General features: G+C 40.7%; 5 protein-coding genes and 1 long non-coding RNA gene across 12 annotated transcripts; 2 read left to right on the top strand and 4 right to left on the bottom strand.

Moving 5' to 3' along the window:
* Positions 1-2,601: 2,601 nt before the first annotated feature.
* On the bottom strand, positions 2,602-81,158 carry COL4A5 (collagen type IV alpha 5 chain). 5 transcript variants are annotated; one of them, XM_032701931.1, is made up of 54 exons: positions 80,852-81,158; positions 59,885-59,944; positions 50,306-50,395; positions 49,006-49,050; positions 48,219-48,263; positions 48,048-48,110; positions 47,291-47,344; positions 46,520-46,546; positions 45,257-45,337; positions 44,152-44,214; positions 43,609-43,644; positions 43,469-43,510; positions 43,282-43,374; positions 41,059-41,112; positions 40,896-40,952; positions 38,647-38,691; positions 38,499-38,552; positions 38,287-38,328; positions 37,688-37,820; positions 36,726-36,899; positions 36,212-36,295; positions 34,940-35,032; positions 34,270-34,340; positions 33,854-34,045; positions 33,249-33,417; positions 32,508-32,600; positions 32,313-32,417; positions 31,634-31,731; positions 31,223-31,373; positions 30,469-30,582; positions 26,935-26,943; positions 26,109-26,276; positions 25,145-25,234; positions 24,211-24,360; positions 22,845-22,943; positions 21,753-21,842; positions 21,291-21,430; positions 20,232-20,358; positions 18,920-19,000; positions 18,248-18,346; positions 17,646-17,696; positions 16,693-16,878; positions 14,041-14,049; positions 11,748-11,756; positions 10,244-10,377; positions 9,822-9,894; positions 9,601-9,672; positions 9,104-9,232; positions 8,695-8,793; positions 7,273-7,485; positions 6,766-6,943; positions 6,067-6,181; positions 5,584-5,756; positions 2,602-4,082 (listed from the first exon to the last, which is right to left on the bottom strand). In XM_032701931.1, exons 1-54 carry the CDS (start codon positions 80,942-80,944, stop codon positions 4,001-4,003), a joined length of 5,097 nt encoding a protein of 1,698 aa, XP_032557822.1. In that variant the 5' UTR covers positions 80,945-81,158; the 3' UTR covers positions 2,602-4,000. The 5 variants fall into 5 exon arrangements, with proteins under 5 accessions (XP_032557822.1, XP_032557823.1, XP_032557824.1 ...); XM_032701932.1 differs by lacking the exon at positions 26,935-26,943; XM_032701933.1 differs by lacking the exons at positions 11,748-11,756; positions 14,041-14,049.
* Positions 81,159-81,582: 424 nt separating this feature from the next.
* On the top strand, positions 81,583-197,127 carry COL4A6 (collagen type IV alpha 6 chain). Of its 3 annotated transcripts, XM_032701778.1 has the most exons (46): positions 81,583-81,684; positions 81,767-81,815; positions 121,651-121,734; positions 154,044-154,178; positions 155,512-155,556; positions 161,207-161,323; positions 162,965-163,033; positions 164,176-164,211; positions 164,608-164,670; positions 165,228-165,263; positions 165,401-165,442; positions 166,304-166,396; positions 167,089-167,142; positions 168,513-168,572; positions 169,475-169,519; positions 170,054-170,107; positions 171,386-171,455; positions 172,176-172,286; positions 173,130-173,279; positions 174,598-174,702; positions 175,563-175,723; positions 176,702-176,881; positions 177,449-177,632; positions 180,094-180,165; positions 180,585-180,692; positions 180,886-181,107; positions 181,338-181,499; positions 182,496-182,504; positions 183,475-183,645; positions 184,323-184,466; positions 184,725-184,850; positions 185,107-185,288; positions 185,597-185,660; positions 186,173-186,247; positions 186,641-186,748; positions 187,466-187,573; positions 187,996-188,067; positions 189,343-189,468; positions 189,801-189,917; positions 190,322-190,483; positions 191,424-191,522; positions 191,796-191,942; positions 192,533-192,649; positions 193,317-193,508; positions 193,716-194,002; positions 194,638-197,127. In XM_032701778.1, exons 1-46 carry the CDS (start codon positions 81,671-81,673, stop codon positions 194,896-194,898), a joined length of 5,088 nt encoding a protein of 1,695 aa, XP_032557669.1. In that variant the 5' UTR covers positions 81,583-81,670; the 3' UTR covers positions 194,899-197,127. The 3 variants fall into 3 exon arrangements, with proteins under 3 accessions (XP_032557669.1, XP_032557671.1, XP_032557670.1); XM_032701780.1 differs by lacking the exon at positions 166,304-166,396 and having other exon boundaries at positions 194,638-195,872; XM_032701779.1 differs by lacking the exon at positions 182,496-182,504 and having other exon boundaries at positions 194,638-195,872.
* Positions 117,879-133,076, bottom strand: LOC116793732. Its single transcript, XR_004359576.1, has 3 exons — positions 133,067-133,076; positions 130,125-130,130; positions 117,879-117,968 (listed from the first exon to the last, which is right to left on the bottom strand). It is a non-coding gene; the product is annotated as an uncharacterized LOC116793732 (long non-coding RNA).
* Positions 196,983-210,170, bottom strand: ATG4A (autophagy related 4A cysteine peptidase). Its single transcript, XM_032701782.1, has 13 exons — positions 210,070-210,170; positions 208,457-208,567; positions 207,271-207,342; positions 206,823-206,921; positions 204,839-204,940; positions 204,242-204,314; positions 202,814-202,893; positions 201,653-201,840; positions 201,465-201,543; positions 200,440-200,585; positions 199,794-199,850; positions 198,595-198,706; positions 196,983-198,277 (listed from the first exon to the last, which is right to left on the bottom strand). The coding sequence occupies exons 1-13, from the start codon at positions 210,077-210,079 to the stop codon at positions 198,213-198,215; spliced, it is 1,194 nt and encodes a 397-aa protein (XP_032557673.1). The 5' UTR covers positions 210,080-210,170; the 3' UTR covers positions 196,983-198,212.
* Positions 210,171-210,323: 153 nt separating this feature from the next.
* PSMD10 (proteasome 26S subunit, non-ATPase 10) lies at positions 210,324-214,235 on the top strand. The gene is made up of 5 exons (XM_032702161.1): positions 210,324-210,460; positions 210,584-210,682; positions 211,592-211,738; positions 211,846-212,012; positions 213,047-214,235. The coding sequence occupies exons 1-5, from the start codon at positions 210,347-210,349 to the stop codon at positions 213,198-213,200; spliced, it is 681 nt and encodes a 226-aa protein (XP_032558052.1). The 5' UTR covers positions 210,324-210,346; the 3' UTR covers positions 213,201-214,235.
* Positions 214,236-217,094: 2,859 nt separating this feature from the next.
* Positions 217,095-240,673, bottom strand: VSIG1 (V-set and immunoglobulin domain containing 1). The gene is made up of 8 exons (XM_032702160.1): positions 240,628-240,673; positions 238,245-238,303; positions 234,784-234,944; positions 222,939-223,137; positions 221,172-221,327; positions 220,584-220,703; positions 219,464-219,590; positions 217,095-218,025 (listed from the first exon to the last, which is right to left on the bottom strand). The coding sequence occupies exons 2-8, from the start codon at positions 238,291-238,293 to the stop codon at positions 217,842-217,844; spliced, it is 996 nt and encodes a 331-aa protein (XP_032558051.1). The 5' UTR covers positions 238,294-238,303; positions 240,628-240,673; the 3' UTR covers positions 217,095-217,841.
* Between the last annotated feature and the right edge of the window lie 3,120 nt (positions 240,674-243,793).

Genomic DNA, 243,793 nt, shown 5'->3' with positions numbered 1-243,793 from the left:
CAGGAGCATGTCTGTGTTACTGCCCAGCTGCTGTCACCTCACTGCCAGCTGGGGTTGCCCTTGGGCAGTGGTCACCTCTCTGTACAAAAAGTTAAAAATCTTTCTTTCCAAAGCTAATAGTTCTAGGTACTTATCCTATATTTTAAATGTAGAGCACTGTCACTGCTCCCCTGGGCTAATCACTGCCCCTGTCTCCCAGTAGCAAGTGTCCTGCTTTTTGCCAATAAACTAACCTGGAAAGACTAAATTATTCATCTCTTGTGCAATTTTCAGCTTGTGCTTCTAGTGGAAGTAGCCATGGTAGCAGAAGTATTGTGTGTCCAGCAACATTGCTGGGTTGGCTGCAGTGTAACTTTTCTGGAAGGGCCTGTTAAAAACACATAACGCTGCTCCCAGCAGCACAGTCCTAAATCCAGCAAAACAGCACTGCCTCAGGTGTGTCCTGAGGGTGGCACATGTACACAGTTCATGCAGCAAACTGAACTAAAAAACACTCCAGCTGGATAGCAAAGTATATAGGAAATAATTGCAGAACATGAAATTTTAGAACTTGAGCATTTGTTGCTTGTAAAATCAATATACGTTTTTTTAAAATTCTAAAACTACTTTTAAAAGTAGGTCCTTCCTTCACCCTCTGTGGGGAAATGGTCACTATGGAGCAACTAACCTTTCCAACAGAGGACAAAGCGTTAACAGGCTTCAGAGCTCCTGCAGCATAAGGTTTGTGTGTGGCAGTCCAGTTAGTGGTACAGAAGTGCTGCTGCACTGCCCCATGTGCCCACTAAGAACATTGTAAATCCAAGTTAGGCACAAGATTGAATCCTAAACCCAGGATTTAGCAAACTAATATTCCTTTAGAAAATTGTGCTCTTTTCAGTCATCATCCTGTGGGCAATCGACAGTGCCCCACCTGCAGCAAGAACAAGGCCTGGGGGGTGGGCAAGGAAAGGTGGGAACCCCCCTCCTCGTGAGCTTTCCTGCAGCCCACACTGCTCCAGGCAGGGCCAGACCTCGTGGTGCTGCTGGCACAGCTCCTGCCAAAGCCACACGGTGCCCTCGAGTGGCTGCTGGGTGTTGCCAACAACTCAGAACTGGGAGGTACCCACCAGGTGCCTGCTAACTAAAATAGACCAACAGTTTGTGATTAGTTATGAGAATAAAAGCTTTAGTGAAAAACATACCAGACATCAGGAGAAAAAGCCTTAACTGGAGCTGGAGAAGTGGTGTCTGCAGCCGTATCTTGTTTAGGTGCTGTTGAAGATTATTTTAAGGCTCTAATGTTCAAACCAGTTTTTTCCTTTTTTAATAATAAATCTGCAAACACAAACTTTTACCTGTAGTTTAATGTTTATATAGTGATGGATAGCACCTAGAGGCCCCAACCAACATTTGAGCCCCCTCAATGTCTCTGCCCCAAGGAGCTTACAGTCTAAGCATCAAGAAGCAGGAGAGAATAATAACCGTGTTTTCTTTTATAGATCAGTAACTCCAATCCAACACAGGTCAAGTGATTTACCTGCTCTAAGGCACAGATGGTGTGGTGGGAATTAACCCAACATCTCTTGAATCTCTGCTGCAGGTCTCAAGTTAAAAGATGTTCCTTCCTCTCTAGACCACTTTTCTCTTTGTAAAATACAACCCCTTTGGAATTCTGAGCCTGAAGCTGATTAAGGTTTAGTATGTTCTCCAAGTCTGGGCCGGAGCTGCAGGGACAGAACAGAGAATGGAGCTGTCAGAAGTGCAGCTGCTTTACACACTTCACTTTTCTGTGGTCATCTCACAGCTTTGGGCCCTGAAGCTGCCACATGACCAGCAGGTCTGGGAGCTCTCTGCCTCAGTCTGGAATGGGATCTCCTGCCTTGGTTTTACATGCTGTGAGAGAAGCCCAAATCTTATAAAGAAGCACCGGTTATGCACTGCTATAACAAACATGTTCTGCCCTTGCCCCAGTCCCCACATCTGAACACTTGTTGGTGAGCACAAGATGGGGTGTTGGTAGGGAAGGCTGAGCGAGCTCTTTCTTTGGGAGCTCCTTGACTTTAGCATCCATTCTTCTGCTTTTCTGGGGCTAGAGATTGGCTGCTACGTTCATTTTAGACTTCTGCGGAGCCAGCAGTAAGATAAGGGCTTGTGTTTACATGAAGAGACTGACTTACTATTTTATTTCAGCTTTGGTAACAAGTTCCTGACTTGGAGGTAGCAGCAGGTTCAGATTATTTCTATATGCATCAGCAAACCAAACTAAAATGAGCTGAAAGATGCACGTTGCTGAATTGCCCACTCTCTACCAACGTATATAACTGCAACTAATTGAAAAAAGACAAAGCCATTAATATTTTGCACTTTAAACTAAAGAACTTCAGTTTCATACTTGGTTGAAAGCTTTTGAAATCAGCACCAATCTCATTGTATCACTGCCACCTGCTCAGTCACCAATCCTATGTCTTTTGTCAAGTGTGCATAAAACAGGGAGATGTCGGATGCTCCATGTTTACAAGGATAACAAGGATAACTGGAAGGTAAGAACGAACAGCCATTAGCAGATAAATTACTGAACAGCAGTCAATAAACAAATACACATCACCTGTATAGAGCAGTACGTTAATTCCCAAGTTAGGCTGTATTGGTAGCGGAGGTGGCAATAAACAACGGAAATATTAAAGTATCATCACTTGACAAATAGTCCTGCATTGTCAGGGAGCTGTTTATACACAAGGGTAAATGAAACGGCACTGACCATAGAAGCTGAACAGTCATGCATACAAAAGTGATCACTTTTCAGCTATTGCACAAGGAGTGACACTCTTAAGACATACACAGTAGGATTCTTACAAACTGACATCAGAAAGACTGCATGCACCATCTTTCAAGGCCTTATGTGAACTATACATACACAAGAGTTGCTGTATACTGTAAATACACTGTGGATGTGTATAAATTCACATAAGATTAAAAGATTAATCTGTAAATAGGAAAGTTTCCACCATCTTCTCCTTTATTTTATTCAGAAGGTGTTTTAGCATGTACACTATTTAAGGTAAAATGTAGGACACCACTTCAGAGTTGAGGTTTCATGTGAGCATCATAAATGCTTCGGTAACTGGATATTCCCAAGGGACAGGTTTGGTTAAACCAAACTACTAAAATGTGAATGTGACTTCTGAAAAGAAGGATATAGAATATGGCTAATAATTTCACATATTTTCACAAGATTAAAAAAAACCCTTTTCAAGTGGATTGGGATTTCTAAGCACAAATAAAACCACTGATAGCGTGGTGTACAACATTTAAAACCCTGATCAAAATTACTTCAGAATAATTGTGCATTCCCCAAATATATTAGGTTGGCAACAGAGGAAGGAAATGAAAAATTAAATGCATAAGTTGGTCTAAGAGGGGTAAATTCTCTCTGTACCACAAGTTTAATAATAAAATACTGTTGTATCTTTTAATTTTAGACATGAGAATTTTTATATCAGTCTGGTTTGTTTTCTAAATGACTGAAAATTTCAACTAAAAAGGTGTTTACACAATATACACATTTCATTACTTACAAAGAGAAATAAGCTTAAAATTTCATATTAAAAACCTGGGATACAGTAGGGTTAGTAGCACCATGAAAAATGTTTTTCAAAACTGCAGTCTTGTTATTTTAAACATACTCAGTGCGTCGTGTCTTTCTCTGTTCTCTTGGTTGATCAAAAAGGTGCCATTTTGGTACAGGGAGAGAAATGAAAAATTTCATCTTCTGATCCTTTATGAACCTCGAGTGTTCTTTTCTGTTTCCAAGAGGTCAATTCTTTCATCTTAGTCCTGTTGTCAAATATGTACTGAACAACCCTTAGTTTGGCACGTGAGTGAGGTACACTTGAATTTGCACGGTTAAAACAGTTTGGATTAGTTTTTTTCTTTTCTTTCTGCACAGTAGCACCATTGTTGCAGCTGGAAGACAGTGCATCTTAGGAATTTTCAACTGTTTTATAAAATGTTCTCCAAGACGTTACGTCTTCTTCATACAAACTTGACAACGACTAATCCGCGTCCTCAGGTCTCCAGCTTTCAGTGTCTCTGACTGAGGTTTGCTGGTTGACAGACACAAAGGAAAGGCTGGGTTAGCTTTTTTTTTGTTTTCAGAACTGTTCCTTTTAAATTCTACATTTTAATACAACACTTAAGTACATGAGTGGGGAATGAATCCTGGATTTGAGAGTTTTCCTTAAGAGTGATCTTTTTGTCTGTCCTCAGCACCAGGTGACAGATGCTCAGTCATGTCCAGTGTCAGTGTCCCCAAGGTATGGTAACCACCTGTTTCAGGCTGGCAGGTGATGGAACACAAACACAAACTGAAGGGGAGGTGAATTTTGTACATTTGAGATGATATTTCTGAGGTCTTTGTTTCTGTTCTTTGGGTTTCTTAGTTGAAGGGTACTTCATATAACAAGTACTGCTACAGTAAAAGCTGTATTTAAGTGATGGCTTTACCAAATTATTTATTTTTATTCTGAAAGGGTAAGGAGATAGGATATTAATGTAATTACTTTGTGTGATATGTGAGTACACAGAATAAGTCCAATTCTTAAAAGTTTCTTTAAAAAATATAATAAAGAAGGAAGTTGCTTTTATGGGATAGAGAAAATACTAGAGACAGAAAACTCAAAGGTACATGGTAGTTCCTAGTAGGAAGTTTTTACTAGAGAATTACCACTAATCAACTAACCAGAAATCTGAAGAGTGATGATTAATCATGTCAAGTATCCTGACTGTAGGGGTTACACAAGAAAAGCTTAGGGGCCACCACTGCTCTGTAACACAGTGCACAGTGCCAGCCCTCTGTGACAAAGCTACGTTTTTCAAGTAGGTGGCAGTGGGAATATTATGAGGTTTTTATCAGCACACAAACAGGGCAGTAGTTATTTATTCTATGAAAGGAGATGATTTTTCAAAGAAAAAATTTTGCTACTCAGGTTGAAAGGGAAAGTTCAAGGAGCTGAGAGACTCCAGCTGAAATCCTGACTGCAGAGAAGCTGAGGACAGAATGGCCACCGGGTTCCTTGCAGCCAAAAAGTCATCCTGTTTCCTTCTGCAAAGTGTGGGGGAAAATGCTGGCCATGGAGGGTAGGAAACCTCCTTCACACAAGACTTTTAAAAACAGTTTAAACATCTGCCTTAAAAGGTTTAAGTAGAGTTGATCTTGCCATTCATACCTGTCCCTTGTTTGCTGTACTTTTCAAATATGAGTTTATTGAAAAGTCTGCTAAGGAAAACTCCAACAAATTGTTCTTTTAGGCTCCAAATATAGTAAATACAGTAGGACTACTTTCAGAGAAAGTACTGCAACAAAATGTGAATAAGGATTGACACAGAAAAAACCTGACTCCTTTTAAAACAGCATGTGCCCTAGCAAGTTTTTACATATTAAAGGCTTACCAAGGAAACACTTGAAAAACTGGTTGTGAGGGGGAAAACAAGCTAAATTATTTCCCTATACCCCTGTAAACAAATTCCTTTGATCTCTGGCATAAATTCAGTTTCCAAAGTGCTCATTCTGAAATAAAGCAACAGACAAGAAACAGGTTTTCTTACCTGAACATTTCTGACACCTCTACAGTTGCCAGCCAGAAACTGTATGAATTGGCGTAGTAATTACAGGTGCCCCGACCGTGGCACTCGATAAACGGTGCTGAGCGGAATTCCTCCAAACAGGATCCAGGCGATGCCAAGGCCTGTCCAGAGCCCTCTGCTCCAGCACTAGTGTGCTGGTGGAGGAAAGAAAGACACAAACAAGAATCTTAGGTGCTAAAAAATTCAATAGCACAGCATTCAGCTACTAAAAGAGTCGCTGTCCATTCTTGGCAGAGATGATGTGGTGTCAGACACCTCCATAAATGCCAGTTACACCGGGATCTGTGTGCTGGAGAATCCCTGTCAGTCTTGGCTACCTTGGTTAGTGATGGAAGGTAAAGGCTTTCAAATGACAACCCTTGCAGTTCTGAACAACATCCCAAAGCAGTCAGTGGAGGACACAGGTGGGCAGTAGCTGCCTCTGGAGTAGGAGGCAGTTCTTACCATCATGAAAGAGTAGCCGATCCAAAGGGAGTCCCAGCCTGGAGGACATGAAGGAATCTGAATGGTCTGACTGTGGACAGCTATCACCATAGCAGGAGCTTCACACACAACACATCTGGACACAGGGGAAGTAGCAGAGAAACAAATGACTTTAAAATATTATAGGAGTATGTTTTATTAAGAATTCTTACATAGAGAAAGGGAAGAAAACTAGCCTGTGAGAGGCCCTCCTATTAATCTAGGCTTCTACTTCTCACGTATTTTGTAATTTTGTAACTGCAATAAGACAGTATTTTGGAGTGTGAGATCTGTCTGTATTTTCACTATATGGGGTAAAATACTGAAGCAATTCCTGAAACAAAAGCTGGAAGCTCAAAGTCCCCAAGTGAACACCTTACTCCTAGAGCCAATGTCTCCCATGTTCTCTCTCCTGTCCATGGCAATCTTGCTCTGGTGACTATAGAGATCCTCTGGTTAAGGGGAGCTCTTGCAGCCTTTCAGCCTCTCATTACCACTGCTGCATGGAGACAGACCCTTTAAGGTAATGAATACTTTTAAAACAAGCTATTTTCCTTGTTTTTCCCAGAGCAAAACACGGCAGATTCATCTCCTAGTACCCAACCTGCATGTTGGAAACACATGGATAAGACATTCTATCTATCCAGATATTAAGAGACCCGACAGCCTGCTTTCTCTCACCTGCTAATGAAGGGCTGGATGCTTTGCCCAGTCAGTGGCTCCATGCTCATGGGCATTGGCTCTGGAGTCGACAGCCAGTAGGAATAGTCATTCCTTGATGCAAAGTTACAAACATTGTTGATGTTGCAGAACATGAAGGGCATGGTGCTGAACCGCCTGAGACAGCTCCCAGCAGTACCTACAGAGTAAGATACATAAAATGTGACAGCGAAGTTTTCACTTCATTGCTTTTTATAGCAATTCTTTGAGAGCAGTAATTGTGTATTCTTCCTCTCCTCCTGTGAGTGCACAGCATGTGCTATCAGATTGTCACATGTGGGAAAAACTTAACGTCTCTGTTCTGGTTTACATTCTTTCATCCTGAATTATCATGTGCAGCCTCTGGAGATAGCAGATCTTAGTATGCAATCCCCATCCTCATCCAAGAAATCTTCAGAGAACCAGAGCATTTGAAGAAACAGCTACAACCTCTTTCTTCTTAAAGACAGCGCATACAAAATATCTCACCCAAATCCTGGCCATGTGCTCTTTCATTTCCTTGCACATATAGAAGAGAGAAGCCATCATATATTCTTGATGTTCCCTGTGGACAAAGTGGTGTATCCCTGGTCTGGCTGTGCCGAGTTATAAGGAATCCGTGAGCAACAGAAGCTGTTCCAGGAGGACCAGGTGGGCCTTGTAAGCCATCAGGACCAGGAGGTCCCTGTACTCCTCGTGATCCTGTTCACGTGAGAGAAACACAACACACAGTAGTTATTAACACCATTTCTTGCTCTTTTAGGAGCTCTGAAAGGCAGCACAGTCCTGCGACTGAGGTGCTGGTGAATTTGGGCACCTGGTATCTGCTCACACCATCCCCCCGACATTTTCTCTGTGTTGTAGGGGTATTGTGAAGTTAAATACATTCAGGACTGTGAGGCACTAAGATAACTGCAGAGGACATGGCAGCCAGTAGAATGAGTTCAAATTAGCTTCCCAATTGCAAAATATATCTGTGTGTGCAGCTTAAAAAGATGATGTTGAAACATCTTGCTCAAGATAACAAAATAAATGGCAGAGGCAGAAACAGCAGCAAGTCTCACTTTGGGGGCATACTGTGATAACACTTGAGCCAAAGGCCATCAAAATGAATAGAAAAGACTGCAGCCAGTTTTGGAGTAGGTTACAAAAAGTGGAAATAAGCTAGAACAGCCTTGAATGTGAGCAAAAGTGAGTCAAAATGGTTGAGAAAGGTATCAGAAAAGGATGTTCTAGAACAGCAATACCAGGAATTATAACTACATATATTTAGACTATGTTATTCTACAGTCATTATTTACATTTTTTTCCCTAAAATAACGCTAACAGATTTCATAGAGTTGCTCAGAGAAAAAGGAAAAACAGGCATTATGGATATTTGTATTCTTTTAACTATTAAAATTCTAACCTTTTTCTCACAATTTTTAATATAGAGCTACTTAATATCTATCATCATCTTTAGAAAATTGTCCCAGTGCCTATTCTGATTTCTCAAATCCTAGTTCAGGGGTTCTAAGTGATAGCTGCATGGTAGCCCGATCTCTGCCTTGGGTGAAATTCTTTCCTTTATGAATCTGTTTTTCCCCATTCATGATTTGCATGCAAAATAAAAGTGATTTAACTAATCTCTTCTGTTTCTTACAATCTTCATTATCTCCTCTACATCATCTCTGCTGCAAAGATGATGCCAGTCAGCTTGAGATAAAGCACTCGACAATATTATTCAGCAATGACCAAGCAATGTGTTGGTTCTGAGAATATTCCAAACCAAAGTATGTTCAGCTGCTTTTAATATTGTTGCATTAAGAAAAATCCTAAAACTGTGATTCTCTCATTATTCCCATGAGGCAAAGATCTTACTTCCCATTATTAGCTTGCACTCAGAAATGGGAGTATCTCTAAACACCATACCTGGTTGGCCTGGAAGACCCCTCTCTCCTTTACGTCCTGCTGGACCATCAAAACCAGGTAGTCCATCTCTCCCGGGGTCACCAGGAAGACCACTTGGACCTAGAGTAGACAAAAACATAACTGAAATAAAACCTCCTGAAATCTCACTACAGAATCTTTAAATTGCCTCGGACTTATCTTTTGTTTCTTCATGATATATAAGAACAGCCCATTGAACCAGAAATATATGGTGGAACCCTGCATTTATCAATTAACCCTGCATTTATCTGTTATCTATTAACCCTGCATTAATCTATTGCTTTTTGCTGAGCTCAGTCACTCATCTCTGCAGCCTCTGGACGTGACTGGCATTGCATCCTGCACTCAGCTCTACCTCTGTCATTTCCTCTGCAACCACTCAGGATCATACCTGGCAATCCCTGTGGCCCTGGCAATCCAGCTTCCCCTTTGGACCCAGGCTGTCCTGGAGGACCTGGGGGACCAGGATCACCTTTGACAACAATGCTTCGTCCAATGGTACCTGGTAAACCTGGTGGACCTGAGAGAGAGCAGACTAGTATTAGATAAACCAAGGTGGAAAAGAGCATTAGAAACAGTTTGTTTATTGCAAGATCAGAAGCCAAGAGCTCCATCAATGCAAAGAGTAAGTGCATATATAGGAAAAAAAAAAGTGCTCTTGATAAACCCCTCAAAGGACCACTCTTGCAGGAGTTAATCCATGTAGACTGGATACAGAGAATAAAATATTTTAGGATTACTTGTAGAGGCTAAAAAGTACAGCCTGGAGCTGTGTTGAGCTGTTGCTCACTTTACTTTCATTGCTGGGTGAGACCAACTCAGTCCTCCCTGCAACAAATTCTGCTGGCAGGGAGCAAAAGTGACAGTGCCACCACCCAGGACTCCTACCTGGTGGGCCTGGCAGTCCCTGGCTGCCTGTGAGGCCAGCGGGTCCTGCAGGTCCAGTGGGACCCTTCATACCTGAAACATCAAATGCACACAGTCACACAGTGAAAGAACATGCTGTTTTACAAACTCTGCTGCAGGAACGGCCAAAACAGGCTGTTACTGTGTCTGGAGGTTTTCACTTGAAACACTATTTAAATGCCTGGGAATCCCCAGTTAAATACCTGGGAATCCTGGAACGCCTGGAACCCCGGGGTCCCCCTTCATTCCGTTCAGACCCGGACGGCCAGGATCCCCCTGGAAAGAACAGCCTCATGTTATTCAATCCTCTCCTCTCAGTTTCAGAAACAGAATGAAAGGTGCCTGTCCACAAACAAGCAAACTGGGGGCTGTGAAGGGCTGAGGCACACAGGAATGTGAGGCTGCATCAACAGCTCCAGCTCCCACGGGAATACAGCAGGGACATCCTGCCCAGATACTGGAGGATAATTAAGGAAAAGACTCTTTTCCTTGCTACGAGACAGGGTGTTAGCTACCACATTTTGGCTTTTATTTTATTATGGAAAACTGCATATTCCACCCAAATACATTCCATTTTTATTGCATTTAAAAATTAACAAGGGGAAAACTCCATTTCTTGTCCTACCTGGCGTCCAGGTGGTCCTTGATCTCCCTTTGGACCAGTCAGGCCAGGTGGACCAGGTGGACCCGGGTTCCCTTTTTCCCCTTTAAGTCCTCCAGGGCCTGGTGGCCCTCGTGGACCTTCTGGGCCTGGTGCACCTTAACATTGCAGAACAAATATACACATATCAGTACATATCAACCATTCTCCCCAGGTTTGTGCCTTCAGAATGAGAAAAGAAAAATTAAAAGATATTTTGGCTTGACTTCCCAGCTCTATTTCAATGCTAAATTCAGGGTAAACAAAAAGGAAAACAAATAGAGGGATTATTTGCACTACCCAAATCAGGAACCAAGGCTCCTTATCTAGCTGAGGGAGAGAAGCAGGTCTTCCCAGAAGGCAGTGCAGCTCACCTGCTTTAGCAGCTTTCCAGTGACCAGAGTGGTGCCTTTACTAGGAGCCAAGAAACCCAAAATTAGATGGTACAAATATCCCCTCTGCTGACCTGCATTGCATTCACCATTTCTTAAGTGCTATTTAACAACCTGGACTCCTTTTGAAAGCTAGTCTCAACAATGTAAAATGCTGCTGCTTTTTTGCTGTTAGGATATGACACACCTATTGAGCAGCCCTTATATACTGTCACCTGACTGCTGGACAGCAGGAAGCTCATCATTCTGCCTTCCCTAAATAATAATCTGAGCTGCAGAAACTTCTTTATGTTGAATCTCCCTCTGACTGATTTGTCTTTCTTCAGTAGAATTACACTCTGTAAATCCAGTGGAGGAACTGGGCTGTTCTTTAAATATTTTCCCTTTGCTACAGCAGCATTAACCCAAAGCAAAGTAGTGGATTTAAAAGAAAATTAGGTATCTGCAGAGCTGAAAGATGAGACCTATACCTTTATGCCACCACCTAAACGGAAGGTAACAGATAGTAATTTGTGGCAAAACAAACTGTAAGCAAATGCAGGAACAGCTAACAACATTTTACAAGTTAGATCTCATAACTGGATTAACAAAAGGATCTCTTTGCAGGCCAGTGCTATGACATTCCCCCCCTGCAGTACAACAAATCCAATAATATTTATGAGTGTGCTGCATTTTCAGCTCTTCTGCAATCTTGAATAACTTAGCATCTCCTTTGACATCCTCATAGTCTATATTCAATGAATTAATTTGATGACTTGTATTTCTGCATGCAAATTTGAGTAGAGAATTCCTTCCCTTTTTAAATCAACAGCAATTTTGTACCAGATTTCACACGTATCCTGTAGCAGTTTCAGCTACAGAAAGCATCCCATCATGCAAGGATTTTTTGTGTTCGTTTTGTTCTTTTATACTGGTCTAGTACTGTACACATGCAAAACAATACCAGGTTACCATCTGAGGCATGCTAATCAAACACATATGGTCTGCAGGGTAACCATAGTCCTTAAAGAGACAATCACAGAATTACAGGAAAACATCTGTTTCTCTTACATCAAGTGCAAGGCAGTAAAACAAATTGACCGAGTTAAGAGTCTAACCTGGAGGACCTGGAAGGATCAGAGTTCACCAAAGCCCAATGATCGATGTTAGAAGGGTCAGACATCACACAGTACAAAACAAGATTACTAGTTAGAAATAGTACAGATGACAGCATATACACTACACAACAACCCATTTCACCAGCATATTTTGCATTTACAATATAATCCACAGGCATGCATAAAACCACACATGAATAAGACAGGAATTTTCAGATACAAGTTATTCTGGTGACTAGGCTCTACTAACTCAACACTTCATTTAACAGCAAACTCAGAGCTTTACTAACAAATGTGTTATTGCTCTAACATTACAGCTAAGGCCTATGGTTGGTTAGTCCTGGCTCACAAGAGGTTTGGACTATGTAACCATTTCACTGACAGTATTCACCCTCTCAGGGCCTGGAACTTGGCAAACAGGCAGATGAATTGTGAATGACAACTCAGTCTTGAGCAAAATTCTGCTTTGGGTAAGGGGGAAATCTGACTTAACAGAAGGACTTATCACCATAAATCAGGTATGAACCTCATCTATCTGTGACTACAATTCTAGGACTGAAAAGTAGGCTTACACCCACTTGGAAATGGAAGGCAGGATTGACATGGATCAAGAGGGCTGCAAATGCTATAAGCAAAAATACAGCAGAACTTGCAAATTTAGAATTTGCTGTCTTTACTGTTGGCATTAGTCTTTCCTGATAAAATTATTCCAAGATGCTAATTTACCTGTTTAAGGATATTATGGAGAATGGCATGTGATAACATCCTTGGAAAAATGATTTAAATGTCCTCTTTCAAAAGGTAAGCTGGTTGTCCCTACTATGCTCCTAAGTTAATACATATTTTAGCTCCTGTGCCACTTGCATCTTTCATGTCAGTGAAATGATTTAAATATATCAACATACCACCATGCAATTTGCAGCTAAAAACTACAATAAATACACAACAGGTTTACCTCACAGCACTACTTACATATTTGATAAATTATTTTAAATATTAACTGTAAACAGTTGTTAAAAATAATGACATGGACATTTCATTGTTACTGTTAAGTACTTATAAACTATATTTCACTGATAGGTAAGTTTTGCTATGATTTATAAATCTATTCATCACTGAATTCTGGCTGAGCACAAACACAGGGTGGAACAAAATGTGAGGCAATTGCTGAGCTCCTCCCAGCACCCCCATGATGGCAGCGCTCCTTTAAAGTGTGGTTACTGCCTGGGTGACCACAGTTAAATTAAAAGGTAAAGCCACATTCATTTTTTTATATGACTGCATAAAGCTGGGATTCAAGCTTTAGGTGCTGCCACATTTGCTACCTCACAGTGCTTAGGACAGCAGGCTAAAAACTAAAATGTATTCCTCTATGGAATTTTCCTGACGTTTCTTTGCTTCCTGAAAGTCATCATAGCAAAACCTAAAGACATCATTATTAAGTAGATATACCAAGTCATTTTCAATCCAGACACAGACTTTAAAAATCCTCCAAAAGTGCCAGTTTGTGTTCCATGTTGATACTCTAAAGTTAAAATAAACTTCTGAAAACAACCATGTTCTCACCAATCCTGTCCCCTTGCCCTAGTGCCAGGGAGGGGAGGGCTGTGAGCTTTATTTTAATTAAATACTTGTGAAAGGAAGAACTTTCCTCGTTTCCTCTAAATGTTCTGATGAAGCAAAGCAGTGGAACTAAAGATTTCTCTTCACTGAAAAGTTACAGTGCTCTAAGTTGGGAACGTAAAGCATCACTCTTAGTCTATATAAGAGCATCACTCTTAGTCTATATAAGTTTTCTACAGACACTGTTGGTATAAAACAAATATCTAATTTATTTAAGCCACTTGAGAGTGTCCAAAATCAAGAGTGGCAGGTGTTACAAAAATGAACGGTGGCACTTTGCCCAAGCTGCGATACACAATCATACAGCAAAGGCACAGGAGGACAGTGCAACGTGCTTTCTAAAAAAAGATGAAAACCACTATACATTATTTTCAACTGCACTGAGAATAAATTTGCTAAAACAAGTTTCGCAGCTGGGGACTTCATAAAAGCCTTGCAAATCTGGACCCACGTGGTTTTCCACCACAGGCAGAGCAATTCTATGTCCTTCCAGTGTTGGTCCCACAACAGTGTGGAGGAGGTGGCTGAAAGCAAACTCTGAGGGTTTTTTTTCCACCACAGATTAAAAGGTATGTCTGAAAAATGACTCTGCATATCTACTTTTAGACAATACAAAAATATATAAGTTCATTTTCATGCAAAGTTATTATTTTGGAGTTACAGGGCTAACCTGAGGGACCTGGGAGTAGGGGGTCAGAATTCACCAAGGTCATCATTAGAACAAGGGGAAAAACATCAAAATTGTTAGAAATATCAACAAACTAACATATTCAACTAAACCTTTCTTTTTAGATTTAGCTCAATATTCCTTTACATACAGTGTGCAAAACACCAAACTATTATTATTCAGAGCAATGAAAACAGACATGTGGAGTAGCAGCAATATTCTGTTGCCCTGGAAATTGGCTTAATTTTATAATCAATTAATAAATCCGTCCCCAAACCATCTATCAATGTTTATTTTAGGGACAACTCAACTGAAGTCAGAGAGCTACATCATGTTTGACTTCATCACTGTTGCTAATCTTAGAATATACACAGAAGTCAACAACAAACAGCGTACGCAAACAGCTTCTGGTTTTATTTCTGTCCCTGGAAGGGGTAATTTGACAGCCACACAGCTGCTTTTATGACTAACTGCCTTATGTTGAAATGTTACAAAATCAGCCTTCCAACAATAGACTGTGTTATCATCAGAAACAAAAGGCTGGAGTGCTGATTGTACCAGAACTGCAATAATAGTTTGGTTTATCCACATTAGTTCACACATAACTGAGCAAAACAAATGCTTCACTTTATACATTGCATGCAACAAAAATGGAAATAAGAGAAAGAGAGAGAGAACATGGCTGAGCAGAACCTCACTGATTGTTCCCCCCCTGTGCCAATGCTCATAAATCTGCACAAAACGAGCCCCATCATTTCTCCACCTCCCCAGCTGACTGGAGTCAGTAAGAACCTGATTTCTACAGGGAAGTGTGAACAGGGTGAGAAGCTCCATAAAACCCCAATGCTGCAGCAGAGCAGAGAATCTCAGTTGGCACTTTTATTATACATCAGAGACTGCTTAGCTGATTTACTTCAAATTTTTTTTTCAGAGTTTGGAGATATCCTCTGCAAAGAATCTTTTAAAAAGGAAAGCCCATACTGTTACAGACCAATCAGGTTCCTGGGCCAAAATTTTAATTGCTGCATACAGAAAAATTACAGAAAGTCAAAAGCAAACTTGGAGGACCAATTTGCTGCAGGGATGCTCCACTGCCTGGTTAGAGCTCCTGGGGTAGAGCAGGGAGTAGGTTCCTCCAGCAGAAAGGGGGAGGGCATGCACGCCTCCTTCCACTGACCAAACAGGAAAACAGGAAGACATTTTAACCGGCTGTGCATTATTAACCCATGGGGCTGTTTCACACCAGTCACACCCAAAGCATGTTTAGGATACAACACAATTCAAGTATTTTTACTAGGACTAAAAGAAAACCTCATTATACTGGCAAACAGCAACCCAGTTTTTAAGGTGTTATAAATTAAAAACAAATGTTGTTTATAATGACTCATTTTTTGAATGCACAGTTGGGGTAGATGAAGATGAGTTCATAGCCCACTCTGCACAAGAAAAAGCTCATACTGCCATTGAGAATAATAACATATGACAATTCCAGGTCTGGGGAAAATATTTTGATATAATTCCATTCTAAAAAACATTTTTCAGTGGGACAGCCTCCTCTTGTATCAGAAGCAAGCATGAGGAAAAAGCAATTCTTAAAATCTTTCCAAATGTGTACTGCAAAACTAAACTCTCCCTTGATACCCAAAGATGAACAATATATGTGTGTAGCAGCTATTTTACCAATATACTAACTCAAAACTAACTCTCCTCAGAAAAGTCTTTAAATAAAAGGATAGTTTAGGGCAGTAAAGGGCAATAAATAAAAATATTACTTCACCATTAATATGCAAAGAAAAAAAATTTGTCATCAACCAATGGCTTGGTTTGAAAACAGCCTCCTTTAGGGAGAATATAAAGCCTGTTAAGTGGGATGAGTCTCACTGGTAGCAAAGTACTTCTGGATTCAAGATACAGCAATAAGCTTGAGCCAGAGCTGCGACAGGTTCATTAAAGTTCAATATTTTCAAGAGCAGTATCTAAATTCAAATAAACATTCTGTAACACACACACAAAAAAAAATCAAACTCTAATACGGGCAAGGTAGTTGCTCAGCCATGTTAACTCATTATAGAGTTTTCTCATTCCCAGAATTAGTTGGTGCAGGAACAAAATGCAAACACGGAATGGGAAGATGAACACGGCACGACGGAGCACGGAGTCCACGGGAGCCACGGGACACAATGGAGCAATGACTTGTGTTACATGAGACGGAGATGAGCAGCTATCCCACTGGATCATGCTGTGGTGCTAGTGGGAATTTGACTGTCATGACTCTTACAGTGATGGGGTTTGTTACTTTTGGGTTTTGTGCACGATGACATTTGCTGATCATGTGACAAGTACTGCAAAGGTATCAGACGTTCAGAGGTCGGTGCCGTGCTTGCGAGGTGATTACTGGGACAGCATGCGGAGAACCGCCCGCTCAGCAACGCCTTCGATTTTTGCTGCCAGGTATCAGAAACTCAGAGAAACTGGGGCTGTTTCAGTTTTAGATACTGTTACTTTTGGCAACAAAATGCTCTGGTTGCCCACAGATCTATGCCATGAGGCTTGAACTTACCCATCCAAATAAACTGAGAGAGTTTGAAGGCTGATGACCTACCAGCAAAATATCAAAGTGTCAAAGATGTTTGCAGGTATGGATCATGCTCTTACCTGGCCTTCCTGGAACACCTGGTGGGCCAGGACTACCTTTAGGACCTTCCAGTGGTGGCCCTGGTAATCCTGGTGGACCTGGTGGACCCTGTAGACCAGGGAATCCCTGGAAACCTGGTTCTCCCTTCAGACCTGGAAGTCCAGGGGGCCCTGGTGGGCCAGGTAACCCCAGTTCTCCTTTTTGCCCTGTAAAACCAGACAGCCACGTTACATTCTGTTACAAAAGGCCAGAAGTCAATTTTCAGAGCCATTTCTCTCTCTTGCAGAAGGTCCAAGTCTGGCCACAGCTCCCCTGTCAGTCAGACAAGGTAAAATTGTCTAACATTCAGGAAAGAGTTAAGGCTAATAATTCTTGCAGGAGAAAGCAGTACACCTTCTGACATGTTAAAAAGTCTTACTGTCACTTTACTACTCAGTGATGCTGTAAGTCAGAGACATCCTCTGAGATTGTAAGTCTGCAAGCAAAACTCTGTGAAGAAATCTGTCTATATTAAGACTTCATAATTTTTTTTTTTTTAGATATTGCTGAAAGTTAAGACATACTCACAAAACTTTCAAACAAGCTGGAGGAATTTAGGAGCTTTAATGCTACTGGAAAGGAAGCAATATAGCAAGTAGCTATACTTTTAAAGCAACTTCATTTCTCATCTGTTGTATGAATGCTTTATTTACTGAGACAAATCAGCAGAGTTCCACACAATGCACTAGGCTGTAGTCCTGTGTGCATTTATTCTGGCTGCATAATTGCTAGTTTACAAAATTCAGTGGTCAGTAATAAATGTCTTTATTACTGTGGTTAATTTAAGACAGTCTGCTGAGAAAAAACCCTGTTATTTTAGTTGTTGCCATGGCATTCATTTGTTGCAGAACATACAACACACCCTTCTTTTTTTTTGGTGTATAAATGTATTTTACATTCAACCTTTTAACAAGGAGTAACAGGGAAACTTTACCTGACAATCCTGGGAGTCCTGGAGGTCCTGGGCGCCCAAAACCTGGTAAACCTGAAAAGAAACACATTCAGTTAATAATGAACATCTAGCTTTCAGGTCTCCAGGAATGGGAATATGAGGCTTAGAATGATGAAAATGCAGTTCATCTAAATCTGCAATTCCTTTAGATTCCTGGGATTCTCATGCACTCACCAAAGCCAGAGGTTTTGCTATTGAATGCATCTGTAACTTTCACAAGCATTTCCATCCGTTCCCAATCCATGCTCTTTCAGATTTTGGGAGATGCTATGTTTGCATTTTTGTTTGGGGGTTCTATTTTTAGGGCAGACATTACACTGTTTGTGCACCCTGTAACTGAGCTGAAGCAATACACCCAACACGGAATACAGGAACGGGGGCTGGTGTTGAAGTCAGGTAATAAAATCTAAGAGCCGATTGAATTCTTGTCCTGTGCTTCACTGGCACCTCGGTGAGCCACCCAGTAGCTGGGAACCACAGGAGCAGCTCTGGAGGTGTAAGGGCAGTTGTAGGGAAGAAAGGACAGAGTAAGAACATCCCAAAGCAGAGTCAAGAGGAGAAAACAAACAGGAAGGACACCTGACCTGGTTCACCCTTCTGACCCGCTGGTCCCGGGATCCCATCTCGGCCGGGCTGTCCCTTCTCCCCTGAGGGACCGGGAGGGCCAGGGCGACCAATATCACCTAAGAGGGGAACAGAACACATTAGCACAGTCATGCCTAACCTACAACAAAAAATAGCAGCATCCCCCCTCCCCACCATCTGAATCTGAAGGTGTGGCAGTGCAATACAAGATTCACAGGGGTGTAATCTTAAAATTAAAACCTTTCTCTCTCCCTTCTGGCAGTTTAGAAGAGGCTTTTAGGCATGTGACCTCTCAAGCAGTCACTGTTTGCTAAAAATAATATAATGCTTCCCTTTAGAATAAATTAAGTCTTTGCTCCTATATAAACAGGTTAGACCACTGGAGTACTTAACATAAATAAAGTTGGTAAATACTGAAACAGTTAACTTGTTGTTTCAATAGTCAATAATGAATTGACTATGACAGTAGACACAAGTCCTCAAAAGAAAGTTAAAACTTCTTTCTTTTCTGTTTAATTTCACTGAATTATGTGCCTGCAATGACAGCACCCATGTACATAGAGATGCATTTTCAAGACGTTAAAAAGAAGATGTTAAGAAGAAAGGAAGTGGTTTCATGTATTATGTTTTTCACAGAAGCTGCTGATCTCTGCTGCACTGCTCATGCTCACCTACTGGCCCAGGTGGTCCAGGCAGGCCAGGATTACCTGGAGGCCCCTCAATACCTTTTGGTCCTGGAATTCCTGGTGTTCCTGTGAAGTACAGGCATTTCAATAAAAATAAGCACAAAACCGGTTTTTCAGCAGCTCTTGAAATGCCACAATCTGAGATGCCCAGAGTAACAAATGAGCTGATTTTACCAAGAGATTGTAATTGTGCTCATTTTGCAGATTTACAGCTGACCAAGGATGTGAATTGTAAAGCAAAGAGTGTACAGAAACAATACACACTAGCACGACTGTCCTTACTGCAACTCTCAAAACTGTCTTCCTAATTGTTGAGTGCCCATGGCCAAGGACACAGCAAGTCTGGCAGTCTGCTAGAAAATTACTATTTTAGAGACAGGTGTTTCTGCTTGAAAACAAATTGGAAGTGTGATTGGATAGTTCTTCCACAATCCTCTTTTACTTTTCCTGAAAAAGGATCTTAATAAAAATGGTCTTAAGAGTTTAGACTGCATTCTCACCCCTACAGCATGAGCTGAGTGGGAGGTAGGAAAACCAACGATCTGTTCAGTGTCTGCTCTGAGCAGCATCTGAACCTGACCAAGGCAGTGTCTCAGTACACTCTTCTGGCTGTTCAGACTCTTAGGCACAACATGAAGCAGAGGGTAAAATCTGTCAGGTTCATGGTCAGCTTTTGTTCTCTTCTGAGTTTCCTGCTGCCATGACCACAGTTATAAGTTCCCTAATTTCCTACATCAAAGCAGCTCAAGCATAGTTGTAGAACAGCCTTTAGTACTGCAAATGCAGCACAGGTAAAAACTTTGTTTCTTTAAATTGTGAATGAATAACTGAGATATACCTGTGAACAATCTCTATTAATATTTTTTAGAGAAGAGTGCAAAACCTAACAATTATGTTTCAGAGATTTCTCTTTACAACATACTTTTAGACAGTAAATGGAATGAAAAACAAGCTCTGTTTTCCTGATGGCATTTCTCTATTGATTCATGAAGGAAAAATATGGACACGAGTATTTGTGGGTCAGAGGATGTGAGAGTCTGATTGCTGTGGAGAGTGGGGAGCATTAGCTAACACAACTGCTACATCCCCTCAGAGCAGATGAATAATTTCAGGAGGCACTCTTAAGAGATGCATTCCCACACTTACTGTTGCCAATTCCAACAGCACAAAGCTTAGAAGCAGCAGACTGCCAGAAACTCTGAAAGAAGCTGGAGCCCTCCCCCAGTTACCCACTGTGTTTAGCTGTGTGTACCAATACAAGCAGGAGGGAAAGTGAAAAAAATCTGTTGAGAATTACCTGGGAATCCAGGTAGGCCTGGTTCTCCTTTTGCACCTGGACTGCCTGGAAATCCAGGCAAACCAGGATTTCCAGCTATACCTTTACTGCCTGGACTACCTGGGTATCCAGGCAAACCGAGGTCACCCTAGAAAACACAAAGCAGAAATAAGAATCCAGTCTTTATAAGATGGGTGAGCCTTTCTTGTATGTTCCCCATTTTATTATCACATAAAGGTCATCATTATATTGGGTACACCTCTCCTTATATCCAGGTAATGTCAAACATCTCAACAGAAAATTTATTGGAAGTAGCAAGAGTAAAGACTTCAACAGTTTTCCCCTATAATTTTGTACAGAGTATCATAGTTTTTCCTCAGAACTGGTCTACACTGAGGAAAAAAGTGTCTTCCTTTTTTCAAGAAGAAACAGAGATTTTTACCCCATGATAATGCAGAATAAAAAAAAAGAAATCTGTGGAGCTTTAAGCATGAAATGTTTTTTGCTAAATTAATTGTGCTCAACATCAGTTGTAAGGCATCACTGAAGACTGCAAGATATTCTGAAGATCTTTTTATCCCTTTTTTGTGGCTGGCAGAAAGGATGACATAAATGTTAATGCAAATATTTTATATAGACTTAAAAATTTTAAGCAGTAGTAATCATGCTATATTATTAGTAATCTATTCTTAAATGCAAGTTGTCTTAATTTTTTTAATAATTAACTACATAATTAGACACGGGAACAATGTGATATTAATTGTATAAATCCCTAGCAACTATAAAAGTGTCACAGGGAAGACTAGGCCACTAACTGAACCCAACTTGAAAAGTCTGATAAACTATCTTCTCCTTTAACATGATTAAATTATATATAAATATTTTCACCTTTAAAATTAGAAATTTTTGCTCCCACCTGAAAAGAACAGACCACAGTCAACCCTGCTTCTTATTAATATACTTATATACATATTTACAGTTATACATAACAGATATTAAGCAATAGTTGGGGAAAAAAAAAATCAACAGAGAATCTAATTTCCTCATGGACTTTTCAATCTAAAAATTTTGTAAAGGTACCTTTGGTCCAGGGGGACCAGGAATACCAATGGTTGAAAGACCAGGGTCACCTTTCTCCCCTTTCAATCCAGGAAATCCCGCAGGCCCAGGCTGCCCTGGACGTCCTGCTATTCCTTGGCTGCCTTTAATCCCTGGGGGGCCTGTCCAAGAGATAAAGTAGAAGTTTTATAAATATAAATAAAACTTCTGCAGTAATTTACAGAAATCACTCAAAGTACAGCAACTGAACTAGAAAGGACTAACAATTTCACTGGCTGGCTTTGAATACCTAATGTGTTTTTTATTTTTAAAAACAAACTAAACCAATTATCTAAAAATCTCAATTATGTATTTAGGGCTTTATGTGTCCTCAACTTTATTGCTCTTTATTATTACATAGTACATACAAGCAGATCCATCTTTGTACTATATAAAAGGAAAACACTGTCCCAAATTAAGTAAAATACAAGCAGAGAAACTAACCTGGAAGGCCCATCTCTCCCATAGCACCTTTTAATCCTGGAGGTCCTGTTGGTCCTGGCTGCCCAGGAAGCCCCATGTCTCCCTTGATGCCTAGGAGAGGTGTGATTTAGTTAATTAATGGCAATAATTAAAAGTTTCAGATATTCATGCATTCTCACATGAATCTGCTTGTCATCTAATTACAAAGGCAATGGATTTGAAGTTGCTTTAGGCCTCATACTGCTCCTACATGCTTTTTCACACTCATTTGTAGTAAAATATTAAAGACCTTCAGTTTGTTCCAAGACAAGATTTGATCAGGGCAACTGCTTATTTGTTTTGAAGATTAGTCTAATGAAATGGGTCAAATCTCAGCCCATGATTTAACCACCATCTGAAACTATTTGGTAGTGGTGTGACTTGGTCTCTCCTTAGTTGTTCTGCAGAATGAACACATTATCTCTTTCTTACCTGCAACAGGTATTGAGCAGCTTCTATTACAGAATTAAATGAAACCTACAATGCCCAAACTAGTTTGAGTCCTGGATGGTTAAAAATATTCCCCAAGCCCAACAAGATATTTAGAGCAAGACCTACATTAGACACAGCAAGCAAGGACTCAAGATCTCGGAGAAATTGTTACAGCTGTAGGGAGAAACAGTGCAAAATAGAATTTGTTTTCCTGATCCTTGCAATTCTTTAAAGCAAAGATGTGACACCCAGAAACAGCTTGTGCAATACATTCATTTGGCCATTTGCAAAGTATAATCATTAACAATATAGGAAATAAACATTTGAAACAACAGGTCCTGTTGGCAGATCCTGCAGTCATGTTGCTTGCTCAAGCAGCAAGCACTTTTCCAGTCATCCTAAAAGCTACCCTAATCTTCAGTGGGATCAGCTTAAAGCAGCTTTTGGGTCTGTTTGAAGGCAAGAGCTCCAAGCATGCTGTTTGGATAATGACTTTGAATATCCCAAAACTGTGCTGCAGTTTTAAGAGCAAATTTCTAAGCTTGGCTTAGATATAACCTGGATTAACATCCCAATTCCATGTTATGAAAGCTCATGCAAATTCTTACTCAAAGCTGTCCCTCTGAGGCCTTGTTTACTGACCTGGCAATCCTGGCACACCTGGTGGGCCACTAAGTCCTGGTGGGCCTGGGTCACCTGGGAGTCCTTGATAACCTTTCTGTCCTGATAAACCAGGAATACCTCAAAGGAAAAAGATACAGTTTATTGTTAATGCTATTACTACTACTGTATGTTTTCTTTCACCTTAAAAGATCGGATGTAGCTACAGGTGAATGAAAATCCAAATAGGGATTTTTCTTCAGTAAATATAATTCCTCCTAGTTTAGCAAAAAGAAGTATCACAGAATACAAAACATTGGTTCTGGAAAGTTTAAAATTACTACAGAACAGGAACAATATAAGAAGGTAGAGGAAAAAGTAACTTTCTGACTACTGCAAATACACTTCATTCAGAGGGACTGTCTTTCAGATAAGCACACTCCACACTAACCTTTCTGTATTCACCCTGATTATTTATATACAAGTTTAATTACATTGCTACACCAGAATCACTTTGGGACTAATACATTATAAAAAGCAAAGCATGTGTTTTAGCAGATTTTTCCAAATTCCATGCGGTTGTTATCCCATACAATGACTTTGTGTTGCCCTGCCTTAAACTTGTCTTCCACAGCTCTTACTTAACAGAAGAGGAAGAAAGAAAAAGGAAAGTAGTGTCTTAGGATCCTACCTAGGCTTCACAGAAATTAATACAATAGATAAATTAGCACAATAATGGCTGGGACAACATTAGGGAAAGGCATTCTGGGTTCTCTGTAGGGTAGAATATTTTTACTCTTCTCAAGACTCAATTAGAGTTCAAAGGAGACATCAGAACCCCAAGTGGGGGAGGAGTGGGAAGCCACCAAAAATGAGAAAACAGACTTGAGTGGACTGGGAAAAACTTTCAGGCTGCCAACTTCCCAAGCAGAAACACACACACAGATGACATATAGCTCAGAGGTGGGTAAACTTAGGGACACCCAAAGGGAGAATGTGGAGGTGGTGCATGAGCAGATGACCTGTGAAACTTCATCCTACAAGGCAAAGGCCCAAAGGCCTTTGAGGTAGCAGGAATGCAGCCAGCACAGCAGCCATGACAACTATCTCTCATCATGCTTAGGAATAACACCTAGAAGACTGAACTGTAATCCTGCTGAAAGCACCTCAGTGCTATTACAATATTGCCATGTGCCAAATAATAGTATCATTGCAAACTAACCATACAGAGGAACTTGGCCACAGAACCCCTTTAAAAAAGCCTAAAATACAAGACCCATAAACTACAATCATATTCTCAGTTTGTTTTTTTCTGTAAGAAAGAATGAACTGTAATGGATTCAGTCACAGCTCACTATTATCTGTAGAGAACAAACCACCTCCCCGGACCACATGCAAAGTTCTTTACCTGGAACACCTGGCTCTCCTTTTTCTCCTTTTGCTCCCAGCTGTTTTGGATCAACTTTTCCGGGTGGACCTGGCAGACCTGCTTCACCTTTGATGCCTTTCTGTCCTACCGGTCCAGGAGGCCCCGGCGGACCAGGCAACCCACTGTTACCTACAGCAGGGACAGATAACAAAAGGGAAAAGAATATAATCCTTAAGCTAGGCTAATACATTTGTAATGCTTTTTCTTACACAGGGAGTCCATGATTTATTCATGAAGTTGGAATTCACTAAATGATCAGTCAGTTTATGCAAGGTTGCTCACAAGCACCTTTAGCCCTGGAACAAAGCCGAGGGATGGAGTGCATGGGAGTGTCTGTGAGCTCTGGGCAGCCCAGCACAGAGGAACCAGCTGTGTCTGTATGAGCCATGTTTAGAGCTCCCAGAGCTCACCACAATGGGCCACCAGCAACAGCTACAGCAGCTTTGGATTCACAGCCTCCCTGTTCTGGGGAGATAATTGGGGTTTTCTTCTACCAAACTCTTCTTCTCCAACAAGGGGGTTAGTTAAATGCAGATTGAAGAGTTTCTCTGTGACACCTGTAGAGCTGATTTTGGATAACCCCATAACCCAAAACTACTGATTTTCTTCTTTCTGTTGCTTTAAGCAGACTTTACAACACACTTCAGAAATATTGCTTTACTTCAATGCCATCCATCCGAAGGAAAAGTTTTTAAAATAGCTAACAATTCATGACATCAATTAAACAGTGTGACTGCATGCTATGGCTCAAAACTCCAAAGCAATTCCGAACATCAGCACTGTCAAAAGAAGATAACTTAAGCAGGTCCCAATAATGAAGATCTAGATGTTAGTATTACAAATCCTCCTTCCACACAGGACGTGGAAAACAGCATTCTGCATTCTCTTCTGGGGTGTATAAAACAAACATTACCTTTCAAGCCAGGCAGGCCATTTCTTCCAGGAGTTCCTGGAGGCCCTGGAGGACCAGGAGCTCCCATGACGCCCATCTCACCCTTGGCACCTAAAGGCATTGAATCACCATTGTCATTCTGAACAAAACCTCAAGACCTACCAGTACCTTAATTTTACTTTCCTTGCCCCCTATGGTATTTATGAACCAGCACATGCATATAAAGCCTGTTTTAAGGGAATTACAAGCACTCAGTTCTTGTATAGATCTAAATCAGATAAAGTGACACTTGAAAATTGTGGCTTATTTTCCACAATTAAGTCCTGGAAAGAAAATTTGCAGTGCTCTGTTATGGCAGAAAGCATATTTGTACCTTCAAGAAGTTTAGTTCCCTGATTTGAAACACAAATACTTGTTTGAAGCAAACTTGAATTTAGTGAAAGCCAAGAAGACAATTAAGTATACACTACTTTTAGAATGTTTTGTATTGTCCCCTCTATCAAAAAGAGGGACTCTCACTTTTGAGATTCCTGTTTCAAAGGACAAAACAGACTAGCTTAACTGAGTAGCCTAACATGTAGAATAAGGAAAGTAACACTTAAGACTATGTAGCATTTGTAATTATTTTCTTTAAACAAATTTTATTTCTAAATTGTAGCAGTGACTAGAAAAAAAATCACAAAATAAATTAGAAAAGTATCATAACAAAGATGATCAAAGTCACATTTGAAAGCTATGAAACAGAATAACGTGTACAATATTTGAATCAAGGTAAGGGGAAAAGTGGAAAGGTAACAAGGATTTTAATGCAACAAATTTTGTTACAATTTTTTTTAAAAGTATGAGATGTAACAGTTACATGTATCCAACTTTAAATAGGTAGGATAAACATCAAAGTTCAATAAGCTGTCATGGCCAAGCATAAAGAGCATCCATCTGTAACTACAGTTTGGTCTTTGTCCACAGGTAAAATATACGAACTTACCTGGAAATCCAGGTATTCCATCCCTGCCAGGTGGCCCAGGTGAACCCTGAGGCCCTGGTAGACCAGGGGGTCCTGGGTATCCGGGGGTTCCTCGGTCACCTGGAGGACCAGGAACGTCAAAGCCTGGAGGACCTGGATCCCCTTTCTCCCCTGGGATGCCTTGCAACCCTAGAGAATGTTGTTAAGACACAATCTTTTAGAAAAGTCAGGCAAGGCTGAGATCTGTGTGTCTCTGGGTGCACTACTGTAGGAATAGCTAAGTTTTATTTGCAGTCCATTCCTAGCAGTGATGAAAACCCTGCAATTCTTCTAAAGCAATTTATTTTTTAATGGCTTCCAAGTGTTAAAAGGCCATATTGTCCTGAAGATAAGCATTACTAAAATTTTCCCAAGGTGTAGCAAATGCAATTTAAAAAAAATAGTCTCTAAAGAAAAAACAGCTGTCTTCAACAACCCTTTAAGCCTGACTTATAAAGCAAAAAGCCAAAATTGATTAGACTGGTTTGTGTTTTATGATTAAGTATTGAGATTCTTATATTTCCATTAATGATTCTGTTTTACTACATTCTAGGATAACACTGGCTGAATATTTTTGAAGGATAGAAAAATTTTGCACGGCCTTACATTTCCCTGAATAAAAAGTATGAAATGTCAAAATATGCTTAAGATTGTTTAATGCTAATGACACTGAGCTCGAGGCACTGCCGGGGTTTCCCTCCAGTGCACAGCAGCAGTGAAGATGCTCACTCTGGAAATGTAGCTGACAAAAAAGGATTATTCATAAATCTGAAGTTAAGAAAAGGCTTTGGTAAAGAAACCACAGTACCTGGGGGACCTGAGGTTCAAAAGCCAACGAGTTAGAGCTCATCAGGAAGTTGAGACAGGTAGCAGTAAGGAGTTGTAATAGTCGTTAAGTTAGGAAACAAAATAAAGCACATACACATTAGAACAAGGAAAAAAAAAATCTACCTAAAGTTACAGAAAGCAGATCTAAGTACAAAGAATTCAACAGTAATGCAGTTAAGAGAAACCACACTGCAAGGACACTCCAAGCTTTTTCAAAGTCTTTTCAAAGTGCAGCCACCACCGTATGCAGAAACAACAGCGAGATATTTTCAAATACTGACGGTACATTTTAAAAATAAAATTCTTTTTCCCTCTCTTCTTGTCTAGTATTCTCTACAAAAGTAGAGAATAAGCTTTTCTGATATGTTTTTTTTACAAAACTGCCATATCTAGATACTGGCTTGGACACCTGAACACCAGAGAACATCCTATCAATCAGCTTCTTGTTGGCTGGCCTCACATTCTTCAAACAGGGATTTTCAACAGATGCTGCTTCTTTATTACACAAAAAGCCTTTAAATATTTTCCCCCATTCTTTTAGTTCTATTATGCAAATGTACATTGTTACACCCACAGACAGTATATTGAATGTTATGTTCTGTGACATAATCTACTGAGATAATGACACCACCGTGCCAACTTCGTAAGTAACTCCCAAGCAGCAGAACTTTGTAATGGTGACCCCACTCTGGGCTGCAGGAACAAGTTTAGGAGTGATGTCATCATGTGTTCTTTGCACACTGAAAAGGCAGATGGAGTTTTCTTGATGGCATAAGCTGTAGACTTGTATTTATTTAATGATAATTATGCTCCCCTTTAGCAGCAGCTTATCACTGCATTAAACTGTGGGGTCATGTGCCTGGAACTGCTTCCTCTGCAGAGAAAAAACAGTACCAGATGATGCTTAAGGGAATGCACATGCTGTGTGTTTAAGGGCTTTCTATCAGCAGGAGATAAAAAAAAAAGGGAAAATAATGTATTACCCAATAAGAGGACAAAATCCTTATCTAGAATGATAAAGATACTTTTGCAAATAGAAATTAATTCTAATTGAATTTCTAGTTCTCAAAAATTTAGCCACATCATAATTAGAATAATACAAACAACACAGTAAATTCTAAAGTAATTTGTTACATATTTAAAAAAAAAGAAAAATGTTGAGCTACTGCAAACTATTTGAATAAATGGTGGTGCAGAGATAGGAAATTCTGAACAGGGAAATTCTTCCAGGAATTTTCCAAATTACCTGGAAAACAGAGCCTCAGAAACTTTACCCTAATGTTGCATAAAGAAACAGAATTAAAACAGCCTGGTAAAACAAGCAAGGGATGGGAGATGGGAATGTAAGACATTCTGCACAAAACAGAGACAGAGCAGTGCCAAGGGAAATAACAAGGATTTCTCAAGCATGCATTAGAGTTCAGAGCTACCATGCTGTTAGTAGCCACAATGATTAGTCAGTACAGACATGAAGAGTGAAAACAGAGGCATTTCAAACCCATCAGCTCTAGTGATCATTGTGTATTTGCCAGCATTGGTATTTTGCGGAATAAATCAGTGATCACATGAAATCAAATTCTGGCTAACACCAGAGGAGATGTTACAGGAACACAAAAGAACATGCATTGGATGAAACATTCAAACTCATGCTAATACATCCCCACCCCTCACCCCAAACACACGCCTGTGTTCCCTGCTGTTCCAGTTTAGCCCCAAGTGCAGCTCAGGACTGTACAGTCAGCACAGCAAGCCAGGCACAGCATCCACCCCCTGGCTCAGGGAACCCCTGTGCACGTTGCCCAGATCCCTTCTGTCCCTGGCTCTCAGTACTGGGCACATTACAGGCTTGCTGGTGCACTGACCACACGTTCCTTCCCCACTCAGAAACCTGTGAAAAAACAGACCTAGACACGACCCACACTTTATGCATGTGAGTAGAACTCAAGCTCCATGGGTCTACTTACTCAAGTGCTTGCCTACCTTTAACTTAAGCACTTTATGAACTGTGAGCTGAGATTTGGCAAAGATCTGAATATGATCAACTAATCCAAGACCCATGGTCTTAACAGCCGGCCATGAATTTGTCAGCATGCACTGCAAACAATGCCAAGCCCAGTGCTGGCATACAAACACGTTCAGAAAGTGTAGCTCACAAACATGCAGTGCAAACATTCACACAGGCATGGCAAGAACCAGATGGATTTTGAAGGGTTTGTTTCAGGGCAAGGCTGCTCAAGTCCACAGAAATGTTCTCACTGTGGTGACTGCCACATATTTGCAACATCAAGGGTTGGTGCACAGCAAGCCCATTCACTGAATGAAGGGGAAAGGAATTTCCCTAAGCAAACTCTGTGAATAGAATGATGTGCATGCATGCACATGTACCCTTTGTGCACAGAAATGGAACAAGTTCATATCTTCATCAGTCACCAGTCATTTTGGACAAAAGATAACCAAACTCACATCAGAGACATTATTCATAATTATCACCATTCTTGGATTCTACTTTGTCAATCTAATTTAAACCTATCACGACTCATAAAACTTGTTGGTTTTGCAGGAAAAAAAAAGTGCATGAGGGAATCAGGAATCCCAGAACTCAGAGGCTTCTGTAAGAAGACTTCTAAAGCTCTTTTCAAGCTAGGCTTATGACAAGATGAATGTGTGTGACCTCTTTTATTGACAGACTTTTGTTAAAACAGTATCATGTCACTACCTGGAGAACATTTTCTCCTCTACAAAATAATGAATTTGCTAGGTGGGAATACTCATGATTTCTTCCTTTCCACATTAACTTGAGTTAAATTGTGCTTCAGCTTCTATTAAAGAAAAAAAAAAGAAAAGTGCCTGGCCGTGCTAGGGAGAACCTGAATTACTGACTTGATTTTGCACTCAACAAGTAAGTAAAGGGAAGATAAACAGCATTCTATAGGAAATTGAGTTTGCTTTTTTCCATTATTTAATTTTCTAGATGAAAACGTAAAAAAGTTATTAAAAAATACCTCTCATCCAGCGAATTTGGAATACAGTTTGGTAAGCTAGAAAACCACTTCGGAATTTAAGAACCATCTTGCTATTTGAAAGCAATGTAATAATAGCACAGTATAGGCAGCTCAAAGCAGCTTTCCTCCTCTTCTGTATCCCAAAACCTCTGCAATAGCATTGTGCTCCCTTCTGTCTTGTCCTGAAGAATATGAACTCTTAGGATAAACTCCTTCACAGAGATTTTGGCACTATCTGTGCACAACACTTTCTAGAATTTCTGTTGAGACTCTGAGCTCTCTCCAAAGTGGGCTTTTACACCCTTGAGACTTGTGCAAGTTGTGCAAATGGCAGGGCTGAATGTAATTCCACTCTGATTTCAGTAAACATCATGATGTACCAAGTTTTGCCAGCTTGACTGGCAAAACAGCCAAGCTAATAGACATGAAGTCTCTATCTTTTCTTGCTGCCTTGTGTAGCTGCTTGGTGCAGGCCAGAAATAACCTAAGGATACAATTCATTCAAGTTTTACCTGGGGGGCCAACTGGACCTGGAGGTCCTGGAGATCCAGGTGGACCTTGACCACCAATGCCAGGGATGCCTGGTGGGCCTGGGAGTCCTGGTGGTCCACTTGGTCCAGGATCACCTAAAAGAACACTCTTGTTTAGGTAAATACTGAACTCAGTTCAGAGACACTCACTTTCAGAGCAGAGTGCCTGCACATTGTACTTGAAGTCTCGTTCTTGCAAGCAAACAAATATTGATCTAACACAGGAAAAAACACTTTGGAGGCTATTTCTGAAAGCCAGAGGTTTGTTCTCACTCGGTGTGGAATGCCTGCAGTTTACGTTTCTAGGCTACCCACAGACATATTGCATCATCATCCACCTCAAACTCAACAGGTGCTCTCCAGCAAACCAGGCTGGGCAGGTAAATAGAGACCATGATCAAGAATAGGAATAAATGAATTGCAATGCTCTGCATGTTGAAGCACAGTGTATCTAAATGACAATTATTCTATTGATCAAGTTTTACCCCCACGTAAACATGATTTGTCTTTAGAACACAGACTTTCAGGTACTGACTCACAGATTGGCATTTTCTCCCTTGCTTGCCTTTTGAGAACACAACCTTCCATTTACACGGGTGTGTCTGATTTGGAAAAATGGACCCTGAAGTAATTGCTCTGAAGTCAACACTGCTTGTATTTAACTGCCATATGCCTCCCAGCACATCTACATTTTTAAAAGTTCAATAGGGAACAGAAAGAGGAGAGTTCTCCATACCTTTGGGCCCTGGAGTTCCATCAAAACCTGCTCGTCCTGGGAGACCAGGGTTTCCTGGGAAGCCAGGATCACCTTTAGGTCCTTGAACTCCTTTTATGCCCGGGGGCCCTGGGGGTCCAGGTGGTCCTGGAACTCCAAATCCACGATCCCCCTATTACAAATTAAAAAAAATTAAAAGGGGGTTTTCTAAGTTTATCCTCTCCTAAAAACATTCAAGTAGCAAAGAAAAAATGACCATCATCTTACAGTGCAATTTCTATTTTACTGCTCTCACTCAAACCTCAGGCAGAGAATGTGACTTCCCTGCTGTCAAAAGCTGAGAACAAGAGGTGAAATCCTCCTCACCATCTTCCCACTGATCCAGAAAAACCTCTAAGATAGGGAAATTTTATAGTAAACACAAATACAGACCTTCTGTCCCGGGAAACCAGGTGGTCCAGGAGGTCCATCTAGTCCAGGGCGACCTGGAGCTCCTGGAGCTCCAGGGGGGCCTGGAGTCCCTGGGAAACCTGCACATAACATGAAGGTTAGGGCAGGAGAAAGGACACCAGAGAGCATTAAAACAACTCTTCCAGACGTGCCTAAGGCCCATGAAAAGAGGTTCTGTGCTAGCTCAAGTGTCCTTGGGGGTACTTGTTTGGCTGAGGTAACTTTTGAGCATAGTCTTTGCCACAGAGGATCCCTGGGACTCTCAAAGTGGGGCACTGCCCATACTGTGTGCCTTTGCAAAAATTACAAACAGTTGACATCAGAACCATTAACATCTTGAGGCAGCATTTGGAGATCTTTTATTGATTCAAGCTCATTTCCCGAAGTTTTATCCATTTGCTTTTTTGTCCTTGGTTTACTGAAGAATGTAAGTGATTGGGAAGGAGCAAGAAAGTGACCAGTGAACAGAGAAAAAAAAAGAGTTCAGCAGTTTTTTCTCCTGATATTTCTGAAACTATTATAAAGATGTATAAACATAAGACAAACATCTTCTAAAGGATTCTAGAGACAGAAAACAACTCACTAGGAAAAAATGCAGACACAACTCCCCTATGTCCCATCTTCCAGCCACTACAATACAGTACCATGGCAGTAAACACACCTTTTGGGCCTGGTGGTCCTGGAAGTCCAATGCCAGGAATACCTGGCTCTCCCTTTGCACCTGGGATGCCGGGTAAACCACGCTGACCTGGCTGGCCAGGATCTCCTGTGAAAAGAAGAACATCAACATAGTTATCCAGAATCAGTCAGAATAAAAAGATCTTGGGATTCCTTGGATATCTAGCTGCTGCTTTACCTGGAAGACCTGGATCACCACTTCTTCCTGGAGGACCAGGGGGGCCAGGAACTCCTGGTTCTGTAATAGTCTGTCCAGGGTCACCTTTTGGACCTAAAACAAAAAAGCAGAAATATGAATCACTAAGTAGGAGTTTCTTTTCTGTTTTTCTTTCAGCAGAAAAAGGTGCTTACAAAGAACTCAAACACCAGCAGCACTTTACCCAACAGGTTTTCCACTCCCAAGCCCCACACAGCACCCAGAGGCTCAGAAGCCTTGTTCAATGTTAAGACAGTTTTCTTGCAATGTTATTTTTCTCTAGCTTTGTCCTAGGTACCATCAAGTGAATAGTATTTTCCATAGCTGACACCAGCACAGCTTGATTAGGATCTGTGTAGTTGACAAGCAAGTAACAAAAGCAAACTTGTTCAAAGCAAACCCTTGTTTTCAAAAGCCGTTGTAACTGCAGGATGGTTAAGCACATGCCAGACAGTTACAATGCACTTCCACTGCAGTCAGTGGGGAAGGAGAAGCTTCTCTGGAGGTCAGAGCAGAAGGTGAGGCACAGCAGTAACATGGCATAAATGCTGCTCACTCTGTGATTCTGTGATGACCCTCAGCAAGGGAGCTCATAAATACCAGGTCTTACAATGCCTCTGGGAAAATCTTAAAAGCAGCATCATGTTCTGAGAACTATCTGGAGCAAAAGGGCAAAGCTTGATTTTGCAGTGTTTGCTCAATGGCACACAGAGACCCACTCACCAGGAACACCAGGAGGCCCTGGACGGCCGGATACACCTTGGATGCCCTTTTCACCAGGTGAACCTTGTGGACCAAAACCAGGAGGTCCAGGAAGCCCTTTTTCTCCAGGAAGACCTGGTATTCCTGGATCACCTGGAATACCCATTTCTCCTTTGAATGCAACACTGCCCTGAAAACAGAAAGATTAGCATGGGAAAGATCATGTATTTACTATCAAAGGAGTAAAATGTTTCATCGCTTCTGTTTTGAAACTCTTGGGCACTTTCTACCCTTCCAGCTCTTAAGACCATGAGCTGCCTACATCTTATTAATATGGGAGAGAGCAGGCCTAAATCTGGCTCCTTAATTCTTCCCACTACATTGGTGAGATACAGACAAGGGCAGAAGGGACCCTCTGACACTGCCCAAGAGAAGCCTCAGCTTTTTTCTAGAAGCACTGACAGATTCAGGAGGTACCTCAGTGTATCATCAGTAGATTGGCATCTACTGAAGAGCCTTATCACACTCAGAAAAAGTGCATTGCCAGTCCTCTTCTCTGCACTATGTCAAATGCATGCAGTACTTCCCCAAATATCCATCCAAAGACAGCATAAAATGGAACTCACAGGTTCCCCCTTAGGGCCCGGTAAACCTGGCAGTCCATCTCGACCAGGAGTGCCATCTATGCCAGGGAGACCTGGAGGTCCTGGGAAGCCGGGGTCACCTTTGTCACCTTTCATTCTTGGAGAAAGTAGGACATCCCCTGGGTCTCCTTTAGGACCAGGTCTCCCAGGAGCACCTGGGGACCCTGGGAAGCCCTGAGGGAATTAAAAAAAAAAAAAAAGAAAAGGAAAAAAGCCTTTTAGTTTTTCTTTTACTCCGTCTCTAAGTTTGGCACAATACAAGGATTATGTATTCAAGGTAGTTATGGACAAAAAAATGAGTATTAGACAAGAAATTATATTGACTCTTTACAGATCTATGAATCACGCAAGACAAATGAGACACTATTTTCCCACCAGAACATAACACCACCACTTACTGGTGGCCCTACAAGGCCAGTTAATCCAGGAAGCCCCTTTTCACCTTTTGGTCCAGGAAAACCAGGAGAACCTGAGTAGTGCAGAAAAACATAAAAGAAAAACATAAGTCTGGAGAAGCTGTAAATATCAAGCACGCTGATTGTATTGATAATATATAAGCTGTTTTAAATCCAGGCAAAGTTTACTCTGGGTTGTTTTTTGGTTTTTTTTGAGAGCTCAATTTTATTTTAGCAGAACAAAATTTGCAACTCCAAGTTAAATCAGTAGTGTCAAAAAATATCATGCTTTTAAAAAGCTCCAGCTCCTCTATTATTCCAGGAATAGCAAGCAGTAGAAGTTAATTTTTGTCTTTCAGTTAAATCTACAACAGAGCCTAAACCTTCAATACACAGAATTCTTCCAAGGCTGTCTTTGAGCAGAGAAATATTTTTGAAAGACTAGATTTTCAAAAAAAGAGTGACTGTTTTACATTTATCCAGCCCGTTCCTTCCCAACACTCCCCAGCTGTGCAAAATACAACATGTACCAACTATATACTGGAGCTGGCAACTGTGCACCTGAATTTGTACACAACACACAGATGTATTGTTACCATTATACACAGATACTCATCTAGAAAGGTGACTTTATGGAGTATATTAAGCAGACCAGTGAAGCCCAAAGCCTCACCTGGACTACCCGGAGGTCCTGGTGGTCCTCTCTCCCCAGGAGGCCCAGTTACTCCAGTTCCTATGCAGTTGAAGCACGTGTCTCCTCGATCACCTAAAAAGGTTTGCATTGAAAAATCATACTTGAGCATCACATGTTAGGAAACATTAAAAGAATTCAGCACAACAGCAATTGTCTTCTTCCTACTGTTTTATAATTCCAGGTCCAAAATGACTATTTTAAATAATAATTGCTTAAATATTAGGTTTCCCCCATGAAAGCCAAAATGAAGCTTTTTGGTGACTAGGAGTCAGACAACCAATATCAGATATAATTAGAATTGATTTAAGATGACAGTGTGAAATAAACTAAAACAAAAAACTGCTTTCAATAATAGAAAACAAAACTATGGACATCTTCCTCACCATATGAGTCCTAAAGTAGGTACTTGACACTTTAAACTACAACTCTAAAACACAAATATCAAAATTCCAAACTTTGACTGAACTCCAAAAGCGCAAAATAAATGCTGGGAATGTTTCACTGATTTGACAATAAACTAAAATTACTTTATTTTTAAAAAAGAGTGGTTTCAAGAAGTTTAGGAATTTTCTTCACAACAGAATTTCTTAATATTTGAGCACTTTATTTAGGTTAATGAATTATTCTCTACAATCTCCATGAGGAAAAATAGTTCTGTTTGAAAGAGGTACAAAATTAAGTGAGATGCCCAAAGTCATATAAGATGTCCATGGATGAGCTAGAAAAAGATTCTCACTTACCCATATCAGCATCCTCATTGCAAGGTTGTCTTTTTGGAAACAAGGATACATATTAAATATGACTTTCTTTTGCTTACCAAACAAAGAAACTCACTGTAGATTGACCAACTCAATTTCAATGTTGCTTTCCATAAAAAATGTCAAACTTATTAATGAAGCATAGAAGATTTTCACACAGACTTGGCAACTGCTGTTACAGAGCACTCAGTTTCTATCTACCTGGGAGACATTCATAAATCTCAAGTTCCATTTTACTTCATTCTGAAGCACATGATCAGTGCTCAGCCCTAGCATTAGTTGTACCCTCAGTCACTTTGGGACTCCTGTGCTTTAACATTAGATGAAGGAGTATCCTATGCCCAAAGAAACAGTTGTCTTACTCAGAAACAGAAAATATCTGTACTCAACACTACTGGGAAGAGACACTGTTAATCCTCATTTAATGCAGAGTTTACATTTTTTAACAAGCTTCAACAAAAAGAGAAAAACCAAGACAGCCATGACTCTGCACCTTTTTGGCCTCGCTCCCCTGTAAAGCCTTGTTGTCCTGGAATTCCTGGAGGACCTGGTGGCCCCTGCTCACATAACCCTTCACCTAAGGAGAATCAGGAGAGGTTTAATGATCAGTTTGTGTTATCTGACAGCAGCACTGAATACATGTATTCAGGACAAAAGTGTACTTCCTAGTATTTGTGTGGATATTCTAATATACCCCCCTAATCACAGATCAAACATTTTGGCAATTCAGACAGAGGACTGCTGGTGACACACATAATCCAAACTCAAAAGGAAAGAGTCAGTGATATTACACAACAAACATCAGTTCTTCACAACCTCAACTTTCTCCCACTGCTTCCCAGTTCCATCTCTACACTACATTCTGATATTTAGCCTCACATTTTAAAAACATGCATATGAAACATCAGAGTAAGGGGACTTACAGATGCCAACGTCATCTAGATAATAAATTCCTTCTTGAACCATGTTAGTCTCCTCTACTTGCTGTCTATGTGATCATCACTTACCAGGAGGAACAGATGGTGCTGGTGGCCCTGGGGGACCTGGTGGTCCTGGAGGTCCTCGTGGTCCAGCAAGTCCTGGTTGCCCAGGAATAGAAACACCAGGTAAACCCGGATCTCCCTTCTGTCCTCTCTCACCAGGTAAGCCAGGTGGGCCAGGGGGTCCAACAGTAGTGATCCCTAAGATGGGAATAACTTAATTCTTTGCCAGCTCAAAGGTGTACATCACATTTTTGCAAGGATGACAATGATATATGAAGATTAACATGCTACAGATAAGTCTGTCTTTCCACGTGAGTACTCCATAATATTACATTTATGGAATCAAACTACAAGTTGATGTGCAGTGTTTGACATACGCACATCTTACATTTTCAGAGATGTTTGTTTGAAAAATTGACCTTACACTCAACATCTGAGTTTATGAAGGGAAAAAAAAAAACAGGACTAACAAAAGGAAGTATTGATAGAAAAAAAAAAGAACATATACAAACTGTAACACAGAATCATAATGTTCTTCTCTGTGCATGTACAAGGCACACACAGGTGTCACTGCTCACTCCCACTGCAGACTCAGTTCATCTCCTCCTTTACTACTGGCCAAGGACAGCAGAAAATAGGTTTGATGGCCAGGTACCACACTTATGGTACACAATACTTTCTCTGTGTAAAGCAATGAATAATGTATATTATGGGTAAATGATTAGAGATAAATTATCCCCAGGACTATTAAGGTAGTGTCTGATTAGCATCCTCAGTTCATCACAGCAAAAGCAATGAATGTTCAGAAATCCTCACACTATCCCCATAAGCTCAAGACTGCCCTTCAAGCTCAAAGGTAGTTCTAAATAGTTCTGCCTTAATTTGCTGCTCAGTCCTTCTGTCAAAAAGAGTATGAAAAGACTGTGAAGCCAAATATCAATTCAGACATTTGAGCATACAACTTATTTTAAAGCTTGCACTCCTACCTGGAGATCCTGGCAAGCCAGGTGGGCCCGGCCTACCAGAGAATCCACGATCCCCTTTGGCTCCTGGAAGTCCTGGCAATCCTTTGCTACCTTTTGGTCCCACTGTTGCATCAATGCCTGGTCTTGGAATGACCTGTAAATGTTTCATGCTCATGTGAAACAACTTGCCAAGAAAAGAGTTACTGGAATGGTAAACTGATGTGAGGAGGGGAAAGTCCAATGTACCTTGAACCTTATACCAATGACAGAATGCTTTCCCTACTGCACTGAATTACCAGGTAAAACTCCAGTAAAGAGCACTTCCCAAGAGGAAGCTGTTTGACTGCCAAGCCAACATAGTTACAGCAGGATTCAGTGAGACTGACTCAGTTCTACTGGGCTGAGGTTATAATCCAGCCTGTGTTTGCAACCCAGCAAATCTGAGAGCAAAGAATTCATCTTGAAAGAAGGAAACAATCATTTCTACTACTGAATATATGAAAACTTCAGTGGTGCTGTTATTGTTGTACCCAGAGATAGGACTTTCAGTCTGACAAGAACTACAATGAAACAACACTGCCAACCAAATGCAGAAAGAAAATAAAGCATCAGCAACTTACAATTCCAGGAGGACCAGGGGGACCCATGTCACCTTTTTCACCCTACCAATGAAATTAAGAGCATTTTTCAGACTGTGCAGTAGTACATAAGCAAGTTATTGCAAATATTCCTCAACACTGCAAAGCATAGGCAATGCAATTCAGCCAGAACTGAACTCAGTGATGGCAGATTTTCAATCTATTATGCAATAATGACAGAAAACCTGCCATACCTTTTCACCATCTCTTCCTGGAGCACCATTTATTCCAGGCCCACCGGGTAAACCCTTCAAGAAAACAAAGATAATCACACTCAGATCTCCATATCAGAAGAAAGCTTATAAGAAGTCTGCTTAGATCAGAAATGTATGAGTTACTCACATCCCTACCAGGCTGACCAGGTTCTCCATCTTTGCCAGGCTTTCCCTTCAAAGACATAAATATGCATTGAAATAAAATGCTTCAGTGGTGAAGAATTTTCACGGAAATTATGTTACTTATTTCCCATTTTTTCAGTAACCAAACTGCCTCTAGAATGCAGTTCTTGGGACATATATGTCAAAGATATCGACCAATCAATGGAGTTACCTAAACTGAGATTTCCATTTCGAAAACCAGAGCACAAAACCATGACAAGTCTCAAAGAAGTACTGGGTGAATACAGCAAAAAATTATTGCTCATTCACTGTGGTTACTACTCCCTTTAACACTACAGAAATCCTTTATTTGGAAAATAGATCCTAACTCCCTAAACACTAGAACATTATATTTAATTAGGAAATTAGTATCATGTGACCAGTGAAATTAAATACAAACATTTTTGTGTTTGAATTTTAACTCTCCTTCAAATCAAACACAATTTTCTCAATAGTATCAACAAAAATACAAACTGAAATTCTGCTCTAAGAAGTGACTTCTAAACCCCATATATCCTTCCTGAACAGCTTTGTCATTGCTGCAATAAAAGCAGTGCAAGCTCCACTTTATTCCAGACCATTCCCTGGGCAGACAAATGTCACTCTATTGTTCGAGTTACAGAAGCTGTGTGTCTGGGGGGCACCTGCTGGAACACAACTAGAATAGGTGATTGAGCTTCACCACAGTGCCAAGACCAACTCTCAGTCACTGAGAAGTTGTTAATATGACCTCACAGATATAGTGTATCAGAGTATAATGAGATTTGTGCATTCTTTATTATTAGTGACGAGTTCCGACTCTCAAAAATGAGGTTTTAAGATTTCCTGTGAATTTGCAGAACTACCTCTTTGAATACACAGGCTGACATCTTTATGAACGTATCTGAAATGAGCCATACAGAATCACATGGAGCCCTAAAAGGCAATTTTTAAGTAATTTAATAGCAAAACTGCATTTTAAGTAGCTGCCCAAATTCAGAGTAATAATCATGCCCAAATTCAGAGTAATAAAACCGAATAAAAATGTTGGTAAACACGATTTTGGCAAAAGGCATCTGACACATCCCCTCAGGACTTTTATCCTTTCAGATCTTTGCAAATTTATGTGGTTTCCATTTACTTTTGTAGAGAAAAGCAACAGTTCAAAACCCATTCAAAATATGATGAGACTTTTGGCTTTTAAAAGCTGCCTCATTTGTTATGCTCCTTAAAGGAGACAAATCAAAGCCCTTCTATAAATCTCAGCAACTAAGAAGGATTTTATCTCGAATACCAAACATTTGTTTCCACTGTATTTATTTCCCATGGAAATTGGAAAACTTACTACCAACACGTTTCTAAACAATGTTTATATACTGTCCAATTAACCTGAGCAAGACTTGTGTCTTGATTTTCAAAGGGGCCCATTATGTTGATGAAACTATGTGTTCAGAAGCTGTGCAAGTGAAAATACAGAATGCTTTGAGCTGCTAACAGCTTGCCTTCTCTTTCCTGGTCCAGCCCATGTTATTTTCATCCTATTTCTTAGCACTTCTATGATCTTCCTCAGCTTTTCAGAGCTGTGATATCCATTTAAATTCCAGGATTGATTTGAATCTAGTCAGGAACAAAGTGACTCATGCTATCCCTAGATACAGCTATCCTGAATTGTCCCCTCCCCAGATAGCACATAAATTGAGGCAATATCTTGGGAAGTGACAAATAGATTTTTTGGTCTTAATGCAGTGTTCAGAGGCTTGGTTTTGTGACTCACCTCACAAGTAAACCCATGAAGAATTAGTTTACATAGACCAGCTTTTATATATATATATATATATTCACACAACCAATCTGATGCTGCTTGGCAACCCAGTACATAGCAAACTGAATGAAGACCCTTTGTAAAAGGGAAAAGAAAACTGCTGCCTCAGATAAGTAGCCCAACAACTTTGAAGAAGGTTACCTGTTAACCAGGTAACATAATTCAAATTATTTTCTCCTGCCCCCAAAACTAAGATCCACAAGGTAGATAATTCTTTCAGAAAGCACTGAGAGCCAGAGCTAGAAGCACTTTCATGACCCACATGCATCATCTACAAGTTTGCCAGGTTACAAGGGGAAAAAAAGTAGTCTCTTACCCAGAGGCTGATGGCCCCACCTGAGTTCAACATTTGTTTAATTCTCAAAGATAACACTGATTGGAAAGATAAACGTCTGATTAAGCAGACTACTTACTCTTTTGCCTGGTTCTCCTTGCTCACCTTTTTCACCTTTTACGCCACCGGGAAGACCCTGGACACACAAATGTCATCTTAAACTGAGCCCACAAGCCAGAGTAGAATGAAGTTACAGTTCTGATACAAATGCAACAAAAAAGAACTAAGAGAGTTCTACTCACAGGAGGGCCTTGTGGCCCAGGAAGTCCTGGTGGGCCTGGATCACCTGGAATACCCTGTCAAGCATGGGCAAAGAAAAAGAGGATTAAAGCCTCCATCACTCCCTAACAGTTTAGTTGATTTTTTTTTTTTTTAATAGAGTATTTTTTTGCTGTCACTTAGAATTCCAAGTTCTGAAGGAGCATATTTATTCTTCCTTTGTGTGGAACTTCAAGAGCATCTATAAATTTTATTAACTGCCCATCCTGTTTATTTAGGTGATTCACTCCACTAAGACACAACTGCCTCCTGTGTGCATTGTAGCAGCTGGTTTGGCGGCCTGCAGCTGCTATACAAAAATAAAAAGAAGAAAGAAAAAAAGAAAGAAAGAACAAACAAATTCCAGATCCTGCTGAAATTACAGGAGCAACAGTCATTAGATTACTGGTAATTGCTGAAGTTGAGAGGCCATCAGGATCAAAGTGTGTTTGTCAGAAAGTGTTAAAAAAATTTGGGGTTCTATTTTGTCTTGTTACACCTTTGTACCAGTTATTAAATCTTTTCATCATTAACCTACAGAAAAGTTACCAGCTATTGAATCCACAAAAAGTTTCTGTGCAGTTTCTTTTATTTTCATGGAGGCCTCCTAGACTTATACAATCCCATCTACACACCTGATTTTAGTCAGAGATCACAGGTGGAGGCCCACACCAAAACCTTGTGTATATTTCACAAAAAGAGTAGCTGTAATGTTGAAATTTTTTACTGATTGTGTATTACCAAGCATAAACTTTGTTTAAATAAAAACAAATTTGCAAACTTTGAAATCGTTGTTAATGTTGGTCAAAGGCAAGGCACTCAGAATGTGTTTGTAAGTCTTAGTGCTTTAAAAGGAATGTAGGTAGAATACTTTCACTTTGCACATTTACATAACTTAATGCCAGTATAATTAGTCCTTCAGGGATCCCTGATGACAGAGGCAAATTGCTCTGACCCCAATAAAATCAGATGAATTTTTGCTTCAATGAAAGTGTAGTCAAAATGTCACCTTGTCTTTCCTTAGAATTACAAAGACACACAGTCCTGCTCTTTACTTTCTGTCCTACCATCCAACAGCAGAGAGACAAAACCAGAGACTGAGACCTTTCTAGGATGACTGCACATTGCAAATGTACACCAGTGCATAGTTCCAGGTAATGCCTTAGTGGTGCCTAATGTTCTTCTGAAAGGAAGGGTAACAAATGGCTTTGATCAAGATCACCTGCTCCCTGCCAAATAAAATACTGCTGTGTATCTAAGTTTTCTTCTCTGACACGTTTCCCAAGATAAAAAATTGGAAAGGAAGAAACTGATCCAAATACAGATGGAGGAAACTAATAGTTTAAAGTTCATTTACCACAGTGACATTTGCAAAATAATCAGAGCATAAAAATGATCACTCACTACTTCTGCCTCAAAATATCTACCTCAACTCTTGTATTACTTAGGGTGGTACTTGAGAATACCACAAAAGCTTCAAAGAAAATGTGACATCCAAGCACGCATGATCCTGCTGGTTCTGCTCAGACTGGCCATGACTGGCAGCCAGAATTAAACAGTACTGCAAAATGTTCCCCAGTGAAAAAGAAAAAAGTGTAATGACTTTAAAAATGGTTACTCTCCCCATGACTTTTTGGCATTTATGGGTGGGGAAGGATCCATGCAAATCAAACCAGCAGTTTGAGCTCACTGTCACAATACGGCTTGATAATTACTGTTGAGAGGCCAGAAACTGGGAAAGCACTTTATTCAAACCACAAGGAAGAAAAGATCTTGGGGCATCACTAATGACAAAAAAAAAAAAAAAAGGAAGGAAAAAAAAAATCGAATTAAAATTTTTGAAAGACTTCCTCACAATGGATGACATAGCTGGTTAATTAGTGAGAATCTGAATCCCCAGACCGCTTTGAAAATCGCAGTCTGGGTGTTCCAAGAAATGAGAATATTTTAACTGCTTTTACTGTTACTGTGAACTTCCTTTAGGGGAGTTTCTTAAGAATAGTTACTTTACTAAGGGAAGTAACTGGACTAATGTGACTGGCATGCTTTCTATTAAAGGAAAAGTACTCAGGCCTGGAACAGGCAGTACTCTGAGAAAAATAACAGAAGCTCTGCAGTAAGCAGGATGTGAACATATATGAGCCAAACCAACAGAGGCTGCAGCTTAATCACATGCTCATTGCAGATGGATGTAGTGCCCCACTCACCTGATCTCCTTTCTGAAACTCAATGTCATTTGGTCTTTTCTGTTCTCCAATTTGTCCTGGTGGCCCTGGAGGTCCCTGAAGACCTTGTTCACCCTAACGTGCAAGAACAGTTTGTTACAAGCCAAAATGACAAATGTAAGCATTTTGAAAGTAATAAGCAAAAATATCATCATGATCACCTACTCACTTTTTCACCTTTGGGTCCTTGGAAATTCAAACCCATATTACCCTGCAAAAAGTATAACTCATCAGCCCTTAGAAGTCACAAATAAACGGAAAGAAAAAGAAAACAGTCCATCACCACCATCAACGAGGGAAAGAAAATACCTTGGGTCCTGGCAGCCCTGGTGGACCAGGAGGTCCCTATTAAAAAAGGAAACCAAAAAACAAGTCACTTCCAAGCACTTTACATGCACTTTGTGGAAAAAAACCCCAAACCACTCCCCGTGTTGACAAGGCACCTCGCCTTCCTCTGAAAACTCTTTTTAATGCTATTCAACTTCACAAATGTGTAAGAAACCAGTTCTTCCTTCAAGCAAGAGAGTAAATGAAATTAAACAGTCAGGTATTAAACATCCTACTCTAAATAAGCTAAATCTTGTCCCTCAGGTTTCATACAAATAAGAAGACTGCACAATGATTCAGTCCAATCTAAAGCAAAAAAATGTCTGAGAACAGGTTGTTTCAAAAGTATCTTATTTAACCATGCACACTAACAGCTCCAGGGTGGACTGAATGCATGGTTGCTGCTGTCTTCATACCGAGTCCTGACTACCATGATCTCTGCACTTCACTGACCTGCCTCTGAGAACACGAAAGAAGTAACTGTCCCATTTAAGGCTTTATAAGTAACAGGTTAAAGAAACTTACCGTCAAACCTGGGGGCCCTGGAGGGCCAACTGGACCTGGTATTCCCATGGAGCCAGGTGGGCCCTGTTGAGAAAGTGGAGGAGGCTATGAGAGGCACCTTTTTATGAAAAAAAAAACCCCAGGTAAGATCTTCAAGGTCAAAAAAACCCAACAGTGGCATCTCTTACATGTCAAATCAATGTAGTTGACCACTAACCTACCAATCTGTCCTTGTGGAAAGGCCTAAAGGGGTGTACATCATGTTAGTGTTCTGCTCTCAACATCAGTACATCTCTTTGGCTTGGATAAGGGAATGCTTTTTTGTTTGTTCTGAACTACTTTTGCACTTTCTTTCTCTTCATGCACTGAGAGAGAACAACAAAACACTTTGTATTTGTGATTCCTCCCAGCCAGGAACAGACAATAGGGAAGCACAGATCAGAGGACCAGAAATGCTAACAGGCTCAGTCTGGTCAGAATAGCCTGGGGCTTGCCTCTCTGTACCAGGAAATGGGAGGCTGGCTTCTGTCCAGTTCAGGCCGATAGACTCATTTTCGGCTCCCCTTGTTCTTCCACTAAAGCAATGAATGGCTCAGTGGGGAAGCACAGGGCCTGGAGTCACTAGCTGTTTTCACAGAAGACTGCTGGGAGAACAGAAACACTGTTCAGGAGGTGCAACATGAGGAGAACAGCTGAGAAATTACCCTCTCCTTCCCACCATCCAAAACAGCGGCTACAGCCCAGAAAGCCAGATGTTACTTACTTTAACTCAGGGTGAAGAAGGGAAGGGAACTCCAGAACTGATACAAAGAATGTCTAGGAAGGGGGAACAGGCAAGGGAAATAGAGAAGCAAGTCAGTAACTGTGAGTGCTGCTGTCTGCTGGATACCACCTTCCTGACCAGGGGACCTTTCTGGCCTCTGTGGGTCAACCTATTAAGAGCAATATGGAATCACACACTTTCCCTCAAGTCATAAATTAGAGGTACGTTAAATGTGAGCCCTGAATCTCCAAATAAACATATGAATCCCCTAGCACCAAATCTTCCAATTGTGCTGCAATGCAAACACTGTTCACGTCATCTTTTTTGGCAGAACACAGCCTAATAGTACTTTATGCAACTTACAGGTATCCCTGGAAGACCTGGAAATCCTGGGTCGCCCTTCTGTCCTGGCAGCAAGGATGTAATTATTTCACCTGCTTCACCCTAGAAGAAAGAGCTGACTTTAATTAACAGCACCTTTTACAATTCTTTACTACCATTCTGACTTTAAAGCACTCAGAGCTATGTTCCACCCTAGCAGTACACTTTAATGTAAGTACCAGATTCTCCAAGAACAGCTTTTTTTAGGAGAGATGAAGATTTTTTAAATGGCTAAACTAACAACTATTAAAAAGTTTCTTTTCTACAAATATATCAGCATTGATTTAAATTCCAAAAGATTAGGGGATTGAAACACAAATGCTTCACAAAAGAAACATTCTAGCTCCCTGTAAAAGCAGTTGACAGGGCACAGCAGAAAAAAGGCTCATTCAGCTTTTTCCAGTGTCCCACCTCATGAGAGTAATGCTGAGTATGTTGTTATAAACAGTCATGCTTTGTGGTCTATATTGAAGCACAGTTTCTTACTGATTCCAGGGAATATCTTTGTTTTAAAAATATGTGTTTGGATAAGTTTGTCTTTTGATATCTTGAAAATAATTACGGAAAAAAAGGAGCTGAGAAAAACAATTTGGCTTAATAGTCACAATTTCCCAGCACTAGTGTTTTGCTGTCCTCTCAGGAGTTTATTAGAACAATTCTGTGGGTCAAGTTTCCTTTCGAATAGATTTGAACCAAAACTGATGTTTTGGCCCATGCTCAAATCAGTCAAGGATACAACCAAAACAACCCTTAAAAAATAAAAGGGCTTCTTAAGGTTCAACATCAGATCATGAGACTATTTACGTCATAAGAAAAAGCCATCTAGGTAATCTATACAGTTCAAAGCACGTTTTCAAAAGGAACCCAAGTTGTACTATTCACTGGATATTCTAAGTCACTACTGCTTAGTCTCCAGTGGTGTTCTTGAGTATTCACAGGTAGTCTGATGGTGTGTTTGGGTGTTTGTTTTTGCTAACTTGATGCCTCACAACACCGACACTGGCCCTCACAGTCCCAAGGAAACCAGCTTCAGAAAACACTCTGCTACTTCTAGAACTACTGACCCAAACTGAGTAAGCTACTGTAGAATTTCCAGTCAGCTGCACTGGAGTGGCCTGGAAACACTAAGAACGTCACTCCAGATACCAGTGGATGCACATGGTCTTGCATGAAAGCCAGCAGGTTACTTAGAGCACACTGCACACCATGCCTGGTTAGTATTTCAGTGGGATACAGCACACTTACCTTCATACCTGGCAGACCAGGGGGTCCCTTTGTTTAAAAGAAACAAACAAACAAAAAAAAAAAAAAGATCAATAGAAATAAATCATTGGTGTGTTATTTGCAAACCACTAATCAGATCTACACCACGAGGCAAATATTAAAGATAGAAATTTAAGAAAAGCTATGAAACAGGAGAAAGTAAATTTTTTATGAACTTCAGAATAAAATGGAAAAATTAGAGAAGAACTTTCACAGTGAGTGTTGAGCATTAGAGAGATTACATTTCCATTTCTTAGCAATTTGTTTCTTTATTGTCTCCTATTATCCATTCTGTCTACTACATCTCTTTCTGTTTGTACTTTGGTTCTGACAATCACTTTGCTGGTACATCCTTGTGTTTTATACTGAAAACATCCAACACTGTGTCTCTTTTTGCTGTCCCATTAATCACCAGTAAGGTTCTTTAGATGTACCAGATGTCAGTATCAAGATCTTACTTTTCTGACACATAAGCATGTATCTGTGTTTTTCTGCAGGTGGTAAAACATCTCAGCATGTGAGAATTCAAAGGGTTTTTTATGAGCTTTACCACAGCACACAGCAGAAAAGCTCACTTTTATTAGACATCTAAAGTACTCTGATTAACCATAAAAAGAAAAAAATTCTTATTTATTAAAAGAATAACTGCAAAAAGAGGCTGATATTTATCCGATTTTTCACAGATCTAAGTAGATTTTTCACAGATCTCCTTCAGTGGATCACAGGTAGTTGATTGGGAACTCTTTTACTTACAGGAGGCCCTTGTAAACCAGGAAAACCCGGACTGCCTGGGAATCCACGCTCTCCCTTAGGGATGAAAAAAAAAAAGATTAGCCAAAACTAAACCAAAACATAACAAAACCAGATGAACAAATTTTGACTGAAAGTTCTAGTTTCATTGCTAGCTTATGACTCCAGAGTAGCAAATTCTATTGGAACAAGCTGTAGAATAAACACTTAATTAATTCACACAACTGATTGAAACATAGATTTCCACATTCAGATATTTCCACATATTTTCAGTCCAAGTACTGCACTAGACATGGAAAACACATGTAATGCTACAGAAGATTAACTCATAGGAAAATCTGAATGTAAAGCTAAGTAACATGTTAGGATAAAGTCACTCCTTCCAACAAGGAGATTGAATCAGTATTTTCAATACAATATTATTAAAAATTAATAATTTAAAAGTCTCATTGTTAAGTAATGAGTTTTTCTTGGTAGCAAAAGTCAACTATAAAGATGAGATGCAGCATCTGATCTAATTATCAGACTCTCAGTTGTAATCTATAAAATTAAGGATTAGAACAAAGAATTTACTACACTGACTACAGAGTATAAATGTTGTGTCTTGGTGCTGGCAATGTCTGGCTAAACTTGTGCTTTAAGTACTGGACCATGTTATTATGTTGCACATAATAAACGAAACCTATTGGCTATAGCCAGGAGAACAAGAGCTCTTTACCATAATATTGTTGCATTGTTAAGAATTTTAAAGGTATTCCACCTTTGTTCCATTGCATCCTGGGATACCCTGAGGTCCTGGTGGCCCATCTTGTCCTGGTAATCCCTTCAAAGTGGAAAACAGGAAGAAAAGTTAGATTGTAGGATGATGTTCTGGGCCTGAAAGAACAAAAAAACCCCCAGATTTGTATCTATACAGACTATTCCTACTCACAGGAAGTCCTGGTGTTCCTGGAAATCCTGGAAGCCCTGGCGGTCCCTGAAGGAAATGAACCACATTTGAAATAGTACAGTAAGAATGGATGTGCAAAAGGTTTCACCAAGATTTTACTTAAGGTAACTTATTTGTGCAAATGTAAGTAAACAAAACCAGAAATGTCTGAATCAACTGCAAAAAAAGAATGCCATGCTGACAGCCCTTGAGATTCTTACCAATCTTTCAGGGAACTATCCACAAAAACACAGAAGAGGTAATGCAGAACAACTAAAGTAGTAGTTCATAGATATATACATAAAATAAATGAACACCCATGGGTTGGGAAATGGATGTGTCCCACTGAAATCAGAGACATATCAATTATTACCAGCTGAGGGGTCTGACAGAAAAAGCAAAGGCACAAAACCTAAAGGACTTCCAGATAAGTCCACCTCTTCCATATTGACTCTGGATATACTGTCTCTACTTCAGAATACATGGAAGCAAAGTTACTGGCACTTGTTTAGGTCCTGCTTTGCAAAACAGATCAAATAAGTATTTGGGCTACTCTCCCTAATGAGTTTATGAAATCAATACAAGCAGTATGTGAGATCATATTACTTATGAAATCTTGCGTTACTTACAAAAAGTAGTATGATCTCTTCCAGCTGGTAGGTAAATTACTCTTCAGATTTAAGTTAATTTTTTCTCCTGTAAATCACCACTTCTGTGAGGACTCACTCAATGCCTGGCAGTCTTTATCCATAATTCCAATATATCACCCTAAAACTGCACCAGTACTTACTCTGATTCCTTTGGGTCCAATAGGTCCTGGTAGACCATCATCACCCTACAAAACAAACACAAACAAACAGAATTCCACATTCAAGTTTGAAGTCTGCCTTTCCATCAAATTAAACTGTAAGCATGATAACATTTCTTTCACATGTTTACAGTAAGAGGACTAGAAGTTATATTAGTTGTCATTTCCTGAGTAAAAGGGCTCAAAATTATTTTATTTTTGGTGTTGGACTTAGAGTGAAAAAGTATTTGTTCCAGCTGATTTACCATGACTTAGAGGAAAGGTTTTATAAAGGTCACAGCTCTCCCAGACACTTGTCAGGTGCTCTCATTGAATATCCTGCAGCGGCCTCTTGTGGGCAGAACAAGAGAGCCAAGATTAAATGTGAATGATACTGCACAGGCATTAATTTGTTTTATGATAATCATAGAACCATAATGTAGAACCTCATACCAAAATCTTAAGAAAAGGCATTTATGGAATAAAAGTAAACCAAAGTTTCTAGTCCAAGACTCTTGTGCTGTTTCACTCTTGTTATATCCAATTAATCTCTTCTAGTGAAGACTTTTTTTTTTCTTATCACCTATTTTTTTCTTTGCTTTTTTTTTTGATGTGCTTCTGTTAGGTTTATACTGTGAGCATTTGCAAAAGAAACGGCAGATCCTGGATATCCTTGTGTATATAAAGACAAATGCATTCAGAGGTATTTTACTGCTATATTTTACCACCTGAGTGTAATGATGCAATTCAGTAGTAAATGAAAAGAAACCTGACCCCTCTAGAGAAAGCCAGGAGCATTCCTCAGCTCTCTGCACACAGGTTCAATGAGGCCTTCGTTTGCATCACCCCACCCAAACCCAGCCCAGGAATGCCACCAGGTGCAAACAACAGTTTATCTTCGTGGTGGGAACCCTGGGGCAGCTGAGAGCAAACTCAGCTCTTATCAGTGAACTAAGTTAAGGCAGGAGCACCTTAGTGCAAGGACTAACAAACCTCCATTACAGCACCATGCTAAACCTGTTCTTTGACCTGAATCTGCAGCACCTAGTGAAGGGATACAAGTGTGCAGGTAGTGCTGGCAAGCACCTGTGTGGGTGAAGAACAGGACAGGAAACCCAGAGCAATCTTCTTCCTCTGGTTGACCATTCAAACCAACCAACCAAAAACCTATGTTATAGCCTAACATCCAAAGATTTCGACTATTAAACCAATGATAATCAGGAGTTCTGGAATTTAGGATCAGCACTACAAGCAAGCTAACACTACCCAGCAGCTTCATGGATTCAAGTGAATTGGGACTTACCTTTGAGCCTCTTGGACCAGGTGGTCCTTCTGGTCCTGGAAATCCAGGCAAACCTGGCTGTCCTTCCAAGCCTGGGAACCCCCTTTCGCCCTATAAAAAGAATAGGTGGTAGTGGAGGTAGAACGTGGCAAAAACATAAATTATGATAGATTATGATTTACCTGCAGTTTCAGAATATGCACAACTGCGAATTCACAAAATATTTACTTTTATTTCTTCTATAACACAGATTCACAAAAATCAGTAAATATTAAGGTTTTGACTGGTACAGAAAAGTTAGGAAATACCAGAATTAATATGCCTTTTTGCATGTATCTATATAATGTTACACTTTTCAACTGTATAAACAGGTATTTCCTACAGCTCTGTTACATCAATCTGTGTATATATATATAACTGTTTACAAAACAGGCAGTTGTTCAGCACTGTTCTTTATTGCTCTACAGATAGGTTTGGTTGGTAGATTTGGTTCCTACCTGCAAAACCCCTCTGTTTATTTACCCCAACTGTTTTTTCACAACAACCACAGGAACTGCCAAGGAAAAGTTCCATCCAGACATCTTAATCACAAGGTTTTGCATGTTCTCTTCAAAAACAATTTGTCTTCAACTTTTCTTTTCTTGCACACTTCAGCAAGAACAGGAGTAGTAGCTCCCACATCTGTTACCTGGCAATCTACCAGCTATGGCACTCTAGGAACCTGGGAAATCCTGCCCAGCTCTCCTCAGTCGAGTGAAACAACTGAACCAGCAATCTCACATCATCACAGCAGAGAATGGAAGACTGGGCACTGCAAGCAGCCAGAAGCACACAACTGCAGCCTTGAACACAATATGCAAAAGCCAAGTTTAAGGCTTTGCTCATGTCCCATTTATTTTCCATACAGAGCTGTATGCTAAGCACAACAGCAGTGTTATGTCTTATTCTTAAATCCTAGTTTTCTCCCTGTATTGTTTAGGTAGATGCTCTGTATTCCAGTGTGGGAGGCAGGAACTTGGAAGTTGCATTCAAAACACCTACAAGATGCTGAGATCTCAGAAAAATTTTCAGAGAAAGTAACAGGACTTCTCTTCCTGCCTTCTTTGCCAGTGCTTGCTCTACTGCTTTCACAGTAGAAATACAGGAGGAAAACCTTTGGATGAGATTAAAGGCTGTGTGTGAGCAAGAGCTGCAAACTTACAGAGGAAACAGCTAAGCTGTACTTAGTCCTACCTACACAGTGAGATTCAAAGACTCCTTGTATAGGAATGAGCAACTCATTAACTGGTCTGCTAAAGTTGGTTTCCTATTAATTGAAATGTAAACATGCTCCTCTTTTACTGTAGGTCACATATTGCTGTCTTATACAGGACAAACATCTTTTCTCCCCTGTGAAAATGCTGAAATTGCACTATAAATTGAGGCAAGTTTAAGTGTGGTAGTCAGAGTCCAGTCTCTCTTTTTGTACACCAAGTGCCAGGTTGTACTGTAGTGGGTTGACCCTGGCTGGACACTACTCTATCACAGCCCTCCTGGGCAGAACAGGGGAAAGAAAACATACAAAAGAAGCTTGTGGGCCAAGATAAGGGCAGGGAGAGACCACTCACTGACTACTACCCTGTGCAAATCAGACTTTACTTAGGGAACTTAATTTATTATAAATCAAATCAGAGTAATGAGAAATAAAAGCAAATCTTAAAAACACCTTCCCCACCCCAGGTTCTTCCCAGGCTCAACCTCACTTCCAGTTTCTCCACCTCCTCCCCCATAACAGCACACAGGGACAGGGAATGGGTGCTGCAGTCAGTTCATCACATGTTGTCTCTGCTGCTCCTTCCTCCTTAGAGGGAGGACTCCTCACACTCCATGGGAAGCAGTCCTCCATGGACTTCTCCAGTGTGGGTCCTTTACGCAGGCTTCAGTCCTTCAGGAACAGGCTGATCCAGTGTGGGTCCCCTATGAGATTACACGTCCTGCCAGCAACCCTGCTCCAGTGTGGGCTCCTCTCTCCATGGTCCACAGGTCCTGCCAGGAGCCTGCTCCAGTGTCAGCTTCTCACAGGGTCACAGCCTCCTCTGGGCATCCACCTGCTCTCTCTTGGGGTCCTCCCCAGCTGCAGGTGGGTCTCTGCTCCCCCACAGACCTCTATGGGCTGCAGGGGCACAGCTGCCTCACCATGGGCTGGAGGGGAATCTCTGCCACCTGGAGCATCTCCTGCCCCTCCTTTGTCACCAACCTGGGTGTCTGCAGGGCTGTTTCTCTCACCTATTCTCACTCCTCTCTCCTGACTGCTACTAGTGCTGCACAGGTTTTTTTCCCCACCCCCTTAAATCTGTTAGCCCAGAGGCACTACCACCATTGACCTTGGAGCTGGCTGGCATTGGCTCCATTGGACATGGGGGAAGATTCTGGCAGCTTCTCACAGAAGCCACCCTTGTAGCCTCCCCTCTACCAAACCCTTCCCATGTAAACCCAGTACAAGTGCTTTTACACAGAGCTATACAGTTGGTGTGCTCCCTCATCAGAAAAGGAACACTGTGGAGGAGTGTTACTATCTCAGGCCAGGATACGAAAGGGTTAGTGTGTCCCTGAAGGAGTGAGAATGAGGAATTCGGGAGTGCCAGATAAGTAAAACATTAGGCAGAGCCAGATTTTGGAGCAAGCTCTGGCAGGAACTGTGTTTGCACACTAAGAGAACACACCTGTGTACAAGAGGTGTGTCAGATGCATCAGGTGTGAGCTGGGCTACCCAGTGTCTACTAATCTCAACCTGCTCACACTTCTCCACATTTTCATTAGAGAAAATAACATCTCCAAATGGTTGTTAGAGCAGACCTTTAGCAGAGGGTTGGCCTTGTGAGTCATTTAAGGCTGAAGAAACTGTTCTCCAAAATGTAACTATGCCAAGGTCTCCACTCTGAACAGTCTCAGAACTGGGAATCCAAGGCCTTGAAAGAAAGAGAAACACGAAGCCAAACAGTAAAGCAAGAGGAATATGGGAGGCAACAACTGATTTAATTAAACTGCACTACTGAAACTGAGTATTTCCCAAGCTCAAAGTGAGCAGCAACAATGAGATCCTTGAATGAGGAAACTGTTGCCAGGGCAACTCCTTGGAGTTTACCAGTAGATTACCCCCAAGAACCAACAGACGATTTGAGGACTCTGCTCAGGGACAGCTGAGGGACTACACCAGACAATTCCCAAGGGAACTGTATTAAACTAATTACAGTGAAAAATAGCTGCACTGTAATCACTATTTTTGATTAAAAAATTGCTTGAAGAAAGAAATGTGGGCAAATTTGGAAGGGGGAGAAGCCAAGCTGATCCAGCTCTCTTGAATACAGATGTTTTAATTGTCTTCTACTTCAACAGCATATAGAAGGATTCTATAAGTGAGAACAGTTTTCAGGTGTTGCTTCTGTTCCCAGACTTTTCCTCTTGCACACACTATACTGATTTCCAGGAAGGTTTGTATGCTACAAATTTGCCAGGAAAAACTGCCTGCTCATTTCAGGAACATACTGAAACTGAAAATAAATTTAACAAGTCTTTCACAAAAAGTCAATGCCAAAAATGGACATTATGTCATCAGGGATACAAGATTGAAGTCCTTGGATAGCATGCAATGAATCTGCTTATGAATGCAAAAACTGTCACTAGCCAGTTCTGCTTACACAGAAAGAACTGAGGAAGTCTGGATACTTTCTGTTTCAGACTGGAAGCTACTCAGGAGAAACAAATAGCAAAGGTTTAGGTCAACTCAGATCTCATCTTCCAGTCCTGAAAGTACAGGATTGTTTCCATAGCAAAATAAAGATGCATCAGCTATAAACCCATCATTTCCTGGGGGAATGGGCAAGGAGTCAGATTCTGATCTCATTTAGTGATAAATCCAGAGTAGCTGGCAAAGCAATTGCCCTCAATCAGCTACACAGGTATGGCAAAACTGTCAGCTCACAAGCTTGAACATGACTGTTGCTTAGGGGATAGAAAGAAAAAAAGTAGTTGGGAAACACCCTAAAATTATTCTTTAAGCTGCAGCAAGATATAGCCAATTAAATATGGATAAAAAGATAAAAAATTTGGCATAGCTCCCTGTACTCTAATAATAGGCCACAAGTATTTAAGAAATCAGGGACAGATGCAGTTTTAAAGCATGCTCAAGTAATTTACATTTCTAGAATTTATTCAAAAAAATTAAATATCTCTAAATAGACAGTATGGGGAGAAGAACCAGGATAGTTATTTATATAGATGTGGTATACTTGTAGCAAAAAGAAAGTCTTTTAAAAAATGGAACAATAAAAAAAAAATTAAAAAAAACAGGAAAGCAGTAGTTGAACAGCCTATTTCAATGCCCAAACACATGCAAGAATGTGGCTGTAACAGAAATAGTCTAAAGACAGTTAACTAAAGGTGGCTACTTAAAACTAGATTCATGTACAAATGTCTGTAGTAATGTCAAAGACAGAAAGCATGGAAGAAGTGATGCCAGAGCCAGATATATTATTCTCTCCCTTTCTAAACAATAGGGTGAAAATAACAGCTGCCTCAGATTATAATACTGGCCAACAAATTCTGCCTCAACTTCAAGAGCACTAACTTAACAAATCTAGAACTACAGTATCTACTCAAGACACCATTCAAAACAAACACACCAACCAGCCACAAACAGTAGTGTTAAAGTTATAGTTTAATGCAGTAAAGATATCCCTTCTGACAGAACCTGTATTCTTCAAAGTGTATCAATTTTTTTTCAGAATATTGCCAGTGACTTCTTTTGCAAGATGAAACAGTTGAGGTTTAATGGTCAGTGGTCCCTTGCCAGGGCTGTAAACGTTTCAGAATACAGGGCTGTATTAGTGCAATTCAGGCCAACAGTTATTAACCACATACATCAATCATATAATTATTCTTGACAAAGTGATTAAAATCTGAGAAGTTTTAAGTATTTTTTAAGAATTTATATACAACAGTGAAAAGAAAAGCTGAGCTTGGGTCACATCTCTACTAAATTTTACCGTGATGAAGGCAGAAGGGTCTTGAGGAAGGGATCTTGAGGAAAAACCCTGATAATTTTCTTCTGAGACTCAGAGTTCCAAGAATATACATCCAAAGAGACCAAGAGTGTATTATTCTTCCTCTGTAAGGGATATGGATTTCCCAAAACATCCGAAATCCCTTCAGAGCTCAGTTATTACAAGCTGTTCCTGCCAGAATCCCAGGCACCAAGCTTGTACGAGACCATATATTAGGAACTTACAACCCACTTGAGACTTTGGAGGTACACCTTTTATATTGTGATCAACAAATCCAATAAACTCAGCAGCTGCTGAAGTTCTCCTTTAAAAGGCCATGGACTAACCATATGTAACAACTAAAGAACAGCTTTTTAAATCAATTTATTTAATTTTAATGGGTGGAACCCAATAGTCCTGCTCATCAAAACCAGCATAATCATTTGCAGCTATTTTGAGGGAAAACTGCATCTTAAGTTCTGTGAAAAACAGTCTCTTCCATCTTAAGCCACATGTTTCTATCACAGCCACAAATACAGTTGTGCTGCAACATAATGTGCATAAATGAATTGATCAGGCTGAAAACCAGCCAAGTTTACAAGGAAACTTCTTTTCAGTGAGATCAGTTCAGCCCGGTAAGTGCCAGAGGAGAACAGGAAGACCCAGGTAAGGGAGGTGTGAAAGCCATTTCAGCAGCAGTGTGTACTACCACTTATGCAAAAGCACTGCAGTGTCGGGCTAAGTGCCCTCTCAGTGACTGAGATGCACAAGGTTTGCTCCTGTGGCCCTCCTCTCTCAGCCCTCATCAGCTGGAGCAGCTGAGATTCACCACCACCATAACCCCCCTCCTCCTCCTCCTTCCCCAGTCTTTGTCAAGCTGATCTTATCAGCATCTTCTGATCTTGTTTTCAGCTGAGATAAAACCAGCACAATAATCTAAAAGTCTTACTGGTTTGTCTTAGAAACTGCTCTGAGTGCAGCATCCATCATGTTTGCTTCTTTAGCAAGCTTTTACTCAGGAACTCGCCTTTAAGCATTAGAGGGTGTTCACTTCAAAAATGCCAGAATTTAAAACCCAGCTGCTTAAGTGAAAAGGATACACTTTGTACAGTTGAAAAGTGAGAGCAATTCCTATAAGTACCTGTATGTAATAGTTTAATCATATAGTTCAGCTTTAATACTCTTACCAAATCCAGTTCACTACTGAGCTGATTACCGTGAGTAACAGCAGATTGGCTCCCAGCTGCAGTCAGTTTTTACTGACTACTACAGTAAATTCCTCTCCTTTCTTCATTATACCATTTAAAGCATGTTTGAATTTTACACTGTCCACTTTACACTTAAGTTTAGTAAGGTGGGTTTGAGCAGGGGAAGAAAATTTTAGTGCACTGCTTTTTGTCAGCTGTTGTACTATGGATTTAAAAACAAATAAAGCTTACACTGCTTTGATTCTGCTACTGATGCTACCAGGGCATGTGGCAGAGGCAGAGCTAAAGAAGAATCACTGGCAGCATGGAAGCAGTTAAGTGAGAGCTATGGCTCCCTAAAGCAAGAGAAGAAAATTTTTCCTATTTGTTATAGCTGAATTTGTGTTGCTTTACCTGATCTTTTAAAATTGGGATGTCCTCAAGTGAATGCTAGGATGCTTAGGAAGAAGGCTATTTTTGAGTCTCAAAAGAAATGCATTAGGCTCTGCTAAGCTGAACAAAGCAGCACTTCTCAGTTGACTTAATGCAAGTGGACAGCAGCTTGGATGCAGATGCTGGTTTAGGGCCAGAAGTGAAGCCCATTGGAACAGAAAGGCAGGGCTCAGCTGAGTGCATTAGACCAGGCTTTTCCTGTCTTCCCAGTAGAGAACCACGTTCCATACCCCTGACTTCCAGTAGTTCTTCAAATACATTTTCACACTTCTAATGGGAGAATCAAAGAGGGGAGATTAAATAAACAGCTCTTTTTCTAACGCTCTTCATACACCAATTAGGCAAGAAGCTACAGTTCAGAGATCACTGCAGAAGGAAGGAGAAACACCAAATGCCAAGTGTCAAATACAAACCAAAAGCCTGAAACTTGTTGTAGCAGCAATTTACACACTCAGCTGGAATAAAGATACTATTTGCAAGAAAGCTGGATTGAAGATAGTATTGGATTTGGAAACTACAATCAAACGTATTACCAGGTGGTACACTGTGAGGGACCAATCATCCTAAGATAGCCCTTGATGTCTTGTACTAGTACAGGAATACAGAAAAAGTTTAAGGCTGTTAAAAACTTCAAATGAACCAAAGTGACGAATTTATAAGATAAAGCATTATGGAAGTCAGTGATAGAGAGCTCTTGGGGTTCTCCAGAGCTCAACTGCTGAATCCAGCAATGCATCCAATACTGAGGGTTTGTAATTACAGGGCAACAAACATAACGAGGTGTGTGCACGTATGAGCAAACCAGTTCCACTAGTAACATATCATACCTAAGAAATATGGGCTTTGCTTTTCATTGTTCCTTTACATACTGTACATGACAGTCTGCAAGCTTCAGAAAGACTGTTTTTAAAAAACCTGTCTGGCATGCCACAGGATTATGCTGTGTTTACCTTGGTTTAGGAGGAAAATGAATCACAGCTCCCCGATTTCAAAGTTAATTTTCCATTCTAAGGATGAAAACTTGCATTATATCCACATTAGCCAGACAACAGCTACTTGCTCACTGAAATCACAAAACAGCTGTGACAAGTCCAAAAAAAAGCCAGCTTCGAATTACAGAAAGGTTTTCCAAAACTGTACCTGCTACAAATGTACTGGGAATAGAAGCCTGATGTTTAAGTGCCTTCAAACTGAACCTGAAACAATCTGTGACTAGTGTTAGGATGCATCTGGTTTGGGTACCTGCAGATCCTCTAGGATCTAGGCACCCAGATCCTCTAGGAACACATTAATCAGGTTTGTGTTTTGGCCAACCAAATTTAACTCAGAAGGCTTGCCATGAAGGGAATACTGTTCTTCACTAGGTATGTAAACTGGGAATACACCCAAAGAACTAAAGTAAATGCCAGGCAATGACCTCATCTGTCAGGAGCTATGTGGATGGCAGGTGTGGCATCAAACATTACCTGGAATTTTGGACATGTGCCTTGTTTAACCTCAACCAATAGTGAAATTCTGCATCAGCATGTTACAGTGCCAATGCAGTGACTGATTATCTTGCATTACTTGCGTTCATTTAAGGTTACACTTGTTTATGCAAGTCAAAAAATCACCTTTGAAATGTGTCAGAAATTAGTCCAGACCACTGAAGTCCTTCTAGAACCTTGCTAAGGTTTGTAAGCGGTTTGATAAGCCAGGCTCATCAAACTCTCTTATCAGTTCTGTTATCAGTCCTGTTATCAGTCTTTAAGAAGACTCCATTGTATCTCAAGCAAACTGTTTACAAGACTGAGAGTGGAATTGTTTCTGGCAACCCTTGCCCCTTGCAGTGATCACATTCCCTGTGACAACAGCAGTTACAAGGGAACTATTTAAGCACAACTTCACAACCAGGCTCCCACACTCGAGAAAAGGCTCGACTCAGGCAAGCACTGAGCTGTGTATCTACAGTGCATTGTAACTAAGAGAGATGCTGGGCACCTCCTGTTTCCTCAGTGGAAAAAACTGTAAAACGATAAGAAATAATTGTAACAGAAACATGAAAGATATACTGAGCACAGATGTACTGAGTTCAGGCAATGAGAGTGGAAGTCAAAGCTGCATGGAAGCAGGAAACCTCAGAGGTGTCAACGTGCAAGTCTTGGCCTTAGGACACTGCTTGGCAGATCAAAACAGCTTGTTGCACTGAATGAGGCACACACAGGTGCTTTTTGGGTTGGGGATGGTTTTTATTTTGCTTGGTCCAAGAATACACATTTGGCCATTAACCAGCTGCTTACTCTGGTGGCAGCTACATGTGTAGGGAGAGCTGTAGCTGAATTTTGTCACTTCCATGGTCCAGCTCACATCTAGACAGCAACAGTAATCATCTTTGCATACAGCTGTACAAATTATGAGGTGAAAACCAGTGCAAGTTCAGAACACATTAGCAAGCATCAATTACTTATGAGCTGGCAATGCAAGAAAAGAGGGAAAACAACCCACACTCACTCTATTTTAAGTTTCCACTGAAGCATTACCAGCATAACCATTATTGTACATTCCACACCTTAGCTTGTCAACACAAAGTAGTTAGTGTAGGCAGGCCTGGGCAGTAAATAGTAATTCTTTCTATTTTACTAGAATTTGTGTCTTTTCTGGTTTTTTACTGTCAGATAGCTTGAAAAATTTTTGCCATCATTCCCTCCTTTTGAGAAAATAATATGAAATTCTGTACACTGTTGGATGGACCAGTCAGTTTGACTCAATACCTCCAGCTGTTAATACAGCTATACTCTTTGGTGCATGCCCACACTATGGTCAAAGAAAATAAGATATGAGCAAGAAGCAAAAGCTATCATCCACAAGCTTCAGTTATCTGAAGTTAGCATATGGCTCAGTGGTTTGTGGGCTGGTCTGCTAGTAAAAAAAAAAAAGAAAAAGAAAAAAGTTATATTTACCTTTTCACCTTTTACTCCACTGCAATCACATTTGGACAAAGATGTACATCCATGGCAAGCCTTTAAAGACATAAGAAATAGAATATGTTTTTAATCAGCATAAGACTATATGAAGTCTTTGACAGTCTCACAAAAAGTTAGAAAGTTAATCTAAAATGTAAGCCTACAAAGTTTGTCCTCCAGCCATTAAACACGTGTTCAAAGCAGACACAGTTAACTGAAAGTTCAATCACCTTTGGTAATATATATGTTTATTTGTAAGTATTTTACAGTTAGTGCTCCAAAATCTTAGACTGTTACATTTATGCTCAAATGTCGTCTGCTCTTAGGGCAAGGCACAATGCAACACCTATGGCCAAAGGGGCCAGCGCTTCCACAATCTTCAGCATGTCCCCAGCAGAGAAGAGTCCAATTACGTCTCCCACCAGTAGATGTCAGGTTTTGCACAAGAGTTTCATCAAGCCTAAAACTCATGAGCATATTTGTGATAGTTATTAGACAAATACTACATAATTCTTCCCTGCACAGATAAGTTAGGGAGTAAAGACTTTTTTCAAAACTCTAGGTTTCATGTAGCTGCATTCAGCCTCCAGTGCAAAGCATGGCAAGGCAGCTACAACAGTCTCCAGCGTAAGGGGACTGTCAGTCAGATTTTAAGGGGTCAAAGGAGGGGGATATAGTAGCTTGGTCACAGAGAAAAACCGAAGTTAAGTAACTTTTCCATACCACATTTGCTTAAATTATATTCTTCCACCCCCACCCTAACAGGGGATACTCAATGGAGCTCCATGTTGATTTCAGAAAGTAACAAATGTGTTAACAAAAGTGAGATTTCTATAAGAATTTTTTTTGGTAGAATGCCTCTACATAATATATAGGGTCATCATTTTTCAGACCTTTTTATAGTTTTAGAAACCACAAGCCACATTAGAAGATACACTACCTAAAATACTTCAGGGTTTAACTTGTTCTGAGAACAGGTGCAGCATTGTATTAAAAACATACAGAATATACTTTAAAAGTTTGAGAAGCGGGGCATTTGGGGTCCTCCCCTCCAGTAATCTACAGAGAACATTATGTACAAAGTTTCAACCAAGCATGAAACCAGCTGGTGTGTCAGATCTAAAGCACACCCACACTTGAATTCTAGTCTTCATTATCATAGAAGCATTTAGAGACATGACCCATCACCTACCTGGCATTAGGAATGTCCTGGCTCTCAGCCTAAACACACCACACCAAGCCTCAGACTGAATACAGTGAAGCAGCTTAATTCACCTGGAGCTACAAAAACCCAGGATCAACTAAAGCATCTTGCAGCAAAAGGCAGAGCTCTAAGTACGGCAGCAGTGGTACATGACATGACCAGCCTGTCTCTCCACATCTTCCATTTGGCTTTTGTAATCAGTTTCTTGATTTTATGTACATGAAACCTCAAAATTCTTAGTTAACAGGGATTTACTGAACCATTTCCTAAACTGAAATTGAACCATTCTAGCCAGTTCAGGTTTTCAAAGATCAGATTGGACAAAGGCCTGAGTAAACCTGGTCTGACCTCATGGCTGTTCTGCTTTGGAACAGGGGTTTTGGCTAGATGCCCTTCTGATGCCCCCCTTCAATCCAAGTAATCCTGTGAATTTGGTATCTGATCCCTTTCACTTTTAAAAATGGATTTTTAAAAAAGCAAGTTCCTTGGGAACCAGTTTTAGTATTAATCTCATTAACAAAGCTTCATTTAAAAGGGATTAACCTTAGTTACATGCAATATTCCCTTGCCTCACAGTACAAGCCTAACACACGGAAGTTGCAAGTTACCTGGCTTGTTGTGCCACAGCACTGATTCCTCACTACGAGGACAGAACAGGGAGAGCAATGTGGAAAACCTTTTCTGCCTCCAAGAGGTGGTGGTGGGGAATAAACTAAATCAGTACTCACTAAAACCCACCAAAAGCTGTGGTAGAACACACATAGGCTACAACAGCACATACTTGAAAAGCATGATCAAGATCCTACACAATAAGGAGGATTTATTCAGACTGTGGAACAGAAAAAAACTCATTTAGTCTTCCTTACAGCTTCTACAGAATGTTTCTAATAGAAATTTTCTAAGCTTCCAGGTACCAGCAAACTGTTGGGGTGAACAGGGAGAGAAAAGGAGGTTGGAGGAGAAAATGATGGTATGAGGTGACACTGCCCCTTCACAAAACAAGTTTGATGTACACAATGCTGAGAAGGTGAGCTTTCAGACAGTGAAGCTCAAGAATCTCTGCCCTCTGCTACTGCATCTCTACAGGAAACCCACAGAAAACTACTTTGTTAGTGCTTACACATCTTCAACAGTGATTCTGGCAACATCAAGACCACATGAAAAAGACCCAGTTCATAAAGCAAATGAAATTGAGATAATTTGGTATGGAAGGAATCACGCAAAGCAAGGCAACTTAGGGCAGGTTGTACAGGTGCTTGCCCAGCTGCATATTGAGTAACTACAGTGGTGGAGATCCCACAGCCTCTTTAGGCCTTTAATCTGGTGTCTGATTGCCTTCATGGTGAAGCTGTTCCTCCACAAAGCATCTCACCAGAATTCCCTGTGTTGTAACTTGTATTCATGAAAAGTTTCCTGTATAGAGTTTTCGAAGAACATGCTGTTCTCCCTCATTCTATTTGCAGTTAAAAACACCCAAAGTGCTTTGATTCGATCAGTGTAGGGGTTCTTTTTAAACCCGTGACTGTCTTCCAAAGCCATTTATATATTCAGACTGGATTCCTTATGCTTTGAGCGGCCTCTTAATGTATACAATTAGCCTGTCTTGAAGAGTCAGGAGTACTCACTGAATCCTTTTTGACAGATGGTTTTGGACATCCAGTTCAGATGCATTACTTGCAGGAAGGAAACACAGTCTTTCCCAGACAACAGTGAAGGGAAACTAAAAGTCTGTAATCAGAAAACTCTGCAAATACCCCCTGTAATCAAATGATAGTAAATTTTTGGCATAAATCCTGGGAACATTTATTCACCCACAAGCTTATCAAGAAGTACTCCCTCAGCAGCGTCACTTATCTTCCTGTACAAGAGCTGTATTTGGCAGGTTGTGTTTCTTATTTGCATCAACCTGTACCCCCACCAAATTAAGGGATTTTTAACTAAACAGTTTGAAGCAAAATAGCCTTGAGAATTCGTACTATATCAATTCATGCCACTTACAAGTCATGTTACTGTACAGCTTAAAAAAAACCCCAACAACAAAGCAAAACATGATGGCACAGAAAAAAAAAGTTTAATGACCTACTCTAAGTGAAAACTTTCCTCCTGTTTAGACTTTTCAGTAATCTCAAGGCCTTTTTTTACTTGGCAAAGGCACAAAAGTTGTGCTACAGGAGACTTCAAACTGCATAACAAGCTAGTACAAGTTTGAAAGCCACTCAGTAGCCACAGGCTGATTTTTGATGTCACAGAATCAGTTGTGTATCTCATATTAATGCAAAGAAAATCCTGCACATGAACAATAACTTACCTACAGCTCAAGCGAACAAAGAAAACAGATACAATGACAACATTTCAAGAGTAGAAAAAGCTACATTAAGAGCAAGATTTAGGTGGCTACAATCAGTAAATTGCCCTTAGTAACAGCTTAACCGCCACTAGTTCTGAAAATTAAGTCACTGACTGGGTTTCCAGATACAGAAAATTAAATTACTCCAAACCTCAGGGGGTCTCCAAGTTACACTTGGTGCATATATTACAGGTTGGGAAACCGAGGAAGTCTCCTGCTTTATATTAGGCAGCCAGAAGCCTTCAGGAGCAGTTCAATTCCTGGCTCTGGCCAGTAGGACACATTGTCTTAGGTGACAGGGAAGGTGATAAAACATACTGTATGTAATAGTGAGTTGTAGCTTGATCATCAGGAGCTGGTCACAATCTCCACGTCTATTAAAATCTTTTAGTTTTCAACTACGCAAAGATGAACAAGAAATCTTAAGAGCCAGACTGGAACTGCTCAGATTTGCTTCTTATTATATACCTGTTGCCTTCCCTTCACACACCTCTAAAGATGAACTCGCCATCATTGCCATTTCCTTTGCTGTGACTTTTCCATAGCAAGACACAATCAGAGGCTCTAATTAATCTATTTGAGTTTAGCTAATCCTTTCATTGGATTTTCCTGACAGCTTCTACCCCATTGAATCTGTGTGTGGAGAGCAAGTTCTTTTCATTAGTATATAAAAGGAGGGATGGTATTGGTTTACTGGTCAAAGGATAATTCTTCCAGAACAAGCTCAGTCTTTTGTGTCTTACATGGACTGAAGAAAACTGCTTTCAATGCCACCAAAAGAATGGAGTTTGGTTTGTTTGTTTGTTTTCCAGTTTGAAGAAATAAAGCACACTCTTGGATGCAGGTTTCTCAGTGAAGTGAATAGCCTAAGTTATCCTCAGATTTTGTTTTGGTTAGAAGCCTGCCTTACACATTAGGCACATATTGCCCCCTGTTCTCATCAGGTGTAAAGATATTGGTTACAAGGCAACTTCAGCTTATTCTACTTTCTCTCCCCTCCCAGCTGCCATTCACAACAGTACTGGACAAAATATTTCTAAAAACTAACAGGCAGATAAATGTTCTTCCTCGAGAGAACAGGAACTTGGGACTTTACAACACTGTGAAGGGAAAAAGAAGCGATTTGCAATTACATACATGCAGCTGCAGGGAAACTTAACAGTTAATTGTGTAAGGTAAGGGAATATCTAAACCTCCACACTAGAGTATGCATCAGTACTTAAATAACGTATTAGTATTTGAACACATAACAGGATTTTAATACTCTTTCCATGGGAAAGATTACAGGGGTGGGGAGGGAAGCCAGTCATTCACAGACCTTGACACTTACAAATTAGAAACTGGCAATCAAGAGGAAGTGCAGCTTCTTACAGAAGCACAGTAGGTGACTCAGTAAGGTGCCTTTGCAAAATATCAGTAGTTCTGACATGACCCAAGTTGCTTACAACTGGCTTCTCAATCCAGATATCAAACAACTGGATAAGAGAAACAAGAAATAGTTTGAACATTTACATACTTGTGCAATTTCTTCATTTTGACATCCTCCTTCTGCATAATTTTATCATGAATTCAAAATTTCTTGTTTGTTAACCCCTCCCATTTCTAGAAGAGCATAGAGACATTACTGAACCTCCCCAGTAATGCAGTTTGTACTAACACACCACTTGCTTTTCTTGACAGCTCCATTCTGATGGCAGCAAGAGGTCAAGTAAGCATCAAAAAACTGATTGTGTACAGCCACTGATTTTAAATGCTGATGTGTCCTGCAATGCATTAAGACCCTCTCAGAGATTTAAATGACCACTAAGCTTCAGCATGCAACATCTGTGGGGATTAACATGCACACACCAGCTTCATAAACAGATGTTCTGAAGGAAACCAGACAGTTATTTGACACAACATTGTAAGCTACTTCATCAGGTGAGAATAGTTCCCTCTAGCAGGCAAAAGATGCACAGAAATCACTGAAATAAATTCTGCCCAAAACAAAGTTGGCCAGAATTTGAAAGCGAATTTAAAACTGCAGCAAACACTGATGACAGGAGAATAACTGAACTGGGGAACAATATTCCACAGTTTGAGAGGAATGAGCCAAGACCAAACAGCAAAGCCTAGAAAAAAAAAATGTTAATACATACTCAAGTCATACTATGTAGCAATTGCTGTTTGGTCCCATATTTGCATCTTCCCATACTTTTCTCTAATGACTTCACTAGGATTTATTTGCATACGTATAATGAAGCCTTTTGATAGTTTGGTTTTACTAAGATCCCCATTCACTAGAACGGTCAAAGGAAGAACCAGCCATAAAACCCATTCAAAAGCAATTCATCTTTGAGGGTTTCCATGCAGCACACAGTCCTTCTCCCCTAACAGTTCCTGAACCTGAAACTTGCCATTCAATCCCATCCACTTTTTCACAGATACAAGTAACAGAAGCACTTCTGATGTGGTTACAAGTCTTTCCACTACCTGCAGCAGGTTTAACTGCACAGCTACTCAGGCAGTGAATTGCTGTTATTCAAAGATATAATCTCAGTTTGAGAACGGACACATAGGAGCTTTATATTTTCCTTTCCTTCCAAGGGTTATAAAAAGTTAATAAAAAGAGCACTTGCTTCTAATAGTTTTGAGATTATCAAGCACCTCAGGTACCCCTTCAGTATTTACCAGCATGACGTGACCTGCTACTCGTCAGCAAGTTGATCAGGTAAAGAAGTTAACACAGTACTGCTTTCTTTGGAGAGCAAAGAAAAAAAAGTTCTAGCACATTATGCATCAGCCCCACCAGTTTTGTATTGCCAAAAGGGAAGGGGGAGAGGCGTTACCGTGTTTTTGAAGTCTTCTAGTGCAGGGGAAAAAAAAAAAAAAAAAAAAAAATCAAACAGGACTTCACAATTCACCAAATCTGTCTCTAGACACATATTTGGTAAAATAAAGTTATATCCTGGAATTCCTATAATAGCTACATTTACTGAAATACATGCAACTTTACGGTTGAGTAACGGTTTAACAATATTTTGTAGTTCACAAAACTGTGGAAACTGCAGATTCCCAAGCTGCTCTTGTTCATGATTTAAGGCTCACAGAAGAGAATTTTCACGGTAGAGACTGCAATTGCCTCTTGGACAACTGCGGAAGACATATTCCTAGCTTACATACAGTAGACAAATCCTGCACCTCACAGTTATTCCAGCTGCTATAGGAATTGCCTAAATGTTACTAATATCACCCTCCACATTCAAGTATGACAGCTTACCAGTCAGGAGTATAAGTTTAACTTCAGAGAAAAAAGGAGCATAAATATTGGATAATTCCATCAATATAAACACTGACTCTGCTGTTAGAAATTCACTCTGATTAAAATCAGTAAATTCAACACATAGAAATGCACCAGTTACAAATTCCTTTGCTGTGGGAGGATGAAGGCACTAACCTTTCTCATGCAAAAGTCACAAACTCAATTATTCATACCTCTATTTACAATGGAAATAAAATTCAGTCTTTCAGTTCCAGTCAGACAAAGGTTAAGCTTTAATTTGGTGGTGGTCCTGAAGAACATCCTCATATTTATTAGCTTGCCAAGATCTGTGTAACAAAACACCTGCACAGTTATCTAGCTAAGGATTTACTACTTGTCCAGGTCAAAGATTTCACCATTCATCTTCAGCCAGTTGAGTTTCCTTTCACTTGCCTGGACAGAAATATAACCAACAAACAAAAGGTTTTGTGGGGATTTGACAAGCTGCTATTGTGAGTTCTAATTATGATTTCACATATATGCTCTTTAGGCTTAAACAGGAGTACAAATCTGCAGTACAAATAACAATTTATTACTCAAACACCTGTGCGAAGTCACCTATGGCAGCAAAGCCATCACAGCTCTATAAACCAAATGGCCATTCTTTTCTCACTGAAGTACTGCATTTATGAGCAGTAACATTGCTAAAGCAGTGAATCTGAATTAAAAGACTATTACATGCCCTTTTAAGGAATTATTTCCCTCAATCTACCTAAAGATGCAAAGAGAATAAATTCTATAGTGTAAAATGTAAGAGTCAAAACATGTTCGCAGAAGTTCTTGACCAACTTTTTTTTTTTTTTTTTAAAGTAAGGGAACTTCTGACATGTAATTTAATCTGTTGCACCTTGAGGCACTATCTTTCTTTGAAGTCTGCACAATACAAGACCTGTTCAGACTTGCAGAGGAAGCTCTTAGCTGTAGTAGCCACAGTTCTGGTCACTGTGAGCGAGAACACAAGAGGTGGGTTAAAAAAGAGATTCTTAAACACCTGATGAATAAACAGCCCTTCTTTTTCCTCTTAAGGCACAGCACTAGGTGTTTGTTATTTAGATACCTGAAGAGCATATATTATAGTAATAACATGAAACGTAATTGTAAGAGACCCACCAAACTAGTTACTGTACTCTAAATGACTGCTCTGGTTATACTGAAAGTTTATTAAATAATAATTTTTCTCTCAGAATACAGTTACCATGATTTCACTGGAATTAAAGGGCTACCTGAAAAGCCCCAAAATTATAAGCAAGAAAACCTTGGTATGACTACCTTCAGAATATGCAAAAATTGAAACAACAGGCTGACAACTCTTCAGGACATTAAGAAACTTTAAGCAGGCAGTATGAGGAATAGAGTTAACCCTTGCAACTCACAGTAGCTCATTCTCACTTTCTACAGAGCCTTCCGTCTTCAAAACTGATTGTTGGACCTCTGCTTTAAGGAGTGCTGCCAGCCTTGCACTCAAGTATAGGCAGGGGAAAGGACATGGACAGTTCTCAGCACTGCTGAAAACTCCTACGTTTCTGTGGCCTGTTGATGTTACAAGACAGAGAATGGGCTCCAGTGCAGCATATTTTACTGGGTGAGACACAAAGAAAGCAAAATAATCATATCAACTCCACTGCCCTTCTCACAAGCATTTCAAAGCTAAAATTAAAGAGACCTGAGATGCCAAGTACCTCTGTCCTAATGAACATAAATTTCCAAAGAGCTCCACATTAGGCTGTATGAATTGCCAAATAATCTCCTTTAACAGCAACTCAGGTTAAGTACTACCTTTATGCTGCCATCCAGGGGCAGCATCTTACAAAGCATCTATGTTTAGATTTGGCAAGTACACCTCCTGGTAAACACTGCAACAACAAGCAAAGAGCATTAAAACAGAATGTAAACTACCAGGTGGTCTTCTCAGCCCACTTCATCTCCAAGTTAATGAACTGACAGATGCCAAACACCACATTTCCCTTGTCAGCAGGCAATGCAACACCTGCATGAACCTCTAAATATACAGTGTAAACAGAGAAACATCCTAGGATCTGGCTGGTTTTTCAGTTTTGGAATGGGAGGCTTTAGGGATGGACAAATTTCACAGTACCTCTGTAGGCAGTCTACACTACAGCTCATTTCAGCTCAAAATGCTGAGCTCTGAGTGCAAGCCATCCTTTAATTTTTATACAGACCATAAAGAAATTCCTTAAGCACATACATAGCTAATGAGAGGAATGGTTAGTTTTAAGCATGCCCCCATCTTTGCCTGTCCAGCTACACATCTCTGCCACTAACACCAGCCCTGAGACACCAGCGTGGAGCAGCAGGCAGGCAGGCAGTGGCAGGGCACAGTGAGCCACTTCGCTTTTCAGGAAGTCTCAGTTTTACTTTTATTTTACACACAAGTCTCTAATCACCAGTCTCTTGGGGCTTCCTAATTTTTTCCAGCTGCAAATAAGAAGTGCCATCTGGTACTCATTACAGGTTAAGATTTACTGGTCATTTAGGACCTTTCCCATGTGACAGGTGTTAGATGTTGCCACTTTCTATAACCATGTCCAAATGTAACACAAACCTAGACCAAACTGTCAGGCTTGTAAGTCTCAGGTATGCTTGCAAGTCAAGTATTATACAGTCATAACACCAGTCATTATGGCACTCCATTTTTAGTCCGTTCCTGGTTAAGGAAATGGAATAAAGTCACAAGCTTCAGATTAATTCCCCAGAAAATGTCCTGTTTCTCACCTTCCTCTATGGATGCATCTAACACGCAACAGAGGAAACTTCACATCCAGAGTCCTGTTAACGGATGTCAGTCATTTGTCACTGACAACTGCACCTTCAAGTGTCAAAAGCATGAAGCAGACCACACAAGAACATAAAACCCACTTCTTCCTCGGAGACAGGAGAGGCAAAATGGAACAGCATTTCAGATTAATCTAACCCCGCTATGGTCTATCTTGAAACTACTGAAAGCACTAAATTAATACCAAAGATGAAGCAAGTATACATGCTAAAGAGAATAGAGACTGTGCAGAGTTATATTGCATTGAGATGTTATCTGATGTACACACACCCTCTTAACTGCCAGAACAAGACCTAACTCACTTTAAGGCTTGGTGGGTGTCTGGGGGATTTTTTGTGGTGGAGGTGGTTATCAACTCCATTCTCCTTCAGTTCTTGGACCAAGTATCATAGCTTCAAGGTTCTTCTAGCTAAGGTTGTTTTATCATTTGTTTATGCCTGTGGCAGCAGCACACTCTGTGTGTGCACTTTAACACCTAAAGAGAGCACTACGGGCAGCACTTTCTCTGTACCACTCAATGCTAAGAAAGAGCTGCTCTCCAGCCTCAGGTAATCAAAGCTGAAAAAGTAAGTGGCACTGAAGAGAGCCAAGTTAAACAAGGAAGCAGTGGAGACAAAGCAATTGTCCTAACCCTGAAAGTCAGAGGCACTTGTAAAACAACAGCATCAGGGCCTGATGAGTTAGGAGGCCCTTTTCTTTTATCCACAAGCTGACAGAAGTTGAATATTTAGTGAGAGCTCTCAGATGCCTGTTCAGGAACTCGCATACTTAACTTCAGCAGATACAAAGTACCCTCAGTGTTAGCCTCTCAAGTTCATTTACTTAAGCTCTGGTTATGCACTAGTAATGGATCAGTCTCCTTAGAGCACTGTCACTTCAAGTGAGGTACTTCAGAGCAAGGTGCACCTTCCTACCAAAAAGTGACCTTATACTAATATGGAGAATCACAATAGCAATTTCCCACAGACTATTTCACAGGAGCAAAGTAAAAGGGGGCCTGAATGTATTTTATTGGCTTTAAAACACCGGAAGACAGCTGCAGGCTGGTGCTAATAGAACATTCTATCTACTACATACAAATTGTGGAATTACATACTCAAACTTGATTAGAAAAAATAGATTTCACTTCCTTACACCAGAGAAATTACATATAGAGGCAATACATCAACCTGAGAATCCCTATATTTGGATTGCACTGATCACCACTAAACAGAAAGCATGCCCTGGAAATTAAGTCATACTTCTCAGAGACTTGTCACATGAAAAAACTTTTGAATTCATGCAAAGAACTAGCTAAAAGGACCATAGACTACATCTTGACATAAAGCATTGAAAATTCAACAAGTTTTTTTAAGTGTTAACACGGCATCAATAATGGCAAAATAAATCTAATCAGTGCTGGGGGGGGTGGGTGCAGAAGGCCCCCCTTTATATTTTTGTTTCTAAGGGAAACAAAAGGGAGGAAGTCTTCAGTAGTAGCATTAAGCTTCTCCTTACTTTGATACATGTAAATTTAGTTATTGCTTTCTTCAGCAATTGATTTTATTCCCAGTCCCTCTGGAGGTTACTCAGTAGCAAATTAACAATATCTCACCTAAAGTGTCTCATTATAGTGATTCTCTGACCAGGTCCCAGGATATCAGTGACCTGCCTTCCTTGCAACATCCCATTAAAATACTGTCAGTTTAAAAGAGTGGGAGTAGGCAATGAGAGAGCACACGTGGTTCCAACACCCCAGCACGATAATTAAAGTCAGGAGATCCATTCATAAGAAACAGCTCTCAAGTATCATTAAAACTAGAGATGCAGTCTGAAGCTTGGCAGGAGTAAGAAACAGTCCAGGCATTTGTACACATTCCGAAACAGAAAGTCACTTTCTCTAAGGGAAAGTATTCCCTGAGGCACTCTGTTTTAGGGAATATACCAACTCCCAAAAGTGCTATTTGGAGCTGAACATATGCCAAGAAGATAACCTGCTTCAAGTTTGTGATATATGCTCTACATCCTGCAGTAACCAGTAGGTTAATTGCAAGCACTCAGTATGGAGCCTTTCCACTACATTTTAACATTATTCCTACAGCAAGCAAGATTTGGAATAGAAGATATTGTTTCAATGTCCTTTTAGTCTGCAACTATCAGAACAAACAGAGAAATTCCAAGACAGCTCTGCTTTGAGCAAGAGGTCACCTAATCTAGACTCCAGCACAGAAGGATTATATTTACAGTTTTACTGTGATTCTACAATAAATTACAAGCTTGGAATACTAGTACTTTTAAGTTTTGTTGTCTACATCTAAGTAAAATTATTCAGAGTGTTAAATCCAACAATGGTTTTGTGCTGGGTTAACTTTGGCTGGATGCCAGGTGCCCACTAAGTCTCACAGCAATTGCAGTCACAGGCAATACAGACTCGACCCAGGGAAATAATTTTTATTGCCAATTAAAAGTCAGAGTAGGGTAACAAGAAATAAAAAACAGACCTTCAAACCCCTTGCCCCCTGCCTCACTTTTCCCCAGGCTTAACATCACTCCTGGTTTCTACATCTCCTACCCCTCAGCAGCACCAGAGGATGGAGAATGGGAGTTGGGGTCATTTCATCTACCACATGTTATCTCTGCTGCTCCTTCTCCCTCAGAGGGAAGACTCCTCACACTCCTTCCCTGCTCCAGCATGGCATCCCTCCCACTGGAGACAGTCCTCCACAAACTTATCCAGTGTGGGTCCCTTCCAGAGTGCAGCTCTTCAGGAACAGGTTTCTCCCGTGTGGGTCCCCCACGGGGTCACAAGTCCTGCCACCAAACCTGCTCCAGCTTGGGCTTCTCTCTCCATGGGGCTGCAGGCCCTGCCGAGAGCCTGCTCCAGCACAGGCTTCTCACAGGATCACAGCTTCCTTTGGGCACCCATCTGCTCCACCACAGACTTCCATGTGCTGCAGGGACACAGCTGCCTCACCACGGTCTGCACCATGGGCTGCAGGGGAATCTCTGCTCCGGCTCCTGGAGCACCTCCTGCCCCTCCTTCTGCACTGACCTTGGTGTCTGCAGAGCCAATGCTCTCAGATATTCTCAATCCTCTCTCCCAGCTGCTGTTGTACAGCAGTTTTTCCTCCCAGTTTAAATATGTTACCCCAGACATGCCATCACCATTGCTGATGGGCTCAGCTTTGGCCAGCAGTTGGCATTGGCCCTACTGGACACAGGTGAAGCTTCTGGCAGCTTCTCACAGAAGCCACCTCATACCCCCCTCCTGTTACCAAAACCTTGCCATGCAAACCCAATACCATTTTCTAAGCTTACTCTCTCCTGTCAAGCATAAGGGAAGCCAGTAAGGTTACTAAAAGTCTCCAGCTCTTGGGTACAGTACGTCAAGGTCCTAAAAATACACGTTTCCCGAGCATGACTAGACCTGTCAACAAGTATTTTCTCATTCAAGCCTAAAGTTAACAAGTTTTCCAGGTTCACTTGGGATACAAAATTCATACTTTAGACATACACATTTTAATACTTTGTTACTACCACTGCTTTAAGACCTTGAAAACTTTTAGAACAGAAAAGATACTTTCTGTTGATACAGGAGTGTCATCAATACTACAGCCAAGAATTTTCCATAAGCATGCTGGATCAGAAACTAAATGACACTACATACACACTTTCTCTTCAGTCAAAATTACAAGTATCTCCTCCACCCAGACAAACACTAACTTTTGTATGGATGTTTTCACTGTTTGCCTGGGTAGACTGGGCACAGGCTTCTAGCAATTTTCATGGTACTTCTTTTCTTATTAAAAAAGGACTAAAATGAATATTGGAAGTTAAACTACCAAAACAAAACACACTCAAGCTTGCAACTTTTCATCCTCTCTGGATTTTCTCATTGTTGTTTTAAATATTTAATGATTCAAGAATTAAAGTAATGGTTTTGCAGAAATCTCAAAGTTTTTCCTCATATCTGACTACACTGTGACTAGATGAAAAGAAATAGCTAAATCAAATATAAATTCTCATTTTTCAGCACAGGGAAGAAACCTCCTTTTCCTTCTGGATTTGTCCTTTAAGGTTGAATATACAAAGAAGTGTTTTAACTAATTCAGAATAAGTATTTTCTATGATTAAGTCAATTCACATTGTCTGAATGACAGCTAGAAACTACTTTGCCCTTCAGAAACAATGGCTTCTGCTGTCTTTCTGTGTAACAGGCTGGTTCAAAGTAAGCTGACTTGAGAAAAATCACTGCCTCATAGAAAGGATTATTTTTAAAAGGTTTTTAAACTGAGTTCATAAGCTCCTTCACCCAAACACTGCTTTGCAGTGGCATTTCTTGTCAGGAAATCAAATTTTCTGGGAACTGAAGGCTTGTCTAGCCTTGCCTGTAAGTCACATTAGTTTCCATTGCTTTAAGTAAAGCAATTTAATTGTGGGTTTTAATAATTGCTACTTTAATTCAAGGTGTAGAAAGAGTGCAGTTCATTGCCCAGGGTGGTCATTTTCTTTCTCTCTATTGGACCCCCGTGGGATTTAAGTACATAAAGAGAAAGGTTTGCTTTTGAAGAATCAACACTGTATTTAACAGACACAGACTGATGTTAGATAGAAATATATTGACAACTTATGAATAAACAGACTTTCTTAATGAAGGAAGATTAGCCTTCATTGCTTACAAGGGGAAGTACAAAAAATCAAATATAATTGTTGAATTAATCATTGCTTAAGCTTGACAGCTTTATGTAGTTTATAACCAATGCTTGCTATGTTTTCACCCACGGTGCAGGAGTTGGGGTGGATAGGAACCAGAATAGACAGAAATAAAATCAACTATTCTCAATATACTGTAAACTTTGAAGATTTGCAGAGTAATGGAGAAATACAGATAAGTCCAGTATATATCATCAAAATAATTCTTAATTTCCCTAGCTACTTTTAAGTAGTCCTGGATTTCAAGTCACTAGTTTTGCATCACACATTTATACTATGATATAAATTAAGTTACCACTTAGTACAAATAAGGATACATAAGCCACATCTTTCTAGATTAAGACAGAAAAGTAGAAAACTCCCACTACAAGAGTATCATGAGGGAGTTGATAAAGGGGCAAAAAGATTGCCAGCCTGTAGCACCATAGGCAAGCAAAAAAACCAGCATCCATTGGCAACTGATTATTCCATCATAATTCCATATTCCAGTATTCCATAACATCTTTCTAATGACTTGAAACATTCAAAATCCATCACTATTACAAGGGCTCAGTACAATTTTTCTCAGTAAAATGTTGTAGGCTGCTTTAGCACTATGGTTGTCAAATAAAGCCAAATTTTATGTTTTGCATAATACAGTTCTGATTTTTGTCTAGCCCGGTAACCACATAAAAAGACAGTCAAGCTGAAAATTAGGCTAGAAAGGAAAGTCTGCATAGCTCTGCTTCATCTTCTCCATAAAAGTACTAAAAAGATACTGTAACATCTGTCACTTACAGCAGTAGTTCCTAAAACATGCTGAACTGAAGGGCCTCTATGAAGCTTCATCTTCCTCATGAATGGCTCTGGAGCCTCAATCTCTCAAATGAAGCCATTTCCCCCCCAGCTCTGCTGGTTATTTGCCATGGCTCTCAAGCGAGTCTGTGCAGCAAATGGACCAGCCAAACCCCTATTTCTTCTTCCAGAGCCAACAAGGTGATCTTATCTAACAGAACTACATCTCCAAATACAACACCAGGAGGTGAGAGATGCAACTACTACAGTAGAGAAAGATGTCAAGAGATTAAAGTCTTAATTTCATTCCAGTGAAGCATTTTAATGCAAACCAAGGATTTCCTCCACGATCACTGTTCCTTCTGGAGAAGGGGTGTCCACCACATACACAGACCTCAGCTGCAACCAAGGACTGTACAAATCAGCTTTCTAAAAGCACCTAAATTCCCCAGGAAGCAGTAATAAATAGACTGCATAAACACCTCTCTTTTTCAATGGTGTAGTTTAAAACTAAGATTCCCCTTGCTAACAACTAAAGGTGGTCCTATAAAAAACACACTTTACAACATGTTTAATATATTTCAGCAGAAAGTCCTGACAGACACACACTGGCAAAAGGACTTATTAGCCTGTTTTCACCTTAGCTTACACCTTGGGGAAAGGTAAGAGGGGAGACAGCAGGGTTTCAGCAGAGCTGCAGTAGCAAAGCTTATCTAGTATATGCTGGAGTCACGTTAGATGAGAGTAGGACAGTTCTGCAGGTCCAGCTATGCCTCAATAAAAGGAATAATTTTGTAGGTAATAATATAGAACCAAAAGTAAGATAGGCAAATGCATTGCACAGAGATGCCTTTTACAGTGCTAGGAGTGAGAAGAGATTGAAATTCAACTCTGACATTTTAATTCTCTGTAGAGATTAGGTAAAAGAAACAAAATACAGTTGAGAGACTAAACTATTTTCCTTCCCCTCCAAATTGGAGGAGACAAAGAAATCCAACAGCAGAGCTGCAATAACCAAGAGACTTCAAGTGACCTGAAATCCATAGCTGTAAAGCTCCTTTCTTTCTGACTCGTAACACACACTCTTCAAGTAAAAAAAGTAAAATTGCTGTCTATATTGCTACTACAATTTATTTCTTTTGTTCCATTATAACAAAATAATACATATACAAACACACACTGCATAAGACACCCTGCACAAAAGGGGAATACAAAATCAAAATTCTGAATGCTGCTGTGCTGACAGCATAAGAAATTAAGCTAAAGTGTAAAATCTGTGATATAGCTTTGCAACTATCTAATTGCTCTTTATCCATCCTCCCAAAATTAAGATCACATCCCCCAGTTTTTGCTTCTTGCAGCCTCTCACAAGTTCTCCAAGAAACACTTAAGCTCTGCAAGAAAGACTCAGTCAATTGCAAAGCAATTTTTTTAAAAATAAGCACTAGATTTCTTTTTATAACAGGATCCTTTCCTGTTCAGCTCAGCTATGTTTATTCTGATGACAATTTCACATTACATTGAAGCTTTTCCTCCACACACCAAACAACTACACAATCAGGATGCTCAGCACACCACCTTTTTCAGAAGCTGCACTGTACCAATGATATTAAGTAAGGTTTAATTGCATTGCAAACCTTTCCCAGGAGGGTAAAGGACAAAGCATTCTGCCTAAAGGGTCTTTTCTCAGAGCACTTTGTCTGGTGTCACCACTGGCAGAGGCTGCTCTTCATTCAGTGCACTTGTGCAATACTATTCCTAGAACATGTAAGTGGGTGTTATCTGGATATCTTGTTCTGTGGTGATATCAGTGGAGAGTTTACAGAGCTGATACAGCTGGAGGAGGAAGCATCTTAGTGAATGAAAGGTAAAAATGCACAGTGCATCTTTGCTGTATGTGTGGAGCAGATACCTCACTTTGCCTCAGACTGAAAACATGCACATTAGATTTGCTGGGATGTTATTGATGTTTACAGTTGTTTTGCAATACAGAAAAGTTTTCACATGTTCTAGTAAACCCAACAGCAGTTAACTGCATTACAGTGTCATTGCTTATTCACAGTAGGGGGAAAAAAAAAATCACTACAAAAATTTACTGTTAAATAAATTAAATAACACTTTGTCCTAGGAAAATTTCCCCTTCTCTTTTGAAAAAGGTAACTAATAATTGCTTTCAGGGAATAGATTTATTCATTCATTCGGGAAAATGAAAGCCTAGGAAGTTCCACTGAAATATCAGCATTTCCATCATGTGGAAAAAATGACTAAAATACATAATGATTTTGTATGCATAGCTGCAAAAGATTCTGTTGTGGTCCAAATAGCTCTCACATTCCGTTTCATCCAGATTCCCTGGATTTATTTGTATTTTATTACGCCACAACACAACTTGAGATATGTCATTTTACTATATGTCTTTAATTAAGAGCCATGAAAGGTCAAAATCAAAACATATGACAAATGGCAAGTTGGAAGCAGAAGGGCTTGAGCCTTGATGTTATAAAACCAAGTCTTGTGCATGACTAATCAAGACACATCCACGGAATTTCAGGATGAAATACTTTCTGAATCCTAAAAGCCAGCATCCGTTTCTTTCTGCTTTTATAAACTTAGATTTTGTAACTAGAAAGAGCCCTTGCCAGTTATGAAATGGAAAATAATAACTACCACAATAAAATAGTTAGGACAAACAAGAGAAACACAGCTGACCATCACTTACAAATTAACTATTAATCATGTACATTGTCATTAATGACATGGTAGCACATATTTATATATATGGTAACCTTTGAAAGGAAAAAAAAAAAACCTCAACCAAACTTAGAGAACTTTCAGAAATAACACATTACTTCCTTAAACACAAATAATTGCCATCTTGCCAGCCTGCCCTACCATATTTGAACAACTGTTTTCAGCCTTATACTTCTAGTCAGACTGGAATTATAATGGAAGGCAAAGAAAAAAGGCATTGCTGAAACGATTTCATTTTAGTAATTCTGGGCTGACAAAGTCTATTTACACATTAAAAATCTAGGCCTTAACTATGAGGGAAACTTCTTCTCGAGGTAAGTCAACAGATCGTCACTAACCTCAAGTGAGTTTCATAGATAGCCCAATTCAAGAATCTAGCCCATCTATGTTATTTAATTAAACAGATTTCTCAGTCACAACTTGCAGTCACTTTTTCTATAACACAGTGTAAGTGTAAACCTGCCAGGAGGGGGGGAAAAAATCTGCTTATAAAAGAGCTAGTTAGTTTATATACATATATGTAAATTTATATTTATTTACATTAAAACCACCAGGACACTTAAGCAATAATATTTCTGTTAACATACATAAGGACTCATATCTTTTGATATGAGCACTTTTTTTTAATAGTCTGGCTTGAAATCAGTTCACACATTGATGACACCATCTTCCAACTCATTCATTTTCTCACTCTTAAGTAAAACCATTCTCAGATTCCCAATTACTTTTACACTGTTCATCAGTAGTTATCATTCTACATCAACGAGTCTGCACAAGAGTGCACAGCATGATCCATACACTACTCACCAAGATCAGACTATGGGCTATGAAAACCCAGCAATAAAATCAGAACAATGAAATCCATCCCTACTTGAGTATGAAACGCAGTGGGTGTTTTTAATAACTAGATTTCCCTATGATGTGCACACTGGCAAGTGACTCTCAGCTGTATTCTGTCACTTCTTAACTGATCACAGCCATATACACTATTACAAATCAGCTGGAGCAAAGAAGGTACAACTTTTCTATTTGAAACGTGCATTAAAATGTTGAATAACAATTTCAGATATTATTTGAATAAGGACTCCAGAATGACTTAAAGCCATCACAACAAATTTATCCTGTTGGGGGAAGGATTCTGATGAAAGATCCCAAAACAAGATTCACAGAAGAGACAGTGTACATGAATAATACTGCTACAGTATTTAGTCAACCCTTTCTGACAAAGGGAGGAATAAAGTGCTGATCCTCATTAATAGGGATCAGCATAATTTAGTGTTATCACAGGAAATTCAAGGACATCAGAACATCAAAGTGTTGAGAAAACCATTAGACCCTTCTGACAAAAGACCAGTGGGATTTATGTAGGTTGGAACAGAGGCATCTCTCTCTTTCTCCCATCCCCATCAGCCCCTGGGTCTTCAGTTAATCTTAGCTCACTGCAAATCCTAAAAGAGAGGCCGCAGCACAAGGTGATGTTAAGAACCAGGAATTCCACCATTGTTTTTGCTCCTTTCTTTGTTTCTTCCAAGGTAGGGGACTGCCTATGTGGCCACCACAGTCCTGCTCCCAGACCCCACAGACTCCCACCAACCACACACATGGAACTGTGCCTGGATGCTTTCCTGAAGAGAGGAAGGGGCCACATTTATGCACACAAACCTCCCCATCTTCAAACCCCACCTGCTAAACCAGTGAAGCCCTGTAGGTGGGACTGCCTGGGTCCTCCTTTGGGGTGGGAGTTAAGGCAGGCAGCCTGGGGTGAGGTGGGACCAAGTAGAGCAGCAGAACTGGTGTCACAGACAATGTGGAGACAGGCAGTTCCCCATATCAGTAAGCACTGGTGGCACACTGCTATCACTTACACTTGGGTTCCCACCTGGGCATGGTAAGGAGGAGGAGTAGATGAGGAAGGAAGTATATTATGGCTGGTCTTTGCTTTTTCAGAAGGCAGATGAAAGGTCTACAAAGTTTCACTGTAAAGGAATGCACTTCAAAGGAGAGTTCAAGACAAATAAGATTTTGTCAGCTCTAACTACAAAATGGAAGGGGGGAGTCACAGAAATGTACTCTACACTTATCACTGTAACATATTATGACTTTTCAACTAAAGAGTGATCCTAAAGAACAGCAATCTGGACTTATTCTCTTTTCCAAGTAAACTTAAAAAAAAAAAAAATCAAAAAGAGAAAGAGACTGTAAAAATCTGAAGTTAACCCATGTTACGTGAGCATTTTAGTGAAATGTACCAGCCTTTTTAGTTAATTTTCCCACTCGTTAACAGCTGGAGGTCTTAGTCAAATACCTCTAAACCTGAAGCCAGGGATCACCTCTCCTACCTCTCAGTTTTAAGGCCCTGCAACTCCAGGAAACCTGGGATAGCATCTCTCTCTCAAAGACAGAGATGAAAATTCTTCTCCAGGTCGTTTACTGTGCACTCCCTGCTACAGGGCACGCATTTGCCATCTCCGTTAGCACCTCAGCTCGGGTTTTACGAAAGCAGAAATAAAACCCTCGGGAAAACTAAGCCCCAGACTGAGGCACGGTATCCTCCAGCAAGCCATGCCCACATGCCTCCAACTCCCTGCCAAGTCCAGGTGCGACTCGGGGCGGCAGGTGATGGCTCAGCGGCTAGAGCTCAGACACCTCTTCATGGAGGTCCTTTGGGGAGGGGGAAAGGCAAGGGGGAATCATTCCTCCTTTGTCGCGGAGGAACGGCGGGTTCAGAGCCCGCACAAAGCTCACCCGGGCTCCCCCCGCCCCGCACTCCCGCTAGCTCTCCTGCCTCCCCGCAGCCGCCGGCGGTCCCGGCCGTGAGGGTCCCGCGCAGCGCCGGCCCGACGGCACCGCGGGGCTTTGTGCGGGGACGGGCCGCCCGGGAGCCCCGGCACCTGCGGGAGCCCAGAGACCCTCCGGCGGGGCCCGGCCGCGCCGCCGACCCCCGCCCGCCGCAGGGCTCCTGTCAGGGGGAGCCCACCCTCGTCCACCCCATCCTCGAGGCTCCAAAGCTCCCCCCGAGGCTCCGCGCGGCGGCCGCGCCCGGCGGGGACAGCGGCGCCGGGCAGCACCCGCGGAGAACAAGGAGGGCGCCCCGCACTCACCGCCGCCGCCGCCTCCTGCGGCCCCCAGCACCCCAGCAGCACCAGCACCAGGCAGCCGGCGGCCAGGCTGCAGCTCCGCCACCGCGGCTCCATCCCACCCGCTCAGGAGCTCCGGGGCCGGCCCTGCGGCGCGGGCATAGCCCGGCGGGGCAGCGCGGCTCCTGCAGGCGGCTCCCGCCGGCCGCCCCGATGGCAGCGCCCGCCCCTCTGCCGCACTCGCCCGCTTCTGCCGGCTCAAGTCTTCCCGGGACTACAGTATTCCTCCGCTCCGGGGGCGGGCGGGCGGTGTGGGCGCGCTGCCGCTCCGCTCCGAGGGGGCTGCGATCCCCCGGCACCGCCCTGCCCCCGGGCGCCGCGGTTTTGTCGGCTCCAAGGGCGGGCGCCGCCTCTCCCCGCCCCGCACCTCCACCGGGCGGGCAGCTGGACCCCGGACTATTTTCTGCAGCGGAAGCCGCTCTGTGTGCGTGTGAGGGCAGGGGGAGTTGTTGGCAGTGCCGGGTCGCCCCTGCGGAGGGGCGGGTGCGGGGTTCGCCCGCGCTCGGTCCCGGCCCATCCGGCCCCGCTCAGGTGCGACGCCTCGGCGAACACCGCGCGAACTTCCTGCCCGGGCACGCTGCGAGCGCCTGGAGGGGCTGCGGCGCCGCGGGAAGCGAGCAGTGACCGAGCGCGGGCGGGCAGCGCTGGTGGCCCCAGCCCGGTCGCTCCTCAGGGCCAGGCACCCTCGGTGCTCCGCCGGGAAGGAGCCACACGGTGCCCTGCCCGCCCCGAGTGACGGCGGACCCTGCTCTTCCTCGGCCGTGCCCGCGGGCTGCCCGGGCCATGGGGCGCGCAGGGTGAGTGCCGAGCGCGGCCCCCCCGCTCCCCGCGGTGCCCCCGCTCCCCGCCGTGACTGTCTGTCCCTTTGCCTCCCCGCAGGGCGCTGGTGCTGCTGCTCCTCTGGCTGGGCGCGGAGCTGGCGAGTGCGGTAAGTGCGTGCAGGTCCAGTGCTCGCTGGAGGTGAACGTGCCCGGACGAACCTGTCGGGGTTTGGGCATCCTTCGGCCAGAGAACGGACACGTCCCCGCCCCCCTGGGAAAGATGCGCGGATATCTTTTTAATTGCTGTACACCTGTGCTCCGAAGTCCCTTTGTGCCTTTCGTCGGCTCGACTTTGACTAGTTTTTGAAAAGTATGCTGGGGTGAAAGACCGTCTGTGTGCGGTGTAACAGCTTTCAGTGTCTGAAAGCGTGATCAGTGTCTCACTTTGTACCTGACTGCCTTTCGTTCTCTTTTAGCCTCTTCTCAAACTTTTCTGTTAAAAGCTGACCCTCTAGGTCCTTGTTCACGAGGGATCCAACGCACAACACATCATAACTAAGTAAAAGTGATGTGAGAAATTAAAGGATTAAGCTGTTAAGTGTTGTATCAAGGTTCATGACTACTAGTAAATGTGTTTTAAATTCCAAGTTGTTATACAGAAGCAATGACTTTATGATCTGTTAGTCTGACAATTTTATGACATAAACATGGATTTTCTCTTGCTGTTCCTAATTAATGTTTAAATAGATTAGTAGGCGATTGCAGGCTTTTTAAATGTTTATAATTTTCTTCTTTTTGGCGTTATAATAGATTTTCTGCAGCTGGGATGCTGCAATTCTTAGCCCACTCAACTAGTGAATGAAAGAGTCCTTTGGAAGATCTGTAGCCTAAATTAAGTGTCCAACTGATGTAAAGTCAGCAGTTAAAAAAATGTCTTTGTTATATTGTAATGTAAGTTAAGATTGTACAGTAGTGGTTGGGGTGTGGATTTTACAGCAAGCATACAATAGTGAATTAATGGAAGTAGTATAATATGCTTTAAGCAAGTTTATTTTAATTCAACTTTGGACAGATTTCTAACAAAACCAGTTAAAATGTGTTCTTGACTTGGCAGCCAATGTTTTTCTACTACTTTTGCTACTCTTTTGATTAAAATTTTAAGGAATTAGAACCTTCCTGTGCAACTGAGAAGAAATATTTTTTAAAGTCTTTAATAGCAGGGGGGTTTATACTTTTCATAAATATGAAAGGCTTGGTTCCATTTTGCATTTTTTATAATCAATTGCACTAGTAGAATTTCATCATCTTGATCAGGTGGTAGTTACAAGCTTTAATCTTCTCGAAGATTAAAAGATTAGAGAGTTTTCTTTAACAAAACCAAGAACTGTTCTTCTAAGAGTTCTTGCTATAGTGCAATCTGAGTGGAAATGACTTTTATAAAGCACATATTTTAAAGGCTCTTTGAAGCAAATGTGACACATTTTATAATAATTTTTATAAATTCTTGCAGTATGGCAGTGAAGTTATTCCTGATTGATGCAGATGTAACTGATATAAAATTTAAAGTTTGCTCCAATTTTGCTTCCTGTCTTTTGGAAAACACATCTCTTAAGCAGTCAGATTTCTGTTAGTTCCTTGACATTTTTCATTGCCCATAAAGGGACTCTGTCAATTTAAGTCTATTGTAATGAATAAGATTAATATCTACTTGCTATTTCTAAGTCTTTCTAACAGTTTTCTTCAGAGTTAAAAAACAATCAAAATCTTAGTTGCTATGTAATCAGTCTACAACTATGAAAAAGAATCAGAAATAGGTCCTTAAAATACCTAGTGCTCTGCATGTCTAAGCAGTTAATGGATTTAATGATTTTTATTAAAAATGCTGTCAAACATGCCCAACAAGAAAGATTAAAACTCTGTTTTTGTGAACTTCAGGTAGAGTAGTAGGACTTTCTGGTGTCACTGATTTAAAAACACATCCTAACACCTTCCAGCATGAAGTAAGCTGTTAAGAGAAAGTACTGGTGATGGAACTTGCAGTAAGCAGAACTTTCTTAGAAAAAGCACGATCTCTGAAACATTTCTTAATAGTCTTCTGGTATATAATTTGAAGTGACAGAGCATAGTGAAGTACCATGGTAATAAAATGAGGTTAAAGCTTTAGGTTAATAAGGAGTAAAAACTTCTAGAAGATTATTCACAGAGACAGTCCGCTTGTTGCTGGAGATGATGTCACTTATAACTGTTGTTCGCATTTTCTTTCATTAAAAAAAACTCATTTCCATAATGTATTTGTTGTAAAGGAAACGTCCCTAAAATATTGTTCAAGTTCTTGAGCACTCTTCAGGAATGGTCCTGTGGACAGAACTAGTGTAGGCAGTGGCTGATATGTCAGGCCAGCACCTTGAATAAAGTTGTATCAAAGATGGCTTTGCCACAGAGGTCTCAGTTATGAAGTGCAGTCATCCCCTTTTCTGTAAGAAAAGGATTTTGAAGTGTATCTGAATTAATTTCTCAGTTTATAATTATTTTCCCTGGGTGTAAATGATGATCTATTTTGAGTGGCAGTACAAAATTAGTCTTGTAATGCTATCTGTGTTTTCTTGAGCCAAATGTTGAAAACACAGATGACTTGCAGTTACTTTGCAGAGACTGTTACCTTGTTTGTAGCCCGATTGCTGGGAGTGACCTAAGAGCTTCCCCTGATAGCTTTCAGCTGCAGTCACTCTAGAAGCTATGCTTCATTTGTGGTTTCAATCTTTTATCATCAATAATTTGCGTTAATAGTTAGCCAGGAGTGTCAGTACAGGATGCTGTGCATCAGTAAAACAACATTGTAGTACTGTCCTTGAGACGTTCATTGCACTCAGACAAATGACAAAAGTTGGTCCAGAACTGTGGGGGATAAGACGTGCTAGAGAGGCAGGGGTTTGCCTTGGCTGATCACTGTCCTCCCCTGAGGCTTTTCCAGGCTACAGGGCAAAATGGAGTTTTTAGGAGAGGGACTTTTAAAAAGATAATCAGAGTTTTGCTGATGTTTTGGGGTTTTCCTCTCATAAACTAGAGGTGGAGCATGAGCTGAATATGGTCACAAAATGCAGAGACAGCGTCTTACAATGAAATTTGAGATTCACATCTCTTCACAAAGCTCTCAGCTGAGCTGCATCATAGTCCTAGCAGTCATTCTGAGCCCCCCTGAGAGCATACCTGGCATACAGGTGAGGTGATAACTCCTCATTTATTTCCTTTCTGTCCTTGTTCAGCTAGTTGAGTGTACCTGGAATACATGCTGGTTTTGATGTGATGTCCTAAGGAATTACTGTTAGGACTTACTGTAAGGGCTTACCATCAGGCATGTTCTGTTGGAACACCTGAGCTTTCAGATGGAGTTCAGTTAGCTTGATTTTATGAGTGGACTTCATGTACTATTGCAACTCTTCCATTTTTTTGCTAATAAATGTGCAGATTAACAAGAGTCACTCTCTTTTTTTAGCACTTAGTATCTTGTTCAGCAAAAGATTTTCAGTATCCAAGTAAGGCAAATAAAAACTATGTGTGAAAACCAGTTCTGGGCAGTCTGCTCTATTTTGAGTAACTGAAGCTCTCCTAGTTCATGACAAACTAGCACAAGTGGTCTTATTTATCTGTCTCCCAGGTTTTCTGTGTGTTTTGTTTCTAGATCTATGATACAAATGTTTCATAATATCTCTTACTTTAATATGTACTGGATGAGCTTAATTGAACCGAACTCGTTGTTTTCAGTGGCCAAAAATAAATTTTGTCCCAGAGTCTCTGACAGAGGGGAAAAATAGCTGTTTAATTATGAGTATTTAAAACAGAGTTGCAGCTCTCATCATAACACTTTCCAATGCAGTTTCTGCAAATACGATGTTATCCATTAAAGAGGTATTTATAAAGTTCTGTTTTCTTTTTCTTTGCCATTTTAATCAGTATTTATAAGTATGCAATCCTTCTGTAATTTGATTTTTACAGCTGTATCTTTATGTAGTAGTGAATTTTATGGGGAAAGAAGTAATATATATAGTAAAGTTACTTGTATAAGGAAGGAATCTACAGAATTCAAGAAATAATGTAAAATACCAACCTAATCTTCTAAATCTCAGGATTTGTTTACCAGATAAGGCTTCTAATGTGTAAGAATGCATGGGTGTGGAGGGTTGTTTGGTGAAGATTCCCATATTGCATTGAGAATGGTCATCTGTGAAGGTCAGCTTTGAGTGGCAATAGGTCTATAGTAAATAATAAGAATTATACCCTGGTTCTGTAGCAAAATAATGAGAATTACTAAAAAAAGAAGCTGATTGTTCATAATAGTGCTAATTATTGAGCTCTTGCCAAGACATGTTAACTTGTAGGGGAAATTTTCATTTAAAGCTGACTATCCCTTTCTCTCCCATCTGAACAAATAATTGTTTATTTGCTGAATGTTTTCTGGGTGCTGAAGACAATTGAGCATACAAAGTGGTTGTTTATTTGGCAGTCAGATCCTATGTCAGGTTACAGCAGCTACGAAATGGAGTAACACATGTGATTGTGTTCTGAAGAGCTTTTTTGATATCATTATCGATTTAAGGTTATGGCTGCCTTTTTATAGTTGTGAGAAGCACTATGTGACCTGAAGAAGCATTTTATTTCCCCTTCTGGACACAGGCCAGCTTCACTGCCAGCCACTGTGTTCCCTTGGCTTAAGAGCTGCTGTTAGTAAGTCATGCTGGTGTCCCTAAAGTAGGCAGGGCCTTTTGTGGTGGGGCTTCTCCACCCTTTGTCCATTCTTGCTGTAGAGACTCTCCACACTAGTAAGGTCCTGGTACCTTGTCCCTTACTAACTCTTCCTTCTGGGGTAGCTGCAGTAACATGCTGATGTTTACAGATATTATGAGAATGTTACAGAGTGCAAAAAAATTTGTGATGGTAAAATGGCTCTGGCTTGCAAATACCGCACTCAACAAGGTCTTAACTCTGCCTCTTTCTTGTTTAGTTTTTATATGCTAGTCATACTCCATTTGTAGACATAGAACTGCTTCAGGAAGAGGACTGGTAACTCCTGACTTGTACAGGGAGAAAAGAATTCCTTGTTATCCTGTACTCCCAGAGACACAGCATCTGTTCAGGCAAGGTTGTCAACTTATTGCCAGCGCTTGGTGTTTAATCGGATTTTTTTTTTTGAACCATAGGGAGCTGCAGTGTTTTTTGAAAAGAGCATAATTGATCCAGAAGCAATTTCCTAATCATACAGATACTCTGTTGTTTCTGCAAGTACTTTTACTCCTAACTGAGTGCTCACTGGAGCATTAAGAGTAGACATCCAACTAGTCTCTTGTCAGACAGTTTTGGTTATGTATCAGGAAATATGACCCACCTGGTTTTTGAGCATGTTTCAAGCTGTGCTAGGAAGGGATTGCTACAAACACTGCAAAGCTCATGATTCCGTATTAAACAGTGCTGAGGAAACAGGAACATATTTCAGAGATGCCAGCCAGTTTTACCCTTTTGTCAGTGACTTTTTGGGAATTATCAGTTCTTTTTAGGGCAAGTCTTTAGGTACCTCAAAATAATAAAAGGAAGGTATTCCTTCTGGGAGGAAAAGGTATTCTTATACTGTAGAGTGGTGTAATAGTATTTTGAGGTGATCATGAAGTCAGGATAGATATAGATGAAAAAGTCTTTCCTGCCAGAATTTTTGATTTACTTGACCTTCTCTCTTCCTTGAGAAGTGGGTTTGTGTGCCCCTCCATGGATAATGATTAATTTCCTTAGGTGGTTGGTTTTTTAGTTCTCTTTTTTTTTTTTTAATTATTTGTCTTTTTTAATTTATTTTCTTTTCTTTCAAAATATCCCTATAGCCCAATAAGGCTCTCACTCTCCTGGGGAGGCTATAAACCCTAGCTGAGCTTTAACATATTTCCATTTACATGTCTGAACAGAAAGAGCATTTAGAGTGGAATGATGCAGTTCTCGTTACCTGTTCCTCGCAAAAAGGGAATTTGGAGGTGTGGGCAATAAATCTGAAAATACTTGGGGAAAGTAAATAACTTGTTCCTGTACTTTTTGCACAAATTTCCTGCAGTTCAGCCTACCTTGGGTTTTTCTATACAGCTTCCCCTTCTCTGTTGGTGTGATTTATAAGGAAGTCAAGTTGCTGCAGTTTCCAGTACTGTGTTTAACTTTCTACTTTCAAAAGTTGTAGACAAAAATCTTACTACTTATGTTCAAATTCATCTTTTCAGAATAGTTTCCTCTTCTCTCAGGTTTGAGGAAACACAAAGAGGTGAAAATAACACCAAGCCAAGGGAACTGTTCCATGGATCTGCTTCTTTGCTGGCTTCTTTGCTGCATTTTTTTAACAGTTCATGCTGGTCAGAGCTGACTGCTGGCCCTCTAATTCTGCTTGTACCCAAATGAATACAGAGCTGCAAAGATCCCTGAGGTCTGTGCTTTCCTTCTTGTTATTTCTGCAGGATTTTGATTAGCTTTGACTGTGTCAACCTCATTGGGCCACTAAATCAGCACCTTCAGTTTGCACAGTCTCTGCTCACTTGGTTACCTTAATACTGAGAGAATCAACGCTGTGAACCGAACGGGTCTGATTTGCTTCAGTCCACCGAGGTGTCAATAGCTACTGTACTCTGAGTTTGCCTTATTCACTCCCTGATCTATTTTCTCCCCTTTGGCTGGAATCTACTGTACTTTGTACAGCCTCCAGCCCCTGCCTCAACGTGCTCCTAAGCTCCTCTGCCTTCCTGGCTCTCCTTTGTGCTTTAGGGAGGCTGCCAGGATCACTCCTGGCGGTTAATCCTGCAGTGCTTTCTCTGATGCCTCACTCCAGCAGCAGTGAGGACGTGTCAGTACCTGTTACCCAGGAATCTCTCTTGCACAAATCTGCTCAAGAGGGTTGCACCTAATGTTCATTGCTTTCCCCATTAGTAATAGGAACAAACGATTCCGTCCTTGACACAAGCACTTGGCAAGACCCCAGCGTGATGTGTAACACAGGTAAAATCCAACCATCATCTAAGTGTTGTATCTGGACTAATCAAGAACTTGCTAGAAAAGGCAATACCTCAAGGTTTCTGTAAGATGTGAGACTAAGATTTAATTTTCCTTCCGTTTTGCATATTTGTCATTTTTCCGTTTCCATTGAAGGTGAAAGAGGTTGGAAACAAGGTAGCAACAGCACCATTAACTGTTTCCTTAGCATAGTTTTTTGGCTGACAGATCAAAACCTGCAGCTTTCTAGAGATTGGGATAGAAATGTTTGTACAGAGTCAGCTGAAAGCCAACTGCTTAAATGAATTTATAGCACTGTTTGAAGGGGTTGGTTTTGACCTCAAAAGTAGAGAGGAAAAGGAAAGTGCAGTTAAGCAAGAAATGGACTTAAAAATGCTGTTGTGCTTCTTAAAATCTCTGCAAATTAAGTGTTACCAGCTTTGTTTTTTGCTAGTAGCATAATTTTAAAGCTTTAAATAGAATCAAGTCAGTGCTTTGTCTTTTCCTGACTTTTTTTAATAACTGCATGTACCTTACCTGTTCTCATTGCATTAGTGTTTTCAAATCAGCTTCTTATGCTCCTTATCCTATTTTTTGAATCATTGAAGATAATATTTTCTATTAAGATCCTACCCTCACAAGTAGTAAGGTATCTTTCCATGGACATGAAATAATGTCTAGTTCTAAAAAGAAGTCTAAACCAAAAAAGACTCTCTAGAAAATGATATAATTATAAGAGAAGTGATGAATCTATTACTCTTTAATACTTTGTTGTTAAAGTTTGTTTAGAATTCATAAGCTGGCAAGTAAATTTTTCAGAATAAAATATATTTTGAAATATATATAAACTCATCTCATTACTATAAAAAAGTTAAATAGATGAATTGACACAGTGAATAATGTGAGAAAGAGCCAAAGAGAATCAGGACCGTTTTAAAGGTCTAATAGTTCTTCTTATATCAGTCAAACCTCTGCTGTGGAGGAGTGTGCAGGTATCACTTGCTCTGTGTAATATATTTATTTAATTTTTTAAAAGCAATTTGGCTTTAATGCTACTACTATGGTGGAAACACATCAAAACAATAGGAGGGTGAATCACTGTATTGTACTTTGATGATTAAAGCTATCCACAAAGCAGGGTGTAACTGAGCTGGAAGAACATAGCCTGCAGGAGCAAAAAGCAAGCTTGGAAAATTAAGAATTTATAGTAGTCTTCAGAGTTTTCCATAAAAGGAGCCTGTAGGCTTTCAGCCTCAGCCCTCCTTTTGAGGTTTTAGACTGTCATCAAAGTGTGTGTGTGTGAAGGGTTGAAAAGTTGGAACATTATCTGTAAAATGAAGGTATCTTTGCCTTTTCTATGAAGTGCAGCACATGTGAAGTGTGGATTCAGCTGGAAGGTGAGGTTGGCAGGTCCTGTTTTGCACTGCACAATGTATATAGCATTTTGCATAGAACATGCTGAATCTTTGTTAACAGAAAGGATAAAAGTGTGGTGAGTCTCAGTCTTGTGTTCATGACTGAGGTGATTTCCAATAAGCCCTGGGTGGCAAAAGTAAGGTGCTTTATTTCTGGTGTACTTTTGAAATGCATATTCTCTTTACTTTCACTGTGGGAATAGGTGTAACCCAAATGCATTGCTTGCTATTTAGCAAAAGTTTTCTATTTTCATCAAAAACACAGTTTTTAACAGCTGTCTCTTCTTGTAAGCTTTGTCTGATCATTTTTACAAAGGAAGAGTAGTGCATTTTTAACCTAATAAAGTAGTTTTGGCTTAAACTGGAAACAGACTGTGAAATCTCTTTCTACAGATGGTCCTTGGCTTTTTGCTGTGACTTGAAGAGGTCCAAGATGTAAGCTTAAGAACAATATAGAGAAAATATGTTAATATGGTGTTGAAAGGAAGAAGCTTTCAAACCACTCCTGTAACAAATGTGTTCTAGTCACCAAAGCAAATGTCAGATGCTTAGCCTACTTTTACCACAAATAGATACAGAAAATACTCTTTGAATACCACAGAGGTCCAAAGAGGTTTTAAAGTTAAATGGGTTGGTGACCATAAACAGAATACTTTAGATGGTTTCTTGAAGGTAGTGATTATATGGTTTGCTCTGTGGTACTTTTAACAGCCTTAATCTCTCTGAATGTATAATCTTGTTAGGATTAAACCAAAATCTGCCTAGATAATTAGAGTGAGCTCCAAACTGTGGTTTGACCTGTATCTCTCAGTGGTGCAATTTCCATGTGAATGTATCGGCCCTGCAGCATGTGGGGTGTGGAGAGCCCTCAGCGGGGTCTCTGGGAGCTGAGGGCCTCCCATACCTCAAGTAATCTGTTCCCTAACAATGTAGTTGGAAAATCACCTCAGAGGTTTTGCAAAGACTGCTTTTCTGTGATTATAGAAACCGGGGTCTTGATCAGAACATCTTTTAATGTGTCAGAGCATGTTTTTCATTGAGGGTAAAATGTGTTTGCATGCCCTCCAGAGGGCTGAGAGTTGCAGGATAGGTCAAATCCTGAAATGCCTGTGACAGGTATGTTCACAAGCAACAACCTTTGGTCTGTTTTGTCCCTTCTGCAGGGTTCATTTATCGTGGACATACATTTCACACCGTTTGCTTACTTAATACGAAGAAACATGTTGCAATTTTTACTCTAAAATACACAATCACTGGTTGCATTACTGTGTTGTCTTTCACCCCTGATTTGCAGGTGTCCTTCCACCCTGCCAGGCTAAGTACTGGTGTTACTGCCCTGCATGTGTGAAGAAAGCTTTGCCCCAAGTCATGCAGCAAGTTTTGCTTCTTTGAACTGTTGCACCGGGTGCTTTGTGTGCCCTAAGGCTCCTCTCTAAATGAGATGACTTGTACAATCTGCCTTCGGAGATCTTGAAGGCTTGAACCTCTACCAAATAAGGCACAAAACTGTAAAATGTTGATTATGGCTGCTTAAAGGCTCTCCACTCAATTGCATTTTCTCTGTGGGCTGGCATGAGACTTTCTCTAGCGTGAGACTGTGAAGTTCCCTAAGAATGTGGTTGGGTTTTATCTTCCAGCTTTGTGCTATCCAGCCAAGTTCTGCACGTCTTTCAGAGAGGAGTGGCAGGGATTAAAAACCAGCTAGTGAGTCTTAACTACAGTCTGACAGTAGTAGAGAAGAATTAATTAGTGTTTATATCAGATCTTCAGCGTTACTGTAACTTTTCAACTCCATTCAAGGATACTTTATGAACCACAAACCAAAGTGTTTACCAAGTATTTTGGATAGAAGTAAACTAAAGCTATGGTAAAAAAAAAAAATTGGTTGATTTTTGGTTTTTTTTAACAGAAGTCTGATTCATAAAACAGTAGATATTGTGCAACTTTCAGCAAACAAGTGGTTTGGTTTTTTTCATTTCCAAACTTAGTAATAGGAGTTTAATAATTTTTGTTCTGAGCTGCAATTACCAGAAGTGTTCTGCAGCTGACTGTAGCTTTCCAGATCCATGTCTCCTTTCTTTCTTACCTCTCAGCTTGTGAAGCTAATGAAAAGGCAACTTTGGGGGTTTTTTTTGTTGTTGTTTGGCTGAGTTACTGTCCAGATCTGGAATGATTGTGTTACAGTTTTCCCTGCACAGAAGACTGCACAGCACCTTTGTGCAGTGATTCTGGCTATGGATTTTGTTTGGATTATATGATAACTCTGAATTTACCAGCGATAAATTTTGCTGAGGTAGTTCTATGTTTTCTATATATAATAACAAGTGTTCTGTGTGTGTAAGAACAACAAGGCAAAATACTTCCAGCATCTATTTCATCAAGATGTGTTCTTATAATTTCCATTAAAGAAATTCCAGTGAGAAAGTTATTTCCCTCCTCTTCATTCCGGTATTATGAGCTCACTCAGAGGAGGGCAGAGGGGTACCAGGTTTCAGGACTAAATTCCTTTGCCAGAGGAATGTGCAGTGAGACACAGGTACAGGCTAGCTCCACGACATACTTGTTTAGAGGGGCCCTTCTGCAGCCCAGTAGCTTACAGATCTCAGATTTACAACACTTCCTTATTGCATGGTTTTGTTCTAAAAAAAGAAGAGCAGGATTAGTCTTTATAAAGAATATTGTGACTTTTCTTTGATTTTAAAATAATGGATATCGTTTCCTTTTTAATTTCACTTTTCTAGATAGGCAGTAAAAGTGTTTTGTAAGACCCTTAAAAGTTGTGGATGCAAATGTAAGAAAGGTAGAGACAATTGAAAAGCACTCACTGCTGTCAGGTGTGTTCTGGGCTATTGTGTTTAACTGAGATCACTGAGAATTTAGTCTGTACCTTACATAATATGTCATTGGGGGCCTCAGTTTCTTTTGGAATTTTATTTAATGTGTGGCATGAGTAATCCTCATTTTCCTTACGTATCAAATGTCAGTGGCATCTCAAGCCTGATTATTTAGATGTTTCCTCACACTGTATCAAAGGAGCACTAGTATCAACTTGTAGCTTGAAAAAGTTGCACAGAAGCACCGAACCCTTTCCATTAATTAAGTTCATCATAAAACTACTATGGGAACGTAATTCAAATTCTGTTTGGAACCAGTTTATCTCTGTAAGATGAGACCACCACAGTTCATTCAGTCACTTGGCAGAGTTGTGACATTTACTGTACTTGCTCGGTTTTGTAGCCACTGCAGCCTCTTGCTCTTGATAAGCCCAAAATCACAAATTCCTGTGTGATGATATCATGGAACTGTAGCAGGATATTGACTTCTCTCAGGTATTTTATGGTTAGGGCAGGAAGCTAGTATTTTGTAGATAAAACATGAGGACTTGGTTGTGGCACAAGTAGTAAGGAAACCTGGATTCTATTCTCAGTATAGGTCGATGAATGGTTTCATGTAACTTTCTTAAATGCTCCAAACCATGTTTGTAGCTGTCTGTAAAATAATCATGCATAAGCTACTCCCAGTGGTTTGTATGTCTGTTTATCAAGGTATACTTTAAAAGAGGTGACTGTTGTTAACACTGAAAGAACTTTAGAGGAGGAGTTGGATGTGTGCTTGTTTGTGTTTTCCTCAAGTTCCTAAGAAGATACAAACATTTTTCTTTCTTGATTTTCATGACTAATCTACTCACTCTGCTAATATGTATGAATAGAGAATGATGATAAAAACATACAAAATGTGTGTTTTATAAAAACTGATCTGAATGCAACTTCGAATTTCAGTTTTAATTTCACAAAACTAAAGACTTAAATCTTGTTCTTTTCCTTACATATATTCCACTCAGGTGCCACAAGGCTGGTTAGAAATTAGTACTACATAAAAGCCTAGACAGGACCAAACAAATAACAGCTATGTAAAGCAACAGAACAAAGTTGGTGTTACTTTATTCTATTCAAGTTATGAAAGCATAATGTAAATAAAAACATAGCTAGTGTAGTATTTTGTATGGGGATACAGGTGATACCACATTTTTTTCTTGAACTATTATGAGAAGGTCTGGCTTAAAAGCATCAAGGACTTCACAATTCTTAACTGTACTAGCCTTACTATTCTTTTAACGGTAGTACACGCTAATTTTTTATATTTAAAATAGAATACCAGTTTCTCTCCCTAAATCTTAGACAAAAGTTGAGGAAACCTGGAGAAAACAAAATGATCCTAAAGGTCTCAGGTTTTCTTCCACAGCTTATGAGTCAGGTGCTTGACTGGAGAGACCTGTTATGTAACATCTGGATGTTTGAGTTCAGCAGGGGTGAGGAAATCAGGAGGCAGTTTTCCTGAGGCTGGGTTATCTCAGACCTGTCAGCTGTGGGGTTTCTTGCATCTCTGTATGAAGCAATTGGCACCTGGAGGTGTTGGAGTCAGGATCTCTGACAAGCTGGATGGAGGTTTGTTTAGAAAGGTCTGGGTTAAGAAGTCAGAAAAAAATATATAACTTATCCTTTTTTGGCCTGCAGGATCTGCTGTGTTGGTTCTGTCATGTTTGATGCACACTGGACACAGTTAAGTGTTCAGAACAAAGCACAGCTTTTAAATGACAGTAATTGATTGCACTTGCTCTAAATATTGTTTTACATTTCTGGATGAGCTGAAGTTTGTGGGAGGAGAAAAGCTGTTAAATGGAGTGAGAAGCTCCAGCAGAGAAGCCTGCCAGGGCCAGTAATCCTGTTTGCTGTTGCCATTCCCTAGCAGGAGGCTGTGCCTGTGCCCTGCATGTGGGTGATGTGTCTGTAGGGAAAAAGGAGGGCAACTGTTGCTGATGGGTCCTCAGCAAGTCTCTGCCCTGTCCCTTTTTGCAGTTTAATGTATAATTTGATGCAAATTTCCACACCTCCAACACAAGAAGTGTAAGGTGTCTTGTTCAGTGTGAGGCAGGGAATATTTCTGTAGCTGGTTTAAATCCAAATAAGTTAGACAATTTATACCTCAAGATAACTTATCTAACTAAATAAATTAGGTAACTTCCTAATCCATTCTTTATTTTCTGTTTGCATCACTTTGCAAGCCTATATGCTTTAAAAGTAATCAAATAAAGTGTGTTCTTCCTTTCAGTTACTCTTTCTGTACTGTTTGTTATCAAAGGTCTTAACCAAAATTCATTTAGTGAAAAAACTAATTTGAAACCTTTCTCAGGTCAGTACATTTGGCTGAAATTTGATATTAATTAATTTAGCCTTGTTTGCAGAGTACCTGCGGTGTATAAGCTGCCATTGTTAGGACACATTGCAAAATTTGAAATGAAATATTTTCACTGCTCATGGATAAGTGAACACTCATGTAACCTTTTGTTTGGTTTTCTATAGAATTTAATTTACAAACTTTGCTGGAAAATAACCTTTTGCCCTTATTAATGTATTCCATCCCACAGAGGAGCCTGCAGGGTGTCAGGGTGTACAATGTGCAGCCCCTGCTCTGCGGTGGGAAATTGCTGTTTGCCTCTGGGGGGGGGGAAGGTTGGAAGTTAATGTTTGCATCACTTCATAGGTTGAACTTTTAGCTCTGATTGTATTTCTCCCACTGCAACTGTAGGTCTTGTGCCTATCACAGCAGAAGTTAGTCTGTGTGATGAGTGTGGGAGTATAGATAGCTGTGAGTTGTTTTTCTTATGGTTAGAAAGAGGAAATCCAGCACTTACCAGGAGCCCAGAGCACGCAATTTTACTCAGATTTTACATTTCAAAAATGCTCTTCAGATACTACTTATATCGACTTTGTTAAAAATCTGCGAGATTAAAGTACCTTCATGTGCACATGGCATACTTTCATTTTCTCTGAAAGATCTCTGTGGAGTTGTGAACCTTCTCACGTTTTTGTTGCTACATCTGTAACGCTCACACCTGTGAACTCGGGTCACCGCATCTGACCCTGCTGTGCTCTCCTATATGAAAAATCAGACTTGAAACACAACCCCTACTTCAAAAGATTTGCAACCTGCCAGATACATGCAAAACCTAAAGAAATCCTGGGAAAATACTGCTCAGCAAGGGGCAGTCTCATCACACCAACCGTAGAATTGCGCTGCTGCTGTTTAAGGAACTGTGTACACTCAGCTTCCTCTGATATTCATTCTGTTTAAGGATGGCAGCACCTCTGCCTCTTAAAACCTAGAGAATACCTGAATTAAATGTTGTTCTTGGGTATAGAAGTGGAGGTTCAAGCCTGATTTTGATTTAAAATCACTTACTGCAGTAGGAGGGTGTTGATAATTATCTGGCTGAGGAAAGTCTTGGAAACAATTGTCATTGCTCCCGAAACTGTTCTTTCTCAGTCCTGTGGCAGGATGGTGAGCTCAGAGCACAGCTGTGCTTTATGCTGCTGGCATGAAAGTAGAGACCATAAAAAAGGAACCTTTCTGCAACAGGATTTTATTGTTAAACTGATTGTTGATGTGATAGCTCAGATCATAAATCTTTTGAGTCAATGATCAACAATCCAAAGGGATCATTCTCTTCTCTTCCTTGGAACAACAGAAACATTAACTCTCCAGAAAACATCAAATTATTTCATATACTGAGGTAAAATCTGCCCCGGTCAAACCAGAAAGAACATATTGGTGTCCATTCTAGGAACATTACATTACAAACTGAAAAATTAATCAGGGTTGTAATCCTTGGGTAAGATTAACATTAGACTATCCAAAGCTATTATACTTGATTCAAGTAAAAATGCGTGTGGGTGTATGTTTATATACAGCTATTGCTTAGTTCTGACCTCTTGGGAATCTCAAAGGACAGTAACAGCAGGTGGAAAGAGTTTCAGTGCAAATTTGACATCATATCCAGATTAAGTATTCAGTATGTCTCACTGATGGTGAGACATCTCCAGTTTTGATCTCTGGAAGAAGGTTAAAGGAGGAGAGGATATTTAGCCAATCTAGTTTTGAGCTAATTTCTCCATTTAACTGAGGTGTGACTTGGAGAGTAACTGTTAATAACCTGAGTCTTTTTATGACCAAAGGAGAACAGGTAAAAGCGATAATTTGGGAGCACCAAGGTCAGATGACTGACTGGCACAGGGAATGTCTGTGCTTACCTCTGACACAAAGATTGTGCAACTGTGAAAAACACTTGTAAAGTGGCATGTGGATGTACCTGAGAGGGCAGCTGGGTACCTGTGCTTTCCTTGCAATGGCACTCCAGCAACTCTAAGAGATTTCATCCGTGTCAATTATTTCTGTAGGTCCCATTGCAGGATGTGCAGCCTGTCCACATTCCATCACTCTAGAAACTGGGGGCTCAGGGTAGTTATGCCAGTAACAAAACCTAATATAGCCATTATGAGACAATGGATAAAAAAGGTGAAGCAAGTATGGTGTCATTGTGGAGTGCAGTGCACTCCTGCAGGGTTAGTGTTTTGCTTTGCAGCATAGCAATAAACACTGCACAGCACCTTTGGATAGGTAGAAGAAGATGTGATTTTTCTCTGAAACAGTATGGAATTATTAGGAAGGCTGAATATGGCTGTTTGTCTTGGAATACCACCAGGATTCAGTGTCTAATAACTCCAATATCTCTGGTTTCCTAATGGCCACCAGATGCTGGGACCTCTGGTTTTTATCTCATCTGAAAGAAAGGCTAAAAGTCATCAGAACCCCTGATAGCTCAGGATGGACTGAGATATAAATGCTTCCTGCTAATTCCCAGCCCTGCCTGTTCTATCACTTATGTTTCTGGTGAAGCTTCTTATGACAACACAGTTGTGCTGAGATTGGGATTTTTTGAGGGGTTAGGTGCAAAAGGTTGCAACTTTCCTGTGAGATACACACATTCCTTCATGTCAAGGCAAGGGTTATGGTCACTATTGTCATAACAAAGACAAAATGCATCTAAACACATTTTTCTAAAATATTTTAACAATACTTGTTCTCTCCCCCAGTAATAACTTAATGATCAGTCTTTAAAATGAGGATTTCTGACAACTGATGCATTCAGAACTAGTTTTTGAGCCAGATTTTATTAGAAAACAGCTTGCTGCTTGTAATTTCAAGGAGAGATTTCACTACTAGTGAGCCTTCTCTTTTGCCCTTCTTTTTCTTTTTTAGTCATTGAGAAAGCAACCAAATACTAGACCACATGCAAGAAATTAAGGATTTCATGAAGTTCTCTTCAGAAGGCTTCCTTCTGGGATATGTTGCAGATCTCTGAATTTGTTGGTCTTGTAAGGAAAATATATAAACATCAATGTTCCTTCTTCAGTGTAAGTGAAGGTGTCATCCTGTTGTGTTACACCTTCACTTAAGAACTTGAGCAATAGATTGTAAAATATTTCTCCCAACTTGTAGTCAGAAAGGATATTAATTACTAAATATGCTAATTTCCCTCACCTCTTCGGTTCAGTAGTGGTTGTATTATATTACATGCTAGCAAAAGGATAAAAACAATCTTGTTTGTGAATGGGAAAATATGTATTGTTTCTTTAATACAGTAATTTGACAGAAAGGTAACCATAGTGAATTGTTTTTGCTTTCTGTATTTCTTTAGCCAACTAAATACGCGTAAAATACATAACCAGACCTGTTTCAGACACATGAAATAACTTTGTATTATACTTGTTAATTAGTGTTGTACTGGCTGTGACCAACTACCATTGATTATAAAAAACCCAGATCTTTTCTTCTGAACTTTCTTTCTTTTATATTGTGTGGCCAGAAATGTAAGTCTTGCAGCCCCTGAAATTTTGGACACCAGCTAGTGTTCAAAATGAGGATGAACAGCAACCATAGTTCCCTTAGTGAGTCCCCAGGCAGCTGGTTCATGTTTTAAGCCATCAGAATTACCTATAAATACAGGAACTTACATCTTCCAGGTGAATAAAGAGGAACTTTCTTTTTTGACCGCTATTTTGAAGTGCCACCTTAAATTCCATATGCTGTGCTGTGCATCTTTGTTAATGGAGCTTGGAGAATCTGTTACCTCTCTCCTCTTTAGTGGTGAGTGGAACTGGATATGCAGACAAAGCTCCCAGTATTGTGGGACAGTAATGAGTTTGTGCAGAGTCATCCTACCACCTGCTGCACTACAGGATATTGAACTCCATCCTGCACAACGTGAGTGCAGTGAATGGTTCACACAGACTCAGACCAGAGGTAGAAAGAGGAGCCTTTTAGCCCTGTCCTCCTCTTTTGACAAACCCTTGGAAAAGTTTTCTGATCCTGCATGTATGACTACTGGACATCTTCTGTTCCTCTTTTTTTAAAGTATCAGAGTTAGCAGTAGTTGCAAACAAGACTAGCAGGGTTTGTAGTGGTCCTATTTATAGGGGGAAATGGGGAGTGGTGGAGAGTCAAATTCCTTAGGGAGATGCATCTACTTATCCTGGAGGAAAAATGATAAAAGATGAACTTGACTGTGTTTAATTATCATTAAAATGCACGTTCATCACACAACCTTCACAGGTCTGAAGGTCACAAGAAGAGTCTGTCCTGGGGAATGCAGTGAAAACTGTAGAGCACTCGAGGGAGCTGAGTAAGGCTGAATTTACACTGGATGAACTTGAGAGTGAGGCTGACTGGAAAGGTGCAATAGCTGTTTATGGGAATGGAAAAACTCTTTTATTTATTTTTACTACGAGTGCCAGTACTGTACTTCAGCAAGAACTTTAATCCTTAAAGCCTTGCAAATGAGTTTGATATACCTCAGCATTTGTAGAAGAGCTGTGAGCGGATTGAATTTTTCTTTTTCTTTTTTTTTCATTCCCCTCTCCTTTCCCTCCCTCCAGCTAAATTCCAGCTCACATCTGCCCTTCCACTGAAAGCTTAAAACCTTTTTTCCTTCTGTGTGACCTTTGCCCTCCCTTTTAAGCAAGTGCAGGGGCAGGGGTCAGAAGTCTTGTCCATCTCCTCCCAGCAGCAAGAGTTCTTCCTGAACAAGGGAAAAATCCAATGAGAAAATCAGGATGCACATTCAGGCCAGTCCAGCATATGTTAAGGCCTTGATACTTGGATGTTATCAAAATATTATTGCCAATAGTGAGCTCTGTAAAAAATCCTGTACAATTTTTTTTTTCTTCTTAAAATCCAGGTGGATTCTGCTCTCAGTTTTGGAATCAAAGTGCTAAAAGCAGAGGGTGATTTGAACACTGCCATTTTCAGCAGCTCCCTTGAGAAGACAGTACTGTTGCTGTCAAAATACAATTATTCACACAGCTCTTATATCTCTAATCTGATATAAAAGTTTCTTAGACAATGTAGGCTACCTTTGTACTCAAAGGAATATGACAAGTTCAAGATCTACGTGTTCCCTCTTCCAAACTGTATGCAATTTATTTTTTTGCTTTTCAATATGAATGATCTCTCTTTTAAAGGGGGACTAAAGAATGGGAACTGCAGCTTTTGAAAAATGCTTCTGGATTCAAAATGATTGAAGCTGATAGTCATGTATTCAATTAGGTCTTGTGAATGCAGTTCAATATATGTGAGCCATAGGTCAGGGTTGTACAGAATGACTAATGGAACATACTTCCTCTATTCAAAGCTCTGGTTTAAACCACATGAGAAACAAGTAAATGTTTAAACGTTTTAGACATGCTTGGAAACTCTTGAAATTTGTAGGTCCCTCCTGCCCAATACATTCATAATAACACTTTACTAACAGCACACTGAAGATGGTGGCCCATAAGACCATTTTTAGATGTGAAGGTCTAACTAAAGCTTCAAAGACTTGAATATAGCTCTCTTTGTTTTGTTTGTTTGTTGGTTTGCTTGTTTTTCATATGGGAATGTGGACTCTGCATCTTGAGAGTTGGGAGTGTGAAGAATCTTAAGATTGGTTCTTCCTTGCAATCTGTTTATGGAAATGTTTATGAGATATTCACACTGAAATTGTATGTGTTGTTTGTAAAAAGCCACTTGAGCCTAAAAAGTAGATGTTTTGAAGATGAAAAATATTCTGATCCCCATCAGTGCTGAAAAGTTCTGATTTAGGGGGAACTTATTCCAAAAGATGTATTTTGTTACTGCTGAATTCTCAGAATATTTCAGGGTTAAATGTGACGAGAGTATTGAAACAACTTTTCCCTTGTTCCAAGTTGAGGCATTATCTCCTGCATTAATGCAATTAATGCATAATCTCCTGCAGAATGGGTTTGGCTGGCTCAGAAATACAAGTTGGCAAAGGTACGTGAAAAGTTGAACATTCTTTGTATTCTGGCTCCTGCTTTTTCTGTGTGTACCATTCTAATAGTTTAGAGTACAAAGCCAGGGAGGGATAGTTTACAGTGTCTAAGCTGTGAGGTGACTCCCTCTTAGTCTATTTTGGGGTTTTGCTGACCTGTACTAATGCCAGGCTCATACATTTGCTATGCTATTTAGATCTGTTAGGAGATAAATTTGTCTCCACTTGTAGTTACTCAATTTAAAGGGGCTTATGTATAGCAACTCTGGGGAGTTGCTCAGATGAAAACTGAGGTCAGTCTTCGAGGTACTGAGAAATTGTTTGGCCTTGAATAGCTTTAAATGACCCATTACATCATAGTAACGTGTTCTGTGATGAGTGGGACTGTGGTCCTGTGCAAAAAGAGGTGACAAAAACAGGGTCCTGTACAAAAACATTCCTTTTTGCTATATGCTGGACAATACCAGTACTGTAACTTACAGTACCACAATATGCAAGGATACGCTAATTAATTTTCTGTATTCTACTCTGAGCAAGTCAGTGTTGAACAAGTCAAAACAAACATGAGGCTGAAGTAGCAAAATGAGACAAATGTGTTCATGGTTGCATTGACTTCAAAGTCCCTGCTTGCATCAGTTGTGAACTCGGATCCAAGACTTCATGCAAATATATATCTTTGTCAGAGGCAAAAATAAGGAGGCCAGGTGAAGTGAAGTGTCTTGCCCTTGCCCTCCCTGACTCTTGAGTTTTTGAAAATGTAGTGACTAAGACTGACCTGAATAATAGGGAGAACATATAATCTTCAACCAGATTGTGTACAAGTTATTGGCCAATAAGACTCTTCAGCTCTCCCAGTGAAATTGGAGTTAAATGTGTATGTGGTGAGTAGCTCTAAATAAATTGATACTTATGATTGGCATTGCTACTTGGTGTTGTTATTGACAAATTATGATCCCTATATTTTGCTTCATGTGCTGAGCACAGAAAGAATGTTGAAAGGACCATGAATTCTTCAAGAGTAGCAGGGAGATGGGATCCTGTCTATATCACCTAGGCTAGCAGAAATGTTTATGAATGTGATTATTCTTAGACGAGGTATTGTTTTCAGTTCAAAGGAACTGTATTTAAAAGATTTCAAGAGGGGTTTTTGTGTTAAAAAGATCTAAATCACATTTCATCTGCTGGTATGCAATCTTTCAATCTATGGTCAAGGACACTTAACAGATCAAAAAGCCTGAGCATTTGCCTATATTCTTGTGCTTCCACTCTCAACTACTTGATTTCCCCTGCTCATTCAAGGCGGGTGGAAGTCACAGAACATCCAATTTTTCCCATAGTTCAGCCGTTGAGCTGAATGGGGAGATTTCATGATTTAAGAGGCCCTGGGGTGTCTTCACTGTTTAAAATGTCAGTCTTTGTAAAACTATCCTTGAGCTGTCTTCTTTAAACATGCTGTTCAAATTCCGAACTGAAGAAGCACAAAGCAATCCTGACAGATATCCCTGACAGAATTCAGTTTGCTTTGCTTTAACAGTGGCACCACATATTTGTTTAAAGACAGAAAAGATATGTGTACAAACGAAGGCAGAATTGACCTAATCAAAATGTGGGTGGGTGGAAAGTGAATAACCTTACTCTATGAATGAATGTGAATTCCTGCAGGATGTTCTCTTTAGCTGACAGCCTCCCAGATGTGTTCTCATCGCTGTTTACATCTCTTCAGTTCCTGTTTTCTGAAAACACTTGTTTGTTTCACATTCATGACATTGAGAAGTCTCTGAAGATGCTCTACTGTAAGAGAAACGACCTTGAGTCATAGTGCAAGTGCCAAGGTGGAATAAAATAATCAGAGTTTTGATTGTGGAAGTGCTGTGTGACCATTAGTCATTATTCTAACGCCTCTCTGCAGCTTTCAATGGGAATAGTGATAAATGTGATGAAAAGCTGTTGGCTAACATTGATGAAGTATATAGTATTTCCAACATACTTTAAGCTCTAAATTTCAGCAGATGCTGTGTATGAAGAAATGTTTTGCCAGGAAAACAAGTTTAGAACTTTTAAGTGTGCTGACACTGATGTTGTCCTTACATCTTGAGTTGAGTAAACTCAACATGCAGATGTAACAGCCATTGATTTCTGCAATACCATTTTTGTGGACATCCTAAAATCAGCCATTAGAAAAGGCATGTGCAGAGAAGAGGAAAGAATCTAACTAGATTAATTACTTACCTAAAATATATGTGTGATAGGTAGAGTTTTTAATGCAGCCTAAGGATTTGGACAGTGCTAAAGCTTATCTTCTACAAGATGAAACAGTACAACACCATTGCAAAACCATGAAGAGAGAGAGATGTATTTATAGTCATGCTCCAGTAGTGTGTTGGGAGAGTATACTCAGTTTTGGTCAGGAGCTTTTACAGAAGTGTGATTAAGATACGTTTGTTCTGTTGTGACTCTGACATTACTTAACACTGTTAAATTTTGTTTAGGATAAGTTATGCTTGGTCTTAATCTAGTGGAAGCTCACAAGAATCTGTGATGTAGATTTTCTGCTTTTGCCATCTGACATTAGTGGTACTTTGTAATTTTTGAAGTGATGTAAAATCAGAATTATGACCTGTGTTTCTCTCACCCCACTGTCCACTTTTAAGCCAGTAACCTTTACTGGCTTATGCTAGTCTACTGCTTCTCTGTTTAGAGGAAAAAAGTATTTGCTGGCCTGCAGATGACAAGGAAGTGAAGTCTGTGGGCCAGGTGGTAAGGAAAGACACCTCACTTGGCCATCACGTATACTGGGTACGTTTATCCCAACTGGAGCTGGATTGGACCAGGTTGGTCCTCTTAAAATTGTAACTGTTGAAACAGAGGGCCCTGGTCTTTATGATATTGAGCTTCTTTAATCATGGTGACTTCATTCACATGCTCTTATGTAAATAAACAGTAAAATTTCACTCCCTTTATTTTTAAAGTGCCATTTGAACGTGGAAGTTGAGCCAGTTTTCAATGCATCTTGCTGTGCTTCATCCCTTTCCCTATGAGGATGTTAAAGTACTGTTGAATGCCCCACTAAAGTCAAGGTAAACAACGTCCACTACTTTCCCTTTATCCATCCAGCCTGTCATCCAGTTGTAAAAGGCCATGCTTGAGCACGATTTCCTCTTCACAAATGTGTGCTGGCTATTTCTGATTATGTTCTCGTCCTTTGTGTGTTTGAAATAGGTTTTCAGAAGGATTTGCTCCACTACCTTCCCAGGGACTGAGATGAGGCTGAGTGGCTTGTAGTTCTCCAGATCTTTTTTCTTACCTTTATTGAAGGTGGTAGTGACATTTGCTTTCTTCCAGACCTTGGGAACCTCTCATGGTCACTATGACTTTTCAGAGATAAGAGCAGCCATGCAACATCAGCATGTTCCCTCAGCACTTATGGACACATTTGTCAGGTCCTATGAACTTCTGTATGTCCAGTTTGTTTAAGTGTTCCCTGTCAAACAAGGGTAAGTCTTTCAGACTGCAACCAGGGTCTAAGAGATCCTGGATCCAGAAGCAGGTTAGGATTCAATAGGGTGCTAAAATGTTGGCTTTGTAAATGTGGTTGCGAAATGAACGAACGTTTCTATTGTGATTTAGTTTATAAAAGGACCTAATGTGACCTTTAAACATCTGCTTATAAAGAGAGGGTGTTAAGCAGGACTATAGGCCAGAGCACTTTGTTCTTAAAATGACATTTTTGGAACTTTCATTACAAGGACTGGCTGTTCCTTGCTTTGCCTCTATAAACTGTACTGGCATGTTAAATTCCTCTCTCATACTGCTGCCTCTCTTGGCTGCTGTACTTCTGCCATATGGTCAGTCAGAAGGATTATTTGCTTATAGGTTTGACAATAACAGGAAAGCTATTCAAATGATGAAAGTTTACTAAGAGCTGTACAAATGTGTTTAGTCTTGGCTTAGCCTACAACAGCTGAGGCAAGGAAGTTTATCAATCTCAGTGTAATTATTTACTGTCTTATGATGGTGATTTTGATGGTCTAGTAGCTAATGCATCGCTGGGAAATATGCTCCTCCACTATACATAGTCTTTATATTCAGATTCTGTGCAGGAAAGAGCAACATAAGCAGTTTAGTGGTTCCAGTCTTGAAACAGCACCAGCAGTTCCTCCACACCACAGATTAGTCCTGTCAGAGCACTGGACTGGAGTATGTGCATGCAGTGACTGCTACCCTGCACAGCACGTTCATGTTGAGCCCTTGCAACGTGTGGCAAGGCAGCACAGCAACTCCTTCCTTGGCATGTTTGTCCACTCATCTCGTGTGTCAGATGCACCCACTGCTCCCTTCCCTACAAGGCTTTTGGTATGGATTGAAATGAAATGTAAAATCTTTCATAGCATGGGCAGAAAGTAACACTGAATAGGGTTAAAAATACCTGATACTGAGAGCTGAATAGCTGGGGATCTTTCCTGTGCTTGGACAGGAGGTGACTGTGAGGAAATCCCAAATGACAGGGAGCAGCAGTGTAAGTGCAAGTGATGGAAAATTGTTTTTTTCCATGATCACTAATGAAAGATAAAAAGGAAGCAAGGAGCTGAGTATGTAAACTACTTCTTTCCTACATTGGACTGTGTTTGTGGAGGTCTGTCCTTAAAATTCATAGGTCTTCTCTTGCTTCTGGTAAACATGAAGATACCCTTAAAAAGACATTTAAGTGTTGTTCATGGCTGTTCCCTATACATAGCTTTAAAGTGTGGGCTGTATGGCAAATGTTTTGGTAGTTTCATAAATGTGCATATATGTGTAGTTTTATATATATAGTTTTGTACATATATAAAAAAAATACAATTTCTGGTGCATGCACAAGGTACTTTTTCTGAATATCAACTTAGGGTTGGGCACACAGTACAAAATACTCCCCCAAGACGCAGCCTATACTCAGTCACTAGATAAAGTGGCATTTGGACTTGCATAAGAAGGACATTTTGATAACAAGCTCAATCTTGCCTCTGTTGGAATCAGTCAGAAGTTTCCATTGACTTCTCTGAATGCCGGATTCACAAGCACTTGCAAATCTTTAGTGAGGTCAGATTCTTTGCCCCTCATGCCAGTGCACCCAGCAAAGGAAAAGACTAATCCTGTGAAGAGCTGAGCCCATCAAAGTGAGAGAAGTAAATACCATTGAATACTTAAATTCAAACTGTGTATCCCCTGTCTTCTATGAAGTGCAGTCTTACATTGCACTTAATCCGATCTAAGTGTGGGCTACCCTATGCCCTGATTATGGTTTCCTGCCTCTGTTGTGCTGGATCAATTGATTAGAGGGTGAATTGGATCAGTTTATTGTTCTGACAGAAGACTGGGCTCTGCTGTTCGTTTGACCCGCTGTTCCCAGCAGACTCATGTGATTGGTAGCTCTGAAGAGGTGGGAATGGGCAGGGACAAGACAGAGAGGAATCTGTGGGAGTGGAAATGGATCTTGGGGCAGCAGCCTGGAGTCTAGTGGATTTAACATGAAACTAGGGATAAGTGTATGAGTAAAAGTTGTCAAATCAAACCCGAGGTCTGGCCTATTCAGGTACTAAAAACTCACTCAAACTGTTACTGACTGAGCAGAGCGAGAGGACAGTCTGCAAGAATCGTGGCAGTGAGGATACTCTTAATATTGTTGCAGCAGATGTGTTTTGTCCCTTGTATTTAAGGACTAACATAGCACCAGTCTGTAATTGTGTCAGACTGAGACAAGCCTAAGTGTATGTGCTGTTTTCTTTGAGGAAAGTTTTGTAACTGTTTAAACACTATTCTAACTGATCTACTAAAAACCGTTCTATCCTTTTGAAATCTTTTAATTGGCCTTGTTACTTAAATTTCAGATAGAGGAAGGAAGAATTATAGCAATTCATATTGATGTAGTTTGGGTGAGAAAGGTGGAAATAATAGTTCAAAGTACATTTAAATGCCTTTTTTTTTTTTTTAATGATACTAACTTTCCAGTCACTTCGTAGCATGACAAATACATGATGATTTCAACAGAGACTGTATTAATCAGTTTCCTAAAGCAAATGAGTAATATGCAGAAACTTTAACTTCAAAGTGCTGTACAAATAAAGAGGGCCTCTCAGACAAACATGCTTTTTCTGTTGGGTGCTACTGAAACCAGAGAGTGCTGTGTGTCTTTGTCTTGTAGGTGATAATGTGGCAAAAATACCCAGGAGGTGTGTGGTGGAGATTGCTGCTGGCAGGATGCTTTCAGGGACTGCAGAACTGTACAGCTCTTTCTCACTGTTGCTTGATATGCCACCTCTGGAGCATAATGCAGTGACTACATGACATTGTAGATGTCCTCAGAGCTGGGGGCTGGCTGGTGAGAGGAGATGCCTATGGGCAAGAAGGTAGAAGAGCACTGGATGCCTTTAGAAGCTTGGCTGCTGTGAATGTCCTTACTTGTGTCACTAGTCATGTTGTTCTGCTCCAGAGTTAGGTCTCTTTTATTTGTGGTGGATGCCTCTGAACTGCAAGCCCAGGAAGGTGATATCTCTGCCTTGTGTACATTCAGTGTCTCCCCAGCCATCTCTAGCTGAAACAAAAAAGCAGCTAGGGAAGAAAGGAGGCTTGGGGAATTTAACTAAAATGTGTTCTTTGGCAGAACACATCTGGTCTGTTCAACATGTGGGTGAGGTAGCTGTGGTTTGTAATTATAACCTGCAAGGTAATAGCCAGGTCTGTCTGTAGGTATGTGACTGCTGTAATCTTGAAGCTCTGGGAGTCACATCTGTTGAGAGCTGGTAAATAAAATCATCTTCTAAAAAGCAAATTATTTAATCTGAAGTTACCTAAATTACTGTGGCAAGAAGAATCATTCTTACTGGACAGTCCAAAATATAAATTCTTTCAACTCCTGCCAACCTAAAGTCAAAAACAAAAGACAGGCTGCAATGACCAGCTATAGTATTGAAATATTCTCCTAAATTGCAATGTGTGTAAATTTTACAAAGCCTTTTGTGATGCTAGGGCACAGCTGGCTTTAGGAAATTCATTGCAGGTCTGTAAGTTTTATGTCAGTTGAGATGGATAGGGTTTCTTTTTTCATGCTAAATTTGCTGATTTTTTTTCACAATTTTTCTCCAAATTTTTTCCTTTGAATAGCATATATTCTGGAGGCCATCCCTTTTTCCTGGTGGTTGTTGGACCAGAATTCTGAAGTGAATTGTGAATCCCTGAACAAAGTGACAGGGCTGCAAGGAGGTTGGCTTTCATTGTGCTGTGTGCTGCTGCTTTTTGAGGCAGGGTCGGTCGAGGGGAGTTCAACAGTGTCTTGGTAATAGGCTCCAAAAAAAAATGAACTTGTGCAAGGCAAATTTACAGTGTGCCTTTTCTCTGTAAGAAAAAGCTCCCTGGCAAATAATCTGAAAGAACCCAACATCTCAATAAGACACGGTCCCTCCCCTCTGCTCCCTGTCCTGAAAGGGCCCATTGTTCCCAGGTTTCAAGGTGGGCTCATTGACTTTCATGTTGCCATGGAACCAGCATGTCTTTCTTCCTGAATGATACTTGTTTGTAATCTCAGAAGCTTTTCCAGCTAATTAACACAGGTGATTTGTGAGTGGACTTGGTTGGACTAAAGGCTAGTGAAGGACCTGTTTGATTCTTCCCAACATGAAGAAATGAAAGGTGTAAAAAATAAAGTTCTGGGATGAGCTTTGGTTGAAGGAGGGAGGGCAGCTAATCAGAAATGTTGTTAGCTCCCAGTTTCTATTATATGTAACACAGGAAGGCTGATGTTGGATTTACATGCTGGAAGGCTTAAATACAAGTAAATCAAATAAAGGTCTGTTAAAACTTAGAATTTAAAATTCACAGCAGTACTTAGTAGAGAGTTACTTTGAAAAAGGAAGAGGTATTTTTGATAATAATTCATGGTCCATGTAGTTAAAATTGAAATGAATAGAAATAGGAGTGATTCTAACTTTTTTAGTAAAACCTGTGCATACATTCACATATTTTCCTCAATACATACCAGCATACTGTCTAATAATAGAACTGTGTTTAAAAATTTAAGCAGAATAGTTTTTCCTGCCCAAACCCATTAAACCATCCTGCTGGGCAAAGAAGTGTAGCATCATTGCAAATGAATCTGCCTAAGTTTGGCAGTGCTGCCCAGTTCCAGTTTAGTGCTGGGAATGCCTTGGGGGCTTGGCCTGTCAGGTTGGGTGATACAGGTGCTCTTAGCACTTAGTAAAACAAGGTGATTTTTCATCACTGCTGTGTTAGACATATTTTCTGTTGGTGCTGAGATAGTACATGGTGTGCTGAGTGTGCTGTTGTCTCACTGAATCTCTGCAGGGTGCTCAGCACTTTCTAGGGCAAGTCCCTGGTGGGCCCAGTGCCAATAAGAACAGTTCCTTTCTCTGCCTGGCATTTCCCTGTGAGTGATAGCAGTTGGAATTATCTGAGTCTGTTATTTTAAGAACATCTGTTGTTCATGTCACAAATCGAGGTATTTTTCAACAGGATCCAGTGCAAAAGTTAGAATCCAGTTTACCAATTAAGGAAAAACTGGAGTAATCTTTTCTTAATGCAGTACAAGTTGAAATAGATAGCGTGCAAATGAAAGTTTGGTCCTTTCATGTCTGTAGTCATCTGTTTTTTTATTATCTTGCTTTCCATTTTTATGTCCAAAAGTGTCACACTAAAAGAACATGGTACAATGAGACAGGCTGTACAAAAACACATAGGAGAATTTTTTTTTTCTTCCATTAGCCTTTTTACTCACATTTATCAAGTTATGATGCTTGCAGCCAAAAAAAAAAAAAAAAAAGGCTGCTTAAGTTGGCAAAGCCCTTGAAAGAAGTTGTTTGGAATAGTGTGGGAGTTTTTTTCTCAGGAGGGACATCTGTGCTTAGCTAGCATGTTGCTCAACTAGACAGTAAATTTTAGCACCAATCTTCATTTCATGAATTGTTGGGTTTGCTCTTCTGAGCGATTAGGTTCAAGGCTGGATATTAAATTACTAAGAATATTCTAGTAGTGTGCTTTCTACATTGCACGAACATAAATTTTCAGTCTCATTCGTAGGTGCTTTATGTGTAGTGCAGGTCATCCATTATCACTCTATGCCTGACAGCTAAGAAATAAGTGAACTTAAATGGAGAACAATTTAGAACATTTTGAAAGCTTAAGCTGCGGTTTTTTGGTGGTAGGTTTTCTGTAAGATAATACACTGTGTCAGTGTTGATTCTGGGCAGTAACTCGTTGAGGTTTGGGTTTTCTTGTGTTTGGTTTTTTTTTCTTTTGTTTTGGGTTTTTGTTTTAGTGTTTTTTGTTTCTTTTTTAAGTGAAACTTATTTTGAATACGGTGGCAGCTGTGTCTTTAATGAAAAGCTTTACTTTCTGAGTCCTCCATGTCTGAGCAATTCTAACTGCACCATAATGCAGTCAATCCTGAGGGACTGCTTGAGGGAGAGGATTTATAGAAGCATGTCATAAGATGTTGATTTCAGTGAAATTTTGTGATTTTTATCTTCACTGTGTTGGTTGTCTCTGTTCAGGTGACATCTGTCCATTATTATCTCTAGTGGGTTTCAGGAAAGACGGGCCAAGGTAATGCCTTAAACAGAATGAACGTGTTCTTACAGGATAACTTTATTTTACAACTAAACATACTTACTTGCTTGGACTTCCAGAGTTAAATCTTTGTTTAGCCTTGCCCATTCTTTATGTTAATTGGTTGAGACTTCATTTTAGCTGCTTTTACTTCTTGAGCTGCTTTTTGTCATCCCCCAAATGAGAAGTCCAGGCAGTTAGTTAGACAGTATCATATCCAGTAGGTATATGGGGATTAGAGTGTTAAACATTTTAAGAAGTCACCATTTCAAACAGTTGCTTGCAAGGGCACACAGCTATTGATAATGATCTATGCCTTTGGCAAAAAAAGAGTTCTAAAGATTATATTAAGTAGGCATTTCTGTTCTAAATTGCATCAGACTCCACAATCTAATTTTGTAGATAGCTTTAGTCTTTCTGATGACAGATTTTCCTTTGCATGGTTTAGTAAAGACTGAAAAAATAATTTCTTCAAATTTCTTGTCAGGTTCTGTGACAAACCAGACATCCAAAAGCTGATGTTGCATGTGCTCACCCTATGCCTTTCCTTGTTTGTAAGACAGTCTGAAGACATAAGGCTTGTTTTCCGTCACCCCACATATAAAATAATACATGAAACAAAACATCAAAAAAATTGTGTTACATATATAGTGGGGGGAAAAAAGAAAATTAAAAGATGAAATTAATGTTTGCATTGTTTTCAGCTTGTGGAGTTGTGATAATGATGTCTCCAAAGACATCTTTCATATTTTTTTGGCTGTTGCTAAGAATAGTTTCCTTTTGTCTCAATTTTTCCTTCCCTTATCCAGTACTAGCTAACTGTGACATTTGGTTCTGTGTTTTCTAATTTATCATTCTAAAGTTAATAGTCTGCTTAGTAACCTAGAGACACACTAAAAAACCAAGATATTTGTAAATAAAAGATACATTTATTCTGCCAGTTCTATGTTTTGTCCTTTTTTGGTTTCCTAGTAGAAATGTTTGTGGCACACTTTGTCTCAGATCTAATCAGTACCTATTCCTCAGCAAACATACTCTCCTCCTGTCAAAATACTGCATCAAGCTATACCTCCTCTGATCTGTTTAATCTAGATAAATGTTATAAAGGCTTTTTGTCTTTTCCTGTTCCAGACAGGTAAGATTATCCGTAACGGAGATTGTACATTTTGCCTTGGCAGAAGTTTGCAACATCCCCAGTTGATGAATAGACATCTGCTCTGCTTAGAAGTGTTACTTGAAATTAAATAGGCCTAACAGTAAATTAAAGATATGGCTGCACAATGGAACTACTTAAATTTCCTTTGACATTTTGTAGTTGTTTACCTCAGTTTATATTTTCTCCCTTCCTACCTTCTCCTTTATCAGTGTCAGTAGGGAGAGAAGTGTCATGACAGCCATGGTCCTCTCCAGCATTTGGGACACAGCCTTTTTTGGTTTCTTGAGTAGCTGTCTAATTTACATCTGGCTTAACTGTGTAGTTTAATGTACTCGATGTACTTGCTGGGCAGACTGGAGAGGAATCCTTAAGTAAATCAGTTCTGCCCTGCAGGGAAGGGCTTGACTGGCTGAATTACTAGGAAGGGTTGTTTTACCATGAAAGGACAAGTTGCCTGAAAACCTCAGTGAAATGAGAAGGGCAGCCCAAGAAATCAGTTTGAACCAACAGCTGTGATACCAAATACAACGTCCTGTTGAGCACATTATGTGCTATATGTAAGTGTGGTGGCAGTGGAATTATTCCGTAGCAATAAAATTGCAGGTTGATTTTACATCTTGGATTCATCAGATAAACCACACCCCTCAGAGTCCTGAGTGATCATCTTAAATTTTGGACTGTGGTGCTGTGTTTGTTCTGCACATGCATCCAACGAGGCTCAAAGATCCCATGGGGGATCTTTTCCTGGGGCTATGCCACTGCTGTTTGACAGAGCAGAAAGAAGTGCAGAAAAACACACTTTCATTTAGAGGTTCCTTTGTGAATTTGTCTCAATCCCTTTGAATTTCTGGGGCCCGGGATGAGATCCCCCCAGAACTAAACTAGGGTACCTGGGGAAGGTGCAGGAGCTGCATCTCTTAAAACAACCCAGAATTACTCAGCTGGGGGATAGGGAGCAAGTAGACTTGGCTGTAGCTCTTGTTTCCACGGGTTGGGCAGAATTTGGAAAGGGTTTTATTTCAGTTATCTCAGTCTTGAACTCCCAGCCTTGTGCCCTCCAACCCCTTGTTATTCTTCTCTGCCTGTTCTGAAGCTGTCCTCTCTCTTCCTTGCAGCCCTTCACCCTTGCCATTTGTACCTGCATTTTGGGTTGTTACTTGCTTTTGCTCTCTTCCAACTGATGCATATTTGCTCCCATGGATTTGAAAAAGGTACTTTCACTGGGAACACTGCCCTAGGTAAAACTTGAAAGGCCACAAAGAATCTGTTGGTATAGATGGGTGCTGGGAAATAAGTTTTTTCTGTAGAAAACCTGCCTGGTCTCTGGCTGCTTTTCTGTCTTCCAGTCACTCCACAGCGTAGGCAGGAAGGCACTTGGGCTCACATGCTGCTGAAACTCAAGTTCCTGGGGCTTGCTGCAGAGTAGGAAAGGTGTACCCAGAATTCTTTCTCCAGTGTCAAAGAAATCCATTTCATTTTATCATGCAAAGACTAATTTTCAGGTTTTCTTTTTTCCTAACCTTTGTTCCATATGGAATGAAAAAAATGTATGAAATGTAGTATTTCCAGTTGATAACGTTTTTGCCCTCCCTGTCTCCTCCCAGAGATGGTTAGTTTGAAAAATGCTTTGCAGGACCACCACTGTGTTTGTAGAGGGCTTTCAGATAAATGTGCTTGTAGATAAGCTGTGTTTAGAAACATATGGTTATTATCATCAGTAAGATAAGAAGTCTCATCAAAGTCACTTCACTGTGTTCGACTGTGGCTAGGAAAGGGAATTACTTAAAGAAATCCATGTTTAGTTATGTAAGCCTTCTTGCTTGGTGATATAATATCTCAAATGCATACTCTTGGTATTTTTAACATAATTTACTTTTATGATTTTCCACCTGTTGCTTACTCTTTGTAATTCTGATATTTTGTAGTGTTGGAAAATTCTTAATTGCCAACTGATTTCCCCTCTGTTAGGGACTAAATGGGAAACTTTTGGACTTCAAAGGCCATTTAGACTGCATTTGCTGCTTGGATGGGCCTTTTATGCAACTTTCTTTTGCAGAGTTGTAGGGCTGTAGACGAACATGTCTGATTTTACCCTTTTATTGCTTTTATTATTTTAATTTGTTTGCGTTGTTGAAGGTGCATGCAGATGTATGTACAATTTTAAAGATGTACGATATGCATAACTCATTATTTTTTGTTTTAACATAAAGGAACTTATTTATCACTGACATTTATGCTGGCACAAGAAGTTTGTAAATAGTACTGATGTCCTGATGGTATTTTACATTTCTCATAAAGGATAAATGGCCAATCAAGAGTGCAAAGTAGTTAGCAGCCAAGAGTAGGCAGTTGTATGTTCCTGGAAGAAACACATGTTGTGACTTGATAAGTCCACTCCCTGAAAATAGAAATGCTACACTACAAATAGCATAGAGGGTAGAGAAACAGCTCCAAAGATGTTTACTTCAAAAAAACCCACATTTTTTTTTCTTAATTATGTTTACCACTACTGTGCCCAAAGGTTAGTTAACAACAAGGACCCATTGTGTAGTGTCCAAAACATACATAGTAGCAAGGCATCTTTTTCCCCTAAAGGAGAGCAATTTCTCAATGATTCTACTCTTTGAAGTATTTTGTGGGTGGAGCACAAAGTGCTTCCCTGGTTTCTTTTGTGATTTTATTGAGCAAGAACACTCCATGTGTGCGTGGTACTTTGCAGAGCTGATGTAGTAAATCTTCACCAGAGGGCTTAATGAACGTGACACCGTGCAATGCCTCATGGTGCTATTTGCAGTGGCTTTAGTCTATTCTTGCTTCAATGACAAACCCTCCAGGGAAATCAGTGAGGATGTATCCAGGTACAAAGCCAGCTCTTATTCTCAGGATCACAAAATACAGGGTGAATAGAGATTTAGATGTCTGAATGAGGAAAGAAAGCAAACTCATGAAGCTATAGAGTTAATCATTTGGTACTATAACAGGTTGTCTTCTGACAGTTCCAGGAGATGACTGCATAAGTTTTTATTTAGATAGACTATAATTATATAGACTTTCAGCCGCTTGGGCATTTTAGTCCTTCTGTAACTTGTGATGTAGATCATCTATTTAAAAAATAGGATGAAAGGTTAAGTGAGAGTTGCGTACGTGTTTATCTGTCCCATCCCAAAAAGAAGGAGTGATCTTGATGTAGATATTGTAAACTGGGTAAACTTTAAGCCTGTGGGCCGTAATACTCTGCTAACTTTTGCTGCTCATGAGTAGTTCTTCGTTGGTTCCACCCTGTCTGCAGCTGACAGGTGCCATCTATTTTGGAAATTTAATCTGGGGTAGGTATGTTAGTAACCTGAACATACAAATCCTGTGGTCGTAATCATTAGTTTGGGATACAGGCAGAGCTAATTGTTGATGTGTAAAATGGAGATGCCCAGACCATCTATGTATAATTTCCATTATTATTGACAGGCTCCCAGCAACAATGATTTCTTGCTACAGAGTAAACCCAGTTCTTAATCACTCATTTTCATTTTCAACACTATAGTCCTCTGGTAATTAAGCATGGGACATCAGAGTTTCTTTATGAGTGCCTTGATAATGTGACAAGGATTTTGAATACAAGGCATTGTGTAGATTAGTTAGTACAGATTTGAAATCACTACTGCAGTTATTAACAGGAGTGCTTACATTCCCTCCCCAAAATATGGATTTTGTATAATAAGAATTAATTGATAGAATAATGTGGTGGTTGAAGTAGTCCTAGGCATTTTTATCATGTACCATGTCACTGAAAGGGATGCAGGAAGTTTCCTAGGTATGCATTCTGGACATACGAGTGGCATAAAAATGGTTATGGCTAATCAGGATTATTTCTGTCACTTTGCTGTGGAGAAAAGTAGCTGCCTAGGTGTTTTCAATGTCTATGGAAATGTGCACACTTGGACATTCAGTGCTGTTCCTAATCCTGACAGGGAAGGAATCTGGAATATTCCAAACAGCTTGTTTTGTCCTATGGGCTAATCAAAAGAAACGTGTGCCATAATATTGCAGATACGTGAACTGTATGTGCACAAAGTTGGAATGAAGCAGAACTTAGGGGATTTTGGTTATTTCTTTTACCACTAGTTGATTTATTTGTTTAGGAGACAATTTAATGGAAGAAACTGGCATGCAAAGAATTGAAACCAACAGTATTCCTTTGAACAGGATTGGTGATGGCTTCAGGAAAGGGTGGCTACACAGGCTGTACTTTGACAGTACCTTAAGGATGCAAACAGAATAGCAAAGGAAAAGGAGCCTCATGCAGTGAGGGTTGGCTGGCTGTAGCTTCCAGTTTGCAGCTTCCATCTCTGTTTTAGATGGTGTTTAATGCTGTGTCTGCTGAGCCTGCAGACCGAACTGCCTGTGTGAAGAACTGGCTCAAAAGCCACTTTGTCAGGAGGCTGTGCTCATGTTCCTGGCTATGCACTTCCTTGTGCTCATCCTGCTCTTCACTGTGTCCCCAGGAGACAGATCAAGCATCCTTACACCAGCTGTGTCCCACACATAAGGCTGCATTGACCCCTAGTGTAACTCCATCAGAGAAAGCTGTTACTGCAGATTTTCCTCTGACTCAAATCCAAAAGATACAGAGAGAGATTAGTAGTTAGCTTTGGTGAGGAGGAACAGATGCAGCTCCCTCCTCTGCTTCTTAATCCATCAGCATTTTGCCACAAGTATCACTAAAAGTGTGGTCAGATTCTACCACCGTGTTGCTTGGATTTTACTGTTTAATTATCAGCTCTGGAGCTTTCATTTCAAAGATGATTTTTTAACAGATGGCTTTGGGGAATGATGCATTTGAAAATAAAATGCAAATAATAAATTGCTGACATATTTTCAAAGTTGGTGGTCTGTGGTGTGTACAAATTTGAAGGATGAATCACAGTGGATACATTCCAGTTTACCTTCTGAGATGTGTTTTGATGATAAGTACTATAAGCATTCCTTTAACTTTCGGTGAAGATTCTTCTTCTCTAGTACTTTTGTTTAACCTATTTCCACAATGAAGGAGCTGAGGCCAGTCCTTTCCATTGGACTATAGGAAGAATAAGGTGATATTCAGAGTGAGAGAAGGGCTTAAAGTCTGACTTTACATGGGGTTTATGAGTTAGTATTTAAAGTAGGGTTTCTTACTTTTGTAGGTGTGTTTTTTACACTAATTATATCATCATTCAAGTCTTAACTCATGAATTTAACTCCTAAAAGTCATAAAGGCTAAAACAAGTAAGGTTAATGCAGCATTATTGCATTGCTCATGAAGTGAACACAGATTATTACATTTGACTAATTTTTTTGCTGTAAAAATGTACAAGGATGTCTGCATGTCTAGTACCGTGAATATAATTTTCTTATTAGTCATCAGCAGATAACAGGATCCTGAACTATACGAAAATTGTTTATTTGAAGATTCCAGACGTTTTCATTAAGTAACTTTTGAGTATGAAGTTTCTTATTATGATTTTGCTCTGTACTGGAGCAGTCCTTGACTTAAGTTAAGAAGTTAATGAAAACAAGTCTTGGGGAAAAAAATTTCATCCCTGTCATATCTCTTTATGCAAGTTTGAGATTCTTTCACTTTGTTTTATCATCATCAATTTTTTTTATCTTCATCTTTTTGTCTTCTTCTGTCGCAGACATGTTCTTGTTTTGGTGTACTTTACATACTCCAGTTTTGCATGCTGGCATTCCTGAGAATCCATTCTTTTCTGAAATTTTCCAATTTATTTGCCCATTTTCCACCATTGCTACTTTAACTTCCTCATGTTAAAGATGATGCTTTTAACCTTTCTGCTGTTCTTTCCCAAAATGTGCCCTCACCCTGTTCCTCTGGTTAAAACCATTGTCTTCAGCCAAGGATTATTTAGTCTTTTAGTTGATTCTTTGATACAGAGCAGAAATTTTGAGGCAAAATTGAGTCTCAGCTCATGCATTAGAGCTGTGCTTCCTGGAAGTCTCCCACTGAAGTTCTTTGTTAGATGGTTTCCTCCTGCCTGGGCTGCAGGTACAATTTTCTTTGGATTTGCAGGCAAGTCCTTCCAGGTCATGTGTGTTTATTCTGTGCTCTTGTGTGTTGTTCTAGAGGAGCTGGAACGAGCGTGAGGCTGGGACACCTCTTGTGGCATCACAGCTGTCAGGTTTCTTTACTGTCTTTGGCTCCAGTCCAGAGCAAGCTGAAGTCAATGGAAAGATTTGAATGCCACTCCATCTGCATGAATCAACTGTGCATAAATGCCTGATAGAGGTGCACCAGAAACAGGAGAGGAAAATTGTCCTTACACTGGCTCTTGGGTTTGAATGTCTTTTAAAAATAGTTTCTCACTCAAAACAATACTTCTTTAATAAAGTGGTTTTTTTCTGCATTGAAATCATGCTAGTGATTCTTATGTAAGTTTGAAATAACTCAATTAAAAACAGTATGTGTGTTCTCAGAGTATGTATTTTTGTAATGGTGCTACCATTTTATATTAACGGTTTCTATTTTCAAAATCATCAATGAAATGAAAATGGTTTAATTCACTTCTCTTGTAATGGTGGTGCTTACCACTATAACTAGTACCCTTATTTCTTTAATTCTTATTGTTTCTCAGGAGCATATTCATCAACATATCTCAGAGCAGTTGGAAAAAAAACCCCTTCCCTGAATACATGCACAGAACAAGTGTGACAGGCTCATGCTACATGTTCAGGTTACAATCTATAAATGTTCGAATGACCTTGCATTCATATATTTGAATGGGAAAATGTATTAAATCTTTTCAGAAGAGAACATAGTTGTCTAGAATATTATATACAGCCTTTAGAGTTGTATTCACAAATATTACGCACATGGCTGTTTGCTATTTAAGTAGTTTAGGAGTGTCTGATGTCAGCTACTTCCCCTAAATAAAATACTCAGGACATGTAACACCTGGTTTGGAGCCAACTGGCTTTGCTTTGCTTCCTCTCCAAATGCCTTCATTCACAAGTGAGCAAGATGACTCCTCATGTTGTGAAAAAGGAACCCAGAAATTCATGGCAAACACAATTTTACACAAAATATTTTCAGTTTTGAATAGAGCTAAGTGAGAGTTTCATCCAGCTTCCAATAAATTCAAGGGAAAGATTTCTTTTGGCTTCACTGGGACTTTGACTGCAGCGCTGTGGGGAGCAGCACGAGCTGGGGGGATGGAAGGAGTCATGGCTTTTTTTGTCCAGTCCTCTGCCACTGGGAAGGACCTGACTGCCACCAAAGGAGGGGGATTTCTGGCAAGTTGAGCTTCAGTGCTCTGAGACAGCAACTGTTGCAAGGCAGTGACCATGGAGGAGCCCTGACCTGTGAGAAAAGGAAGCTGCTTTGCCATTGCTCCATAGTAGGAGGCAGCAGAATGGACAGAACCGTGAGCCCCAAGGGCTCATGCTGGAGAAAAAGTTGATGGGAAGCTGAAATCTTTGAAGAACTTAAGGTTGAATAAGTGTCTGGAAAAGCATGGTCTGACTTCCTGGAGGCATGAAACTGTCTGTGAAGAGTTCAAGATTAAGTGTCAGGACTTGAGATGTCCATTGGCTAGCAATGGGGCCAGATTTCCACTGTGAAATATTCTTATAATCATAGCAAAATTTTTATCTTGATGCACTTCACTCTTAGAACAAGCTCATAAAATCTGAATAATGCTTGTAATCAGAAATGCTCTCTTAGTGGTGTGTCTGTTAAGAGAGGGACCAGTTTTTCTGTACTGAGCCCTTGCACATTGTAAACTCAGGTTCATGGTGATCATTCCTTGTCTGAGCAGGCAGTTTGGAGATGCTCTTACAGTCTATCATATAACTTCTTGAAACAGTTTTTCTCCTTCTCTTTGCTAGTGGGTAGTTAATTTGTTTGGGGGTTTTTTGTTTTGTTGGGGTTTTTTGTTTGGTTTGCAGGTTTTTTTGGGTTTTGGTTTTTTGTTGTTGTTTGTTTTGGGTTCTTTTTTTGGTTTTTGGTTTGGTTTTGGTTGGTTTTTGGTTGGTTTTTTTTTTTACCTTTACTGGTTTCTTTGTTTTCTTTCCCACTGCCCAGGGTCAGAACTGTCTGCAGTGTATTTCCTGTTATGGTGCCTCCTCTCTTGTGGTGTATCCTTCTTTCTTTCTGCTGCTCAAGTATTGTGTAAGAATCTACCATAGGATCTTAATGAGTAGTCCAAAAGCCCCATATCTAATGGGGCCTCATCTGAATGAAACAACCAAAAAGTCTGCAAAAGTAGTGTTTGCTTGGTTTTTTTATACTTGATGCCTCTTAGAATTGCTTGAAGGTTGTTATAACTATTTTACAGCCAGAGACAATGCTCCTTTCTGGATAGGGAAGTATGGGAGGTTGGACTGAAGGCTTTTTTTAATATCTGTTCATTCTAAAAATGAAGGTGTTTAATTTAGCAAAATGGAGTAAACATCAGGGTTTCTAGAGAATTTTTTATTTACCTTTAGCAGAAAACTGATCAAGTGATATCAGATTAGTTACTTTCTCTGAGAAAGCTGATTCAAAAAAGTTCAAAAGTTGAGAAACTTGCATGAATTGCTTTTCATTTTTCACGTTCCTCACTGACAGATGTCAGGAAATTTTAAAGGCTTTAAAAATATTTCCTGTGAATGCTTTTAGTAAGGAAATGTTCACTTCCAGTCTGAACTTGTTTCAGCACTTAGTTTGGTCACCTTGATATGAGGAGCTTTATATTTATTCCTTTCAGAGTTCCAAAACATAGGGACTGTACCTGGGCATGCTGGACCGTGAAAGTTTCCTTAGAGAGGGGTGTTCTTAATGTGTGACTAAATTATAGTGCTCAATTAGCCTTTTTTCCAGGACTTACAATGTTGTCAGTAGCATTGCAAGGCTTTTGGCAGCCCAGTGTTTCAAAGCGGTTGAGTGTGGGAGTGGGTCAAGCTCTCTAAACTAAATTTATGTAGCTAACCTTTATGTACTGACACAGTCTCTATTAGCTGGGAATTAAGTTTGTGATACAGGGACTTCAGATTTACATACTGTAATTATTCTTGAAATAACTAATGCTAGTGCAGTAAATTCAGAAAATATTTTCAGTTAAATCCAAATTCATGGTGGTTTCCTGCTGTCTTCCTTGCACGTCTGTTCTTAGTTTAAAATACCATCTTCTCTCATCCAGAAGTTTCTGTTCTCATGACTCAGAGGTGCAGCTTCTTGTTCTTGGAAATGTGGAAGGATCCCAAGTGAAATGTGTCTTGGTAATTCCTCCTGATATAGAGATAGCTGTGTATGCAGGATGGCTGAGGCCCAAGTTGCAGTTATCAGTAGTGATCCTGGTCTAATGGTGTGCTGGGTATCCTAAAACATCACCTATTTTTATGGGTTTGATAGCTCTGGGGAGCACTCATCACCTTGCAGAACAGAACCAACTTGTGTCAATTCACTCCTTAAACGATTTCTAACCCAACTTTTTCTGTTTATTTGGTGATTTTGAAAATGACCCAGTTATGGAGAAGTTAAAATGTAATTGTATTTTGACCACTTCCCAATGAATTCACACAACAAACGTAACGTAGGTGAAAAGTGCCGAAACCAAGCGTTTTAATTAAAGATCTTCAGCTGGCAATTAGCTTTGAAATTCAATTTTCTTCTTCTTTTTTTCTTTTTTTAATAGGGTGGAAAGAAGTCCTACAGTGGGCCATGTGGGGGCCGCGATTGCAGCGCCGGATGCAAATGTTTTCCAGAGAAGGGTGCACGGGTAAGTTTGTTTTCACTAATACAACTTGTCCTTGTGTCTCTTATCAATCTTTTTATAAATAAACAAATAAACCCCAAGTTAATATGTGTAATTCTCAATCTAATGACCTCATGAAACCACAAATGATGAAGACCAGCTGCATTTCAAATGTCCCTGGCCAGGATTTCAAAAGCCGTTCTATAGGTTTACAAATTGCTCGCTTTGCAATGAGTCTTCAATGGAATCTCATTTCTTTGTGATCTGAGCCCTAGTTCAAAAGAAGTCAGATGGTTTTGAAGTAGATTACAACAATTAAAATTAGGAAAATCAAAGTAGTGTGGGTTCCAGTACAGATTTTGCCCAGCCCTTACTGCAATAGCTTCTGGTTGTGGAAGTGTTTTTGACTTGTGCATTTTTTTGTGAAGGAACAATAACTGGGAGTGAGTCTGAGCAATTCCCTTTGAGAAAGCCATTTGTGTAGCTAAAGCCTCTCTGTCTGAAGCCTGCATTTGAAGCAACCAAATGTTTAAGCAAGACTTCTGTAAAAATCTTATAGTCTTTTCATATAATCAAAGGAAACTAAAAGTTTTATCTTAACACCGCTACTTTCTCCTGTCTGGAGAGTTACTGACTTCACTCTGCTTCAATTACATTGTTGATTTTGGTCCAGACACTGCCTACTTAATATTTTATCTTAAGCTCTGAAGTATTTTAGCACATATGAAAATGAATCTTAGAGATTTTGGTTATGGAGATGAAAGGAGGAAAGAGCTGCATTGTAGGTACTTGAAGAATTGAAAAGGTTTAAGGAGGAGGGAAATAATACCAGTTGTCTTGTTTAATAAATCAGTTCTTCTTCCTGAAATCATATTGAAAACTCATCCTTTGTGGGAAAACAAAAGAAATTAAGTCTTATTTAAACACCAGCAGTCCTAATTTTTTTTTCCTTTCTATTTCAGTGACACAGTATGAGTATATTCAAGGCTTTGCTTTCTAGGACTGAACTTAGGAAAATGTTGCTATTTCAAAATGATTGTCAGCATGGGCTTAAATGTTTTCCTAGTTGCAGACAGAGTTGAGTGTGAATGCTTAATTGATAACTGATGATGTGTTTGCTCTGGAAGTATAAAAATTCTTTCAATTCATCATGTGGCAGAGCAAAAACAGGTCTAAACAGATAAGTGGAAGAACTTTGCAAGGAAGTTCTCAACATAACCTAGAATACAAGCTAAAGCCAATTGCTCAACACCTTTTGTGATTAGATACTGTAAGGGACAGACCTCGTTTGGTTCTGGAACACAATATCCTGTAAATGCTTTGACCTTTAGATACCAATGAGCATCATTCTTCTGTCTCTTTACATTCCCGGGGTTCAACTTGATTGTTTGAACTGGCCACAACGCTGTTGACCTTGCAGTTTGAGCTCCTGGCATCTCTTTTGTTAAGATGTCACAAAGATTTTAGGCTGTTTTCATTGCTGACCTGAGAACTCATTTGGCTTTTAGCTTGTTTCTTACGTGACCTGTATCAGTAGGCATTTTCAGTCCTTTAAACACGTGTTCCACCCTACTGAGACCTGTCCGTGGAGCAAACTGTCTGCTGGGAGTGGTAATCTTTCCCTTTTACAACACTACTTCCATCAAGCCGTACTGAGCCCTGCTGACACCTTCTTGGACATCTGCAGGCAGCTACTGGAGGCCTGCCATGCCAGAGGATAAGGAGGTGACTGGCTGAACTGGGAAAGCGGATGGTGTGATTATGTATCCTACAGCATGGCTCGTTTCTTGCAGGACACTGTACAGCCCGAGGCTAATTCCTTGGCTTCCTGCCTAGCTTCTTCTCCATTGCTGCAAAGCCTTTAAGTTCAAAAAGGCAAATGGGAGACGGGACTTTGCCAATGCCCTGAATCCATATTTTGTTTATAAAAGTGTTTCAGCTGTCAATTTTGCACAATTAACCAGATTGGAACAAAGCTAAGCTTTCTTTTTAAAGAAAAGAAATAACTAAAAAGGACAAGAAAAATGACAATAAGCTGACAACTTAATGAAAATAATATTGGCAGTGTCCTTAAATGTCCTCCTCAAATGCACTTCAGATCAAGTTATGACAAATTTGTTTCTGACCAGATATTTAAAAAATTTATTCGGGCAATAAAAATGTCAAAACTACTTGATTAGTGAAAGGTATTCCTAGAATTGGCATGTAGACATGTAGAACCCGCATGTCCACATATTCTTGTTTTTGCTATAGACTGTTAGAGCATATTCAAGATATATTAAAAAAAACACCCAAAACCCACAAAGAAACCCCAACCGAAAAACCCAAACCAGTATAATCTCTCTATCTTGAAGAATGATCTTATTAGAAGACTAATCTCTATAAAGTGAATCAGCAATTTGTGGAATAATTGAGATTCTTTTTTGAAGGAAGGGTGGTGCAGTACTAGTCCAGCAGCTACTTAGGGAGTTCTCCCAACAGATTGGTAAGGCACATCTCCTAAAAGAGCAAAATTTCCTTTCTGTTGGTTGTCCAAATACTTACATTAAATTTGAAAAGCCTTATTGCTATCTTGTACCCATTTTAGGCTGTTGGGTGATGTTTATTGTGCAGGTGAGTGATCTACAGCTAGAACATTTTTGGGACTGTCTGAAGAAATTATTATGTTTAAAACAGTGGTTTTCATTCCACTTTCTCACTGTTTGCCCACAGTTTATGGGCAGAGATAATGCCCTTTGAAAATGTCATGCTGTATTGGTGGCTCTCTTGCTAAGAAATGCACTGCAGAGAGGTCAGTAGGGACCAGGAGGCATTTTCCATACTTGCAGAGTATCAAGAAGCACTAAATAGTAGGCAGCCTGCACCATTTCATTTTGCAGCTCATTTTGCATTTGTTTATAATAATGTTGGCTTTTTTGTTTTTATATGCTGTCAACTACTTTCAAACACTTACAAAGATAAACTAGCAGACACAGTCCTTGTTGCATGTATACCTTCTCCTGATGCCTGTTCACTTATCTTGGAATTTATAACAATATTAGAGTTCGTTTTAAACTTTGCTCAACATGTGTTGGAGCTAATCTTTCATTTTTTCATCGTCCCCCACCAAAATAGAAATTAAGGAAAAAAATGATCAATTAGGAAACTATTAATGACATTACAGAACCTCTGTCCTGTCTCAGAAAAAATCCACACAGAGACTGTTTCTAGCAACTGGTGCTGTTGGAAGGGATGTATCTGTAGAATGAGGCAGTTGGTTCTGAAGACATTATGGACACTTTACACTGAATTGAGTCTGGTCCCACTCAAACAAAATCCTATTTGTGTAGTCCAACTTTACACTGCAGGGTGAAGCAAAGCATTGTGAGTAGGAGGGACTGAGTGAGATGGAGAGATTTTGCTCAAAAATGCAGTTGCTGTCTGAATGAAAGGTTAGTGCACCCAGAGATACATGAGATTCCCCAGTTTTTTTCTGAAGTTCAAATGATGATAGTGAATGTAGTGTAGTTTATCTCTGGGCAATCAAAGAGTTTTGGATAGAATTACTGCAGATCAAACAAGCTAGAAAAGATAGACAGATCCCCAGTGTCCACTCGCTGAGCAGTGTAACCTGAGGTCAGAACTTTGGATGATTAATCTAACTGTTATCTCAGATAAACTAATGTCGCATTGGCAAGACATCTTAGATTAACTTTTGTCTTGAACTCATCCCCTCAACTTAATACTGGGTCTACTGAGTGTCTCTCTTGTGATAATTAGTTGAAGATTGGTTGACGTTTCTTTACTATGAAATATTTAACAATTATAACTTGTATTTTTTTATAAGCTTTGCTGAATTCTGCTTTGGCTGGTTAGTCCCTCTGTTTGGAACAGTTAGGGATTTCCTAGTGAAACACCATTTCTTTGGAAGTGTAAGCCCAACAAAATGAATTGTTTTTGCAGAAGGATTTTACACAAACCTGTTTGCTGGAGACAAAATTCTGTTAAGCAGTTTGTTCAAACTTCTTTCTGTTTCTATGTGGCTTCCTACTACCTGGCTTGACAAGCACTGTAGGGCATAGTGATGCCATTTCAATATCCATGGCCTGCAGGTAGACCAGTTAAAATGAAACCAGACTGTGAGATATGGCCATTTCCTTCAAACTGACAATGCCAAGATATGAACAGTGCTAAATGCACTAACCATGGATAATCAGCCTGGTACAGGTAATACTGGGATCATTATGTAGTCATTTTTGTAAAGATGGAGTATATGTAAATGACGTCTAATTCTTGTTCAATTTCCCTTCTGGTTAAACAAAAAATGCCATCATTTGGTTTAGGAAGAGGATTATCTATAACATTGAAAAATGTTGACCATCTGTTCGCTGTCATTAAGAAGTTCTGGCAATATTTTGAAAGAAAATGAGGTAATAGTTAAGTCAAACAACTTACGTGCCAGCTGCTTTTTTTAACAACTGCCAAGATTTCTTTTGTTTTTTTAAGTAATGAAACTAACTTTGCCAAATGTAGCATTAAACAATTATTTTACATGCCCTCCTGACCCAACCTAAATACACTGAGCTTAGCTCTCTAATGAGAACCACACCATATACTAACTAAAACTGCATAAATAAACCCCATCTCATTGCATTTGAAAGGATTCCTTATGCAGTGGGTGTCAAGACCAAACCTGTTGGTGTGTGCAGTCTTACATCATCTCTCTTTGAGGACTTCTGGAGGGGACCTGTCTTATCTTACTTACAGGTGTTGTATAATTCAGTAATGGTGAACAACTGTGTTTAAGCAGGGTAACTGAGGAGTCTCTGGTAGAAAATCTCGTTTCCATGATTTGTTTTGCAGTTTGGTCTGAAAGGACACGTGCACTAAATGAGGCTAAATATATTCCAGGAAACATATCCCGATAAGAAGATTGCCACAGCTTTCAAAACTAACCAGAATCCATGGCATTTCTGTGTCACCAGGGTGGCTGAGGTGACTCTGTGACCTGAAACTGTGTCTAAATCTGCCTGCAAGGGCAGCAGATTTTGTAATTGCAGTGGGGACCTGTGTTTACTTTTGAAATGAACCAGAACGTGGGTTCTCCAACTGTGCTCCATAGAGCACTTCCAGATGGCTTGGAAAAGCCCAGCAGAGAAGTATCTGTCGCCATGCAAGTAACTGTAACCCAGGATTTTAAAGTCTTTACAGTATTTTGGAAGCAAGTGGAGCATTTACAAAGCTCCTTGTTGCACATTCTACAATGCTCTGAGTTGTCTTAGCTTGAGAAGTTATGTAGTCTCACTGTACCAAGTGAATGTCTGCTCTTTCTCCTTTCTAGCCTGAAAAAAGTTTCTGGTTTTCTCAAACTGAGCTTCTCAGCAGTGAGGTGTTACTGGTATGTGTTTAAGCTGAGATGAGTACTGAAAGTCATGTAGTCAGCTGGTGCAGGATCGGATCACTCTGCCTCGTGCTGTGATAAATCCCCATCTGAAGGCAGAGTGTGCCGTGGCTCTGTGCTCTGACTCTGGCATTGTGAGCCGAGGGGGCCAGCGTGTTGCCCTGGGAATAGGTACTGTATAATTTCATGTTTGTACAAGCTGCCATGGCGACCACTGGTAACCTGCACGGGGAATGTACTGTTCCCCTTGGAACCAATGTCATCACTCCCACTGATTTCGTTTATGTGTGTGGACAGATGGGAAGACAGAACCAGACTAGCCTTGTCTCTCCCTCGCTGGACCCTTGCCACAACCGACCTTCTGTTCTAACTTTGTATCTGTGCCACTTTCTTCAAGACCAAAAGTGATAAGTTGTGCTACAGATTTGATCCATATGGACAAAACAGAGAGTTCAACAAGAGTTTCCTAGTACCGAGCCCCCCACCAGCTTCCTAAATACTGGAGAGTAAAAACATGTATCCAAATTCTTTCTTCATAAAAATTATCATGTCTTTCTTGGCCATAGGTTGGAGGTTTTAATGAGTCTGTGATGTTTTACTTGCCACATAACTCCTTAGAACAGGACTAACATTGACCCTTCAGATTTTCTTGTTTGTGTTTTTATAGTCTAGGAGGAGAGTTGTTAATGTTCTTAAAATAGTTTTGTGTCAGTCAGTCCACCTTGCAGTCAAAAAGATAGCTAAGAATTCCTGTAGGAAGATGAACTCTCTAGTGTCCTGCCCAGGACAAGAAAAGCAAATGTTAACGTGTGTCTTTGAAACATGAATGTCTAGTTGGGCTTTTGCTTAACGAAAGCTGTAGAACTGTGTGTGATTATTCCTGCAATGATGTCTCAGTTGAAGAGAGATATTTAATGCTCTCTTACATCTGAGAAATGGCACAAGACTTTCCTCTCCAAGCAGTTGACAGACAAGAAGGGGTAACTTATATCCTGTGTTAAAATTACCCAACTGGTATTTTTTTCCAGCACATTTTTTATAATTTGTGTGTGGCATTTGCTGTGTCTCAGGAGCCTTTTTCTCCAGGTTAAGTTCTTTTAAATACTTAATTTTCTTCATGCCTCTCTCCTTTCACTCCATTCCAAAACTTGCCCATCTTTTAACTGTGATTTTTTTTTCAGAATATCCCTGGTACTAATTATTTTTTTAAGCTTCTTAAAATGAGAAGAGGTGCCCCTTGCAGAAACAAGAGTCTTTTTTAAAGACTTTCCGTTGGCAGTGAGTGAAAGGTGTGACAGAGACTTTCAGTGTGATCTCTTGAGTAAGTCAGCCCTGGAAGCAGAAGGATCACAGAACCAATCTATGAGCAAGGCCCAGTTCGAGGAGATTTGGCCGACAGTCAAGTTGGCCAATTCGTGAGCCAGGAAAACAGCCGACAGCAGGGATTACTACAAAGCAAACTTAATTAGGCAACAGATAGGCAGGAAGTACGCCAGTCATGGAGCCTGCAGCCAGATAGAGCACACAATGAGGACGGTTCACCAGGCAAAACTGTGTTTGTACTGGTAAAAGAGGCTGTAGTGCAAATTAGTTGGAAGGAAAGCTGAATGCATGGGTCTCCCAGGCTAACTGTCAATCCCTGCTTTCTGGGAAATATGTGCAGTATTTTTGGTGTGAATCGCAGCTTTTCCTGGTAGGAGATCATAAATTTCAGAAGACATAACAAGCTATAGCTTGTTCATCAGTGATAGGCAAGGAGAACGTGCAGAAGCTGTCTCCTTGTGAATGAGCAACGTGTATGTTTGCTTGTGTGCAGGAAGGGGGCAGGGCTGACTGTCTGAGCACTGGATGGTGAAGAACATGAAAGAAAGGAAGGAAAGGGAATGATGGCACTTTTTTTTGCTAAATAAAGGAGCATCCAAATAACAGAACATAGTGGGAATAAAAGAAGAAATAATAGCATGCAGGATACGGAATGGTCTGGCTGAGAATCTGGGTATAAGTGTAAATTGTATAAAAATATCTATGAAATGATGGAGCACTTACCCCATAGAAAGGATGAGGGAGCAGTGGGCAGGAATGGTGCAGCTCATATATAGGTATGAGACTGCAGCATGGCTGAGGGGAAAATGGCAGCTTCTAAAAGGTCCTGTATGAAAGACTCCCAAGTGTGACAAAAGAGAGATGTTGGTAAAGCAAGATAAATAAGAATATCAACTTTTCCCTTGACCTAATTCTGCAAAAGTAGGAGGAATACTCAGGTGTTTGTCAGTCTCCTCCTTTTTAAGCTGTTGATTAGAGACATTTTGGCTGTTGCTCTCTAATAAGTCATAAATCCATTGATAGAACAAGCCTATTTTCACAACTATCCAATGTTAAGCTGATTTGATGAGTGACACATTACATGCTCTTTGACATTCTGTGGAACTGCCAAGATAGAAAATTTAAACTTGGAGGGAAGTTGTGAACTGTAACAAGAAAAGGATACCCGAGTTGTACCAGGTATTTCATTCAGTTACTTGTTTTGGAAAAAGGAACATTTTAGTAGTCTGGAAAGCAGCATAGATACAAATGTCTTTATTCATAATGGGTGATTTTTGAAAGGGGCATTTTTGGTCTTTTTTAACAAACAACAGAGTGTTATCAAAACTGATAAACAAAAAGTCGAAGTAATTTAAAATTTTCTGGGTTTAATCCATAATAAATCCACTACAAATTATACACAACTTTTAAGGACTATTAAAAAGAAATATCTGGTTGTCTCTTAAAGCTTAATGTACTTTTTTTAAATGATCAAAGAAAGCTGTCTAATAAAATGACTCAGCATGTGCTGAATTCTCAGTGTACAGGAAAGGAAGAATTTTTTAGTACCTAGTGTTTAGCACTAAGGTTGCTAAATTTTGGTTTTTGAAGTTCTGTAAAGCTGCTATCTTTTAAGACAGATCTCTTAGTTTTGTGTTCATATCCATAATATTCTGCTGGAACAGTATAGCAGAACTTGTTCTGCTTGGTAGCTGAGCTGTGTTCTGTTCACCTGCTCCTGAAGCTGTGATGTGTTTTAGCACAGAGGCAAATCTGCCTCAGCACCAAATTTGTTCTGCTCACGTCTCTGTTGCCAGACAGCACCATCTGCCTGCTTGTGTGTCTGGGCATTTCTATTTCTTGTCAGGTTCTAAAAACAGAATAAAAATTCTTAAATGTGGAAAAGAATAAGCCAGGATATCCTTGCCATAGCTGCGTTTGCTGCAACTGCTACGTTTAAGGAATAGATTTTGTTGTAAAAACAACTGTAAGCTCTAAGAGTGTACATGCTCCCTTGCTGTGGGAGGCAAAGTCACTATATATAGCAAATTTTCAAACTTTACCTCGGTGTTAGACATAGTGAACGAAGGTCACAGAACCAAAGAGGTGCCTTTGGTCTGGGCATCCTGTCCCCCAAGAGTTGCAAGAAGTATAAATAATCCTGTTCAGTGAAGTGGGATGTTTTTTGTTCATAGTTAATTTATTCTTTGTAACCTGAACTCTTAACTGCAGTGATGGCTCTTTTGGATTGATGAACAATGAGATCACTCTCAAAAGTGCAGAAGTTACAGCTTGTATACTTTGACAGATAATTCCTGGGACATGTGCAACAAACTGGCTCTCAATGATTTGGAGCAGTGCAGTGATGCTTCCCCTCACCCCTTCCTGTGCATCACAGTGCATGTTTATCAGCAGTCTCATTGGAAACACTGTGTAATGTAGTTCCCCAAATGTATTGAGGACTGCTTACCTTGGCATCATGAATCACACTTTGGGAACAGTTGGAATGTAAATCAGGATATTTTTATATGAGAAATACAGGTAATGGGTATTTTCTAAGAAATTTTTAAACAGGTTTTGGGGGTTTTTTTGTGAAGCTTCATTTCCCTTTATACTTACTGTGTTGTCTGTTCTGAATATGTACATGATATTGTGGCATTTCTTTTATTGTGATGACTAATGACTGAGGATCCAGCTGAGATGAGGGAAGTCCTGCAGTGCAGGACAGTTACAAACATACAGTAGGAGACAGTTGGTGCTCCAAAGTCCTTTCACTCTGTGAGAATTACTTTAGTTCTATGTTTCCTCAAGTTTTAGTAAGAAATCTGTTGCTTTTATTCAACAGTGTTTTCAGGGAAGTAGGTGACTTCATATAAAATAGTTTGAAATAAAACTCTAAAAAGTTAGCACTCTGTACTCCTTAATAAGAGACCTCTGAAAATAGTTAATCACTTCTTCTGGAGTATATTTTCTATCCAAACTTAGAGACATTTGAAAGAGAATATAGCAGAAGAGGTTGTCTTGTCTCATTTTAATTAGGGCATATCTTCCTAACAGTACAAAATGTTTTTGGAGGATGTCAACCTTTGGAAGATCCTTAGCAGTGGAAATATAGCCCAGCTTGTCTCACAGCAAATTCAAAATAAAGAAATAAAGTCTGCATGCAAAATCAAGGCAGCAGGTGGTCATTCCGTGTATAACTCCAGCTGCACTTGAGCTGTAAATCCAAAAGCATTACAAAACTAGCAATGGGACACCCAGTGGTTTCTTGCAGGCTTGGATCAGTGTTCCTGGGACTTTAAAGGCAATTTTACAAAGATTTAATGTTTTCTCTTGAAACAATAAATGACAGAAGTGTTATCTCCAGACTTTTTCCAGAGCAGTGAAGTAATTAAACTTCACTTGTTTTTCTAACATCAGGAGTAAAACCTGAACTAATCTAGTCTAACCATTCCCTTCTCTTTTATCAGCCGGAATGTGCGTTAACTCCTGAGAACATTTGGGTAAATAGTAGTTCTGCTTACAGTGGCTTTATTTTATGCACTGGGTAACAAAAAATAGTCAGGGTTTCCTTCACAGAGTTAAATGTAGCTGCTGTATTGTGCATTATTTTTTCTTGCAGAAGCACGTGCCAGATGTGCCACATTTAGGTGCCTTTAGATTGATTTCCTTTGCTAAGACAGTGCCTGCTGTAAGCAGTGCCTGGGCTCTGTCTAATGCTTTCATTGTGTTGTGCACCAGTATTATCAACTTTTCAGTCTATACTGAAGAGAAAAGCTGAGTTCCACTGATGTTACTGAGGGGTTTCCCAACATGTATAAGGAAGCCAGCATTTTAATTTTCAAACCTTCAAAGCAGATTGCTTTTGGGCTTCTAAGAACGACTGCTCAAACAACCATTCTCATGAGTTTTATGTGAACTTTGTGTAAGGGAAGTGGTTTCAAGGGAAATACCTCCTCAATATTTTTCTTCACACTTGTTTTAAAGAAGCTGTGTGAATGCTCCATATAGTGTTGGCAGGATGTTATAGCTGAAGGAAGTACAGTTCTGTAAACCCGATCTCCTTTGCAAAATGAAGACTTTATTTTGCAAATGATACTCAATTGTGACCATGCTGGGTCAATGTGGCATTTCAGAACAGAGTCCATCATACTTCAGAGTTCCAGTGCAGGGTGTTACCCTGGGAGGCAGCTCTGGGAGCTGGCTACTAGAAACCCACACAAATTCCTGATGTTGAGTTTTTGATCAGTTCAGTTACTTTAAAGAGGTGAAAATTTTCTCTTCAGCACATGGACAAACAGGAATGGGCAGGGAGAAAAAAGGAACATTGGGATTTTTCCTGTCTTATGTATCACAGTGTAGTTTACCCTGGAGGAAAGAAAATCAAGCTGTGTGTCCCTCAAGAGTGATGATGCTTGAAGGATCCTTCCATTTTGTGTAATAATTTTCTTTGAAACCTCCAGATCTGTGATCTTTTCCAGACCTCCTCTTTGAGCAGCACAATTCTGCCATGTTCCCAGGCTGTCATTTACAGTGCCTCATCAGAAATGATTGAAAGTGGTTTTCTTGCCTTTGCAAAATGGGTTTGAGATTTTTGTTCTTATTTCATAAAAGGTCTTAATGACTTCTGAGCAATTGTGGTGCTTGTCGTACCCATTTTAATGGTGTTTCAACATTTAAAAACCTGCAAAGGAAAATGCAGTTTACACAGTCTTTAATTCTTTTCTTTTCTTCCATCTTATACTTTTTCAGTAAATACATCTCTTGGCACAAGGGAAATTGAAGTGGGAGTGTGTTTCATTTTAAAAAATAACATCCTTGTTAAATAATCCTGCACTTAATTAAATTTCCTCTGTTTTAACAGCACATAGAAACAAATAACTGTGACAAACAAAAATAAAGAATCTTGAGGAATAGTGACTTACCTCTGATAAGAACCTTCTGGCCTATACAAAATAATTTTTTTTAACTTATGCTTTGCTAACAAGCTTAGCATTTGGTTCACATTTCCTCTTTCTACATTGGGCTTACTTATGAGTAAAACGTAATAGATTAAAATATTTTACTTTAAAGCCCTTTTTTAGTCACATTTTTTTTTGTTATATATTAAAAAGCATATGGTACAACTGGCTTCTGCCTAGCAATTACATGAGGTATCATAGTTCCCTATAGTTAATTGTGTTGACTAATAGGTAACATAGTTCCCTAGTTGTTAATTGTGAAGAGACTGAAAAGAAAACAAGGACCAGCTCTCATGTTGTTAATAGTACAGCTGTGGTTATTATCTTGGTAGCCAGCTATGTTAATATAGGGATTGCTTTCAGTGCTTCAGACTATGGCTATAAAAATCTTGGTTGACCTGGCAAAATGACCTTGGAAAAGTAGTTTCATGTTTCTGTGACTGTTTCCGTTTCCATGGATTGCTGGTCTCGGCTGTTTGTCCTGGGGCTGTCCTGGTTGTCTTCAGGAGCGTGGGTCAGAGACTCCCTAAGGCAGGATGTGTGGCTTGCACAGCTGTGGGAAGGTCGCCAGGAATACAGGTAGCTCACAACTCCCATCACTTCTCATTTCCTGTCTTTTGGAGAGGGGCAACTGCTTCTGCTTCCCGCACCAGTTATGCTGTGGAACTGCAGGGGATTTGGAGTGTTATGGCTCAGACCAGGAACGTGGACCTGTCCCTTCCAAGCTGCATGGGAGCAAGTGTGGTGCTTTCATTTGATCTATACCCAAATTTATCTGACACCTCCAGCTGTGCAGACACCTGCATCTGCCTGCCTGGGTGCCAGCAAAGCACAGGCTTCAACTTGAGTCAGGTCTACGCTCAAAATACAATGTTGATCTGTCTTATAAGTTTGCTACTTAAAATGACAGAGCACATGGATGGAGTTTAGCTCGGAGAGGAGCCTGGCCCTGTTTGAGGGTGGAAATTCAGTTAATTAAAAGAGAACTGCAGTTCCTTGTGGGTCTGTAATTTCTGGTTTTGGCCTGACATTAGAACCTAAGTTGAATCATGGGCCCACACAGTGAAAAGTTGGCTTTTTGAGTGGCAAATGATCATATTATTAAATGTGAGTTGATACACTTCAACAAAGAGTTTAAATAATTTCTCATATACTTACTTCATGTGAGGAAATCTTGGCCTGAGAATAGATGTAAAGTAAACTGTGAACAGAAAAGTTATGAGACTTTTATGCTTCCATGGGATTTATAGCTGCTTTTCCATTCCCTCAACAGATCAGCAATAGAAATACCCCCTGTAAAGAAACAGCCTCTCTTCAGTCTTTGATTAATTAAGGAGCATTGTGGCCAACATGGTTTTAATATATTACTGGTTTTGGCATACGAAAACTTGTATGCAAAAAAGCTCTGAGAGAATAACTGTCTTTTCATCCTGTTTCATCACAAGGCCACACAAAAATGCTCTGATTTTACTGAAGATGGGTAGAATTAATACAAGAGATGGTCAAGAAAATGTATGGCCACTCACCTTTTGGAAATCTTTTCCTAAAGGAGAGTAACATAGAAATTGAAAGTTCTTTCTGGGATGAAATAATACACTTTCAATACCTCACAATTTTTGGCTGCTCTTGGTGCCATCTAAATTGTCTTTAGCAAATACTTGTTGTGACTTTAGGCTGAGATTTTTCACAACCTTCTAAGAAAGGTTCTGGAATTGAATAGAATTGAGTTCCTCATTCCAGAGAGTAATTGGATTTGGATTTCTTAATATCACTGATTTTTCTGCTGACCTGCTGTGACAGACATAGCTATTGCACTTTTTCTGACAGAAGAGTGACCAAGGGGTGCCTGTTGTGCCAGTCATCTTGAGGGTGTGGGAAGAACTCATTGTTCCTTGCATTCTGATGGGATGATTTCCCAGTCCAATATCCTTGACCAATTCAATGTGTGCTTCTGCTGTCACTCTCCCTGTTTCCATGGAGCCTTCTCATTTCCTCCCCTTTTAGCACTGAGGTCAATGTACTCCATGGTCACCCCTTGTACAAAGAGAGGAGCTGGTTCAGCCTGATAGCGTTAAGTCCACCCCAGTAGCTCAACACAACTGGGTTGCACAGGGCACTACCTTATCTTGACTCAGATATGGAAATGAGAGTCTTTAGGGATGTGAGTTCTCAGCATTGTAAAGAATAAGATGAGGGAGCCATTGCAGCTTACAAAAAAAATACAAAGAGCAGGAGATATAAATACAAAGAGAGGGAGGAGGGAGCTGAAACAACCTGCTTTTCGTGCCACTGCTTGTGTCACCTTCAGCATTAGTTGTCATGGTCAGACTCAAATCCAGTGATAGCATTGACAGCCTCACTGAGGACACAAACATGAACAAAAGCTGGGGGCAGTCAGGACATTGCAGGATCAGGTCTTCAAAACAACCTTTTCTTCAGCCATCTCTTGAACATGTTTGAAGTCGTTTCATTTTAAGAAATCTGACTTGCAAGTCTGTGATTGAAGTGGCTGAGACAGTCCTTTAGCAAGCAGAGTATCCTGGGTGTGGTAGCATCTGTTTTGTGTGGGATACATGAAGCACAACAGCATCTTCTCTTGTCATCTACCATTGATTTTTAACTGGGGTCATATTCCTCTTTGCCAGTAGAAAGGATCTTACGTTGCACAGGAAAATTCTCGAGTTTCTTCAGGAAAAGGTACCATCAGGTGAGGGGAGGTTGTGAAGCTGGACCTTATCCACATGCATTCTTTAGAGTAAATCCTTCCTCTGTTCCTATACATTATGTTATTGGTGAAATACATCAGCAAATGTTTATAGTCAAGGAAAGTTTGTACTAACACTGTGTCATGCAACTAATCTGTTTATATTATAAAGAGGGAACACTAAGTTAGTTGCATTTTGCTCCAGACACAAGCATCTTACTAAATATTTATACACAGACTAGACTGTTTACTTTGCACCTCATACTATAGTTGTATTGGGAAGATCCAGAACACCTGGGTTTTAGTGAGGTCTTGAGGAAAATTTGCTACAACTTTGCAAATTACAGATTAAGAGCTCACTGAATTACTGAGTATATGCAGGAGAGTTTTTAATGGAGAAGTATCACTTCTAAAATGTACATTTCTAGAATTGTGAATAACAAAGTATCGGTGAATACCAGATCATGATTTCACTTTGGTTCTGCTTCATTCCTACACCTGTCAAATAGAGAAGTGTCAGAAATATCAGAGAAATACCAGTTTTCCCTGATTTAGCTTTGCTGGAGGTCTTTTCTTTACATTAGTGAAAACCAGTTGCTAGGATTAAATCACTTGGCTGACTTTGGTGATTCTACTCTAGATTTATGCAAAAAATTGTCAGTGAATAGGATCCTGTATCACAGTATTTCAGGTGTGCTAGCTATGTAAAGCACCCTTTTCTTTTTTTGAGAGGCTGTATATCTGCCCTTACTTTCCATCTTTAGGTGTAACTGTACATATGTAATCTTATATCCAGAAGTAGAGGCTGATGTAAGAGCAGTTTGACTGTCTAGGCAGAAAGCAGAAAAAAATAGCCCAAAGTTATTTTGCAGAGGATAATGCAGGTTCTTAGAGTTGAAACAGTGATTGCCTGTGTATTGTATTGTGTATTTAGCAGTTGTATCACTTGGAAGAAATATGTAAAAACTCTAATGTTCTTTAAACTGTGGAAGTGGGAGCGAAGAGCTTCAGGTGTAGAATGAAAGCTGTAGCTAATCAAAGTGGAAGCTAGTTGTTTTTGTGTGGTCGTCCCAGGTTGTGCTGGGGACCACTAGTTTTAAGCCATGGCCAGTGTTTTTTAGTGTGCCCTCTCATCTTGCTCAGTCTGTACAACACTGAAAGCGTTGCTGCTGTCCAGTCATTTTGCAAACCTAGCGAGAGCTTGTCTGATCAGCACTCACCTCCAGCAAATATCTGCTCACTTCACCACGAGATGGGAAGATAAAATTCTATTAACTGTTTCTCTTAACTGTAGTGGCTTGAGGTCTTAGGCAGCTTTGAATATAAATGGCCTCTGCACAAATTCCAAGATCTATTGCCCCTTGCTCCTAAATGCCACTGTGTATCAGAAACTCCCTCCTAAGCACAACTAGCTATTCAAGTTACACACTTTGCAGGTTTTCCAAAAAACATAGCAAGCACCACTTATCAGAATTAATAGGTTTTAATAATTTTTACTAAACATACAGCGCTTGATCTCATTTCAGCTTTACAGGAGTTAATGTTTTAACCACTCTATTACAAGAGTGAAGGAGTCTTGTTGTTGTAAGATGAAGTAGCAATGAAATGTGGTTATGACTAATAACGTGCTTTGCTTTTTTCTGGTTATTCTGAGCTAAGGCTTCCTATGTTTAAATTAATTTCCAAATATTTTGCACAAGTTTTGAAAGTAAACAAAACCTACAGTTCTAGGTGTGTACTCTTAAAAACTACTTTGTCCCCGAGTTTGTTTGGATAGGATTTAAGAGTTGTATGTGCTGTATAAAATTTGTATTCCAGACTAAACAAAAAGTATGTTTACAAATTGTCTACTTAGTTTAATTTTTAAGCTTCTTGCCATGGAATGTACTGTTTGAGATACTATTTTCTTGATATATCAATGGCAAAATATTGGATTTTCCCAATACTTTTGTGTTGAAACCTAATCAGAACATTTAATTGTGGAAGAGATTTCATTTCAATCAATTACTTTTTCCTTACTTATCACTTGGTTACTTTTTCCTTGCATTGAACTTGCATGCTACTAAAAGTACCACAGAGATTTCTTACACTATCTCTGTAGAAGAATCAATTTATTCCAGTAAATTAGAAATATATCTGTCCTGTAACAACTGTGTTAATGTGGGAGGTAAAACACTATTTCCGGAAGGATTGGAAGACACCATCCAACTGGATTGTTTTTTGAAAGGAGCATTTGTGCAAAGACTCTGGTTTCTTTGGTCTGGTGATTGTTTTCAATATTTATAGTACAGCAGGGCCTGGGGCCTCAGTTACACATCAGGTTAAGTTGTACTTTGTATAAACAATTAAAAAAAGCCTTGCACCAAGGAACTTTTCTTCTAAGCATTAAACGTCCTGATTTTTTAAAAAAAGCACACAGCTGGGACAAAACCATGGAATGATCCCAAACTGTAGCTGGACACAAGGGCAGATCTGGATTTCCATCCATCTGTGTTTAACTGTGGAGCATTTGGATTTAGTGTTCACTGCAGACATAATAGGGATGTTCAAAGATGCATTTAATGGATCCACAATGTAACTAAAATAAAACATCCTCAGTACACACGCAAGCAGTGTTCAAGGATTAGACACTTGAACATGAGCCAGAGAAAGAGCCTGAGGGTCTGTTGGTACAGCCTGAGGGTACAGCCTGATTCAGGCAGTGAGCTGAGGTGTCCCTGCCCTGGAGCTGACTTGTGGAGTGGGGCAGCAGCCAGCGGGCTGTACCTGAGCGGGTGGATGTGCTCTCAGAGCCTGCAGGATCTCAGCAGGGTTGAGGAGCCATAAAAACACCACGTGACTCTGTGGAATGTCCTGTTTCCAATCGATACAGCATGGATCAACTTTTAGCATCCTTTTGTTTAGTTTAAAGAATGACAGATCACTAATTTGACCCTTATTGAATGTATGTAGACTACATAATTTAGATAGACTTACAGTCAGTGGTGCAAGGTATCTTCAAGATAGTGGTGTCTTTCCAAGCTTGCTAAGTGTTAAATACAGGGGGGATCCAATCTCTCTGCTTTCATGGAAGGTTACTAGACTTGGAGATGCTCAAAAAAAAGCCTTTGAAGCTGCTAATATTTGGAAAAGGATGTACTCTTCGCATACTGCCTCAGTGAAGACAAAAAGAAAATAGTTGGTGTTAATGGTTAGTTGTTTCTTTAACAAATATAGTATGAGCTATTAGCACTAGAGTGATGTAGTGATAGGAAAAAAACTGCTATCAAAACAAGTAATGTTGATTTGATACTGGTAAATAACAATCTGAAGAATAGAAGTCCCGGATTTCTTTCCCACTTGCTGTTGCATCCAGTAACACAAAGACAAGGAAAATGTTTTGGGTTTTTTTTCTTTTATTTGTTCGGCAAATACAAAGGTTCTGGACAGTTAAATTTCACTTTACCAGGATAAAATAGCTGTTACTCCAATTGACAGATAAGAGCTTTGACACTGGAGTGTTACTTATGTCAATAGAAAAATGTTGTTTCTGGAAAGCAAAGAGGAGATGATGCAGCTTTTGAGACTCGAGTAAAATCACGGTGTTCAGGATGCAAATCCTGTGCTTGGGCACATCCTGTGTGAGAGCCGGGAAAATGAATTCCAGGCTCTGCAGTCTGCCTTTCCCATGACCACCTGTGCAACTGCCACTGAGCATTGGTGTGTCTGTTTCTTGGCTTTGCCATTAGTAAAATCAAGGAAGTGGCCACCAGACTCACGTAATAATCAACTAGCAAGAGTCTCCAATGCTTAGTTTCATGTTGGAAACAAGGACACAGTCCATTTCCTTACCACAAATTGAGACATTTCACCTTACCCTACATGCAGGACCGTTTGTTGACTTTCGTGGACTTCCCTCGTGTGTGCTCTTCAGTCTGTGCTGCAAACTGAAGGTGGACAGTACAGCTGTGCCTCCTCTGTATTTCTTTACATTATTTCCTTTAATTTCTCAGATTATTTTCCCTTTATTCTGCTTTTAAGCCTTGACCCTTTAGCCTTCCTCAGTGTCACGATTTCTCTCAGTCTTTGGTTGGCAGACACTTGCAGAGCTGGCATTTCCAGTCAGGGGCAGATGTAAGACAACATTTCTGCTGATGCTGATTCAGCCAGGCGAAGATCAGCTGTGTTGGCAAGAGCAATAGCAGTGAAGGATTGATGCCTGCTGGGCCTGATCTTCTGTGTCTGACATCAGGGCTGTCCTTCACTGCAGTCATCATTTGTCTGTAGGGATGTCGGTGAGAAGACACCAGAGTCTTCATATGATCTAAAATTCCATAGAAGTGAATGTTGGTCCATAGATCCAGATCCAGAGGCTGCACAAGCTCACATTCACTGTTTTGCTGTTCTTGCTGGCTAAAAGATAGGTCATTATAAATACCTACAGGGATTATCAACAACTTAATCTGGTGTCTGAAGGGGCTGGTATGTATGTGTGGGGTTGAGGGCACAGTTTATTGCACACTATGCAAATGCAGCATGGTGTGAGGCTCTAAAAAATACCCTATGGAAAAACATTTGTGCAGCTAGCTGTGGTTTAACTGAAATTGGAGTCACGTCAGGAACAAAAGAAGTACAAAGCCAGTTTGTAGCAGTGATCAATAGAGGATTCCTTTTTCTCTATTCATTTAAAGTATGCTTTGCTTATTTTTCTCAAACAGCAGTCTAATGGTTGTTCCCTAGCTGATGGCTCTAGGGAAAGGGCTTAGAGTAGTTTGTGTAGCTCAACAGTGGCTGTTCTGGCTGCAAAAGAAGCACTGGCAGCAACTTCCAAAGAGTCCTGCTGAGTCTGTGCAGACCAGATCCGCTTCCAGTGCTTGTCCTCCCAGGGTTTCTGGGAGGTTGTAATTTTTTATGAGCTGCTAGGAGGCTATTTGCAGATCTGAGATGGTTTTGGTTCCTCTAAAATGACATGTCATCATGTTGGCATATAGTTACACTACTCTTTGAAGTAATAGGATGATGTTGAACCAAAGCATCACTGTATTGTGGTCTCCATTTGTTATTTTTTAGCGGAGTTTGCTGTCTGAAACAAACCCATAGAAGTGACTGTGCTGTGAACTTTGTGTCTCTCAGGCCTTAAATAATGCCTGTCATTTACTGCGCTCCAAGTGAGTGCAATATACCATGAGAAATGCAATATCATCTTTCAGACCAGTATGGCTAAATCAACAAAACCAATAAAAACTGAGAGATGACAGTATTTGCTGTTGCAAATGTGCTGTCTCTGTACAGGCTTTTCCTGATTTCATCATTATACTGTCCTGGCCACACTAATTCTTTAAATTCTGAACTATTAAATAGTCTCAGCCAAAGTTTGGAGTTGCCAGCCATCTATGAGTTACAATGGGGTAAAGACTACTCAGTCTTACTTAGACATCAAGATTAAGTCCTACTAAAGGCTTCTGGTTTTTCAAGTGAAAAACAATGGATAAAAAGTACTCAATATCCTTAAGGTGTTTAAATTTATGTTGTTATTTCAAAGCTTTTTTTCTTGGCTTTATTTTTTTTCTTTTGGATGTGTAACTCTTAAGTATTCTGAAAACAATCAACAGCTTTGATTAGGACCTAAATTAAAACAACTGGTGAGCTACCATACCCCTTCCTTTGTCTTTTTGGTATGTTTGCTTAACTGCAGGATACATTCCTAACCTTTAGACATTTCGGTTCTGCTTGGTGCAGTGAAAGCCATTTTCTGGCTTGCCGTGTGTCAGAACAGGGAACGTTTTCACCTTTTATTTTAAGGAGGAAGAAGCTACTGATCTGATTTGGAAGCAGCAGGCTGGTTATTGTCTGTCTAAAGCTGCTGAGACCTGTGTGCAGGACAGCAGCAGTCAGGCTATCCTGTCATCATACACAGATCGCTGATTATCACACACCAGTGTTTGTGATCTTCTGCAGCGCTGCTTCCTTCTGTCTCTCATCAAGGCCCAGTGAGCACAGACCGTGACAGGTAAAATCTTCTTCCAGACCTTAGATGCTCCCATACAAAGAGCCATGCTTAATCCCTGGCCTAGTGTGTAATTTAGTAATCTGCATGGTCATGAATTCCAGGGATATATGGGCAGGAAGCGCAGAGCAGTGTGGGTAGCAGAGCAGGCCCACAGAGTCATTTAAGCCTTTGTTGTATTGTGTAGCAAGGGATTTTGGGGACAATGAGACCTGTCTGTCAAAGATTAAGCAGACTGGAAGTGTGGTTTATACCAACAAATGAATGAAGCTTTTTGGAGTGTTAATACAGCCACGTAGTAAATGTCCAAGGACTTAAACATACAATTTATGTGATGACAAGCAACATTGGAATTAATCATTTATTCTATATACCTTAGCCAGTGGGAATTCAAGTAGGTGAAAAGTTCATTTTTGTCCTTATCTGGATCAATATGCAACACTTATATAGGAAAAATGAAAAATCCTCTATTTTTTTCTCTCCCAGACTTTGGTTTGAAGTTATTTTTGCTAACTGCACTTTATTCTCTGAACACTGCCCAGTAAACCAGCCACTGACAGACTGGCACTTTGTGTTATCAGGCACTGCAATAAAATTTTGCCTGGACCTGCTCTGCTTAAGCCTCTAGAGATAACTGGAATCTTGCCAAATGTTGTTTGTAGATTTGCAGGCCTCTACTACCCTCCACTCCTGCTTTGGTCTGTACATTTCCAAGCAATGTGAAGATGAGGATTCACAGACTCCATTTTTTTCCTTTAAAGTGAATTGTTTACATGTTTGCAAAACTCCCCTCTGCTCTGCTGTGTAACAGGTCTGTGGGAAGAGTTTTTGTTCTAAATCTGCTATCTTGAATAAGCATAAGATGGTTCCCATCTGAGTTTTAAATCTTGACTAATATTATCTGTTCCAACAGATAATTTTGTTTTTAGCAGAACCCTGTGCAAGGAAAGCTGCTCAGACCTTTCTGAAGTGCCAGGAACATGCTGGGAAGGCTATGGGAGGCAAAATGTAGGGGAAACTGCTTGCAGGGAATCTATTGTTCACTGCTGACCCCATACTGGCCAGATCTGTGCATGGCCTACTTTCCCCGCCTGCCTTTCTAACTAGAAGCATCCTTTGGGGTTGAATGACCTTAGTGGATAATGAGAAGTTTTGCTGTGTTTGTCCCTTGTAAACAGAATGTTTAGCATGTGGAACACGGTCTGGTAACTAAAATGGATTTTTTTTTTTGGGGGGGGGGGAACTTTGTTGTTGTTGTTTGTTTTGTATTTTTTTTCTTTTCCCCCAAAAAGGGATACTTTATTCACTAGATGATTAATGTAAATACATGCTATGACAGTAAGGCTTAGAGGTAGTCATGCTGCATAGATTAGATGCCAGGTTCAGACTTGCTTGCAGAATTACATCGTACTAAGCACTAATTTGGTTGTAATAGCACAAAGACTGGATATTGGACAGGGAAAGGGGCATAAGTAATGCATCAGAAAGAACAAAGGAAAAAAGACAAGATTGTTTTTCTGGAACATTGCTTAACTTGTGGCAATTTATAGATACACATTTTCTGTGTAACAGTGAAATTTAATAGAATAATTAGATTAGAAAAATAATAGAACAGTCTACTATGATAAAAGTGAGCCAAAAAAGCAGTCATAAGATCATCATCCAGAAGAGGTTTAGGCTATGACTTGGATTGCAAGCTAGAGGAAAGGTTCAGATTTTAGATTCAGTTATCTCAGCATTTTACAAGCTTTTTTTCTCAGGAATTTGATACAAATTGAGAGAAACTCCTAAAGGCACAAATGAATACAGGCATTTAAATCTGCTTTTAGAATACCAATGTTACTCTTGTGATCCAAATCTCTATTGTTTGTATTCTAATGAATTCACTTTACATTCTTCAGAAACAGAGAACACAAGGGCAATCATTGCAAAGTTTTTTTAATTATCATATTATTACCACCTGAAAAAACACGGCTATGTTATATTCCAAATATTGGAAGAAAGCTGTATTATTTTAGTTAGAATTAAGCAGTCTCTGCAACAAATTCACCTCAATATTTAATTTATTGCAAAATGCAGTAAAGCAAATACCACTCTGATATGAGAGGCCACATTATGAACTAGAATATCTGCTGATAGGCAAAGAGTAATGAGAAAAGGTTGAGCAACTTTTTTGAAGATTCAAAGGCAAGCTGTTAAATCCTCATTCCTTTCTTTTCTGGTTGAATGTCATGTTTGGGGAAGATCTGGTGGAAGAGGACACAGCATGAGGGGAATGGAAAGCTCTCTGTGTCATCCGGAGCAGAAATGGCTTCCATAGGTCCTTTTCCACATCACACTTCTGGCTCAGTTCCTTATCTCTGAGTTACCTCCTTATCTCTGCGTTATCAGCGAAGCAGGACGTATCTCTACTGTGCTTGATTTCCAGTTCCCAGGCAGAAAGAGAAAAGTAGTCAAATGTAGATATAATGTAGTACTAGAAATTGTGAACCAATGGACAGGTGCTTTTGACCTTTTTATTACCGATTCCCTGTTCCCTTCTGCCCTTCCTGTCTCAGTCTTCCATTTCAGAATCCCTGATGGGGGCTGCAGGGGCTGACGGACAGAGAATTCTGTGTGTGGAAGGGCGAGTTGCCCATTGAGATGTGCTGTTCCTCCTGCCTCTTTCTCTGTGCAGGATTCCCATGAGTAGTGCCTGGGTGGGATGTGTGACAGTCAGTGGTTCTGCTCCTCAGTGCAAGAGGAGAGCCCAAACCATCCTATCTGCTAAGGAATAGCCGTACTGGGAAATGCTGGTATGGGCAGTCTCTTCCTGCTACATCTACTCTTTTCCCACATCCCTGTTCTGTCTCTGAGGAAACACTACCTTTTCACAGCCTTGGCTTGCAAGGGGAGTTAGAAATTTAAAAAAATGGGTTTGTTGTAAAAGAAAGAACTGGAGAGGAGCCCAAAGCAAATTAACAGATCTGGACACAGCAAACCCTGTGGAGGTTTGGAGTCTGTTTGGCTTCAACATGTGGCTGAACCCTCCCTGCCTTCCTAGATACAATGTCCCTTTAATGGCCTTAACAGGCCTGACACTGGCAAGATTTCACTTGTTCAGTACACTACTTAATACAGCTAATTTTCTACTGACAACATTTTTTTGCAACAATGAATCTTCTGTCACTTGAGCCCATGAGGAAGGCAGCTTGGAAATGCCAGCCAGAGGGGGAGGGAGCAGGTTCATTGTCGCTGTTCACTTAAACGGTTCTTTAGAAACACATTGGCTTCTTTGGTTTGTTCAGTGGGGTGCTAGGAATAAGTGGAAGGGAAAATAATACAACACTGCATGTTCTTCTTTCCTCACGAGCCCATAGCATATCCCTGGAAAAGTTGTGTGTTGCAGGGTGTATCTTAAGGAGAGTCAGAAGCTGTGGTTTTGTGGGCACCAGTCCTGATGTGGATGTCCATGAAGTTGCTATGATTCAACATCTGTTTTCCCCAAGGGACTTGTGGAATATCTATGATTAGTGTGGTAAAAACATGCTTGATCTTAGCAAATTTGTTGGAGAGATGATATATATGCACATATGTATTGTTGAATATATATATATATACATATATATACACAGTTTACATACTGCAATGCCTGCGACCAGGTGTCAGGAATTGTATAAGCTCAGTTATTAAACTCCAGTGTGTGTGTATGGAAGTTCATCCATATTGTTTGTCACGTGGAAAGCAACAGATAAAAACACTTAAACTATGAGATAAAATGAAGTGATCCCATTTGATGTCTGAGACAAATAATTTATTTAATAAGCAGTTTTCAGTAAACATAAAAACTGAATTGTAACCAGTTGGCTGATTCTTTGCTGAAGCAATAGTGACATAGATACCTGCTCTTCTGTATCACCATAAAAGGCTTTACTTGCCTGTAAGGGGCAAAAGATAGTTGTCAATAGAACCAGTGGCATCTACACATCAGTCTGGCTACGGAAAAGCCTGGCAATGAAAGCCAGTAAAGCCAGGGGCTATGACCCTTTCCACTTTTCATTCCACTCATCTCCTGCTTTGGTGAGCTGTCATTTGATCATTTCTACTGCCATGCTCTCACCAGAGTTGACTTATGTGCATTCTGGGCAGGAAAATGCTATGCATATGCTACCTTGTCTACTTTCCTGAACAGCCATCAGAAAAAGGAAAGAAGTCTTAGAGAAACCCTGTGTTTTCTTCTGAAATAACTAATTCTTTTGTATTAATATTCAGTTCAGGACTTGTGCTGCTGTCGAGAGATGTGCACAGTACTCAGAAGTTCTCTTCCTGTAGTTAAGGGCAGGAAAATGTTATGACAGCTGCTGTCCTATGTGAACAGGTCGGGGAACTGTAAAGGCTTTCTAAAACATTTTTTAGAGATTAGGCACTGAAGGCTTGAGGGAGAGAAGATGAACTGAGGTTGCAAAAGACCATAAAATCTCATAAACCATCTAAACCTTTGGCTGTACTATGCTCTTTTGTTAAATAAAAAAAAAAAGCATAGCTCACAAGTAAGTTGAAGTCAGTTAGACCTCACTTGCTTCACTATTTTTGCTAAGATTTCATAATCGAGTGATCCAGTCTTTCAATATAAGCCATATTTTTTAAAATGTTGGTGAGTGTAATGTACTGCCAGCACTCCATGAGGTGTAGGAGTGGTTCCTGCCCGTTACCTCCCCTCATTCATGCCTCATTTCCTCAGTTGCTTTTAAGTCAGGCATGGTTTCAGAGGAGTGCCTGTTGTCAGTCTCATGTGCTGTCTACATGAACTCTCTCCATTTGTGTGTGAACCTGGTATTGCCCTGCCAGTTTAAAACACAAAAAGGTCCTAAAGGTATCAGTCAGGCTAGCAAAAATTTCGTCCTAGGTGACCATGTATCACCTGAGCCTCATGGGCAATTAGCTTAAACAAACAGTGGGTAAGCTGAGGATTCAGGGGCGATCACCTCTGCTGCCCTGATAGTCTGCGGTGTGATTCATCAGTATGATGTTTCATGCTGTCTGTGCTCAAAAAAAGGCTTAATTCTGGCTGATGATCATGGAAAAGGCAGGTAAATGTAATTCAAATACGTAGCATAGCTCCTTAAAAATAAACTTTAACTCATAATTCTCATATATCAGTTATTAATTTAATTGAAATACAATGTGAGTCATCCTTATGCTTCGTAAATCCTGCTGCTCGTTCTTTATTTGAAAAAATCCCCTTGACTGAAATCTTTGTTTCTGCAGTGCCCATCATTTCGTGTGGTGCTCGTGGATCCTCTGTGAAGCACAGTGCAGGAAGGCTGTTGCCTCACTGCTGCATCTCTCACACAGATGTTACAGCCCACAAGGGGCTTTCACTGACTTTCATGTTATCTGTGTTCTCTGGGGCCTGGAACCTTTCCACATGCACTTACTTTCTTATCTCACTTGGACATTTCAGAACATCAAAGCAAAAAGGCAATCAGAGTTAAAACCATCCTTTTTTTACTTTTGTACATTTTTCATAGTTACTTCAAAAGTCATGAAGTATAAAATGGAATAACTAATTTAAGATTGAGTCACTCCTGGCATCATCCATGGTGGGGAAAAGGATGACAGTATGTGGTCTCTTTGTGTATTATAAATAGAAATAGCAAATATGTGGAATTGATTGGATCAGGATGTTTCATGAAAGTTTTTAACTGGGAATCAAACATTCTAAGGAACAAACTTTTCATAAATTTAAATGTCCGATTTAAAAATAAAAATTTTAAAAAGAAATTTCTAGGGTTTGTATGCAGTTCTATATTTATAACATGGTAAACCATCCATTGCAATTTTGTAACTGAAGTATGGGATTCATCAAATGATTTATAGAATCAAATTTCATTGATTTTTTTAAAGTGGTTAAAAAATGGAGTGTAAAAACAAATATATATATATATACACACCTGCACACATGCATTTTTTTTATCACCCAGGTTTTCTGCTTGCAGTCATGTCTTGTCAGGCTTACTGGAAATAACAAATATTTTTTGAAAATGGAGTTTATCACATGAACTAAAATTGGAAATTGTTGTGAGAACCAGCCTGCAGTTGCTCATTACTACATTAAAAGATTACTCCTGAGATGACCAGAGTGGCCTTGGCAGTCGGCAGCGTGAACGTGCCAAGGGCTGCTTTGCGTAAACAGAAAACTTCTGAAAGGCCTTGTGATACCAAAGAACTTCACAAGGCACAGGAATAAATTGTCTTTTTTCTTAAAATTACATTTTAAAAAAAATATTACCCTAGTATCTTTCCTTCAAATAACAGAGAACAAAAAAATGCCAAACCGAACTATTAGATTTTTGGGGAGTTGCTGAATGAAGCAGGATTGGCCCATTATTTCTGTGTGTATATAGAGTTCTGTGTATTCATCTCATGCTGTGTGTAGGTAAAAAGCTGTGTAGAGGAACAGTAAACTATATGACAGAAATAAAGAAGCCATTTTGAACATGACTTCACCTAAGTTTTTAGAAGAAAAACTGAAGAATAATTTTCTTTAAAAGTACAAAGCGTTTTTCAGTAGGGAGAATAATTACTTTCTCTGGAATGTGAGCAGGGCACTGGATACCTGACCTGTAATTTAGGAAAATAGTGAAGGGGTTTTCATCAGTAATTATTATTATTACAGTAGAACTGTGGGGCCCCAGTTGAGACCAGAACTCTCATGCTGGTCACTGTCTATCCAGCAAGAGAGAACCGCTGCCGCAGGAATCCTGCTGTGAAGGCAGGGCAGGCCGAGGAGAAGGGAGGAGATGGAGGTGGATGGTCCAAGTGGTTGGCCCAAGGTTGTGCTGCTCACGGGTGGACGTGGCTGCCTTGCGCTGGTAAGTCACCAATGGACACTTCATCTGAGTTCAGCGGGATTCGTGTGCTGCCTTTTGTAACATGGTGTCCCTACTGAGACTGCCCCCGATTTAAATGGGTAATGCCATTTGTTGGTGTGAAGGATCAGTCCCTTGTACAGGTAGTCCTGTACAACATGGGAATCGGGTACATAGATCTTCCTTAAAGGCTTCAGTCTAGATTGTGCTTAGAGCGTATAAGAACATACATTTTTAGGGCCATAATGACTCAATGGTTGTCCTTTAGTTTACCTTAATGTACTCGAACAAGTATAAGATGCTTCCAACTACAAAGCATTTTCTCGTGAAGTAAATCTTTCACTAGTAATGTTTTGTGTCAATAAAACATGGTTTAAGGGGGAAATAATGGTTGAAGGAATAGAGAGTGTGAATAAGACCCTTTTTCAAAATGTGGTCACTGAGTTCTCATAGAGAAGAAACTATGTGTTAATTTGAGAAAACATGAGCATCTTTAAATTCAGTTGCTCTTCTCATACACAGGAACTTAATTTTGCTTAGAAAGTTAATAGTGCTTTGATGCTTGAAATATGACAGTCTACAAATTTACTAGCAGAAGTAGGGATCAGTTCTACCCTTCCTCATCAGAAGTATTTTCTGCTTAATTACTAGATCTGCTAGATTTATCTCACTTAGTGAGTCCCAGTATCTTTTGTGGTGATGAATCAATGAGCTGGTATTTGACAGGGAGTCAGGCCAGTAGAACTGTTCCCCAAGTAAGTATGTACTTGTTTTTTGTCCTTGAAATAATGGTTCCATACCAGTGCCACGTGTGTTCCTTTGCACAGTGACAAATCAAATGGACAAATCAAATAGATTTACGCTTTATTCTCCAAGCTCACAGAGGCAATGGGAAATAAGGAATGTTTGGAATTTGCAATGCTATGTGTAGCAGCTCTGCTTCAGTGGGCGAAAATTTATGTGAGGTATTAGAGTTGGCAAAAGGGATCGGGACAATAGAGAAACTGTGATGTGTCTGTGTAGCAGTAGAGAGGCCCCATCATTATCCACCATATTGGACTTTCCTCAGGACACCCTGGGATGCAGATGAATTAAAAGTGTGTAAGGGAAGAAGGTATATGCCACAGAACCTTTTCCATCTTGAAAGACACTGCCATCAAATTACACGTTCGGGACACTGATTTTACCACCTTCTGCAGTGTGATGACTCAGAAGCAATGGGAGATTCCTGTTCCAGCCATTTTTTCCTCTTGCTTACCACACATTGAGTATGAAAAGCTGCATTTCTGAGCCAGCTGTGTATTTTTAATGGTTTGCAATGGATATGTGCGTAACAGAGATGCATACGATTCATGCTGAACTTGTGACACAAACTGGGTCAAAGTCCTGAAATTATCTGTGGAAAAACCCCGGGTGTGTAAAGAAATAATGCTGTTTTTTACCAGCATCATATTTGTTACAGACAGGCGTCTCATTTAGTGCTGCAGCACAGTAAAAGCCCAGTGCACAAATGTGTTTGAGAATACAGGTCATAGTTTTCAAATATATGAAATTCGAGTGGGCATTTGAGAAAACATTTCCAAGTCACAGCAATTTCATTGGCTTTGTTCTTGCTTGATGTTACGAGCAGTCTGTAATTTTTCTCTTTTTAAAAATGATTGTTGTGCAGTCAGGAAGACAAAATTATACAATTTGCAGCAATTACCAATGACTTTTCTACAGGCTACTGGACTACATATTGAATATTAATGATTAAAAATAGGGAGCTCCATTGACTAATTGTAGTTTTTGTTTGATGTAATCCACATTTTATATTTAAGCTTGTCCTCACTGCTAAGAGGTGTCTTACCCATTTTATGCTTTGATTAAGAGCAGTCCTGATGCCAAAGCACAGGCACTAAGCACTTAACTTTTTACCACAAAGTAAACTCATTGAGGTCAGACAGTAGTTCCACCTGGTACTGAACTCTGTAAGTTTACCTTGTGGTAAAACCTGAGTCTTCCTTGTGCTGTTATCCTGGAATTGCTCCTGCAGCCACCGTGCCTGCTCTTTATAATGCACTGATCTTGGAACGGTTCATGGGAGTGCTACTTAGTGACGAAAAATGCTGCTTTTACAGCAGTGGAGGCAAGTCCTTTGTTTCAGCGTAGAAAACATGATTTTCATTCACATAGACTTCAAAAGGAACAGTGAGAATTCTTGAGAGCCTGATTATCATGGCATAATCACATTATCAGAGAGATTAGAAGCACTTTACTGTGTCCTTACGCTTTAGTGACACTCTAAGACACTGGACAAAGTCTTCAAGTGCTGTTGAAGTCTTTCTTGTAGGGCACTAAGGCAAAGAGAGCTTTTTAGCTGTGGGTCCTGAAATCACAGAGAACATGTTTAATTCTTCTGTCAGAGCCCTGCTCATCTAAACACAAGCAGAAGGTGTAGTTGCTGGTCTTTACTGCCCCATCTTAGAGAGCAAACAAAAGCCTCCTAAAATGTTAATTCCTATCAGTTCCAGTCATTGTGAAACACTATCATTAACCAGGCAATCAAACTAATTGAATACAGAAGTATTAGCAATTCAAACAAGAGAGGAATTCACAGTGTGTTTTCTCTACAAACCTTGGTGGACTCTTGGATGCTGTTGCTTTTGTGGTAGTGGTTGGCTATAACTGTGATGTGCCTGTTTTTAGGGTATGTCTGGTCAGTGCTGTGTTGCCTTGAGGTAAACAGTCCACAATCCATGATTTGTGAGTTGTTGCCTGAAAGACACTGAATATCTAGTGATTACGGGAAATTAAAAAGTTAAAGCTGAGACTGAAAGTGAGAGCAAAGCATGTGATTTTGTAACATGCTTCTTGTGTATGGTTGCCAAGGACCACTGAAGATTTGGGGATTAATGTTCTGATTGTATGGTTCCCAATATAAAGGATTCTACTGATAATTAGCCCAGAGTGAAGAGAGCTAAAATTAATCAACAGAAAAGCCTTTTCAGATGGGAGACTGTGCCTCTGGAAGTATATACTATGGACAGTGTCTAGGCAGAAAAGGTATGAAATATCAAACATGCACTTGACCTCAGTTAAAAGGCCAGGATGAAACAATCACAACAGAAAGTGTGACGTGAGAGAATTGTGGCACTTAAAAGAAAACTGCTTCAGTAGTGAAGAAACATGGAATACAGAAAAAAATATTTTAGCCCAAGCAGGTAGTAAAAATGATCCTGGAAAAAGAATTTTTAAAATCAATTATGCTTTTTTTTTTTTTTCACTTTGCTTGATTTTAAACATGTAACAATGCATTTTTAAATTAACTGTAAAAGTCTTTTACCTGCCAAGCCATGGAGTCTGTGTGTCTCCAGCTGAGATTACTAAAACACTTGCAGCAGGGAGCTGCATTCCTTCTGCTGTTTTACAGAGTTAGGGAAATAAAAGGGAAACACTTCCATGGACATGAGTGTAGAGGATAATTAAAAGGAGGGGGATTTTTGTATCTGGATTGGGTTTTTTTTAACTTCTTCCTCCATTCTATATCTTTTAATGTAAGTCTTGATTCTTTGTGCGGATAATTCATGTAATCCACTGACTGTCTTTTCAGTAGAAAGCACAGCCATAAACTGCGTTTTGTACCATAGACAGCATAGCCATAATCTGCATTTTGTACCATAGACAGCATAGCCATGAACTGCATTTTGTACCACAGACAGCATAGCCATGAACTGCATTTTGTACCACAGACAGCATAGCCATGAACTGCATTTTTTTCCACAGACAGCATAGCCATAATCTGCATTTTGTACCATAGACAGCATAGCCATAATCTGCATTTTGTACCATAGACAGCATAGCCATGAACTGCATTTTCCACTGATACATCCCTGCGGCTGCGGGAGTTGCTCCATCTGCCGGCAGTGCCCCGCCATCGCACCTTGAGGGAGAGCACAGCGCTCCTTCCTACAGTGCTATCTAAGTCAGAAACCGCCCGGGAATAGGGAGATTTCTGCTATAACTCAGGACATTGAGTTGCCAGAACGTGTCCAAGGAAAGCTAACAAAGCAGCTGAAGGGTCTGGAGCACAAGTCATATGAGGAGCGGCCGAGGGAGCTGGGGGTGTTTAGCCTGGAGAAAAGGAGGCTCAGGGACGACCTTTTTGCTCTCCACAACCATCTGGAAGGAGCTTGTGATGAGGTGGGGTTTAGTCTCTTCTCCCAGACAACTAGCCATAGGACTAGTGAGGGGAAATGGCCTCAGTCTGGGTCAGGGGAAGTTCAAGTTGGATATTAGGAAGTTGCCTCACTGCAGGAGTGGTTAAGCACTGGAACAAGCTGCCCAGGACAGTAGAGGAGTCACCATCCCTGGGAATGTTCAGAAAACAAGTAGATGTGGAACTTGGCAGTACAGTTCAGTGGGCATGATGGTATTCAGTCAAAGGCTTGGTGATCTTGGAGGAATTTTCCAACATTAATGTTTTAGCACAATATCACCAGCCAGTTGAGGCAGGTGAATGTCCCACTCTACTCTGTGCTGGTGCAGGCTCACCTCAAGGGCTGTGTGCTGTTTTGGATACCACAACATAAGAAATATATAAAGTTGTTAGAGGGTGTCCAAAGGAGAGCTACAAAGGTAGTCCTGGTGAAGGGTCTAGAGGGGAAGCCATAGGAGCAGCAGAGGAGGAGCAGGTACTGATCTCTCCTCTCTGTGACCAGTGACAGGACCTGAGGGAGTGGCCTGAAGTTGTGTCAGGGGAGGTTTAGTTTATATATTAGGAAAAGGTTCCTTATGCAGAGAGTGGTTCAGGACTGTATCAGGCTCCCCAGGAAAGTGGTCACAGCACAAGCCTGTCTGAGTTTAACATGTGTTTGGACAATGCTCTAAGGCACATGATGTGACTCTTGGGGTTGTCCTGTGCAGGGACAGGAGTTGGACTCCATGATCCTTGTGGGTCCCTTCCAACTCAGGATATTCTATTCTGTGATTCTATGACTTACCTGAAATAAGCTCTAACAACTCTTTATCTGAGAATGTACAGGGAAAACTTTAGGATGTCCTAACAACCTTGAGATGTATCAAATTGCATTAGAAATTGAATCAGAAAGAGTAATTACAAGGGAGTTTGTGAATGTAGTGCATTGATTTATTTTTTATTCTATATTAGGGTCGACCAGGACCAATTGGGCTTCAAGGACCGATAGGAGCACCTGGATTTACTGGCCCAGAAGGTTTGCCAGGAGCAAAAGGTGAGAGAGGAGCAGTGGGCCCCCCTGGACCAGCTGGACAGAAAGGTGACAAGGTAAGATCAATGGTTACTTTTCTGTCCCTGCTATAGATCTATGGCCTTGTATATATTTTTGGATGAATAAAGATAATCTTAGACTACCTGTCCAGGGGTAAGAACACAACAGCATTTCAAGTATTTCTCTTTAGAGAATTGTCTGCATTTATTTTTGAATGAGAATACAGATCCCAGAGCTGCTGAACACTGTACCTGTCCTGGTAGGTGAGCCATAACCCAATGACTATTGCTGTTGCAAGCAGTCTTTGGCAGGTACAAAGTTATTTCTAACAGAAAGAATATTATAAACTATATCATATTAAATGGAGTAGCCTATAAGGGGTAGGTGTCAATGATTGCAGTGTGCAAGAATAGGCAGAACAGAGAAATGTCTCAGTGCCCACAGGATCCGTCCTGCTGTCGCTTCTTAGGAAGGAAGCATCAAATGGGGAGTTTGGAGCTAGTCAAAAGAATGAATGGAAGTATGAAAAAGTGCTTTCTGTAATAAAGAATTGGATATATGTGGGTAGTTCATCTTCATGCTGCACCTGGTTTCTAAAATCTGGAGGATGTCTGGGACATTGGGACACAGACTTGCATTCTGGGACTATCTAGAGATCTTGCCAGTCTGTTTGATGCAAAGTGCTGGATCCTTTAACAATTGGAACCAATTTCCTTGCACTCAAAATATCCCTTATTTACTCCAGAATTGGTTTTGTCCACTGAAATGGATACATATGCAATACCAGCATGCCATAAGATATTCTCTCTCTCTTTATCCTTTGTGGAAGCAATATACTTTACCTTTCCAAAGCAAGAGCAATTTAGGCTGGATATTCTGCTTACACAGTCTGTTTTGGAACTATCCAGAGCAGAGCAGTAAAACCAACAGTGTGGTTTTACTTGTGACTTGGGCAGGGTGGTCTGAAGTTAATTCAGTGGTCTGTGTATCTCTGGGGGTCCTATCCACATACAGACAGAAAAACACATAAGTTCTGTTGAAACTCTTGGAAAGTCAAGTGTGACACTGAGAGTTAAGTTTATACCAGATTGTTTATTTTCCTGGCATCTTGTTTTCCCCAGATGTGCAGTAGGAGATTATATTTTTACTTTAAATTGCCTGATTAAAACATTCCAGAAACACTCATTTGGCATCCAGTCATGGTCAGATGCTCAGTTCCCATCTTCACTGACCCCTGTGGTCAGAGAGAATCTGCATGGGAGAGTTTGCTCATTTTGGTTTTGAAAGCTGAAGTCCTAAACCAAAAGTGTGGGAGGAAAAAATATCTCCCAGGTAACTGCAATATCCCGACTGATGATGTGAAATATAATGTGTACTCTTTTTTCTCAGGGTCCAATGGGAGTTCCAGGATTTCAAGGCATCAATGGGATCCCAGTAAGTTTGCATGTATAGATATAAATTACCAGAATGTTAGTCACAAACAAAAGCACAATGAGACTGTCCTAGCACATCCATAGTGTCCCTTGCAATTGCCTGCTTCTCTCTGGAGGACAATGGCAGTGTTTGTTAGTTCACCTGGTGATTCCATGCTGCTTTGTAAGAGGTTTGGATCCTCTTATAGGATAATAGAAAGTTGACACCTTTGAGGAAGTGAGCCTGAGTTACATGGGGATCCACTGCATCACTGATAAGCTTTTCTTTCAGCCCCATGTTCCCTCAGCACTATGTCTATATCATGCAATCACAGACTTACAGAATAGAAAGGGATCTCAGAGAGCCAAACAGGCATGATCAGCTGTGCTTCAGGACATTCTTAGGAGGTATTTCCTAGTCAATTCTTAAAACCTTGTGATGATGGAGATGAATTTCTCTCTTAGAAAAGCTTTGCTAATGCCTAACTTCAGTCTTTCGGCAGTTTAAACTTCTTAGTTTCTCTCACTACTAGTTAGGAACATGGAGAGAAGGTTGTTCACTCTTACTCTGTGGTAGCCTTCTACTATGTGATAGCTGTTATCAGGTTTCCCTCAATCATCTGTTCCTATGATATGATTGAAAACAGTGATGAGAGCTAAGGCTCTTCAGAGAATCCTTACTTCACTAGGCTCTAGTTCTGGTTTAGATCAGGTGATAGAGGTAGCTAACCACGGTAACCACTTTCCCTGACCATCAAGAATTTCTTGTTTCTTCCATTCTTTAGGACTTTAACATTCTAGTGACATTTGTTCACAAAAATTGTGTGCCTAGAGTGTTTCGACCAACTTTCTTTTGCTTTGGTTTTCCCTAGTGATTTTTACAAGGATTTTTGCTTTACCTCAGGTGAATTTTAACCAGGCCAGCTTTAGAAAGTTGCCCCAAACTTTCTTGCCCTTCCTACATTATTTAACTCATCCTGCTTTCTCCTTCTGATATTAGAATTATTTTTATTTTCTTGATGACATTTTTCCATTTTCTGTATCATTGTGCCTTCAGACTGTACTGATACTCCTACTCATCTTCCTAGCTTCCTCAGCTGGCCAGGAGCTCCAACTGTTGAGCTGTGTTTTCTTACTTCCTATCAACTGAATTGTTGTGATAGATTGGCTGAAAATGTTCAGTTGGCCCTATAAATGAGCTTGCTTGATTCCAGTTCCTTCCTGGCCCTTGTCCTTCACTCCCCCTCTGCTCATCCTTGCCTGTTTTCTCTCCTACTCTACTCCCTTGCTGCTATTTTTTTTTTTTTTTACCACCAGCCAACTCTCTACGTTTGAAGAGAACAAGCTGTTCCCATAATACTTAATTTAATTGAACACACTGTGGGAACATGCTGTTCTCAGGGTATTTTTGCAGATGAGGCTGTGGAGAAAGGGGATTCCCAACAGTGAGGGGAGGCAGAGATACAGCAACAGCCAATGCCAGGTAGTTGGCAGCGACAGGCATTCCAAGGAGTGAGTAGGGAGGCAGATGAGAGGATTCAAAACCTCCAGCATATCAGCATATGCAGATCTACTCTCTCTGCTTCACAGTATTCTGCAGGTGGGTGAATGGCAAAGAGGCAGATTTTGCTGGTCATGAACAGCAGAGTGCTCAACACTGTGTCTCTTCTGTGCCACAACTGCAGGGCAGAAAAAGGGGGAAGGGGAACTAATTCCTACTGGTTACATTCTAGCCACTGAGATAAATGCTTCCATTGTGGAGTGAAAATAGCACCCGCCACTGCTTGAGAAAATATTTTTACTTTTGCCATTGCACTTCAGGGTAGGGAGTAGCTTGGGTTTGTGAAATGTATACAAACATATGCACATTATATGGATGTGTGAAATTCAGAGCAAAGGAGAGAGCACATGTGTGTGCTGATAGATGAAAGAGAGAAGTGAAAATATGTTGCTTTCTCTGCACAAGAATTCACATCTGAATATGAAGGGAGATTCTCTGTAGTGTGCTGGTATGTTAGCCTGGGCAGGTACAGTTTAGTCATCTCCAAAGGACTGCAAGATGGTTATGCAGAGGGGAATCCCACTATTGACCTTAAGGGAAGTGGTATTCCACAGAGTTCCCTTGGGGAATGCGGGTGGCAAGTAAATCATGTTGTTGCAGCTGGCCTGACTAATCCCTTTAACCTAGTAAATACAGCAGCTACATGTGTTTATTGCTGGGCTTTCATGTCACGCTGTAGAAGAAACCCTTAAATCCTTGGCCCTACTCTGGAAATTTATTTTTTCCTATAGGACAAGATTCAAGGACAGCTCTGGCAAAGGCTGGAACTGGGAAATGTGTATGGCTTTTCATGAAATGTTCAAGAAGTTGTAGAAGGAAATATTTTTGTGATAAGTGAGCCCTTGTCTGTGCCACAAAAGCCAGAGCTACATGAAGAGGCAGTTTTGTGACCCTCCTGGAGGAAACACAAGCACTTGGTGATGGCTGTAGAAAGGCCAATTTGCCATAGAAAGGCCACTTTGCCATAGAAAGGCCACTTTGCCGTAGCAATCCACAAAACTGTTTATTCATTTAGGTTTGTATTCACCCTTAGTTGCGTTTGTTTCTCTGTTTTTAAATATTTGTTGAGGTCTTCTCTTGGGATTGCCTTTGTGCTGTTTGATTTAGAAAAGAGGTCCCTTGAGATCACAGTGTCAGTGTACAAGCAGGAGTCAGATAAAGTGAGGGCTTAGATAACCAGTTCAAGTTTCCTTATCTGTCTCACAGGGAATGTCTCCTTTTGTGAGAACAGAGACCACAAGCGACCTCTCCAGCCTGTGTTTTAACTCAGATCTGTAAATTAGTCACCCTGACATGTATAAGTAAAGCCTGTGAGTCTTCTACCTTAGTCAGTTGAGGTGCTTGTGTTGAATTGGCACATCTGCCAAAACAGGAATTAGAGGAGGTGAAAGAAAGGAAACTATTAATCACCATTTTTTTTCAGGTCAAAACAGCTCTTTAAATCAGTATTTTAAATCCTTGGGGAAAAGGTTCATTTAAGGCAGACTTTACAACTCTCAAGGAAGTCAATTGTGGGTGTTCAGTATCTTCTCAGGTAAGGTTCTTAAAACAAAACATTGTGGATTCTGATAGCAGATTAGCTAGAAAGTAGGAAACCCTGTGGATTTTTTTCCTAAAGCAAGAGACAACATGTGTATGTGTGTGCCTGTGTGTCAGTCTGTGTCATGCTTTGGCTCAGAACCACAGATATGGATGCCATAGGATTAAGTGACGGGCACAGATTTATTGAGCACACATAAGAAACCACTGTGGTCAGCATAACTGATGTCCTCTCTCTGTGAACCCTTCTCACACATTAAGAGGATACCAGAATCCTTTGGACCATTTACAGTCTGGGGCAGGAGTAGGAGATCTCACCCAAAGCATTTCCCAGGACATGAGGACAGCTGCCTGCCAGGGCTGGCTCTTGGCCAACACTAAAGCTTTAGCAGCTTAGCTCCCTGTGTCTTGCTCTGAGGGGCAGATGTTGGCCCTTCAGCTTCACTGAACCTTGCAGCTGGTCACCTTATGCTGTAACCAGATATGTGTGCACTTGTCCCACATAGCTCCTGGTTTTGCTGATGCTGTAAACCAAATGAGAGACCTGGTAGACACTGGTGGGTTGCCACTGATTTGTTCCTGCTTTGGGAACCAAATTAAATAATTTCTGAGACAAACACAAGTGGCAATAAATTGGTGCTTCAGCTTATTCCTGTTACTTTGCCAGAGCCTGGCAAGTCCCTGCTTGCACACCACATGTGGATATTTTGACAAACAGACTTTAATCATCAAAGCAACTGGTACTATTAATGCAGTGGTGTCTGATGCTAATGCTTTGGGATGACTTCATTCCATGCCTTGTTAAATCTCAAATTTAAACTTGTTTGGGTGAGCTGCCTTGACCCTGTGGTTGAGATGCACCTGCCATTCATTCAGTTTGTACCTTATTGACTGACAGAAAAAGCAGATCTGAGCTCTCTCCATTTTGTTGGCACAAATTTCAATGCAGTTGTCAAATGAGCTGGACCAAGGATCTCATCTAGCTGAAAATTAACCCCATTAAGAAACAGAACAGTTATTTTTCTGCTGTGTTCATTTCCTTCTCTCACTCATCTCTTCTGCCTGTGCCTGTGCCAGCACAGGGAGGAGGTAGCTATGAGTAAGCAGGAGTGTGCAATAGTACTCCTGGCAGCAGCTGGGACCAGTGATCAGCTTGAGTATTTATGTAATTAGGGCCTAAGTTGCTCTACATCCTTGGGATAGTCACTCTGCTACTGTATGCCCCCAGCTTCCCATCCATAAAATGAAGACTATAGCATTCCTACATTTTTGCAAGGGATTTTAAGATCCTTAGATAAAAGGCTTTTCATTACTGTCAAGTTGTGATTGAGTTTGGTCAGAGCATATGCTATTGGCTTGGGCTGGGAAGACCTTCAGTGATGCAAATGTGTTTTGTTTTAAGTGTCAGGCATGAAGGATTGTTAATGTTCTGCTTTATCTCCATTTTATCCATGTTTATTTTTTTTACTTTGCTAGTGTGAGTCATACCTTGTTTAGTGCCATATCTTAAGGATGAATCTTTGGGATCAAACAAAAGTACTTTTGGGATGAGTCAAGATCAGTGTGTAGAGAGAGGAGGGAGAGAACTGTCAAGTTACCGATACTGACTCCATAAGTTTAATTTTATTTCCTGCCTCAAAACACTGTCCTTGAGCACCACAGGACTCATTTATAGGAAAAGGAGTATAGAATAAGGAGCTGCTTGAAACCTGGGAAATGTGTCTGATAGTTCTGCCTTTGTGTGTTCTACCTCAAATACCTGTATGACACTGAAGAAAAAGTAACTAAAGTCTCAAAATTTGATTTCCTTTTCACCAGTACCATGAACTCCAGTCAAATTAGCAGAGCTGCACCAGGGCAAAAGAGGTGGGAAATCAAAGTTAGGTACAATTGAATTCCGCTCTGCTTGATCAATAATTGGTATTACAAATACTTTTTTAAAAATTTTGTTAATTTAATTGGTACTTTCTCCCAGTTGCTTTGCCTAAGGTTTAAACTTCATTATAACAAGTAAAGCTGTTTTGCTTGAATGGCCTGATGCTGGAGCTTTAACATCTGTTGATCTATTAAAAGAAAGAATCCATGCTGGAAAGGAAGAGGAGTCACTGAAACTCTAAGCAGATTGGAATTATAAATGCTCAGTATTGTTGAGTCTGCCTCTGCTCTTGTTTTCACATGAGCAACTCCCATTCCTGGTGTCAGGTGCACCCTTGTGTGCTGTTTAACACTGTTACATGCCATATGTTTCAGAACTGCTGTGGGATGAGTATTGCCCTTTTGGGACCTACTCATGCACAAGTTATGTACTTCAGAAAATTACCCCTCGGAGAAAAAGGTAATCAGATGAATGCAGCCAGTGTTCTAGGATTTAATCTTTAGGGAGGATAAACAATGCTGGCTGAAGATGCTCGTTCTGTTGCAGTCTGCCATACACTGAGCTTGACTGAGAGTTGTGCATTTCTTTTGGGTTGTGTTGCCATTTGGAAGGAGGAGAGCAGTTTTCTGGAGACAACAGTATTACTAATAAAATAATTGATCCTGTTAGTCATTCTCTTGTTTTCCCTTCACACAGGGTCACCCTGGGCAACCTGGACCTCGAGGTCTGCCTGGCCTCGATGGCTGCAATGGTACCACTGGGAGTCCTGGCATTTCTGGATCAGATGGGTTTCCTGGCCTACCTGGGCTGCCTGTACGTCCCAACTCAAATGCAGTGCTCTGTAGTCACTAAGCCAGGATTTACTTTTCATGACATTGCTGGAGAAGTAACTGCCAAGTACTTAGGAAGAACCCAGATAACCCTGAGTTTATTACAACTGCTAGAGCTCAGTATAATTTTCTTACTGAAATTCTACTCTGAGGATAAAATGAAGATCCTGTGGATTCAATATGCTCCCACACCAAATTATACCATTGTCACTGGCACTATTCAAACCAACTCAGAAGAAAGTGTGGGACATCTTCTATCTGACATGTTTTAAGTTAGTGGATGCTGATTCAGGAAAGGATGTTACCACATGTTCAAGTCTATTCATCAAATTTTGGATACCTTCCTTCAGGTCTTAAGATAGCCAGAAGCTTCAGAATCACTGATTGCTAATAGAATTCACTTTCCAGGGTATTTATTTTATATGTATGTATAAGTAAGTATATCTTTTACTTTTGAAAACACTTCTCTACCACCAGGTTGGAGTTTTATCTTGTCTGCATTGGATACTTTAAAGTTACGTGTTGAATCCATTCAACTGGGCTCCCCTAGAGCTCCACAGGGAGTGGTGCTCATCCAACCTGGCCTTGAACACTTGCAGGGATGGGGCAGCCACAGCTTCTCTGGGCAACCTGTCCCAGTGCCTCAACATCCTCACAGGGAAGAATTTATTCGTTATATCTCATCTAAACCTGCCCTATGTCAGTTTGAAGCCATTCCCCCTTGTCCTATCACTACACCTCCTGACAAAAAGTTCCTCTCCAGCTTTCCTGTAGACTCCCCTTTAGGTACTGGAAGGGACTCTGAGGTCTCCCTGGAGCATTCTCTTCTCCAGACTGAACAGCCCAGCTCTCTCAGCCTGTCTCCATAGCAGAGGTGCTCCAGCCCTTGGAGCATCTTCGTGGCCTCCTCAGGACTCACTCCAACAGGTTCACATCCTTCTTAGGTTGTGGCCTCCAGAGCTGGATACAGCACTCTGGGTGGGGTCTCATAAGAGTAGAGAGGGAAAACCCTCTCCCTTGACCTGTTGCCCACACTGCTTTGGATGCAGCCCAGCACAGGACTGGCTTTGTGGGCTGCGAGTGCACACTGACAGCTCATATTCAGTTTTTCATCCACAAGTACCCCCAAGTCCTTCTCCAGGGCTGCTTTCAATCCACTCAGCCAAGCCTGAATCCATGGTTGGGATTGCCCCAGCTGAGTTGCAGGGTCTTGCACTTGGCCCTGTTGAAATTTGTGAGGTTTGCATGAGCCCACCCATCAAGCTTGTCAAGGTCCTTCTTGGATGGCATTGTTATGCAGATGAACAGGGGGGTTACACCATGTCAAACGAATTCAAATGGGATCTAAAGTTGTCAAAGGCCTAAAATAAAAGGGAAAGCTAATATAAGCAGGAAAATTCCAGAGAAGATGTTTGCAGAACCTTGTGTTTCTAAAGCTGCAGGAAGTCTTTAGTTCTCACAATAGCACAGCTTCTCTGACAAAGGATCAGTGGTACTTTTACAGTTTACTGGAGCCAGGAGTTTGCCTTGTTCATTATGCTGAATATAGATTCTTTCAAAACTAAAGCAGTATTTTTTTTCCCCAAAATTTATTTTTTACCTTTTTTTTTTTTTTTTAAACCAGGGTCGTCCTGGCCCAAAAGGCCTTAAAGGAGAACCTGTTTTTGCTCAAGGTGGTCTTAAAGGAATGAAGGTAAGACTTGTCATTACACAGGGGAAAATGCAATACAAGGAATACTTTGATATCCTACAGGTTGCAGGGCTGATACTGCAGGTTCAATTGCTCATGGTGTCAGTCCTGAGTGTCTTGGGCATGTCTGAATGCAGAGCTGTGAAAAAGGCCCAAGAATTACTTTATTAATGACAACACAGGATGCTCCCAGAACTTGGAATTGCTTAGTCTGTGCAGAGGTCTTGTTCCTCCCATGCTGAGATGCTCATCCTCTTCCTGCTCAGTGCATGTTATGATTCCTACTGTGAGACTCAGCTGCCTCCCAGTGTTTTTTTGTACTGGAAGGTACTAGTAAGTAATCAGTGATATTCTTGGTTTACATACATGAAATCATATTCCACTTAGAGTATTTCATGTTTTGTGGCTGTGAAGTCAATAAAGAACTTACCCTGAAAGGTCTGTATCAAGTCTGTAATTATTTTTATTTTTATTTTCTTGTATAGAAAATACAAACTAGGTTCTTGAACAGGTTCTTGAATATTCTTATGTAAAAAATTTGGTTCTCTGTTGCCTTGAAACAAACACTCACCAGCCTACCATGATTTTGATTTTTGCCAGAAGTACTAACTTTAGAATAAATCTACAAAAGACTCGGTACCTCTTGTGGTACTGAGTTCAGCAATTTTTAGCAGCCTTATGCTTCATTAAATATTGAAAATATTAAGAAATTTCCTCTGTCATATAAGGCCTTTCACACTGACTTTATTGGTCAAAATTAGGAACTCTTGTAAAATTCTACCCCATTATATACACTCACAAGTTGGTAAAAGTTAAGTAGGTCTCTATTTATTTACTACTATATTTATGGGAAATACAGATAGTTTTATATTATAATGGTATGCTTTTGCATAATTTATAGTGGTCTTATAATGGAAGGTTTTATGGTGTGTTTTGCAGTGTTTTTACAGTTAATAATTTTTTAAAATTAATTTTCTCTTGTTACACATAAATAAAATGGTTGTAATTTCTCCTGAGTTTTGGAAGCTCTCCATTACCCAATTCAAATATGGTAGCACAGATTTCAAATTACTTTCCCATTTACACTTGACCTGATAATTTTCCTTGACCTGTGTAATTTTTGCTCATTCATTTATAATTTCTAGGGAGAAAATGGTCTTCCTGGATTGGATGGAATTCCTGTAAGTTATTTAATTTGAGAAATAATGATTTTAAAGAATATTAATTAGGTACATTTTCATGTATTAGTTCTCAAGGACACTTTTCAGATTAGTGGGATGTGTGTTTACATGTGATAGCAGTAGTGTGAGCAGTTCCAGCTCTGTAATGGTAAGAGTTGATCCACATTATGGTGGAGGAAGTCAGAATTATCTATTCCATTATTCCTTTTTCAAACCAAACTCCTTTCTACCACTGAACTCTGTAACTTTGATTTCCAAAATACATCTAATCGTGTGAAATAGATTGTTACAGTATTTAAATTGGCATACTTAATTAGGGGATATTATTTAATGTTGGTTGGGATTTGATGGGGTAAATGCTGCACATACACTACTTGTCCTCTGTTTTCCTTGTAGGGCCCAAAAGGTTTTCCAGGTCCAATAGGTTCTACAGGCCCTATAGGGTTACCAGGTTTGCAGGTAAGAGACCTCAAGCATTGCACTTGTTGATAGAACAGTTCAAACTCTTGGTGGTTTTCCCTCCTGGTCTGCATTTGTGTCCTGACAATGTGCAGTCCTGAAAGGATTGAGCACAGCTGACTTCTGGAGTGTCCAGAGCAACAATCATGAGTGAGGGCTCCAGCAAAGCTCTAGGGTGCTGTGTACAAACACTACATTGTACTGTTCTGAGCCCTTCCTGGTCTCAGGACTAGAGGGAATAGTCTGATCTCTGCATGTTCAGAGCCTTTGTTACCCTGAACTGTGCTAGAGTTGCCTTTTCAAGATCCTACAAGAGAGTTTCCATTGGGAAGAGGTAAAAACAAGCTACATGTTTGTTGACTTTAAGTTGAAGTTTGCTCTTAATTAAGAACAGTGCCAAAGGGCTGTGCTAGTAGAGATGTGAAGACTTAAGACCACATGTATCACTTTTGGTTGGGAGACAAGAAAGTTCAGGTACCACTGCAGATCCCAGCATTGCTCCAATTGCATCCTAATTAAGTCAAGAGGAATAAAATCTTGCTCTTGTTCATATCTAGGGTCCAGTGGGTCCTCCTGGGCCACCAGGTCCGAAAGTAAGTACCTACCTTTCCTGTCTTCCTTTTACACCTCATTGTTGTGTTTTTAACAGTGCTGTGGGCCTAGAGGATAGTGATGATGTTTGTTGCTGTTGTTTTATTATTCATTCATCCTGGTTTTTTTCCTCTCCTAGGGTAACATGGGATTAGGCTTTCAAGGAGAGAAAGGAGAAAAGGTAGATGAAACTTGTTCTGTTATGGAGGGAGCATGAAATAATACTCTAGTGTTCCATCACAGCTTACTCCTCTAGAAAGTTGCTAGATTCCAGCATTCTCTTCCTTTCCTTTTTCTTTTCCTCTCTTGGACTGATTAACAGTCCAAATACTAAAGAGTCTTGCTGGTTCCTTATCTCTTGGTACACAAAAAAAGAATGGGAGCTTTCTCTGGGTGAAGAAGAGGAAGGGGAAAATATTGAGTATTTTTGTGGTTATCAAGACATGAGGTCCTTAGACATCTTTTCAATCTCCTTCTTTCAGTTGCTTTTAACTCTCACCTCATTTTGAATTTTTCCACCGACTTCATTCTTTTTAGCTTTCATGATATTCTTTGGGCCAACCAACATGTAATTTATTGTCTCAGTACCTTAAATGGATGTCCTGCATTCTGTGTGAGAATTTACACTGGCATAATGGGGCTTCTTAAAGTTCTCAATTTGAGACTTGGTTCTGCTGCTGTTAAAATTAATTCTCAGCATTCTACATTTCTAATAGTTCCTTCCCTTTTTTTCTCTGATATTTCTCCCCAAAGTTTTTCTGGAATGTTTTCCTGTTGATTTAAGTGCTGAGCCTTTTCTTTTTTTTTTTCCTTGCCATATTTTTATGCCCACAAGTCTTTGGAAACAAATGCATTTTGGTCATCTTAATTTTCTTTCTGAACTTCTGACTTCCATGACTAAACCCCTGTGCCAAGCATTCAGGCACACAGATTTAGATACATGAGATATAATTAGAATTGTTTTTCTTCTGATTTGCAGGTCACTTCCATAGAAAATTAAACATGTTCTGCATATGCTAATATCTTCCTCTTTTATCAACAGGGTGATGTAGGGCTGCCTGGTCCTCCAGGTCCCCCACCATCCACTGGAATACTGGAATTCATGGGATTTCCAAAAGGAAAGCAAGGAGAAAAGGTCTGTAAATGCAGTTCACAGACCCTCTCCCTCCCCATGCTCCAAGAATTAACAAAATTACTGGACAGTGAGAGCTCTTACATTTCCGAATCAAAAGAATTTTCTGTACTAGTTTGTTCTGTCAAATGGCTACTGAATAAAAATATTCTTAGCTCAGAGCACTGTGGGCCATTACAGAATGCACACTTCTCAGAAGGAGAAATCTGAAAGCTATTTAAGGTTTTCATCATTAATCCTAAAAATAAATGAACTGTAGTCTGGTTTTGTTAGATTTGTGAAATTGTGTCGACTGAAGAGAAAAACTCCAATCAATTTAGAAAAATAAATGAAAGCTCCAACTCTTGCTTTGATTCACAGTACTCTGAAACAATCAGATTTCCCACCTTTATTTTGTTAGTCTGGAATTCTCTGAGGTACATATTGAGGTCATCAGTGTTTTTATAAAAGCTGTATGGATCTTGTTAAAAATTCTCTACACACATTAAAATTAGGCATATTGAATTAATCTGGGACCTGTCTATCTACTGAGAGACACTTTGTCTGGTACATGGTGACACAAATCCAGTGTATTTGCTGATAAACAAATTACAAGGCCTTGCTTTAGGTGTCAGGAGCATGAGGGGTGGATTGGGGAAAGTCTTGCTTTCACAGGCACAGTGATTTATTTGTGCTTATCTCTTCCCCCTTGTCAGGGTGAGCCGGGCCCTCAGGGATTACCTGGAGACAAAGGATTGCCTGGCATTCCGGTAAGGACAGAGAAGTGTTTTTAATATTTACCTACTATGAGTTAGATGGTTCCACACTCTCTGAATAGCTCACAAGACCTCCACAGGAGTTTCTAGGCACCAGAGAACTTTGAAAATCTGATAAGAATGTCCACAAGACCTTTTGCTGAGTGTAAACTCTAATCTGATATTTTTTTGTGCTGTAGATACAAGGGAGATAATGCTGTCCCACTGTCCACTTAGAAGGCAGCCAACATTTCAGAGGAAACTTGCACGTAGCTGTACCAGGGACATGGCCACTTGATGGCAGTGTTCTTTGATGGCCCACAGACATCTTTAAAAATTCTTTTTTTTTCCCCCCTTTAATTATGTCTAAACACATCTTTTGTTATTTTACTTTAAAGCTGTAAAGCACATGCAGAGCTTTCTGTCTGTCTACATATACCCAGTTAAAATGGGCTGTTTAACATTAGTGCTCATAAACTCAGCAATGCTAAGCATCTTCTCTATATGAATCAAGAGCAACAATTTATCCATGGATTCCAGAGAATTATTTCCCAGCTTATAATCTTTTGTAAACAGAGGTTGTTTCGCTAAGCTTAGGGAATAAATATTTTGAGGAACTTCAGACTAATAAGATAAATTGTTTGCCAGTTTCTTCAATGTACAGATGTTCTTAGCAGAAATACGTGCAAGAAAAACCTGTACATGAAGTACAATTTGTTATTAGCCTCTTTGGACATGCTCCATTATGTGCATGTTTAGCTTTATGCATCACAAGAGACCCATTGAAGCTGGTGAAGCTGAACATATGTGCAAACTTAACCTCAACCATAAGATATTTTAAGACTGAAGCCTGAAAATTGCTTAACTACTGTAACTCTTGCTGAAATTAAATCCCGGTGTTCTGTCTCTGGATTTGACACTTCTTGCTGACTGGGAAAGCCGCCAAACATTTCCAAATGTTGAGCATGAAAATGCTAGCTTTGTGTCATTCTGAGGCTTCAGAAGTGAAAAACGTGCTCTGAGCATTCCCCTGAGCTGCCAGTGTTAAGAAATGAGATTTCAAATAATTTCTAAATGTAGAATGGAATACAGAGTAGCATTGGCAGGTCTTTGCTGTGCCTTGCATTTGAAACTGGAATATGTACCATGATTTAAATGGATGGAATTCTTGGGGAGTGAAGAAGGTACTGTACTGCACATCCTACCAAGACTGGTTGATAGAGATTTTCTTCCTGGGGCAAAATAGTCCCAGCAGAAACAGTCAGTTCCCCTTGTCTCTCTGTTGTACTGTTTACGTTAATAAATTGGTTTGTGCTCACTTTACTTAGGGCTGTGCTATTCAGTTCTAAACAGAACACAGATTTAATGTTAATATCTTTCCCCAGGGATTTGGAGGTGTTGGAGAAAAAGGAGAAAAAGGTGTGCCTGGCTTACCAGGTGGCAGGGTAGGTAACTTCACAAAGTCCTTAAATGCCTGTTTTTAAACATATGAAGTGGGCCTTTCATGAACAGAAGCATTCCCAAATCATGTAGGAGTCTCAGACACAGGACTGAGTCCCAGAGTAGCCAGCACCATACAACAAGAGAACCAGTAGATATTATCTCAATAAAGCCTCAGATTAAAGGTGAGATGAAGATGTACACAGACAAGGCAGCCCAAGAAAGTCATATGGAAGTATTGAGTGGAGGGCTTGATACTGCAGGGCCAGTGTTTTGCCAGTTTTTTTGAAAGCTTCACAGAAAAGGAAGCTTGCAGAAGTCCAAATGAAGATAATAAAGAGGCCTTGCACATACTTTAATGAGCTCTTAGCCAGTTCCAGAATCAGCAATGAGAGAACACAGATAGATATTTGGGTAAAAAATGGGGCAAGCTGGCAACATATGTTGGTCTGTCTGGTCAATGAATGTGGAAGTTAACAGTGTGCTCAGGCACACACCAGCCATAGGTTCTTCAAACCACCCTGACCCTGCAGAGATGTGCTTATAGACAACAGGAAGACCAAGGCATTCTGTTCTGCATATGCAGAATAAATTGTCAGATAGAAAGTCTTTATAATTACAAGCTAATGACCTAACTTCTTAGGAAGTTGAGACACCATGACCTAATTAACTTGAACTGCCAATTAGAAAGACAATGGCTAAATAAGATAAGACTTCTTTTATCAATTATTCTGTTAAATTCTTCCCATTATGATTGTTAATATATGAGAGATAGGAAAATCAGTGGTAGTTTCTCTTTCTGAAAATTTTTACTTTTCATTCTTTTGTGCTGAGATATTTGGAGCCTGATTTAATAAGATGAACCTGAGATGAAGCCTCTGAAAGTTAATTTTTTTGACTGCTCTAGGGTCTTTTGGGACTGGATGGATCTGATGGGATTCCAGGGAGAAAGGTGAGATTTCTTTTTTTTTTTTACTGTGCTTACAGTTACAGAAGCCATCTAACTGCTTAAGGTTTACTGACTTCCTTATCTAGTGGCTGCAAGTTCTCTGATGGATTAAAATAGTGAAGCTAAGTAGAAAGCCCATATAAAACTGTAGATCTCTTGATCTGTCTCTCTAGTTAACCCTGTGTGGTCATTTTCTTCTATGTTTTATGTACATCCTTTTCAAAATATACTGAAGTTGAACTCCAAGGTGTCCTCCTGGTTTGCACATCCTTATGCCTGCTCACAGATTCTCATCATCTTTACAGCAAGGGAGGCCTGAAGGAGCTCTAATGTGAGCTCCTTCATTTTGTGATTGTGATTCATTTTGTGAATGCTGAGAAATTGATGCCATCAGTTTTCTCTATTTCCTCTTCAGATGTTTGGTAGGACAATGAGTTGGTTTTGTGATTCAAGTTCAAGCACTGGAGATGTCTCAGCTAACAAATAATGCCACTTATTGTCTCACTCTGTATCAGTGTTCCCTGTGTGATTTCACAGGGTCATCCAGGTGTTCCAGGCTATCCAGGACTGGATGGAGTAGAAGGCATGAAGGTAACTTCTCACTAAAGCATTGCTTTTTTAAAGAAATAAGTATTGTTGCCCTAGTTAAACCTTCTCTTTGCCTCTGTATCACTAATTTTCAGTATGTTTCAGTTCCTCATTTACTTTATTGTTAAGCATAAAAGTGATTGGTTGTTGAACTGTGGTATTTTAATACTTTTTCAATGTTCAGTCATGCAACTTCATGACTTAGAACTGTAGATGAAGCCTTTCTGGTCTCCTTTATTCTTTCACCAATGCCATATTTACTGGACAGTTGAGGCAAGATTGGGTGGAAGTAAGTGAATGTTAAGATAGCTGTCAAGGCTGTCTGAGATCTTAGATCTGATAATGTAGAAAATTATGTGTTCAATTCATCATACTGGAGATAGACAATGCATAGCAGACATTTTCTGGGTATCTCACAATTTAAAGAGTCAGACAGCTGTAAACTGAGTAGAAAATGATTGGATAGTAGTTTGCTGTGAAAAAACTGATCTGCCACCAAGATTGCTCTGTGGTTGGTAGACATGAAATACAAGTATAGAAGGGGTTTTTTGGTTTTGGAAGATGTAGTAGTAGAGGTTTATGTACAAAGGAATATTACTTGAAGAACAACAAGTGTGCGCTGCCTTGACTCACTGCATGGTGTTTATATGATAAATATGGTGGTAATTTGGACAGCAGTCACATTTTGCACTTGCTGTTTCAAAGAGGATCTGATACTCTCTGGGAGTATCAGTGAGAGGATGGAGTGACACTGCAGTTTGTCACAACTTGCTTGTTCTACCTGAATGATTTTATGGAGCAATACATTTTCATGGAAGCTCCTATTATTGACATTCAGGATTCCAAGGCAGCAGATAGCTGCAGTGATGAATGCTTTTAAAAATGAGTATGTTCGTAGCAGCTCTCTCACTTTTACCACAAGGTGAACAGATATCATCTACCTGATATCAGTCAATGTGCTGATACAATAACTGATCTCCAGTACACATTGTATATACAAGTCCATGCTTCCTATGGAGGTAGTGGGATGCCTTCAGAGGATAGCTGGATAGTAGCAGCCATCTTATCTGAGGCAGCCATCAGCTTCATCAGACAGGAGGGTGTAAGTCAGGACAGCAGATGATTATGAATACCAGAACAAAGTGAATTCTTCACCAACACAAGGAATGATGGTTAGAGAATGACCACAGACATTGGTACCACAATACAGTGTGTTTCCTGACAAGCACTCCTCCTCTCCATCACCCATCTCAGTGTGGCATGAATCTGTTCTCTCTGCAGGGTGAATTAGGTGACATCGGTCCCCCAGGCCCTCCTGTCGTTATTGACAGGGAAGGTGTAGTCATTTCAGGTACCCATTTCCATTTTGTTTTGGAACTCATCTAAAGCACTTTTTCTGATCCAAGTTTCTTTCTTACTGTATTTTACCACTTCTCCACACTGTATATTGGGTCTAACCCATCCCTTGTTATTCTTCCTTTAATTTCTGTATTGTTGGCATACCGATATGTTTGGTCCTTTGTTTATAGCTTCAGAGTTTACAGAAAGCCTTTCATCCCCACATTGCAGGATGATCTGTTTCAAGGCAGGTTGACATTTCGTGCCTGGGAGGCAGACTGAGCACAGGGTGTGTGCTGTGTCTACTCTGTCCGTCTTCAGTGTACCAAGGAAAAGTGGCTTCCTTGTGTTGCTTGGTAATGGGCTCTGAATGTCATTCTGCTGTTATTTATTGTTCAATGTGGTAAAAATATTGTTGAGAAAATGAGCTTAATTGATGCCACAGTTGATTGAGGCCTCAATGGGAACAGTCTGTGAAGCCATAAAGGTAAGGGGACAAATTCTATGGTCTCTCCTTTCTTCTTCCTTCACATGTAGTCAAGTTTGAAACAACCTCTATAACAGCTCAGGAGGACTTTTTCCCATTATTATTAACTTTGACTAACAGGCTTTCTGCTAACAGCTTGGCAGCCTTTGCTATCCATGAGATCAGTGGCCGCTACAGGAATTGACTGAAGAGTTTTCCAGCAGAAATTCTGAGATTTTTTTCCTTGTTTTCCTCTTTGTCTAACAGGTGCACCAGGTGACCCTGGAAACCCGGGAATACCTGGTCCTCCAGGAGATGAAGGGATCAGTGGTTTACCAGGCCTCCCAGGAGCTCCAGGGTTTCCAGGCCTGGAGATAGGTAAAGCAGCTGCTTACAGTGCCCTTACAAGCTGTGTGCTGTGTTTTTTGCTGGGAATTATCTGGATAGTGGCCTGGAGATGGTGAAGGTATTGGAGCAAGCCTGTCCCTGCTCCTTCAGCTGACTGATTTGCAGACTTCTGTATGAGAAATAGGAGACAGGGATGTCACACAGGGAAGCCAGTTGTGTTGACCTGGATGGGAGCAGAGTTAGTGCCACAGTTATGACAGCCCAGGTAGGTGTTCATGTGTGACTATTTGGTGTAGCAGTGCACACAGGAGGCTGTTGTTTGATTTTCATTTTGACTGAGTTGGTTGGCAGAACCCTTCCTACATTTTAAATCCTAGTGAATGCTTCTTAAATTTTTTTAATGATTTTTCACGTTTGCAGTAAAGAGCAAGCAGATTGTCTAGATAAGCCCATGGCTGGTGCAACCCATTTGCCCCATCAAAGAGATTTGCCCCACTCAAAAGAGATCTTTTTCACTTGAATGTCATCTGTGAAGTTCTGGCCTGCAATGATCCAGAGACTAGGAACTACTAAGGAAATTGTCTCATTGAAAGGAAATAAAAAAATAAAACTCTCTCAGTCTTACATAGTTATTTGTCTAATTGATTAGTGGGACTTAAATGCAGTGCTGTGAAGCTTTTTGGATGACCAAAGGAGTGTGTTAATTTAAGCCAGTTGATGCCTCCAATTAGTACTTTTTCCTTTGTGTACAATTACAAATTGTTCTGTGCTAACATGGTTGTAGTTCAGGGCACAACAGTAATTTTCGTAGCATTAAAAATACTAGAATGTGTTTTCTGCTGGAGAGCTGCTCATTGTGTCATTGTTGTCTAGATGGAATGGGCCCTGGAGGGTCTCCAGGTATTCCAGGTGTGAAGGGTGAAGTGGGAGAACCAGGAAGAGCAACAATTGGATTACCAGGCCCTCCCGGCAGAGGTGGTTTACCGGGTCTGCCAGGAGCACCAGGATTGCCTGGTCCACCACGTATGTATATTTTTTAAATCTGTTTTTGTGTTGGATTCAGAGTGAAACTAGACAAATTTATATATTTAGTAAATCTTAAATATGACTGACACCTCTTTGTGATTGTGGCCCACTAACTTAAATATATCAGCAGCCACTCCTGTGAAGTAAGAAAATAGAGCTAATTATCGTTAAGACTGGTAGCCTGAGAGACTGAAGGTTATGTAAACACAATTTATGACACTTTGAAGTTCTAGGCTAGTCTCTTATTAGCTTAGGTAAAGAATAGACCATGACCTTATGAACACCTGAGGTAAATGTCTGTCTTGTGAGTAGGTATTTTGGGTACCAGGGGTCAGATAGGATGCCTGAAGAGACAGTTCTCAGATGTAATGAAATGTGATTTTATTTTTACATGTTCATTTGTATAGGTGGCCTGATTAATTAATTGTGCATTGTTTTATTTTCCTCAGAAGTTGAGTATTACATGAAAAGGGTTGATTTTACAAAACTTTGTGTTTTACCATTCTGCCATAAGCTGCGTTCAAACAGCCTGTTTTATTTTTGAGAGCCAACCTTTCAAAGCAGGACACGCGCCAGTGATGGAGCCAGTGAGCATGATCTGATGAAATGATTTTCTGTGCAGAAGAAATAAGTGGTCTCTTATCAATAACTGTTTGCTAGTCAAATCTGGCTCACTTTTCTGCAGAGTCTGTAAAGCTCTTGTAGCTGTGTTTAGCTGATGGTTGCAGTTTGTTTCCGTGGCACATCAGACGGTGCTGGTCAGCACTCAGTCTTGCTGTTGTCACTGAGGGGAAGGGTTTTCAGACAGTGTAGTTTTAGATTATGTGAGATCACTTTCCACTGCTGTTTCCGTCAACTTATGTTTCATTCTATTCAGCATATAAACAGATGTAGAAAATAATCCTGCAGTCATGAAGTGAGGGACAGGACAAGTCCCCTTAACCTTTTTGCCATTTAGTGTCTTTCCTGAGCTGCAGCCACTGAATGAGAAGCCATTTGCCCTTCTTTGTTCACAGTTTGGTGAGTTCTTTGGCCAACTAAGTCTGCCAAAAAGTGCAGGGGCAGAGCAGAGGAATGAAACTCTGTTGCATCCACGTTGCAAGAGCTTTTGCTTTTCTGTATGAGAAGCTGGAAGCAACCGTGGCAGAGGACTGCAACCCATGATACCAACCAAGTTCCACCTCCTTGTGTAACTTCCACAGTTGTGGTTTCATCCAGTGCCATTTCTGTCAGCTGCAAAAGTGACATTATAAGTCAGTAATGAGCTGGAAATCAGCCTTCTCATGGCTTTTCCTTGCCTTCTTTCTGCCTATAGGCCCTTCATTCTCCCCAGACATGATCCTGAGTGGAAGGATTGGGGCCCCAGGGGAGCCTGGACAAAGAGGGCTTCCAGGAGCTTTGGGTCCAAAGGGCTACAAAGGTAAATGACTCTTGTTTTGGGAGACCCTTTTAGCAGTCACTGGGCCTCAGAAATACATTTACACATGGTTAATATTCTAAGGGATGTGTCTTTATGACAAATCACAGGAGGTTGAGCTGGGTTAAAGGAGTCAACAGCCTTTACAATTTAGACAGAGTTGTGCTGAGCACTGCCAGTAAAATCCTATTTTTACTTCCTACTCTGCTCAGCCAAATAAGCTGATAAATATCTCATACCCAGAAAATTAGCTAAGTAAGTTATGCTTTAAAGCCATAAGATGCAGTGAGACCTAGAAATAAAATCTTTTTCATTGCTTTTGGCAATACAGGCTGTAAAGGACAGAGAAACTCAATTTTATTCTCTTCTGTGCTAAAATTTGTGAGACTTTGGGTCTTAGTGTTTGACAGAATTAGCAGCAAAAACCATTAGGATGCAGACACCACTGTGCTTGATGATTGTTTGAGTCCATGGCCAATTTCAGTTCAGGGAAATATAAAGATTCAGGTGAAGGTCATTGTAACCTACTGTGAGTGGGAGTATGGAATTGCTTTCTCTGACATATTAACTATCTCTAAAAAAACCAACAAGACTTCCCTAAAGCTCTCCTAAACCCATCTGTTTAGAAGGTTTATGTTGCACATGGTAATTTGGTGAGGGGCATTGCACAGAAATTGAACTGGAGAAAACCTGAGCTCCACTTGCTTGGCACTCTCATCACCTGAGCAGAGGAGGCATGAAATCAAATCATATGAGAATGGCTTTGTCTTAATTGAATCAAATACTCCTTTTGAAGCTCTTGCAACTGAAAAGGGTCTTTATCCAAATGAAACTGAGTTTGGAGTGTTGACTGTATTTTCCAGGAGAGGCAGGTGATTGTGCTTGTGATGGAGGAGTTACAAGAGCTGGTCTAAAAGGCATCTCAGGTCCACCAGGTCCATCGGGAAGCCCTGGTGTGCCTGGTGCCAAGGGCATTGGTGGAGACCCAGGCACTGTGGGTGCACCAGGACTGCGAGGCCCTCCGGTAAGGCAGGAAGAGTTTATATTGGTTGTCATGAATTAAAGGAGAAGAAGTGCCCATGTGCAATTGCTGGTGTTGAATGTAGTGAAAGCAGAACACATTTTTATTTTTTTCCATAATGTCTTCTATTTGTTTGGATTTAAAAAAAAAAAAGCAACCTAGAAACTGATCCGTGAAAAGAAGCTGAAAGTAGAGACAGCATCACCTATAAAAAATGGGAGAAGAAATGGTTCTTAAGTTCTGAGAACTGCACGTTCATCAGTCAAGAGAAAAACAGTAGCAGTTATTCACCCCAAGACTTCTTGGATGTGGACATACATGGTTTAGACCCAGGGCTCTTTCTAAGTGAGGGCTGGCTGGGGAAGCAGATGTACATGTGCATGGGGAGAAGATCTGAAAAATCAAACGGTGAGATCTTTCCACATCATTGCTCATAGCTGTAAAAACTGTGCACTGTAGATGCAGTCTGCCTCCTGACTGCTGGATGCTAATTACATCAGTGAGAGTTGAGCTGGGTGTTTTATCAAACAGCAACCATAACAAACAGGATTTTCCAAAGTGCTGAGCGTTGCTCATTGTAAGTATTTACTTTTGAAAATTGTAGTCCATGAAGATACCAATCTTTCAGCTTCAGAGTATCTTTATCAGTGTCAGTAAATGCAGCACACCAAGGAATAGGGAAGAAGATTCAGTACTTGGGTCCTGTTATATCATGAGTGATATAATGTTCCCAGATGCCATACAAGATTGCTGTCACTCTAGTGCTGGTTTGTCTTGCCATGTAAAGCTGTAGTGACAGGAGAAACAGTTGAAAATAATCAAACCACTTTTTTTTTTTTTTACCCAGTGCAACGTATACAATAGGAAACCCTTTGGAGATTCTTTCCCGCTCCAGTCATTTCCTCATATGACATTTTTAAGAAGCAAAGCCTTTTCTCTGTGTGTTCATATTCCTGGGTTTTTTTATCTTTTGGTGTGTAGGCTTCAGCTGGTCAGCAAGGTCTTCCAGGCCCTAAGGGAGAAAAAGGGGATCCATCCTATGCAACAGCCAAAGGTGCTCGTGGGGACCGTGGTGCGACAGCACCCAGAGGACCTTCAGGCATCCCGGGAACTCCTGGTAGGGATGGACTTCCAGGCTTGCCAGGCCCACCAGGCCCTCCAGTAAGTCCAAATTAATTTAGCAGCAGTGCTTCAAAACTGGAATAAGGAGCAGAGACAGTGGCCAGGCCTAGATAACTCGTCGTCATTAGCCCTGTGGTAAATCTCCAAATACATAAAAAGCTCAACATCCTGGAGCACAAATTTGTCTTTGTCAGGATTAATAATTGCCAATCCTTATACCTCTGGCTACCCAGTCAAAAGATAAACTTCAGTAGTGGGGTAGACCCTAATTCTGTTTTATATTGTGTCCTAAAACATAAAAGACACTGGGGGCATAACTACAAGGGAAATCTCGAAATAGAAAAATTGCACCAGAAACTTTTTAATTAAAAAGAAAATAAGTGTCTTTCAGTATATGAAATATTTGCATTTTGGCAAATAGAACATAAAATATTCTTTTGAATAGTCACTGATTTTTCCTGCATTTTAAAAAAAAGATAGATAATTTACAGTTGTTTCCGTATACCTTTCAAGGCTCATCTGAACCTTTGCACAACAAAACTCTTATGCACTTTTAAAAATTATATATCTTTGATTTTCAGCTGTAATTGTCTTTGCTGTGAACAGGGTGATGGTGGACTAGGTTTCCCAGGTGAAAAAGGACTGCCAGGACTACCTGGCTCCAAGGGCCATCGTGGAGAAATAGGTTCTCCTGGTGTTGGATATCCGGGTCCTAGTGGAGTTCGTGGACCGCCAGGTGACCCAGGACTGGATGGGTTTCCAGGACAAGCAGGTCTTCCAGGCCCTCCAGGTAGGTGTTGCTGGGTCTGCCCTTATCATGAAAAGGTGCAAAGCTGCAAGTCAAATGGCACTCGACTTACTGCTGTGCTTGTAGCCAGGCTAGAAGGTTGCATTAGGCTAAAGACTGCTCTTTAAATTAATTGAAACTGGTTTGTGGGCTCACCAACCTCACACAGCAGTCACAGCTTTCTCAAGTTGTCATGTTCAGGAGGACACAGATAATAAGCAACAAATACTCAAGCAGTGCTCAAATACGGAGAGTGTTAGGTGGACCTACTCACTGACTATTGCTGGAGAATCATTTTACACCAAAGGTAGTTCAGAAGAATGATGATATGAGGTTTTTTAGAAAGCACAGCCTACTTCATTGTCCAGATAAAAATAGTAACTCACTGATATCTGAGACGTCTTAATCAGTTTTCAGAACTATTACTGCTATTGAAATAAGAGCTCCACATTTTTTTAAAATTTGTAGTACATTGTATGAATGAACAGGTGTTGGTGAATAAGAGATTGTCACGACAGTCAGGTAAGGAGTTCAGTTTTGATTGGTGCAACCAGCTCTGGGCTGTGTTTGCTTCCTCAGGTACTACAGTTTGGCTTAGTTGGTGTGCCACTGTATGTACCTAAAGCATACCATAATGACAAGTGATAAAGTAAGTAAATATGGGTTTGATAATGCTTCATATATGATGTTTCATACTCAATCTCAAATTGAATTACATCTAAACATTTATGGAAAATGCTTTCATAACAAAATGACTACAGAGAACTAGTCTCAGTGTCTTGATTCCATGTCAGCCATTTAAATATAAATTAAGACAAGCAGTATTTTTTCTTTGTCACTGCTGATTTTCAGTGTATTTTTCATTCTGTGTGTACTTGGGCTTTTAGGTTTATAATTCTTTCAGTATCAATAATGCAGGATCAGTAATGGATTTGCAGGCATAGGTTTGTATATTGGTTTGCATAGGTTTGTATGTTGTAGCATAGGTTTCTGGACTGATAAGCTGATGTTCTGAGTTCAGAAAATTGGTGGTAAGACCAGTGCAGTGTGAGGAGTTGGCAGAGGACTCTCAAACCCAGAGGGAGGTGAGAGCCAGGCCAGAACAGTGCTGGGAAGGTTGCTGGCTATGCCGGATGCTGTATTACCTCACAGCAGTGTCATGCTGGGTTGTTGTTATGGGGTGAGGAGACAGCTAGCATTAATGTCCCCCAGGAACAGTCTGCATAAGCTTTTTTTCCAATTCAAGTCACATGCTAAATGCTAAAAGCTTTACTAATTCATAGCTATGAATGCTTACATCTTTGTTCAGTAAATTGTCTCTTAAAAAATCTGCTAAATTAAAATTACACTGTGAGATAAGTAAAAGTAAAATGCTCTGTGCATGATGTGAACTCCAGATATTCTGTGGAGCACATCAGAAAACAGCTTATTATGAATGCTACATCAAAGCTTTGGGAACAATAAGCAGTCCTTTGTAGAAGAGTATCTATAGTCAAAATATGTGGGAAAGTGTGAATAAGTCATTAGCCAGTTCAGTTTGCACCTCCATAGAGATGTGTAAGAAAACTTGTGAATGCATCATTCCCTCCGTACTAGGAAATAATTTACATACATTAGAAGAACCTTTGATGTAGGGAATTTCATCTAATATTGAAGAAATGTGGGTGGGTGAAAGAAATTTCTTATACTGTCCAGACTGAAAGGCCTGATCACAAAAATGTGGAGAGTGTCTGTGACCTACTGAAGTTACCATGTCAAAGACACCACTGAGGAATTTTGCTCAAGTTCATGTCACGTGCTGTAAAACAAGGTGAAACTGTCTTGCTTTGGAAATCTAACTCAGTGTTTTAAAAAAAGCTAGACTGGTATTATGAGATTACCCAAAAATGTTGGAATTGCCCATATTTCACTTTTATGCCTGACACGATGATTTCATAATTGTTTAATTTCCTTGATATTCAGATATTACTGTGTAAACTGTGATAAAGTAGAGTATTAAGCTGGGGACAGTGAAGTTTTGCTTATATAATTTTTGCAGCAAGACTTGCATACATAATTTTGCAAAACACACAAGGAAACAATCCTGTTTACATTTCAGTGACTCTCACATGAAATATCCATTGTTCAAGTATTCTACTGCTGACTAATAATATAAAATACAGAATGTGCTATTTTACAGAAGTGTCTTTGAAAAACTTGCACAAGACAGTTCTTAAGGCCATGTGAGGTGAATGGAACAGTATTAATTAAAACTACCCTTTCCAGGTCAGTTGTACCCAAAATGCTTGCTTTTTGGAAAATGTCATTCTTTATTGTACAATACGTGAAGAGGAAATGTCTCAGAGAAGTTCACTCACAGCCACTTGTGATGCCTCCTGTAAAAAGCATCTGGATATTAAATGTTCCTCTTCTGACCACCTGCCTGAAAGGAACTGTGTGCAACCTCAGTGTTCCTTTGTTTTAGGTATCACCTTGCCCTGCATAGTTCCTGGAGCATACGGGCCCCCAGGGACTCCCGGCTTTCCAGGACTGCCAGGTAGGGAGACAACTGATGTAATGCACTGGCTGACTACCAAGAAGCACTTATTCCTCAAGAAAGATAATACCTCCTAATTAATCCTCCTCCAAGTGGTAGTTTTTCCAGAGCATTAACTGGCAGAACAATGTCTTTTTTTTTTCCCAAGTAAGTAGGCTCAGATCTCCTGGAGTATCATAACGACTGCACCATTTTTTTCCCCTTCAAGTAGCCTCAGAACACGAACCCTCTGCTTCTGTGTTTATGTAGCTCATGAACAGCCATAGCTTTGAGACTTTGTTTAGCTTAAATTGTGTATCCAGCAAGGGTATCCAGCATCAACTTTGCAGAAAAGATCTGAACCTGTTTTCTTGCGCTGCTGTTTTTGTCTTCCGTTATTTATTTGTTAGTATTATTAATTAATATATTTTTACCCTTAGGTCCCAAAGGCAGCAAAGGCTTTTCTGGCATTCCAGGCCAACCTGGATTACATGGATCTAAAGGACAGCCAGGGTCTCCAGGAATAATGGGCTTGCAAGGGGAACCTGGTAAGAGGGAATTTACTGGTGTGACTTTCTATCACCAGTTACTGTTTCTAATTCAGTACTGAAACATTCTGCAACTTTTCAAGCAACTTTTTCTTGCATAGAATTTTTTTAAATGTTGGTTTTGTTCAAGATGCTAGTGGAAGCAGCTATTCTGTGCTTCTGCTGAGTGTCTTTTACTGGTTTTCTCTTGAAGGTTTCCCTGGACCTCGAGGAGACCAAGGGTCACAAGGACTTCCAGGACTGGATGGAACAGATGGTTTGCCTGGGAAAATGGGTGCTTCAGGCTTAGCTGGAATAAAAGGAGCTCCTGGAGATGTATTTGGTGCTGAGAGTGGAGCCCTGGGAGAGCGTGGCCGACCTGGACTCCCAGGTGATAAAGGGCTGACAGGTGATATTGGATTTCCAGGACCAAAAGGTGAGCACTGATACTGCTTGTATCTGGAAACATCAAACTATTTGCCTTCAAAGATCTTTTCCAATCTTCTTAAGACACTGCAGCTCCTCAGAGCTGCTGACAGATGGTAATTTGCTGGTTTTCTCTTAGAATCTAATGCAACTGAAAGGTTTTTACTGAAACTCGCTTTTTAATTAAAATTGTGAATTTTGCTTTATTTGTTCTGTAACCTCACATCTCTCTGTTTCCAGGGCTAGATGGAAGACCAGGCCTCCTGGGTATTAAAGGTGAACAGGGTCATCCAGGATATTCAGGTGTCCCTGGATTGCGGGGACCTCCTGGCCCTGGAGGTCCTTTTGGCATTAAGGGAAAACCAGGACCCTTGGGGTCAGCTGGCCTTCCAGGAGCACCAGGTATGTAATGTTTTCAAGTGCAGACAACTAACTGGGCTGAACTCTGCAATGTTGAAGGAGTGTGGGAGAGATTTGGCATTTTCTAGGAGTGAGTTCCTACCCCTGGTTAGGGATAACAGAGTGCAGATTTTGAGGCTGTTGCCTTGGACTCTGGGCAGCTCCTGCCTAAAAATGTTGCCCCAACGTTGTAGAAAGCATAGCAGAAAGAAGAAAGCATCTTAAATGTCTTGATATTTTTAACATCTTTACTCTTACATGCTGGCTGTATCATTGACTAATCTTCATTTACCATTTTCATGACAATTAATTTCTAATATGTGTGGTTGCTTGAAATGTGACTTAGATCAAAAAATTATCGGCTTTCTCAGAACAATCACTTGTCTTCTCTGTCTTTCTCTTCACTGGGGCAGGAGATAAATATATTTTCCTTCACTGAAAGGGAAAAAAACCCAGCTTTTGAGTATAGGAGTATCTCTCAAGCTGCAAAGAACTAAAGTGTTTTGTAACAGTGTGTGCGAAACTGGAGAACCAAGCAAAGAGAGACCTGGGAATTGGTAGATAATGGTCTAGGACATGACTCTGGCATGCAACACTGCTGTTCTGATATGTAGAATGACAGGGCTGGAGCACAGTAGCAACAAATGAATGAAAGCAGGAACATAATTTGAGATGAAAATCATAGAGTTTTTAATTTTTTTAAAATTTTAATATTAGCATTCCTTCTGCCTCTCTGCTATTTTACATTTATGGTCTGTATGCCACATATGACTTTTCTTCAACTGTTTTTTAAAAGCCTCCCATTGCCAGGATGATAAACTCCAAATAATCAAGTTTTTTTTGCAGCTGTTGTCTCTCTGAATCATTAATTTCTTTTGTATCCTTGTTCTTTCTGTTTACATATTTTGTTGGTTTTTTCCTTCACCATGTTTCTATTCCATTTATCATCAACTCTCCATTTCTGATGTCACACTGTTTGGTTATGGGTTCTTCACATAGGCTGTCAAGGTGAGAAAATGCAGTGTAGCATAAAAGCTCATGGACTAACAACCCAGCTTTTAATGCTACAAGAATTGCATTGACCGTAGGTGATACCCCTTATCATTGCTAATCAAACCAGAGGGCGAAGAACCATTGTAAGGAGAATGCTCAGACAGTAACAAAGCTTCAAGCCTATAAGGAAATCCTTAATATGCAGAGATTTTAAGTGTGTGTATTTCCTTTGTCTTCTTAAATAAGGCAGCCCTCTCATCTTCTGCTTCAAAAAATACAGGGTTGTAGCTTAGAAGATTACAAGAAAGTATAACAAAACTTGAATATTGGGTACTACTGCTGCAAGTGCCATTTTTCAGAAGCCACCTGATTTTTTTTCCTTCTCTTCATTCCTTTGAATCTGAGCATTCTGTTTTCAGTGGTTTGAGCCTTTATTTAAAATTGTAAACTGTTACAAAGCTTCAGCTAGAAACATTTAGAGGCAAAACAGTGCATATGGTGTTGGTTTTGTGACAGCACAATCAGCTTGTTCCTTTAGTGAGCAATTTGCTCTTGAGTAACTACCAAGGTGGAAAAGAAACTTGTGAAAACAAGCCTCTCCAGTTGATGTCTGGTTCACCCAGAGGCTGGGGTAGGTAGCAGAAGCTGACATTAATGGTGCTCCCCATTCTATTTTGGCTGCCTTGATGATAAAGGTAAGGCTGTGCACTACAGGTTAGTGGTCAAAAATGGACACATCATAAGGGGTTTCACTCTTGCCAGTTGTGTAGTGTTGTAGGCAGTAACCCTCTTCATAGGTATTTTATTATTAGATGACTAATGCTTTTGCAATTCTAAGCTTTCTGCCTTCTAGTAGGCTGCATGTGCCATAAGGTCCATTTGTCATTAAAAACAACGCTGTGTTTAAAGAGCTTGGGAAGCTGCCACAAATTGTCCTGGTGTTTGTGCAAAATACTCTATTGAGTTCTTTCTTCTATTGATTCAGGGCTTCCTGGAGTCAAAGGTGTGATGGGGGATGTAGGTCCACAAGGCCCTGCTGGTATGAAAGGCTTCCCAGGTCTTGATGGTGCTCCAGGATCTCCTGGGGAAAGAGGATTTGTGGGGCCACCTGGACCTTTTGGTCAAGATGGACATCCAGGTTTCTCTGGGCCAAAAGGTACGTGTTTCAGTCTTGAGATTACTGTGCCCACAAAAAATAACCTTGTTAATAGTGATTTCAGGCACAACTTGTCAGAAGAGAATGAATTCCCAACTAGTGTTGGACTGCATTTGTTTTGCTGCTGAGTTATGAATTATGGATTTAATTATCAAATAATGGTTGTAAGGAAATCTGTCTTAAAGGTCTTGTGGACAAAGGATTGTGTAAATCAAGACAGAAAGGCAAGAAAGATGAAGAAATTATGAGCAGTGAATGAAATCTATAGAAAAAAAGGAGAAAATGAAGAACAAATCAAATGGGAAGTTAAACTTTACAGTCTGTGTGGTCATTAAGCAGCAACACAGTAGCTGATTACTTGCAGAATTCTGGTTATTTTAGGCAGAAAGCAACAGAGCTATGGATCTGCACATTGCTCTCTAATAAGTTGATTGGGTTTGCTCTGCAGTGAAAGCAGGACCAGGCTCTCAAAGGTGAACTGAAAAGTGCTGGTTGAAAGCATCATGGATGGAGATCTGGGAAAGAAGTGGCAGTGCTGTGCTTGTGCCATGAAGTTTGACTACTCAGATTTGGGTGCCTGGCCAGACCCAGACAGCCTTTACCTGCCACCTAGGTGGGTTTGCAGTGTACCAGGAGAGACTAATATTCTCTTTCTATTTCTCAACATTTCTATACAGGTGAGAAAGGATCTTCTGGCCTCCTTGGTTTTCCTGGCATGCCAGGCCTGCCTGGTGTCCCTGGAGTGAATGGGTTTAAAGGAGCTCTTGGCACAGCTGGAGGAAAAGGAAGCCCTGGAGTTGTGGGACTTCAAGGTCAAAAAGGTGAGAAACAGCTGAAATGGTTTTTCTGGATGTGCAGCAGAGGGACTTGGGAGGCTGTTCTGAGACATCTGGTATCTTGTTTCTAGCTCTTTTCTTCCTTGTGAAATGCTTTGGCCTGTTTGACAAAGATGCTGAGCACTTACTGATGAATTCACATCAGGAGGCATGGAAATTCTGTTTTTATCTGTGGGCTTCTAGTGCTATGACCTTTCTCTGCTAGGTTATTTTGCAAGATTTCCTGACTTTTTATTTCTTCAGGTGACAGAGGTGATATAGGTCCACCAGGTCTTCCTGTTCTTGGGCCTTCAGAACAAGCACTGCAAATCAAAGGAGACAAAGGAGATCCTGGATTAGCTGGACTTGGAGGATTCCCTGGTCCCAGAGGTATTTCACAACATTGCAGTTAGTTGCTAGTGTCAGTTGTTCAGTAATTGGGCTTGTTGTCAGTGGAGCATGGTCTGTCCTTCTGACAGTGCCTGCAATATTACTGTTTTCTGTTCTGCCATTCCCATTCAGCAAGATTTGCATATGGCAATTCTGAATTTTGAGAAAACAGTCTTCCTTTGAAACTCTGTTCTGCAGATCTAATGCCAGGTCTTCTGTATTATTAACTGAAATTACACTCTTCTGTATAACCCAGGTGATAAAGGAGTCCCAGGAAGCCGTGGGCAGCCTGGTCTCCCTGGTCCAGTTGGGTCAGCAAGCAAAGAGAGAGGTCTTCATGGTGATCCAGGCTTCCCTGGCCCACCTGGACAATCTGGGCTGCCAGGGCAGAAGGGTGCACATGGTATCATGGGATTTCCAGGAATGCCAGGAGAGAGGGTAAATACCTTCTTAAGTATCTTCATCTTCTCTGATGCTCTTAGGAGAATCCTGTGTTCTAATTGGTGCTTCTGTAGCAAAGCAGCAGAAGCTGGCAGGATTTTTCCTTACAAAACTTCCAGATTGTTTTTGTTTGGCTCATACTGTTAAATGACACTTTAGTAGTGTCATTTAATTATTACTATTAATTATTATTACAAATGTAGTATTTCTTCCTACACATTTGTGTTCTGTTATCCCACATAACCCAGACTGGGGTCAGCAATAATACAAAAAGCAAAGGCTCATTTTAGTTGGGTTTTTTTCAGGGTTCAGATGGCATCACAGGAATACTTGGATTCCCTGGACCTATTGGCCTCCCTGGTCCAAAGGGTAAGAAATCTTTCACAGTGTACATGGTCTTTCAGGATACACAGTCCTAATACTAATGACATAAAAGAATGTGTTCTGAAGTGTCCATTGCTCTCCAGTGACTGGCTCAGAAGTACATGTCCCCTTGTAAGGGACTTCATTCAGACAAGACCCATCCTAAGTATTCAATGGAATACTTTATATTCCATTGAAAGTTTGGCCACAGCACCATGTGAACCATGTTGGACAGTGCAAGAGTCACCTTTTCTCTCATTTCCTCACATCAAAAGTGTGAAGTGCAGCATGCTGTGGAATTACCTGCAAATGTCTGTCTAATGCATTTGCATGAGTGGAGCTGCATCCATTGCTGGTTATAAGTGTTTTCAGACTCAGGTGCATCACTTGCTATTGTCTTTGTTTGCTCCATGAATTTGAAGTTTAGCAAGGTTTATTTTCATAAACAGGGTCATTGAGGAGCTCTGGAAACCTCTGTCCATAATCATTTACAGAATGGTCTTCCCTTTCTTTTCCAGGTGACCAGGGAGAGTCTGTTGGTGTTCCTGGCATTGCTGGAGCAAAAGGAGAGCGAGGGGACCCAGGGTTCCCAGGTAAAATAGACCTAGATTGCTCACTTGAAGAGCAAAATTCTAGAGACTGAACAGGATGGCACTGCCAAATTTGGGTATTTTTGTAATCTATGAATTTAAATACTTTAGCCCTCTCCTGGAAGTGAGATCTGAGGAGTCTGGAATCCAGGTGGGGCACAAATCTGGATGATAATGAACATGTCTAAGACCAGCCCAGTTCTAATGCTGAGTCCACTTCACTTCTTGAGGAGGAACTTGTGAACTTGCACTGATATTTGGCATCCTGGGAGTCCAGCCCAGGGCCCAGACAATGGCTAAGCAGACACAAGTGCTGCAATCTCAACATATCACATTTCTCACCCTCTTCACACCTTCCTCCAGTCTGACTTGTGCCGTATGATTTTATACTTTCAGGAGAGAGAGGGAGAGAAGGACTCAAGGGTGAACCAGGCTACCCAGGAAACACTGGGGTGAATGGACCCAAAGGCAGCCCAGGAGATCTTGGCCAAGAAGGGCCAGCAGGTACTGGACTAGGCCTCTTCAGTTCTGCAGCTCGTGGTGTGACCGGAACAACCTCATCTTGATGTTTCCTTAGCCCTGTTTGGTCTGTCTCAGCTGAGGCTTAAACAGGAAGGTTGGCAAGGAGATGGGAATTTTCTTTGACATTAGTGTAAGGGGTCACCTTGTCCTGTCAGTCAAATATGGTGAATCCTGCACGATTGAAACCTAAAGGAATTCCATTAACAAATAGGAAAGACCTTCATTAGATACAAGCAGTAGCAGCTTCTTCACAGCTCTTTCATCTCAATACTTCTGTTTGCTCCCTCTCTAGAGCCAAACCTACCCAGAAGGACAGCTATAAGTGTCTTTGGGTTGTGGGGTATCTAGCAGGTAGATTCCCAAATAGTTATCAAGATTAAGGGTTGGGCAACAGTGGAAGTTGTTATTGAAATATTTTATTTGAAAAACAGTTTAGTTGTGTCGTATGTGAACTGTTTCAGTGTGTCACTTAGTGGATGATAAAGAATGTCATTGCTATGATTAAAATAAAGAGCTATCAAATATGATGTGTGTGCTAGTAGTGGTAGTGAGGAAGGATTTGGATCTGGTTTTGCTTTATTTAAATAGTAGTTTATTCATCCAGCCTAGCAGTCAAGTGCAGGAACAGAAGCTGTAGGATGGAGCTGTTTCAGCCTGGATGTGATGTATAGTACAGAAATACTTTTCTGCTTGCTTTAGGGATCCCTGGAAATGCTGGGCTGAGAGGAGTCCCTGGGCCACCAGGACCTCCAGGACAGCCGGGATCCGTTGGATTCCCTGGAGCTCGCGGAGCAGCAGGACCTAAAGGTATATCTGGAGCCCGCAGATGGTGGGAGAAGTTGGGTCAGAAAACCAGTGTTTTGGCCAAGTTTATCACAGCAGGCAGGCAGCACTGGTGTGTGGGCCAGCTGTGCGTGGGAAATCAGCTCTGCTCTTGGCAGTGCTGTGCAGGCACCAGCTGCTAGAAACGAGCAGAGGAGTGGTTAGAGAAGGAGGGGCTCTTGCTTGATCTGAATCACTGATGGGTGTTCGCTGAGAGTAAAACTGGTGAGAGCAGTGGGAAGAGTTTCCAGGAAGGGGGCTTGTGTGAAGGAAAACTTTGCATCCTGTGTTCCCCTGTATGTCAGGTTTCCTTAGGCATTGTATTCTCCATGGAGCATCTTATGCATTTCCATCTAACTAGATTGTTTGGTAATTTGTTCAGTTACGTGTTCCCATTGTCTCCTCAGGGTTTCATGGATTTCCAGGTTTAAATGGTCTGAATGGCTTGCAAGGCACTAAAGGGTCTCCTGGAACACCAGGTAAAGGAAATGTGTAGTGGAAGTGTCATATCTGGGTAAATGCATACACTGCTCCATCATGAGAGCAGTGTTTCCCACAAAATTCCCCTATTTCACCCAGTTCTGGATTTAATTATGACCTGAAAAAAAGACCTCAGGATACTGAATGTGCATGAACAAATTCTTCTATGTCAGTAAGAACAGGATGCAGCCTGTGGAGCTGAGGAGGCTTTTCTGGTGATGGTTCTCCTTGAATTCCTGAAGGACTATGTCACTGCTGGAAAACTGATGGAGTGAAATCATAAAACTGTTCCATTTCTAATGGATGTTTGATTTGAGCAGGGCAGCTTGCTTTGAGCTGGGCTTAGTGTTGAAATGTTTCTGTACTGCTTTTCAGAGCCCTCCATTATATGGAGCTCAAGGAAGGCATCAGTGAAATCAGAAGCTGATTTCTTTGATTATATTCCAGATTCTGCTTGTAGGAAGCTTTTGCTGGATTTTTTTACTTCTTTTTGATCATATGAAATAGAATATGGTTCTATTTTACAAACATCACTAAATGTAAAGAAGTGGAGAAAGGCCTTACCAAAAAGACTTGTTTAGTTACAAATCTCCTTTTTTATCTTGTAAAGTATCACTTACAATTTGTGGCAGCTGTTTTGTGCATGAAAATGGACAGTCTTCATGTGTGAAACTCAAATGATAACCTGTGTTTTCTTTGTTTAAAATATTCTCTATCAAAAGGTAATGATTTACAGCATATTTCATTTACAGCATAATCCCTCCACAATTTTCCTGAGGGAGCTGCTTAGTGTTTACTCAGGGTAACATGCTGAACATCTCCCTGCAGCTTTTCCTGGGAGCCTCTGCCCTGCCCTGCTTGTGCCTGTGTGCCCTCTGCAGCAGCCTGTGCAAGCTGAGCTCTCTGTTTTGGAGCATGAAGTCCACGAGGTTATTTAAAGACCAAAAGCTTGAATTTACGTTGTGTCCTCTTGGAAGACACACCATACAGGCTGGCAGGCAAATCCTGTCACAGGACTGTGGTTTTCCCTTTCTTGTGCAAGAGCTTGTGGGAAGACCAGAACAGTCACATGCTTCTCTCTCAGCATCTCACAGATTGTATAAATTCACTCTGCACAACCAGAGTAGCACGTGAGGCACCACTTCTCTTTCAGTTGCTCTACTGAAAACAGTAGAGGCAGTAGTAAATGGCTAACACTTACTTTGTGTAATAATTTAACTGCTATTAGACAATTTGAATAGGCTCTCTTATCTTTGTGAACCATGTTTATTCAGGTCTGAGTGAACCTGGACTGAAAGGACCTGCAGGTCTCCCAGGTACAAAGGGTGAAGAAGGTTCTCCAGGCCTGGGTAGAGGAGCTGTAGGATTTCCTGGACCAAAAGGCTCAGCAGGAGACATGGGTAAATACTGATGTTCTGTAAGCAAGATGTAGTGCAGCTGCAATTAATGGGTTGCATGGTCAGCAGAATTACCAAAGAGAACTCCTGAAGCCACAAAGGGGGTTAGAAGTTTGACTGATAAATGTTAATTCTGTGATGTGGCCCTTTATTTGAGAAACAGTCTTAAAGTTCTATACCTCTCCTGAACAGCACAATGTGTTATTTTTCCCCTCGTGTAGTGAGATGTCTCTTTGTTCTCCTCAATAAAAATGCTTCTCAGCCACTACTTCTGTCCATGTCTGAAATCCATGAAGAACTTTGGCTACTCTCTCACTTTGTATTTCTTATTCTAGGTCCCCCTGGTCCTATGGGACTGCCTGGCTTGCCAGGAACACCTGGAGCTTCTCTTCCTTCTGATATACGTGGGAGACCTGGAGATGCTGGCCACCCAGGAACTGATGGGAGTCCAGGTGTGTGTGTAGTTTGAAAGTTTTGTCATGATGGCATTGGTACCCATTCAGTACCTCACAGCCTTGTTGGGGAGGCTGAGACTTTTCCCTGGCCAAAGATTTGAAGCCACGGCTCTCCTTCTCCTAGGGAATTTCTGAGTCACCAGGAGCTGCCATGTAGGGGAAGGGTTACTCTCAGACCCAGAATTTGAATCTAGATTACTGTGGTTAAGAGGATTAAAGAGTTTGAGACCTAAGTTGGATATAAGCAGGTGAGGTCTGGTTCCTTTCCTTTGGGAGGATGACACCCTTGGAAATGTAGTCACCCAAACAATGATTGTCCTCTAGAAAGACACGCTGAGGGTAGCCCCAGCATTTACTTTGCCCCAGAAATAGATTTTGCTAATTAACTCTGTTGTCTCTAGGTTTTCCAGGTCTACCAGGACCACGAGGGCCCCCTGGCCCAGCTTCTGACCAAGGTGACACAGGCAATCCAGGTTTCCCTGGTGTTCTCGGCTTGCGAGGCATTAAGGGTGATGTGGGACTCACTGGTCCAGTTGGACTCCCTGGAGCATCTGGATTCAAAGGTAATCTTGCCTTGAAAGGATCTGGGTGTGGTTTGGCAGATGTCATCTCCCCAGCACGAATGGCTGTTGGGTGGTTAGTGTGGCCTCATTCAGGTGTAACAGCTGAGTTTGATGTCTAAATGTCTAAATCTTCCCTTTTGGCTCATTCAGGTTTTACCTACTGACTCTAAAAGCAGCAAAGCGAGGCCAGCTCCAGGTGCTCTTTGGTGTGCCCCAAATGCTTTTTTTCTCTTACCTTTGGTGGCTTTTTTTCTGAGTAGATGGTGTCCACCTGCAATGGCACTGTGCTTGTCACCACAGTTACCCCCTTGCCTATGCTCTTTAGGCAAAGACTGGAGATGCTGTTTCATCCCACCTGTCCTGTATGCTCAGAGGCATTAGTGTGGTGGATTTAGGTCTCCACAAGAGCCTAAGAGGATTGTAGGAGTTAAAAGATGTTCTGGGCTAAGGCAGGGAACATGTTGCTCTCCTTGGTTTGTACCAAAGGAGGCTAAAGGGCAGCTGCCCACAAGATCTTCAGGAACAAGGTTTCAGAGAAATCACAGAGCTCAAAAGCCAGGAAAGGATGGAGAACCATTGCCAGATGAAGACCTGCTGTCTTTGTAGGCTGTCAGATCCACAGGCCTCTGTGCTGTGCACAGTGATGGATTCCAAATAGAAAAGATGTGTTCTCCCCACACACTGTCCCTGGGTTACCCAAAGAACAGGAAGAGTACTTTCAATAAAGTGTAATTAGGTAACAGTGGAAATTCTTGTCTTGAGGCTCTTCAGCCATTCTGGATGTCAGAATGGGCACAGATTTCCTTAAGGGTTGTGCTCCCCTCCATCTCAGAGCCAAAATGCTGTTGCTGCCACCAGTGTGTTTCCCAGAGCCCCAGCTGTGGGTCGGAATCAGGAGCCTGTGCTCAGTCCCTGAGCCTTCAGCTGTGTGTCCTTGCAGGTGTAAGAGGTGAGCCTGGCCTTATGGGGATGCCAGGGAAAGATGGGCCTCCGGGGGATCCTGGTTATGCTGGGCTGAAAGGTGAAATGGGCCGTCGAGGTGAGTGCTGGAGGATTTAAAAACCTGCAATTTATTGCACATGTGCTGGGGAGGATTTCAGAGCCCCCTTAATGGGCTTATTTGGGAGACTTAGTTTTTTAGAGATTGAAGTAAGTTAGAACTTGACATAATTTTTACAAGATCCCCAGTGCTGATGTACAAAGGTGATTTTAATTTCTCATTCTTCTCCTTTGTATCAGGATTAGCACCAAAACTGTGATTTTTTTTTTTTTTGTGGGGGGGTATTTACACTGTCCTTTGCCCCATGTGCAGGTCTCCCTGGCAGACCAGGGGCTCCAGGAATAACCCCACAGCCAGAAGAAGTCACAGCCCCTAAAGGCTTACCTGGTCTGCCAGGAATTGATGGTGTCCCTGGCTTTGATGGAGATCCTGGACTCCAGGGCCCAGCTGGAAAACCAGGTAAAAAGTACACTCAGATCACCAAAATGTAGCAGTCTGTGATGCAGCTGATACAATACCAGGTTCTAGCAAGTGGAGTGGTCATGAAAATGATTCACCACTAGGAATTACTTGAATTGTCAACAGAATAGAGTAAGTGGGGAAGTGCTGTGAGCTTCAGCCTGTAGTCCTGAGGTTTGTATTGTTAAGCAAAGCAACTTTGGTGGGTCTGGCACCCCTTGGCTCTCCAAGGCCCCACAAGTCACTTTCTCAGCGCTGCCATTTAGGTGATTTTTAAATGTTAATATTCTCTTTTACTGAAACCTGAGTCTTAGGTCTGATGTAGCTTCAGGCTGAAGTCAGTGGCTTATCCGAGGTCTCAGTGCTGCATTTTCAGCTGTATGTAATATTCAGCTGCACTTCTCAATCCTTTAAGAGACAGTTAGATCAGGTGGAGTCCCTTATGGAGGTGGTTGGTTGTAACCTCAGCTAGTGAAGAGTGAGCTCTCAGCATGGCTGCTGACAACCTATTTCCCTTCTGGAAAATGATTGTAGGAGTGAAGGCGTTAGTATGGGGAAATAATTATATTAATAATTCTATTGTGTTTCAGGTGCAAAAGGTCTGCCAGGAAGATCTGGTTTGAAAGGACGTGATGGCTTACCTGGAACACCTGGCATAGCTGGGGATCCAGGAGCTCCAGGTGCCCCAGGACCACAGGGATTTGAAGGTAATTTTATGATATGGGGAGCACAGATCAAAAAGAAGCAATCAGTAGAATTCTGTCTCAGGTTCTGCAATAGCCAATTACCTTAGGAAGACCAGAAGATGTCAGTGATCTGCTTTGCAATGAAGGAAATCTAGTCTTCAGTGAGGAAAGTTCTGTCACATGTCATTGTTGATGTCACTGCTGGTGTTTCCCTAGGTACAATTCTGAACACCTTTTGGTTTTAGTGTTTTGTGGATATGGGAATCATCTTGAAGATGTAAAAGAGGGATATAGTATTCACAGTGACCACAGCTGTGAGGGCTGGACAGTAGAGGACAAAAGGCACAATGAGAAAGAGAAGAATATTATCCTGGAGAGCACTATAGCAAAAATGAATCCATTAGCTTTTCGTTGGTGCTTTGAGATCCTCAGAATTACTGTACTGTGAGATACACGTTGTTGGGCAAAGAAAATTAAATTAGGTAGGGAATGGGTGGGTGCTGCTGTGAAATGACTGCTTTTGGAACTGATAAATAGTCTATTTATTCATATAACTACCATCAAAATTTGGGATTGTCATTGTACAAGATGGACATAAACACAATAACAGCAGTGCCAAGGTGGGGTATAGGGCCAGCTGATGTCCACACTGGTTACTAGTAACAGTGACTCCTTTTCTGTCTCCTAGGTGTTGCTGGGAAGCCGGGCTCGCTTGGTTTGCCAGGAATGCCTGGTCGCAGCGTGGGTGTTGGATACACTTTAGTGAAGCACAGTCAGTCAGACCAAATCCCACCGTGTCCCATAGGAATGAATAAGCTCTGGGATGGCTACAGCCTATTGTACGTGGAGGGGCAGGAAAAGGCACACAACCAGGATCTCGGTGAGTTGACAGAGTTCTCTTAGGCATAAACAAAGGAACAATCCTCACTGGTAGCACAGAGGGCTGTAGCAGAGGTGGTGGCAGCCTGCTTGGCCTGGATCTGTACTGGGAGAGCATCACTCGTGCCCTCCTCCACCACGAATGTGGTGTGTGTGAGTTGGAGAGTTTGGTCGATGCCTGCTCTGACCACTTCTCCAATTGTTCCAGGTTTTGCTGGCTCGTGTTTGCCTCGCTTCAGCACCATGCCTTTCATTTACTGCAACATCAACGAGGTGTGCTACTATGCCAGCCGAAATGACAAGTCCTACTGGCTCTCCACCACTGCTCCCATCCCCATGATGCCGGTGGACAGCGTCCAGATCCCGCAGTACATCAGTCGTTGCTCCGTATGCGAAGCACCTTCCCAGGCTGTGGCTGTGCACAGCCAGGACATCACCATCCCACAGTGTCCCCTGGGCTGGCGCAGCCTATGGATAGGATACTCCTTCCTTATGGTGAGGATACTACTGCTAATGCAAAGGCAGCTGTAAACATTTCTAGATCTCCTCTTGATGAGGTCGCTGAGGCTCTATTCTATGAGTTACTTACAGGAACCTGAAGCCTCATCTCTTCTTGCCCCAGTGCATTTCTTCTTTATCAGCTGAGGTGCTATAGCTCTGGAAGTTTGTTCTGTTTAGCACCTGATCAGGTTTGGTGGTAACACTGCTGCCTTAGTTCTGTACTGCCACAGATATTCTTTGTTTTTCATGCCTTTAAATGTGGAAATGCCAATTAAGTTACAGTATTGACTTAATCCTCTCTCTCAGTGGAAAAAGTTTTCCATTGCACTCTCCTAGAGGCTCATTAGTGTAAGACTGTTAGGAAAACATGATGTCAGCGTTATTGTTTCCAAATGTTCCCAACTTTCAAGTGAAAAGCTGGTTTGCCATTATACCAGGCCTGTAAATTCAGCCTAAGTACGTTCCTTTGCTTCATCCCCTCTAGCCCTGACTCAAAAGACACATACACAGAGCCAAGGTATAACTTTGGTTGCCTGTTTCACTCCTTTTAGCACCAGAGCTGGCAGAGCCCCCTGGTTACCACCCATTCTGTTCCTTTGAGCTCACATAACTCGACATCTTTGTTTCAGCACACTGCGGCCGGGGCAGAGGGTGGAGGTCAGTCCCTTGTCTCACCTGGTTCCTGCCTGGAGGATTTTCGTGCTACTCCATTCATCGAGTGCAACGGGGCTCGGGGGACGTGCCATTACTTTGCCAACAAGTACAGCTTCTGGCTGACCACGGTGGAGCAGTCGCAGCAGTTTGTCAGTGCCCCTCCCTCAGAGACCCTGAAAGCGGGACAGCTCCGGACGCGGGTCAGCCGCTGCCAGGTGTGCATGAAGAACTTGTAGGAACAGGAATGCAGTTACATTCACAGCCCTTGTTACCCCAGATTAGCCATCACTGATTGAAGAAGGGTAAATCCATGAACCTGTTTTGTGTGTGTTTGATGGGTGAATCAAGACAGACGGAATTCTACAAAAATCGAGTGTCAAGTCCAGGAGTTTGACCACGCACAGAGGAGGGAAAGACCAGTGCTCTGAAACCACTTTTTCAATGAAACATGGTGCTATGCTTTTACTTCAGTGTTTTTTTCCCCTCATTTGTGGCTACCTCAGAAAGTCTCTGCGAGTTCCTTGTTCAAACTGGAGAGCAGCTGACACCTCACACCACTCATGTCCGGGGCACATGCCAGTCATCATCCAGAGAGACTTTTCCAAAGCTATGCTTAATTGGTGTCTTTGCAAACAGTACTTGGTCTAGTGTAAGGGAGTGAAGACTCATTCCCTTATGAAATACAGAACTAGCTAAAATTTGTGTGTTGTAGGTGACTTGGAAACACTATGCATTAATGGTTGATAACTGATTTTCTTAGACTCAAAAATTAATGTTTTGCTTTGCTTATTATCCAGATGAAACATTCCTTCCTCCAGTGACAGGTAATCATTTCTAATTCAGACCGTAATCCACAGCTGACCCTGAAGAGCTACAAAAAATGCAGTTTTTGATGTGATGATGAATCCAAAACTCCTCTAGTATTTTTTATAGCTTTGTATTGAAATATATTCCAGGTAAAATGTTGACTTCACAGTCCGTGCTTATCTACCTGCAGTCACCAGAAACGTTCTATTACTATGAACATGTATTTCCTTTCTGAGGCAGCCTTGGCACATTTATTTTGTAATTATTCAAGCTGTGTGTGTTTGAGAAGTAGAGTTTTTACTAGATGGCACGTGAGCTTATGCAGACATGGGAGTAAGTGGGTATGGGATGTACATTTTCTACTCCCACAGTCACAATGTGTTGTAAACTGCTTCCTCTGGGCTTTTTGCTGTTAGTTTAAAAAAATTGTATTTCTAGTGTACACACCATTAACTAGTCATGCTTTCCTTCAGGGCATAATTAAAGAGAAGTGCCACTAATTGGATTATCCTTGTATATTTTGAGGGAAAGGACATTTCAAAGGAGTGCCTAGCAAATACACTGTCACCTTGGCTTAAAAATCTAAAATTATTCAGACAGTTTTTACTAATGCAAGACTGAGGCATTATTTTAAAGTATGATTTCTTTATGAGGTTCTAGGGCTCTAACTCTGTCCAGCAAAGTACTTAAGAACATACTTGCTTTTAAGCAGAAAATATTTTTACCTTTAATGATGATTACATGCATACCACATTATTATCTTCCAAGAGGGGGGGACAGAGAGCTCTGCATGTTCTGGAGTTGAACCACCCTGGAGATGAGCAGGGAAGTTGTGAAGGACAATGTAGTCTTTCATTTCACTTACTCCTAATTGTGAAAGATCAGCAACTGCTTTGGATGTGCTTTGCAAATATCCTTAAGGCATTTTAACACCCTGTGAGTGGCAATCCTTTCATGCAGGATACCCAGTCTACTTCTTAGCTGACCTGGCACTGACAGATCATGTTGGATTTACATCCTGGGTTCCATTCCCCATCAGCCTCATTTCCATCAGTTTACCCCACCCCAGAATCCTTCAGGAGCTCTGTGGGGCTCAGGCCTCCTCTGAGGAGTGTTACCCCAGGGGTGGGGTGGGGAATGAGCCTGTTCTGCTTCACTGAGGGGTTTCTTTACCTGTTGCTTTTTTTTTTTTTTTAGCAGTTACTGCTCAAGACTGAGCATTTCAGAGCAAGGGCTGTTTTTTTCAGTGGGGAGGAGAGGGCTGCAATTGCTGTCACAGGAACAGTAAGTTCATGTATTAACTAAGAAGTAATGCTTTGTTTTTAAAAAGAAAACCCCATGCAGCTAATACACGGAGAGGGGGAAGAAAGTTCTATTTTTCCTACGTGTATTGTTTCCAAACCGTGGTTAATAAACACTGAAGGCAAACAAGGTGAACTGTGACCAGGTTATGACTATTTTCTTGGAAGTCACACTGGCCCTGATCACGAAGTGCAAGTGAGAGCAGACAGCATTCAGGATTTCTCTATGTTGTCATTTATTGCTGAAGATGAAACTGCGATTCACGTCCATTACACTGTCGTGACACAAAGACCACAGTGGGGACTGTCTGATAGTAAAAAGGAACTGCATAATGGATTAAAAGATCTTTGCCTTTATTCTGAGTTGGTTTTCTTATAGCTGCTAGAGAGATACTCTGCCTAAGAAACAAAACTGCACCAGCTGTTCTGATAAACCTGGAGAATTAAGGCACTTTTACCAAAACAGATTTCAAAAGGCAACAAGTCAAACCCCAACAATTAAGTAAGTTGCATATGCCTATATATTAAGTTTTAAGATAACCTGGGTTATATTTAGTTCACAGAAACAAATTAACAAAATATAGCAGCATACAACCTATGAAAAGCTTAAGAAATTTATTAGATGCACAGATAAAGTGCTGTAACAGAGAAACTTGTGTAAATCTTTTTAAAAATAAATAAGGTACAGTTAAACCACCTTTGACTTACTTAAGCTCCAAAGAAAAGTCAGCCTAAGTTTTAATGATTGAATTTTAAGGTCAAAGTGAAATATATCATAACTATAACAGTGGTTGTGATCTGTATCAACTATTTGAGTCTCCTGTTCCTCTTGAGGTTTCCCAGGAACAGGAAGGCTATTGCAAAACGTATACGTTAGACATAGTTCCTTTCACAGAAACATTTTTGTAATAAAGTGTGGTTGCTCAAATACATGTTAAAATATTTAACAAGGAAACGATTTTTTCCTGATCCAGTCGATCTTTTAAACAAGACAATGCATTTTTTCTATGATGCAGCCCATGGGAGGGAACAGAAGTAAACATCCTCCTTAACTGAAGACTGTTTTGCTTTAAGAACTAAACTATTGCATTATAAGAGAGCAAGAAATACCCATTTTGTGTTATCCCTTTCTCCAAACATACAGCCCATTGTCAGACATATTTTTGCCTTAATGTCAGAGGTCCATTTGTCTTCAGGAAAGACACACATTAAAAACAGGTTCCCTTTCAGGGTCTTATAATAAAATCTTTCACTGCCTTTCCCTCTGGGGAAGCTGTTTGACAGAAGGAACTGTCACTGTTGGAGTTTTGGATGCTACCAGGTGTTTGTGCTCTGTTATCCATGATTTCAGGCACTTTGGGGCTAACATGGCTGTGTGATTTAAGTCAATGCAGTAATATTAGCAATATGTTCAATACTCAGAAGGGTCACCACAGTTTCCTTCATACGCTCAGGATTTCAAATTCTTCTTCCAATTCAAATAGCTTGTCTGTAGATTCAATGAGTTCTGGGAAAAAAAAAATTAAACAATTTAGAATCTAAAGACATGCCTGACTTTGTTTGATTAAAAAAACCCCAAAACAAGCGCCCCCCCCCCCATTTTTCTGGAACATGGCCTTTGAAATATTTTGTAAGATTTAAAAATACATTGTGCTAGGAATTGTAAATTGTATGTGGCCTGTTTGGATAACTGTAAGAAGACATATAATCACGTAGTGATTGCTTGATCCTCAGGAAAGCCCAGTTACTCCACCTGTGATGATTCTCCTGTTTGCTAAGGAGAACCACTGTGCTGCCCAGCAGCACTTTCAGCTGGTACCACACCTGCTCCTGTGGTTGTCACTTCTGGCTTGGTTGGAGGTATGAAAGGAGGCCAGTGTGGTGGGTGCTTCTGGACCAGCTCAAACATCCGTAGACTCTGCTGCTTTAGAATCTCCTGAGGACAGAATACAAAACAAAAAGTGTCTTGCTTAATTAAAAACATTTTTAATTATGTATGTCTATCCAATAAGAAAGGCTGTATGCAGACAGACAGTGAATACCTGTTATTTCAGGTACCTGCCACCATGAATCACTGCTTCACAGATCTCTTTTCCTACTTGGAAATACACCTGAAAGATGGATCTCTTAAACTGTCCTACAAATTATTAATGTGTTATTATAAGCTTTGATATCCTTACACCTATAATTTTGTTTACATGGAGCAGACACCAAGAATATGGTATTTTCTGCCTTTTAAATGAAAATTACTTGCATGGACCTCTCTGTGTTCAAGTTTTCTGTTGATCAATGAGAACAAAAGACAGACCCATTATCTCAAAAAAATACCCAACAGATTGTGAAAGATAGGTTTTAATCAGAAGAAACAAGTTATTACTGAAGCCAAATTTCACTCCTATCAGGTAAGCTACATCATATCCTCTATTCAGTTATTTACAAGCTGCTTTCCTTAGCCTTTTTTTTTTTTAAAATGCCTTTAGAAGTTGGTGTTACTTCACATTCATATTTCTGTAGCTTAATATCTCAACCGCTTGCAGAAATATCCTAAGGTCCTTTTCCTGTGGCAGCAAGCACCTTCTTTGTATCCCACAGTTCAGCAGGAGAGATTCTGCACTGAGAGAATCAGATCTTTTGTGGTACCAGGGACCAACAGTCAGAATTAGTACACATATTATTATGTCAAAAAATAAATAAGGATCAGGAAGCAAACATAAATAAATTGCTACAACGTGGCAGTTTAAAATGTATTTCTCAGTAAATGACTAAGTATCAGCCAGTAACACAGTACTGCTAAAAAAAGCCAAACTCTGTAAGGGTATATATGGACTTGTTTTCCCAGTGCCAGGGCTCAGGGCTGCAAAATGCTGAACAAGCTCCATCAGCAACTCAGCAGTGTCATCTTACCCTGATCCTTAGTGCAGCCTTTGCTGATGCTTGTTTGATTTGCAGGCAGGGAATTTCCACTTCAAAAAAAGAACAGTAAACATGGTTTCATACAGAACAAATAAAGATAGTAATATTACCTTTTGTACAAGACTACACCAGTTATCAAAGTCACATTCTTCTTTGCAAAAGAAGCCCTAGGGAAAGAATACACAGTAGTGTTAAGGAATTACAATATGTCAATGAGTGAAGGATGCTGTGGTGTTTATGTATTGGTTATATCTCAAGTGACAATCACCCCTAACCCAACCAAAGGATGTTGGCATGTGATCAGATTGAATTTCTTCACCTACTACAGTACTCTTGTTACCTATACTGGATATAAAGTTACTACAAGTAATTCTATTTAAAGATTTGTAAATTATATAAAACAAATTAAGCTCAGGTAAGTATCTTCTCCAGAGCAACCATGCATAGATGCAATAAAATAAGGAAACTTGATTCAGTTCCTTGCTTTCACCTTCAAAATACTTCTAGGAAAGGTAATGGCTGCTCAGGAAAGAAAATTAATTGGGTCCCCAGGATCCACAAGTGAATTCCCTGCTTGACCTAAAATTCATGTATCCTATGCAGTTACTATATAAACTACCAGGTATTGAATTTTAGTTTGTAGCAGACTGCTCTGTGGTCTTGGCTGTGACCAAGAAAACACGTTAGTGCCCTTACCAATACACAGAGGTACTGCTCTGAATAAAGTACACACATCTGCTATTTCCTAACACCTACTAAAGCTACTGAAGGGTCCAAATTCATGATCTTCATTCTGTGTGGGGCTTGCTGGCAGTGGAAGCTTTCATCATCAACTGTGCCATTTTCTTCTGAATCTACAAAACTCTGAGTGGTGTGAGGGTCCAAGTAGATCAGCTCATTGCCTGCAGGGGTGAAATCCATATGGTGATAATAAGCAAGAGGCTTTCATAAGCACTTATTCCACTCACAGTTGTAAAACACAAATTGGATTATCAGCACAGTCCATATCTCGACTTTCTAGCTAGGGAGTCTTTACAAGAATTGGAAAGTTAGGCACAACAGCTTCCCACAGGGCATTTAACATACTTTCCTACTGTTACCTGTTAGGGAAGATGTTTTGGATGGTTTGTTGTACCCTTGTCTCATACTTTAGCTGTGTGAGGTCCAGATTTTTAAAAAATCTCAACTGCTGTAATCCCTAACATTCCACAGATCAAGAGGTACAGGATGACCACAAATGCAATCTGTAATCCCATTAGGCATTCACTCAGAAACAAATAAGTCTGACTAAAACAGCTCAGGTTTTACAAAAGGAAGAACAAAATATCCAAAAAGTTATGGATCAAACCAGAGTGAAATCTGAAAGACTGAATCTAGTATTAACTATTGCATTAATTAATATAGGAAGGCATGGAAGAAGGTGAAAAAGATACTGCTATGAGAAAATAAATTATGAAAACTCTGAAGTAAAAGACTAAAACAAAACATCCTTCACTAGAAAGTATTAATCATTAGGAAAAATTCAGTACTCTAGCAGCAGTGAGACTTGACACTTGTTGAATGTTATGTGTCTTGTTCCTGTTTATATCATTTCTTATTTTACATCAAGCTTTGTTGCTTTGTTCCTGTAAGGATGGTATCATACTGTTCCTGAAGTTTCCAGCATATGTTTCTTCATTTCCATTCTCATGCTTAAACTGCTTCCCCTTCCCAAGGAAAACCCTTTCTCTTTCTCATGTCATATCATATGGATATTCAGAGTAAGTTTCTTTCTTCCTTACCTAAAAATCCTATAAAATAATAGGCGTTATTGGGTTTCCCTCCTAATGCTCCCAAAGACTGTGGCATCTTAAAGCATTCCTAGGAGTTCAAAGAGAAGAAAATGACATTGAAGTTGATTTGTTCATCGATATATCAGATACCTGAACTTATTTCACAATAACAAACAATCACTGAAAAAAGCCCTTACTTTAAACGCATCAATGTACACTGGATTGATGTGATTTATCCCGAGGCGGAGAGGTATAATGAGCAAGAGGGGCTTCCAGCCTGTGCAGAATCCTGCTGTGTTCTTGTTCCGGCCGAGAGCACTCCTGTGCAAATGTGCACTGCTGTGGGCAACGCTGCTGCTCTGGGGAGGGGACCAGCACATCTTCTCTGGGGAAAGGAAACAGAGATCAGTGAACGCACAGAGCAACACAGAGCACGTCTTCCACCCCATCGTGGATTAAGCTGCTTTTCCAGACAGCTCTATAGAGCTTCTGTTTTAAGGCAAAAGGAGCAGGGCATGGAAACTTAACTCTCTCGTAGAAGTAATTCTGGCAGAGAGAGTACGTGCTGGCACATCAGTGAGACATGAGATAAATGGCAGGGGGATGAAAATTTAGGACAGAAGTCACATTTACTACTAGCAGTATTAATGCTGTCAAGCTTCACCTGGGAAATGATACGGCAGAGATGAAGCACTAGAAATTCTTCAGGGAACTCTTCGCTTCCAGTGATGCAGACATAAAATAATCAGGAGTAGGGACAAAAGTAGAACCAGGCTGTGGCTAAATACTGCTTGTAAACCCACCTTCCTTACATCTGAAAATCAGCCCTGTGTTTCTCTAGGATCTGACCCTGGTTTCTCTTTTGCCCGACAAAAGCAAATCTTTGGCAAACTCTGTATTAAAAGCAGTTCTCTGTATTTCTACACACTGCAACTTCATTCCATGGCTGGGGTGGGAGTTTAGATAGCACAGACCAAACTCCACTTTCTCCTCAGCTGCATGGTATGTAAATTGGCCACAAAAAGGCCTCATCATTTTGTGCTAACTTCAGTTTTGGAAACCCAAAACCTGAATTTGTATTTCTTGTATTGCTTTTCTTACCCTGGGAACAAGTAGGGATGGCCCCAAGTATTTTGTTCATATTTAGATACATTCAGGAGAGTGGAGTCAAATCAAAAACTGTAACCAAAGAAATAATCACAGAATGATTTAGGTTGGAAAAGACCTTTGAGATCAAGTACAACTGTTACCCTAATGCTGCCAGAATGTAGTTTTCCCCAAACAATTAAATTTGCCATGAGTTTGAGCTACTTGCTGAGACATTAAAGTAGTTCTGAAAAAACTTTTGTTTCACTTACTGATGTCTTCAATGACCACTGTATTGTCCATAGAGACATAAACTGCTAATGAATTCCATTCATCAAATAAAGCAAGCTTCCTAGAAAACATGAAGGTAATACTTAACACAAGGTAATTAGGACCATGAGGGTAGCTTTTAATTCAGGAGTTAAATGGTTCTTGAGTAAAAAAATTGTTTCTTTGGAAAAACTTTTTTTTTTTAAATTTCCATGTAATAAAAAGATAACTTTAATAATTAATATATCTAGAAAAAATAAATACAGAGTAGTTCCAGGAAAAGCACACACACTGTACTGTGTGAAAGCTGTTTTGTCCTTTAGCCAAATGCAGTGATAGTAACAGCTCAACCACATAATTAGATTTATTACTTTTTATTGCATTTAACAGCCTCCACAGTGGGATCCTGCCCACGGTGCCTGGCATTGTCTAGAGAAGGAAAAAGTTCCTATGCCAGTTTTTCACATTACTTTGTGCTTAAGTGCTTACTTCCACTAAATTCAGTGGAACTATTTCTGGGCATGTGCAGAGAGCAGACTCAGGGTATTAAAAGCCTGAGCAGCTAAAAGTTTTTGGCACCCTCAAGTTAGGAGGGGGCATTAGAGCCCTTCAACAGGTTTCTGTCCGCTTGTGTGACATCCAAAAGTCCGGGGAAGGGACCTATTCCTTTAGGCTGCACAGACAGTCAGCTATCTAAAATAAGCCAGAAAAACCAGCATGTGAGTGCTCAGCCATGGAGAATTTGTAAGGGAAAGGAGGCCAGGGCATCCTTTAGCTCCTCTCTCTCTCCAGTGTGTGTCTGTCCCAGAGCTGCAGCAAACTGCACCCAGGACCTGCCTTCACTTGAGATTTGGCACCTCCACCAATCCCTCAGGAATGGAGCAAAGTCAACTCCCTAAGTGTGGCTTCTAGACTAGGAGGAGCTTCCATGTTTTACACAGCAGCCTCAGGCAGCACTGCAGCTCAGACAGTAGGGAACTGCAGTTCAGTTCCTCCCTGGCCTGGATGGCTTCACTCAGAGCCTTCACAGCACCACTAATGTGCATGGTGGCACTCCTGACCTGTCAGAGCTGTGCCACTTTGTGGCAAGCAGTGCATATTCCTTGCTGGAGCTTAACAAGGTTAGGGCATGTCGACAGTATAGCCAGAGAGCCCTTTCTGCAGGTATTTATACATATATATATATATGTATATATACCCAGCTCTTGGTATATTAAAATTTAGAACTCACCCAGTCCTGACTCACTACTTGCCTGCTGGGCTACACCATGGTCTGCACTGTGCTTGCAAACACATGGCACAGACATTCCTGATTCTGAGAGGGGGGGGGGAGGGAGATCATCCTTTGGCACTGCCCTGGGGCCTCAGCATGGTCTGAGCTCAGCTGCCCTGGGGGAACGTTCCCAGTGAGCTATGGAGACGTGACTTACTTGAGTACTTGAGCAACTGTGTTTGGTCCAAACCATTCTCCAATGGACTTCCCCTCTCCAACACCCATCTGCGCTGTTTTTGTGAGGGAAAACACACACAAAGAACACCACAGAGAAGCTGGTCACAGTGTATGTTAAATAGCATGGCCTACTTCTGACATGCATTCTAGAGCAACTGCAAACTGTATTTAGCAACAACAATTATTTTCTCAATCTACGCTCTTTTCAAATCTTAATGACTCCTCGTTCCCTTACTAAAAGTTCCTAAACTGTAATGAGAATTACAAATATGTCCTTAATTACAAATTACAGCACTAAGCTTTGTGACTGTTTTAAAACTATCAACTCTGGTACCCAAAACTTGAATACTTTACCAAGAGCTAGATTCTAGCATACAGCCTTATTTAGGTCTTAGTGAATAACATTTCTGAATTATTACACTTTGTACCCACTTGCATGCATTTTTATTTATGTACTAACATACACACTGTCTTCACAGTCACCTTTTAAAATTTTTTAATTAACTTATTTCAAAGGAGAAAGTTTCAACACAGTAGGAGTTTCAGTGGACAAAAAAAAGTTGGTGTGTGTTCTTACCCATTTGATGGATGGAATAACAGCAATCTTTTCTATCTAGAAAGCACCGTAAGATTCTATGATATTCTTCTGGTTGTTTTTTGTGTTTTTCCCATTGCCAATCTTACAGGAAAAAAAAAGTTATACAGATAAAAAAAAAATAACGTTTCCATCATACTGATCAAATTTCTAGATGGTAGAAAGCCATACACTGAGATGTTAAGAGACTAATGTACAATCCATTTCTAATATTTAATTTTATTTAGAGATCCTAGAAGTCACAGCTTGTCATTTCTTATCAAGCTGTCCATCACAGGCTAGACTGTGATAGCTGGGAAACTAAAATAAAAATGTCAACTGCAAGTATATCCCGAGTGATCACTGCTGAGAATTGATGGCTATTGCTCTATGGCAGCTTTCAAGAACTACCTGCTTTGTTGGGACCTTGTTAGATTTGTAAGCATTTGAAGGATAGTAAGATCCATAAAGCAAAGTCCAAACACAATGCTGGCCCTCTCCCACAGCAAAACCCAAACCATGGTTTTGCCATGTAAGCTTCTTCTTCTAATGTGAGGTGGTTTGTTGGGGACGAAAACCACCAACTTCGAGAAGAATGGGAACGGTTCCAGGCGTGGAGGAGAGTCTATGAATCTTAAAAGACTGTTTACCCCCGGATGGACACTTTAGCCTGAAAAGGCTACTCAGGAATGGACATTTACAGCCCTCAGAGGCTGTCCCTGGACTGGACTACTTTCTTGTGTTATCCCCGGTTGTTTGCAGTTTCCCCCAGTTCACTGTTATGGAGTTATCTACATGTTTGTACCCCCAGTTGTTGTTTTTTGAGCAAATCCTCCATGTTGTCTCCTTCCTCCCTTCAGGATTTTCCCGCCTAAAGTTGTTTACTCCCTAGCTTTCCCGCTCCTCTGCCTGTGATTGGTTGCAGGTTGCCGCAGTGCAGAGGTAGCTTTCATTGGCCCTTTCCCCCCGGTTACCCGAAGTCTCCACCCTACCTCATTATACCATCCAATCCCAACCATCCCTTACCTGTCAATCCTTCTCTCCTCCCCTCGCCTGAGTCCAACCCACAAGTTACCCTATATAAGCCCGAGCTTTCCCTCAATAAATTGGCATTGCTTCACCGACCTCGACTGTGTCTTAGCCCTTCCTTGCAGTGCCCTTTCCTTTTCCCAACCCACGAGCTGTGGCAGTGGTTACCTCACATTTACTGCCAGAGAAGCACATCATAGGGCTGATGCTATGAAGTAGATACATATTGCAAATTCAAGTTCTAGTTTTTCTCAGGTGATTTGTTTGCTTACTCCTTCAGTTAAATCTTTGCACTTCCGTTCTCTGGATTCAGTTATTCAAGTGGATAAATCCTTCTGTGGATTCAGTTATAAATGTGGATAAATCCATAAATCATGCTGTCATAGAAGACATGGCACAACAGCATAAGGATCACATACCCAACCATAAAAGTTTAATGGATAGAGGAGCTACACAGAGAGCAGCCCTATGACTCTCACCTGTGACCCTGGGATGTGAGGTGTTGATACAGGCTTAAGAGCAGGGAATAATGGGGTCTGCTGTGGGGTTTGGACTCAGGCTGGTGATGGGTTAGTGGTTTGTGTGGTGTCTATCACTACGTCACTACTCACACAGTCACTGTGTGCCAATATTTGGGGCTATGTAAGCAATGAGGAGAGGGGAAGAACTCAGACACGTGGTGGCAAGTTCTCCCATGGCTTCAACTTGGATATTCCTCAAAAAGATTTATAAAATAACAACAGTGGGATTCCCTCTTTGTCCTCCCTCCATTTCTATTTCTCTGCTTAAAGCTGGCGTGATTTTAACCCGTTAGACAAGAATAGTTCACTTGTAACTTCTATCAGGGCATCAAGGAAAGTTTCACTAAGGAATTTATGTTTTATGCTTTTAGGGAAAACTACAGAAGAATCAAACAGTCTCCAAGCAACACAGAAGTTCCCTCAGCAACAGTACTCACCCCTTCCTAAATGTCTGCAGATCAGTGCCTGGGCCAGCATCATCTGCCCACAGCGCAGCATACATCCCCAGCCTGCGTCAGACGAGGGACCGGTGCCTCCTGAAAACAAAGTTCATCACAACCAACATGGGCTTTACACTGAGGGCAGCCACTGAGAAAACTTCAAGTGAAATCTCTAACAACTGGACTACAGGCTAAAGGCACTGAGCGAGCTCTTTTCTTTCCACAGTGCTGCTGTAATTTTACTGCTTGCCCTATAAACATGAAGACCTGATTATACACAGGTAGAGGCAAACAGGGTTTTTAATAGCTTTAAATCTTCTGTTTGCATAAACAGTTAAAATTATGATGAAAATGTTCCAATACTGTAAAAATAATTTTAGACTCCCTGACATGATCACTAATCCTGCTAATCCATAAGCAGGCAGCTGGACTGCTGCATACTCACCAATAGGCGAAAACTTTCTTCTATACGTAAACCAGAGACGAGCACTTATATCCAACAAGAGCTTAGATTTGTCTGGAACAATTTTAAGAGGAAAGAAATTATTAAAACAGACTTTTAAAACTGAAAAATTCCCATTTTCCCTGTACAGTCAATATGTGGAGCGTGTGGAAGGCTCTTGTTAGCTTTTACATACAAGACCCTTAATACTTAAAACATTTTTAGCAGTTGAAACACAGAGAGCTTTTGTAGACTGCTAATTAAAGTTAACTTATTAAGGATGAAATAATTATTAGCCAATGAAGTTTTACATGGGGTTTGGAATGATTATGCCCAGCCTGAATGAAACAGCTCTGGAGAACTATGTCCTCAGGAAAGAACTGGTAGAGCAAGTTAAAAAAGGTGAATAGCTCCTACATGCAAACCATTATGGAATTATGCTCTACCTCCAAACCCAATACAAAGTCATTTTTAGAACAGGTTAATAACATTAAATTTAATTAAATATCTTTTGTTTGTTTGTTTAAACACACGCACTCACAGACTTCCCCCAAAGGCTCTGAAGAATGCTTAAGAATCTTATTTGCTCCTTTTCCCTGAGCTGTGGCTCAGACTGGCTGGGCTCTCCAAAGGATCCCTCAGCTGATCCAGGCTGCAGGCAGCACCCTGGGCTGCCCTGAACACCAGGCCTGCATTGGTGGCCACTGCCTTTGACATGTAACACAGGATGCCCTCGTCTTCTCCCCGAGGAGCAAAGCTCACTTCTGAATCCTTATTTTTATATAAATACACAGCTCTGCCATAACTTTTAGGTATTTACTCTCACCAGATGCTGCAGACAGCATCCCTCATGGGAAAATAATATTAGTGAGGCTGAACATTTCCCAAAATTTATTTATTTATCTGAGGCAGCTGATCTTGGGAAGTGACCAGGCTCACACCTGACAGCCCTTGCTGCAAGTGCAATCACTTTGCACGAATTACAGTTGGAAGCACACTAGCTTTGGTTCTGGTTTCTGTACAGGAGGAATTCCACTGCTTACAGCTGGTGCCTTGTTGATAAAAAGGAACAAACTTCTCTCATGAGACTTTTAGGGAACATCAGGAAATCTGGAGCTGCTGATGCTGCATGTGAATCTATTCTGCATGTGCTCTACAGAAGTAATAGATAATTTAATTCCACAGATACCTGTGTTTAGGTGGTGTTGCCTTCCTAGAATCCACACTGGCTCATCAGTTTCTGGAAATTCTTCTAAGTAGTCTGACAAAATAGTGATCTGGTTTTCATACCTAGATAAAACTGAACAGGAATACACGAAATTCAAACTCCATTTTATCCCTTTGTTCTTTTATGCACACCTTGGAGCTCTCAGACTGAACTAGTTGCAGCAAGTCCTTGCAGCCTTTGGGGGTTCTGATCAGTACTGTCAGCTACTTTTAGTTTTTTGCTTTAAAAGCTGTTCTGACACTGAAATATCCAATGCCTTGGCTGGTTTCTATTTTGATCCTCAGCAAGTGCTGAGAGAACACCAGGACTAACACCTTGATTTAAGCAGTCTGACTGAAGTCAGTGGCAGAAGTTCAGGATGACTGCAGCGAGGGTGAGAGCTGATTCAAGATAATGAGGGAAGGAAAAAACCAATTTAGGCACTATGGCTTGATTTAAAATGTACGAAAAACCCCACAAATCAGAGCGATTACAGCCTCGTGCTTAATGGGAAGCATGTGAAAAGTGTTAGCAAGACTGGGCTTTACTTTCTCAACTGGAGATTTGAAACAGTTCAGGAAGAAGAAAAAAAAAGATATATTAATGTTATTATTCAACATTAGATCTATCTAGTGTAAAATAACAAATAATTATTAACACTACTAAAAGAAGACAGTCCAACCATTTTCTAGATGATTAAAGCACTGCTTTTTGGAAGAGTGAAACATGCCTTCAAGTGTAAAAATGAATGTAACCCCCTTTATTTTAGATAACAATCTTTTGGAATATATTGATAGAAAAATCAAAAGTTGAAAATGAAAGCAGACACAATTTTATTTTATTCTTAAAGTAAGTGCATGTATATCCACTATAAAGAACGAACAACCAGCTGTTAAGTATATAAAAAACCCATAAGAATTCATGTAAAAAATATACATTCCAGCAATCCAAAGGGAGCTGCACCACCCTCTGGCTGGAACAGCGGGGCCAGCGCTGCCGAGCCCCACCGCCCCTTCCCCGCTAAACACCGCGACAGACCCGCTGGGGCTGCCAGCTGGGCAAACAGCCCCTAGCCCTGCCTTCCCCGGCAGAAACCCACCGCTCGCTGCACTTGGAGGGCAAATCGCCTGTTTTGGGTCCAAACACCTAAGACACTCTCGCCCCTCGAAATCCAACAGGAAACACCTGCGACCCCTTGGGCGGCCGCCGTGTGACAGCTCCTACCCCACGGGAAAGCACCGCCGGGGGCTCTTTTCCCCTCCCGGGGTGTCCTTTCCCTCTCCAGGCTCCCTCAGCCCTCAGAGCGCTCCCGGCCGACCCGCGGCACCTCCCGGAGCCGGGCTGGCAGCTGACCCGCCCCGCACCCGAGCCCCTCAGCCCCGGCCCCAGGAGAGGCCGTGGGACTCCCCGCTCCAGGCGAGCCCCTCACACCGGATCGCACCCCCCCCCCGCCCCGTCCGTCCCTCAGCCCGCCGGAGCCTCCTGCCGCTGTGGTCCCCGGGGCACCGGCCAGACCCCTTGCCGCGGCCCCCAGGGTGCCGGCCCAGCCGGTCGCCACCGCCCCGCCGGCCGTGCCCGCGCCCCGCGCCCCTCACCGGCCTCCATCCTCCCGCTGTCACCATCCTCCTCCTCCTCTCCCCGACACGGAGGCACAACACGGCCGCGCCGCGGGGCGCCCTGGGAGCTGCAGTCCCGCCGCCCGCCCGCAGCGCGCCACCCCCTGTCCGCGGGACTACAGCCCCCAGCAGCCTTCGCGGCACAGGGGCGGGCGGAGCAGGGAGGAGGTGCGATTGGCTGGGCTGGCCCCGACGGCCTCCTGATTGGCGGGGCGCGGCGAAGCCCCGCCCCTCGGCGGCGGGGCGGCGGGGCAGCATGGAGGGCGAGGTGTCGGACGTGCCCGTGTGTAACCTCGCCTTCGCGGGCCGCCTCGAGGAGCTGCGGGCGCTGCTGCTCCGCGACCGGGCACAGGCCACCCGGGCCGACCAGGTCAGCGGGCTGCGGGACCCGGGCGGGCTGCGGGAGCGACTGTCCGCGGGGCGGCTCTTGCCAGCCGCTGCCGGTTCTTGCCGCGCTCACTCTCCTCTCTCCTTCCCTCACGCTCTCCCGCAGGATCACCGCACCGCGCTGCACTGGGCCTGCTCTGCGGGACACACGGATGTCGCCGACCTCCTCCTCGGGCTCGGCGTGCCTGTGAACGATAAGGATGATGTGAGTGTGGCGGCCCTGCCCGGATCCCCCGCCCCGCCGTGCGGTGGCAGTGCGGGTGCGCGGGCTCTGCCGCGGCCCTTGGCTGTCGTGGCTTCAGCCTTCCTCCCTTCCGTCCTTTTCCCTCTCCTGGTGCCCTCAGCGCGGTGTCTGTGAGGCTTGGGAAAGCCCAGGCTGCTGTGTGTGCGCTGGGAAGGCAATGAAATACTTCGGTGTTCATGTAGAAATGGGCATAGAGAGACTTGATGAGTCCTGCTCGTTATCAAGGAATTTTAGGAGGACTCTTCTTATGAATGAAGCTGCAAAACCAGCGGTGTTTGTTTGGGTAGTTGTTGGGGTTTTCATGTTGCCTTTATCTTGGTGTGATCCTCTCAAATGCGTTGTGCCAAATCACGAGGTGCCATGCAGATTTCTCACATTGGGGAAGGCATTATAGAGCAGGTGGCAGGTTCAGTCATTTCACAGTTGGAAAGGAGATGGTCTGCTCATGTTCTAGAGGAAGGGTTGAAATATTTGCATCTGTTACAAAGCATCCTAAATATCACCCTTAGAGAAGGAAATGTCTCATCAGTTTAAAGGGTAGGATATAGGAAAGATTAAAGAAACTTTTGTACACCCTTTTCTTTTTTGTTAAAAAAGCACTAGTGTGAATTCTGGAGGCACAAACTGTCCTGCAAAGGTACTGTGCATAACTGTGACTTCTGTCATTTAACTGGCAGCATTTGTCAGGTACTGAGTGCAGGCAAGAACATGAGACTTGTCTCTCTGGTGATAATCAATAATGTTCAGCTTTACAGTTATAAGAACATGTGTAGTGTGAGTACCTAAGTCTCATTTTGGGTTATGCATTGTCATGTTTTTTTGCCTGACACTCACGTTTTGAATAATGTGGTTTTGTTCTCACCTCTGTAGGCTGGTTGGAGTCCCTTGCACATTGCTGCTTCTGCAGGCCGGGATGAAATTGTGAAAGCCCTCATTGCCAAGGGAGCTCATGTCAATGCTGTCAATCAGAACGGCTGCACGCCCCTGCACTATGCAGCCTCCAAAAATAAGCAGGAGGTATGTTTAGCCAGGCTACTGGAGGTGGTGGTGCTCTGGGAAGAAGGATTTCATTATGTTAACTTCACATCCTCCTCCCCTGCTCCTTTCTCTTACTACACACTCAGATTGCAATCATGCTTTTGGAGAACGGGGCAGATCCAGATGCAACAGATCACTTTGAATCCACCCCGTTACACAGAGCAGCAGCCAAAGGGAACCTAAAAATGGTACAGATCCTTGTGCAGCACAATGCCACTGTGGATATGCGGGACTCTGAAGGGAATACTCCTCTGTAAGTAATTTTTTATTTTTATTTTGCTTAATACAGCATAATCTTTATGAAATTAAACGCCATTACTCCAATTTCTATTTTTTAAAATTTTTTGTTGCCTCAAAATACTGCCTTGCTTCACATCCCTGTGCAATTAAAAAGTATTTTAGAAAATCATACTTAGTATTTTGCCTAAGTGTGTCTGTACATGCATACTTTGTGTTACCACATCTACTTAAAGAGTGTAGAACACCTTTTGTAATAATTTGGAATACGTTTGGTTGCCACTAGAGGGTAGAGAGTGAGCTAATGACATCCAAGTCAGAGGAAACTGGTCTTGCAGGCTGGCCTACTCTGTCCTGCCAAGCAAGAACTCATTTTACAACCTTTTCTTCACCTCTCTAAGGAAAATAAGTTGCAATTTCAATACAACCAGCCCAGCCTTCAGTGTTACCTTAGAGACCAATTTGAATGTGTAAGGATAAAACCTTAGCTGCTTTGAAGTTGGTGGAAAAACTCTGCCTTGTTTAGAGTGGAATCAAGAGTTTGCTGTGATTAAGATCAAGCAGTGTGTTTAAGCTGAACATAAACCCTGGAATGGCCCTGGAATGCACACAGTTATTCTCAGGATACTGTGCCAAATGGAAAAACAGTGCTTGCTGCATTCGCAGTGACTCGTTACTTCAGATTGTTTTTTAGCAATGAATGATTCCATTATCACTTTTGATTCAAATGGAGGTTGCCACTGTCCATTTTCACTGTGGATTATGTTCTCCTTTGCTTGGCTGACTGCAGAGCCAAATCCTAATCCAAAGAACTGTCTTAACATTGCAAGGACAACAGCAGGAGGAATGTTCTTGAGTTGCTTAATGACAACAGAGTAACTAGACAGCAAGCTTTGCAGTCAGTGTAGGTAGTTGGTTGTGTGTGGGTTTGTTGTCCTAGGATGTCTCTCCCCCCGGAATTCGCGCTGTCGTTTTGACATGGCATAGTTATTGCTCTTTATAAGCCTGGACTGTTTAATGGTGGCTGTGGGTTTCTTGTTCTCACTGCAGTCATTTAGCCTGCGATGAAGAGAGAGTGGAGGAGGCAAAGCTGCTGGTGTCTCATGGTGCAAGCATTCACATTGAGAATAAAGAAGAGCTGACCCCACTGAAAGTGGCAAAGGGTGGCCTGGGAGCCATACTTAAAAGGATGGTGGAGGGCTAGTGGGGGCTTCCCACTTGAGCCTCTTTCCTGTTGCACTTATATTTAAGACTGCAAACTTCATATTTTGATATTTCAACCAGGATGTTGTGTGTGGGTATCAGCATGGTAATAAAATGTTTTTATTGAAGCTGTCCTTCAAGTGCAGTGCCAAAACAACTGTTTGTACTTCCTGTTAATTGAATAGTTCACTGATTTTAAAGTATTTTTCAATATCTTGCAGTTTTCTTTCAGTTTACAGTACGATCTGTATAAATGTGGTCATTGTATGTCAGATCTTAGTTTAGAATTATTTCTTTCTAGCAACAGGACCAAAAATGCTTTAACGATTTAAAGCCAGTTTCATTTTGGAAGATTGTCCTAGAGTCTTTGTTTTTTCCCTTAGCCTTTGTGATTTGTATGTGGGATTGTATTTAGTTTTTGTGGGTACGAATTGTCTTTCTTCAGATGATTCTAAACTACACCTTATCTCCCTTTGTAGAATGCAGTTTGCTCAGTTGCTTGGATAAATGTATCCATATTTGTTACTCTTGATCTATTCAAGTGAGATCTGAGTGTTTAAAGCTTTTTTTGTTGTTACTGGTTGTTCTTCTGTTTCTCTGAATCTTTAAATACATGCATTTGATGAAGTGCACTGGATTGCTTGCAGAATGCAGTAGCAGTTTCAGGGTTACCTCTGCAAATATAATGTTTTATAATGGATGGCTCTGGATAATTCTCTGGGATATACTTCAAATTTAATGTTTTTTCCTCTTGCTCCTTTTCTAGGTTCCTTTTTCTGTTCTCTTTGACTCCCATATGCAGCACTGACACTTGCAGTTTACCATCTTGTTTTATAACAGAAGCCTGGTTTAATCTCTATTTACTCATAGCAAATCCTGATATTAAGTTATTAGAAGGCAAAGCTAATGAGACAGAGTCTGAAAAGTGACCTGTTCTGATGTTGGTAAGATCACTTTTGGCACCAGTGGATAGATTTCCCCTTGAACAAATGATGCTGATAAAATTCTGTGAAATAAAGAACTTTCCTAAACAACAGTCTTTGGTATCATAAAACTTTATTGAACCTGTATGTAACAAACCCAATGTTTTCTAAATAACTTGTATGCTTGGGATGTGAACAGCAGATGAGATGAAACTCTGCCATCCATTCCACAGTGTGGGAATGCAACATGTTTGATCTTCAGCCTCAAGGAAAGGTTGAAATGCAAGCTGGCAGTTTCTACAGTTTGACTTGTAGGGATTAAGGCAATGCAATTTATTTTGATGAACAAGACAGAAACAACCAAATATCTTCACCACTGACTTTAAATGTATCTTAGAACACAAAATGCAGGTGAAATTTCACATTGAGAGCAGGAGGGATAACTTGCCTGTACAGTAAGCTCTGGCCATGCAGATCTTGATTGAAGGAGGAACCTGACTGAGTAAATGTTTCTTGGGTGTTGCACAGGCATTGCTGAAAATTTGATTTGAGAACAGCTGAAGTTGAGAGTTCTGTGTTCATCTTGATCTCTGTGTAGCAAAAAAACCCTGCCACAGCTCTGTAGCTTTGTAAATACACTTCCCTAGGAGATGGTAGCTTGAATGTTGGCTGAGTATCTGGTTTCCATGTTAATGATCCCTACTCCCACAGGAGAAGATAAATGGGCCATGCAGCAAAGACTGTTGGAACATCTAAGGCAAATTCTGAAAAATGTTTCTGTATCCTGCATGGCTCTGCAGGGTTTTAGAGTTACACACGGTGGATCAATACCTAATTTGCATTGTGCTTTGCCCAGAGCATCAGCAGAAAGCTAGGAACAACACCCCATCCTTTTTAATAAACTTCTACAGACTTTATAATGAGAACAAACATCTGCCAGAAGGCTCACAGAAACATCTCAATATGTTAAGAAACTCTGAATAAATGTTATTTTCCTTACCTTCCTGCTCCCCCCAGCAACCTGTTTTGTTTCTTATTTTTGCCTTTTTATTTTTAATACTATCTATTACACACTGATGGGTAGAAGTACGAGAGGAATCATTAGTCAAGAACTTGTGTTGAATTGTTCTTTTGTTTTATTTAAAAACATTAACGTAACTTGAGCTGTTTCTACTTTTTGAACAAATATAAAACCTGTGACGTTCTAGGAAGATTGTATTAGCTATAGAAGGTAATTACAACTTCACCCACATAAGCTCCTATCTTACTGCAGCAAGTTGTGTGAGGCATACCTGCAGATAAATTTGTGTAGGTGAGATTAAGGAAAGATTGGAAAAAAATATGGTAATGATCACATAATATAGTCTCCTTTTCAATCACAATAGTGCTGTTGCAGAGATGTGCAAGTTGGAAAGGTGTTGCAGTAAGGAAAATGTGGCTAAGATGCATATATACAGAAGGCTTTAGAAGAACTAATACAGCTATAGTGGTAAAATGAAGACAGTTGTTTATAGTTTCCCATGAAGGGTAAAAGAACACTTAGGAATATCAGATAAGAAATTATTTTAAATGATTGCTGCTGTCAGCCAAGTCGTGGGCTCCCTCAGACTAATGATTGATTTGAAACAAATAAGGGGAAACACCTTTGGTAAGAAATAGCACCCAAACAGGAGTAGGTGGTCTCTCTCTTGCTGTTTCTGAGCATGTTTAATGCCATCATTCTGCATATTGACACAACTTTGGGTGTCAGTATCAGACTTTCTCAGTAAGCTGCTCAACCCAGATTGAAGGACATGAGTTACGGATTTTGCTTGGCACAGTTGCCACAGAAGTCAGCAAGAGCTGCCTGATTAAGGAGATCATGACTTAAGGTTTACCCTGGATATTTAGGGAAGAGAAGAATGTGAGGATCCATCAGTAAAATATGGCAGTGTTGGTATTAGCAAGGGTTTGACCCTCGCAGTCTGGCACAAGCAGTTTTTAGTTAAAATTGTATAAGAACACCGTTAGTGTCCTTTTACTCTGGAATGAAGCTAAACACTACAACACACATAACAAAGATAAATATTTGAAAGCCAGAAAACTGTGTTGGAAAGGACAATGAATACAGTTATGCTTGAAGATCCCAAATGACTCTTAACTAGGACTTCATGCCTTACATCTTCTTTAAATGTTGTCATGTTTTTTCTATTTTTCTTTCTTCGCCCCCTTTTTTTCCTTTTTTTCTTCTTTTTTGGTTGTTTTTGGTTTTTTGGGTGTTTTTTTTGGTGCTCACTTTTTTGATAAGCATATTTAGAGCTGTAGGAACTGAACCTGAAAATGTTAGCCCAGAAATTTTAAAGATGAATGTTGCATATGTCTAATGTTTACAGGCTAAGAACAGTCACCAAGGGATTTATGCATGTTAGGTCCTATAAAAGATTTAAGTGCCAAAAAGTTCCAGATCCCTGAGCCAGATACATTTTTGTGCAGTGCATGAGACTGAAGCCAGTGTTTCCCTGAGTCATCAGCAAGGACCTGCCTCGTGTAGTTCAGAACAGAGCCACTGAGGCTGTGGGTCTGTATTCACCTGAGCCCCACGGTCCCCGAGCTCTTCTGAAAGTAGGTCTCTTTGGAAAAAGCTTTTTGAAAAACTGAATTTGTGTAACCTCAGAAATGAGGCCCAGAGAGAAGAGGTGTCTAGTGATCAACATGTGTGTGGTTCAATTCCTTTTTCTCCTTCCAAGAGAGTGGTCATTACTCGACTGTTGGCTATCGGTGTGCTTTGCACTACTTACCTTTCCTCTTGATGCTTTCACCTATAGAAAACAGGCTGTTACACTGGGCTAAAGAACCAGAGGAAAAGTAGCATGAGTTTGTTGCTCAGTATGTAGGACAAGTTGCCTGGAAATAGATTTAAATCATCTCAGGCAGAGGAAGCAATCGAAACTCATGTGCTGTGTAGTAGAGTATTACTTCTAAGTTTTGAAAGCAGTCATTTGATGTCTGAACTGGGTACCTGAATGCCAGTTCTATTAAACTGAAGACCAGAACTGCTGGGACACAGAACTCTGGAATGCTGGTGCCTTGGGAACTTTGAGCCAAAAATGTCACTGTTAACAAAATGTATTCCGTGTCAGGCAGCAACAGGGTAAAAGTTTCCAGGATCTTTTGTTTGTTTTTTTTTTTCAATTTAAGTAGAATTCAGACACACAAGATTTCATTGGCCCAGGTCTCAACATCTGTTTCTGCATCCTGATGACATTGATGTAACTTCTTTTTACTTCTGACATACAGAATCAGTTCCTTTAAACATTGCAATGTACTGACCATGAGGACTGTTCTTAGTACACAGGGAATAAGTTGGCCAACACTGTTTCTGGAGAAGACTGCTGTGGTTCAGAACTGTGTGGATACACACAACATGACTGGTAGTTGACTGGAAAGCTCTTACTTTGACAATTTCCTAATTAGTTTTGCAAAATAGGTTGGATAAATGTGGATGATGGTCTTTTTATGCTCATATTTTTGTACAGTTATAACTAGATAATAAAAGAAATTTGGTTAACTTTAAAGGCCAAATCTTCTGCTTTCACATGTAACAGACCCCTTTCAATCTCCAGCCCAGTGGTTCACAATGCAAATGCCCATTTAAGATTTAGTCACACTTCTATGTTAATTCAGTAACAACAATTTTTGTATAAAGGGGTCCAAAAGTGACAAGGAAAACTATTAAAACTCTAGGCTGTTTCTTCTTTTTCTGCTTCCTGCTTCTCATTGTTTTCAGGTGTTCCAGGGGCTGTTGTCTCATCAACACTCGGGTATTCCATTGTTGCATTGCTCGATGGAACTGTGGTCGCAGGAATGTTTTCTTCATTAGGTACCTGAACATAGTCTGCACTGGATTGTTTCTGAGCCATTTCTCTGCAGGAAGACAGGATTAGGATTGTGATTTCACACATGTCAAAATCCCATGTACATTAATCTCTGAAAAGGATGAACCTTTGTATTTGCTGTCTAAACAGTAACTCCATCATTATTATGACTGTGTAAAAAGGTAACAACGTTCCCTCTGCTGAGACAGAAAGAATGACAGAATATTAGCTATTAAGACCTCTGCATCACTGGTTTAAGTGATGCTACTAGAATAAAGAGGATTTTAGTATATTTAAACGCTACACCAGGAAAGTGGAAAGGGAAACTGAGTGATGGCAAACAACGTCTGAGGAGAGGTAGCAAAACATACTGCTTGGTGTGAGCTTCCTGGGAAATTCCATGCAGATGTGGTGTCCCATTGAAGTGCATAAAAATAGAGTGCAGTCAGAAAAGAATTATGGAAAGGCTGAAACCTAGAAAAATATTCTAAAATATACTTGGTATTTTAGAAAATACTGAAATCTAGAAAAATATTTTTTGTAACAAGTATTCATTCCATTTGTGTCACCAAAACAATAATAAACTCCCAATATTGAAGCACTGTCACATGTAAAAAATATCAGGTGCTAGTGGATTAATTCAATGCAGTAAGATTTATTAGGATCTGAGCACAAAATTAAATGTTAATGCTACATCAGTTGAAAGCAGAAATGAGGTGCATGAGTGACTGGCCACTGGTCTGGGTTAGCAGAATTCCATATCAGGAAGTCATAGCCCTGTGCTACAGAAAGTAACAATTTTTTCCTGGCCTCAGCTGCATGTATTCATTTAGCATTTAACATCGTGGGGCTAAATACATTCTGTATAGCACACAAGATTATCTCTATTCTGAAGATTTGGCCATTTAAGGTAAAAATGAGCAACCAAAGCACAGAGGAAAAAACATCTCCAGAGCAGGATCAAAATGGACGTTCTGGGCTCCATTCTGTTGCCTAAACCTTGTGTTTCCTGCGATTTGAGATGCCTTGGAGTATCCCAAGTGTGTGTCCTGTAATTTCAGATAGCACTGAAATGAGCCCTCTGTGTTTAAATCTTGGTAAGTTTGCAACCCTTAGCTGCTGTTTCTTTTTTACTCCCTCCACCCACTGTTCACAGACCCCATTAACTTTTAAATATTAAGAGCTGATTTTCTAACTTGCCACTTCTAGCATGTGTTGTTTAAAAACATTTACTTCACTGTTTTAGATACTGCTAAGTGGTAGCTGCCTGTTAACATAGGGAAGAGGGTAATGGCAACTTCTGTTATGAGAGCAACAGGGGAAAAGTCCCACAAAAGCAAATGTTCTCACTCTAGAAGTTTTCTCAACACTTGTATTATTTACCCTTCAAAAATGTTTAGAGTAATTGCATTTCACTTTAGTTCTGGATTACCAGGAGTGCTTTATAGAAATATTTGTCTTAAAATGAAGCAAACAGAAACTCTTACTGCATCTCATTATTTGGAGACTTCCTATTTTTTGCCTTCTTGGTTAAGACCCAGACGATAATGCAAATGATAGCAGCTGCCAGGATCGCTCCAATTAATGCTCCAGCAACAATAGCACTGTCTGAATCTGGAAAGAAAAAAAAAAGATTACTTTTAAAAGTAGTAATATAGCAAAATCCCATGGAAATTTAGTGCAAGAGCTTTAAGCAGAAAGAAGGCATTGGATTCAAAGAACTCTTTCCAGGGGGAGACCAAAGGAAAGTGAGAATTATGCTTATGTGATCTTTGTTGCCTCCTTTCTTGTTGATTAACTCCCTATCCCAACAAACTCTCTCTTTGTGTCTGGCTATGGGAAACATTAGGCTGTAACACTCACAGTAGGTAAAAGCCTTTGCTCTTCAGTCCTTGCAAACACATTCTGAAATTCAAGTTGCCTTTATTTCTGCCTTTCAGCTGAGATATAAAATGTGTGCTCTGATCATTTGTGAGCCTCCAAAGCCTTTTATTTCCACTTCAGTGCAGCTTCCAGCTCTGACCTGCTATTTTCAGGTCGTAGTCCACTGAATCATTGGGTGACCATTTCATGGACATCTCTCGTGGCTGGTTGTACAACATAGGCTTGGCTCTTGTTAAATATTACTGGGTTCTGTGAAAAATATGCATGCAGGTGTGGTTGACCACTGCTTGAGAACACTCAGGATAAGTATTTTTCTGTGACTGCAGTATTTTTAGCCAATGGTTACATCTGCAGTGCTCCAGTCCTTGTACTACCACATTTCAGTGATTGTTTTAATTTCTGGGCTGAGGGGACCTCAGTGAGACTGATGGCTGGAAGACATTGCTCAAAACTCCATGTCTGTCCATTCTCAGTAAAGGCTCTGCAGTCAGAACCAGGTCCAGCTCCTGCTCCCTGTGGGAATTAAGCTGGAGATGTTAAACCAGTCTTCTAGGTCAGTGTAAATTCTGGGCATGCCTGGATGAAAACTCCGGAGCTCTCCAAATCCTGTTCTGTTCTTACTTGAAAAAAATAAATCTATGCTTCAAAGCTGTTAGAGCATTCTCCTGCAAGCAGTGCATGTCCTACATCAGAGATGTGACTACTTTCATGTGTTAAACTCACGTTTTGCTGTTAGGTCAAGCTCACAGGTGCTGTTCCCCAGGACGTTGCTGGCTACACACCGGTAATAGCCAGTTTCAAAGGTGGTGAGATTGCCAATGTAAAGAATGCCAGTGTTTGGATCTGTGACAAACAGGGAACAGGTACAAGTTACTGTTTGTATTCTGTAGAGGCAAACAGTTCTCTGTAGTTGGTAACACTGAGAGCTATTCAGAGATTAGAAACAGGGTTCTCTGATTATTTGGTTATTTGGGTTTTTTTTATATTCTTTTAATAAAAACCCATTTATCTTCCTTGAAAATTGCTCCAGTGGATTCTGCAAAGGCATAAATATTTCTCCCATTTTAACAATTTAAAGTAATGGCATAGATAAGACTTCAACATGCCACACATTTTTTTATTAAATAGGAAAAGTGTCCTTTGTTTTTGACAGCTGTTGGCCAACTTGAATAAATAAAAATAGGATTTTGTGACATTCACCATCAGAGGAAGATAAATTTTAATTAGCCTATGTGATACACGGTGTTTGAAATGTTGGTACTAGGGAATTTCAGATCTTGGACACAGTACAACAGTCCTGTAGTTACGCACTAAATTGTTCAGTCACAGGCTTGAGGGTGTTCTCCTCGACTTTGTACCAGCGGTAGGTGGGGTGAGGCAATCCCTCTTCACATCTGCACAGGAGGTAGATCAGATGCCCTTTTTCAGGTGTTCCTTCTACTTTGCAGAAAGGTGTTGATGGTTTGACTGTAAAATAACAATGAGGAGAAGAGACACATCATGAGTGCATAGCTGGGGCTGCAATAATCCACCTCGAGTTCTGGTACTGTGCTGCAATTCTCAGTTAAGAACTGAACCCCATTTACAGATTTCCATCCATGATCAGAGTCTTACTTATGGATCTGACCAAAGCCTCTCCCATAAAAAAATGAGTAATATTAAATATATGTACATGGCCTAGGATACAGTTTGCATACTAACTGTTATTATGGAGGTGTTGAGACAAAGACTGTCAATTACTTTCATTATAATGGGCCACTCACTATTTGTGATACACCATTCTGCCACACAGAAGCATCATTTTTTTTAGGGACATGGCACGAGCTTTTCCACAGAAAGGGAGAGGATCAGGGCTTGATTCTTCAGTATATTACAGCTGTGGAAGAAATAAATCAACTATAGTTCTGTTAAAAAATATATCTGTTTTGATTTCATTTCCTCACTTTTCACACAAGGTAGGATTCTGTCTTCACTTACACCTATTGTTTTTCATTTCCTACCCACAGAAATGCTGTTGTGATTCTTTTGAGCACTGTCAGGGAAACTATACCATCAATGAGCTCAGCCCAATTTTGTGTGCATAAATGAACAACTTTTCTTGGGTTTTGTGTGAAAAGTGCAATCTCTAACTCAACTGCTCCAAGATTTACTACTCATTTTGGGAATTTTAGATGAGAATTATCTGTGGTACTTTGATTTTTTAGAGAATGAGTTTACATATATCTTTTTCTTATCCCTGGAAAACAGGCAAGTGAGGTTGGAATTATGTTCTTTTATGACTGTGATTTGCCAGTCTGACTTTGTATGAATTCTCATCAGTGATTAGATGGGGTTAGTACAAACTTTTATCTTATTAAGACGTAAAATATCTCTTTCCACTGCTTTTCATCCTTTCTGTCCTGCCTGTTCATGTTTGAACTATTGCTTTTTTCCATCCACAACACACTTTCTACTACTTCCATCCAACACATCCTAAGTTTCCAGAGCTCTTGGGAATTGGTGTGAGCCAGAACTCTTGGGCTGTACTACTGCCTCTCCCTAGATTTATGCAAGTCACCATGACCAACATTACGTAAAATTAGTGAAGTTTTGGTCTTTTCTGGGGCTGCATCTAATGATTTCAGAGAGAGGTTGTTCCTCCCAGCTAAAAGGGTGTTTTATTTTAATCAAAGCTAGTATGTTTGTTTTCCAACACGAAAAACTGAGTGAAGCTGGGTAAGTCCAGCTACGCTCTTACCTGCTCACATTAAGTTTCTAAGTTTTAAGTTTTTGAGAGCACAAAGTGAATCTGAAGGCCAGTGGTGGGAGAGTGAGATTTGGCTGCAGGTCAGGCAAGGGTAGCTGTGGAGTGGCAGCAGGTCCTCTCTGGCTGGAAGCTAGAGGGCACCCAGGCTCTGCCTGCCTCCAGAGCCCTGGGAAGCATCTGCGTCAGTGCATCTGGGAGCCTTTTCTCTGCATCACGGGCCTTGTTTACCACTGTTCTGTTCTGTTATTCCCTCTGGCCCTACGTGTTCTGAGCAGTGTTTCATAACATGGGAAGAAAACGACGACACAGCCACAGAGAGGGAAGGCACTTACCCAGCACACTGACAATCACAGATTTTTGACTCTGTCCAGCATCGCCCTGAGGGCTGAAAACTTCACAGGTGTAGGAACCAGTGTCTGAGGGCTGCATGTTGGAGATTGTTATTGATGCATTCCCTGGACCTGTTGCAGCTGTTATCCTGTTCTTAAATGCTCCATAGGAGTAAGACTGGCCTCCTGAATAATAATAGATCTGTGATAAAGAATCAGTTGTTAGTTTAATGACAAGAGATCTTCTTGCTGCTTGCTTTGGTACTCATAAGATTGTTGATTTCTGATGAAGCCAAGCAGTGTCACCCCCTGTCTTGCCCCTTTTCCTAAGAAAGCAGAAATAAAAACATTATACATTTGAATGTATATTTTAATGGTTCTTAAAAGACAAGCTTTTCAGAAATGGCATTTTTCATTGTGTAATTGACAGTAACGAGATCAAAGCACAGACTGATGCCTTTGCAAAACAAAGGTGCGACCACTGACCATCATATGACAATTCTATTAAAAAAATGCTAAGTCCTGGACAGTGAATAGTGGTATCAATTGAAGTACTGATAATTTGTGATATTATTAATAAGTGGTTCAACGGAAGGTTATGACAAGGATGGGCCTGTCATTGCAAAAACTGGGTGCCCACTGTCTACATGCACAAACTAGGCAAAGTGAACAGTTCCAGCACACTCAGTCATTTCTTTAAACTGGTGAGAGGTAACCATATAGAATTACAGGTTGTGACCCAAATGGATATACCATTGTTCCTCCTGACATTCCAGAATCAGCAGTGTAAATGTATTTATTTATTGAAGTTGAACTAATAGCATGGGTTTTAATTGAAATAGTGGGAAAATGCTTGTAGGAAAAAGCTTCACAAACTCCTCTGAAATGCCATTCACACCTGACTAGTATCAAAATTTTCTTTTGGTCAAAGTTCTCTGCCTTCTAGGGACACTGCAGATCCCTGGGCGACAAGTATAATTTGCTTTACTTTGCAGATCAACTGATTGCATTTTGAATTAAGAATATTTATTCTTAATTCTATTTATCCACCCTGATATGGTGTTGACTGAAGTCTTTAAGCAATGTTATCTGAAAGCCTTTATTAGCTTAAGGCAAGGTACACCCCAAAACTGTCAGAGCACAGCTGGTTTATGCAATGATACAGCTTTGAAATGAAGGTCAGAACCCAGGCTGCACAGCACCAGCAGCTCCAGGACTGCAGCTTGGCCCCATCTCAAGTGCAGTTTTGCATACTCCTCAGCCAGACTTTATCTTTCCCTGCCCCAGGATTACAAACACCAGGTACAGTTGATGCAGGGCTCTGAACACCAAAGCATTGCCAAGGTGTGGAACCCTGGTGTTGCAGTGAGGAAGCATAAGAGGTCCAGGGTTAGCACAGTAACAGACTCGGTTACAAAGTCTACTGAACAGCTGGAGAGACCCCCTAGTTTCCATTATGTGCATGGGATGCCATCAGTTTTCAAACTGATTTTATGCTTTGCAAATGTTTAGAGATGTACCTCTATTGCAGAACTGATGTCTGGATGCACACTCAGTGTATTCCCCAGGGAAGGAGAGTATTCAAATAGGGAGTTTGGTTTAAACAAATTGCTCATCAAAAACCTGGTCTGCCTGGAATTACAAAAACACACTGTCCACACTGGTCTCATTCTACATTTATCTGAGTATGAGCAACAACAGAGTGTTATTTATCACTGTATTAAGTTACAAGAACTGTGACTTCTGACTTCAGACTCCTCTTAAGCTGATGTCCCTAGATAGCTCTCAACAATGATGGGCTGGATTTCCATCTCCACTCCACCTGTTAGAGCTTCCATCAGCTCTTTACACTAATGTGAAATTAGGTTCTACAATGATCTAAATGAAGTAATCTGTGTCTTACCACAGCATGAGAGGAGTGACAGGCCCTTCATACCCTACTAAAAGGCCTGATTGCTGGAAAAAGGGGCTAAATTCTACTCTCTAACTGAGAGTGATGTGGGATTTATATGAGAGTAAAGAGTAGCAGGAGGTGCCCACTGAGAATTAGCTTAGCTACAGCACATATTCCTAGGAAATAGGACTGGCATTGAGTCTGAAATGCAGTCTTGGCATGCCAATAAACACAATAGAGGAGCAAGTTCTCCTTGGTATATTTGACCTGAAGTCAGGGTGAATGACGTGTTTAAGTCCTCATACAATGCACTGAGAAATGAATTCCCTGTGTTCTCTCTTTCTGATTGAATGAATGCAGGGAAAATATTTTGTGTACACTGCTAAATCTGAGGCAGGTGTCAACACAGCAGAGACTATTTTTTTTCTTCATGGATTTAAACAGAGTCTTTCTGGGTTGTTGGTTTTTTTGTTTCAAGTATGAACATAAAGGCAGTGGAACATCCTCAGGTAATGCATTCAGTTCCTCTGCAGGCTCCTGCCTGTTCTCTGTTCTGCTCCTGTTCGATGCTTATCTTGCTGGCTCTGGAGTTCATTGCCTGAAGGAAGGTGGTAAACACCAAAAAGGCTGAGTAATGTTGTGATTAATTACTGAGTGTATATCTTGTCCCAGAGGTATGATTGGATTGTGTACACAGGAAATTTCATTTAAGAGGAACATGTTTTAGTTAATTGGCTGTGAATTCACAGCCCATTTTAAACAATACACTCAAAATGGCTATTTTAAACCCTTGTTCAAAGTGAGTTTATGCTGTCCTTGAAAATCTTCTTCCTGGCTCTCAAAAAACTGAAATTAAAATCTTTGCGAACATGTTTCTGTTCCAATTCAAGAGTAAAAAAACTTGTTTTCTGTTGAAGATATGGAAGATTATTTTTGGGCAACTGACAGTTAATGTTTCCTCCTACAGACATTTCTCATTGACATTTCTTTCCATTTTACCTAAAATGTCTGTATGGAAAAACTCTATTTAGTCAATGGTAGACTTTTTCTGGAAGCCTTTTAATCTGATGTGATAAATATATTTTAAGTGCACCATCTTGAATGCAAAAAAATATGAAGAAATCTGTGCTTCTCTTGAAAAAAATACACTTCTCATGTCCTGAAGCAAATCATGAGTAGCTCTAGTGGAATGGATGATTTACCAGAGTAGAAACAATCTTGAGGGTGCAGTAATGATTGCTGCTTCTCCTTACCAGCTAGTTTGCTCAGGCAAGTTTTTATATTAATGGTGCCTTTTCACATTTCATGGCAGGAGCTGCCTGGGATGAGTAATCAAACAGCTGACTGCAAGAAGAGCGGAGATTATCATTCCTAAAACTGCTGCCCCTAATAACTTCACAATCTGAGACACCACTTTCTGCAAAGCAGCCAAGTTGCCCAGAAAACATCTCCCTGACCTTAGAAAGGGTTGCAGTTCAGATGGTTATTCAACCTGTGGGACAGGCGGTGCCTGGAGCTGCTCTCAGCAGCCATCCATCCTTGTGGGCTTTCTAAGGCAGTGGTGCAGTTACTCTGCATTTCCACAGCCAGTTTCTGCTGCAGCCAAGAAAAGGATTTTGGCTCAAAGGCTTCCAAGGCAGTTGAGTCCTTTATTCATGTACCTCTTTGGGGTAGCTGGGTTACAAACAGACCGGGGAATTGGGAATGATCATACTCATTTGGAAGAAAATCTTGATAATCTCAATGCACTCCAGATGCTGGAGACAATATTATCTGTGTCCCAAATTCTGGAGGATCTGGTACATGAAATCACATGTGCTTTTCTTCTCCTTTAGCCTGACTTGTGGAAAGGCTGCTCCTCTTCTAGAGGGATGGTGAGGAAAGTTTTTGCCTGCAGAGGAAGCAGTTGGCAAAGCTGATGCTGAGTTGAAGGTTTTCAAAAGCTGCCAGATGTTTGGCAGCGTGTGAGGAACCCAACTGCAGGTTTTCTTCATACAAATTCTATAGAAATATCTTCCTTAGGGTGGAGGGGGCGTGTGAGAAAGCAGTCAGTAAATTAGGAGAAACATGCTCCCATCTGCTTCCTTTCTTCTCGGGACAGGACAAATATATACTAGGATTTGCATAAATATGTGTCATTCAAATCTCTTTGGATGGACTCATTCATAACTTCCAGGTCAATACTCCTCCCAACCCCCATCTCCTGGAGTCACGGCATCACATTGCTGTACATGCCCCGTGCATATGGATATCAGAGCTATGAGATGTATTTGAAGATGTGTTAGAAAATGTCCACTGAATCTCCACAGAACTTTTGACTTCCTGACTGGGGGGCAGTTTCAGGACATGACTTCCTTTCCAATTCCCTCCCCCAGCCCCTTCTCCGTTTCCCCACCAGCACATGCAAAGCTGTAGCATCCTGTTCCATGACGTTTCTCAAGGCTGATGGATTCAGTGTGTGACTCACAGCCTTTGCCTGGAGAGCTGGAAAGCTCAGGCGTTCAGAGGGCCCCATCATTGGGTTGGTTTGTCATTTTCTGTTTGACATTTTCTGAAGCTACCAGAAAAAGAACTGTTAAAGTCTCTTTCTCACTGATAAAAGCAGGGGAGGACTGGTTTGAGATCATGATCTCATTTTGAATTCTGAGGACAGAATTTATAAAATAACAACAAGGAAAAAAATTTTCATCACTCCCCTAAGCATCTTACCATCTAATTAGAGAACAAATGCCACGCACTGAGAGTGTTAATGAAGGCCCAAGGCTCAAATTCTGAACTCGAGTAGATAAGAAAAGAAATGCTTACACGTGCATCGGTTTCTTTGACAGTGTGTCACATGATTTGCTCTGGGCCCAAATGCCTTATTTCATCCACAGCTTCTTTTCACACATTTTTGCCAAAACTCTGATCTGCCAGAAGGTAGTAGGGATATTATATCCTGCATTACTGGGGGTTTTGCATGGGTAATCAAGGGTGTTACAGTGACTAGAAGTGTCTTGTTGCAATAGTGCATTAGTAGAAGAGAAAAGGGAGGGAGTCAGAAGCCTTTAGAGGATTAATCATTCAGCAGCTTTAACTGGTGCACAATACTTTTGAGGAGCAGCTCTTTGATGTTCTCATAGTATCGTTCTTGGGGCTGAAGTATTAGTAAATAATTCCTACAGTGCATCAAGCACAAACATGTTTTCTCAGTGCCTTTGGTGTAACTGCTCTTCAGCAGTTATTATTAGAGCTCAGTTTACATTGGGCTGTGCCCTGTACTTCATGGTGAGACAGGAATCCCACTGCAGTCAAAGAGACTTTGGAATGGATTACAGCTGGAAAGCTGAGCTGACAGCTCAGAGGAAGCCAGTTCAGCAGGCAGCTCTGTGTCCTCTGTATCCACTGCATCTCAAAATGTTTTTGTATTCTATAAAGGAGATCCAGGATGATTTTTTTTTTCCTGTGTAAATATGTAGCCCCAAATTTGGGCTATCCAAAGTTGCTTACATTCATCCCAGAGACTCCTGGTGTGTGGATATGCCCTTCAGGTACCCTTTGGGTAGAATATTGCTGAAGGTGCTAGTTCAGCCACCTAGAATATCTGTGGTGGGAAAAAAACCCCCAACCAACAGCTACATCAAAAATAATTTTGATAGAGAAAAATGCAATAAAAAAGAGGGTGAGTTAAAAATTCTGAATGATACATCCAATTCAACTTATCCCAAGTCATGTGCTAGTTTTAAGATTTTAATCCAGGACATGAATATACGTTTCACAGCAGCATAAATCCATAAATCTAGTAGAAGCTATTTAGCTCTTTTTTTCCCTTAAGATTATGGTGATTGTTTTCTTACCTTATATCTCCAGCTACATCTTCCCCGTGCATCTGTCACATACACCATCTTTTGACATTGACTGACTGACTTTTCATCCATACTCAGAATACCGTGACACGGGGAATGCTGTATTTGAGTAAAAACGTGCTGATCTGAGAGTTAAACGAGACTTTAAATGTTCCCCCAAAATCAAAGAGCCTCCTCTCCACACAGCTCCCCACCTACCATCAGTGCTGATCACAAGGGCAGGGTGCCTCGTGTTCAGCAGATTTTGCAGAAGATCCCTCAAGCCTTGTCAACCGCGAGATGCAATAGAATCTTATTTCTAAGTTTAACCTTAAATTAGGCAAACTAAAATTGAAGCCTAATGTTTGCTCCAAACCCCCTAGTTACAACCTGATCATTTTCTACTTATCTGCACTTTCCTTTGTGATAAGCACAGGTAGTCCGCCATAATCCCACTGACATCCAGGGAGTCACTCCAACTGCAGCGACGTGACAACAGCATCTCCGTTCCTCTGCACTGGAGGTGTTGCCTCTGCTTTCTGTGAAGCTCTTCCTCATAAGTGCCTGCTCAGTCATCTAAGTGCTAGATAAAACTCAATTTTAAAAAATCACCTCTAGGCAGAAAGAAATGCTGATGTATCAGAGGCCCTTTCCAGGATGTTTTCCTGAAATACATCAGGATGTGCTCTCACATGGTAGCCCAGTGCCCACAGCCGTGTCTTGCTTTGTGCTGGGCAGCAGAGTTGTGCTGGCACTGGGACTACTGATAATCTGAATTTGGGGGTTCAGGGTGAAAGGAGCCAACACAGCTGTGCTCAGATCCCTCTTCTTGCCTCTTTTTCCTTCCTTGGGCTTTCCTTCCCTGTCCCCTGTTGCTGAACAACATACCATAAGCATGCTCCCACTTTGCAAAGTGGCTCCTCAGGCCTGCAAGAGTGGGAGTGAGGACAGGAGCAGACTGTTCACAAGGGAACAGTGCCATCCTCCCCTTCTGTAAGGGGTGCAGTGAGACCCCCCTTGCTCCTCTCCACAGAGTGCTACTTTCTTGGTAATACAGAGGTGAGAAAAGGACAGGGCAGGGTGAAAGCCAATATATAAAATAAATGGAAAATATTCTTCTTGTTGCATGCTGCCAACACTCTTCCCCTCTCAAATGCCCATCAGTAATTTTACCAAAGACGTGTCACTGTTTGCAAATATTTCAAGCTTGCTTTTTTTTAGAGAGCATTTTCATAAGAAGTCTATCAATAATTCTACTTCTCCGACAAATAACAGGTATCCATGACCTTTTACTCATTTGGTGAATTTAAAATTTCAATCAAGAATCCTGCCCTGGGCACATCTTTTGTAGCCAGGCAGTGTCCCTGCTAATTTCACTGACTTCAGCTGTGGGTGGCCTGGGCTGGAGGCTCAAGGTGTGGCCCTGGTTGGGCTCAGGAGTTGTATTTAGCTTTGCAAGGCTGCAGCCTCGCCTGTGCAGAGTCAACAGAGGCTTCAGGCTTTCAAACATTTACTTATGTGCTTTACACTGAGGCCAGCCAAGTGACTCAGAGCATGAAATGAAGCACAGATGTAGGTCTTAGCAGGAGCTGAGACTTTACCTTTTGAACCAGGCCAGGCTGTGATGTACCCTGGGTGAGCTGAATAAATAGTGTTTGCCTCAGTTTGTCTAGAGGTAAAATAGAGAGAGCTCAGGATTGGAAAGTCCTCAAGATCCTTGGCTGGGAGTTATTATTTAAAAATTAAATTTGTCATTAAAGGACATGTTGCTAAGGGCTAAATGGAAAGAAGAAAAAGTCAAAAATATATATGGCATGCTATTTTCCATGATTTTATGCTTACATTATTGAGTTCAAGCAAGGGGAATTACTTCTACCAGAGAAACTTCTTAGGAAAAGAGTAGAGTTAGGCTCAATTAGTAAAAAGCTCTGTATTCACACACTATATATAGCTGTGCTGCCTTCAAAACAGTGCTGTGAACAGCTGCCACTGCTGTTTGCTGCCTGTGAGCTGCCTGGTTGTGGTTTCACCCTCGCTGCTGTAACTGCCAAGGGCTGATCTGTGAGCACCTGCACCAGCCCTGGGAAGGGTGGGCACTGTGGGGCAGGGGGTGAGAACACCAGAACCAGCAGCAAGAGACAAAACCAGCCTCACAAAGGCTGTGCTGGGAGGCAGATCTGCCCAGTAAGGAACAGCACGGCCTCACCTGCAAGCAGGGTAAAATCTGTTGGTGAATACTCAGGGGCATTAAATTAACACTAGTCCTGATCCTGGTCTTACTGATTTCACCCCAGGCAGGACTGTACCTGAGCCTGTGTATCTCAAAACACTGCAAAACATGTATTGTAAGTGGCAGGGGAAAATAAAGGGCTATCTAAGACCTCTGCTTATTATATGTTGTATTCTAAAATCTAGTAATTTAAACCTCCTGTTCATTAATGCTTCAAGCCAAAAGCATCCTAATGGCATAAATTTGCCTTAATTAATTATGGCATTCTACAATTTGCTTTATTATTTGCTGCCACTGTAGAGAGACAGGGCCATATTCTCAATTATTTCAATAAACAATATTTATTAAAATCAAGATTTTTTTTTCCCCCACACTTACTTGTTATGGAGAACATCCCCTCTGCTTAATCTTATGATTCTGAATATACTGCCCATGTGAATAATAGGGTCATCAAGACATCTACCATTTAGTAAGATGACAGGAATATTTAAAAATGTAGCAGGTGGGAAAAGTAGATGTATTTTCTGCTTTTCTTTTTGAAAAATTGTAAGTCTCTTGCCTTCAAAATATTTCGGAGAAATTTTCAGCTGTCAAGAATGGAATTTGAAAATGTTATCCATTTAGTTGTTGGGAAAAAAGGGTGAATTTTGAATAGAGCCAGAATTTTCAACAAACTTTTTCAGGGCAAATATATGCTATTTATAAGGAAATGTTTGTTTGTTTATCATGGATGTGTTAGAAGAATCTAAATATCTCATACAATTAAATAAACTTAGTCTACTTAAAATGCAAGCTGTTGTTCTGTTATTCAGTAAGATATGGTGCCAGTCTTTTCAATATAGTTGGTTTTGTTGTCTTACCAGTATATTAAATATATTTTTGACTTGCATTTTGGTATTGTTTTACCTAAACAATGAAAGCCAAAGCTGGCAATCTCCTCTATTGCCATACATATGTTTCCTGTTTGGAACAAAATGTGAAACTTAATTCACCTATGTGCCAGGCCACTGGGGTAAAGCCAGGTTTGTAGAGAGATTATTTTTCTTGTTTAAACTTGTAGGAGAAACAAATGGAGACTTTCAGGCTCTCAATCCTTTCTGAAACTCAGAAAAGTCACCAACGTGAAATAGAAATATCAACCTTATGGGGAGGGAGGGTGAAAATCTAATTTCATGTCCATCTGTGTTGTGTAACTTCTTAAACCATATTTTCCGCAGGCAGTCACAGTCTGTCCTTCCCAGTGTTTGCATTAACAACATTAATTTTTTTGTGAATAGGTTCAAAATGGTAAGGAATTGCCACACTGTGGTAAAAGGACACAGGGTCAAATAATTACAAGACTGAATGTGCTGCTGAAAGCATTTTAGAAAGAGCAGTGCCCCAGTCCTGCAGCTCTTCATACACGTGCACCCTCCAGGCACAGCAGCAGGCTCAGAGCAGCAAAGGGGACCCTCTGAGCTTGGCTGAGCCCGACAGCCAAGGAGAAGTGGCACTGCAGGGAAAGGAGATTGTACCTTGGTGTTCAAGGAGAACGGGATTAGCCACTAACCTGTGGCCTTTCCAGACTGAACCAACTTTATTTAATGAAAATGCAAATCATCCATTGCAAATGTGTTGCGGTGTGAAAGTGAATTTACCGTGAAATTAGTTTCAGATGGGGAGAACCAGCTGCAATTTTTCTCAGTATTGTTTCTTACAGTCCTTTTAGGCACAGCTTTCCCACTGCCTGCAGTGAGAGCTGCAGAAGCCAGGAGTGAGCGCTGGAGGGATTCATCCATCAGGTTTCCCTGACATTTGGTAGTCTTGCATCAGTTAGTTCTCGTTGAGTATATTCTGAACCACCCACAGTATTTTATGATTATAATTCTCAGGGGTATTTTTCTCATCATTGGTCACAGTTTACAAATGGGTTTCCCCTCCTGGATCTCTTGAAACTCTGTGATTCTCCCTCTAAAATACTTATAACTACAATCTGCTTATTTCCCTTGGTTGTAATCAGAAAATGCATTTACTGTCTTGCAATATGGAAAATTTGATGCAAGTAGAACAGAGACACTCTAACCAAACTTGAAGAAGATGGGCTTGATCCTATCTCAGTACTGCCCTTCTCACCTGAACAAGTGATTAAAATTTAAGACGTAACATACTGGATCAAGGTGATAATATATTGTACTACATACAATTTAGAAAACCTGTAGTTACCACCCTTTCATGAATAATTATTCATTTAATAAAATAGTTTTAACTTGAGGAAAGCAAACAGTGAGTAACATCTACTCATACAATTAATCAGGTAAGGTATGCCTACATCAGTCTGGCATTCAGCTAGAGTCAGAATTTGGGATGGGCCCAGACTTTGTACTTGGCACTGATACAGGCGTTATCTGTGGCTGTGACACACTGCAGGAGGGTAAGCAGTTCTGTCTTAGGTTAAATTGCCATTTCTTATATATTGTCTATAGCTGTTCAATGCCAAATATGTTACATCCTGCATATTCTGCAATTTACAGACGGTCTAATTCTGCTATAATTGATACACCAAATAGAAAGTTTAACTGTATCAACAATGACAAGCTTCCTATCATAATATTATTAGGAAATTGGTGAACATGACAAGAATATCCTCCGTGTGGACTGTGACACTCCTCTAAGTCAAATCTCTTTACATCAACTCTCGGATGTAACACCAGGCAGGAGGATTGAACTCTTAGAAAAGAAATGTTAGGAACAGGATAAAACCAAACTGATTGTTTCACAGGCACAAGCCTTACTCCAGGGCATGGGAAAAAAAATCCCAGTCATCTTCAAGGATGCAGTAACACTTCTAATCAGCATTTCTTCTTGTAAAGGAAGGTGTTGCTGGCTGCTTAGCACCTGCCAGGACTGAGCTGATGGGAATTCATACCTTGTGTGTTATGCTGGGAGTGAATTCATTTCCCCACCAAAACGTAAGATTAACAGATAGCTTTTGAAGTTTGGGCAGTAGTGTGAGTATATAAAGGAAGTTACACACCCCATCCCTGACTCCTTCCAGGCAAACCAGACTGCTCTGCAAGGTTTTTACAGCCACATGAGAGGCTTGGGCAGTGGTTACAGCATGTAGCTCTCTGGTTTTGGTGTCCCACACAATCCCCATGCTGCCTCCGTGCTGACACTCCAACCTACCACATGGTCTCATTACACCCCTGGGGTAAGATATTATTTGGCTTTGCAGCCTCTCGGGTTCTCGGGAGGGGCAGGGAGTATTTACCTTTAATCTGTCATTGTTCTGCTTCCACAATGACAGCTGTGGGATGCCCTGAAATACCAATGCAAGTTTGCTGTGGTGAATTTCCTGCTGTAACAATTTTCTGCAGAGTCCTGCCAAAACACTCCCTGCTCACTTTGTGCTGATAGTCCATTGTCATGCATCGTTCCTCTTACTGAGCCACTGAATTAAGGAGCTCTTGTTTGACCCTTAAATGGGGAACACATTGTCAGAAGCAAGGGCGTCTCACCAGGAAAGCAGCCTTCACAATGGCAGGAAATATCTGCCAGGCAAGAGAAAAGGGAGCTGGTCCAGGGGCTGCAGGGCTTGTGTGATTTTTTGACACCTGGTCTTTGCTTCACACTTCCTGTGTGACTTGGAGCAAGTCCTTTGATCATCTGAATCACTTTTGTAATTTCTCATCAGTTTCTAAAGGAATTCAGGATGCCAGTGGGATCTAGGAGCCCAGATAATTTGTGCATCTGCCCCTAAATTTCACTGCATCCCAGTCCTTAGTCCTTAGGGTGGGAACACCAACATTACCTGCCTCCCTGGTCTGTAGTAAGGATAACCCTACCAGATGTAACAAGACTCTTTGAAGACTTAAGGATATCTAAATATAATTTCATACTACTACTAAATAAATATCTTACGGTGTGCAGCTGGCTCTCTTTGGCACTGTAAAAGCTCCACTGAATGAAGAAGTTTCCCAGCGGTGCAGAACTCGTGTACGTGCAGAGGAGGGTGGCGTTTCCACCTGTAGTGACATTCACTGTCTTCTCAGGGACAGTCACCGCAACGCCGCCGCCGTGGCCTGTGGGCAGAAAGTGTGGTGAGGAGAGATCACCAAGGAGAGATCAGGCCCTGGGAGCCGTGCAGGAGTGTCTCACTCCCTGTGTTAGCAAAGGAACCCATAGGACATGTCTAGTTGTTCTCCTTTTCAGTACGGTTTCCCTGGGGCCTTGTGTGGAAATTTCAGTGATAATGAGCTGGGAGTGAGTAAAAGCTAGCAAGCAAATAAATCCCCCAGAATGCCTGTGCCCTTACAACAAATAATCTGAAAAGGCAGTGTTCCTAAACCTGTACTTGCTCTCACTTGCAGATACTCATCTTCTCACTAAGAGCTTGTGGCTAAACCGAACCTTTCTTCTGCACTTGCAGTGCTTTCCTGTGCTTGCACTCTCATTCACAGCTGTGTCTTGCCCTCTTTTCCAGCCTTTTTTTTTTTTTTCTGTTATTCTTTTAGATGTCTGATCTCCTTCACTGTGGAGCATCATCATCCGTTGTCTCTTTCATTCTTATGTTCTGACTGGGGCTCTGTGACACTGTTGGGTCCCTCAGGCTGGAGCCCAGCAGCCTTTTGCTGCTTTTCTTTTGCTAATTACTTTGCTTTTGTTTAGATTTCTTAGGGTTTACATCCAGAACCTGTTTTTTTCCACACCAAGCTAAGCTTTTTGAATGTGGGTTATGCGAAGTTCTGTGATAACTTGATCAACCCTTTCTGCTGTGCTCAAAGCAGAGAGAGAGCAAACATGACCTGTGAGCCCTTCCCCATAATGTTCTGATCAGTCTTGAGTACACAGTCATAGAAATGAAAGGAATCAAGCACCATGTTACAGTATTTATCTGTTTCTATCCTCTGTGTAACCAGCACTGGTGACACACAGCAACAAAGCTTGAACTGTCAGAAACATGCATCTGAATTTCAGGGGGTTTGTAGATCACTGAGCCCAATATTAAAGCTACTGTCTAAAGATTCAGAAGGAGAATATATTTCTTTTGAATGTGATGGAAAGCATAAGTCTTTTTGAGATTTCTGTGCAAAACAGGCAAGTTGAGAATTTCATCTTATAATAATAGTCATGTGGGTTTATTGCACATATTAATGATAGAGGCAAAACATGTAAAATATTCTTCTCAATGTAATATCTGTGCATTTTATGTTCAGGTGCTGCTTTTGAGAGTTTAAGCAGAACCTCCAGTAAATACCAAATGCTGAAATTATCAGCCCAGTGAGAGAAAACATTGTTTAAAAAGCAAACAATCTATTTTGATATTTTTAACCGTATAAATACTGCAGATTTTTCAGTTGCTACAGTATGCAAGCCTATCTGAACTCTGGGTACTATTTTCCTTGTTTGATGGCTTCAATGGTAAAAGCTCACTGCAAGGAAGAAAGGAATTATCTACTTTCCATGTTGATGGAGCTAGGATGAGAATTAGTGGGTTTAAACTACAACAAGATTTATATTATATGTGACGATAGTCTCACAGGAATGGCTGGAGACTGACCTAGATGTGTCAAACCTGCCTTGGGGAAAGAAGGGATCCCAGGGCTGGCTGCCAGTCCTACTTGTCTTGTGAGTTCACAGCAGCTTAATCCGTACTGAGATCCAATATAAAAGCTGTGTCATATTATTTTAGGTATCTCAGTTCACAGTTCTCAGCTTTAAGCATTAGTGTTGGCCAGAGGATGATAGTTTCTTGCCACACAGTTTACACGTATTTATTTTCTGCTCTTTGCAGGATTAAAACCATGGTCTTGCAACACAGTGTCATTCTACTGAAAACATCCATTTTCCAGGCATCTGCTCCACGTATTTCCTTTATAATTCTCTGGTTTTGGAGTCAGGAGTGCCACAGAGCCTGACTGTTATAAGCTTTTCTGGCAGAAATGAATTTTTAGCGGAGACAAGCATTCTAGTTTCCATAAAACTGTATATTTTGAGGAAATACAATTAATTGAAATAGGCTTCACTCTAGTAAAAATATAAAGTCAAAGCCTATAAGACTGACCTTGTCCAGTGAGCTATTTAAAGCCAACACTAATTGCAAGATGGAGCTTTTGACTGACAGTGGAGTGAACTGGACCCACAGAGCCTGTTCCCTCATCACGGATGTTAATGGGAGTTTCACTTTGCATTTAGTTCACTGTTTGCAGTTTCTAACCCCTAATCCCATTTCATACATACAGGCCTTTTAGTTTAAATGATAAAAGTGCATGAGTAGGAACTAGGTCAGTGAAAAAAGCTAGTGTGAACACGACCACAGCTTGTTTAGAACAGTTGATCCATGTCTTTCACTCATCAGTATTATGGTAAGGCCTTTTCCTTCCTGCAGAGGAAGTCTTTGCAGTTAATTTGGAATCTCCCACTTTCACTGAAGTCCTTTGCAGTGTTTAACGCTCATGAAGTAAATCCAAGTTTGCTGACCTTTTTCTAGCCACGACAGAAACCCCCAGTCAGTGGCACCCATCAGTCTGGACACACTGCTAGTCTTAAATCCAGAACTTTCAAATTAGAAGACATTGTTTTGAAAAGTATTGGTACCAACCCTGAATTACTTTTCATTTCTAAGGTAAAAATCTGTTGGGTTTCTGTCTATATGACAGTTAGAACACTGAAAGTCCAGGAGTATTAATACTTAATATTTAAAATATTTCTATGGCATCCAAACTAGATAATTCCATCTTGAAAAGAACATGTGGAAACTAACTTCCATTTTTTGTAGTGGATACAGGGGCTGTTCATCTCCATGGAACATTAGACTTAAAATACTTGCTTCTGTATATATTAAGAGTAAATCTTAGCACAATGAAATGGCCTTGAAACATTAATAACATATAATCTTTAATATGCCATATAATTCCTAGATTCCACAAAATTTATGTTGTCACTTAACTTCAGGGAAATCCAAAGATTATTTACATACTTAAAGTTAAACATCCCCCCAGATTTTTAGGTGGCAGTGGGACTGAGTCATCGTTTCCCAACCCTATTACCAAGGGGAGACAAGAGCTGAATATGGGAAAACCCAACCTTGAAACACTTGAAAGACCCAAACGCTCCATGCAAGAGCTCTTTGCCTCTTCCTGATGTTAGAGCAAAGCATTAATCTACCAAAGCTAAAATTCTGTTCTTGAGCAAAAATCTCTTACCAGGCAACGGTCAGTTTGCAGATTTCCACAAAATGGCCTAGTAGTACAGCCATGATTTTCATTCCATCCTGAAATAAATCATCTTGAATGTTCTAGTTTGCTAGTCAGGTTCGTCTGCTCTCTCACTTCAGCAAGTTCTTTAGTCCAGTGCTATTTCTATCAGTTTGTTATTCTTACCTGCGAGGACGGCAAGAATTGAAAATATCTTCAGCATGGTTGCACGCATTGTCTTGACGCTGGCAGAGAAAAGAGACCAGATGCTGCTTCTGGCTTCAACTGAAACTCAACTGTTTTATTTTTTTGAGTCGGTTTTTGTTTTCCTTATCAGCTGTGTATCACCACGTCAGTGAGCTGTTTCATACTCCTTTATCACGTGTGTGCCTTTCTCTGACTAGTGGTGTGACGGTTCGCTTGAAACCATTTTGTGGGGCTTGAGCAACTAAGGGTTTTGTTAATAATAAACCTTTGAATCAGAGAACCCCAGGTTCCCCCACTTTTGCCAGGGCCCAGCAGTATTTGTCCACCTAAGTAATTCCACTGAGTACAAGAAAAGTATTTGTGGAGCTATTTAACAGTCAGTCTGATTACCAGTGTTGGAGTCAGGCCTAATATGAATAAGGAATAATCTTTATTTCCTTTTAATGCTATAATTTGTTTTCAAAAATGGGCATGTGGTGATAATACATTGGCAGTACATTTTCACTTTCAAACATATATCTTATGCAGTTTTATACAGAATGATTACATTAGACTCAGGATTGCCTTCAAATTTTTGTATTGAACTCATTGATAAGAAAACATACCAAAATAAAGATCAAATAAAAGTTATCTTCTAAACGGGTAGCAAAATCTGTTTCATGCAGTTTTAATCCATGAAGTTCAATGTTACTAATTAAAAAATGACAAGGTGAAAATACTGATTTTTACTTAATTGTTAATACCAGATTTATATAGTGAAAAAAGCAGTGGGTGGAGGTTAGAACCTGAAGAATTAGAATAACTTAGATTTCTTTGTCCTTAATGGTTGCAAAACACCCGCTCTGCAGCTCATTAGAAACTGAAGGTGCTCAGCTTCCTTTTTGTGTTGTGTCATTTGACTGAGGCTAATTCCAAGCCCCAGGCTGCAGTGGGAGTAGCTGGCTCTGCATACACAGCCAGAGAGAGTGAATGGCTGAAGAAGTAACAGAGGGCAGCATTGCCTTTTAGATGTGTGCCTGCACCTAGGAGCAAGGCAAGTAAAATGGCCAGTAACTTTTTTCCATGCTTGTTGAAAGCATGGGTCTAGTTAATGCCTGATGATCCCATCTTTCTAGTGGCAGGGAAGGGCAGCCACCTTTTCCCTGGCAGGAGCCCTGGTGTGGCATGGGAAGCCTGTTTGGAAGGTGAGGCTCAGCATCTGGCCAGGTTGGGGGGGAGTGGTATGTCCAGAGTCTCCCTCATCTCTGATGTGATATGGTGGTACATTCTTCAGCATAGAAGTTTGTGAGTTACTGGTTGCATCAGTTACTGTTGGGATCAGATTTATGGACTTAAATTAATTTTATTCCCCCAGATATTTCTGTGTGTGGCAGATAAATAATCTCTGGGCAGATGGTAGGGTTTGGTGATATTCTTATATAGGCTATCTCCAAAAGTTTTATAAAGGATGTCTTTTCTTTGTTTCTGACTATCAGCACTTCACACAGCATTCCCACAGGGCAGGCAGTGCTTGTCTTTAAGGGATGGGGAGGGCAAAATTTGGAACGGTTAAATGTCTCATCCAAGGATTCACAGGTGACCCAGAGTCCAAAAAGGAATGTGTACGTTGAAAGACTGAAATTCAAATTCAGATTCCTTCCAAAAGTTGAAAAGCATTTAGATTCACCTTCACTAAGGAAGCATGGAGTGATCTCAAGTGCACATGGCAATTTCTCACTGGCTTTCCCCAGTCAATGGGAGCTGCTGCTGATTTCCAGTAATTTAGTTATGGATGAGCACAAATGATCTGAACATGAGACAACCTACAGACCCATTTCAGTGCTTGCCTCTGGCAGCTCCATAGTGCCCAGGAGTCTGACTAGTAGCTCACAGAGCACTGATCCTTTGCAAAAGACAGCAGTTTTTAAGAAGATGCAAAAAAACGTTGCCACCCTGCACAGCAAGGCAGCACCTGCACAGTCCTATATCTTTACCACAATATCAGTGTGTCCTCTAATTCCCTCTCATTTATCAACACTGAAGTCCTTTCTCTGGCACTTAAGGCCCCTTCAGCTAATATATATATACACATACATAATGTACCTTGTTACATTCTATTTTTGCCAATTACTACATGCTCAGTCTGACAGAGAACAGGAGCCAAGAACACAACACAACTTCTACACTGATATGTGCCCGTTTTAGCTGGGGACACAGGGCTGAGGTTGCCAATTACAGAGTGGGTGTAGCTCATAGCAAATGATTGCAACCATCCATCCTGTTTTACAGGGGATACCGAACCCCAGGAGCATTTCCATTTGACTATTACCCGCCTGGGGCCCATTTCCCATGTCAAACCAGAGGTGTGTACCCTGACACTGACCTTCCCAGCCCTCTGGGGTTATTCTCTGTCAAGGTAATAGATGGCATCTGTCAGCTGCTGACTTTGCTTCTAGCTCATTGCTCCCGGAGAGCAGCACTGCCTGTTTAGGTCACCTTAGGAGAAAGCAAAATCTGGTTTGGTTTGATGATTTAAGTTACAGTGGGACGACAAAGAAGCTCTTGCTTACACTGCCAACCCTTGGCTAAGAGGAGAGAACAGCTCAGAGTGCAGCAGCACAGCAGCCACTTTGCCATGGGTGGAGCAAAGACTCTTATCTCTAGATAAAATAGAAGTGGCCAGTACCAGGAACTGTGTGTTAATAGACTTTGTGAGTCAAATCTGTGTACACTGAAACATATTCAGAAATGTTCCCTTTCAAGCAAATACCCTTGTATTCACTCTCTAAATATAAGTGTCAGTCATCAAAAAATGAAGCCCAGAGGCCCACCCTGAGCAAGGCAGCATTGTCCAGACAAGCATTGCCAGAATGTTTAGGAATTGCTTCTGTTGGCCTGAAACCTAATTAAAAAACTTCCTGTAGAATTCCATGTTTCACTTGACAAAGCTCAGCAGCATTTCAACAGCTTTGTCTTCCTGAAATATGCTTAATCTGTAATTGTTTGAAGACATCAAACCCAGTGATTTATAAAGCTGTCTAGTTCAGTATCACAGCTGATGGCTGGCAATGAAGAGAAGTGTTTAATTAAAGATTCAAACAAGTACAGTGAAAGAGCTGCTTTAAGCCTTTAAATCCATCATTAGGTTGATTTTCAAATGCACAGTACAGTTTTCCTGCCTGTTGCACAATTGTGGTCTAAAAAAAGTATTTATAAGCTTTTCTGCCTAAAAGTAAATTCATGAACTCACTGCTATTTATAAACTTGCAGAGAGTGAAAGACTGTAAAGATAACAATAATATAAACTCTTCTGAGGAGACCACCATGGCTTGTCACCGCAAATTAGCTTGGACAGAAATATACCTAATCCTCTGTATCCAGTTCCCAGAATCAGCACAGCTTGTTATCAAAAAGCACAATTCCATTTTCTTGTAAAGGGTCTGGACTGGTCTTTTTTTATTGTCCATTTTCTCACTCAGGAAAGAAGGTCCTTTTTCCTTTTAACCATTCAAAAGCCAGCGTTTCCTAGAGCAAACTCCCTGCCCAACAGGCTGTCCACTTTCCGGGGTGGGGGGGGGGAAGGAAAAGCACTGAAATGAGATAGAGCAGAACACTGATAGCCAGGAGATCAGAGAGCTGCAGGCCAGGCATCAGCACTTCAGGCACTTTGCCCTGGCTGTGCTGGGGGAGCTGCTCAGAGAAGAGGGCTGGGAGAGCTGGTGCAGAGGGTGTCTTGGGGCAGCTGTTAATGCCCATTTTAAATATACTCCCTGTGGGGCTGCAATGGCCAGGATGGATATTCTAACATTTTCCACATTTCTGGACTATTGCAGCTGAGGTAACCTGAACATTTTAGATTGCTAAAAAACGTGGCAGTCAGTTATTTCAGCAGGATGTTGTTGAGAACATGCAGAATGCTAGACCTCTGCCATCTGATCTGGCCTGTTTGACAGACACAGACAATGTAAGAAGCTTTTTTATCTTGTGTCACTTTAGGAAGCTGCTGCCTGCTGTAGTCAAAGGGATTTGTTTGTGTACAACACATTGCAATAGAACTGTAACACCTGTACCCACAGCAGTGTGTATTTAGTTACCAAGTCCCGTGTGAAATCATTGTGAATGTAAGCACCTGGATAAATTTGTGGATCTGGCTCAGGCCTTTCATGTTGCTGGTAACACTCCTCTGGTCTTCCCTGCCTTATGTCCTGAGAAAAGCATGAAAAAACAGAGAAGCAGCTGCTCGTGATGCTTCCCCAGACCTCCTGGGGATGCTGGTGTAGCATCCATGTAACCTGGAATTGGGCTGTTTTGGATTGTGCTGGACCACAATGATGGAAGTATTGGAGGGAGTTTTGTCAAAGAAGCAGAGCGATGGTTCTGCAGCAGTTGAGGTGTTATTACACCTCAAGTTTTAACCCTTTGTGTGCAGGTGAGCTGAACACCACGAGTGCCCTGGCTGATGCAGGCTAAAGAATGACTTTGTAACAGAAAGTGCTACCATCAAAAAATCCATTTATGTGCTGTGGCTCAGGTGTGAAAACCAAAGCAAGCTCTCCACTGCATGATAAATCACAGTAAAATGGTTCTGTCTTTGTACCATTGCTGTTTCCTTGGATTTGCACTGGCTGCATCACTGTTTCCCTGCATATGATTAACTCTCCTTGTTATGTTCCCCCCCCCCCTCCTTTTTCTTTTTCATGTGGCTTTGGAATTGAAGCTAATCAAGCAAAAAAAAAAGAAAAGGAAAATTCACAGTGAGGATCTGGGGATTAAACTCTCTGTCAACCTTATCAGAGGGAAAGGTCTTTTTTCTAATCATCGTTTGCATTTTTATAGGTTAACAATTTTTGAAACTGTTAAATGATATTGTTCCTTCAGTTTGGCAGCATTTGTTGTGCTTGTCTACAAATGAAAAATGCTTTCAGCTTAAGAGTGCATGGAACTGTATAATTTGTATGGTGCCTGCCTTAACAGGTATGATAATGTAATTTTAGGATTACTCTGCCAAATTAAAACCTGGCATAAAATTCATGCAATTGGGCTGAACTCCAGGCTTTCCAGCATCTCCTGCTACCTCTGAAATGGAGGGTTCAGATGGATTGATGTTAAAAGGATGTGTTTCATGCTTTCAAACACACTGGTTCATGCTGTCCAATGAATACAAGGTGATCTCATTCTTTATTTTAAAAAATAGCTAGTTTTTAATTCTCACTGTTTCAAGGAAATGCTTGGACATAAGAGGCCTCAGTGCTGACCTCAGCTGCTCCCTACTCCACGTAGGGAGGAATTGCTGCAAATCTCTTTGCTTTTGGCATGTTCCAGTTTAGAAAAGAGACTACAGCAGCCTGTGTGTCTGAGCATTGCTTTGCCTGCCCAGGTTTCACCTGGCTGTGAATCCTTTTCATTTTAACTCATGTAACTGGTGGAGGGAATTGAGAAGCTGTTTCTGTGTCCAAGCTCTGCAGCTCGGCTGCCCTCTGAAGGAACCTGAGTTTAGTGAGATTGTGTGGCCTTTTTCTTGGGGAGGCAGAATAATATTTGTATATGCC

Source organism: Chiroxiphia lanceolata, chromosome 14 (genome assembly GCF_009829145.1).
Source record: "Chiroxiphia lanceolata isolate bChiLan1 chromosome 14, bChiLan1.pri, whole genome shotgun sequence".
NCBI classification, from domain to species: Eukaryota; Metazoa; Chordata; class Aves; order Passeriformes; family Pipridae; genus Chiroxiphia; species Chiroxiphia lanceolata.
Note: the sequence above shows the minus strand (reverse complement) of the source record. Positions and strands in the feature narration are given on the sequence as shown.

What these genes read in the sequence shown, in the direction of transcription:
- COL4A5 (XM_032701931.1), bottom strand. Translation starts at nt 80,944, where the DNA reads ATGGAGCCGCGGTGGCGGAGCTGCAGCCTGGCCGCCGGCTGCCTGGTG. An exon ending in CTGGTCCAAGAGGCTCAAAG is followed by an intron (nt 49,051 to 50,305) that starts GTAAGTCCCAAT and finishes TTTGTTTTGTAG; the next exon opens with GGTGATGATGGTCTACCAGG. An exon ending in GGGAGAGATGGGCCTTCCAG is followed by an intron (nt 21,431 to 21,752) that starts GTTAGTTTCTCT and finishes TCTCTTGGACAG; the next exon opens with GCCCCCCAGGGATTAAAGGC.
- COL4A6 (XM_032701778.1), top strand. An exon ending in TGGATTTCCAGGACCAAAAG is followed by an intron (nt 181,108 to 181,337) that starts GTGAGCACTGAT and finishes CTCTGTTTCCAG; the next exon opens with GGCTAGATGGAAGACCAGGC. An exon ending in AGGGTCTCCTGGAACACCAG is followed by an intron (nt 188,068 to 189,342) that starts GTAAAGGAAATG and finishes ATGTTTATTCAG; the next exon opens with GTCTGAGTGAACCTGGACTG.
- ATG4A (XM_032701782.1), bottom strand. An exon ending in ACAGTTGCTCAAGTACTCAA is followed by an intron (nt 202,894 to 204,241) that starts GTAAGTCACGTC and finishes CATGTTTTCTAG; the next exon opens with GAAGCTTGCTTTATTTGATG. An exon ending in AGTGACAACCACAGGAGCAG is followed by an intron (nt 198,278 to 198,594) that starts GTGTGGTACCAG and finishes TTTTTTTCCCAG; the next exon opens with AACTCATTGAATCTACAGAC.
- PSMD10 (XM_032702161.1), top strand. Translation starts at nt 210,347, where the DNA reads ATGGAGGGCGAGGTGTCGGACGTGCCCGTGTGTAACCTCGCCTTCGCG. An exon ending in CCTCCAAAAATAAGCAGGAG is followed by an intron (nt 211,739 to 211,845) that starts GTATGTTTAGCC and finishes CTACACACTCAG; the next exon opens with ATTGCAATCATGCTTTTGGA. An exon ending in TCTGAAGGGAATACTCCTCT is followed by an intron (nt 212,013 to 213,046) that starts GTAAGTAATTTT and finishes TTCTCACTGCAG; the next exon opens with TCATTTAGCCTGCGATGAAG.
- VSIG1 (XM_032702160.1), bottom strand. Translation starts at nt 238,293, where the DNA reads ATGCGTGCAACCATGCTGAAGATATTTTCAATTCTTGCCGTCCTCGCA. An exon ending in TGTGATTGTCAGTGTGCTGG is followed by an intron (nt 221,328 to 222,938) that starts GTAAGTGCCTTC and finishes GTTATTTTACAG; the next exon opens with TCAAACCATCAACACCTTTC. An exon ending in GCCTGTGACTGAACAATTTA is followed by an intron (nt 220,704 to 221,171) that starts GTGCGTAACTAC and finishes TGTTTGTCACAG; the next exon opens with ATCCAAACACTGGCATTCTT.